Source organism: Ambystoma mexicanum, chromosome 3q, assembly GCF_040938575.1.
Source record: "Ambystoma mexicanum isolate Mex_15411 chromosome 3q, UKY_AmexF1_1, whole genome shotgun sequence".
Lineage (NCBI taxonomy): Eukaryota > Metazoa > Chordata > Amphibia > Caudata > Ambystomatidae > Ambystoma > Ambystoma mexicanum.
The window spans coordinates 268,776,977-269,065,334 of NC_090926.1; the positions used below are offsets into that span (position 1 = coordinate 268,776,977).

Genomic DNA, 288,358 nt, shown 5'->3' on the forward strand with positions numbered 1-288,358 from the left:
TTTTATCTACTTTGCAGGTTTCGATCCTTTTTACTCATTCTATTTTGTTTGTCCTATTTAGCTAACCAATAGGGGTTATTAGTTTTCGATTTCTCGCTTGGATCACGATGCTGCATTGCTATTTATGATCTAGCATTTGGCAAAGTCATTGGGATGCTCTTATCCCGTTTGAGTTAGTTTAAGTTTGGGTTGGTTTTAGGGGAAGAGCCAAGTTTTCAGTAATTTGCGGAAAGACATGAGGTCTTCAGTGAGTCGGATGTGGGGTGGGAGTGCGTTCCACAGTATGGGGACCAAGGCTGAGAATGATGATCTGCCTAACCTGACTGAGTTTGTTTTTGGTATGACTAGGAGGCCGGCTCAGCTTGATCTTAGAGTACGTGCAGGGTGATAGGGTTTTAGTTTGTCTTGAAGATATTCAGGTCCGGTTTTATGCAGTGCTCGGTGAGAAATGCATAAGGTTTTGAAGGTCACCCTTCGGGCAACCAGAAGTCAGTGCAGAGTTTTGAGGGCTGGAGAGATGTGGTCTCTCGGGCCAAGCGCTAGTAGCAGTTTGGCTGCAGCGTTTTGTGCTCTTTGTAGTTTAGTCAGTTGGTATGTGTGGACTCTGAGGTAGAGGGGCTTAGCGTAGTCCAGTCTTGATATAACAATTGATTGGACCGCAGAGAGTCTGTTGGGAAAGGAGAGGTATGGAAAAATGCGCCCAAGTGTTTTAAGGTGGTAGTGGCAGGATTTTGAGACGTTGTTGACTTGGCGCGAGAGTGTTAGGTCAGAGTCTCAGGTGCATCCAAGGTTTATTACTGAATTAGAGGGAGTCAGTGAGTTGCCCATGGCAGATGGCCAGGGTAGTGGGTGTGGAAGAAGTTACCATGATTTCTGTTTTGGAGGGGTTTAGCAAGAGGTGGTTCGTGGTCATCCAGAGCTCTATGTCGAGGAGGCAGGAAGCGAGGTCAGGTCGGCAGTTGGTTTTTGAGTTCAGGAGTTTTAGAATTAGTTGAGTGTCATCAGCGTAGTTGTAGCACAGGATGTTGTGTGAACGAATTATTCATGGGAGGGTGGCCATGTAGAGATTGCACAGGAGGGCTGATAGGCATGCTCCTTGCGGACCTCCTGTGTCCACTGGTCGGGCTTGGGAGGAATAGGTGGAGAGTAGGGTTATTTGGTTCCTATTTTTGAGGAAGGATGCTATCCATTTGAGAGCGGTTCCACGAATTCCAAGGGAGTACAGGTGGTCAACGAGGATTGAGTGGTTGATTGTGCCGAAGGCGGCGGATAGGTCAAGAAGGATTAATGCGGCACATCCCGCAAAGTCTGCCATGTTTTTAAGGTCATCCCAGATTGAGGTTATGGTGGTTTAGGTTCTGTGTCAGGCTCTGAAACCTGATTGAGCGGGGTCTAGGAGATTGTTGGCTTCGACAAAGGCATTTAGTTGGGAGTAGGCGGTTTGGTCGATGAGTTTGGCAAGGAACCTGGTGCTTGACATGGGGCGGTAGTTTTTGGGCTCGAGAGGGCCGAGGGAAGGTTTTTTTATTAGAGGTCTGACATGAACCGTTTTGAATGCGTCGGGAAAAATTCCTGAGGAAAGGGAGTCATGTATGATGGTTCTTGCGTGTTCTCCTGCGCAGGTAAATTCGAAAATTTCTTTGAGGGTTGTGGCCTGGCAAGGGTCTAGCGGAGAACCGGATGGTTTGCGGGCAGACAGAAGTTTGAGAAATTGGTCAGCTGATATTGGACTAAAGGAGTCGAACGTTGGTTGGGTAGTGGTCGCAGGCGGTGGGTTGGCCGGTATGGAGTATTATGATGGGCTTGTGATGTGCTCAAGCAGGCCCTTGTAGTGTAAAGGCTAGTTGGCTTGGGTTTGCTATTACTATCCCTAAACAAAACCCAGAATATTAATTCATGCACTGCCCAGCCTGGCAGCAAGAGAGGCAGAGTCAAGAGTAGACTGTGCAAAAGGAGAATGCGAAGGAGACATTACAGGGGTAGTTAACTCAAAAATCGCATTCCTTATAAAATGGGCCATAATAAAAAACACACATAACAAACACTGAAGGAGGCTAGGACTGCCCATTATGTTGACTCCAATAAATGTTATCTGTTTTTTCCAATGTAAAATAGGCTCTGAAGTTTAATTTAAAAAGGAATGTTGGGGGGCACAGTAGGGGTTAGCCTCTCTGTGAACACAATTGTCCAACTGTGTCTCAAACCTAGCTGTGTTTAGCATACCACTCAATTGTTCTATTAGGCGTAGGCCTCTTTCCCACTATTCAGGACTCTCGAATCTAGACATGTTTGGTACTACACTCAACTGTTCTGTTAGGCGTAGGCCTCTCTCCCACTATACAGGACTCTCAAACCTAGCTTTGTTTAGTACTGCACTCAATTGTTCTGGTAGGCGTAAGCCTATCTCCCACTATTCAGGACTCTCGAATCTAGACGTGTTTAGTGCTACAATCAACTGTTTTGTTAGGCGTAGGCCTCTCTCCCACTATAGAGGACTCTCAAACCTAGCTGTGTTTAGTATTGCACTCAATTGTTCTGTTAGCCGTAGGCCTATCTCCCACTATTCAGTACTCTCGAATATAGACGTGTTTAGTGCTACACTGAACTGTTTTGTTAGGCGTATGCACCTCTCCCACTATAGAGGACTCTCAATCCTAGCTGTGTTTAGTATAGCACTCAATTGTTCTGTTGGGTGTGGGCCTCTCTGCCACTGTGAGGGATTCCTAAACCTAGGTGTGTTCAACATTGCAGTCAATTGTCGAAATATGTCTCAAACCTAGCTGTGTTTAGTACTGCACTCAATTGCTCTGTTAGGCGTGGGCCTATCTCCCACTATTCAGGAATCTCGAATCTAGACGTGTTTAGGGCTACAATCAACTGTTTTGTTAGGCATAGGCCTTTCTCCCACTATAGAGGACTCTCAAACCTAGCTGTGTTTAGTACTGCACTCAATTGCTCTGTTAGGCATGGGCCTCTCTCCCACTGTGCAGGATTCTCAAACCTAGGTATGTTTAACATTGCAGTCAATTGTCCAACTGTGTCTCAAACCTAGCTGTGTTTAGTATAGCACTCAATTGTTCTGTTAGGCGTAGGCCTCTTTCCCACTATTCAGGACTCTCAAATCTAGATGTGTTTAGTACTATACTCAACTGTTCTGTTAGGCGTAGACCTCTCTCCCACTATACAGGACTCTGAAACCTAGCTTTGTTTAGTACTGCACTCAATTGTTCTGTTAGGCGTAGGCCTCGCTCCCACTATTCAGGACTCTCAAAACTAGACATGTTTAGTGCTACACTCAACTGTTTTGTTAGGCGTAGGCCTCTCTCCCGCTATAGAGGACTCTCGAATCTAGACGTGTTTAGTGCTACACTCAACTGTTTTGTTAGGCGTATGCCTCCCTCCCACTATAGAGGACTCTCAATCCTAGCTGTGTTTAGTATTGCACTCAATTGTTCTGTTAGGTGTAGGCCTATCTCCCACTATTCAGTACTCTCGAATCTAGACGTGTTTAGTGCTACACTCAACTGTTTTGTTAGGCGTATGCCTCCCGCCCACTATAGAGGACTCTCAATCCTAGCTGTGTTTAGTATTGCACTCAATTGTTCTGTTGGGTGTGGGCCTCTCTGCCACTGTGAGGGATTCCTAAACCTAGGTGAGTTCAACATTGCAGTCAATTGTCGAAATATGTCTCAAACCTAGCTGTGTTTAGTACTGCACTCAATTGCTCTGTTATGCATGGGCCTCTCTCCCACTGTGCAGGATTCTCAAACCTAGGTGTGTTTACCATCGCAGTCAATTGTCCTACTGTGTCACAAACCTAGCTGTGTTTTGTACTACACTCAATTGTTCAGTTAGGCGTAGGCCTCTCTCCCACTATACAGGACTCCCAAATCTAGAAGTGTCTAACGTTGCAGGCAATTGTTCAACTGTGTCTCAAATCTGGCTGTGTTTAATATTGCAGTCAATTGTTCTTTTGGGCGTAGGCCTCTCTCCCACTATACAGGACTCTCGAACCCAGCTTTGTTTAGTACAGCACTCAATTGTTCTGTTGGGCGTGGGCCTCTCACCCACTATACAGGACTCTCAAATCTAGCTGTGTTTAGTGTTGCAGTCAATTGTCCAACTGCACTCAGTTTGGGGTTGTCTGGACCCCAACGGAAGCGTGAATCACTGCGTGCCACTATTAATCACCCATGGCGTGAAACCAAACCCTACACCCTGGCGATACCCTGAGATCCATCGTTCTTTACCTTAACTGTGTCCCAAACCACCTGACAGCCAAACACCTACTATCCCAAACCCCCTGAAAAGTGCACCCACAGGAAGGACAGGAAAGACAGACAGAAACAGAGAGCATCCAAGGATATCAAGATTAAAGGAAACAATACTGAGCTTGCACAATACATTGCAGAGGACCATTTATCCTGCTATCTCTGCACCGTGAACCAAAATGCCCCAACCGAGAAAGGGACGTCGAGAAAGAGAACAAAATCGCGCAAATACGGACACACAAAGCCAACAGCACCCAGTAGAAGTATCAAATACAGGAAACACCTTGCCTAACACTGTTACCACCAAAACAAACTATGTAAGAGAAAAATCTCTATATCTTACACCAGACCTTGCAACAACCACAGAGCCTCGCTACCTCAACAACACTGAAATCGTGAGCCAAACCAAGACTCCCCCTAAACATCCGGAAAAAGACAGGAGCACTCAAGAAGATTGTGGGATGACTCCAACCACCTTACCCCATACATCACAAGAAGAGAGGGGAAACATCAATACCCACAACATACCAGACAAGACGATGAACCCCTGGTAACCAACAACCCAACCATTAACCTAACAGACCGACTAAACGAAGACGACGCCATCGCGGATCTTCAACCAATCGTCATCAATAAAGAAGCACCAGTTTTGAATAGCCATGCTATCAACCTAGTGGAACGCTTCAATGAAGAATCAGCTGTCTCTGTTCGTCATCCATTCAACATCAATACAGAAACACCACGACTGAACAACTACAACCAAAACAAGGAACAACCAATAAACAAAACCACACCAAGAAAATCCACTCTAATCTAATAAATGCAAGGTTGTTGGCCAAACACTCAATTGAAATATACGACCTCCTATCTGACAGAGGTATCAACATCCTATTTATAACTGAAACATGACTAGATGACAACTACAAGATCACCCTCAACAACTGCCTCCCTGGAAACTACAAATGCATCCGAGCAAACAGGAAAACCAAAAGAGGGGGTGGGGGGACTGGCAAACATCAACAAAGAACACTTGGCTATCAAATTGGAAGATCCATTAAACATGTATAAATGCAAATCCTTAATACTGTGCCTATCAGTAAACCCTAAGACTAATCTGAAATTCATACTGATACACAGACCACCAACCTACGATGCAACCTTCGTAGATGCCTTCAGGGAAGCAATCACCATCCTAGCCATTAAGCACAATCATCTGATCATCCTCTGTGATTTCAACATCAACCACATAAAAATCTTTAACCGCCCAATGAGAAGCAATGAATCTACAACAACTAGTCAAAGGAGCAACACACTCAGCAGGGCATACACTTGATGCAATCTTTGCCAATAAAGAAATCATTACCACAGCACCCCCAATTCAAATACTCTGGAGCAACCACCTCATCATCCCATTGATAATCTCTATGGCCGCCCCAATAAACAATCAACAAGACAAACCACTGATCACCATGAAAAGAAATTGGAGAACCATCAAAAACTCCAACCTACCTGAACTCCTGGAACTCAACAAACCACAAACAACCATTATGGAAGGAGCTGACTGGACAAAAAAGTAACCTTACTCCACACCTGGATCGTAACAACCCTAGACGATATCGCCAGAGAAAAACCATTCACTCCTTCCCGTAAAAGAACAATCGCAAAATGGTTCACCCCATTACTCTGCACCATGAAAAGAAAAAAAACGAAGACTAGAATCAGAATGGAGGATCAAAAATAACACTGCGAATAAACTGCAATGTCTGCAACAGATCCGTTCATACAAAAGGAAACACTACGATAACCGAATCTTCAAAGCACCAAACACACAAAATGAACTCTTCAAAATCCTAAATGAAATAAAACACTACAGAGACCCCACCTATCCTCACGAGGACCATCCAAACAAACTACAAAGCTTCCCCGAAATATCAGTGGAGACTTTGGTCAAGCTGGTAAGGCAAAGCAACAAATCAGGCTCTCCCGAAGACCCTTGCCACCGGACATATACAAATCAATTTTCAAACAAGTAACCCCAATGGAATACCACAGGAATCTCCTCACCCTTTCGATCTCAACTGGTAAAGTACCACACTCCTTCAAATCAGCGTACATCAGGCCGCTCCTCCAAGATACAGCAGGAAACGTAGAGGACCCATCCAACTACAGACCCATCTCCAACATCCCTTACGTATTCAAAACAACCCAAGAATTCATAGAAGAGCACTGACTACTAGACCATGCACAAGTTGGCTTCAGACCAATAAGAGGAACGGAATCAGCACTCCTCTCAATATGAGACGACCTACAAGCAAGCGCAGACTCGGACAACAGTACTGCCCTGCTACTTCTAGACCTATCTGCAGCATTCGACAGCATCGACCATGACATCCTCATAACGAGACTAGAAGGACTGGGAATAACTGACACAGCCCTACTATGGATCAAATCCTTCCTAACAAACAGAACGGATACTGCATGGATGAAACCTTACAAGTCCAACCCAAGAGACTCCACATGCTGAGTACCACAAGGATCATCTTTCTCCCCGCTTTTATTCAACATCTACTTATCTCTACTAATCAGAATCATAAAAAGACATGGCCTCACCTGCTACAAATACACCGACACACAAATAATCTTCAAAATACAAGACCCCCAAGAAGAAAACACAACACTAGAGAGCTACCTTTGCGATGTGTATACAATTGGATGAACTCCAACCACCTCAAAATTAACCTGGGCAAAACAGGGATAATGATTGTCACAAAAAACGGAGCAGACAAGAACTACATACCTTGGCCAAAAGAACTCGGTACAACCCCAGTGCCATCGGCGATTGTAAAAAACCTGGGGTCTTGATGGACAACAATCTCACTCTAGAACCACAAGTAAATGCTCTACTCAAGAAATTCTTCTTTCTCCTGCTAGCGTCAAAAAGGATCCTGCCATTCCTGTCATTCGCCAACAAAACACTTACCATCATCGCTCTCATCATGTCCAGAGTAGACTATTCCAAAAGCCTATACCTGGGTATGCCTGAACGAAATGCGGCAGCCAGACTCCTCCTCAAACTACCCCAAAGAGAACACATCATACCCGCACTAAAAATACTACATTGGCTACCAATAAAACAACAAATAAAATTCAAATCAATGTGCATCACACACAGAGCAATACACAACCAAGGCGCAGAATTCCTCTGAGAGAAGTTACGCCTACATCATCCAACAAGAACGCTCAGATCAAGCAACCACATTCGCTTGGAACCAAAACCCTGCAACAGAAGAAAACTCAGAGGATCCTCTTTCTCTCACCAGGCACCGAAAACCTAGAATGACTTACAAAAGGATATACGGAACACAAGAAACCACCTATTATTCAGGAAACTGCTCAAATCCTGGTTCTTCAAAGCGTAACTGGAAGACCACATACAAGAACACACACAATGCAAAAACAATTATTAATGCAGATAACAATCCCGGCCCCCAACAAGCAATCAAATACAAAGAGAATCTATGGAACGGGCTCCACGACATACCATACAACAGAATGAGAAATACCCACAAGAGGAAGACACTGAAGACAGAACACATAGATAGACCGAGACGGAAGCACTTAGACGACTCACCCATAGCATCCTGGCCCTGTACCCCAACCGTAGCCCCAGCAGACCAACTCACATAGATAGTATCTAGACAGATTTGTGAACATTAGCATGTGCCACATCTAAACAGAATTTTCACTGTTAGCAAGCACCCCCCTTGGACGGAATTGTGAGGGTGGGTCTGCGTCGCATCTAGACAGATTTGTGATCATTAGCATGTGCCACATTTGGACATAATTGTGAATGTTAGCCTGCTCCACACCTGGATGGGATTGTGAATGTTGGCGAGTGCCTCACGTGGATGGAATTGTAAATGTTGGTCTATCTCACATCTAGATGGGATTGCGGGTGTTGGCAAGTGTCACGCCTGGTTAGAGTTGTGAAAGCTAACAAAGCGACACACTCAGAACTATGGATATTTGCATGTGCCACATTTGGATAGAGTTGTGGGTGTTGGCCTGCGCCGCATCCTGATTAGATTGTGGAAATTGGCAAAGTGCTGCACTTGGACAGAATTGTGAGAGTTAGCGAGCTACGCACTGAGAGTTAGCATAGACCACATTGGATGGAGTTGGGAATGTCATCAGGTGCCACATTGGGATGGAATTGTGGGTGTGGGCCTTCTTCGCATATGGACGTATTTATGAATATTAGCAAGTGCTCTCTCCCACTCGGCAGGACCCACAAGTCTGGATGTGGCTTCAGTCTCTGTCCTTCGTATGTCGAGGCCCACCTATTGTGGGGCCTAGACCTTTCTTCCATTGTGCAGGACTCTTGTATCTGGTGATAGCCTCCGTCCTTGCATGCTGTATCGTGAGACGTAGTTTTATTGTGAAGCCCACACCTCTTTCACGACTTTGAGGGACACTCGGATCTAGGTGTGGCATACACATCTGTCCATTGTATGCTGATACGGAGCGTACTATGGGTCAGAGGCCTTTTTCCCACCATGCAGGATTCTCGAAATCTAGGCATTTAGCTATACTGTGAAGATTAGCCTGTAACATATAACCGATTAACAAAAAGCTCAAACTTTCTGCTTACTTAACTCACTCAAAACTCACACAACCATCTCTCGCACAGCAAGCCACACGCACTTCACCACACTGCAACAACACATAAGCCGCACCAACAGGATTGCCTGGATTCCAAATTCTCCTTCAACAGACAGGCAAGCTCCCTGGCATCCTCCACTGCATACACATGTAAATTGATCCGTGCAGCCAAACCATTTCTGTCCGACACCAGTTGCCTTACCCTCGCTAGAGCCCTCATACTGTCCTGTCTGGACTATTGTAACACCCTCTACCTTGGATCCCCTAAAGCCACCACTAGCAAACTACAATCTCTTCAGGACAACGCTCTTAGAGCGGCGTTGGGCATATCCAGAAGAGAGCATATCACAGGACATAGCCAACAGAATAATTGGCGTTCCATCAAAGACAAAATTATCCTAAAAACGGCGTCACTCACTCATAAATCCCTCAACAACGCGGCCCCATTCTATCTGATCGACAGATTTCACAGACAGTCTTCCCTGAGATCCACTAGAACAGCCTACAAAGACTGCCTCTCTGTCCCTAACTTCAAACGCTCTACAATAGGGGGCAACAGCTTCCCTGTGAAAGATGCAAAATTGTGGAACTCCTTACCGCCAACGATCAGATTGGACTTGCCCTACCAAAACTTCCGATCTAAGGTAGTTTTATGGCTGAAAACGTAGGCTCCCAAGCACAATCAGGTGCCAAGCTGCCCCACTCGCGCCACTTGCCCACACTGCAACCACGTGTGCCTACTTGTATATTTGTATATTATCATGTATACCTCATTGTGTTTATGTATATATTTTGATGTTGTAACTAAGCTTTGCAAATTCATGTAAAGGCTGCGCTCTGTGACCCTAGGCTAGGGTATGATTGCGCATTATAAATAATAAACAAACAAACAAACAGGACATGAGGACTGACATTGATCCGATACTCGCACCAAAGTTCAGCGCACAGTGTATACAGAGATGAAGCTGCCAACAGAGCACCACTCCTCTCACTATCCTACTCCCTCTTCACCTTACTAACCCATCCCGCCTTCTCGTTTACATATCTGCAAGAGTGCCTGGGGACCAACTCCGTTGGTGACCGCGCGCCATACAAATACCTTTAACATTTATAAACTTTATGAAAGGTTAATCAAAGGGAACTGTGTTCTGGTTGTGATTTTAACAAACTATGCACATTTTTAGGGCTACACATTTTTGGAGCGCAAGCAGTGGGAGTGTGGGCAATGCCCTCAAGTGACTCTGACGCCCACTGTGAAAAGTTGGCAGCTATCATACTGAAAAGCTATAAATCCTTTTTGACAGCAAGTGGCTGATGCTGAGGAACCAGTGTTAAAAGACAATGAGGTGATAACACTTCTGTATACCCTGAGGGGAAGTGCCTGCCGAAAGGGCTCCAGCAAACTCAGCTTGTATGGAGAGCTCTGCAAAACGCATTTCAAGCCCCAGAATGAAAGGAATACTGTGCTAAAAGACTGCTGACTGGCAACATGGGGAAGCTGCTGGAACCTGCTGGGAGGTTCGAGTTCTCAGTCAACTGAAAAGGTTAAAAGTCCCTGATGCCGCCCTTCCAGCTTTGTGTACATATCCCGTATAACATTGGACCATGTTGAATCAATAGACAATATCAATGTATTTTTATTTTCAATGTATAGTATACCAGCAGGTTCCCCCTGCTGTAGAGGAGTGTTCTTTATGTTGCTGGCAGCTTTGATCTGTGGGTGACCAGACCGTCCCAGTTTTCCTGGGACAGTCCAGGGAAACACCCTCTGTTCTGGGAAATCACCCTCCATCCCAGTCCTGGGAGTTTTTTTCATTTTTAGAAACCCTGTCCGGGATTTGCATGGTTGGGTGGCTACAGAACTTAACATTGTAATTATTGTTCACAACACTTTCAGAATTTTGAAGTTGGAGGATAGGTTCGAACCCCCAACCTTTCAGGTACAAGTCATAATACTTACTGACTATGCCACAGAGACTGACTTGGAAATCAGTGTAGCAGGCCATATAATATCAATTAGAGCAAACACTTCATTTGAATTAACAGATCAAAATTCACAGACAAAACTGCACAAATGAGATCATATACAGTTTATAGTAAGGAGGAGTGCTGTAAATATGATTGGGTGGTGGTTGTGGGGGCGTGTTGGGGGAGGGGCGGTAATTGGTCGGCTGTGACGCAGTAGTCCCTCTTTTATTTTGTTGGTCGTCCCGGATTTTCGTTTTGGAAATCTGGTCACCCTACAGTAGGGGATGTTGAATACCAAGGCTGTGCCTCATTATACCATTTTCACTGGTAGAAAGTAGTAGTTGCGGTTTAAAATGCGTCTTGGTGTGTGTACTTGTCAGTGTCACAGGAGAGCTGGTTTCACAGCGCCGGCGCTGTGACGGCCGCGGGCATGGGTCGGAGATGGGGTGGATTCAACTCTGCCATATTTAGACTCGTTTAATAAAAAAAAACGGCATAGACCCCGCCCCATTTTGGAGCTGTTCCGCCTTTTCGTAGCATAGCCCGCCCGTGCCTCCGCACACGTGGAAGTGTGTGGCCACGCAGCAGCGCGGGGTCCTTCCAGCACTTTCTCGGGCAGCGTGGGGCGTGCCTGTCACCGGTGACTGAGCCACCCGGGAGAGGGGCTTAGGGCTATTCGGGCATCGCAGCGCCACGTGCATGGTGTTGCTGCGTGGTGCCAGCGGATAGTAAGGATCACACACGCCTGCGATGCGAGTGTGTAGTGGAGTCAGGCGGACCCAGGACTGCCCGGAGGAGGGCCGTTCAGCAGCGAGGGGCGGGGCAGGCGATGGCTATGGGCGGTGCGGACCGACCACCAGCTCGCCTCTAAGTAGTACTAGGACTATCAATACCTAGTGAGTGTCCAGTAGAGGAGGAAGCCGGGGAGGTGAGCTTGGGGTTTCAAATAGAGATGTAGGCTGACGGCTAGGTTTCACTTCTACGGGTGTCACTTGTCAGCCCCCTAATGTGCTCCACACAAACCTATTAAATTGCCATCTGTACCGGAGCCTTTTAGCACTCTATTTGGACCCATCCCTGTTCCATTGATTGATGGCGATTTAAAGTCCTTATTGAGTGCCTGTTTTGCCATCTTCGCGGATGAGTGTGCCCCCCATAGGAACGACCTTACGCTAGCCTAGTGTGTCCCTGGTACGTCTGGCAAGAGGCGTAAAGTAGCTCTGTTATCCCCCTTCCCCCATATATCCCACTAACAAGGAACCCAATACAAACCATAGCCCCATGATGTGACGTTCTACAAATACGTTTTTGGAGCCACGCTGATGTGCCACTAACAGTTATTCCTGGTGCTGGTAAATAAGGCGGATTCTGTAGTGTACCATCTTCGCCAGGGTTCCGTTAGTTACTCGTGTACGGCTCTGCACGATGCCCCACGCTTCCGGCCTATTCCTCCTTTATTCCTTTCACTGTGATGAGTTGTAAGGCTCTGATACCGTTTCCATTTCGACGTCCATGGCTTCACATTGATGTTATTCTTTTGCACATTCCAGCAGCTGATCCATGCTCGAGGGGAAGATGCACGCCAGGGACTCCAGTATTTTTTACCTCTGTCTTTTAGCTGCTCTGCTATCCGGTACTTCGGCGAGGAGGGGCCAAGACTTGACCTGTGGAGGTAGGAGACCGTCCAGTATACCCGACCCCTCCACAAAATGCCTAACCACGTTTAGCTGTGGCCTGGATCAGGGATCGAAATTAAGATTATGCAGGAGCTAAAGGCAGCTCTTGGGCATTCAGCATGTACCAGTGGGCCGGAGATGCCACTGGGAAACAAGCGGCTAGTACATAGCAGGGCAGTTTCTAGCCAACTTGGTGCCCAGGTGAAACTTCAGAATGCGCCCACCCCCCACTGGCACACGTAACTCCCAAACTACGCCTCCTCTTGTGCGACAAAACCCCTCCTCGATGTGAATAAATAATTGCAATATAAATGAAGCTGGTTTCATTGCATTGTAATTCAAGTACTTTACAGAATTATTCGAATGTGAAAACGCAGCTGTTGCTGCCCAAGTAAATCGTTTTTCTGTCACCTGCTCTTAGGGAAGGTCTTGCCTGAATGCATTTTCAAACTGTCCAGACTGGCACACTGCGGTGTGACCAGCCTAACAGGGTCGAAGGACCCACTGACCACTGGCCTTGTATTGCAGGTGTCCTGTTCGTACCACCTCACTAGTATTTCACATGGGGGCAATGCTAGACTAACCATATGAATTATTTTCTGATAGGTTAACATTCCAAAATGGTTATTATTCCAAGATTGACAGTTTGGTACACTCTTACTGTACTCTTTCAAAATACCTCTCTTGAGAGTGGGAAAGGGGACAAATGGCACCAATAAGGATTCCTGTATGCTTTGCATTAAATCACAGAGCATTTCAAGACTATAACCGTGATCAGAGCGTGCTACGTTTGATAAACAAGTCTATGATAAAAGGATTGTATGTGTTGATCTCTAAATTCATAACCGATGCATGGCATGGTGCTCACATCATGGTTCACAATACTTGCCCTAATGTTAAAATGTTTGTAACCATGAACCATGTACGCTCATTTGGATAGCTTTGGATGCAAGTATAAAATGGCTGCAACATCAGCCACTGAAATGGGGGTACAATGGCTGTTTTGCTTCTTGTTTCTGAAGAATTTTAGATGTTGAAGGGTTGGGACTCGGTGTGAGCATGCCCAACCCCAATACAGAAACATCTCTAGGGAATTATATCTACATACAGGATAGGATACCGCACAAGAGAGACCCATTAAACAATGCACAGAAAGGCTACACAGAAAGGATTGTACCTCTTACAAACTTTAGCCTGCCCAGTAATAAACTGATGAAGCGTTTTAAACAAAACCAGCTTCTAATGCATGGTAAAGGGTCTACAGTTCCTCAGCCATTACCTCCTCACTATTACACAGACCTCGTGGGTTATTTCGGCAAAAAAGAGCAGGCCCATGCTCTTAACAGCTGGCATTAGCATCTCTTATTAGTGCTGGCCTGTAGCTAGTGAAAATCATGGTGTGCAGTGTAGAAGGGGCGTTTGGCCTAGTGGGTGTACAATTTGAGAAAACGTCTTTGATTGCTTTATGTGTTTAAGACTGGGCACAGTGTGACATTTTTTCGCCAGAGCCACATATGCAAAACATTCCAGTGTGCTGTTGTATGGACATGGGCACATAAGATAAAAACAGGAATGGCTGCTGTTACATAAGGGAGCACCACATAGACGCCACTAACCAACAGGGTGGTGACTTGTACAGCGCACAAATCATTGCTGCAAACATATCACTGTATTGATCTGCATGGTGACACACAATGAACCCTGCTTTCCTAATCAAGGTGCCAAGTCCTATTGAATTGCCATCTGGTGTGTGCTAGGTTGTGGTTGGCTTGCTTAGAAAATGAAAAGACCTTTGATGCTGAGCTGATGCATTTAGTCCATGTCCCCATGCAGCCACAAGAATACTTAAGCAAGAAAATTACAGTTAACCTTCCCAGGCATGCACCATATGTAACTACAAAGTAATATAAAAAAAATACAAAAACGTTTTGGTGTGGCAAATAAAGAGACATGAAAATAGTTTACAACTTTTCTGTGTGGCACATTAATTCTCTTTGAAGCAAGCATAGGTTTGGTCAGCTGACTGATACTTGTGCTGGCCTTTTTTCAATTTCAAAGGATGCTCTCGGAAGGGCAGCAGTTGCAGCGAGACAGCCCAAGAGAGAGCTGGTCATGCAGGGACACTAAAAAGGCACAGATCCTCAAGCAGGGGTTGAGTCTGCTTGTTTTGACTGCCCAGGAGTCCAAACACCGACAACCATCTTCTTGATATCCGACAGAGGAGCTGGGCTTCACTTGGACTTCCCTGGAGTTGCTGCTGGTCAGCTGCATGCGTCGTCCACGTGCTGCTCCTTTTCGTAAAGAACCTGGCTGCAGCAGTGATCTGAAGAATGGCTGCAGGAGGCCTTTTAAAAAAAAAAAAAAAAAAAATCCAAGCTCTTAACTGGAAACTTGCCCAGGTACATCAATGGTACGACTCTTCACCATTCAAACAGGCAGTGACTATCCAACCATGGGTAGCCACTGGCCACCACATCTGCCCAACAAGACATTCAGGCACCTAGATGTGTATTGGGACCTGACAGTCCTAGTCCCCACATCCTGGCTCACACACAAACTGGCCCTTTTCCTGTTAAAAGCTTTACAGATGAAAGGGCTGTCCATATATGGCATTTCCTGACCTCAGACGGCCAAAGAACATACTTCGTGGCACAGCCATCTTGCGGTGCTAGCCACCTTTAGTAGCTCTTTGCCGTAAATGTAAAAGTGCACGAGTAAAAAGAAGAAAAATGCCTGCTGCCACCAGCTCGTCCTAGGCATATTGTAACAGTAACCAAAAAAAGGACAGAAATACTTGTGAGAATGCAAAGTATCTTAACCACACTTCACTTTAGGGTTATGTGTGCAATTGTGACAATACAATAAATTCAGAGAGAGACATAGGCCTTCATTATGGGGTTTCCGGAAAACCCGCAGGTAGGCAGTGGGTTTCCGGAAACCCTGTAACACCCGTACTGCCGCCTGATATCCCGGTGCGATCCGGATATCACAAGTGGCAGCAGAAACGGTTACTCCCCGTTTTCTTGGAGTCCCACAGGACTCCATGGAAATGGGCTCATCGAGGCACTCTTCCTAACGGTGCCGGTGCTTCTGTGACCACCATGCCAGTAGGGGCCTGAAAACCCAGCAGCTCAGGCTTGCCAGGGGATACGCGGCCCTTACCGGCATCGTTGTAGTATGGGGGTCCAGAAAGGGTGCTGGTACGATGTTACCGGCACCGTTATTTCCAGACTGCCATACTTGTAATGAGGCCCATAGTCTCTCAGTACTGATAGTCTAATCAGTTTTCCCATACGAATGAGTAAAAAGACAAGGCCTGACTGATGTCCAAAAAGTCAGGACATGTGTAAAAGCAAGCAAAAAGAATGGGTGTCCCATAGAAGCCTATGGGAGGAAAGCAGCAAAAAGAAAATCTTTCCTAACAGTTGCCAACATGATGTATTATAGTCTGTAGGTGCTTATCCAGTCATGTTCTTTGCTTTGCATCCTGGTACTTGTAGGTCAAGTTTTATAATGGTAAAAGTAGAACTACAAGTACCAGAATGCAAAGGACAAATATCGTATTGGATTAGCGCCCACAGATTGGAATGGATCATGTTGGCAGCTATGATTTAAGTAAACACGCATTTTGTCAAGCAGTTGCAGTTTTATTTTTTTATATTAAGGATGCTATAGTTAACAAGTAACCTTTCACACTATTATTGCAACAGTAATCCATATAAAGCTTACAATTCAATTTTACATTAAAAAGTGATAGACCAATACATTGGCCATACACTCTACCAGTGTGTTTGGGGCTAAAAGACTCCTCTAGAAGAGCTCAAGTAAGAGACTGACCATCATCTCCTAGTACACTTTGCCTGGTTCTCCTCTAACATTGTGGCTATTTCGTTCCAAAGACCGATTATCGCCTATGAGCAAGATGAATGATAACCCAGCAGACATCTGCCCCAGAAGGAGTCTCTTCATTTGCTCTAATGAAAAATCAAGCCTGCCAATATTGTTTCTCGTATTTTCAATAGTCGAACAACACACAAAGATGACTTGCTGTTTCTTGCTCCTTTTCAGATTTACACAATCTGCAGTACCACAGTTCCAATGGGACATTAGTTATTGGCCTTGTCACTATTAAGCATGGAAGGCGATTGAACTTAGTGAGATGAAGTCCATTCTTATTCCGGGACTCAAAGTTCTTTAAATCCAGTTGCATTTCATTCAATAATATAGGTTCTCTCGACTAAGCCTAAGGTCAGTTTATATCTTTGCCAGGCTTCCAAGCTATCACTGAAGTCACATACTTTTGACTTTCGGCAGGAAGCGCTTGCGCAAAGTTGTTTGTCTTCCCAGTTTGGGCACCACTCGATTGCTTCAAAAAAGCGTTGTCCTTTATTCCAAAATCTTACAAGTACCCTGCTTCCTTTTTGTCCAATCCACTTCCCAATAGTTCGAAAATGGAATATCATGTTGCTTCATTATTGTCATGTACAAAATCACACTATTTATCTTCCACATGATATAGAGGGAAGTTACTTGCAGCTCTAGTCGTGTTGTGCTTACAGGATCATTGTTAGGAACTTTCAGGATTCTTCTTAGAATGGTCCCTTCTAAGCGCTGTTCCATCTTACACTGATTGATATTAGTGGGCGCCTCATGGCAGTATGTTATTACTGGGACAGTACATTGCTTTTATAACAATAACTGGCCCATAACCGAAAAAACGGCTTGTGTATTCAAGTAACTTCCAACTGCCCTCATCTTTATTAGGGTCTTTACTTTCAGGAGCTCATATAACTCTGCCTCTGACTTCTTATCTCTTATACAGACACCAAGGTATTTGTACTCGGATGCCCTCAAGATCTTAATGGCATCGACCATTATGCCTTCTTTGACTTGTTCCCTTTGATTGCCAAAGTACATTATTTTGGTTTTACTATAGTTGATCACCAGGTCATTTGATCTAGCGTATTCCTTGAGGGGCTGTAAGGGATCTCGGAAGACCCATCCACTTATGGTCGATAATGCCCACATCTGCGTAAGCCAGTATGTTAAACGGCTTGCTCCCCCCCCCCCCCTCCTCAGGGGGAAAGCTCCCAGTTATATCCAGTTATCTTCTTTGCATTGTATGGGTTGAATAGCCACACACAGCCCTGTTTAAAGCCTGTATTGTTATTAACAGGTCTGCTTAAGTGCCAGTCGCCATCCAATCTAACCTGAGTATTCTGGTGCAAATGAGGCATACTTAGAAGACCTTCGTCAATCACCAACTGCCACAACTTGGCCCACATAATTGCTCTAGTAACTCCATCAAAATACCTGCAAAAGTCTATAAAACCCACATATAGAGCTGGGCCCATACCTGTTTTAGCTCCAGTTGTTAATGCCTCCATGATCACTATGTTGTGGATAGTAGAGCAGTACTTCCTAAAGCCTGCCTGGCAGACACTGATCCGGTTTTTCCTAATTTCCCACTCTCAATTATTTTAATGTGTGGCATAAACCTTGCTGGTCGCGCCCAGCAAGGCCAGGAGTTCGTAATTATTAGGATTTTCTCTCCCTCCTGTTTTATGGACCGGGATCACCAAAGATGTCTGCCAGCATTTAGGTATCTTATTGTTTGCTGTTTTACATTGAAAGTAATCACAAAGGAACACAGCCCATGCAGCTGGATTTTCTTTCAGGACAATGTTAGTCAGCTCAATCTGGTCCTGGTGCACCTGTATTTTTTAGACCACTTCTAATGTTCTCAATATCAGCAGTGTCGTACATACTTGGGTTACAGCGGGCAATGAATTTGCATATCGGGCCTCTTTTCACTTTGTGAAGTTGTATCTTCACAAAGATATGTGGTCTATCCACTGCTCTTCGGGTATAACGCTAATGAGCCTCTGCGTAAGAGCAATATCTCCATTTACCAATCTCTTATCTTTTAAAAAATATATACCCCTGCTACTTTCTTGTCTTGGTTGATTGTCTTTTTGACCAATTTGCGTACTTACACTTCAAGTGTTTATGTTCCCCAACTTCTGCTCTGGTGTATAGCATTTCTTCCCGTTTATTTCCCTTATTGTTTGCCTCGATGACCTTTTCTTTTGTGCAATTTGAGGATCGTAAAGCTGCACTCTTTGGGGGATATTTTGGGAACCTGCGCTACTCCAAGCCCCAATCCTACCTGGCAGCCATCCATCAATTTTGTTTGGGGAATTTCCCCTTGTGCGTTCCAATTCCCATGCCTGATCAAGCTTTATATTGAAAGCTGTTATTCTTTTAGTCCAGCGTAATCTCTTCCCTTGCTATGTAGTATTTACCACTCCTTCCAATAGCTTTACGCCGGTATTGTGCCCAACATTTAGTGTTAGACATAATGTATCGATCGCTCATCTCAGTTTCCTAAATAGTCACATTTCTGACCCAGTCCAAGCTTTTCAGATCAATGAAAATGTCTAAAATGGATTTTCTCTCGCCCATATGCAAAGTAGGGTTATCCGTCCTTCTCCCCCCAGAGCTTTCCCGTTGATCATCACAATTCTATAATCTGTCATGCTACTACTAAGTAGAAATTTCCCAGCACATTAGCCTGCTTACATTTCAAACTTGCCTCTGGTAGCCGGGGGGTTAGGTGAGCATAGCAATTGTCACCAAAAGGTTCACTGCATCGGGTATTCAAATCTCCACTCATATATAGCTGCCGTATTCTGCTTATCCACCATTAACTCCAACAAGATTTCTTCTATCGAGTCCAGGATACTGCGTAACTTGGTCGCACCCAGAGGGCTACATGCATTGATAAGAACAGGCTGTTGCTTGTCTGTTAACTGTATTTTTACAGCCGCCAAATATGGAGAGACTTTTGTAGCCTTCAACTTCTCTTATTTCAATTTGTTGCTGATACCTAATAATTATTCCATCCCCTAGGGTGACCTTGATCTCCCTTTTGTAGCTGGAATATCTACATTACTAAAGCCATCCAGGTGGGATCTGCCTCGCATCAAAGCTTCCTAGAGTAAAAGAATATCAGCGACAGCCAATCCCTGATGCAAGGTCGCTTTTTCTCATGCAGGTGGGTAAACCCTCATATGTTCCCGCTAATAATGTTAAGGACACATCTCTTTTCGCCACGGCCTCTGCTCTAGTCACGGTTGCCAAGCCATAGACAGCCATGCCCAACTGCTAATCCCCTGCACTAACTTGAGTGGGGGTTTAGATTCTATTAAGCGACATAGAGGCGAGTATTATGCATTATTACTTCTGTACTAACAACCAGCAGCAAAGATTCAAAATGTTAACAAACACCAACAGTATAAAAACAAAGAGAAAAACACACAAAGACCACAACCCAAAATGGCAGTACTGGCATGTTAGCCAATCAGGGTCTTTCTCTCTCTATAAATATCCAGGTAACTAGTCAATCATCCTCTTCTGAAGCTGGCAAGAGGAAAGCGGATATGGAAACCGCATTCCAAACCAGAAGCGCCAACAAGCCGGAAATGGAAGACCATGAGAACCACTCGTTCTCCTGAAGCAATACTCTAGCTTTGCCTTTAAACGATCGCTGGAGACAGAGAAACAAAGCATAAATAAGGGGCAGGAAAGGAGGGATAATTCTTGCCATCGTGTTGCTCAATAGAATCTAAACCCCCACTCGTGTTAGTGTGGGCGGTTAGACATTCTATGTCAAGACCAGAGGCTTCCTATAATGCAAGTTCAAAGCTTTTGCAACACCACATTCGCTACGGTTGGAATTTTCCTGTGATAGAAAGATTTAAACGTAGACTCCTTAGACCAGTCAGCTGCTTGCAGGACATCCTCCAACCTCCCCCAAAGCAAAGCAGATTTAGCGGCCATTGCTCCCTGAGCGGAATGAGCTCCAAAAATGACAAATCTAGCCCATCCTCCCTCATAACCTAACGCACCCATTGAGCCAAGGTGACTTACGAAACTGCAGCAAAGGGCTTCCTGAAGATGATGAGCAGCTGAGAGGTGGTGGGAGCTTGCAACTCACTAGTAGCCTTGATATGTTTGTAAACTGTGAACAACACACAATTTCTGATCCTCCGTAAAAGAAGGATAAGAAACCGAAGTAGATAAACACTTGGTCCTATGTGAATACATCCAACGCTTTAAAATCAGACACTCTTCTAATAGAAACCAGTCACAGTAACATTGTTGACTTTCTAGACAATTGCTGAAGCGAAAGATTATCGTTGGAGGTCCAAGACTGAAGCAAACGGAAATCCTCATTAACATCTCAGAAAACAGAAAACCTAGCTTTAGGAGTGATCTTAATCTTGATGGATTGCAAGGTTCTTTTCACTAGGAAATATCGACCAACCGGTTCCCACTTGACTTAGTATATGTCCCCTTGAAAGAAAATGTATTGTGCTGTCAGCCTTCCCTTCCTTAAAAAGGATACAAAAAAGTTAACAACCTCTACAGGAGTGGCGGAAAAGGGATCGAAATCTCTCTCCAAGGACCGGTCCACCCAGCTCGCCCATGCAGAGGAATAGGAACCTTAAGTGGATCTAGCCCAAGAGTCCCCGATGACCCGCTAAGCATCTCCCGAAAGGCCTTGGAATGCCCAGGGCCTGCAGGAATCTTCCATGCCATGAAGCTGCCCCTGCAGAAAACCGACAGTCTCCCTCCCCCGGTTCTGTGATTATCAGCGGGAAGGAGCGTGGGGATATCAACTGCGAGTTCCAGGAGGGTAGAAAACCATAACTGGGATGGCCAGCGTGAGGTTAATAAAACCAAAGACGCTGCCTGCCTGCTCACCTGGAGCAGCACTTTCGGAATGAGGGACAACGGTGGGAACGCATACCCTTGAAGGTGAACCCTATCCTGAAGGAAGTCATCCACCACGACAGCATCTGGTTCCGGACACCAACTGAAGAGTCGAGGGACCTAGCAGTTGAGGCAAGAAGCTAACAGATCCATGAGAAACAGATCCCAAGCTTGTTACAGGCGCGCAAACACTTTGCTGTTCAGCTTCTAGTCGCTGCTGTCTCAAAGGAACCTGGAGTTCCAATCTGCCACAGTGTTGCTGAAGCCTGGTAGATATTCTGCCTGCAGCATGATCCTGCGATTGATGCAGAAGTGCCAAACATCCTGTGCTAACCACTTGGATTTGTGCCTTCCAACTGGTTGATATAACGGACCGCTGACACGTTGTCCAAAACTCTTCACTGCAAAAGAGCCTGCCAGGCGTTCAAGACAGTTTATGTGAAGACTGCTCTAGAGCAGATCACTACCCTTTTCCCCTGTAGAAACCTCTTGTTTTCGAGCTCCTAACCGGCCAGACTGACATCCGATTCTAGCCGCATAACTGGAGCAGAGCCAAAGATAGTCCGCCTGTTCCCCCGCTTGCATGTGTTGTAGCCACCAACAAAGCTCTGATGTTGCTTCTTAAGAGAAATGCACAACCCGATAACAAGGAGCCCCTGTCTGAAGATGAGTTTTTAGCCTCTGAAGAGCCCTGTAATGGAGAGGGGCTGGGAATATTGCCTGAAGGGACGCTGATAGCATACCTATAACCCTGGCAAGAAGCCAAAGTGACCACACCCCGTTCCTCATTATAGATTAATCTGGGTTCAAATCCCTTGCATCCTCTACTGGGGCAACAGGAGCAGACACTGCTGAGAATCTATAACAAAGCCCAGAAACTGTGCGCATTGTGTAGGAACCAGGACAGACTTCTCTAAATTAATTACAAACCCTATATCCTGAAGTAGGGGACACTGACGCTGGCCGCAAAGGAGACTCTCCCCAGCGCTAGAATGAGCATATCGTCCAGCTAAATTATCATTATCACCCTAAACTGCAGGAAAGCCATTACTGGTCTCAGCAACTTGGTGAAACACCACAGGGCTGATGAGAGACCAAACGGGAGAGATATAAACTGCTAAATCCAACCCTGCCATTGAAACTGCAGCTACTGCTGAGGGGGGGAGGGGGGAACCAGAACCACCAAATATGCATCCTTCAAGTCGATCTTGTCCAGCCAATCCCCCTGAAGGAGGGAATCCCTTAACAGATGAATCCCTTCCATCTTGAAGTGTCGATAAACCACAAAAGAATTGAGGGCCTTGAGGTTGATAGCCGGCCTGAATAGGTGGTCTCAGCAGCACCTCTGGAGCTGAATCCGGAATGCCTTCCTCTAGGCGCAAACTGTGTGGGACGGAAAGAGCCCTGGAACTGACGGCCAGAGGAGCAGGCTCTGCCTCTACCGGCCTTGGCAAAAACACCCAGGGCCAGGGCTTTTTTAAATATTACTTTGAGCCTTATCTAAGACAGTGAATGTTTGCACAAATGAAGAGAGCTCCTTGACAAAACTCTCTTCGATGAGCAATCCCTGGGCCTTAGTCGCTGCCTCCGCCATGTCCGCTAACTTGGGATCTAGACGTTATCAATAAAGCTTTATTTCCCTCTCAAGACAAAGCTGAATTGGCGTTGCCGAGCAGGCACACTGAACACTGGGCCCAGCCCCTGAGAACATTCACATCAAGCAGGGTTTGTATACCACACCTTTTCTCCAGCATATCGAAAGCTTGAGCCAGAGGAACCAACACCATCCAGAAGGTAGTCCTGACAATACCTTAGGGCATTACCTATTCCCTTTCTAGGGTTTTTACCCTTTTTTGACAGAAAACTGACCTTAGAATGGTCAATCTTGGGGGTCACTGCCACCTTATCAGGAAGAGAAGGGCACAGGCATTCTGCCCTCAATTTATTATGCGCTGCATTCTCCATGGGGTTCCTTACCCAGTGCTGCATGAAGGAAGAGACAGCTTCCGATGGCCTCCACTCAGCTGAGGGAGGATGCTGAATAACTGTGGGATCAAAGAACGGCTCCCCCAACATGTCTGGGAACACATTCTTCCTCTTGAGGGGCGTGGGGGAGGAATCCAAATCGACAGAAGACTAAGAGGATTTGGAGGAAGAAGCCACCAGGGACCGATCCGTGCTCCTATGCCTTTTCCTAGCCTGAGACCCTTTTTCTACATTAGTTTCCTCAGCACTTGCAAGGTTTAGGAACGTCTGCTGGAGCTCCAGAGGGCCCAGCAGGGGTCTTGCCATGAAAATCAGCTATGGCCTTCACTAGATGGTCAAAAGCAGAAGCTTAACTGTTGTTGAGATCCCACAATGCATCATTAACTGAATCCTGGACTACTTACGCAGGTGTCGATCACCCCCTTCTATTCCCCATACTGCCGACCCTAGCTTACATGGAACCCCATTCCCATTCGATGAACTACCCTGAATTAAAAGGATACCCCCTCCGTGCAGCTCCTCACCTCTGGTGGCTGACATGGTTTCTTTTAAAGCTATCAGTCCCAAGGTATGGAAAATATAATTGTTTTAGGTGAGGGGGGCATGCGGGGGAGAGGAGAGACTCCTCAGTAGCCTGTCAGCTGCTCCCAAGCCGAGCAAGCTTCTTTCCGGCACACAGAAAAGGTCTGCGTGTCGCAGAAACAAAGTATCTAACAGTAATGCCAGCAATGTCCCAGCTAACTAGCTCTACTGAGGCGAATCGAGGCGAATAAAGCAATGATGCAGTTGCGCTTCACAAAGTATTATCAATGCAAACCTCTCCCGCAGGGACTTGCGTTGTGTAAGCAAATGGAAATGGGAAGCAATTGGCACGCTAAGCAGACAAGGGAAGAGGGAGAGGGAGAGAAAACACGAGAGAGAAAGCCAGACAAGCAACGCATTGCCCAGCAGGCCAAGAAGCTTCCCGGGCCTTTCTTGAAAGCGAGCGAACGCTTGCATGGAAGAACGCTCGCCCGAACACCAGGAAAGTGAATTGCACAATGCCAAACCTATAATCGCACCATTATTGCAACAGTACACAATATTATACACATCAAAATATACATTGCCAATGAACAAATAAAAGCTGGAGCAGTAAATGAATACTCATCTGCTGTTCGAGCAGCAAAGAAGAGGATGATGTAGTAGTTACCTGGTTATTTATAGAGAAGGAAAGACCCTGATTTGTTAACTTGCCTGGACTGCCATTTTGGGTTGGGATGTTTGTGTGTTTTTCTGTTTCTTTTATACTGTTTTAAAAATGTTGGCATTTGTTAACATTTTGAAATCTTTGCTGCTGGTTTTTTAGTAAAGAATTAATAATGCATAATAGGAAGCCTCCGGTCTCGACATACAATCGTTAATCGCAGGAGCTGGTATTGAACGATTGTGCAGTCCACCGCAATTCTTCTGCCATCCTTAATACATGTGATTTCTTTTTTAAAGTGGATTTTCGTAGATCTGTGATACTGCGTTGTTAATTGTTCCACGTACTCGTTGCTAGATGTTGGAATGGATTTCTAATCTCTGCTCTGGTGAACAGATATTTAGGAGGCCGCCCTTGTTAGTGAAACAGGCAAAACACTTTTGCGAAGTTAGCAAGGACAATTTAAGGTAGCTTGAGAAGCAGTCAAGGCTAAGTCTCAGGAGAAGTGGGGGTGATCTGAGGTCTTGGGTGAGCACACACAGTAGGATGACAAGAATTACCCTTAAACAGTAGTATATCAAAAATACACATGTATTCGGCTCAGATCAAATGCAAGTGAATAATGGAAAACAAAGTAATATCAATACCTAGAACAAACACTATGTAAAATATACGTAGTCACTTTTTGGTCAATGCGGTAAAGTGCAGTTTCCCATCAAAACCTGTCAAGAGGGGAGCAGACAAACTTTTAATACATTGACCAACTCCAGAGGTGGATAACCCTAACTTTAGTCCAGCCCTACGAAGATTGGAGCCTTATGCTCTGTGTAAAGCTGCAAAGTACCATATTCGATGGGAATCAAAAGTGTGGAAATGCGGTTCCGAGATTCAGAGGAGTATCTGCTGCAGAGAACCAAGCTGCCCCAAATTTCGGATGGCTTTAGGGAGCAGAGGCCACCCTAGCCAAGGACGATAAGGGCTCCCTTTTCTGTACAAAATGAAGGGATGAACTAGGGTCCACCGGTAAGTGGTGTGATTATACACAGCTCTTCGCTCACTCTTGGAAATGGTCATCTGAGTACGAAACACCCTCCTTGGTTAAGCTTCAAAGTACACACAGGCTCCGGGTGCAGATGCAGGTCCGGTTTACAACTGGAGCTGGATCTCTCGCCACGAATGCAGGACAAAGAAAGCACCAATGCAGTTGGTCTTGGGACACTTGAAGAAAGGGGGTCACCAGCAGGGACCGCCACTGTCGCACAGTGATGCAGTGTTACCCAAGTCTCGCGGTCTGATACACGTACCCTCTATAGTGGCCCAAAGCAGCTGGTTCCACAAAAAGGTGGCAAGGAGATGCTTTGCTGTGTGAACTAGAATTTCCCTAAAGTTCGAGGTAAAACTCGATAACGCTCCAACGCAGGTGCCAAGGTACAAGCTGGTCAGTCCACTGGAGGGGCCAGGGACACTTCTGAGAAGGCTTGTTTGCAGGGCCACAAGGAGGCATTGAGGGTGATTGGCCCCACCACTCCAAGGGCTTGAAGCACGTTTGCAGGTCTTCAGAGATCGAGTGCAAAGCAGGGCTCGACCGGGACAACAACGGGCTCAGGGTGCCAAACCATCTCTGCATGGTTCTGAGTACTCCTTGGGTCTTCTCTGGATAATTGGCTCCGTGTGTAGGTCAATTCTGACCTATTGGTGATCTACGGGTCTGCATTCAGACCCCCTCTACATATCCAGAAGTCCAGTGAGTGCTCGCACCCAGCTGGCCAATGAGGAGATCTGCTTCACTCCTGCACGCCAGCAGTTGAGGCTCTCGTGCACACCAGACATCCTGGCACAAGTTGTGTGGATTGGGACCAGACTGTCCCAGCCCACTTCCTGGGTACCTACACACATGACATGCATTAGCCTGCGAAAAGTGTCAGCTTTCGCGGGTCCGTGCATGCCCAAATTAGGATTCCCCGAAGATCCAGAGGAAGGCCAACGGACAAAATGGCCAAAGAAGAAGACAAAAAACCTTGTGGCACAGCCATCATGGACACTAGCCACAGTCATGAGCAAACCGTGGTAAGCACAGTATGGCTCGGTGAAGAAATGTAAACATACATAACAATGCTTCTGCTGCCACCAGTGTACTCCCAGGCAAATGGTCCAGTTACCAAAATATCCTTAGTGGATGACTTGGGCCAAAAACACCTGGACACCAGTGTGCGGTACAGTAATGTACTTTGCGCACTGAAATGCAGTTGTCAAAAATGGCAAGTCATAAGACTAAGAGAAACCTAGTTTCTCAGTGCTGACTGTCTGAAGGTCAGTCTCCCCCTGACATGAGCTAAAGCCCAGTGGAGTGAAGCAGAAGGGGGCCCACAAATGGAGGTAAAATAGCAATGAGTTAAATTTTACTTAACACTGGTGTTTAAAATGCTTAACTCATTAGCAGGGATAAGAATGTGATTCTATTAAGATGCCATGCGTCCTTGGAGCTAAATAACTCTGTGATGATAAATTAGTCCACATCTATAGGGCTTGTAGACACTGTCGTTGTTCTGTTAGCCCGTCAGTTGTTGCCATTCGTTACTTTTTTTTACAATTTTCCTTTCCACATTCATTCACTGCCTCAGGTTTAGGCTGCAGACGCTTGTCTTGTTCTTCCTCCCCTAGCTGTTGCAACTCCATAAGCGAGTGGCTGTCATTTATTTCAACGCTTGACACTTCTCTACCACGCTCTCTTGGGTCGTTGTCCTTTTTTACCCAGTTGTCTAGTTTGTACTTTCTTTTTCCTCTTGGCTTTTTGCTTTATTTGTTTCTGGCGTGCCATTAGCTCCTTCTTCTGGTGACGGATCGCTATGATATTGGCTTGTTGATGTTTTCGCTTGCGTTTTCCTTCTTTAAAATTTTATTTTACTATTTTCTTCTTTCTTCCCTTAATACAATAAGCGTGTGGCTCTTGCGTGTCTTGGCTGACTTCTGCATTTTCTTGTGTAGCATTATTAGTTGAGGCGCTATCCGGCTCTGCCACAACACTAGACTGATGTCCATTCATAGATGACATTACTGGCACTGCTTCAATGACCCAGCTCTCCACATACCAGCTGCCTCCGTGGTGGTTGAATTTCGCCCAATCTCGCGCTCTTTAAGTTGCAGGCTTATATGTATTATTTTAGTAATGTTTTGTGGCAATCCCACTGTTCTCCCCAACATTGCAAAATAGTCACATTGCACACTTTGCATGCCTAAACATGTCTTTTTTTTTTTACCGCAGTTTTTAACATGGTTGAATCATTAGGAGTCTTTAGACTGTTGTTGCACTCTTTTGGTATGGATACGAGAATGACCGTTTTCATATCGTCAGAACTCTCATATATTAAGTTCGGAGAAGCACTTAAATTGCGTCATGCAGGGTTGATTAAAAAAACATGCACAACAAATGACCGTGGGGTACGGTACAGGTGATGCATTGGTTTGCCACTCAGGATTTTCCCTTCCTACTTCTCGCAGTGAGTTGTCAATCACTATTCCATTTGATTGATTTGCTGAGGTCCGAAGTGTTTTGTCTTTGCAGTTATTAACAGCTGCCACTGTAGGACTGTACTCTTCCCTGCAGTGTTCGCCTGTTTCTCTGAGCTTTTCATTTTGGACGAGTTATCCACAAAAAACCCAGACTTGCTTGTAGTGGAAAAGGTTGCTTTAATGTGACACTCCATGGCTTACAAATAAATGCTAACCTGGCTCCTTGGCCTTACAGACTACAGATCAATTAACAATGAATCAATTCCTGCCACTTACTCCTTCCCCCTCACCCTCAATTCCTCTCAACCTTAACTCCCACTTTTCCCCCCATCTTCTCCCTGAGGCCATGCCACTCCTTCAATACCTCTTTCAGCCCCCCCACCCTTTTTGTACCCCCTGGCTAGCCTGTCTGTGCAAACAGCGCTACCCCCTCCTTACCGTGCTACTCCAAACATCCTCCAAAGGGCCATGTCCCCAGCACCAGAAATACCCTCCCCCAAGGTGTTCTTTCTGCCTCCCCATTCCCTTCTACCTCCACCCATTCAAAATGTCTTCAACCGCTAACCTCAAGTCCAACAAATAGTACTAATTCCCCATAACTGACAAATGAACTGCATCCTTCCGGAATAAATTGAAAGCCTCAAATTTGATGTCCGGATGTGCAAGCATGTGCACCCCACGAGACCTGAAAAACGTCCACATATCTGTGTTGATCTTCCTCGTCCGCTCCACCTACCCACCTTGGCATCAACTCAGCTGAGAACCGAACAAGCGCTGGCCAAATATCCCTCCACCAACAGAGGTCCAACTTCATTTTCTTTAACAGCCCCACACCTGTCTTCTTAACCAAATCGTTCTCCCCTGCATGTAACACGAACGCCGTCGCTACCCCATGGAGTTCTCTCATACCTGCCAGCATAAGCAGCAGTTGGTCCCACCTTAATCCCCCCCCCGGCCTCCACCCCAGGCCATCTCAACAAAGCCAACTCCCAACTACACCCCAACTGGGTACCAGAGATCCTTTTTGTTGCAGCTTTCCCTGCCCATTTCACTATGAAGTGTCTGCATATACATATCTGAGGCACTTCACCGCTCCTTCGAGCCGTGTCTGAAAAAGAAAGACCATCCCTTCTGAAAATCACTTCCCTTCCCACCTCCACCCCTCACTGCCTAAGGGCTCCCCTTTCCCAGGTCTCTGATGTACCCTTTATATTTTGCTGATCTCCAGCGCCCCTAACTAGTCACCTTCTCCTCGGACATACCCAGCCTGCTCACTTCGGATGCTACACCCATTCTAAAAGAATGAGTTCCGAAATCCTCTCCCTTCTCGACCCAAAGCTAGCAGGGCCCTCCTCATTACCTCCAAACCTTCACTGCCATAACTCCCTCACCGAACCCATGCCGAAAAACCAGACTTTCACTCCCCATACAAAATCCCCCTCCATACTCAACCTGCCCTCACCGGACACAACTCCCTACTTCCCCTGTCTAGATGCACCCAAAGCCCCTTACCCAACTGATCCAGCTTTGATTTACAAATCCTGATATCCACGCTGTCTTCAGGAAGACAAGCATCCCTCCACATTAGGCTTCCATTCCCCCCCACCTTCAGTACTAATGACACCTGGAATGCCCCAGAAAAACAACTACATTAAGCATGCTCAAAACATGTTCCTTTCCCATGGTGAGCAACATATACCTTCAAGCACCTGGCACAACCTACCCAAGAGCATGTAAATCCCATTTTTAGCCTGCATGGACCCTTGATGGACAGTAGACAGCTGGTGAGTCAGTTTGTGGGCTCTGCCAGTGCTACTCTTATTGGCGAACAAGCGCCTATATAGTCAATTTTTAGCACAATCCACATTTTTCCTGGGATGGAGGGGGACTTTATGACACATACCACACTAAGATTTGACAATGCAAAGGATCTGACATTACAAATCTATCCAGCTAATAGTTAATTGTGCTTTCTATTTAAACAATAACTGCCTTTTTCAGTGCCTTCCCTGGCCTTCTTCAGTGCCTGCCCATGTGTGTTTATATCTGCATGAGAAAACCATCCCAGTGACCCTCCTCCCCCTTAGTCCATTATAGTGCCTAAAAGAGGTATTGCCTAACTCTAAAGCACTTGGGAGTACGGGAGGACCCTGGGTCCTTCCTAACACAAGCCACAGCATGCGGAATTGCACCCTGGCCAAATCTCATGTTACAGTTCGAACACATTTCAACAGTCGTTCTTAAAGTGCCAACTTCAAGCTTTTAACCAATAACCCATAACAATGGAACCCTTTTCCATCCTTTCAAGTTTAACTATGTCACGTTTGTATCTCTCATGGTCAATGCCTCCTTTGTCTAGATGCTGTAATAAGTGTTATTACTATCCAATTTAGTGGAAATGAAAGCTTGTATTCTACAGCACATCTCTGGCGTATGTGTTGGCCTTGTGGTTCTTCCCAACCAAAAAGAGGGTGGGGGGTGGTTAGAAGGGTGAGGCAGGTCCAATAACATGTGGCGGTGTTGAGTGTGGGCCAGAAGGACCACATGGTTCTATGTGGTTGGTGGCATTGACACTTGGGTCATTCGTTTTTCCCCTCTTAATAGATCTATTAGGTCATAAAATGTGGACTCTGGGAGAGCCCTGGAAGGGCACAGTAGGCGACAAAGCCGAAGATGGAGCAGCCTGTGCGATGACTGAGATGTTCACCCAATGTGCCTGTGGTTGGGTTGGTGCTAGCAGGCATAAATCTGCTGTGTGCATTGTGGTCTGTGTAGTTAAAGGATGCTGGTTGAGTGGAAGGCGAGTCGAGAAAGAAGAGGGAGGTGTTTCGGGTCTCCGACTGCAGCAGTAGTGTACATGTTGTGGTGTTCTCCATCCAGATAAGGCTTTGTTACTGTCCTGGTTTATATTCTATGTCTGATGGAGAAAAAGTTGGGGAGACATATTTGTTGGTGACTGAATAGGTTTTTTGGTCCAGATATGCGTTTGCTTTTTTTATGTTGGGGAAAATACAAGTGGTCCATCCCTGGAATAGCGTTATTTCATCAATGGGTGTAATTTCAATGGTCTTTAAGAGTACTTTTACTGAAAAAACTCATCTAAATATATAGGGGGGAAAAGGTGGGTATATAAGGGTTGGAGGGGTCGGGAATAGTTAAAGAATAGGGGATGGGAGATTGGGGGGGGGGGGACCACTCCTAAAATAAAAAATAAACTATTTTGATTCGTTTTATCGTTAGAAAATACTCATTAAAAAAAAACATCGAAATTACACCCTTCGATGAGATGACCTAGAACCCCATCCCTTGGGCACTGCAGGGCCATGCTGGTTCCTCTCCTTGGATCTCTGGAGTGTTAGTCTCAGCCTGTGGTGGCTACAGATTAAAAGTTTGTCTAGGCCCATTCTTTAGAGGGTGTCTTGCTAGTTTGTCTGTCTGTGGTCTAGTGAACAGCCAGATTATTTTTCCAAAATGTATGATCATTTTTCTTATCGTAATAAACATTACACTTTGCTGTGTGAAAACATACACAATATCAAATAAACTCTCCATTAGTTACAACCAGTAACATGCACCGCCTTTAAATCACTAAAGTCCGTTTGTACCCCTCATGCATTTACATTGTTTGTTTATGTTTATTAAACTTAACTAAAACATAACAACCTAATGTGGTCCTACCCATATAACATGCTATCTCCTGTATTTGATAAAGGTCTTCCATGTTCCTTCTATATTTGACTTCGACTCCTCCAGGAGGTGCGTTAAATATTCCAGATTGTGTATGGCACGCACTTTCTGAACCCACTCCTTTTCTGTGGGGCCTTGTTCGGTTTCCAAAACTGCGCGATACAACTTCTGGCAGCCATCATATGACCCGGGCTCTCTTCTCCATCCTCTCCCTCACTCAGCCCAAACGGCATCAACAGGGGCGAGGGCCCTCTTCTACTCCCGTCCAACTCCTTGGTCCATGGGAGAACATCCTTCCAATAGGTCTGTATTTGCAAACAACCCCACCACATAACGGCAGTAGTCCGCTCCCAGCTGCTGGCACTTCCAGGAACGAGAGTCCGCCCCAGGGATTATTTTTGCTAGTGTCTCAGGGGAGTACTGCCATATGTGTATCAACTTGAACGCTTGCATTCTGAATTGCAGTGACACTGTTGAATATTTATCCTCCTACACATCTTTGCCTATAACTTATCGGTTATCTCTATATGGAGGTCTTTCACCCACTTTTCCTTGGTATTTAGTTGGCCTACAGGCAGCCCTACCGATAAGGGTGTATCGGCCACCTTTACTCTCTAACTAGGCAAATACTCCCCAAAAAATAAAAATGGGGAGGAAACGCACTCCCAACAAAAAATAGATTTCACCCACAAAGCTCCATGGGTATGTGTGGACCAGTAGTGCATGTAGTGCCACAGGAAGAAACTACTATTATTAATGCTTGATGGGAAGAAGTAAACCTGTATCTTTTTATGTGCATGAATGACTAGGTGAATTCTTACCAAAAACATGTTTGTTTTTCACTTATTTTTACCCACATATAAAATACTCCCATTAGGAATTGGGCATCATTTTTACTCCCTTAAAAATAATTTTGTTCCCAACTTTAAAAAAAGTGGGAGTAAAATACACCCACTTCCAAATCTTATCTGGAGCACTGCCTACAGCTTTCGCTAGCAACAACTCTTTGTAATAGTTTTGCTATTGGACCCTTTAGTATTTGTAATTTGGAGGAATGCCTCCTTGAAAGTGGTCAGACCTCGGCAGAGATTTCCCCTCACTTCGGGTCCGAGAGCGCATCCTTGAGCTGCAAAAACCAAAAAACTGAAATCCGGCCGGCCTATCTGTAAATACTCCTTCAGCCGCTCAAGGGGCAGAAACCTACCCTCCTCCCACAACTGTCCTGCTCTGTTGTGATCCGCCTCATACCATGCTTGAAATTGACGGTGTTCCGCAATGGGGAGCTTAAGGGTGATAGCCACGTCGTCAACCACCGAGTGCTTTTGCTCTCTTTCCTAATGGACCAAAACACCTCTAAAACTGGGTGCTGCACTACTCGTCTGGGAATCTCCTTCTGGATTACCCAAAACCATTCCGCCAGTGTAACCGGAACCAGGACCGTGTTGCCCATATCCACCCACTGTTTCTTGTAGTTGGGATTGAGATGGTCTACCATGATTCTCAATTGCACCGCCTTATAATTAAGGCTTTTGGCTTCATGGTATTTATTTTTCTGCCATTTCCATCTCTATTTATCCACATTTATTTTTTGTCATATATATTCTAATAACTAAATGCATTTATTAAAGCACACATGTAGCCATATAGGAAAGAAATGCTAGCTCAATTTTATCCATAACAACAACTGGTTGCCCTGTGATATGCCGTCAGCAATTCATTTAAAGAACTGTAATGCTATTTTAAACAACTTTTACACTCTCCATACTGCCAATCTGCAATGAGCGAACCAGACAGAGACCTGTTTTTCCTTTTTTTATAAAAAAAAATACAGACAGAAAGTAGATTGATTTCTATCTGTATTTATGTGTAAAAAAAAAAAAAACAACTGAAGCCTTACTTATAATATATCATGAGGTCTGGGAAACCTGGCCCCCAACGCCCTCCGTTTGCGTTGGTATGAGAGTCCTATATGCTATTCTGGGCGTAGACCCTGCCCACAAGAATTTGAAAAGGGTTCTTTTAACTGTAGCCAAGAACGCAGCCCGGACTATCACCGGCAGAATTTGAAGGAGGAAGAGGAATTTGATTAGCACCATCATTGTGATGCAATTTAGTCTTGCCATCTATGAGAGGTTAGCCTTTCCCACCGCTGTATGCCTAGTGGAATCTTATCCCACATTCAGGGATAGTGATCCCTGAACATCGCCCTAGGATCTTGAGAAATCCCGACCCCTAGATATGTAAAACCATTTGTCTGTTTATGGGTGAGTTCCTCTATATAATCACTGACCCACTGGGAACGCCTCTGATTTCTTCAAATGTATTTTAAATCCTGACAACTCCCCATACCTAGATGGCCATTGTAGCAGATGAGGCACAGGGTCCCTTCGGGGTGTGACATAGAGTAAGGCATCATCAGCAAACAGACTTAACTTGTACGTCAAATTTCCTACCTTAACCCCAGAGATCTTCGAGTCTTCCCTCACTTCTATGGCCCATGGTTCCATAACTAATGCATATAGATGGGAAGAAGGGGCAATATGGGGCATCTCTTCATGGTTCCCTGTCTCAGTGGGAATCCCCTCGATTCTTCTCCGTTTACCACCACTGTAGCACTGATGCTGAGTAGAGGGCTGCAATCCACCCCATCCATTTCCATCCCATCCGACCGCCCACAGAACCTCCCTCAAAGTCCAATTGACGTGGTCAAATGCCTTTTCGCATCAACTGATAATACCAGGATTTCTTTTTCCTTGCCATTGGTGAGTGCAATATATGAAGGGTCTTCCTCAAGTTATCCGAGCCCTGTCTGTTACAAATGAAACCAGTCTGATCGGGGTGGACTAAACTGAGAAGATGGAGTTCCAATCTGGACACAAGCACCCTGGCAAATAAGGAGATAGGCCTGTAAGCCGAACAGAGCTCCTGGTCCCTTACTGGTTTGGGTATGACTCCGATCATTGCGTCAAGAAATGAGGGTGGCATCTCCTTGTTCGGCAGTTGCATTAAAAACTTTGGCTAAGGGGCGAGCTAAAATATCTTGAAATAGTTTATAAAAAATACAAAGTATGGCCATCCTCCCCTGGTGCTTTCCCTGCTTTTTAAATTGCCTATGGGCTGGGCCACCTCTTCCGCTGTGATTTCAGCCTCTAGCATAGCAGTCTTGTTGGCAGTCAGCCTGGTAATAGGGAGCCACCCTAGATATTCCCGGATTCTGGCTTTGTCCGTTCTGGGACTCTGGTCATACAATTTCTCTTCATGGTCAGAAAAACAGTCAAACTTTCCCTGGGGTGTCTAATAAATTTCCCTTAGCATGCCTTATTGATGCCACTCTCCTTTGCACCTTTTTCTCTCGCTCTTTGTTGGCCAAAAGAGCCACCACACAATCCCTTCTTTTGTAATATTTCTGCTTCATGTATCTCATTTTTCTTAACCACCTGTCCCAGCAGAAGTGAGTACAGCTCCCGTCTCTTATCCCATACATCACTCAATATCCCTTTCCTAGAAATCCTCTTTTGGGTCAGTTTATGCTTCAACCCCTTGATCTCCTCCCTCAGTGTCCTCTGTCGGACCCCTTGCTCTTTTTTTCCTGGCACCTTCTGCAATCAGGAATCCCCTTACTGTCACTTTGGCTGCTTCCCATTCATAATTTGTATGGACCTCACCTGTGTTGTTGGCCACAAAGTAGTTTATCCTTTCCTTCCCCAGAAACTTCTTAAAAACCGGATCCCTCTGGAAAGTATTGTTACACCTCCACCGCGAACATCCCTTCCTGCTCCTCTTAATTTTCCACACCGCTGTGACCATTTCGTGATCAGACCAGGGGATGGCCTCCACCACAGGGGATGCAATGTTTTGGTCCTGTTCTTGCGGGTCTAATAAAAGGTCTTTCCTGATATACACATGGAGTGTGGCAGGGACAAGAACATATATTCTCCCGCCTATGGTAACTTGGCTCTATAATTACATTTGCAAACTCCACATTCTCCTTTGTGCTTTTCTTGCATTGGTCGCCGTTCACTGACCATCAGTCTAGCTTGTAACATGGAACCCTCTCCGCAGTGTTCCAGTGCATAAATACCCTCTTCAAAAATTAGATGTGCCCTGTGTTCAATGCATATACAGTGGCAAGGGTGACCATTGTGCCATCCACCCATCCTCGAACCGCTCCCCAAACCTGCTCCTTAACCTGTACGTCTTTCAACTGAAAGGATATTGCCATAGCTATCCCTACACCATACTTCTTGCATTCCTTATTCGAAACCCAAAACACCTGATCGACTTCTTTCCCTTTCAGCCTCAGCTTTTCCCCTTGTTTAAAGTGAGTATCTTTTAAGGGAAGGCCTCAACATGCAGGATTTGCGATATATTACTTTGAAAATCCTAATCACTTTTCCCTGTCAACACCGTTGGTATCCTTTTCGGGGGTGGCTAGGGAGGGGTTACTGTTGGGTCTGGACCCAGAAAGTCGACCAGAGAGGGAGGAGTCCCAAGGTTAGACATGGGGTCCCCCTTTCCTTAACACCTCCCTACCCGACATTACCTCTTCTACCAAACGCCATTTTGAATCCTATACTGTTGCCCCCTCCCCAATTCCAACAGGTACCAACGCAAAAGGGAGGTGTAGGAGAACCAGGAAAAGGATAACACATATATCATCCCATGTTTTACAGCACCAAGATTGTTCCCCTTCTCCTAACAGCATTTTTTATAATTTTCCTACCACCACTCGGAAACACTACAACTCCCATATTTCCTCCCAAAACCACATGGACGAAGAAGAGGCCAATTTAAGCTATGACGATTACCCATAGGAACCAACGTACCATGTCTTCCTATGGACAGTCTCCATCTTGTCCCGTTAACCAGGTCAGGCAGGGCTGGTCAACCACTCACACCTGATTCCTGTTAATTCTCCCAGCCAGTATAAAAGGTGGAGAACACAGGCACACTTGGAGCGAGCTGGGGATGCTGCAAGAAGCACAGAGGCCAAGAGGAAAAAACCTGATCTGGAGAGGCACTTGAAGGCCTGGAGCAAGGAGGACTGCCAAATTACTTGTCCTGTGAGTAGGGGGGAGGCTGCAGTATGGTGAGGGAGCTCTGACTCCCGGGAGCCAAACCAGGGGCACCTGGGGGTTACCTGGCAGTGCCCAAAACAGAGCTCCTCCCCTGGGTGAAACAGGAAAACCCATGCCTTTTGAGGGGCAAGTGGCAAGACCCTGACCTCAACAATCATCCCCTTAAGCTCCTACAGCTCCCAAACACCCTGGAATGCCACTTGGGAGAGCTGGCAAAGTGGGAGCAAAATAAGAAAATTGCATTATGGGACTTAAAGCCCATAGACATTTTCTTGTGGTTAAACTCTGAGCAAGGCAATGCACGAGAAGATGTTCTTCCAGGGCGACGACGAACCGGGCGGAGCACAGCAACAGGCCGAGGGACGGGACTGAGGTACAGAGCAACCTTGGACACCCGGGCGAGAGATTGTTACCTCTGTAGGGCCTTGAAGGTTGCACAAGGGAGCCCAGCTAGAGAGGAAAGACAAACCTGTTGGGGAGGTATAGCGGCAGTTGTGGTATCAGCCTGGACTTCAGGATCAAAGCTGCAAAAGACGAAAATGAATTAACACAGCCGGTGAGTTGATGAAAGCAATGAAAGTCCAGTCCTTGTTAAATGAAACTTGATGACAACAGTATCCGTCGAATGAAGGGTACGCGTGTGTTCCTAAGACGCGAGAGAAAGCAAAGCATTATAAAGAACTGTAAATTAAAGATACAAAGTCACAGAGTGGTCCGGGAAAAGAACATTGCCCAATCGTCTCTGTGAAATGTCTGATGCCGTAGAAGCGGCGGGAAGGGAAAGAAACTGAGATGCAAGATTTAAACTGTTATGATTGATCCCGGCAGAGGGAAACCAGGATGTGAGAGATATCTTTGAACTTTGAAATAAATACTGTGCGTGAAACTACATTTACCAATAGGCCTTGGTGTACGAGAGAAAAAGCGAAGTTTGAGGAAAGAAGATCGAAGTGGTCATGCTGCAGTAAGAGCAAAAGCCTTGGAATTCCGAAAGTCTTCGACAATGGAAAGTGAAAGGAGGCTTGAGCCCGACGGAGTGAAGCCTATGAAGGTGTGATGAAGCTTGGGGAAGGGAACCACCACACATTGTGATTGAAAGGTTTGAGCCCGGCAGAGGGGAACCTGTACTGCATTGTGTTAACTAGAAACAAACCTTTGTTTAACTGTATTACAAGCTAAAAGGTGACCTGGGCTGAATTGAGAGAGGTCCAGCAGATAAACTAGTGACTTTCCGTGGAAGGCCAAGTGGGCCCTGATCCACAAAACAAACTGCATCCTTGTGTCCGAAGCCAGAGTGTGTTGCAAGGTTCAAGTGTGCCACCTTACTCAGTGCTACAAACAACTTGGGGAAGGGAGTTTACTCATCCATACTGACATTTCTTTTAAATACCGATTTTCCTTTTTGCATTACCCAGTCCCTTTACACATGTATCACATGTATTGTATTAGAACTAGGGCAGGCATTAGGTTTATTAGTATAGGCCATTTTATTTTGACTAAGGACTGACAAGGACTGTATTTTCTTTTTGTTTGATGGCCGAGAATACGCCCATCTTAGTTATAGGGCAAGGTTTTCCAACCCCTTTTAAACCATCAATATAGGTTTTGAAACGTGCAGCTCTTGCGTCAGCGTCTACTTGTGCTACCGTACATTACACACCAACAACCTCTTATTCAGAGAGTTAAGGCTCTTCACATTTTATGTCGCCACTCTAGTTTCATCCATCCCCGTTCCTTCGGGACAGCTCTTTTCCACACAGCCTCGGTGCACACCACATCTTTGACTAGTAAATATCAAACCTGTTTGAGGAAGTTACCCCAACCAAACTCCCAATTATCAAAACCAACTCAGGGCACCAAACCTTACCCCGTTGAGTTGAAACACACGGATAGATCAAGTCACTAGGATAGCAAATATTCCATCATCCTGCTATTGTCACATTTCAAAATATTCCCTACTTCTCTACCAGACCCTCCAGCCTTGCATTGAACTAGCTATCCACTCAATATGTCGTCTGAATGTTTTCGACTGCAAGGCAGGTGTCTTCCTGAGCTTTCTGGAGCTGCTGTTCTTTCTGCGCCCTCCTGGTTCTGCAAACACACTTTTGGAATGTTCCCTCAGTTGATGTCATTCTCGATCCTGGGGCTCTTCTTCCTTCTGCAGCGTCTGGAGTAGCAGGTCTGCCCCATCCCCTGCTTTACCTCATTGCGCTCATCCTTCTATTCAAAGGAGAGGGGGCAAAGAGGAATGTCCAGCGGTACTCGCACCTTTTTCTTGGAGCCATGTTGTTCGGGGCCTGCATTATAGGATGAAAGGTCTTGGAATATTTTCACTGAGGCTCCCTGCCATTCCACTGAGTCCACTTCACAGGCTCGTCGTAGGATCTCCTCTATTTCACTATAATAGTGGCATTTTGCAACTAATGAGTGTGCCGCCCCTACCCTGCTCCTCTATGTACTCTTGTTGAAGTGTATATCCTTGTCATATGCAGGGCCCATGAGCTTCTTCAGCAGCTGTCCCACCAGAATCTCTAGGTCTTTTGGCGATTCACCTTCTTTACAAGGGAGCCCCCAAATCTATACGTTATTCCTCCGTTCTCTATTCTCAACATCTACTTTGCTTTTAGCTTCCTTTTCAATGTTCCAGCTCTTTAATTCTCGCCTCCATTTTAGCTTCCAGAATAGCTGCTGAGAGTTGATTGTTTTCCAGCACCTCCAATCTGTCTTGAACCTTTGACATGTTCAGAGGGCCTCTAAGTAGGACTGAACTTCTTCTCTACATGCCTTCAGTTCCATCCGTGGAGTCTGGACATCTTGTTGTAGGCCGCCTAGGCCCCCCGCCTCCACTGTGACCTTTCCAGTTTTCTCCATGTCCCTCATTGTCTGCTGGTCCGTGCACCTGTCTTTCTTTCCACTTCTTGCCAGTTTCTATGGGGGTCGGATTGCTGTGCTCCCACCTGGCCTCCTCTCCTCTGTATCTTGCCCCGCCTCGAGCGCAACTTGAATGTGCTCCGGGGGTCCCAGACCTATACCACTTGGAGTTTGAGGCACCTCCTTATTGACACCCGTCCGATTCCTTGCACAGTCTGACCGCTGATAAGACAACCTCATTACTTTTGTCCATGCGCGAGAAGGATCTTTATTCAACAAGCACCTGAGTTACCAGCAGCAACTCCTTTATCCAACAGCAGGGCCACCAAAGAAGGGTTCAAGACTAGCTCCCTTAGTCGGCCCCAACCAATCAAGCAGATCTCTGCTCAGTATGCATGTACTGCACTCTGGCTTCACTGCGTCAGTCACCGGGTCTTCCACCATCAGCAGTGCTGTTCTCGCGTTCCTCCGCACCTTCTTCTGCACCTTCCCTCCTCACCACAGCCGCTATAGTGCATCCCACTCTTTACTCATCCCCCACCACCTCCGCCTTGGGGCTAGCATGATCTATGGACCACCACCTGGCTGCACTGCTTCAATCTCACCAGAAGGTGCCCACACCACGGTCCGTGCGCCTGCAGCGCCTGCCATTTCTCAATTCTCCCACCTGGCACAGAGGGATTAGTCTCACCGGGATCCTTCACACCTGCCGTGCTAGGCACTCAAGCAATGCTACCTCTTGCCAGCGGGGTCTACGGCAGTCGGTGCCACACGCTGCCTCCACCCTCACTGGGGCTGCTCTGGGCCTTGCTCTCGGGCACTGCTCTCTTCTAGGCCCAGCTCCATGCGGCCCAGGGCCGACGGGCTGGATCTCTTCTGATGGGCCACCCATCGGGTCAGCTATCACTCCAGGCAGGGCCGGACTTCCCAAGCACCCGCCGCTAGCAGCAAAGGTTGGTTTGTGTGCTCCAGGGGTTAATATTAATTCAATAACTCAAAATGGTTGCAGAGCTCCGCCTTCACACAGCCATATTGCACTGTGCCACCTAGTGATCTCCGACAGCCAGATTTTGAGAGATTTTCCAAAAGATTAGTTGACTGTCCTGCCTAATTTTGTTGATGGGGAAACTGGAAGATCTTCAAGGTACTCAGTTTATCGGCTTCTGAAGGATGAGCGGCAAAGTCAACACTGCAAAAATACAGATGTGACTGCACATTGAACAGATGTCTGAGGCGTGTGCTTAATTTGTCAGAAATCATGCAGCCAGACATCCTTGATTCATAAAGGGAAAACAAGAAATCACCCATGCCAATCCTGTACTGCAATCCCTATACTGGCTCCCCTGTTGTGAAGGGTCAGCTTTCAAACTTTGAGCTTAATTAACTGAGGGGATACTGGGTTAGGGAGATGGGGCAAATACCTTTTTGAAAACGAAAACATGCCTTAATATCTGAGATCCACCTTGGAATAAAAATGGACTCCACCATTAGCGTTTAAAGGGCTAGGCCTTGGGTGTTGGTAGGTTAGCTGCTTGGAGAAAGAAACTCTTTAGGAAACATTGAGATTCCAAAAGAGGTCAAAGGCGAGTACAAGAAGGAGAAGAAAGGGAAGATGTAGGTTTAGGTCTAGACTGCTAGTTCTCTACCTTTTTTTGCATTACAGATTATTCCCTTGGTTCCATGTGATTTTGCTGACTGTAATTATGTGAAAGTAATTTCAATTTCTCGCCCCCCCGCCCCCCTCAAATCAGCTGCCCCAATGTACTTTTTCTATACATTTCAGGTACAGACTACTGGGAATGAAAACGGCCATAAGGTATCTAATGGCAGCACTGAAACTGAAAAGAGGCCAAGTGTAATGAAGATCAATACTAAGATCCAAGACTTGCAGTCTGGTCTTTCGAATCACCCGATTGGCCAGCTGTCATTTAAAATAAGATAGAACAGAACAATGTCGTCTTCTACCTCTCGGCATGGTCCAGGGGCTCGGCAAGGTATGAGGTCAGAGAAGCAGACAGAGTTGAGGATCGAAGCGCATCTGCAAGGACACCACAAAGCAGGAAGCTTCCCGCAGAGGAAAAAGTACTGCCGCTGGGAGCGGGGTTGACTGAGCACAGGAAACCCACTGTCGGGCTGCTGGAGAGGCTTGCGAGAGACTGGCGAAGGCTCTGGGTAGCTGGAGAGGCCACAGAAATCATGGCAGACCCAGGAACAACCAGAGGGCATCCTCCAAGACCCTTCATATACTAGGATGGCTAGGCCCGGTGTTTGGGAGACCCAGAGAACGCAAGAATCGTTAAGGGAAGTTAAGCCTAACATGTCACCATTTGCCGCCGCTCAGCAGCATTGTGAAGGTGGTCTGGTAATCTTATTCGGATAATATATCCCAAACAATAATAAGGAGAAATACAAACTTTACATTTACAAATGGTGCTCACAGGCCTTGACAGGTGGCTGGGTCTGCTCAGAAAGCTGCTGCGACCCTCAAGGCGGCTTGGAAAATGTGTCCAGCACTTCATTCTTGTGGCAGGGCCTGGGAGTCGGACTCACCAATTAACTATCTTGAACATACAAAGCCAAATTGGATAAAGCTAGGACCGACTCTGGGAAAAGGGAATCAACCCCTTGAGTCTTGTGGAACTTTTTGTTTGCTTGCTACACTTTTTTGGAACTTTTGTTTTGAACTGCAAAGCTGGGCTGCAGCCATTTCCCTTGTCACATTATATTTAGCTTGTGAGGAACAGGTTAGGATTTGGACACAGGATGGTGAACTTTACTTGGACATTCTGACACAGACCGTTTCATTAGCTAGATTTGTTGAGGCAGGGAAACCTCTCTTGGCATAGTTAGGTTATCCTCCAACGGCCCTCTCCCCATTCCTGTTAGTATTTGCCAATCAACATGCCACCCTTGTGTCCGACTCTTACACCCTCAGTGGTGATGCTGATGGTTTTCCCATACAGAGCAGGTCCAAACGAATAGCTTGTGAATCTGCTTAGCATCACATGCTGCGCATATAGTCCAACATTTAGTGGTAATCGCAGAGTATTGCATCTTGTCCTTCGAGGATCCAAAGGGGACGTTGACATGGGCATGCTTGTAACACTATCTCTAACATGACGTGTAGTGCACCCAAAATACCTCACGCACCGAGGTCCCTCAGATTGTTTTTTTCTGCCCAGCTAGCTGGTCGCCTTATGCGGAGCTCGTAATTGCTAAGTTTCAATTTCATTGTCCACGACCATTGGTCGTTTAATATTCGTCAACTCTTCAATGACGACTGCTCCTGAACCAACGCCGAAGACGACTGCAGATTTTGGCGGCTGGTGCTTCGGTCGACGCTGTCAACCACATGGCCTCTGGCCAGGTCTATACAGTAGGGAAAGGGGGGCCGGGGGTTCTGTGTCTTTCGTAGAATGCATTTCCTTCTCTCTTTTCCCTTCTGGTTTCGCTGTCGCTTCTAACCTGAGCTATGGACAGGACTCCTTTTAAATTTTGCCCTTCTTGCAGCAGCAAATATCCATGGAAAGCCAAACACTGGAGGTGGAATAAGTGTCTATCTCAAGATCACAACGAGCAGTCGTGCAAGGCATGCCATCTTTTACGTCCGAAGACGATAAAAGAAAGGTGGGCGACGCGGTGGGCGGCCTATGCCATGCAGCAGGCCGAAGGTAGCTGCCCCGTGGGCGCAGGCGTCTCGAGTGACGAGGGTGTAAGCGACAGCCATGGCTCAGATGCGGAGGCCATTGACCTCTCTGCAAAACAGGCAAGTTCCGAGATTTTCATCCCTGGCAGGCAGGCCATCGGTTATGCTATGGGGAGACAATATGCCAGAGATCCGCGAGAGTCTCGCGAACATCATCTCGGTGGCAAATAGGCCATTGAGAAGGTCGAGAACAATATTGAGTTGGGTCCCAGCCCCTATCTAAAACACTGGCAGACCAACCTTGACCGCCTACAGACCCAAGTCCTCAAGAAGAGCCCTTTCCCCCTCCAGACTCCTCTGGTTCATATCTATGGACCGGAGATAGGTTTGAGGGATACATGAACAAACCTTCCAAGTTTGTAGATTTTTCAGAATGATTTAGCACCCCAAAGAGACAAGAGAGGAGGACTCTTACCCTACTTCAGAGAACTTCAGTCAGTTCCCTCATGATAAGGTGTTTGATCTAACTGAACCAGAGGATATCCATTAGGACCCCTGTGATCACAGAGAGAATCCCATTGATGAGAAAATAGACCAATCTCGAGATTGGGGTGATGAACAACCGGTAGGCGATGCACCATGGATGTCGCCATCCACTACCCCTGATCCTTCCTCCCTCAAAGACCAGCCTCACCTATCGATGAACAGATGGCATTCAATGCTATTCTTAAAAAAGCAGCTGAACCCTTTCAGATTGCCACTCGAGAGGCGGTACAAGACGACTTTGTAGAGGATATTTTAAAAGAAAAACCACCCTCAAGTCAAGCAATACCTCTGTTGAATTCTATCAAAAGGCGCATCGCTCCCTCTTTGTTGACTCCAACCCAAACAAGAGCTGTAAACCCACAAGTCAAAGCTTTTTCGCCCCTCTCCAACAGACCCGCTATATATCTGGGGACATGCCACTGCCAACTCCCTAGTAGTCACACCTACAAGCAAGAGAGCCGGAGTACCCTTGTCTACGGCGGAGGCACCTCCAGACAAGGATTGCAAGAATTTATATGCTCTCGGAAAGCGCATTACAACATCAGCAATCTTCTCTACTAGGATAGCTAACAACACCACATTGATGGCTAGTTATAGCGATGTCCAATGGAATTTGCTCCAGGAGGGCCTGTAAGAAGTCCCAGAAAAACACAATCACGCCTTCTGGTGGTTTTGTCGAAAGGGGGGCAGGTCAATTGGAACAACCTCAAAAACACCCTGGGTTCTGCAGAAACAGCGGGATGAACACTGGCCCAAGGTACCCTGCTTGAAAGGCACACATGGGCAAAACATTTGGGATTTAAACCTGAAACCCAGGCATCCCCTTATTAACAAGCCGGTTGAAGAAACAACCCTGTTTAGAAAGGCAGTAGATGAGGCCTTGGAGACAGCTAAAAAGGAACATGAAACCTTAGTCTCTAAACCAGATTATGCAAAGACCCTATCGGCAGCAAGGGGGTAGCTCTCGCCGCTCCTTTCAGGGACAATCCTTTCCACATTCTCTCCCCCCCACCCCCCACAATCAATACGGAACAGGAAATACTCCATGGTCCTCGGGACACGGTCACAGGTCCACTGCCACGAGCCAATATCAGCAGAGAGGGCAGCGCCGTGGCAAAGCAAAGGAAGGGGTACAAACACCACCCCAAGCGGCTCCCCGGCCTCAAATCAAAAATGACTTCCCGGTCTGGGTCACCTCCCGTGTCGGGGGACGTATAACATCTTTCTTTCATGCATGGGAGGGAATCACCATTGGGTGCTCAAGACAGTCACCCACGGTTACTGTATCGAGTTCAGCCGGCCACCTCGATGCCGACCACCAAAGCCAGACCACCAAAGCCAGACGCTTATTGCCAGAACATCTGAAGATCCAACTGCAAGAAGTCTAGATCCTGCAAGAAAAGGGTGCGATCGAGATCGTCCCCATTCTGCAGGTAAACGAGGATATTTATTCAGTGTACTTCCTTGTAACCCAAAAAGGATCTTACCATGCGCCCTGTGCTAGGCTTGCGCTGAGCAAACAAATTTGTCAAACCACAAAAGTTCAGAATGACAACATTGCAGGAAGTAATCACTCATGGCCACAGGCCCCAGAACACAAAAACCACACCATCTAGTGATGGTGGCAATGGGTCACTTGACTCACTTATGTCCCTTTTTGACTCATAAACACAGGGGTCCTGGCTGGACTCAGTCCTGGTGTCTTTGGCGCCAGGCTCATATAGAGATGTGAGCAGGAACACTTTTATTTCAGTGCAGGAGTGCTTTTATTTTACAAGAACTTTCCAGGAGCTGGAAGCCTTTATTCCAAAGAACATCCTCCTGTGCTGACTCATCGGGTGTGGCAGGCAGGCTGAACCTGGTGGGCGTGGCTTCAGAAACACAGCTATATATGCTGCTCCATCCTTAAGGCCAATGCTTTGCGTTACTGTGCGCTTGCGTGCAACCTGATGCTCACTGCCATTTGGACCAGTTTACTTAGCTTTGAAACCAGGTGTTCTCCTGCATACTCACCTCCAGGAAACCGGTGCTTTGTCGCTTCAACTGCAGACTCATCTCCTGACATCCAGTGATCTTGATCCCGACGCCGCAGCAACGCACTCCGCATCCGCGAACACGGACCCTGTGAAGAAGAAGAAAGACAAGGTTAGAACCTCGGTCCTAGGGCCGCGCCACCTTTGAACCCTGCGCGCCCCCTAGTTAACATCTTACCAGCTACTGTACCGCTGCATCTTCGTTCCTCATTCCCTCCGGCTCCTGCCTCGAGTTCCGCAGCTTCTGCTGGGCCCGCAACATCACCTGCAAGGGAAGAAAGCAAAAGAGCAAACATCAAAAGTGGAACGGACAGCAATACAAGACAACAAACTTTACAATACAACAAAAACAGATGCGGAAAGACAAAGGCAAACAGGAACACTTACCTGAAGTATAGTGGCTTAGTCGCAGCAGGACTGGACTACCATGTGCAAGGGACCAGTGAAGGAACTCAGTCCAGATAACACAAGGGCCCCTGCCAGAAGCAGCAGGACGGAGTGCTCGCCAAAACTAATCAACAGGTGAGCTTTCCAGGGACCGCACATCCCACGGGTACCACAGTTTTGGAGAAGGGTTCTGGAAGGGGATCAGGCGCACAAGCTGGCATACTCGCGCCCCCTATTCTCCACGCAGGAGCAGTCCTGAGCAGTCTCACCTCTTACCACCAGTCGGCAACCGTACCCCCAACGCCTCCGCAGACACCAGGTGAGCGTAACACAAGGGGATTACATGGCAACATTGGACATGAAAGATTCATACCTTCATATTTCAATGCTGCCAGCGCACAGAAAATGCCTAAGGTTCATGATAGAGGACAAACGCTATCAGTTCAAGGTCCTTCCCTTCAGAATTGCCTCAGCCCCAAGGGTATTTACAAAGGTGCTGCCGGTAGTAGGGCTCACCTGCGCAGGCAGTTCATTCCAGTCTATCCTTCAACGACTGGCTAATAACGGGATTTGTACGGAACATGCCTATCAAACACCCAGAAGAAGGTAGATCTACTCTTCAGTCTGGGATTCTCAATCAACAAGAAAAAGTCCAGCCTAGATCCCCGCCAAGTCAAACTATTTCTGGGGGCTCTAATTCGGACAGAAGACAGCCTCGTCTTTCCCTCCAACGAGGGGGTTTAAAACATGCTGTTCCAGATCCCTCACTACGTAGCCAATCGCGAGCTGACTGTACGCATAGTCCCCCGACTGCCCTACTCAACAAGATCGTGCACTAGATGCACCAGGAGCCAGTCACAATGATTCTGATGGCCATGAGCCAGTCACAATGATTCTGGTGGCCACAAAGGGGGCCCGCCAGCCCTGGTTCTCCCATCTGATGGCGATGTCAGTCTCTCCAAAATGCTATCACAAGACATGGGGGAGAGACTTCATCCATGCCCGCAAACTCTCAACTTGGCAGCCTGGTTCCTGAAGTCATAGTTCGGGCACCTCCAACTGCCTCAAAGATGCATGGACATACCTGGAGAAGCAAGAAAGCCTAACACCGGACATTGCTACTCCAATAAATGGAAACGCTTTATCTGATGCAATTCAAAGCGCATCAATCCCATAGACTGCTCTCCAACACATTGTCTTATACCTGACTCATCTACTTGACTCGATCTGGTTTTTAATACCCTGAAGGTCCACATAGCGGCACTTTCGGCTTATACTACGACCCAGAAAAAGGTGTTGTGATGCAAGATCCCCATGATCAAGGCTTTTATGGAAGGGATTAAAAGACTTCACCCCCCTATTTCAAACCCAGCTCCCGGATGGGACCCACATGTGGTATTAACTAGACCTATGGGATCTCCCTTTGAACATATGCATTAAGGCTAGCCTTAAAGCACTCACTTACAAGACCGCCTTCCTAGTGGCAGTCACTTCAATAAGATTATTTAGTGAACTACAGGCCCTTTCAGTTCAAGACCCATTTGTCGCAATTCACAAAGACAAGGCGGTTCTGCGCACTCACCCAGTTTGTGCCTAAATTTAATTCAAAGTTCCATGTGAACCAATCAATAGAACTACCCACATTCTTCCAGAACCCCACTAACATGGCAGAAAAAAACCCACACACACTTTGTGCGCAGAGCAGTCCTATGTTATCTGGAAAAGACTAAAGGTAGAGAAGGGAACCCTTTCTCTAAATCAGCCATCTCAAAGTGGATTGTAAATTGCATCACACTCTGTTTCTCTCTTGCTAAGAGAGATCTGCCCTTCAACTATAAAGCACATTCTACTCTGGGCATGGTGGCTTCCATAGCATTCATTACATATGTTCCTCTCAAGTCCATTTGCAAAGCGGCAACCTCGAATTCTGTAAACACCTTTACAAAACATTACTGCCTAGATACTCAGTCTAGGTCTGATTCTCAAGTGGGACAAGCGACACGAAGACGTCTCTTCACTACTGTTCCTTCTCAAATCCCATCTCCAACTCTGGGTACTGCTCGCTAGTCTATGCACAGCATATGATTCTAAGCAGATTCACAAGCATCAGAAGACATGCATTACTTACCGTAATAGCATTTCCCATGATTGTATCTGCTTAGATTCACATGCGCCCACCCTTCCTCCCTGCTCGGAGTAGAAGGAACATAGACATCTTACTACTCTTTCTCGCTATCTGTACTCACGATAGTCATAAGGCTCCCTCACGGCAGAAAAAAACACAACCAGAGGGACCTGGACACGTGAGGGTTTTTGTGTACACTACACGTCACGTTAGGGTTAGTGTTACAAGCATGCCCATGTCGACGTCCCCTTTCAATCCTCGAACGACAAGATGCAATACTCTGCGATTGCCACTCGATGTCAGACTATATGCACAGCCTGTGAATCTAAGCAGAGACCATCATTAGAAATGCTATTACGGAACGTAATGCATGTCTTACTCTCCCGCCACATGTTATTTAGAGAAACAAACACAAAATAGCACTGGTAGTAAAAACAGGCAAAGGGCTTGACTTGCCATTTTTGTTTCACCCTCCGTGCTATTTACAACCTCATTTAACACAACGCCTTTAATCTCCAGCTCTACATTTACTAAAGTGTTTTCTTGATAGTGCACAGGGAAGAGACGAGTACAGTAGAGCACATCCAGTTGTTGTTAGGGTTGGCAATACTTTCTAGTAGGCGCATTTATTTTGCCGCTAGTTCTTACCCCCTACTCTGAATTCAACTCTATTTCCCTACACAGGTTGTGAGCTGTGCTGTCAGTACAGCTCCTACTGGGCGGTAGCTGGAGGCTTTTCTTTGTGAGATCTTCTTAGTCGAGGGGCAAACATTTCATGCTGCAAGCTACTAGCCAGGTACACAGTTCCTCTACTCGGCATAAATGCCAAATTTTCACATGCACACCGCACGTGCTAAGAGTGAATGATCACTGGCTACTGGCTAGTGCATCTTTTGAGGACTATTCTACCGCCCCCGCTGTATAACCTGCAGCTATGGGTAAGTGAGTGCATTTTTGGGCAAAGCCTCATGAGGTTCTGTCAGAGGTGGGGGACTAAGTTATTGGTGGGCCCCCAGAACTAGTATTTCACGTTCAGTTTCTTGTATTCGCAACACTTTCACAAGGAGTGGACGTCTTGTGCTGAAAGCATGCCTTTCCCTTATTTGGCGCAAATCAGTCAGGTGGTTTGTTTTAAATCTAGCTAAAAGTAGCCAAAAAATTCTGGTCATGATACCTGGGTTGGCAAGATCCACAGGGCAGTTCTAGAGTTCTGATGGGCCAATTGGTGCTCCTGGAGCCACAAAATCACCAAATTGTAGAAGAGGCTACCAGATTGGCTAGTTGAAAAAACACACATCTGATTGTCAGTCATTGTTATTCACTGACGCCTGCACTGCAAATCTTTATCATGCATGCATTATTCAGGCGCAGGGACCTCGGCAAGGCTGGGTGGGGTCATAGGTGCACTATGCTGCTGAAATGGCAAGGCAAAGGAGGCAGGCTGAGCAGTTATCCGTGTCCTTGGAAAAATAAGTGTGTCTGGACTGTGTCTCAGCATCACCCTGGCGCCGCTGTCCTGGCTGTAACCTGCAGAATGGATCTAAGGGCTACGAGTAGTCCGTGGACCCACCAGTGTCAGTTGGTGTCCCGCCTCCACTTCAGGTGCGTGACCATGCCTTCAGGTCTAGAGTTAGCCGGTTTATAGACATAATTTCGAAATCAAAAATTTCGAAAGTCAAAAAGTCGAAAAAAAAATGTCGAATTTATTTTTTATGACGTTTTTTTTTCGAAATGGGGGGGTTCCCCCCCCAACCCCCCTTTTTTTTTTTTTTTTTTTTTTTTTTTTGTTTTTACCTTTTTTTTAACTATAAACTAGAGCCCAAACAAAAATATCGAAAAAAAAAATAATTCGACATTTTTTTTTTCGACATTTTTGATTCGACTTTTTTGACATTCGAAATTTTTTTTTCGATATTATGACTGGACACCGAGTTAGCCTGCAGACCCACCATGAACACTGGGGGTACCTACGGCATGGCTGCACTGTGTGGATTAGGGGTGCTAAGGTCATGGGCAAAGGACATGCCCTGGCAGAATGGCCACTTACCATGGTTGCAAGCCATTTGTGGGTATTCCTCAAATGGAGGTCATCTGATGGGCCCCGTGTTCTGTCATAGAATTTAGAAAATATATTGTATTCAAACAGTTTTCGTTTTTATCAGATAAGAATACACATCTAAATGTTCTTATAACTGCACAAATGGTGCTGCCTTGTATTCATATTCAAAATGGAAGCAGGAAGAGCTTATTTTGAAGCCCGATCTTGTGGGGAGCCTAATGTGTCTGTGAATCTCATACTATAAAAGGTGGGATTCTCGAGTAGGTTGTATGGTACATTTGATATTCCTGCTTCTGGTAGTTAGTTTATTTACTTCAGACTTTTGCATAGCTCACATTGCATTTTATTCTTTCATTTTAGCTTGCCGGGCGCTGGTGGATGAGTTGGAATGGGAAATAACACAAGTGGATCCGAAGAAGACCATTCAGACTGGCTCATTCCGGATAAACCCAGACGGCAGTCAGTCGGTTTCCGAGGTAGAGCAACGTCCTGTGTGTGTGTACTTGTGTATCAGACATTTTTATGGTGCAGGACTGGAAACTCAATTGCACCTGATCGCCAGTTGTCCCGTATCAGGAGTTGTTGGATTTGCCAGAGCAGCACTGCTGTGTGACTCTGGGAAGCAACCTGGTGAACCTTCAAGGGGTTTTAGCACCAATCACAGTTGGCAAATGAGGCTAAGCAGTAATCTTAGACGTACGAGATCCAAGGTTTTGGTGGCAGGTACAGTGAATAATAGAGATTGAACATGTACTGGAAAAAGAACATTTCTATATATATTTATACATCTCTAGCAATGTATTGATAAAACTTGGGCATTAAAGTCTAACACACAAGCAAACGTATACAACACAATTCAGGAACCCAAAATGGTTTAGATGCCGCTTTAGTGTTGGAAGGGATTCTTCCAGAATCGGCCCTTTTGGGAGCGATCTGAGAGGCCATCCTACACAATGAGCAGCAAGGACTTTTCACATTTGGTCTTGGCAAATTCTATCAAGGTAGCGTAGGCTGAGCTCTAAAGCATTTTCAAAAAGCTACATTTGTCAGGCCCCCCTCACTGGAAATTTGGGGGAAAATGTGTGAAACGGTTCAAAAGTTATTAAGCAGAAGTGGGCAGAGTTGTTTTCGGCCTACTCCCATTCGTCTCTAGAGAAAAGGCGCTTTGATTGTAAACTGCACTGCAAAATCACAGGATAGAGGATTTGTGCTATGTAAAAAACAATTTAGGTACAAAACAATTATTTGGGGAGTGGGGTTTGGTGTAAATCAGTCAAGTAGTTTTTAAATGTTTTGTAGAATGGGGTAACTTAGTCCAACACAGCCCCCGCCCCTCTATATGAGCCATTTCTCAGTAATATCACGTAAAGGAAAAAGTAAAAGCTCTCAAAATATTTGTAGGAGTGGGAAAGTGTTGGGGAGAGTTAAATGGGGCCAAATAGGTGTCCACTTTGGTGGGGGGGCTGGTGAGCCTGTTTTGGGTCAAGATAGTTTTTGTCTTACTGTGGGACTCCGCGCAGTAAAAAATCCAGTCTGAAAAAAGTGCACCACAGAAAAGAGCAGAGAAATTGGATAACAGGAGGGGGGGGGGGTTCAACAGTGATATTCATGGGGAGGGGCAAAAAAAAGAATGAGGGGTAAACCTGGAGAGTGGCAGTAGGAATGGGCTAAGACTTTAATTTTCAAGCTTCCTCTTGCCGCAGTACTAGGCGCACGCTGCATTACTGCTGCAATTATTTCTTGGCAATATAAGGCGGCGCAACAGTAATCAAGCGTATGGTTCGGAAGGGAAAATTTCACGGGAGACTATCATGGAAATGAAAGGAGGCGGCGCTGGACGACTGGCCATGGTGTGAACAGCGGTGACAATTGAAGGACCGATATTAGTGAGCAGGATAAGAGTCCTGGCCCGTCTTCCATGGCCCTCCACTCTTCCTCCTCCCCCCTAATTTTTGCAACATGGACAATGCCCATAGCCCAAGGCCAGTCGGATGTGGTTATTCGCTATCGAGGGAGATTTCCGCTACAGTCTTTAGTCGTTATTGTTTGCAGAATGGACAGTGGCCACAGGTGAAATCTATGATGGTAGGCACTGGAGCAGATTCAGCGTAATGAACCCCTTGAAATTCAGCGGGGGGGGGGGTGCTGGGATGGATGTACTGTGTTAAGATCTCATTTATTGCAACAACACCCATGCATTTCGGTGGATGTGGGAAGTGACCGCAATCTTAACTCATACAGCCCGTGAGCACACACTTCAGATCACAGCAGGGATCAACAATGAGATTGTAAGGACATCTTCTGGGCCGACTCAGTTTAGATTGCTACTTCCTACATCTGCCAAATCTTTATTATTGCAATGACTTTGGTTATCTTAACTTTGTCTTAACTGAAGTTTTTTTTTTTCACTGAATTTTTGTACATGTATAATACTATGCAAGTAAAGTAGGGAGGAAAAACTGGTTATCCTGATATAATACACTCTACCTTTACTGTCATGAGGCAGGTACCTGCTTTGAGTAGTCCTTTCCTAGCCAGTAAGTAAGCTTCTAATGTCTTAGAGTTTTAAGTCACCCCTAAGTTTTTGAACGGGGGGGTAGGAAGTCTGACTTCCTGGGCACAAGTTATGGCTACAGCAACAGCTAAGTAAAATGTCGTCGAATGGATTGTGCCCTCCAACGCATTCCACATCTTTGACATGTAATGTCCACAGCTGTCCACTTCGGAAACTTTTTTGGCAGAGGGCGTCCTGCTTCGATGGCGTTGGGTCCATGTCCCTCGAGGGCCTCGGTCGAGGACGACATCACAGGATGTTATAAATAGGATGCACGGCGCCCGTAGACTCAGTTCCGTTTTTTTCCATGAACGTGTTAACTTCGTGAGACTTAGCGTGCCTCATGTGTTTTCTTCATTGAAGATGTCTTTTCTTTGACCCCTCCGACTCTGCGGTCCGGTTTCAAGACCTGCCGGGACTGCAAGTCTAAGATGTCGCTCACTGACCCCCACCGCATTTGTTTGTGGTGCCTCAGTGAGTCGCACGACACCGACGACTGCTCGAAATGCCAGTGGCTGACTGCAAAGGCCTTGCGGGAGTGGAAGGGGAAGCTCCATGTAGGGGGGCTCAAAGCCTGTTATGTCCCGGGCTTCCAAGTCCAAGGGGGTTTCCAACGATGACTCGAGGGGCGACTCTCTGCGTCAGAAGGAATCCCGGGGATCTCGGTCCCACAGTGGTTCCCGGCACTCGCGGAAGTGCCGTCGCCAGTCTCTTAGGCAGAAACCTGTGCAGTTCCCTCTGGGACCACTGCAAAAGATTTAAGACTACAGGTTTTTGGCAGTAAACCCACTTGGTAGCAGTCTGTACCACCCAGATTTACCTAGTAGCTGTGGCTGAGCAGTCAGACTTCCCTCAAGAAGAGTTAGGCAGTATATAGAGCATACATAATAGGTACAGAGACACAGTAGTACAAGCAAACACTGACCAGAGCTAGGTGTAAAAGTATATAATTATTTATTTAAAAGACACACTCATAAATTACACTAGCACAGAAAAGGTAAGTAGTCAAAACACAGTCACTATTACTTATATGTACATCCCTAGTTATTTGTTGGACAAGTCTAAGTTAACACCACTTATTTCCAAACGGAGGTGAGCGCTTAACGTGAGATGGCACTCCAACAAGTTAGTTAAAAAGGAAGGGAAAAGGCAGAAGTAATGAAAACATCAAGGTAAAACACTTTTCAGAGATTCACAGTAAGTTTAGAAAGGCAGTCTATTGCGGAGCAAGGAAGTTCGGTTGCCAGGCCCTCTCTAGGGAAAGCCAGGCGAAAAGATGTCCAAGATCACACAATGTCACAAGTCTTTACAGGCGAGTAGGAAAGGTTTTACTATGTTTAGAAAAGTTAGTTAGGGTGTCCCAGGCTTACCCAGGTTCGAGAGCTGAGGGCTAAATCTACCCCGTACAATCGGTGGCAAGGGAAGCCGGGCAGAACACGTTACCTTTTAAAATGGAAAGGATCCTCCAGCGGTGGCAGTTGTTCCTGGTAGTGGGTGCAAGTCGCGGCGTCGTCCAGAGGAAGAGAAGATCTCGACGTGGAGGAAAGCTGAAGGTCGTTGCACTACCAGGGAAGAAACTAGCCGTGGAGTTTTCCGGTTAAAAGGATGTTACCCCTCTTTCGCGGTTGAGGTAAAAAGTGGTATCCCGGTTGCCGGGGTGCTTGGCACAGGCAAGGCGGCCACGAGATGCTTCAGGGAGGCGAAAAGAAGGCAGAAACTGGTTGTCCCCACCAGTCAAGGGAAGAAGACTCTCCCGGCTGGAGATCTCCTCTGTCGTTGGGAAAAGTGGTGAGACGGTTCAGCAGGGCTCCACCGGTGGTGTCGTCTTGGCAGGTCGGCTCGGCTTCTCCCTCTTCGGCTTCTTAGGTCCTGTGGCGACTTCTGAAGAACCAGTCCCAAAAACCCTGCTTTTATGCAGCAAACCCCCATTCATACAGCCTAGCTGTCACTCAAACATGCTAAGTGGTGAGCGGGGCGGCTCACCACTTGGGCCATTCACACCAGAGTGCGACATGAGTTGGCAAGGCAACTCAGTCCAGGAGGCCTAAACCCCCTCCCATATACCCCCTGTGGTACCCAGACAGAATGGCACCACTTTGGAGGGCTTCTGTGCAGAAGCCCGCCAAAAGTGGAACAAAGGCTCGACTCGGGTTCAGGGTTACTGAAGTGAACCTAGACGCCATTTTGGGGGCGAGTCCTGGCAAAAAATCCCAACCGGTGAATATTAAATAAACCGGCGGTATCTTTAACATTGCACCAAAAAGTAGTGCATTAAAATCAATGGGAAATCCCATTGGGAAATATTCTGGTGGAATATTTCCGTGGTATCCACTGCCACCAGCCAGAACTCGGCGAGGGGGGACGGGACAGTACCCCCTCAACAACAGACCCAGGGGCAATCTAATTGCCCCTACCAGTACTTCCACAGTATGATGGTTTGTACTGGTTAAGTTCCTAAGTTAAGACTAGTAAAGTCAATGGTGACTTTTACAGACCCAGGGCGACAGTAGTCAGTCCCAGGGTGTGGAGTCTATGTTTTGGGGGTCACTATGACACCCCTGTGTTACTGCACTGAGGGTGCTGTGTAACACACATTCAAAAACCAATGATAGCCTATGGGGAAAAAATACCCCATAGCCCATAAGCACATAGCAAGTCACAGAAACACTCCAGTCATGTCCAAGAGTGAGGGTAAAAGAGTCTCACTCTTGGCAGGAGAATAAAATAAACTCCAAAAATCCAGCAAAGCTGCTGGGGGACTCACTAGGTTAGGAAATTCAGCCTAAACAGAGAATTCTCCCTAACAGTCGCCTTCCCCGTCCTCTCGGATGGTGCCTCGAGGAGGGTTAAGTGCCCTACCAAGTCCTCGACTACAGAGGAATGGGCAGCATTCAAGAAATCTATGATAATTTTTCTGACGAAGCCGGCCTGGATCGGTCTCGGTCTGTGGCTCGCACTCCTTCGGGCTCGGGTTCACGACGCAACACACATCGGGAGCTGTCGAGGTCCCGTACAGACAAGGTTTCGAAAGGTCGCAAGAGACGTGTCTCTAGGTCTCGGTCCTCATCCCCAGTGAGACCGCAGCAACCTATTGAGGGCTCGGTGCCGGCGTCGACTCGTTCAGTGCCGTGTCCGTCCGATTCGGACATTGACGCCTTGCTGTCGTATCAGCCCATGGCACAGTCGGCACCTGTGTCGATGCCGAAGCCATCGGCGACGTCGAGGTTGTCGACACTCTCGATGTCGAAGCCTTCGGGAATTTATTTCTCAATTTGCCGAGTACCCAGACATTGTGGATCCTCCAAGAAAGGCTACATCGAAGTCGGTGAGGCCGGTTTTGGCCTCCAGGCCCTCTTCTATCCCCAGACCTGGGTTTCAACCCCTTTTGGATGATAATTTTGAAGAGGAGGAAAGGTCTGAGGTTGAGGAACCTGGTGACCTTGATGATCCTATTTTTTTCTGGGGACAGTCAGTTGGAGTTGGGACAGACCCTCCATGATGGAAGTGGACTGGACATTTCCCCGGAAGTGGAGTTTGGTAGACCTGAGCCTGGGGCTCATGTAGAGTCCTTTTTATAGGAGACTCATGGCACGGGTCTTGGAGTATCTGGGCTGGTCTAGTCCACCAGAAGACTTTGTGCAAGATGATGATCTGACAGACCTCTTGGATCAAGGTCTGTCCTCTGACCCTGTTTTGCCATTTCATTCTCCTTGCAGAAAAGGGTGGCAGCTGCTTGGCAGCCCCTGGAATCTCTTCCAGCTGTGAATAAAAATCTTACTAAGAAATACCACCCTTCCGTTAGCGACCCCAGCTATTTGTCTACTCACCCCACTCCTGACTGAGAGTTTGGTGGTTCGGCAGCTATGGCCACCTCGAGGCAGGCGACATACCCTACCATCCCTCCAGATAGGGACGACAAGCGCTTCGATGGTTGGGCACGGAAGGTGTTTTCTGCTGGGAGCATGACCTTGAAATCGGCCAACTCCATGTGTGCCTTGGCAAGGTTTACACACACTCTGTGGTCTTGTGTTGCTTTCGCGGCTGAGCGTATTCCCGAGGGGGAAGAAAGGTATGGTTTCCTTGCTATCGTGGAGGATGGCAAGGATGCCATGTGTGAGGCCCTTCAGTCGGATTTGGATACGGCTAACAGTGTGAGCCGGTCCATGGTTGCGAGCACAGTTATACGCAGATTTGCGTGGTTGCAGAAGTCTGGGTTTGCTCCAGATGTGCAAGCCCGTCTTCTGAACATGCCCTTTGATGGCGCACATTTATTTGGCAGCAAGGCTGACGAGAATCTTGAGAGGTTGCAGACCTCAAAAGCTGCAGCAAAGTCTTTAAGCGCTGTTGTGCGTCAACCTCTGCCTTTTCATCATAGGGGGCAGCAGTGGAGGGGAGGTTCCTTTTTTTGTTTCTACTCTACCTTCGGTAGAACGAGAGGGGCCGGCAGTCAAAGGGGCCAGCGAAAAAGTACCCGTGGTGGTCGGAGAAATCGTGTTGCCAAAGCCGCTCAGGCAGCTACCTCTTTGCCTTCAGGCACTGCCGCAGAACAGTTGTGAGGCCATGTCCCATGGTTCGCCGGTTGGGGGCAGACTGTCTCAGCATCTCGAAGAATGGTGTGCCGTTATTTCAGATGCGTGGGTTCTGGATACCATAGCCCATGGCAACTGCCTTCCCTTTCTTCAGCAGCCTTACGACAATCCACCGGGGAAACGCTCTTTGAAGAGTCCGGATCTGGTCCTTGCGCAGGAAATCTTGTCCCTACTGGAGAAAGGTGCCTGTAGCGGAGATGAATAAGGGTTGGTATTTCCCCTTATTTTTTGATCCCAAAGAAAAACACAGGATTGAGACCCATCATGGACTTGGTTTGGTTGAACAAACTTCTCGGGAAGGACAAGTTCATGATGGTCACTCTTTCTCAAGTCCTCCTGGCCCTTCAACTTCAGGATTGGTTGGTGTCTCTGGACCTCAAGGATGCATACTTACATGTGCCGATCCTTCCCGCGCACAGGAAGTACCTGAGGTTTGTGGCTGGCGACTCACACTTTCAATTTCGCTTCCTGCCATTCTGATTGACCTCCACCCGAGGGTCTTCAGCAAGCTCCTGTTGGTGGTGGCAGCGTACCTCAGGCGAGGGGGGGGGGGGGATTCACGTCTACCCCTACCTGGACGACTGGCTAACCCGGGCGTGCTCTCCCGAGCTAGCTTTGGATCATCTCGGTGTCACCTGCCGCCCCCTCCACAGGCTGGGATTCTCCCTGAAGAAGTCGCACCGGACTCCTCAACAGCTCCAGTGCATCGGGGCTGCGTTGGACACATCCTTGGAAGTGTTCGCCTCCCAAGGTAAGGGCTCATCACATTGTGCAGATGGACAAGTTTCAACATGCCCAGAGTCTCCCGGCTCTCATATTCTTAAGGTTGCTCGGCCTCATGGCTTCCTGCATTTTTCTGGTGCTAGAGGCCAGGCTGCGGATGAGATCCCTGCAATGGGTCCTCGAGATGCAGTGGTCACAGTTCTCTGGCAAGATGACGGGTCCTGTCCGATCCTGCGCTCGGTCTCCCAGGGCCTTCTGTGGTGTGTGAAGGGGGAGGGGAGGTGGTGGAGGGGGAGTGGGGGGAGGAGAGGACATGTCGGGGGTCGTTAGGGGTCGGCAGGTTCTCCATCGTCCATCTAGAGGCCAAGACTCTCAACCTTCACCCTTGGTATCTGAAAGGTTGAGGTAAAAGGATTGGGACCTCCCGGATGATGTGATGGAGGTGTTGCTTTCGGCCAGAAGGCCAGCAACAAAATCCCTGTACCGTTGGCGTAAGTTCTGCGACTGGTGCAGGGATCACAATGTTGATCGTTTTCAGTGCTCCATTCCTATGGTTTTCTTTCTTGCTTTCTTTGGCCCACAGGGGCCTTCAAGTGGGTACCATTAAAGGTTACCTGGCGGTGCTGTCTATCTTTAAGCGCTCGTCTGAAGAATGCTCTTACTTTAGGATTCCTTTGATTTCTCAGTTTCTTAAAGGACTGACTAATTTGTTCCCGCTGTCCCCTTTCCAGGTGCCGGTTTAGGATTAGATTTTTTTTGAGATTTCTCATGGGTGCTCCTTTTGAAACCTTGCACTCTTGTCCTTTGAGATTACTGTCCTTCAAGACTGTGTTCTTGGTTGCGGTTACTTCCGCTCGCAGAGTGAGTGAATTGCAGGTACTTTCAGCTAAGCCACCCTTTACTGTGTTTCACAAGGACAGGTTTGTACTGCGAGTATGTCCTTCTTCTTTTCTACCTAAGGTAGTCTCTGAATATCATTTGAGTCAGAAGGTGGTTCTTCATCTTTCTACCCTCCTCCTCATCCTGGTAAGGAAGAGGAGCATCTCCCATCGGTTAGATCCTAGGAGAGCTTTTACATTTCTAGGATGTCCAGGGTCAGACTGGATGATCAACTCTTTGTAGGATATGCTGGACACTGATTGGGCCAGGCTGTTACCAAACAGACCTTGTCCAGGTGGATTATCCTTACCATTAGTGTGTTACCGGTTGGTGGGTAAAGACCCTCCTGAAGGGTTAAGAGCTCATTCCACTAGAGGCGTGGCTACTTCCACCGCCCTCCAGCGGGGTGTTCCTATTAGGAATATTTGTGATGCCACTACTTGGGCTTCAATACATACATTTGTAAAACATTATTTCCTGGATACAATCCATGGTCAGGATATGGTCTTTGGGAAGGCGGTTCTTTATTCCACATTCTAATTGGGTATTCTAAATTCTCTTCCCTCCTCTTACTGGCATTGCTTTGGGAGTCTGTCAAAGATGTGGAATGCGTTGGTGGACACAATCCATTTGAAGAACAAGTTACTTACCAACTGGTAACATTCTTTCGACTGGATGTTCCTCCTACGCATTCCACATCGCCCTCCCAGCCTGACCCTCAGAAGAATTTCCTATGCAATTGCAGCTTCCGTTTTCGCAAGGCTAAATGCAGTTCAACAGGCATCAGAGTAGTGTCACACGCTCGGGGGGGGGGGGGACTTACTGAGGCTACGGGCACCGTGCGTCCTATTTGTAACATCCTGTGACGTCGTCCTCGACGGAGGCCCTCGAGGGACATGGACCCGACGTCATCGACGCAGGACGCCCTCTGCCGAATAAGTTTCCGAAGTGCACAACTGTGGACATTACATGTCAAAGATGTGGAATGCGTTGGAGGAACATCCAGTCGAAAGAACGTTACTAGTTGGTAAGTAACTTGTTCTTTTGAAAGCATGCTTTTCAGGGAAAATGTTTTAGGATAAAATTAAGGTTACACTCCCAATTCCACATACTAAGGGTTACCCAATGGAAGAATTCTAGGCCTGATTTTTGATGCCCGCATCCATGCAAGAGTAGTGCTAGCGAGTGGACTTTACACCCATGTAATTGCTATGGGGCTAGGGTGGCAGCAGAAGGGGTATATACCCTTGCACCTCATTACTTTTTTTTTTTTAATTTACATTTTTTGTTTTTCTCCACTCTGAATTGCTGGAGCCACTAACTTCTGTCGTTGGTCCTGTGGCTGGAGGGCCTGCAGCTGCAGAACGCGGGACTAGACAGTGGGTCTGATCTACAGTTCAGGGAATATTCCAGCCGACATACAGCAGGATAGGATACCTCAGACAACCTGGTCCTATGTAACTAGTACCATGACTAGGATGGAACTGTGGAGCTCTGCAGAAGAAAATCTGCAAAGAAACCGACTGTTCATAAAAGTGGTAAAGAATAGGCTCCAGGCAGACTCTGCTTTAGGATGGAGAGCAGCTGATGCAAACGACTGTTTATGGCCCTCAAGTTGAGGATCTACAGAATCCCAAGCTCCAGCTCAGGATGGCCACAGTTGCATCCGAGGCCAATTCTGGGAATGGTCAGTCCACAGCAGAGTCATGGGGCACTTCTGAAGCCCACTGATGCAGGACAAGTTTACCCCACCAATCCAAGGTTGGAAGGCACTGGCAGCGGCCTTCCCTGGTTGCAGGAGTGACAGCAGTAGTTCACAGCAGATGACTTGGGCAGTGCTTCAGCAGCAGTCCTCCGATTCTTCAATGCAGTGTTTGGATACTTGGCTTTAGCGGGTGACTGCCATAATGAACTAAGGCCTGCTCCTCTTAACCAAAATACAGTCTGGTGGGGTGGGGGAGGTTCAATGGCAAGTAATCTGCAGTATTTAAATTGGGTTAGGACATCTGCCCAACAACATACATCCCTCAGGAAGAAGTATGGATTGGGACCGGACCGACCAATCCCAGTTTCAACCCCTTCAGTCACACAACACTTGCATGGGAGTCCTGCGCAGGACCCAGATAGAGTGCATTCCCTTTATATAGGAGTTTACAGCATGAGTGGGTTGAAAGACTGTCAAATATCCAAAGCCCAGGGCTTAAACCAAAATGTCATTTGTATTGCACGGTAGTCTGTAGGACCGTTTTTGTTTTCTTCATCCCTGTTCCCCTCTCGGCCCCTTTTTATCTTGTTTCACCTTGAAACACCTTTGCAGTGTAGGCGCATTATAAATACCCAATACATAAAAATACCTTACCAGAACTGCACTGTTCATGGCTAGACAACGGTGAGGTAGGGCAAAGACTGTTCACCCATTAAAAACCGAACAGGTAGGTTTACTCACCCAATCTACTCTGATTCACTCAGGGACCACAGTAGAAGATCCTGAATTTGCTGGGCCCACTTGAGTCATGCCTTCGTTCCATTGAATGCGAGTCCAGGGGCCACTTGAGGCATCAGATTATTGTGTCCCACTAGACTGGAGTTCTGTTCCCTGATGATTGGGCCTGGAAACCCAGGGCGTGTTTCTTTCGAGACCGCTACTCTGACGACTACCTTCGAGGTCTCTCGGGACACGATGCAGACAGTGAACAGCTAATGCCTCTTGAAGAAAATGGCAGAAGGTGGCACTCATGGCAGAAATAAAGAAACTGGTCCTGCAAGGCCCCTCCTGATGGTGGAGAGTTGCAACCTCAGGGAAATGCTGCTTGTTCCATAAGCTGAGGATCTGCAGAGTCCCAAGCTTCAACTTGAGATGGCGAACGGTTTAGCTAAGTAGCCCAGTAGGACGGCTGGTTAGCCCACAGGATGGTTCTGGGATTCTTCAGAGCACTTGGAGTCGTTGGATCTTTGATCAGTGATCGAGACTGGTTATTCCCACTGGTCCAGGGTTTGAAGCACCGATGAAGGTCTTCAGGAAATCTGCAGAGTGTCCGGGCGTTGCAGGGCAAGTGAAAGTGCTGCTGGCTGGCTTTCAGTAACAAGATCTAGGCCACCAGCAGGCTGCTCTCCTCCTTTAGGGGTCTTGGCTCCAGTTATGATCTGATGAACGGTTGCCTCCCTTTCCACCTAGGATCCAGCCCACCAGTGGTAGTCTGCACCATTCAAAATGGCAGGGGTTGTTGAATCATGGACAGCATCTGGCCACAGCATCTGTCGAGCAACAGACACACTTTAGCACAGATCTGGATTGCGTCTGTACAGACCAAGCCCCCATATCCAGCCACACACACACACACACACACACCAATTGGCCTGCAAAAGCAGGAGCTTTTCATGGGAGAATAATGCCCTGGCAGGGCAGGAAGGTTAACTAAGAGATGGAAAAAGGCCCAGAGAAAACTGTGGCACACCTATTTTGAGTATATGGTACCATAAATGGCATTATACAGTAAAATGGCAATATATTTCCTGCTACATTGTTTAAAGAGTTTTATCTCCACACTAGTTCTCTGGGTCACAAGGTTCATAAATACCTCCTTCCAAGAGGCCTCTGTACCCAAAAACATTAAGGAGACCTGGGTTACCCCATTACTGAAGGAGAACCTTGATCCGGTAGACGTTGGTAACTATAGCCCTATTACATACGTTCCCTTTATCCTTAAAATTCTGGATAAAATAGCATACAAGCAGAACCAAATGTTTGTTGAAAACCAGGAGATTTTAGCGGTCCAGCAATCTGGTTTTCATCCAAATCATGGGACTGAGACGGCTTTGCTTGACCTGAAGTCGCATATTGCAGGCCTTATTGAAGAGGGAAATGCAGGATTGCTTATGCTCTTAGATCTATTTGCCGCTTTTGATCTGGTGGCTCATTGTGTTCTGGCAGATAGACTATCTTCTGTTGGTAGGTGTACCCCTTCTGCGACAGCATGGTTTAAATCATTTCTTGGTCCAAGAAGTATGAATGTTGCAAAGGACACTGCATATTCCAACAGGACTGTTCTCACTTATTGGGTACTTGAGGGGTCATGCTTGTCACCCCTGCTTTTTAATGTTTAGTCAAGACATCTCTGCAACCTCCTGTCTACCTTGTGGGTATATTTTGCAAATTACGGCGTCAACACAGATTGTTCTGAGGTTATCAGGTGTATACACTGATGACTCTGTGCACATCAATAACATCTTTACAGTGATTCAAAAATGGATGACAATGAACTCATTAACTCTGAACAACTCTGAGCTTCTCATCTTGGGCACCCAAAAAAAGCTTAAAAGGCTTGATTCCAACTTTGAAAACTTTACCACTGCCCAACATGTTATCCCTTTTTCCAAAACAGTAAAGACTTTGGGTGTCTTTCTTGACCCCCAACTATCTTTTAAACGTCAGGTCAGCCATTTCAAATCCACATGTTGCTACTACACCCAACTATTATGGCACATTCGTCCTTCTCTATCTGACGCTAATCGAGCGATGATGGCAGTTGCTATCATTAACTGTAAATTGGATTACTGTAAAAGTCTATTGATGGGTACCTCGCAGACAAATATAAAAAAACTTCAGGTAATTCAGAACAGCGATGTACGCGCTGTCTGTGATCTGAAGCGCAAATCGCACGTCACTGAAGCCCGTAGGAGCTTACACTGGCTGCCCATCCAACAAAGGATACAGTTTAAGGACCTAGTCACAGTGTTCAAATGCCTTCCTGCGCTCTGATTCTTTTCATCTGATTCAACCACGCATCATCTTGAAGAAAATTGCCAGAGCCAGCTTTAACTACTGGGCTCCTGCCCTGTGGAATGCTCTCCCCAAACATCTTGTTGACGGAGACCATTCTGTTCATGAAGCATTTTTTTTTTTAATTGTTATTATTGTGTTCTAGTCAAAACAATACAAAGTAAAATTGACTTTACACAAAATCCACATATAGTACCATACCATATTACACCATAGAAAATGTTTCACATTCCCTATTCCAGTAAAAACGAATAAAAAGAATTACTTTATCATACAAAAATGTTTAACAAATTCATATCTCGCAATATTTTAACAACCTCCGCGGTAAGAAAGACCTCATGCCCTGCACACAGTCTATTCCAGAAGCAGTCGGTCTCGAACCATCTGGGGCAGTGAACAAATCTTGCCAGCCTATTCCTTCTTAGTTCCATTGTGCCCATGCAGTTGATCATCAAATGTCTGAGACTTTGAATATCATTTCCATCAGATCTCTGACACTTTGGACTAACAATCCTTTCTGCGTCTCTGATGTTCTGAATTTCTAAAGTGGGTGCAACAAATTTAACCAGAATCGTAGAAAATCTGACCTAATGGCAGGCTCCGGGAATTTGGTCCTATATCTTGGCCTTGTGTCTCTCGGTTAGTCAATGTTTGTAAATAAAGCGGATATTCTGGATTTCCTCATGTTGTGTTATTGTGCGGATCCAATCCATTCTCATTAGGAGTTCTTTAGCCTTCATGGGATTTTGGATTAGTACCTCTTCCGGACATTCTGCTTCTGCCAGTATATTAACCAAGATCATTTTTAAATTCTTTAGATATTTATTCGATAGCCCATTATACCCTACCAAAACATCTTCATACAGTGAGGTAGGAGGGGGGCAAGAAATTAATCTATGCACTGTCAGCAATTTCCACTCCACACAGTATCTCATTGATGGTATACCCAGTTCATACCTCAAACTAGCAGTCGAGACACCATTAGGGAGGTTCAGCACTTGCTTCCACAACATACCCTCAATTCTTTCCCAGTCAACTAAGGATTAGTACGGGTTAGTGTCAAAACCAAATAAGATTGCAGGAATAACCTTGGCTGTATAGTGTCTGTTAACAGCAGAATGGAAAATTTGCAACATTTATTAACAATCTTTTTCATCTGTGGCCCTAAGCGAAAGCTTTTTATATCAAGAGCAGCTACCACTGCATCCTTTGATGGATAAGCTCTTACCACGGATCCCAAATAGGTAATTTCCTTCACAATGGGAATCGGTTGGTTATCCAGGAACCATGTAAATGGTTTAGTATGCTTTCGTGGATTTTTAAAAATCAAAATTTTCGATTTTCTGGGTTAGTCTTTAATCCATTCAGCTGTGCATACTTCTGAAATTAAGTCAGTAGCCTCTGTAAGCCCACCCTAGTGAAATCGAGAAAAACAATATCGTCGGCATAGGCCAGCCATCCAATTTTGGTTGACCCCAATTTGGGGCTGGCCAAGGCCGACTCAATCATCCAGTTAAGCATGTCGGCTAAGTAGGGGTTGAAAAGAAATGCTGCCACCAGGCATCCTTGCCTGACACCTCTTGTAATAATGATAGGCCTAGAGAGACGACCTGATCGGTCCAATCTAACTTGGACTTCAGTATCTCTATACAGCTCAATCAGTATAGCCAGTAGATGGTCTGGCAATCCCCACTCTTTCAATTTACCCCACAGGCGATCTCGGTCCATAGTGTCAAATGCTCTAGTCAGGTCCACCCAAGCCCCAAATAATGGTTGACCTCCCTTAACAAAGGATTCACTAATGAGCGCATTCAATACCAGGCTATTCAATGTAGTCGACAGACCCTTCCTAAAGCCTGTTTGAAATGTGGAGATTATATTGTGTTTTCTCACCCATTGCTCTAGGTCCCGCAAATATCGTCCCATCTGCATCTAGAAGGGAAATCGGGCGGTAATTCCCTGGATCCTCCCGATCTCCCTTCTTAAGGATAGGTACGATAATTGCTTCCCTCCACGAGCTTGGTATCTGCCTTGTAGCTATTATTTCTCTGAACAGAGCCTCAAGTACCCTTGCCCAGATAACCGGGTGCGTTTTCAATATTTCGTTACTCAGCTCGTTAGGTCCCGGCGCTCTCGAGGTTGAGTTCTTGGTAATTAGTATTGCCGGTCTGATAGCACAGCGAGTACATCGCTCGATGTGACATCTGTGCAGAGCTTACTGACGCAGGTTCGAATCCCAGCAGGGCCAAACTCGGCCTTTCATCCTTCCAAGGTCGCTAAATGAGCACCACACACCGTAGGTGGTAATAAGCAGCGCTCGGATACCTGAGAGTTCGTAGCACTATATAAATGCTAAATTATTATTATTATTTATTTCTTCTATTGAGAACTGTAATGAACATGTCACAACTTGGTATTTCTCCCTTGGATGCTTCTTAGATGTCACATCTGGCCCTTTTTAAAGTGGTTTATCCATACCTGTTCTTGAATAATCCCTTCCTGGACAGCCTTTGCTGTACTTTCCCATGATCTGATAATTGACCAGAAATGTTTAGAGTTATTCTGCCCCACAGCTCTCAGCATGGACTCCCCCCTCCTGCTGTGCTCTCTGTATTCGGTGTGCTCTTGACTAATTTCTATAGGAGTTTTTCATTTTTTAAAATTACTTTGCTATAGCTTTCCATATCTTGTAGTCGAGTATGTTCATTCTTCAGTCTCCTTAACTGTGCTCTTAAGAGCCATTCAGCCTTACATGGGGAGGAGGGGGTGGGAGGTTAATGCTCCAGATGAACTCCACAAACCTAGCAGGACGACTCATCTCCTCTGCTACTCTGGCATATGTGAGACTGATCGCCCTAAATAATTTTTCAGTAACCGCCCTCCATTTCTAAATCTGACCACTCTGTTCCCTCCATTAAATCTGTCGGGTAATATAGATCATCTGTTTGCGTTTTTTTTTCCCCTAAAACTTGCGTCCAATATGGAGTGATCACTCGGGGAACCATTCTCAATAGTAAAACAAAGGCAGTCGTTGAACACCAATCTAGATAGAAACAAGTAGTCAATTATTGAGAAACTCATCCCTCCCCCATGTTGGGGCTGGGGGCATGTCTCCCTCAATAGCTTCATTAGCCATTAGGAGATCCCAATCTTCCAGAAAATTGCACCATGATTCACCATTAAGAGAGGGCAACTTAACAGCTGTTGCATTTGGAGCCTGACACTTTATACATTGTGCATTGAAATCTCCCATTACCAAAAGCTCATAGCCCTGCAGCTGTTCCGTATATAATAGCTTCAAATCTGCCAATGCTTTGTTGAAGGCTCTGCAGGGCTATGGCTTGGGGATTCCAATACACATTGATAATCGGCCATTTTATATTTCCCCGTTCAGGCCCCGGGTCAGCCTTTACCACCAGGAGACCAGGATTCTCGTTTGAGGGAAGCACTGTGTTACTAAAGACGTTATTTCTACAGGCAATGCTAAGACCTCCTGATGGTCGTCCTATCCCTTCACCTACTGCGAACTGCTGAAAAACAGAAAACCTGTCCACCCCCAAATTGGTCTGCAACCATGTTTCCTGAAAAGCATTCGGATCAAAAATATGTGCCAGTTTTTCTGTTCTGAAAGCTTTGTTTCCCCTGGTGTTCCAGGATAGTATGTTAACTTCCTCCTTTACTAGAGTTGCCTCCCCTGCGCTCCCAGTTTAAGGAGTATCTGTAATACAATCTCCAGTACCATTGTCCTAACATTTGATGGACGTTCATCCCTGTCTAGGGTGCCCGTTTTTGGCTGTGGAGGCATTCCTTTTAGGTTCCCACTAGGATGCAAATGAGTACTTAAGGGTAGTTCCAAAGACATTTCAAGTCCCAAACTTCTCAGTTCTCCTTTCGCCTTTAGAACAGCGTCCAAACCTATTCTTGATTTTAAGCCCAGCTCAACTGTATCTGGCACGGGGGCATATGGGAAGCAGATGTAGTCAATGTCGGAAGTAGTGAAGGATTGCAGTTGCTAAGTTTCCCCCATGATTGATAATATTACTCTTCTGTTCAGATGATCCCTTTTTTAAATTTGACACGTCCAATCTTGAAATATATACTCTCTGTACCTACTTCAGCGTTGCACCAGTCGGATTTTTCAAGGGTATTTGTATCAGCTGGTCCATCGGTTCATGTCTGCAATCACATGTCCTGAATACACCTCGATTTTCACTCCCTCTGTCTCCCATATATTCAGGGCTCATCTCTGGGGCTCTCGCCGATTCCCCGGCCCTGATCTTCCTCCCCATATCAGTGTGTATAAGATATCGGATCTTTTCCCACTATATGTAGGTCATCAGCTTGCTGTTTATCTCCCCCTTTGCTGATGCAATTCCATTTATTTTTCAGTTTCATTTTTTTCCCTTTCAAAAAGATGGGTGCAATCTCTCTTGGTATTTGGGGCATCTCTCTTTGACTACCTACTGTTACTTTCGTTTCCACAGGCACTTGCCCCTTATTTGTACTCTCTACGGGATTAACCTTCTCTTTACATTTTCCTGTGTCAATGTCTTTCTTGCTTGTGCCTTTTTGATGTTTAGTTTTCTTTACCTCTTTATTAGGTGACTTTTTTTTTGTCCCCTGATTCCATCAAGAGGTGCTTCTGTTTTCTCTTTGTTTTACCATTTACTTTTTTGTTTTCTTTACTGGAATCAGTCCCTCTATAATTCCTAAATCAGGGGCTATTGTTGGTTGGATGGGTTCCTGGTCATTTGCAATCTGTGCGAACCGTACCAGTTCTTCCAAAGCAGAAACGGAGAGGAGTGTCATCCATAAAATCAATAACCGATTCCTGGTTTAATGGTTCCACAGCTGAGCCTATGGGTTGTATCAGATCACTCTCCACAGCTTTTCTTTCCTTGAATAAGAATTGCTTCCATCTTCCCATAGTCTCTTGATCCTCCTCAGCTTGTTTTACTAGCCAATCCAACTTATCTGATTTTTGGCCTCTAACCGCAGCTCCTGCACTCACTAAGTCTCCCCTTGTGTCATTTAGTGCTGATGTGAGGGCGACTATGGTTGTCTCATTGATCTCCATTTCCTTCGTTATTTCTAATAGAATACCCGAGTGTTGGGATACCTCTGATTTTAGGGCTTCAAAAACCTTGACCAAGTATGTGAGTAAAAAATGTAAAGCCGTAAGTGACGGTGTCATCTCTGAAGAGGTTTGTTCGGTTTGAGTTGACATTTGTGGGGGATTAGGGGCCCTCTCTTTAGTGCAAATCTCCGTCGCTATCCTTGATACTTCCATTAGCGCGGAGATAGTATTGAGTTCGAATGAAGAGTCCAGGGATATTTGTAGTGTATCAGCCCCCCATTTCTCCCCTTCAGAACCTTTAGCGCCTCTCTTACCACATTATTTTGCAGATCTTGTTCCCCAATTTGTTCTCCTCTTCAACTTCCATTGGGCTCTCCTCCTCTGACCTGTGATGGTAGATGGGGGTGGGGGGGGAATTCTGCAATGACATTTTCCAAAGTTGTTGCAGGCAAAGTATACTCCAAGTTGGGGCCCATCACTCTCACTGAGCAGGAGTCGAGGCTTCCATTACCGGGTGTCTCTTCTCCATCTCGGGGCACTTTGCTATCCGCGACCCAGTTGCTACTTGATTATCCTGTATATAGCAACTTGTTGGGGGGAGAAAACAACCGCCACCATTTTCTTTCTGATTTGTTTGTCCCTTACTCGGAAGATCAGGTTCTGGTGCATTGAGATCATCCACTAGCGCCATACTCCGGAGGTTATAAGAGCATTTCATTTTGGCTGATCACCACCTCACACACCACCTTACAATACTTCCGTAGCTGTACAACGGTTGTTGGGAATAATGAACAGTTCTTTTCCTAAACACTTACTTTCATTGGTGAGTGAGATGGTTTATGTGTCCTCTGCACCCTCTGCACACATTGCAGACAACTGCACCACTGCAGGCGACTGAACGTGGCTTCACGCATGCGCCGCAGTTGTATGGCTGAAGCAGGAAGTCAGGCAGCCCGTTCCAGTCACACGTTGCAAGCCGAGCGGGTTGATGAGGTTCCCAGGCTTGTTTACAGACCAAATCTATGGGTCCTTGGTGAGCAGTAGTCGGGATCGTGTGTAGCAGGTATCCAAGTGAAGCTGGTATCCAATCATTTGAAAACCTCTTTTCAATGCTGAACTCGGCTGAATGACATAAAAACGTTCCCACATAAGCCAATACTCCAACACTAAGTTTTTCTTTAGTCTTTGGCTTGTTTTCCTGGTGTCGCTCTTTTTTATCGTCTGTATCTCTTTATAAGCGCCCTGAGGCCTATGGGTTAATGGTGTTATAGTAAAATGCAGATAGAAAATGCAAAAGTGCATTAGACCATTAGGCATAAAATGGTAAAAAGGTATCCGCTGGCACCAACCCATCCTGGGCACATCTCGCAACTAACCACAAAGTTGCTAAAATAGTAGACACACATTGTTCCTGCCGCACTTCACAAAACGTAATATGTACAGAGAAAAATAAACAGAATTTGACTATGGTGATGTCATGAGCACTGCTCCCGAGAAGCCAAGTCAAGCCCAGCATCCCCGGAAGCAGGCTCACGACCCTCGTCCCCGGCTCCAGCAAACCCCTATTGGGGCCCTTTGGACCATGTCCTGGCGCCTCTGGCGCCAGGCTCATAAGGAACCTCAGTCCCGGCGCCAGGGGCGCCGGGCTCATAATTCTTGCAAAGGTGCTTGGGTGGACCTACCTGTAGCAGACCATGCTGCATACTCACCTTTGCAAATGCTGGCAGGATGAAGTCCCCAGCCTTCTGCAGGGAGGAACTATTCCCTGAACTGGGACTACTTTCTTACCTGGGCGGGGCTGGTGCCACTCCTTAGCTCTGGAACACAGGAACTCTTTTACCTGGGCGAGACTGAGGAAGAAGACACCCAATCACTCCAACACTATTTAAACCACACCCGATTGGGAAAACGTGCTTCGCGTTATTCTGCATCTGCAGCAGGACGCTCACCGAGTCAGCTCCAGCATTCCAGTGACATCTCCAGCTTCAGCTCAGCAACCTGTGGAAGAAAGACACGAGAACTATACTTACCATCCAGAAATCCAGACACCGGCAGAACCTGCAAGCAAAAGAAACATAAGGTTAGCAAGTTGCAACACGTTCGCAGCTGCGCTCGCTTACCTGATCCATCTGTGCTTTCACGGATTCTTCGCGGCCTTCTCTTCAGCAGCCTAACGGCACCTGTAAAGACAAAGAACATTGTTAAGTAGGAATCGGGTGAAGGCGGCCGCATTTACTTTCTTACCTGCTTTTGTGCGCGTATTACGATCTCTTCAACCGCAGCAGTCCGGCACCTGAAAACAAGAAAAGACATTATTTAAGTGCCATTAAAGACTGCAAGAAAGCCTAACAGTTACTTGTTTCCCCACGTGCATCCGCGACTGGGAAAACGCCCGCAAGGTCCCGACACCTGCAAATAAGAAAAGAACATTGTTAGAGGTGCTATAATAAGGTCACAGATCATTATACTCACGTACTTCGCACGTGCAACGGCAACGGACAAACAATGCCCGCAACATCTCAAGACCTGAAAACAGAAAACAAGGGACATTATTGAGGTGTCAGAAATTCCCATACCTATGTACAACCGCACGTGTCGCGCTCTCAGTGACCACGCCCTCAGCATCCAGGCACCTGAAAAAGACAATGCAACGACTTCATTAAAGGTGCCCATCTCTTCAAGACTATAAACTCTTTATACCTACTGGCATCCGCTCATGCAGTAACGGCGGCATCACCTTTTGGCATCTCAGCACCTGTGCCACTTCTAAGGCCACAAAAGACTTTGAGGACCTCCAGTGACGTAACTGGAACCCACGCACCCCTGCATGAGTCGCAGGATGGAGAGCCCAGCATTTATACGCCTAAGGTGAGAGCTCACCAGAACATTGGACTTTCGGAGAGTTGGCGATTAGTGAGGAGGAAGTCCAGCCAAACGGTCATTAACCCTTTTTTCTTCCGCCTGCAGAAACCTTACCCTGCAAGCCAGACGGTCAATAAGAGGAAGCCCAGTCCAGAGAGTCATCCGAGTTCTAAGCTTCTCAATTGAAGAGACTATAACAGTTCAGCCGGGACCAGCGCCTCCGTGGGAATCAGGTGAGCGTTACAGGTGAGCAGAATTCTCCTGCACTGATAGCTATATGGAAGAATCATTTACATTACTAAGCTTATCTCTTTTGGGGCATTGAAGTGGAAAAGGCCTCACTTAACTCAGAAGTTAGGACAGGTTCAAAACAATAACAAAAGTAGGTGTCCCATTGATTTTTTTCAGAGTGAAAGCGGTGCAAAGAAAAATCTTTCCAACAGTGAGGATAAAAAGACCTGGCCCAAAAGTCTAAATCCATCATAGATAAGCAGGGGGGTCCCATTGGTCAATATTGCAAATTGTAAAAAAGAAGAAATCCTAACTGGCAACAAGTAGTTTATCCAGTAATGTTGTTTTTTTAAGTATTTTGCTTTCATCTGCAGAAATCCCAAAAAGCTGGGAAACCATGCTAATGCAACAGCCAGATTGAAATGGCTAGAATTGGCCCTTAACATTGCCACTCAAGTACTCCTAGTTCACCAACCCACATCAAAACACTAACTCAGCCCAATGCCTTGCTAACCCCATCACACTTGGTCCTCCTACCTGAACCCGATGCCACCTGCCAACCTAAGGTACAAGCACTGCCACTCTCTGTACATTCTTTGAAATACTTGCTTGACTATTTACCACCTCTTCTTTCTGTGGAAATTGACCCACTGTTAATAACTGCAACCTGTTCATCATTCAGGGTGCAGTATACTACCCCCCCCTTTACAAAATTGACTCGCTCATTAAGTTATTCTAGTGAGTTATTGTACTTGCTCACTTAGAAATCTAGAAATCTAATCGAGTGAAGTGTCCCAAACTTCTGCAGACAAGAACGTCCTTAAATGTTTTAATGCACCATCTCCTACAACAACTTTATACGGGTGCATTGACCTCTACGCTGCAACTTTTAAGTTGGTGCACGCATTGATAGACTTGGCAGCTAACGGTTTTCTCCACCACACACACATTTAAAGTAGTGTCAGACGTCCGATTCTGGTTCAACACCCCAAACCAGTCCATCACTAATTCTGTAACATTTAACCTTCCTACACTATTCGTGTGAGTAGTTGTCTTTGCAAGCCATACTTTGCAGACTGCAATTTTGGAGACCTTGCTTATGGCCACCCTGAACACATACTTAACATCTGACTCGCTGGCCATTTGAAAGGCCTTGTGCAAAAAAGGGCTTAACACCATCCATGAGCACAAAACCCTATATTGCCCATCTGTTTACTGAGCCATACCTTTCCTACCCAGTTCCCTGAAGAGAAAGGCTCCTTAATGACTATATCACAGTCAAGTAATCCCCCGACCCCAAGCTAGCAGACCTGAACAGAAACATTGCCCAGCGAAAATGGCAATTGATTGGACCTTGTGCAGCAGAAAGTGGTTTCCCAACGGTTGTGCCAGTCATTTGGTCGACTACAAACTGGTCGACTGCAATTTGGTCGACGCCATTTGGTCGAAAACCAAATGGTCGAATTTTTCTTTTTTTTTTATTTTCACCCCTTTTTTGGTTTTTTTTGGGGGGTCCCCCCCCTTTTTTTTCCTTTTTCTTTTTTTTTGTACACGAAAACCCACAAAACACATATATAAATTAAAAAAAAAAAAAAATTCGACCATTTGGTTTTCGACCAAATGGCGTCGACCAAATTGCAGTCGACCAGTTTGTAGTCGACCAAATGACTGGACACCTTCCCAACACCAATTAAAAATCCTGCTGGAGGAACAATACTCCAAACCAGAAAAGCACACTATACCCACAGAATTGCATCTTTACCTTGCCCTGATAAATCCCAAGACCTGCCCACTAACAGTGCTGCACCGGAAATCTTATGTGGCCGCCGAACACTACCACCCCCCCAAAATCGACAGCATGGTAGGTGTTGGAAAAGATTTCTCTTTTAGGCAAATTTCCCTCCTTGTTCTATGCACTCCCCTGTTCTTTTGCTTTTGTTTTACACAATGTCCTGACTTTCTACAGTGAGGCGATTCACTCCTCTGACCTTTTTGTTAATTGTTTATGAGGAAACCGACTAGTCCTTCTGACTGTCAGTACTGAGAAACTGTTTCCCTTTTGTCTTTTGACATGTTATCTGTTTGATTAACGTTTTTATGTTGCATGAAGTGTCTTTCAGTGTAGTGCAAGGGAGGATATTATTGTATCGCCCTAGACTTGAACTCAAGGGATTTTTGATTACTTTTAAATGTGCCTAAAGACAAGCTGGTGGCAGCACTTGGATTTTTAGATTCTTCTGCTATATCTTTAGTTTACCTACTCGCGTTTACCACCTAGCTGTGGCTAGTGTTCTAATATGGTCGTGCCACAAAGTGTATCACTTGTTCTTTGACCATTTTGTTCTTTGGCCTTCTTCCTACCTTCTTGGGCCAGGAATTCCCTTTTTATGGCCATGCATTGGCCCGGGAAAGCTCCTGTGTCTCAAGCTAGTACATGCCATTTGTGCCTAGTCTCAGGAAGTGGGCTTGGACTGTCTGATCCCAATCCACATACTGGTGCCAGTATGTCTGATGTGCATGCATGAGTCGTGCAGATCTTGCTATAGAAGGGTTGAGTTTGATCACTCAACTGAATTCAGGAAATGTAGTCTCGTCCTGTAGCCATTCTAGCAAATCAGAAGAGGAGCCAAGTATCTTGTGTATCTGTGCAGACGACGAGAGACCCCGAGGACGAATCCTGAAGAGGCCTGGCGACTATTCGTGCTGCTGTCCCGGTGAAGCCCTACTGGGGTACCTAATCTCAGAAGACCCCTTGCTGCTGCTTTGACCCTTTGGACGGGTTGGGGCCAACCAGACGACGCCTTCTCGCGACCTTGTAGTCTGGAGTCTTCGGAATTGTCCCTGGACCACCTAGTGGACTGACCAGCTCTGTTTTGGTCTACTGTGCTAGAAGCATCGCCGTTTTGCGTTTTGGCCTGGAACTTGGCAGGAAGGCAACTTGTAGGACTAGTTGGAGACCACCCAAGTGTTGGCGTCCCAGCATCGATGGGCCCTGTTCTGGAAAGCTTCCTTTATTCTCGACTACTGAGACTACCTACTGTCGCCCATGTGCTGTGACCGTCACTGGAATCAGCCTTCCCCCGTCTGGTAGAGTGCATTGAAGAGTCCTTCATTGAAGTGTCCTACTTATTTACAGACCACCCTCACTGGAATCTGAGTTCAATGAGGAATTTATTCACCTTGCCAACTCACTAATTGGCCAAAATAAATCCACAATCATCCATGGAGACTTAAATCGATGGCGTGGGGATCTAAAAGATAAAGAAGCAATCCTCCTTGAAAAAACTCTGAAAAAAATGCAGTTTAATGTAATGAACCATGATCCTACTATGGCCAACGGTCACCAACTGGACTGGGTCATCACTAACTGCATAGAGAAAAACAACTGTGACCACCCCTTGTATATGGGTGGACCATTATAAAGTAGTATTCAACCTACACTTACCCCAACCAGCTAAGAAACCCAAAAATGAAACAAGGAAAGTCTTTTCTAGAAACTTCAAAATCATTGAAAGTTCAGACTTTCAACTCTGCGTAAACGGCATCCTTGCCGACCTTGATGAAAAGGATTCCTTTGACGCCATTATCAAAAAATATGATCAGCAGATGCTCATATTAATAAATCAGAAAGCTCCTAACCGAGAAAAAACAGTCAGGCCCAATCAAAAATGGTTCACACAGAAACTAACTATCCTAAAGAAGGAAAAAAAATGCAGCGATGCACAATGGCTAAAGAATCCAACTGACGGCAATAAGACCAGCTGGAAACTACTAGAATAATCCTATAAGAACAACATCAATGAGGCTAAAAAGAACTACTTCAATAGTCAAATTGAAGCGTCCTCTAATTCAGCTAGCAAACTCTTTGATATTCTCAAATCTATAGATAAGCCCCAGGCTCTGGCCCCTGCCTTCACTCCATCTCAATCAGAATGTGAAAACACTCAGATAGCCTTCGCCAACAAAATCATTAAAGCTAGAGAACGCATTGCATCTGCACAAGCTAATAAACCTCAACCTAGTTGCCCTGTAGAATTGACGACCACTGAGGAAAAGGAGAAATTTCAATGTCAGCAAATCTCTACTGATGTCATGATAAACTCTGGCGTCTCTGAAACCATCCTCCTGTGCCGAAAATAACCTAAACAATCTCTCGAGTACATTGAGGAGACAAATTCTCCTCCGAATTCAAAATATTCTGTGGGGTACCACGGGGAGCCAGTCTGTCCCCACCGCTCTTTAACTTGTACGTCCGTTTCTTGTGTGAGCTACTAGAACATCTCCAGGTGTTCTTTACCAACTATGCTGACGACTCTCAGCTGGTTCTGGAGCTGAGTGGGGACTACGCGAAGGACAGTACGACACTAAACACTTGATAATAATATTAAAGAGTGGATGGACAACTGGATGTGCCTAAGCAGCAATAAGACTGAGCTAATGGTCTTTGGATCCACCCAGGCACGAGCCAAACTCGCTTCTGACTAGGGCATTTCAAATCAAAGAATCCCGTATCGAAGTGGCGGGCAAGGTTAAAACACTTGTCATGACCCTGGAAGCCTCCCTTAATGCGGATGCTCAAGCCATGTATGTTAGTAAAAATTGTAATTATTACATCAGACTTCTTAAAGCAATCCGACCCCTACTTAGTGAAAAAAGTTGTGCTACAATAGCCAGAGCTACCATCTTATCGCGTCTGGACTATGGAAGCGCACTCCTCGCAGTTGAAAGTAAGCAAAGCATGCCCAAATTTCAACTGGTCCAAAATAATGCGATCAGAATGATTAAACAAAAAGCAAGAAATGAACACATCAGCGAAGCCAGACTGGACCTCCACTGGCTGAAAATGGAGGACCGCGTGCAATTTAAGGGCTTATGCCTAACACACAAGTGTCTTTTATGGCAAAGCACCAGCCTATCTGAAGTCTAAATTGACTTTCCACAACCCGTCCAGGGCACTAAGATCGGAAGCCAAGGGTCTTATAACAGTCCTGAAACATAAAAAAGAACTCTATATGGGTAGAGCTTTCCCCATCCGAGCAGCAGTTAATTGGAACAAACTGCCGACATGTCTTAGGTTGGAGACTAATCACTCCTTTCGTAAAAAGCTTAAAACTGTGCTTTTCAAGTAAACCACATTGTAAGATCCCTTGCCTTGAAAATGTCTAAACGCACCCTGTTTTGACATTGTCCTGTTCACACTGTGCTACTATCCGTCTGTCACTGTCTCCATGTATGCGCCCCGATGCCTGCGGGCAGTCAGTGCAATATAAATAAATAAAAATAATAAAATCAGCTGCTGCGTTAATCCAAAGGAAAGTGTTGCACTAAGCTCCTGGACCCAACTGGAAGCTTGCTTGTACCCACAGCTCCTGGGATCTGCTACTGGATCCAACGGCAGGAAAAACCTATTCCCTCCACCCCCCATTCGACCTGCCAAGTCCTTTGGGAAAAAACAAGTACGGGAGGTGAGTAATCGCAATACTTACTGGTGCCCATATCTCCTTCATAATAATGTTTGTGAAGAACTTAGATTTATCATTTCAATCCATTGCTTTTCAAATGTCTATTGAGAAAGGTACTCTAGAAGTTTATGAAGTCATTTACTCAACTGTAAATCTCTTTGAAAGACATCTGGATCAATGTTCATGCCCATAGGAACACTTCCTACCTTTTGCCCAAGTGTATTGGTACTTTGTGAACTTTTGGACTCAAGCCCCCATTCAAATTAAGGTTTGACTTTTAAAGTTAGGGCTAACATTCCTGTCCACTGCTGATGCTATTGCCTAATTACTTATCTTTCATTTCAGGTATTGGGGGTGAATTGTGTTCAAAGTATTGACTAACAGTGACTGTATATATGTTTTATATTTAGGGCGTTGTGTGACAATACCTGCTTAATCACTTTGTAACGGTGTGTTCTTGGGCCTATAATAAATATAGTATTTTTGTACATACTAAGTGTAATCATTGTGTAAATCACTCTATGGACTCATTGTGGACCCCTGACCCCACTCACCTCTCCTGAGACTTAGCCTTGACCACTCTCAATGCTTGATTGGCTTTGGCTAAACTCCAAGCGTCCCCTGTTCACTATAACTAGGTTGGCCACCAGGCCAGAATTTAGAAAATATCAATTTGCTACTGATGACTGACTGGATGAACTATATAATCTACTCCTTGTTGGTTTCACCTAAAAGCTAGTTCCATGATTGGGTTCTGCACTTGTAGCCTCCCCCAACTCTTGGGTGTGATGTAGCCTCCCCCAACTCTTGGGTGTGATGTAGCCTCCCCCAACTCTTGGGTGTGATGTTGTTAAAGTGCAACATTTTCCAGGGAGGAGTCAACCTTTGCAAACTTGCAGTATGCCAGTGTGGCCTTGGACTTTCAGATTTATTTGATTATGCAATTGGGCTAAATATAGGCATTCTGCTGTTTCTAATATGGATGAAGCGCAATAGTCTAAAACACTGCAGCAGAAGTACTTATGCTTTCCCCTATGAATCATATTATGCTACTGCTGCCTCCTTTGTGACAGTTGACCCACATACCCAGCTGTTGGAGCTCTGATTTGACGGTTCAAGTAACTAAATGCCCACCTTAAGTGGCTGAGACACTATTGCTCAGACAGAACTCGTATCTTCCACTTTCTTTGCCCATGATGCACTTAACCAGGAGTCATCATCCCGCTTGCCTCTCCCATGGACGCCCTTTATTCACAAAGTGCCACCCTAACCCCCGCTTGCATCTTTTCATAAATCACTTCAGAAATTCAAAGTGCACAGGCCCTTAAGAACACAGAAAGTCGCTTTCCCTTTTGAAACTTGCTTTGCATATTCTCCAGGCTGTGGCTTAAACTCATACAAACATTTGTTCTAAAGCTTAGGCTGACGCACGACACACCGCCTCTAGGCTTAGCTGAAGCTCTTCATTTTCCCTTGCTTAGTCACCTCTCCACCACCAAAGTATTTACTGGCCCGCTCATACATGGGTAGGGACAGTTGCAGGATCCAAGCCCTTAAACTAATCTGCTCTTTGGAAAACCAAGCACAGCTGAGTCGGAAGACCTGACAAACATGCCTCCCTCTTGCTCCCCTCGCCACCCTCCTTGTACAGAACCCACTGGTGGAATAAACCTGTTGCAAATGTGTTTTCCCTATCAAATGTAGTCATGCACTCCAGCACTGACTGTGGCAATATGACACACTGAAATATACCATGCACTTGTATGCATTCACAACCCAGACAGCCATCTGTGCTGAGTGACCATGAACATTGTTAACGTTGCTCTTCACTGCTACTGTGATCAGGCATTTGTAAACACTGATGAGCTGAGTTGTTTTTGGGTGGCAGGGGTTTGTTTCTTGCTATAGTAGTCCCTCTATTCTACCCCATGCCCTCTAAGACTAACTTAAACCGTCTGGCAGGTGGTTGAGAGAAGTAGTAGGTAGAAGAGGATAAAAAGCATGCAAGAGATACAAGAGTGAGAGCAAGGAGTCGTTGAGGTGGAAGAGGAAGCAGTGTCTTGAAGATGTAGTATTGGAATCCCTTGCCTTTTCTAAGCTCTGGAGCTCACAGTTCTCTGTAATTTGTAGCTTTTGAGAGCATAGATCTTAGTCTGCATGCTGGGCCTGGACATGGATTTGCACTTTATTACTACAATTTGAAAATGAGTTTATGGGAAGCAATGATTTGTGGGAAATACACGCGTTCAGTGTATCCAGCGAGGAACTGCTGCTGGTATCCCTGCTGCGTTTGGCTGCGACGAGTGCAGTAGCTCGTCAAAGGTCGCAGGGGGTGGTTCACCGCATCATGGACGAAAGCTGTAACCAGCGAAGTGTGTACTCAAGAAGGGGAGGGGAGCCTGGGGATTGCTTGTCGCATTCAAAGTTGCCTTGGGAGAAAGTCGGGGGCCTAAAGGGAACCAAGGGTAACACCAGAGGTAAGCAAATCCAATCAGAATTGAAATTTGCTGTAATACAAAGTACTTTGAACGCCCCCTCACCGTCTTCTGATGTAATTGTGGTGATCCCAGTGACTCCTTTAACCACATTGGCGCCTGTGGATTTGACCCCTTCCTCCCCCCACCCCCTGCAATCTTCAACATCCTTCACCCCCTTGGAGCATGACTATTTCAAACGCCCCGTCTGAATTAACCTGGGTGACGTGTGGCACAAGCAAAGCTGCTGTGAAAAATAATAACACAAGATTGGAGCAGACTTTCTGTTTTAAAGATGGACCCAGGGACGACCGGTCTCTATAGCTTTTCGTTCGGTACACCAAAAGACACAATGGAAACTGTATCACTCCCATTAATTCCGCTACTCCCAAGGGAGACGGTCTGAGAAGCGGAAAACAAGCCGGGAGGCAATTTACGTCATCTAAGGAGGCTGTGCGGGAGCACTGAGCTTGCTTTCGAGGGCCAACGTAGAGTAACAGTACAAGTCTACGGGAGCCACAGGGCCATGGGAGTAATTCATGCCAGCTCGACTTTAAACATGACTTTATCCTTGAGCCCCACCTTGTATCATCTCACCCAAAATTCTGGCAATGCACTGCCCTACGTGAGGAACAAAAACAAAAATGCACATAATGAAAGTATTGAGGAAAATATATTTAAAAAACCTGAGGCACCAAAAGGGCTGTGTGGTTCGGAATACGGCTTACTCCCTGAACCGTGGCCGGTCTTATTGGAGCACCAAACAGACCGGGCAGGGAGAATCCTACAGATTAATCGAGATGCACAGTACAAAATGACGAACATTTGGAGTTTGTGAGAGCAGGACTTGACGGACCGTGAAATGCTTGAGGAGGTGGAACCACAGGAGAACGTATTGTCCGAGCCAGCAGTCACACAAAATATGCTTGTATTACCTATACCTAGTGAAGCAACCTTGTTGGCCATAGCCAAAGGAACACAAGCGAGAATGCTCCCAACATACCAGCATGAACTAGAGTGAACTTTGAATAAGTATATGGCAGCAGGAAGTTCGTTCTTAGTTCAAACAGTACAGGATGAAAATGGCAATAAAGGAGATGTTGACGTAGATGAGAGGCCAGCCAAACCATCTAACCTCAAACTTTTGATTTCTAAAAATGCCTATACCAGCACTCCAGACCGAATAGAGGAATTATAGCTAGAGCCAAAGAAAAAGAAACAATTATGGCGAGATAGTTGAAATAAGACATCGCAAGGATTGAGCGGATGATCGACCTGGTGGAGAGAAGCCAGGTGACCCCCAGTAACTCTTGTACCAGCTCCAGCAATGCCAAGAGAAAGATTGGCCTTTACCATCTCAACAGCGTGCCTGTCAACCTCAGAATACTCAAATCCAAACGATCATGCAAGAGTACAGGGGCTCACAGGCAGAACAAGACCATGACAATGCAAGAGAGGAATAATGTGAAAGGGCGGGAAGGCTTATCCACTTAAGTGGTAGCATGTACTGGAACAAGCTAGCATCATGTCCATGTTGATGAAATCACTTGTGCCTTTCACTAAGTTATACAAGACCCTGAATGACGCCTTAAGGGACCAAAGCACCCTGATTGCAATAATGCATTCCAAACTAATATATATGGAAGGCTGTCTCACTGCAACAAAAACATGAAATAGAGAACCATCAGAAGAAGCGTCTGGAAATGGTCGACCTAACAAGGATTACTCTATACTTAGTCACCAACAAGGAGTAAGAGCTGCGGTTGCCTCAGGCATAGCCCACAAACCATTTTTGGAGCAAAAAATCCCACAGCCAACCCAGGTAGGAAGGAGGGATGTGGCGTGCCACGGGTCCCTGGAGGATGGAATCGAAAATGAGGTGGTTCAGGCATCCTCCGAGGGTAGCAACGACAACCAGGAGCCGAAGTCCAACAATAACGAAGAACTCCTGATGGAAATAGGGTCACAGGAAGAAGTTGATCTCGTGAAGGTGGTAGAAAGGGAGGAGGTGATACAGCCTATGGACTGGGCCAACCCGGCGTCAGGAGAAACTGGAAAAAAAAAACATTTAAGCAGACAGAGTGAAAAAAACATTTATGCAGACAGAGTGAAAAAAGAATGGGAGGATCAGTGCCAATTTGACTACAAAGCCACAATCGTCACCATTTAAGGCCAGATTGAATGATTCACATACATTTTAAAAAAAAACAATGAACACTGTTTAATGGAATCGGAACCAAAAAGCAAAAAAACATGGTAAGAAAGAGACTTTGGAAATGGTGGTCGAGATCGAGGAAACGGAAACAACGGCAGTACACTCCCTTCCGGACGAGCTGATGAATTGGTAAGTACATTTAGTGGGGGACTTGGAATCTGTGGCTGCCTTAACAGCCGACGTCCAACTTGTGACAAATAACATCTTGGATGAGTCCGAGGTGAACCAGGAAATAGTGTGTTAATTACATCACTAAAATTAGTGACATTGGCAGAGAAAGACAGGTGGCGGAAGATCGTTCTAAGCAGTCTGTACTAAGGAAAAAAATAACAATCCAGTCCATCCAGATGTTGGAATCGGTGCTTGAGGAACCCACTGTACAGAAGGCATCAGTGGTTCAAGGTCGGGTACCACCTGAAATACACTCCTTTCCACGGCTGGAAACCTCAAGCGTGCGCATGGAAACTAACTTGAGAAAGAATGTAAGAGCGAGCGCACCTGTGAGGGATCTATCAAATGGAAAGAAGAGAGAACTTGAAAGGCTTATATCTAGAAAGGCTGTTGGACAGGAATGATGAACTAATTCTGAATCTGAAAAACGTTCTTGAGCTGACACATTGTATACCCACTCTGAGACAAATTGGCTGGAACAATTTCAAAGTAATTGAGTTTGTGGACGAGCTCCGCATGGACCATGTATATCTCCATATTCCCTTTCCTATCGTAAGACAAGTGGTGTTGAATGTAGCAGGAGCGTCCTAATGTTGGGGTTTGACTTACAACCTGATCAAAAACCCCAGAAGAATAACCAAAAACAAATGAAAGCAATGGATTGGATACATACCTTTTTAGATGCAGCGGCCGAATACAAGCTTGTCTCTCACTTACCCTTATCATGGAAAAAACGAGACGACCTCCAGAACTACATCAAAAAATTTCCGAGCAAAGCAGCGCGCAATCTTATAATGAGAGCAAGACTAAACCTTCTAGACACAAACGAAATCCGTTATATAAGAAATCAATCGCCGTCCAATATCTGCAGATTTTGTACAAAAGAGAAAGAGACTCTCCACCATCTTTTACTGGCTTGCCCAAACCTGACAGAGATTCGGCATCCCTACATGAAATACATCTGACAATATTCAACAATAACTGACGAAGAAACATGGTGGAAAAGAATGATTAGTGGTGATCGTACATCATGGCAATTAGCAACCTTTAAGATCCTCTACGCCATAACTGAAAAATTCGCCTTAGAAAGCAAAGCAAAATAAATCTTCTGTATTGGCATGAACGTCCTACTACTCACTGCATCAAACAAAAAACAAACCAGTTACTTAAGACTTAAAGCCAAGAGACAAAATGTGACTAAACATGAGGAAAAGCACCGCAAATGTTGTAAAAATCAAATTTTTGATTAAATACTAAAATAAAAAATTAGATCCATCAATCAGACTCCTGACGTTACTGGAAAAGACAGAGATGCCGAGTCATTTCACTTAACTGAGGCACACCTCTCATTGCTGCCTAAAGAGGAAGTCCCTTCGTGTGAAGCCGCAAAACAAACTCAAGTGGCAAAGGAAAAAGAAATAACCATCTTGAATAAGCACCTTGCAAAGAAAGAGATCCTTTCAATGACTGTTTAATGTAAAACAGTTAATACTGGTGAAAGAGCAGTTCTTGTACACAAAACCACAGGAAGGGATCGGAACTCAAATTCATGGGATTGGCTACCGGGTGCTCTGGGAGGCTTGATTCCACAATAGCAGCCTAAGAGAATCAAGACAAAGTATATGAAGATGGGGTCTTGGAATACACCTGATTTGAAGACCACTAAACTATATAAATACTTAGAACGCAAATGGCAGAAAGACAAAACCCAAGAGAGCAGAGCCACCTTGGCCCGACACCTTCATCAGTGCAAGGCTGGAATCCGGAAAGCCAAAAAATCACACAACTCCCGAATCCTAAACTGCAAAAACCCCAGCAAAGAACTTCACAAAATCATCACTGAATTCACCAAACCGGCATGCACTACCACCGTCCCGACCCCCTCACAATCACTGTGCGACTCACTCTCTCTCCACTTTTAGGCCACGGCTCTCGAAATAACTAATGCTCTAACCACCCAACTGGCTCTCTTACATCCACCAGGCAACCCTCCTCCCCATACCGGCCAACCCACCGCCTGCGACCACTGAGCAACCAACGTTCGACTCCTTTAGTCCAATATCACCCGACCAATTTCTCAAACTTCTCTCTGCCCGCAAACCATCCGGCTCTCTGCTAGACCCTTGCCCCGCCACAACCCTCAAAGAAACGTTTGCTTCTACCTGCGCAGGAGAACACGCAAGATCCATCACAAATGACTTCCTTTCCTTGGGTATTTTTCCGACTCATTCAAAACGGTTCATGTCAAACCTCTAATAAAAAAACCTTCCCTTGACCCTCTCTAGCCCAAAAACTACCGCCCCATCTCAAACACCAGGTTCCTTGCCAAACCCATTGACCGAACTGCCTACTCCCAACTAAATTCCTTTGTCGAAGCCAACAATCTCATAGACCCCGCACAATCGGGTTTCAGAGCCTGACACAGAACTGAAACCACCCTAACCTCAATTTGGGATGACCTTAAAATCACGGCATACTCCGCCGGAATGCACTGCATTAATCCTTCTTGATCTATCTGCCGCTTTCAACACAATCACTCAATCCCCCTTGACCGCCTCCACTCCCTGGGAATTTGTGGAACCGCTCTCAAATGGATAGCTTCATTCCTTAACTAAAGGTACCAAATAACGCTACTCTCCACCTATTCCTCCCAAGCCCGACCAGTCGACACAGGAGTTCCACAAGGAACTTGCCTATCTGCCCTCCTGTTCAATCTCTACTTGATCACCCTCCCACCAATAATTCGTTCACACAACATCCTGTGCTACAACTACGCTGATGACACTCCACTAATTCTAAAACTCCCGAACTCAAAACCCAACTGCCGACCTGACCTCGCCTCCTGCCTCCTCGGCATAGAGCTCTGGATGACCCAAAGCCACCTCTTGTTAAACCCCTCCAAAACTAAAATCATGGTATGTGGCAACTCCGAACTTCTTCCGCACCCACTACCCTGGCCATCAGCCATGAGTAACTCACCGACCCCCTCTAACTCAGTAAAAAACCTTGGCTGCACCCTTGACTCTACCTAACGCTCTCGCGCCAAGTCAACAACGTCTCAAAGTCTTGCCACTACCACCTTAAAACTCTTAGGCGCATCTTTCCATATCTCTCCTTTCCCAACAGACTCTCCGCAGTCTAATCAATTGTTATATCAAGACTGGACTACGCTAACCCCCTCTACCTCGGAGTCCACGCTTACCAACTGAATAAACTTCAAAGAGCACAAAACGCTGCAGCCAAACTGCTACTAGCGCTCGGCCCGAGAGACCTCCTCTCCCCAGCCCTTAAAACTCTGCACTGGCTTCCAATGGCCAGAAGGGTGACTTTCAAAACCTTATGCATTTCTCATAGAGCATTGCAAAAAACAGGACCACAATATGTTCAAGATAAGCTAAAACCCTATCACCCTCCACGTACTCTAAGATCAAGCTCAGCCGGACTCCTAGTCATACCTAAAACAAACTCAGTCAGGTTAGGCGGATCATCATTCTCAGCCTTGGCCCCCACACTGTGGAACGCACTCCCACCCCACATCTGCCTAACTGAAGATCTAATGTCTTTCCGCGAACTACTGAAAACTTGGCTCTTCCCCTAAAACCAACCCGTACGCAAACTAACCCAAACTGAATAACAGCATCTCAATGACACCAACCCAACAAACTACTAGATCTTGAATAACAATAAGACAAATATCAATGCAACATCAAGATCCATGTGAGAAATCGACAACTAATAACCGCTAATGTAAACTAAAAGGACAAGCAGAATAGAGCGAGTAAAATGGATCAAAGCAGTGAAGTGGAAAAAAAGAATACATTGTACGAAAACTGTAATGAGGTTTAAATTAATGAAATGGATGTAATGAGTGCAATGGACAAAATGAAAAAAATGGGCGAAATTAATAAAGAGAAGAGTATGAATACAAGAGACTGAGTATACAGACAGATGACACTGAGTGCATGGCATAAATGGAAAGTACAGAATAGACGATTCAAGTACATGAGACGGGTGTAGTGCATGAAACGGAGAGCACGGAACGGATCAAGTGCATATGACAAGTGACCAGTGAATGCGTAGAACAGACTAGTGGGTAGAACGGACGAGCGTATGGAGCAGACGAGTGCGTAAGAGTGGAGGGGTACGTGAGAGCGGTGGGTGGGTGAGTGAGTAGAGTGGGTGAATGTGTAGAGCGTGTGAGGGTATAAAGCGGACGAGTGCCTCGAGCGTGATGGGTGCGCAGAGAGTGATAGATGCGCAGAGCGTGATGGGTGCGCAGAGCGGATGGAACATGTGAAGTATGTTGATGGAACGGGTGAAGTATGTGGAAGGTACTGGTGTAATATGTAAAAGGTACGGGAAGTATATGGATGGTACGAGTGAAATACGTGGATGGAGTGCATAAAACAACTTAGAAATACACGGAATGGATCGGAGTACATGGAACAGATTCGAATGCATGGAGCGGACTGGAGTGCATAGAACTGCGCGACTTGCATGGAATGGTTTGGAGTGCAAGGAACGTTTGAAAGAGCATGTAACCCATCATATCACACCACCATGCTTACTCTCTTCTTTACACCACCATTCAACTAGAACACAGAGATACTATGAGGCCACTCGGTATAGCTGTTCTCGTACCGACATCTGCCGCATACTCCCCATCAATCTAACTAAACACTGCTGGTTACACACCCCCCAGCCAGGCGTTCTCCTGAGGCCTAACGCAGCCACAATCGGTCTGGATAAATCATGCCAAAACGAACATATACTCTTGATCTCTCAACCACCACACCTACCGCTAAGAAGCAGCTATTACACGAATGCCACACCAGCTGCACACTTATCCGGTGCTCAAACACACCTTTGGCTCTCTCTACTCTCTCTACTGACTTGAACTTCAGTTCCCAAGGGCATTCAACCTACCAGCGCCTTCAGACCATACCAGTGGTACATAAGGCGCTATATAAATGCAAAGTAACATAACAAGGGGCCATGAACTTGTAACGGTGAAAAATGACATTAATTTGGGCAAATTCGACCTGCTGTGTTTGCAAGAAACATGGCTGCAACAGAATCCAAGCTTAGATGGGTACTCGGTTGTATTAAATCCAGCGAGGGGGGGGGAAAAGCCTAAAGGGGAGGCCAATTTTGGGCCTCTTAACCGCCATAAAAAATGGATCTGGTTTGGAAGTGCTTAAGTCACAGGCTCCTAACCTATACACTCGACAAGTAGTGGTGAGATGGAACCCATGGGGTGTCAGCAGCTTCCCAAAACAGAAGTGTTGGCTGTCCATTATTAACATCTACTATAACTGTAGATGAACTAATAGGGAAAGATGACGACCTCATCGAAAAATCCTACAGAGAAGATGGGTTGGGGTTTATCATTCTATGTGGCGATTTGAACTGCACTTGCATGAATAAGGACGGAGCTGTAATCCATGTTGAGGGGGCAGTCTGAAGTCCATCAGAAAGGAGAGGACTGGAATGGATGAAGCTTATGCGCTCAGGTGACTTCGACATGCTAAATCGTCACGTTGAAGGAGACCTACCTAGCCAGACAACCTGGGCCTGAGAAGAACAATCAGCCACAATACGCTGTCTTTGTGTCTAGACCTATGCTGGCCTTTGTCCATACTTTTGGGGTAGTTCTAACTGTTGCCAGTGATCATGATTTGTTGAGGATGTCTTGGGTAGTGGGAAATGGTGCAAGGGATAGCACTCTGGATTTGTCGGCAGAGATCAATAAGGGTGGAATTCGGCTAAAGATGAACACCAGTAGTGTAGAACGTTTGACCAGGCTTTATCTTGAAAATCTCAGAGCGTCCAGGAGAACACCCATAGAAGCTAGTGGAATACCAGCTGATATTGTCTACCTTAATGAGTATTTAAAACGGAAGGGCAGGTACGGGAAAGAAAGCCAGACCATGTGTATGATGCCCAAGTAGTTCAGAAAAGATCACAAAGGAGGAAACCACTGAGGGTGGCAAAAGCGTTTAAGGAACAGAGTAAAATCACAAGAATAAAAGAGGTCTGTTCTATCGGGCAGGCAGTAACCTGGAGCCAAGAGGGGAGGGAACATTGCAAGAGGGGTGGCTGATTCTGCATAGCATTGAAGACCTCCTACTAAAAATAAGTGCATCTCGGGCTCCGGGCCCGGATGGGATGACCAACACTATGCTGAAGCAATCCCCTGTACAAAGGGCACCGTTTATTCACATATCGTTTCAAAAGATTGATGAGCTAAGAACGATTCCAGACTCCTGGAAAAAAGCAGTGATCGTACCAAAATTCAAGAGGGACAATCGGGATGATCCCAAGAACTAGTGACCTATGGCCCTTCTGGATGTGACTAGTAAAATCTTTTCATCACTCCTTCTATTGAGATTAAACGGGTTGGCCAAGAAGGAACAAAGGCAGGATAGTTATCAAACTGGGTTTGTGAAGGGCATTGGTATAAGTGCCAACTTGATGATGTAAAACATTCTCAAGGCCACGGAAGGCAAAGGAAAACTATACTTAACATTTGTGGACCTAGTACAGGCTTTTGACCAAGTAGAAAGGACAAGCCTGTGGACTAAATGATCTGCCTGGAATTGCCTGGCCTCATTACTGGGCCCCCTGAAAGCCCTGCAGAGTGACACTAGCCTCAGTCAGAATAAACAAATAAGGCCTATTATCTAAGGAAATACCCACCACGAAGGGGTTGAAACAGGGTTGTCCGTTGGCCCTGGCTCTTTTCAACCTCTTCCTGCCTGACCTAGGGGTCACACTAAACCAGGCATGATGTTTCCCACTCAAATTGGGCAGCGACCAGATCAGCAGGCTTTTATACTCCGATGACCTAGTATTGTTGGACCAAAAGGAGGTGGGGCTGCAGCATCCACTAAATAAGCTAGAGGAATACGTTTGGGGAAAACAACTTCCTAATAAACTAAAAAGACTAAAATAATAACCTTGAAACAACCAAAGGCAAGACAATGTGGAAATTGTGAAAAGGTAAAATAGAAGACGTTAAGGTATATACATTTGACGCTTGTGTAATCTGCTTAGATCACATGCTATGCATAGGCCGACATCTAGTGGAAGCTGCACAGAGATTCCAGTGGAGGAATCCCTACGCAGTAGAACTCTTTCTGGCAAATCAGGCAGGTATGATCGAAGGAAAGTTTGGGAGGTTATCGCTATTGCCGGTTTTGGAGTTCTATAAAGCAAAGGTGGTTACCACAGTCACTTATTGAGCAGGAACCTGCTTGGCACGATGGAAAAATTGTGGTCACTTCTAGAGGGAATACTCTGGAAAAAGGTTTTCAGAGTCCGGAAGTCGATCCCAATTCAGGTTGTACAACATGAGTTTGGTCTGATTTCCTTGGGGGCTATAGTAGAATGGAAAACGTTAGCATTGTACACAAAGTGCATTTCAGAGGACCCAATGAAGATATTTGTGATCTAAAAAAAGGAAATGGATATAACTAACATCATGGGTATTATGCAAAGAAAGCCTGGAAGGTCTAAATGTCTCAAAAGATGACCTAGTAAGAACTTCCGGACAAAGTTAAAATAAAATTATGGGACCAAGACTGGATTATGTCTGTGGAAGAAACAAACACATATAAACTGTTGTGTCATCTGAAGTATGATATAAGGGCAGTGGGTTCAGTCGCCAAATATTTAATAAGGTTTCCAAACAGCTACTATAGGAGGCAGTTCTTGAGAATTCATTTAAACCTTCGGCCAACAAATAACCTGTGTAAGAAATCAAGGAGGAGTAAGAGACGGGAGATGCCGATTTTGCACTGCCAGTGGGGTGGTAGAATCACTGCACCATATTTTGCTTTTTTGCATAAGGCTTACGGGACAAAAAACATTATTATTCAAAGAATACCTTGATGTCCAAGCACTTTAACATCAGCAGAATGATGTGAGGTTTTATTAAGTCGTGAAAAAAGTCACTGTTTATTGCAGCGGTTACATTTTTAAAATTGGTTTTAGGTGAGTGATTAGGAAACTAGACGGGACGTTAGTTTTTATCATTTTTTAAGCCCTTTGGTAAGATCATTAAATGAGACATCGGGTGCGACTGGGTTCCAGTCAGGTTTGTTTTGGCTAGTGTGCTGACTGTGATTGTTTATTGGCACCTACTGATTTGTTGTTTCATTTCCCTTACATTTGTGTAATGCGAGTGGAGCGTTTGACTGAGCGCAGTGTTTTTTAGATTAGCCGTCCTCCTGTCACGTTTTTATTTTTCTCTTCTTATTTTAATTATTTTACTTTACTTGTAAGCTGGCTTCCCCCACTAGCCACCAGGGTTTTTGCCTGGTTGGAGGTAGCCTTTCCTTTTTCACATCCAGTCACTCAGCAGCTGGGAGTCTGTCTTCACTGTTTTCACAGTGGGAGGGACCCAGCTGCCGCGATATCATGTGTATTAATGCAGCTCGTCCTAGGGAAGCGCAGCGGGCTAGAGCCTTGCACGCCTAAGTCTAGCGCGTCTGTGCTAATCCGTACGCAATTCAGGCATAGTGAGGTAAGAAGCTCCTTTCCCTCTCAGGAATGATATTTTAGATCTGCCCCCCGCTCTCCCCCCAGATACGTGCTTTCCAACAAATTGGAAAAATTAGTTGGCACCTTTTTGAATAATGCTCTCCAGGAAACTGACTTAGGTAAAGTAATGCTGATTAATGTGTGCTCATTAGTGGTGTACATAGATTTTGTATATGATATTCTTGACACTTGTTCCCCTGATTTTATGTGCTTGACAGAGACTTGGTTCGGGGCTGCTTCTGCTCCTGTCCTGTTGCAAGCACTTCCACAATGCTACCAAATTGTCCATCTGTATAGGAATGCGTCTCACCCTGTGGGTGGCATCGTTTATTTTCAAATCGACATTTAGGATTCCCTGCCCCCACGGGGTTGATATCGAATCACTGCTTGTTGGGGTGACTGTCTCCCCCACTCGCACTTTACATTTTCTGCTCATCTATAGGCCTCTGGGTTCCTATGTTGGTTTTCTGGAACCTTTTCTTGTACTTGTGGCTGAGCTTCAGGTTAAAGATCCTTTACTCATTATTTTGGGTGATATTAAATGTAACCTTCCCTGTGCCCTGATATTTAGTCGGTGCTTTGACTCTTTATCCGACCTAGGCCTGGGCCTTTGCCAATCTGTCACTGAGTCTACTCATTCCTTTGGAAATACTTTGGACTTGGTGTTCTCCACTGAATCCTATATTACTTCTCTTCCAGTGAAACCTCATTTGGTCTGATCACTTTCTGGTGCCATTCACTCTTCAAATCCGCCCCCCCACCCCCTTTAGAGTGCCCTCCGCTACCGTGCTACGGCGTAACTGGCGCTTTGTGGATTGGACTGCTCTCTTGACAAGTCTGCTGGAAGAATGCCATAATTGTCAGCCTATTCATTTATCTATTCTGACCAATTGCTAGAAGAAGGCAGCAGATTTAGTTGCTCATCTCAAAACTGCCCGGCTTCACAATCGTCCACCCAACCTTTGGTTTACGAACGAATTTGGAGCTGCCTGCCTCAAGCTTAGATGGGCTGAACGCAAACGGCACCACTCCTATGGTGCTGCTGAGACGACAGTCTATAGCCTTCTAGCTAAAACCTATCCCAAATCTATCTCTGCTGCCAAACATACCTTCAACCTAAGGAGCCATTTGCCATTGTGAAATCCTTGTCATCTACTGAAAATCTTTCACTGGCTGTGACTGACGCAGTCTCTCTGATACTCTCAGGCTCAATTCTTCATCTCTAAAATTGACAACATTCGTGGCGATATTTACCGGCTGCATTGGTGCTACGCAATTAATAATGTACCAGAGGTCGGAGTTGGTGGCCCTTTGCACGTGTGGTTCAAGTTCCCGATATTTTCTGAGGAAGCAGTAGGAAAGGCTGTTCTTCAGCTTAAATTTGCCTCTCCCTCTGATCCATACCCTTGCCAGTTTTCAAGGATATCGTCCCCGGGCTGACTACCTGGGTTTCCCAGGTAGTCAATCTGGCTTGCCAGTCTGGGTTTATTCCAGTGGAGTTAAAAGAGGCTATAGTTATCCCCCTTCTTAAAAAGTCCTCACTGGATCCTACTATTCCTGCTAATTTCTGCCCTATTTCACTTTATCTTCTGTCGATGAAACTTTTGGAGTCTCTGGTTTCCCCTCTTCTTTACTCCTTTCTGGGGGACACCGTTTGCTTTTGAACCCCTTTCAGTCATGTTTTTGGACAAGGCGTGGCACGGAGAGTGTCCTTGTGTCTGTTGTCAACAACTTTGCCAGACTGGTGAATGGCAGTGAAATAGCTGCATTGATATTGTGAGACCTGTCAGCTGCCTTTGACACAGTCGACCACGAGATCTTGCTTTCTCGCTTGGCTTCAGCTGGACTCTCTGGGTCTGTTTTAGCCTTGGTTTCCTCCTTCCTGACTGATGGGGGGCCAAACCCTCTCACTTTCTTATTTTTCTTCTGCTTTGTGCTCTCTATCTTGTGGTGTCCCGCAGGGTCCCTCCCTGTTCCCTTCACTTTATAACATCTACATATAGCCCTTGATCCGCCTCATCTGCTCCCTCAACTTCTGGTGCTACTCGTATGCCGATGACCCCCCAGATCCTAGTTGGTTTAGATCTGAACCAGGCAGAGGTGTTGTCGTGCCTGAGTCAGTGCTTGGTCGCCGTTGGGGACAGGATGGGTAGGAACTGGCTGAAATTGAACCAGGATAAAACCAGGGTTTTGGTGGTGGGTCACCCTCCTAATCCGGCTCTTTGGACCCCCATCTTTTTGGCCTTCTGCACTGGGTGATTTCCCTCTCCCTGTGTAGACCGTTAAACATCTTGAGGTTATTCTATCATCTATGTTGTCTATGGCTGCTCAGGTTGGAGCAATGTGTAAGGCTGGCCCATTTTCATCTGAGAATTCTGTGCAGGGTTTTACCCTTCTTGGCATGCCATCTTGGACCTCTGGTGGTGGCCTCACTAGTGCTGAGCCATATAGACTACTGTAACTCCTTGTTTTTGGCTCAGTCAGTGGGGCTTATCCACTGGTTGCAGTTTTTGCAGAACCTGTCCGCTAGGGTGGCCACTAACACTCCTTATGGCTCCCATATCAATCCAGTCCTGCCTTCCCACCACTGGCTCCCTATCGCCAGGCTCATAAAATGTAAGGCCCTCTTCCTTGATCATCGGGCATTGTAGGCGAACTATCTGTGGGATAAATTCCCTCCGTACTTCCCGAGCCCTTCGCTCGTGGAGTGCTGATTTAATCTCTGTCCCTAGGATCTTTCTTTCTCCAGCATGGGGTCTGGCATGGATTCACATGCTCATGAATATTCCCCGTCGTCAGACTGGGAATCCTCGGTAAAGAAAAATCAGTATCCGTTTCGTTTCTGATCTGTCTTTCGTAGTAGTAACCAATCACTGATCTCTGCGTCATACTGACCACAGCCAATGACTGCCATCTCCCTAAGCCCCGCCTCTGGCAGCCATCTTCAGATTTTTACCGCACGTTCAAGTGTTGGGATCCTCGTGCTATTGCTCTCGAGCTTTAGTGCTTTTTTCGCGCTTTGTTCATAGAAAAATGTTCTCTTTTTCGGTCATAAGAGCCTCAAGCTCCACCGTTTCTTTATCCGATCAACGGGGACCCGTGTCGGATTCTTCTGCGCCCCTCAAGGGTGAAGATTTCGTCGAGCCACGCTTTTGGAGGACTCCAGAAATTTCTCAGGCCCATCTCGGACATGGCCCAGGAGAAGGGAAGCTCGACGCCCGGATAGCTGTTCAGGGTCTGCCCTGGATGCCAGCTTCAGAATGTCTTTAAGGAGGATGAACACTCCCTTTGCCTCTACTGCCTGCATGAGGACAAGACGCACGTGGAGAAGGACTGTGCGTTTTGCGGCAATATGTCGGAGCGGACCATGAAGGACCGCCATCTGCGTCTCGCCAACTGGCTGGAAGGGAAAAGCCCATCAGGCGAGAAAAAGAAGTCGGAGCGGTCTTCTAAGACCTTTGAGGGCGCCCCGGCGACGGGGGCCCAACAGAAGGCCAAGCACCGCGAATCCGCTGGCACCGGGAGCGCCGAATGGTCGGGCTCTACGGGTGCCAGGCAGGGCGCATTCTCCCCGGCGCCATCAACCACGAGCCAATGCTCTGGCTCGGGTAAGAGGAAGGCCGAGCACCCGGCAAAGCTCCTGGAGAGACCCCGGTCAAGCTCGAAGGCCCCATCGGAGGGGGAGCGAGGCGGAGACCCTCCCCCCAAGGAGAAGGCGGCGAGCGCACCTAAGGTGGTGAAAGCCTTGATCCACCCGGCCAAGGCCTCCATCGAGACAGTCGCGGCGGCCCTGGCTCAGCCTGTGGAGGCTACACCAGTGGTGGCGACCTCGGGGCCCAGAGTCTCCCTGCCACCGCGCAGGGAGTCCTCTTTCATGCCCATCGACAGGACCCCCGTGAAACCTCCAACGGAGAAGAAAAAGGGGGGGCAGGAGGTCGTTTTGGATTCGGCCTCAACCTCTGAAGAGGAGTTGATCGAAGTCTTAAGCCACGGCGTTGGCATGGAAGAAGACCAGCCCGTCGGGAGGGACCCCGACGTTGGAGACGACGATAACGTTGAGGGTGCCGACGGGGCTCCTGACCGCCCATCGGAATCCCCTCAACCAGTGCCGCAAGACAACTCGGCGGCCATTTTGTTGACTATTCAGTCCTTATGCTCGGAGATAAGGACGAGATTGCCGTTACCACCAACGGAGGAACCGCTCCTGACGGGGGACCCGGAGTCAGGCCCTTCTGGGAGTCCTCCTCCCAAGAGAAGGATTCATCCTCCACCTCCTTTTCAACCATCGAGCCTTGCTCAGCCCTCCTCCCCGTCGACAACCCGTGGGGATGATACGGGGACGGACACGGCTGCGACGGGTACAGACGACGAGGTTTACGAGGTATCTCGTCACCTCCCCGGGCTTCCCCGCCCGACGAGATTGGATCGTTTCATACCATGATCGCCAGGGCATCCAAGCTTTTCCAGCTCTGCCCGGAAGAGAAGAAGGAAGGTTTCCTTTATCAACGGCGCGAGACCAAGAGGAAGACGGTCCTCGCTGTACCTCTACTGGACGATATCTGGGATGAGGGTCTCGCCCTCCTCAAGAACCCATCCACAACGCCTGCGAGAAGGGACCGGTACGAGAAGAAGTACCGGGTCCCGGACGCGGCCCCCTTGTGCCTTCCGGCACAGCCGACCCCGGACTCGGTCGTCTCCGCGGCGGCCAGGAAGAAAGCGGGGGGGGCCTCGACCTCTACGTCAACCTCCCCGCCGGACGGCGAGGGAAAGAAATTGGACACGATGGGACGCAGAGTCATCTCATCGGCAGCGACGACGATTAAGGCTGCCAACGCCTTGGCTATCGTAGCCCGCTACGACAGGGAGTTGTGGTGCAAAATCACCCCCCTGCTGGACTTCCTACCAGACAAGAGGGCGGAGGCCCTAGAGATCTTGCAGGAAGGAGAAGTGGCATCGGACCACGCCATTACGATAGCGACGGACATCGCTGACACTGGATTTCACCAGTTGGGCAACGGGGTGTGCCTTAGACGGCGTGGATGGCTCAAGGCAACGGACTTCCGGCAGGACGTGCAGACCAGAGTCTTGGACATGCCCTTCGACGGGAGCAACCTGTTTGGGAAAACAGTGGACGATTCCCTACAAGCCATCAAGACGGAAACGGCCCGGGCTCTTGGTGTTCTCCAGCAACGACGGCCGCCCTTTCTGAGCGGCAGAGGCAAGCAGGGTGCCTCCAAAGGTTCCGGCGGCGGATTTTCCACCTATCGTCAAGCGGCCCGTTCGTCGTCACAGGAAGCCTACAGGGGACGAGGCAAGTCGGGCGGACCCCGCCGTCGTCGCCAGGGAGGACAAGGCGGCAAAGCCTCGTCGAAGCAGGACTGAACCGGCCGTGGGTTCGGGCCCCCACCGAAGCATCCCGGTGGGAGGCCGGCTGGCGAGCTTCGTCAGCGTGTGGGAGTCCATCTCCACCGACCGATGGGTGCTGGACGCCCTGGCCCAGGGTCACGCGCTGGAGTTTCTAAAGAAGAGCCAGCGCGTCCACCCCGTGGCCAGGAAGGAACATCACGTCCCTCAACTTCTCTTGGAGGTAAAGGCGATGCTCAAGAAAGGCGCCATCGAGCTCGTCCCAAAGAGGCTTCGGGGCTCCAGAGTTTACTCAAGATACTTCCTCGTGAAGAAGAAGACGGGAGGATGGCGTCCCATCTTGGACCTACGACGACTGAACAAATTCATCAAGGCACAGAAGTTCCGGATGGTCACCCTCCAGCACGTCCTGGGTCAGCTGGAGGAGGGCGATTTCCTGTCGTCGTTGGATTTGGAGGATGCTTACTTCCAGATCCCCATCCTAAAGGGACACCGAAAGTTTCTCAGATTCGTGGTCCATGGGCGTCACTACCAGTTCAGAGCCCTTCCCTTCGGATTGAGGTCGGAACCCAGGGTGTTCACCAAGTGCCTCGCACCGGTGGCGGCGCGGCTGCGCCTGGAGGGGATCCACGTCTACCCCTACCTGGACGACTGGCTCATCCGAGCAAAGACGAGGGAACTCGCCGCTGAGCACACGGCGAGGACCGTCCAACTACTCACGGACCTGGGTTTCTCCATAAACTACGCCAAGTCCCACCTGGTGCCCTCGCAAGACGCGCTGTTTCTGGGAGCGAAACTCGACACAGTGGCGCTTCTGGCCTCTCCGTCGGAGGAAAGGATGAGGGCCATCTTGGGCAAGGTGCAGCGGATGCTGGTTGCGGACGCGGCCAGGGTAAGGTCCATCAAATCCCTCCTCGGAATGATGTCTTCTTGCATTTATCTCATCCGCCTGTGCAGGCTTCGGATGCGCCCGTTACAGGAGTTCCTGGACGCTTGCTGGATTCAGACGACGGGCAGCTTCGAGGACAGGATCACACTCGACGAGAGCTTCCGACGAGCGATCCGGTGGTGGGGCACCCGCGCGCATCTGACGGCGGCATGGACTTCCAGACCCCGGGCCAACAGAAGACAGTGACCATGGATGCCTCCCTGGAAGGGTGGCGAGCGCACATCGAAAATCTGCACGCGAGAGGCCTTTGGCTCCCGATGGAGAAGTCCCTCCATATCAACGTCCTGGAGCTCCGGGTAGTGTTTTGGGCCCTCAGGTCCTTTCTTCCATCCCTCAAGGGCAAGGTGGTGAGGATCTTCACCGACAACACCACCACCATGTTCTACATCAGGAAGCAGGGCGGTACCAGATCCCCAGCCCTGTCCAAGGAGGCGCAGGATCTGTGGCATTGGGCCGTCGCCAAAGGGATGTTTCTGGTGCCGTTTCATCTGGCAGGAATAAAAAACACCATCGCTGACTCGCTCAGCAGAGAGCTGCGCTCGTGCCACGAGTGGGAGCTACGACAGGATCTAGTGGACCGCCTCTTCCGACGGTGGGGCACTCCCCAGATCGATCTGTTCGCGACGAACTCCAAGTGCCGGAGGTTCGCCAGCAGGTTTCCCCAGCCGAGGAGCATGGGCGATGCTTTCTCGTTCCTCTGGGAGGGCCTGTTTCTTTACGCGTTCCCTCCATTGCCGTTGCTGATCCGGCTCATCAACCAGCTCAAGAGGTCACGGTGCAGGATGATCCTCGTCGCACCTGCGTGGCCGAGGCAGATATGGTTCCCGGACCTTCTGGACTTGTCAGCGTCCCCGTCAATCAAGCTGCCAGTGGATGCGGATCTTCTCTCCTGGGAAGGAGGCGCCATCCTCCATCACGACCCGAAGTCGCTGACTTGCAGGCCTGGCTCCTGCAGCGTTAGAATTTGGAGGCTACGACATACCGGCCGACTGCAGAGAGGTTCTTGCAAAGGCCAGGGCGTCCTCAACTCTTAAATGCTACGGACACAAATGGAAGAGGTTCTCTGTCTGGTGCCATGCACAGAAGATTAACCCTCTGCGGATTACGTACTTACTGACGCTGGCCAAGGCTGGACTGGAGCACGCTTCCATCAAGATTCATCTTGCTGCGATCTCCCAATACACCAGAACCACGGGACGGACGTCTTTGTGGTCTCATCGTCTGGTGAAAGGATTCATGAAGGGACTGTTCAGATCATTCCCGCCGGTGAAGGCTCCGGCCCCGGCGTGGGAGCTCAACGTGGTGCTGACCAAGCTCATGGGACCTCCGTTCGAGCCTCTGCACTCAGCTCCGTTGAAGTTCCTGTCGTGGAAAACAGCGTTTCTTGTGGCCATCACCTCTGCACGACGAGTGGGAGAGATCCAGGCCCTTTCCTGCAAGCCTCCGTACTTGACTTTTCACGACACAAGGGTAGTGCTCAGGACGCACCCCTCCTTCATGCCCAAGGTGCCGTCGGACTTCCACCTCAACGAACCCTTGGTGTTGCCTGTTTTCTTCCCTTCGTCGCCGGCTGAAAGGACTTTGCACTCGCTGGATGTGGCTAGAGCGCTGAAGTTCTACGTGGCATGAAGACTTTTCGGAAGACGTCACAACTTTTTTGTGAACTTTGGACCTGTCAAGCAGGGGAAGGCTCTCTCAAAGGCTTCCATTTCCAGATGGCTCTCCGGCTGTATCATGTACTGTCATCGGTTGGCAAACCGACCGCTGCCCGGCCATCCGAGAGCCCATTCCACCAGAGCGATCGCAGCTACCACGGCGTTCCTATCTGGTGTGCCCCTGCTGGACATCTGTAGGGCTGCTACGTGGAGGTCGACGCACACCTTCACGAAATTCTACTGCGTCGACCGGGATTCCAGGGAGGAGTCCAGGGTCGGCCAAGCAGTGCTACGCAACCTGTTCACCTAAGGTGAGCCTGGTGAGAAGGTAAGAGATGCTTAATGTTGAGTTGTTGTATTGCTTAATGTTGAGCCTGTTGCCACCTCCCGTGGTTGTGCATGTGTATACTGCTATGTATTCTTTATTCATGAGCATGTGAATCCATGCCAGACCCCATGCTGGAGAAGGAACAAGTTACTTACCTGTAACTGTTGTTCTCCAGCATGGGTCTGGCATGGATTCACATGCGAACCCTCCCGCCTTCCCCTCTGCGGCTCTTCACTTGGTCATACTGCCACTTCACGTGCTACCAAATCTGAAGATGGCTGCCAGAGGCGGGGCTTAGGGAGATGGCAGTCATTGGCTGTGGTCAGTATGACCCATAGATCGGTTACTACTACGAAAGACAGATCAGAAACGAAACTGATAGTGATTTTTCTTTACCGAGGATTCCCAGCCTGACGATGGGGAATATTCATGAGCATGTGAATCCATGCCAGACCCATGCTGGAGAACAACAGTTACAGGTAAGTAACTTGTTCCTTCTCGAGTGGCGGTCGTGCCTTTTCTATGGTGGCTGCCAAACTCTGGAACTCGCTCCCTCCGGCTCTGAGATCTACTCCTAACCATTTGCAATTTAGGTGTCTTTTGAAAATGCTTCTCTTCTGAAAACATCCCGGACCATCTAGCTTTGTTTGATGTCTTAGCGCCAAGATGCCTTCGGGCCCTTTATAAAACTATATAACATAAATTGGCAGCATATTGGGGCCAAGGGTAACGAGCAGGGAGGGCTTCTTTTCCCCCTTTCTTTTACCTAGATGATTGTATTTTCATTCGGATTGGTTTGCGTACTGTATTGAAGTGCTTTATGAGGACTGTGTTTTGGTATTACATTGATGTTTTTCTTCCTCTTTGTATGGATTGAAGCTGTTTTTGTTTTTTCGTTTTTTTGCTGAAATGAGCTAAATGCAAATAAAAAATATATGTAGTTTTGTGTGAAGGATTTCAAGAATGGCTTTTAATGTAATAGAAAGCATAGCGATAGTCTGATGCTTTGCAGACAGTAGAAAGGATTATGTAATTCTTTGATTGTCATAGTAATTATTCTATGTGGCATGGATCGTTTTAACCAACATTATCTTTATAGTAAAGTCCTTTAAACACAGTGGATGAATGCCAAAGACCGTCTTTTGAGAGGGAGAAATATTGTCTCAGGTGTTCATTTTGATTAATCCCTCGCCTAAATTGAGTTCCACAGACAACAGGTCTCCTCATCTTGCATGATTTTTGTGGTAACCAATGTTTTCAAGTGGTGTAGTTTCACTTGTACTCCGTTCCATGTTTGTCTAGGCTGACCTATGCTAATCATGTGAGGTGAACGGATGCCCGGTATTGCTTTAGTTGTATTCCTTATGTCTGTATCTATTGTAAATGCTGTAAATACTTTGCCCTTTGGAATGCCCTGTCCTATTCTGGGTCAGATAGGAACTATTTCGCTAAACCAAAGAAGGTATCCATTTCTACAGTACAAAGCTTTCACTATCATTTTACTAGACTGTGGTAATCGGCAGCCAGCTTTCCTTGACCTGCTACAATACTGAACATTATGCATTCTGGATGAAGACATGCGATTGAAGCTCATTGTTCACATTTGTTATCTCGCTTCCGTCTCAGGTGCCGTATGCCAGGTCTGAGGCTCATTTAACAGAACTCTTGGAGCGGGTCTGTGAAAAGATGACGGACTATGGGGAGAAGGTGGACTCTTCCTCGCAGCGCAAAACATATGTGCGCGTCCTTTCTCGGGACGGTACCACAATGGACCTTTCTGGCACCAAGCTGGACAAAGATGTGACGGCAAGCCTGAAATTTGCGGTGAGTGGCTTGTCTGTGGCCTATGTAAGGAGCTCATGGTGGCAACAGTAAAGACAGAAACAAGTGATGGCAGTTCAAGGGTGTTTATTAAACTATCAATGCAGGGTGGAAAAACGCCTAACCTAAATCTAAGATGGGAGCAAGCTTAGACCATCAAATAAAAATAACAGTCCTTGTGGCATTGTGTCAAAATAAAAAGGCCTATACTAAGAAAACCTATTGCCAATTCCTTAACACTAATTACAGAAAGAGTATGGGATAGCGTATCAATAAAGAAAAAAGTGTTTCAAATAAGTCAGAATGCGATTGCCAGGGATCCTCCCTTCCCCACGTTTTCAGCACGGGACAAGGTGACTGCACACGCTCGAGCTTTCCAGTTTTGTTGCAGCCATCAGGTTCTCTGATGGTTAAGCCTCTTTAAAAAAAAAAAAATAATAAAGCCTCTTGCCTTTTGAAGGCCTGATGTGTTCAATAACAAACAACCATGAAGTTCCTTTGCACGTATTCGTTGGGTGATGCCTTAACCCCTGGATCCCCCTCTTCCGGGCACAGAGCCCTCACTAGTCGTAGTTAACAAAACAACCAAACGGTTCCTTTTCTCAATGAACTTTTCACCCCTGGATCTCCCTCGGCTGGGCTCGGACACAACTGACAAGGGGGACAATTCACTTCCTCTGGTCGTCGAATACTTCTTGAATTAATGATTCTTAATGTATTTTTAAGCAGTTCGGGCTTTGCCCCCGATTGTCTGCTTCCCTCTGCCGGGTTCACCCTCGCCAGCTTTTACCAGACAGTTCACAATGGGACTTTAGCCTTCATCCCTTCTCGTTAGCATCCCTACGTCTGGTTCACTCTTGCCACTGTTTACCAAACGGTTCACTAGAGGACTTTAGACTTCACCCCTTCTCGCTAGTATCCCTCGGCCGGGTTCGCTCTTGCAACCTTTTAAGACACACAGTTCATATTCTGATTTCACCATTCAGGATTCATTTCCCTTAGCTTCACAATCATCTGTCGGTCAAAGACTTGCGATGCTACAGAGGATTTTACAAGACCCTGCATGACCACTTTGACCTCTCTTCGCCTCTTCCCAAGGCCTTCTGGTTACGGTAGTCTCTACCATTGGGTAATCGCTCAGAGTTTCCTGCGTGATCGCCCACATGGTGCCGGACACCTCTGTTGCTGGTTTTCCCCCTCTTTTCTCAATAGTTCCTTTAAACCTTTCAAAGTTCAAATTAACTGCTTGCTACTTTTCCTTCAACACAGTTCGGTTTCTTATCGACTCTCCCCTCGACTCACCGGCTGTGATGAAGCGCTTGGCTTTCTTCTCCTTCGAGTCAAGGTTGATACCTCAGAGACCAGCATCTCTCCCTGGCTTGGTAAACGGCGGAGGAGGGTCTTGTGTACCGTCGACATCTGTTGCAATACACGCTCGCTATTGCTCTCAGACTTAAGGTTTCCATCTGCAGATGTTTCACAGGCTTTGATCGGAAAGGGCAAGGTCGCTTCTCTCCTTGTCACCCCCTCGGTATGCACCATCTTTCGCCTCCTTTTTAACTGCCTTGGTGAGTTACTTCTCACATTGTGCGGTCTTCCTTGCTCGCCTTGTACCCTCCTGCTCCACCCTTTATCCCTGTGGGGAAAGTCCAGGGCCGTCAAGTGTGTGTGATTTTGGTCAATTGACTGGCCCTTAGGTTGGGACATGTCAGGTGAACAGCTCCAGAATGAGTCTGTTGTCTTCCATGTTGTGCAAGTGTTTGTGTCAGAAAGGGGGTGGGGGGTGGAGTCGGAGTGTTCGAGCATCCTACGGGGTATAGAGAGGAAGAGGTGTTGTATGGGATTATATTTCTCGTGCTAGGTGGTTGGGTAAGATCGGAAGGGTGAGATTTGTAGGGTGTGTGGAACAAACTGAGAATGACAAGGATTGTCAGAAAATAAACAGGGGGGGGAATTGTGGGAGTTGTGGTTTTAAAGGGTGACAGGGTTTGGGCTCCTAGAGGATTTGCCAGATATGGAGGGGTCGTTTGATTTGGGTAAGGGAAATTATTTGGGTGCAAGAGTGTTAGACTTGGGACAACCTATAAAGGATTCAAGGATCTTATTCTCCTCTCCTTCTTCCTCAGTATAAAATCGCTTCTCACATGGGGCTTTCTTTCGAGCACAACGCCGGGCTCCCCAACCCAGATGACCCACACTCGCTCGTCCAACCTGAGGGTTGGCATCTGAGAGCGCCAGCCCTCCCTTGGCCACCTGAATAAGGAATTCCCGAGGTTTACTCGGGAGAATGCCCTCAGGTTTCTCACACCTATGACTGAAAGCTTTGTGGATCACCTCCAGACTGCTGAAAAGTTGTGCAATTCCACCTTTGGATTCAGGCTCCGGTATTACATCACATGCAAACTGCAGTAATGTTCTGCAATTTATAGAGATGTTGATGACGATTGAATCATCAATGCTGCTTTTAATACCACTTTTGACTCGCCAAAGTGAAGCAAAAAGTGTTTGCCATTATTCACGCTGCAGTGTGTATGCTGCACAGACGCCCCTGTGGGTGACCATGACGAAAATGTCTCTTCACTTTAGCATTATTTGTGTAACTCATGAAGACTACACTTCTATTGCTTCCTATTTTTAAAATTCATGCATTTTCAAGGGGTAAAAACTAAAACTTACCCATGCAGGTGCAAAACTGACCCTATTTATTTGGCGGTCCGCTGCTTACCCAACAGTAGCAGAAGAGCCCTTTTTGTTCTTAAAAGGAGACCATCTATTGATCACAATGTTACCCCCATTGTGTACAGTAATGTACAAAAATAGCATTCAGGAAACAGTCTAAAACAATAATTGGAAAAGAGAGAAAACGCATCCCTTCCGCATATTTCCACCTTTCATCAGGGGTGTTGTAGATACGATTTAACCCTCTCTGTAGGGGCGTCAAGACCTATTAAAGACACCCCCAAGATTCCAAGATGGCCGCCGCGGAGACGAGCTGCGTCTAAGCCGCGCTCTTACCGGGCCGCCTAAATAAGCACATTTAGAAGCAAAATTCAACGCAGCATTCGAGCGGATCGCTCCTCCCAACGCCGCCCGTGGGCTCCGGACAATAGGGAGCACGACTGCGGGGCGCCAAAGACGGCACCCTCGGAGAAGGCACCCCTCCCCCATCGGGAGATTCCCGCCGCCGGGCCGGCAGATCCAACGCCGCGGAGCGGAGTGGCAGACCGCCGGCAACGAAGCCGAGGGAGAAGGGACAGAGGCGGTGGGGGTGACTCCCTGCCCCTCCCAGGAGAACCGCGGAGGCATCGCCCCCCCCCAGAGGGAACCGGACTTCGGGCGGCAGCAACAGCGGGCGACGCAGCGGTCATTCCAGCTACCCGCGCCCTTCGCAGAGGAAGGAGAGAGAGCCACAAAGAAGACGCCCGGAGATCGGCACCAAGGGCACAGGGCCCCCGACACGGCGCAGAGCAGAGGCACGAGCGAGAGCCCCAGGACCGCGGGGTCGAAGCGGAGAAAGTTGGTGAGCACCTAGGATTGGGGAGAGAGCGCGGTGACCATTACAGGGCGCCCAGGGGCGATCCAAGAAGACACCCTCTTGAGACACAGGGGACTATCAGAAGCCCTCGCACACCCCGGGAGAACACCAATAAACACACAGGGGACCATCAGAAGCCCACACATATTCCAAGAGACATTCATAACATGTCAAGGGCAAAAAGTAAAAATGGTGCCTCCCAGCAGACCCCGATCCCCTCAAAGCAAGACGCAAATATCCTTCAACTGTGGTCGGCGGACACCACGCCGCAAGCGAAGGGAAAGCCGCAAGACAACCAACAAAGGGAAGAAATGGCACAGGCGAACCCCATACAACCCCCTTCCAGGGATGACATGCAATCATGGTTCCAGGAACTCCAAGAAAAATTCTGTACAGGTACAGTTCACGACGATGAAAAACGACATGAAACAAGCGGTCCAAGACCTAAGGATCGACGTGGCGAAACTGGAGGAAAGAACCGATATATTGGAAAGAACACTCCAGGGGATAGATGAGGAAACGCAGCAGACGAGTGAAGCCCAGGAACATTTGATGAGACTCACCCATAACCTTGAGATTCAGTGCGAGGATTTGGAGAACCGCTCCAACATCCGCATCAAAAATATGGCGGAAACAGTACAGGACAGAGACCTCATGTCGGCAGTTAAGGATGTGTTCAGCAATATCATAGAAGCAGCAGAGCCGGATACAATCTGAGTCGACAGAGTCCACAGGGTCGGCCCAAAAAGATCGGGAGCACCAGGGGAGAGGCCAAGGGACGTCCTGGTGGCACTTTCCTCCTACCCGCAAAAAGAACAAATCCTGAGGAAGGCCAGAGAAATGGACCACATAAGAATGAACGGTCAAGAAATCCAATTGTACCAAGATCTGGCACTGATTACACTGCAGAAGAGAAGGGCGATGGCCCCACTAGTCAAGGCCCTACAGGCGAAAGAAATTCGATACAAGTGGACTTTTCCATTTGGGCTGACGTTTACATGGGAAGGGAAATGGCGGAGAGCAACCACCTGGGAAGAAGGCCTCAGCATAATGGGCCTTCAGGGAGATACGGAGGACTTGGAACAAGCGGCACCCAGCGGAGAGCAAAGGAGAAGACCTACAGGATGGGAAACGATCAAGCACAATAGACCAGCCAAAGGAAGAGAATGCCGTAGGAAGCAGACATGAAAAGAGGATGGGTCACAGAGAGAACGGAGGGCGCCAAGCGACATCGCACCAATCTCTGGTGAGGGGGCGGGAGAGAACACTGCAGCTGTACATGAACTGAAGAAGGCGGTCCGGGATGGACCCTCCGGCTTGGAATCGGGTAAGATGAGACATTATGTGGGGTTTAGGAGCCCCCACACACACAGCCCCCGAGAGGAAGGAGGGCAGGGAGCCTCGGGCGCAACGTCCGGGCATCAGTAGGAACCCTTGCCCTACTCGGGGGCAACAAGTTCAGTTCAGTTTTTGTTACCAGTTGGGGGGAAGGGTTAAGAGGGCGGGGAATGAGGGACCGGGACAACAGACAGAGGGCAGCGGAGAAAGAAGGGATGTCAAATACTCAGAACTTGTGCCTTACAAAATGGGGAAGATACGCATAGTGACCTATAACATAAGAAGGATGAATCACCCCGTACAAAGGGTGAAACTGGAGAAATTACTCAAAAGGGAAGGGGCGGACCTCCTTCTCCTACAAGAAACGCATATAAGAGCAAAAGACAAACAAAAGGCCAGGATAAGGGGATATACAATATGGGCCCAGGCTAACGCCACAGACAAGCGGGCGGGAGTCATCATAGCAATGAGGACCGGAAGGGACGCCATATTGGAGAACTCCATCACAGACAAGGAGGGAAGGTATGCGTTCGCAAATGTGGTGCTGGAGGGGCAGAGGATCACCCTAGCGTCAATATATGCGCCCAATGTGGGACAGGACGGCTTTCTTAGAGACACCCTGGACAAATTAGAATCCTTTGCAAGAGGGGAAGTGATCTTGGGAGGAGATCTGAATATGGCATGGGACCCACAAAGGGACAGAAGCACAGGAGGGGCATATGGCCAGGGGGCTCCATCGAAACGACTTAAGCAGCAAATGGACCAGCTGGCCCTGAGTGATGTATGGAGGGAACTCAGGGGGGACCAAAACGGGTGCACTTACTTCTCACATGTCCACAACTCGATGTCACGAATCGACTACCTATGGGCTTCGGTTGGCCTCATGGGCAGAATCCAGGAGGTGGAAAAGGGGGCAATCGGATCACGCACCCTTGTGGCTCGATATGAAACTTCAGGGGAAATCTAGAGGTCTGTGGAGGTGGAGATTGCCGGAGGACATAATCCAGGACAAGGTTACGGGGGAAACCATAAGGGGAATGATAGAAGAATACTTCACGGACAATGACACAGGGGAAGTATCAATCTCCACAGTCTGGGAGGCGTTTAAAGCAGTGCTCCGAGGGAAACTAATGGCACTAAAAATAACGAAGGAGAAACAGAGGTCGGCGTGGGAAAAAGAATTGGAAAAGTCAATTACTGAGATACAAGGGAAGATACTGACACAACCCTCCAGGGAACCTCAGAGGACTCTTAGACACACGCAGGGCCAGCTGGAAATGCTGCGCACAAAGGGAGCGGAAAGGAGCCTTCTATACCTAAGACAAAGGTACTACATTAAAGCAAATAAAGCAGATAAGTTGCTGGCGAGACAACTACGTGCTAAACAGAAAGACATAACAATCAAAAGCATTACAAACATGAAAGGGGAACACGTTACAGGCACACAAGACATAGGGGAAGTCTTCAGAGAATACTGCCAGAAACTGTATACCACAGACCAACCGGAGGCAGATGCACAGGACACATATCTGAAATCCCTCACATTCCAGCAAATCTCACCGGCAGACAGGCAGGCCTTAGAAGACCCCATAAGGGAAGAAGAAGTTAGAAAAGCAATAAATGAACTACCGAAAAATAAAGCCCCAGGCCCGGATGGCTATACGGCCCCATTTTATAAAAAATATGCGGACCAATTGACCTCGGTTCTAACCAGGTTATTGAATTCCTTTAAAGAAAGTGGCAATGTGACCCCCACCATGAACTAAGCGAAGGTCCTGGTATTTCACAAACTAGGGAAGGACCCATCCTGCCCGGCCTCATATAGACCAATTTCACTGATAAATATAGATGCCAAAATATACACAAAGATATTAGCAGCTAGGCTCTCCCCGCGTCTCCCTAAATTAATTCACCTAGATCAATCAGGCTTTATCCCGGGGAGACAAACACACGACAATCTCAGAAGGGTCACCCATCTGGTGGAAAAGATGGGTATAAAGCGAATCCCAGCAATTCTCCTGGCACTTGATGCTGAAAAAGCATTTGACCGGGTGGAATGGTCCTTGTTATTTAAGACACTTCAATGTATGGGATTTGGGCAACACTTTGTTGCCAGAATTAAAGCAAACTACAACGCCCCAACTTGCAGAGTGGCCATCAATGGGGAGGTATCAGAAAAGGTGTACATATCACGGGGAACAAAACAAGGGTGTCCACTCTCTCCCCTCTTATATGCTATATTCCTAGAACCCCTACTGATGAAAATTAGGGAAGCTGCGAATGTTAAGGGGATAGAGATGGCAGGAATGCAACACAAGATTACCGCATATGCGGACGATATGCTGTTGGCACTAGAGGAGCCGGACCGATCGCTAGCTGCAGCAATGGGAGAGCTAGAAACTTTCGGGGCCATCTCGGGGCTAAAAATCAACAGAAACAAATCAGAAATACTAATACTGGCAGGAGACGGGGATAAGATTAAGAGAGAAGCAAGGGCACTCAACCTCAAGATAGCAGAGGAGGGTATTAAATACCTGGGAATTACTCTCACACACAAGGTAGACCAACTGTACAGTAAAAACTACCCGCAGCTACTTACTAGCGTTCGAAGAGACATAGAAAGATGGAACCCATTGCTGATATCATGGTGGGGTAGAATTCAGGCGGTAAAGACGACCATTCTCCCAAGGCTCCTATACCACTTCCAAGCCCTGCCGGTGGGGATTCCCTGCTCATTCTTCAAATCACTCCTGAGGGTAGTCTCAACTTTCGTGTGGAAGGGGAAAACTCTGAGGCTGTCCAGGGCGGTATTAACCTCGTCAACTAGGGAAGGAGGGATAGCACTGCCCCACTTTCAAAAATACTACCAAGCGGCCCAACTCAAGGTGCTTCGGGAATGGCTGGGAGAAGACCCACAACAGATATGGGCAGCACAAGATAGGGCGGTGGCCAGAACCCCACTAGTGGAACTACTCTGGAAGCAGAAACAGCACAGAGATCCCAACATGGGGATCAGCGTCATGCTGAGCACGACCTTGGAGGCGTGGGATACCCAAACAAGAAAGGGCGCAATGACCAACACAATAGACCCATTCACACCCATATGGAGGAACCCGCAGTTTCCGCCAGGGTTGGAGCAGGGCACATCAGACAACTGGGAGGAGGCGGGCATATCGAAAATTGGGGAAATGTTTTGCAACAATGAAATTATTCAATACGAATCATGCCTCACACTCCCAACAAGAACCACACGGAATAGATATAGCTATGAACAACTTAAGCACTGGCTAAAACCTCCCGAAATAGCGAAGGCGGCTACGAGAACCCTAACCCCATTTGAGAAATACATCACAACCAACTCAGGGGCAAAGAAATGGATTTCTACACTATACTCCTTTATAAACAAACAAGGTGAAGAGATCAAATGGGCATATATGCGCAAATGGGATAGAACGCTGGGAAGGGAACTCACAAGAAAACAGTGGGAGGACATCTGGGCCCAGATCCCCAAAATGACAAGAGCGGTGCAGATGAGAGAAATGTGGATTAAAATAGTGACTCAGTGGCACTAACACGCCTGAGAGACTGCATACTATGTTCCCAGGAACATCTAACCTTTGCTGGAGGGAGTGCGGAGAAGCAGGGACGTGGAGACACATCTGGTGGGCCTGTAAAGGAAAAGTGCCGTTCTGGGAAGAAGTTAAGGGAGAAATGGGCAAGATATTTCCAGATGTGGGACAACTAGACGAGACCGTATGGATGTGTGGCATGAGAGATGACACTACAAGAAGCTACACGAAAGCACAATGGAGAAGCTTTGTGGGACTTCTCATCGCGGCATGGGCAACAATTGCCCAAAATTGGAAAAAGAAGGATACACCGCTAATATTTACGTGGCTTCAAAAAGTATGGGCGCAGCTAGCAATGGAAAAGGTCACTCACACAATCCAAGGCACTAAGAACAGGTTCACCAAAGAATGGGGCGGGGTCTTGGAACACCTGCAGTCAGACTTTATGGATCAATGGTGCCCCCACAACATAAAGGTCACAGACACTTTCAACGCATAAAGAAATCCACGAATCAAGTCACATGGTCCTTGGGTGGGAGGGGGCAGGGCGAGTTGGGGGTGAAATGTTGGTACAAAGTTTTATTTGTTGTGTTTATGAAAATAATAAAGATATGTTTTAAAAAAAAAAGACACCCCCAAAATGGTACAATCACATTCTCCTTACCAACACGTTTTGATACAATATTGCCTTTATAATTCTGTCTTCGATCCTTTGTTGCATTGGGGGGCATGGGATGAACCTATCGCATAACCAATGAGGAGCGGTTTCAAGGCTAGCTACATTTAAACATTTCCCCATTGTGTTAATGTCTAGAAGCCTTATGTCCTTAAATAAAGACCAAATAATTTTAGTATTTCGTTTGTATGTTAAATTGCATGTATCTACTCAGCATTTTCTATCAATGAAAAGTAATTGGAACCTATATTTTTTTTAATTATTATTTTTTTTTATTGCCATTCTGCTGGCCAATATTACTGGTGTGTGGTTTAAAATTTCCAGGACCTTGATCACCATCTGGCTGCATTTCCATGTTTGAATATGATTGTAATAAAAAACTGTTGCCTTTCTCGTTTTAAATCTTTAAGCGCTTATCTTGAATTTAAAAGTAGAATAAGTAATTTCAACTAAGTCACGCAGCCATCACTGTTTCATTCTTCTAGTTTAGACACACATGAGCAATGTATTTTGGGTATGCAAATTCTGCCTTATAGGGCAGTGCTATTTTATACATAGCTTTTTCAACCCAAGACAGTCACGCCGCGAGTATGTAGGCAACACACTTCAATGCTAGACCAGTCTCTTTGGTAGAACATTAAATGTTTGCCTGTCTATAACAAAGGTGTGCATTTATAATTTTAAAAAAACGTAACTTCTACAGAAATTGAGCAGATAATCTACCCCTGTAGATAGTGATACCAACATTTTTCAGATATGCAATTCAGTTTGGTCAAGCCTACCTCGTAATGTTCATATTTTCTTGCTTTACAATTTCCTGCCCTCTTTTGCATTTTCGTCTCAAGGTAGACAAAAAGTAATTACCTTACACACAAGATAAACCTACATGCTAAACTCAAAATACATTTCCCGCTAAGTTTATATCACTATAATCCACTTTGAATTTTTTTGTGGGTATAAAAAAAGTTTAGGTGTTGTGAAATATGCAATTCTATTGAGATTTTCTTTACCTTTGTGTTCATTCGAGCGTTTATCCACTTTATAATGCTGCTTGCTCGCAGAAGTAGACTCTAGAGGCTGGCATAATGTCCAATGGTGGTAACACAATAGCCGACCGAGCTAGACTTGGCTTTTGTCGTTGAACGTGCCAGCTTCTTAAAACTCCTACTCTGTTAGACTGGATTATGTTGTGCAGTGAAACATTAAAATGCCATATAGCGCACTGGTGGTGTGGCTCTGCTTGCATAATGTACAGCCTATGCTGTATCTGATTCTCACTGCATTTTATTTTCTTCATGCAGTGTGAGCGCATCGCAGAGGAGTACGAGGATGAGCTGATAGAATTCTTCTCCCACAAGTCTGATAATGTTAAGGACCGACTGTGCAGCAAACGCACAGGTATTGTATTGTCTGAGATCCTGGATGAGTGGTGACTAGTTTGTGTGCAAAGGTGTCGCCCCCAACCTTTGTTAAATTTGCATCTTAAACTGTTAAGCAAAATTTTCATAATCGTGATAAATCTGACCTGTGTCAACCCCAGAACCTTTTGCTTGGACTTGGTGAGTATTTTCCATTGTCCCTAGGTGAAGGGGAATCTTTGTCCCCTCTCACCTAGTCTTTTACTCTTTTTATGGGTGGCCTTTTTATGTCTCCATAGTGTATGGTTGGAGTTATAGTTTCCTATAACTTTTGGGCTTAGGGTGTGTTGCCTCTGTGGGCTTCTCTTAATTTCTCTTTAATGTACTTGGGTGAACTACTGTCCTCAGGGATAAAGAGGGATTGTCATCACCTTTACATTTTATATAGTGAGCCAGCACACCCCACTTTATGTGGAGTGCTGGTAACTTTACCTGGTAACATTTTTGCTAAACTTGCAAGTTTACTTGAATGGCTGTCTTTCTTTTTGCCATTTTTAAGTATCCTTAGTGTTTCTGAGGTATTCCACTGAGGTTGTGTCCGCCTAGAATGGCAGAGGAAGTTTTGTCTTTGGCGGGAATCCTTTGTATTCCCCACCTAGGCTCCACAGTGTCTGAGAAGGCAAGAAGAGGGGAGGGGGGTTCCAAAACTCCACAGCCCTTTACCTTCCACTTTGCCTGAAAGGAACCAAGGCCCAGTGGGGAGCTGGCTGTCTTGATTGGACAGCCGGGCGCCCCTTTCTTTAAACTGCAGGGATAGATTGCAGAAATTGTGCTGTAGTTTCTGATAAATACTCTGAACCTGGAAGCTGCTGACAAGTCGACCACTGGAGCTGAAACCGAAGAGGGAGATAAAGAAAGGACGTCTGTAGCAATTTCCAGCAACTAGAGCGCCTGCTGTGTAACCAGAGCCTGACGTAACCCCTCCTTCCAATCAACGTGGGGGTCCCGAATGCAACGACTACTACCCAGAGGCCGGTGGGATCCACTAGTCTCAAGAAGACCTGCATTCTGAGCCATCACATGACGTGCTTCTACCTTGCTGGGCTGCAAATCGCCAATACCTTGGGACCTCGAGCCTGAGTGCAGAGCATGGTCTTCCGAAGTCCAAATCCATCCGAAACTTTGGTGGACTCCTGCTGGATCCCGAGACATGATTCGAATCCCTGAAGTCCCCTCACCAGAGTGCAAGACTGAGAGCGTGAAGAAAATCCGACCAGTGATATTTGTTCTTCATCTGGCTGCTGTAAAAAGGCACCAAATCCACAGAGCCGCGAGAATCCGCTAAGAAACCTTTGCTGGGAGCCTCCTCTAAGTGCTGCTGCAAGTTCCCATCCAGTGTCCATTTCTTTTGTCTCCAGACCAAGAATCCTTTTCTCCTAAGGTATTGTGTGGGCTTGGGTAATACTTACCTTCAGGGTGGTGTGTATTCTGTGAGGCTGAGTAGGTGATTCGTGTGGTTGGCAGTTTTCCCATACCACTTGCCCAGGCCTAATGCTGGAACACATATAGGGAGCGTTCTGTGAAGTCCCTAAACACTTTAACTAACTCTGAAAGTGAATACTTACTTCTTTAAGAAGATCTCCTATGAAACTTTGACTTTCCTGCAACTGAACCCTATCTCAACCTGCATACAGCTGGCACCTAGATCAGTAGGGTCCCTTTTCTGCCTCTGAGAGAACTCATGCAATAGACTAGGGAAGGACTGGATAAGAAAAGGATTCTACCTTGAAAGTATAAATGTACTTACTTGCTAAAGAGTTTATTGTGGGAACTGTATCTCTGTGAAAGAAGTTACAAAGTGTCATTAAGTTTATGCTTTTTGAGTTGCATTCTGCCCCTCTAAAAAGTGTATAAATTGCTTTACTAACTTTCAAAGTTTTTCCCTCCCTTCTAAAAAGTAATACGTGTTGGTACTGTTTTATCATTGATTAACTGAATGAGTGTAAAAGCTACCAATAGGGTTTACTTGCCTTGAATAACATTGTGTAATTCTTAAGTAGCTGGAGCGTCCTTTTAAAAAGTGTGTGTGTGTATATATATAATATGTGTGTGTGTGTATAGAGCTCTGCAGATTCCCGTCCCCCAAATATCTGGAGAGCCTCTTCCCTTCAAACCTGTGAGCTCTCACCGTGGGGAACACTGTCGGGAGTGGTTGCGGTGTCTGGGGAGGCCCGGCTGGTGCCAGCTGACCAGAGTCTGGTCGGTTTGGAGAGTGAGCAGAGGGCGCACACAGGCCGAGGAGAGAGTGTGTGACAGACCCAGTTCCATCCCAGCGGCCTAGGCCATGGTGGAGCCGCCAAGGGCTCACTGTAAGGCTGCTGCGGGAGAGCGAACACCAGTGCGGTGTCGAGCCTTCAAAACCAGGGGCAAACAAAAGGGGGTTGGTTAAGGCAACAAGGGGCCGCTCAGAGGAGTGACGGGGGAGTCCTGGCATCCCAAAAGGCTGGGGTGTTTAAACTGCAGGCAGTCTGGTGAGCAGCAGGAAAAAGCTGTCACATGCGGTGGGTGAGGCCACCATAGCGAGAGGCCATCCCCCAGTACTGAGGGCTAGGAGCTGACTGGCAGGGGCACCCCTGGTCAGTTCATTAGCTCCAGAAGTGTTTTGTGGGCCCCTGGGACAGGAAGCAGGCCTGAAAGGAGTTGGAGGTGATTGGTGTGCCGAAGGGTGGTGATCCATGGAAGTATGACCGCAGGCGAGGACGCTGGCCCGGTCAGGGCGGTTAATACAAGAAGGGTTAGGAGGAACAGTACAAGGCCCTCGAAAGAGCCAGACGGAGGTCTACAGTAGAGCTGCCTGGTCGCAGTCAGGCCAGGTCGGAAGGGGGGGGGGGTGGGGGAGTGTCCACGTAAAGGCCGCTAAGACATTGAGGAGTGTCGCACACTGGTCACGGCAGGAGCATGGTGGATCTGAGCGGCAGAGAAGAGCGGGTGCAGCTGGTGGGCCCAGAAGATTGACACTTGTGAGGGATCATCAGACCCTTGGAGGCTGGATAGCAAGCCCACTGTGGGGGTCCAGGGCCTGCATCGCTTCCATAGAGATTCCAGGAAGGACTCGGGGGTGGCCGCAAGCGTTAAGCGAGGTGCGGAGGAAGGAAGGAATCCTCCACACCTAACAAGAGATGACCTGAAAGACCTCTTCCACGAAATCTGGGCCATCAGGAGTGATATTCAAGCCTCAATCTTAGACCTGAACGGGAGGGTTGATAAGTTGGAGGACTGGATGGAGAACAACCACCCTTAGAGACCCGAAATATGAGGCCAGGCTGACTGATCTAGAAACACGAGAGGAAGACCACACCCTGAAGCTTGATGACCTCGAGAATAGGGAATGCCGGAACAACCTACACATTTTTGGAGTGAGAGAACAGAAGGGGGGGATACACCAGCGGAGGTGGCCAGGAATGTCCAAGAGTTGATTAACACTTATCTTCTTGTCGAGGAGGAGGAGGAGAAGAGGTCAAGCTAGAGAGGGCCCATGGAGGAGGTGGTGGCGGTGGAAGGGCCCGAGGTCCATAGTGGTCCACTCCTCGGATACCAAGAGAAAATGGAAGTCCTGGAGAGGGTGAAGCAAATGGGAGTGTCCAATACAGTGGAGACTTGGTTAAGGTGTTCCAGGATCTCTCCGGGCTCACCTTGTCACGTCAGAGAGATTGCTGTCCCCTCACTCAGTGGTTGTCGGAGAAGGGGATCAATTACCGTTGGGCTTTCCCCTTCGCCTTGACCTTTGAATGTGGAGAGGCAGAATATAGGATAACCAGTGGGCATGTACTGCAAGCATTGTAGGACATGGACATGGACATGGATCTGGAAGCTCGACCAGAAAGTGGGGGAGGGCCCAGTGAGCAGAATCTAAAAAAAGAGGATGCAGGGTGGCAGGATGTTCTAGAAACCGAATACCCCATCCCCGGTGAAGTGACATGAATGAGGGGTTAAGGGAGCACATTTCTGTGTAGGCTCCTAAGGGGCGCAAGGTACCTTGGGTGTAGTGTGGGTGGGGGAGGCGTGGGGGTTGATTGAAGCGATAAGCGGGATGGGAAGCAGAGTTAGTAGACTTTGGTGGCCCATTGCATAATGGGCGTCTCTACCTTGGAGGTAATTGTTGGGGGGGGGGGTGAGGTGTGGGTCGGGGGAGCACTGGGGTGAGCATGGGGGGAGTTCTTACTGAGTTGCGTTTGACATGTTTTGCAGATCACGGTGGCCACAATCAATTGTCCTAGCCAGGGACAATCGGGATTCTTCAGGGAGGCCCTAGCAGAGATACTTGGGAAGTTAGGGTTCTACTACTTTTGGGAGGGACCTCAATATGTGGGCGGACCTGGCGGTGGATAGGAGTGACGGGCAGGTGGGGGGAGATTCACAGGCGGGTTGGGGTTTGGGTGACCCTTTGGAGGAACAAGTGTTGGTAGATGTGTGGAGGAAATGCCAACCAGGGTGGCAATCCGACGCTGTTGGCCCTGGATGCAGAGAAGGCCTTCGAAAGGGTAGACTGGGGCTTTCCCCGGGGTGTCATGCGGAAGTATGGATTTGGGACCAAGATACTGAATGGGCTAAAAGTGCTATATTCAACTCCCCTGGCTGGAGTGGCAGTTAATGGTAAACTCTCTAGAGTATTTGAGCTGCAGAGGGGTACGAGGCAGGGTTGCCAGCTCACCCCCTGCTGTTCACTCTGTTAATGCAGCCTTTGGGTGAACGATTAAGGCAGCCCCCCCACAAGTGGAAGGAATTTGGGTCAGGCACAGGGATTTCAAGTTAGGGCTATATGCTGACGATGTCCTGTTAAACCTATGCAACCTGCACAGTTCGGTCCCAGTAGCAATAGCATTGATTGAGGAATATGGGTCATTTTTGGGGTTTCGGGTGAACTGGCAGAAGTCTGTCGTCTTCCCTTTTGCAGCGGATGGTGAGAGGGCCGCTGGGGATGCAACTTCAGCTGGAGAGGATTCAGTACCTGGGGGGGGGTCAACATTACCAGATCCCTGGAGGATTTAAGTTGTGCCAATTATCCCCCCTAGCTGGAACTGTTATACAGAGATATGGCAGTGTGGGGCAGGTCTACCTGTTCATGGATTGGCTCTGTGAATGCCCTCAAAATGAACCACCTCCCGAGGGTATTTGTTTCAGATGTTGCCAGTTATAGAGTGTAAGAAGGGCTCTTGAGAGAGGCTAAGGGGCGGATGCTTTGGTTTTTATGGCAGGGGCAGAAGCCAAGGGTGGCCTACGACACCCAGGTGCTCCCCAAGGATAGGGAGTGGAGGGAGGTTCTCCCAGACCTGACACTGTTCTATAAAGCCACCCAACTGACGGCACTGCTGCTGCATCTTTGTGAAGACTGACAAACCAGTTTTCCTTGAGAATCGGCACCTATACCCAGCAATGGTGGGAGAGTGGCCCGTGGTTCCGAGAGAGCGTTCCCCTAGGCGGATCTGAGAACACCCGATACTGGGGTCCTGTGAGAGGTGTGGAGGAGAGGACCAGGGACGGGAGGGGTCGTCACTGGGGCATCTATGGGCTCCTCTGATTAGGGACGACCTCCCTGAGCTGGAGCGATATGGAGAGTGGTTTGAGGCAGGGCTGGCTAGGGTTGGACAGCTGTGGGTGGGGGCGCAGGGGCTAGGGTGGTGGTCACGATCCAAGAACTAGAGGCAACACTTAACATTGGGAAGTTGTCAGTGTTCTTATACCCGAGGCTGAAAGGGGTGCTCACTTCAGGGAAATGGAGAGAATCAATACGACAGGAGCTCAGTGCGGCAGAAAAGATTTTGGACATGCATAGGGAGATGAAGGGGCTCATTATGCAGCTCTACAAGGCACTGGTGGAGGTGGGGGTGGGCAAGGTAGAGGGGCTTCACTCAAGGTGGGAGGGGGACTTAGGATTAGAGCTGGACGACCGCCTTTGGTTGAAAATGTGCAGGAAAGCGTTCAGGACCTCGATAGCGTGTCAATATAAAATGTACGGATGGCAGCATAACCCGGTGTGACTTTCTAAAATGTTCCCGGCAGCGAGTCTGTACTGTTGGTATGGGTGTGGGGAAAGAGCGGACTACTGGCATATGTGGTGGGGGGGGGTTCAGAAGGTACAGAGTTTCTGGGCGGAGGTCCTGAGATGGATCAAATGGGTGGAGGGGATCGACATTGCCCTAGACCCTTTGGTGGCACTGTTTTACCTTGAAAGACAGGGGGGGGGGTGGAGGGCTAGGGCCTGCTGGGCAAGATACTGGAAAATGTAGAATTTGCCGGAATTTGGTGAATGGGTGGCCAAGGCCAAAGATATCTATCTAATGGAGAAGTTAACCGCAGCCTTCCGTGGGGGAAGTTCGGGGTTGTAGAGAGAGTGGTCTTTTTGGTCTCTCAGGCAGGTCCGAGTGAGTGGTCTGCCTGGGGGAACGTGGCGCAGCCCCAACAGCAGCTATTTCAATGCATGTATGCCGTAAGCTTCAGATGCCTTACTGTAGATTGGACCTTTGTGGGACTGTTTTTAATTTGAGGGAAGGGTTCAGGTGGATGTTCAGCACCCGGCGTGTGGTTTAAAAGTTGTGGGAGAGGGCGTTATATACTGGGGACACAAATTGGTGTAATACCCAAGGGATGGCTGATATGGTGATTTTCTGTAGTTCTTTTTGTGTGAATTCAATAAAAAATGTGAATTTAAAAAAGGATATAGGCCCTAATCACCTTGATTAGGTCCTGCAATCTAAACGTGTAACCCTGGATTGTGCTTCCCTGAATTGCTTTGGTGCTTTCTAAAATAGTTTCATAAATTTCTTACTTGCCTTAGAAACTATATTATACACTTCTTAAAAGTATACTGGGTATAACTAGCTATCAGATAAAAAAAATGATGTACCAATAGATCCATTACTTAACTTGAAATACAGTGGGACTCATTACACGGATGGCGGTAAGGGTTTACCGGTACCGGTATTTTACTGGTACCGGTAAATCCTTACCGCCTTACTACGAGGTCCCTTTGCGGGTTGGGGAATTTAACGCCTGCTTTTTGCAGGCGTTACAAACCAACCCGCAAAGGGACCCAGGGAGCTAATTACTGTACCGCAATTTGCGGTACCGTATTTGGCACCTTCCCCATTACCATAGAGCCCTATGGGGCAAAAATGGGAATGGGGAAGGGCAATGGGGGAAGGGGGAATTACCGCCCCGCCAACCTTGGAATGGGGCGGTAATTCCCCTTTCCGCCAAGACGGTGCCGGTATTTTACCGGCATGAACCATGGCGCTAATAGCACCATGGTTCTCCGCAATCCGTGTAATGAGGCCCATTGTGTCTTTCTGAAAGTGAAATAGAGGTTTGCTTTCCCAGATTTGCTTAGTGCATTCTAAAATAGCAGTGTTCATACTTCTCATAGATTTGCTTGAGGCCTCTCCAGAAAGTATGATTTGTTTTACCAGCTCTGAACAGAGCTCTAAAAAGCAATGTTGCAAGGTGGTTGGTTTATTATGTGATTTCATAACTGATCTGCCACCTCCTTGAAGAACTAGACCTTGATGTCCTTGGTCTTACTGAGACATGGTTCACGGCCAGCTCTGTCACAAGCTTCGACACACTCCTCCCTGATGGCTACAAGATCCGCTCCGCACCCAGATCCTCCCGGTCCAGTGGGGGTAGCCCATATCTTTCCTGAGTGGATTCCTGCCTCTATCATTCCCACTCAGACCTACTCCTCTTCTGAATGCCTTGTCTGTAGGCTCGCTCTCTCTCCTACCCATTCTCTTACGTGGCTACCGTCTTCCAGCCTCCAGGTCAAATCACCTCATTTCTCTGAGTGGGTGGACCTCTCCTCCTCCCTCCTGGCCTCTACCACTCAACTCCTCCTCCTCGGTGACCTCAGTATCCATTTAGACTCTCCTTGTTCCTCCTCTGTACTCTTTTGTGACGTGTGACTCCCTCTCCCTGTCCATCCTCCCCTGTGGCCCAACTCACTCTGCAGGGCACACACTTGATGTCTTGATCGCCTCTGACCTCCCCCTCTCCATCCCTCTGAACACTCCTCTCTCTTGGACCGATCATACCCTCAAAGACAATACCGACTCTCTGTCCTCACCAAGAAGAGCATCCACAATCAAGCCTGTGTCTCTGCGGCATCTAACAACTCAGCCGAACTCTTTAAAATCTGCAATGAGCTGGCCAACCCTGCTGCAGTCTCTACCCCTCCTGTTGACTCCCAGGCACTTTTCAATGCCCTTGCCTCTCACTTTATCTCAAAAACCCAGGACATCCTGTCCACCCTCGCCTCCCTGCCCCTCCTCTCCCAACTCCGTCTATGCTTGCTGACCCTCCTTCAGCAATCCTCCTTCTCTCCTTTCCTCTTTTCTCCCCTGATGAGGTCGCTAGAAGTCTGATCTATTAAAGCCTCTTCAAAACAGGTTCATCCCTGTTGCTCTAAAACCCTCAAGGACCACATTGACACCCTCGCTCCGGCCCTTGCCGATTTTTGCAACCACTCCTTTGCCTCAGGATCCTTCTCCTCCACTCTGAAGCACTCCCTTGTGCATCCTCTTATCAAGAAACCCACAGCTGATCCTTCTTGTCCGGCTAACTATCGCCCAATTTCCATTACTCCCTTTCTGGGCAAACTCCTAGAAAAGCTGGCCATCTCTCAGCTTAACCTTCATTCCAATTCTGTTGGCTGCCTCCAGGACCACAAGTCTGGCTTCAGAGCTGCCAGAAACACGGAAACTGCTCTCCTGAACATACGTGAAGATCTGCTCGCCAACCTTGACTCTTAACATTCTCCAGCATTGGATCTTTCATGGATTCACATGCTTAGTATTGGATTCACATGCTTAGAATATTCCCCGTCGTCAGACTGGGACCCCTCGGTACATATATATAGCCTTTTCCAATAGGAAAACTTCCGACACTTTTGTGTCCTATCTACGTCCTTTTAGGACCCGCCTACGCCTGCTCCGTAGGCCGTCCCAGTATAAGAGGCCCGCCCCCGCGGCTCCCCTTCAGATTTCAACCGTCTCCAAAGTAGTGGGATCTCCTCGCGTTGTCTTACTATTTTGTACAAGGTTGCATTACTGGAATTTGAGTACAGAAAATGACATCCGTTTCAGGAAAAGCGCTGTTCCGCCCATGCGCGACGTGCGGCTTGAAAAAAGTTTACGAGGGGGACGAACATATGGATTGTATATATTGCCTCCACCCTCATCATTCGGCGGATAACTGCGACATATGCAAAGGGTTTTCTCAAAAAACCCCAAAAGACCGCAGTCGACGACTGGTGGCATGGCTGAATGATGGAGCGGGGGCATACCCCCCTTCGGAGGTAGGTTCCACACAATCGGCGAAAACATCACGCCACGCTACCTCGTCGGAACCACCGGCGAAGAAATCTCGACTGACGGAAAAAGAGTCGTCTGGAAGTCACTCAACGAGAGACTCCTCGTCAAAGAAATCCTCTTCATCAAAAAAGCATGAAAAGGAAAGGAAATCCTCCTCGGGCGATCATCATAGATCGACCACGAGTCGAGAGTCGAGTAGAAGCAGGCCAAGTGTGGAAAAGGCGGGACCGCCAAAACCACCGGCTAACTCACCGTTGTCGACGGCGGACCAGTCATCGGCCTCCACCTTGCCACTTACGCAGGTGGCATCCACCGCACCGACAACGACGTCGACGATGGCCTTGTCGACGGGGGTTCTACAGGAGGCCTGAAATTTTTGATCCGATCCCTCCTGGATACTTTACTACAAGAACAGGCTGTGTTGCTGTCCTCGGAGGACGAGAATGAGAGAATAGCTGGCCCAGCAGACCTAGGGCTACGAGTGGCTGACAAGTCGTCGACGAGGGGATCCGTTATACCGGTATCTGCCCCTCTTCTCAATCCTCAATCTGTTTTGTCGTTGGAAATTCTGTCCACGCTTCAGTCGTTGTTAGTCGTTGGACCAGAGACTACCTCAGGCAAACCTACCACAGGCAACTGTCGACGAGCCGGGCCCGTCCCGTCAACCGGCGCACCTACGCACGCCAATCTCAGCGCTGGCACAAGAGGAAGGTGAGCTGCCAGATTCGGAGTCTGACAGGGGAGCCAGGTCGGATATCTCATCATCCCCCTCCAGGGATCCAACCTGGGAGTCAGAGGTGGAGTTGGAAACCCCTAGAAGCCCAGCTCACCCGTCCCCTCCGGACGACATTGCGTCATTCCGTTCTATGATGGAGAAGGCATGCAAAGAATTTGGTTTGTCCCAGGAAGAACAGAAAAAGGACTGTTTTTTGTTCGACCACATGGGTAAGAGAAGGAGGTCTATGTTCTCGATACCAATACTAGACCATGTATGGAAGGAGGGGTTGCAGACAGTGCGTCACCCGTTTTCAGAGCCGGCAGTGAAAGGACGCCTGGAAAAAAAGTTTAAGGCTCCAGAGTCTACCCCCAAGTGTTTATCCTCCCAACCAACGCCAGACTCGGTGGTGTTGGCGGCAGCAGCAGCGAGGAAGGCGAAGGCCCAGCACAAGTGCACGGCGACTCCTGAGAACGAAGCGAGACGCCAAGATGCCTTTGGCAAAAAAGTGCTATCTATGGGAGCGACCACAGTAAAGGCCGCAAACTCTCTGGCAATTGTTGCCAGATACGATAGGGAGATGTGGCACAGGCTAGCTCCGTTGCTTGATCATCTTCCGGAAGAGCATAGGAAGGCAGCAATGTTACTCGTCCGAGAAGGTGAGGAAGCCTCAAATCACGCAATAAACATCGCGGTGGACCTCGCTGAGTCAGACTTCAAGCAAGTCAATAATGGGGTCGTATTACGTCGACAGTCATGGCTTAAGTGTACCTACTTCAGGCCAGAAGTACAATACAAAGTTTTAGATATGCCCTTTGAGGGAGACCTTATTTTCGGTGAGAAGGTGGACGAAGCCCTAAAGGGAATGAAAGAGGACTCGGACACGGCACCTTCTTCGGGTGCCCTCCAGAGTGGCAGAAACTACAAGTCTTCTCGTCCTTTTAGAGGGGCTTCAGGTAATTCAAGATTCTCTGCATCTGGAGACAGATCCTTTGGCAGATCAGCTTACCCCTCCCAGGGATGCAGACGTGCCTCCCAAACGGCAAACCGTCGCCGGAACTTCCAGACTTCCAGGAAAAGACCATCATATCCGTCGTCGTCGAGAGACGAGCAAAATAAAGATCAGCAGTGACATACAACACACCGTTCTGGGGGGAAGAGTTTCAGCGTATGTCGACGAATGGGAACGAATAACGACGGATCAATGGGTGCTGGATACTATAAGAAACGGACACTCTCTACAATTCAAACACAGCCCTCCGCAAATTCGACCTGCGTTCACCGCTCATTCCCATCTGAAGATACTGCAACAAGAGGTAACACTCATGTTAGCAAAGGGCGTGATAGAATTAGTTCCAACATCACAGAGAGGTCAAGGAGTCTACTCAAGATATTTCGTCGTAAAAAAGCCGAACGGCAAATGGCGTCCCATTTCAGACTTACGCGATCTCAACAAGTCTTTAAAGAGCCTGAAATTCAAGATGCTCACTCTGCAGGAAGTGATCCGCGCCGTTCAAGAGGGGGATTTTCTAGCGTCCCTGGATTTACAGGAAGCGTATTTCCATATTCCAATGTGTCGGAAACACAGGAAATTCCTAAGATTTGTAATAGGGCGGACTCACTACCAATTCATGGTTCTTCCTTTTGGGCTTAAGACCTCCCCCAGAACGTTCACGAAATGCCTGGCTCCTGTAGCGGCCTGGCTAAGGAAGCAAGGCCACCATGTATACCCATACCTCGACGACTGGTTGGTAGGGGGATCCTCCCCGGCGTCGACCAACACAAGCTTACAAGCCACCATGCAGCTTCTACAACAGCTGGGATTCGCCATAAACTTCGAAAAATCCTCTCTGCAGCCATCGAGATCGCTGGTATTCCTGGGGGCACAGTTCGAGACCCAGTTAGGACTAGTGAAACCTTCTCTCGACAGAACCTCAAGACTCCCATCAACAAGCATGCCGACTACGTCGAAACACCAAGATCTCAGTGAGAAAATACGTTTCGGTCCTAGGGGCCATGGCATCCTGCATCCATCTGGTGGAAAACTGTCGCCTATTCATGAGGCCAGTCCAGGAATTCCTCGCGGACCGATGGACGCAGGCTCAAGGATCGTGGTCAGACAAGATAACCATCGACGACAAGCTGCTTCGGACCCTTCAGTGGTGGCAGAGTTTCCACAATCTGAACAACGGCGTACCCCTACAGGAGCCGGAGTTTCAGCGAACCATAGTCACGGATGCGTCCCTAACCGGATGGCGAGCTCACATGGGTGCTCTCCAAACGCAAGGTCGCTGGTCTCCAACGGAGTCACTCCTACACATAAACGTGTTAGAGCTCAGAGCAGTACGATGGGCCTTGAAGGCATTCCTACCACACATCAGGGGCTCGCGAGTACGAATACTGACCGACAATACAACGGCCATGTTTTATCTGAGGAAACAAGGAGGGACGCGATCAAGAACTCTTTCCATAGAAGCCCAGAAAACATGGCATTGGGCATTAAAGCACGAAATTTCCATCGTGGCTCATCACCTTCCAGGAGTGAGGAACTCCCAAGCAGACTCCCTCAGCAGAAGCATGGCCCAGATACACGAGTGGGAAATGGACACAGTTCACCTGATGAAAGTGTTCGAGAAATGGGGTCACCCCCCCTCTGGACGCCTTCGCGACCAAAGACAACAAGAAATGCGAGCAATTCGCAAGCAGATGGCCTCAAGAGGGCTCCAGGGGGGAGGCATTCTCCTTCCCATGGACGGACATGTTCCTCTATGCTTTTCCCCCATTCCCCCTCATACGGAGGACAATACAGTGGATACGCAGATACAATTGCCAGGTAATTCTAGTGACACCATACTGGCCAAGGCAACCGTGGTTCTCCGACCTGCTTCACCTGTCGCTGGAACATCCCATAGGGTTTCCCAAAGCCCCGAACCTACTATCCAGGGGAAAAGGTACGGTGTGGCATCACGACCTTGACAGTCTCAACCTTACAGCCTGGCTCCTGACTTTTCGGAGTTCGGTGCTTTAGACGTTTCGGAGGATTGTCAAAAAATTCTGCAAGCGGCTAGAGCCCCTTCTACAAACAAATCCTACTGCTATAAGTGGCGGAGGTTCTGTGAATGGTGTAGGGGACAACAGGGCCTACAACTGTTGTCGGTGACGCCGGAACAAGTTCTACCTTACCTGCTCCTCTTAGCGGAGAGGGGATTATCCTTCACATCGATAAAGGTGCACCTGGCGGCCATCCCGAGGTTCACAAGGAAAAGGCAGTCTCCTCTATTTAGCGACAGACTTGTAAAACACTTCATGAGGGGTTTATTTCGAGCTTTTCCCCTGGAAAAACGTTTCCCCCCGACTTGGAGTCTCAACACAGTGTTGGCAGGCTTAATGAAACCGCCTTTTGAGCCTATGGCCACGTCCGACATAAAATTCATTTCGTGGAAGTTGGCATTCTTGATTGATATCACATCAGCTAGAAGAATCTCGGAACTGCAAGCGCTGGTCGTAGACCCGCCATACCTAAGATTCTTTAAGGACAAATTAGTCCTGGCAACTAATCCTATGTTCGTCCCAAAAGTTCCGACAGTGTATCACAAACTCTCGTCCATTGTTCTCCCTACTTTCTTCGCCCCACCATCATCGGCAGCAGAAAAAGCTCTTCATACCCTGGACGTTAAGAGGGCTCTGAAATTTTACCTACATCGTACACAGGAATTCAGGTCTACTAGACAACTGTTTGTCGCGTATGGTCCGTCGACGAGAGGAAAAGCAATCTCTAAACAAGGATTGGCTCGATGGGTCTCATCGACGATTGCGTTTTGTCACTCTAAGGCCGGAAGGCCACTGCAAGGACATCAGAGAGCCCATTCTACAAGATCGATGTCCTCCTCAACAGCTTTATGGGCAGGAATTCCGTTGACGGACATATGCCAAGCTGCGGCATGGTCAGTGCCCCACACGTTTACCCGCCACTACTGCCTTGCCAGGCAGCATGCGGACGAGGTGCAGATGGGAAGAGCTGTCCTGCGCCATCTGTTTCAGTAAGGTAAGCTCCACGCTGTGGAGAATATGTTGTCTACCTTTTAATGACAGTTTATTTTATGTGGGTTAGGTAACTTATTCCTACTGTACATAGGCATTGTGTAGTATGTTGAGGGTATATTACATTCTCACCGCCATCTCAAGTGTTACTGCTATACAATCTATTCTAAGCATGTGAATCCATGAAAGATCCAATGCTGGAGAAGGGAATAGTTTCTTACCTGTAACTCCATTTCTCCAGCATTGGTATCTTTCATGGATTCACATGCGCCCGCCAACCTCCCCGGAATGTAATGTATTTGATTGATAAGTCTAACCCTTCCTACTTTGGAGGGGCCGAAATCTGAAGGGGAGCCGCGGGGGTGGGCCTCTTATACTGGGACGGCCTACGGAGCAGGCGTAGGCGGGTCCTAAAAGGACGTAGATAGGACACAAAAGTGTCTGAAGTTTTCCTATTGGAAAAGGCTATATATATGTACCGAGGGGTCCCAGTCTGACGACGGGGAATATTCTAAGCATGTGAATCCAATACTAAGCATGTGAATCCATGAAAGATACCAATGCTGGAGAAATGGAGTTACAGGTAAGAAACTATTCCCTTCCCTCTCTCCTCATACTACCTGATCTCTCTTCTGCCTTCGACACGGTCAGCCATACCATCCTGCTCAACCGTCTCCGTGATAACGTGGGTATCACTGATCAGTCCCTGGCCTGGCTGACCTCTTTCCTCTCTGCTCGGCCCTCCCAGGCCCAACTTGGGTCCTCTTTCATCTATCTCCCCCTCTACCTGTGGTGTTCCCCAGGGGTCTAACCTCTCGCCCTGGCATTTCAACCAATACCTGGCAACTCTCGCCCACTGCATTGCCTTTTTTCTGCTCAAATTTCCAGTGCTACGCTGACGAGACAACTCATTTTCAGGCTGACCTCTGCCACCTCCTCTCCCTCTCTGATTGCCTAACTGCCATTCAAGATTGGTGTGCCACCAATGATCTTTGTCTGAATGCCAGCAAGACGTAGATCCTCCTCAACACACCTTCACCATCCTTTCCCCTCACTCTCTGGCCGGCGTCCCTTGGCCGTGCTCCTACCCCCACCTGCGAGGCTAAAAACCTCAGCATCTTTGACTCCACACTTTCCTTCTCCGCTCACATGTCTCTAAAAAGTCAAACTTCGAACTGCACCTCCTCAGAGGTACTCTGCCTTTCCTCTCCTTCCTGCAGAAGCTCAGTCTCCCAAGCTCTGCTTCTCTCTAGGTTGGACTATTGTAACAGCCTCTTTCTAAATCTACCTGCCTCTACTGTCCGCCCTCTGCAACTAATCCAGAACAGGACTGCGAGACTTGTCCTTGGCCTCAAGTCCTGGAATCGTATCTCTCCAGCTCTGAAATCTCTCAATTGGCTCCTAGTGGCTTCAAGGATTAAATTCAAAACCCTCTGCATTGTCCACAAGGCTTTCTGGGACCTGGTTCCAAAATACCTTCAGCTATCCCTCCGCAAATACCTCCCCTCTCGAGCTCTTTGCTCCTCTAACTCCCCCAGGGTTAGTTGTTTTTCAAAGAAATGAGCTGGGGGTAGATCTGTTTTCGGCTGGGGACTCCCTCTGGAACTGTCTCCCTGCCACACTTGAGGAGAACCATCTCTTCTCCAGCATGGGGTCTGGCATGGATTCACATGCTCATGAATATTCCCCGTCGTCAGGCTGGGAATTCTCGGTAAAGAAAAAACCAGTATCAGTTTCGTTTCTGATCTGTCTTTCGTAGTAATAACCAATCACTGGTCTCTGCGTCATACTGACCACAGCCAATGACTGCCCTCTACCTAAGCACCGCCTCTGGCAGCCATCTTCAGATTTTTACCGCACGTTCATGTGTTGGGATCCTCGTGCTATTGCTCTCGAGCCTTAGTGCTATTTTTTCACGTTTTTTCTCAAAAACTTCGTTTTTTTTCGGTCAAAAGAGCCTCAGGCTCCACCGACTCTCCATCCGATCAACAGGGACCCGTTTCGGATTCGTCTGCGCCCCTCAAGGGTGAAGATTTCGTCGAGCTACGCTTTTGGAAGACTCCAGAAGTTTCTCAGGCCCGGTCATGGCCCAGGAGAAGGGAAGCTCGACGCCCGGAAAGCTGTTCAGGGTCTGCCCTGGATGCCAGCTGCAGAACGTCTTCAAGGAGGACGAACACTCTTTTTGTCTTTACTGCCTACATGAGGACAAGACGCACGTGGAGAAGGACTGTGCGTTTTGCGGCAACATGTCGGAGCGGACCATGAAGGACCGCCATCAACGTCTCGCCAACTGGCTAGAAGGGAAGAGCCCGTCCGGCGAGAACAAGAGGAATAAATCCGAGCGGTCTTCTAAGACCTTTGAGGACGCCCCGGCGACGGGGGTCCAACATAAGGCCAAGCACCGCATGTCTGCTGGCACCGGGAGCGCCGAACGGTCGGGCTCTACGGGCGCCAGGCAGGGCGCACCCTCCCCGGCACCATCAACCACGAGCCAACGCTCTGGGTCAGGTAAGAGGAAGGCCGAGCACCCGGCGAAGCTCCTGGAGAGGCCCCGGTCGAGCTCGAAGGCGGAGGGGGAGCGAGGCAGTGTCGCCCCCCCCCCCCCTCAAGGATAAGGCGGTGAGCGCACCTAAGGTGGTGAAGGCCTTAATCCATCCGGCCAAGCCCTCTATCGAAACTGTCGCGGCGGCCCTGGCTCAGCCTGTGGAGGCTACACCAGTGGTGGCGACCTCGGGGCTCAGAGTCTCCCTGCCACCTCGGAGGGAGTCCTCTTTTGTGCCCATCGATAGGACCCCAGTGAAATCCCCCGTGGGGAAGAAAAAGGGGGGGCAGGGCGTCGTCGTAGATTCGGCCTCAACCTCGGAGGAGGAGCTGGTCGAGGTCTTAAGCCACGGCCTCGGCGTGGAAGAAGACCGGCCCGTCGGGATGGATCCCGACGCAGGGGACGACGACATCGTCGAGGGTACCGACGGGGCCCCTGATCGCCCGTCGGATTCCCCTCTGCCAGCGCCGCGAGACAACTCGGCGGCCATTTTGTTGGCTATACAGTCCTTATGCTCAGAGATAAGGACGAGACTACTGTTGCCGACGGAACCTCTCCCGTCGGGGGACCCAGAACCGGGACCTTCTGGTGTTCCCCCTACCAAGAAAAGAAGGATCCACCCTCCACCTCCTTTTCAGCCGTCGCGCCCCTTCCAGCCCTCCTCCCCGTCCACCCGAGGGGATGATACGGGGACTGACATGGCAGCGACGGGTACGGACGACGAGGTATACGACGCGGATGTACCGTCGTCACCGCCCACCAGGGCTTCTCCGCCCGACGAGATTGGATCGTTCCACTCAATGATCGCCAGGGCATCCGAGCTTTGTCAACTCTGCCCTGAGGAGAAGAAGGAGGTTTCCTTTATCAGCGGCGCGAGGCCAAGAGGAAGACGGTCCGCGCGGTGCCTCTATTGGACGACATTTGGGATGAGGGCCTCACCCTCCTCAAGAACCCTTCCACGACGCCAGCTAGAAGAGACCGGTATGAGAAAAAGTACCGGGTCCCGGACACGGCCCCCCCTGTGCCTCCGGGCGCAGCCTACCCCGGACTCCGTCGTCTCCGCGGCGGCCAGGAAAAAAGCGGGGGGGGGGTGCGGCCTCCACATCGACTTCCCCACTGGACGGCGAGGGAAAGAAATTGGATGCTATGGGACGCAGAGTCATCTCGTCTGCAGCGACGACGATTAAAGCTGCCAACGCCTTGGCTATCGTGACCCGATACGACAGGGAGCTCTGGTACAAACTGGCTCCCCTGCTGGACTTCTTGCCGGACGACAAGAGGGCAGAGGCCCTGGAGATCCTGCAGGAAGGTGAGGTGGCTTCGGACCACGCCATTACCGTTGCGACGGACATCGCCGACACTGGGTTCCGCCAGTTGGGCAACAGCGTTTGCCTTAGGCGGCGTGGATGGTTCAAGGCTACGGACTTCCGTCAAGACGTTCAGACCAGAGTCCTGGACATGCCCTTCGATGGGAACAACCTGTTTGGGAAAACAGTGGACGATTCCCTTCAGGCCATTAAAGCGGACACCGAGACGGCCCGGGCCCTTGGAGTTCTGCAACAACGACGGACGCCCTTTCGGAGCAGCGGAGGCAAGGGCGCCTCCAAAGGTTCCGGCGGCGGTTTCTCCTCCTACCGTTAAGCGGACCTTTCGTCGTCTCAGGAGGCCTACAGAGGACGAGGCAAGTCTGGCGGACCCCGCCGTCGTCGCCAAGGACAAGGCGCTAAAGCCTCGTCGAAGCAGGATTGAACCGGCCGGGGGGTCGGGCCCCCACCGAAGCACCCCGGTGGGAGGCCGGCTGGCGAGCTTCGTCAGCGTGTGGGAGTCCATCTCCACCGACCGTTGGGTGCTGGACGCCTTGGCCCGGGGCCACGCGCTCGAGTTTCAAAGAAAGTGTCCGCGCGTCCCCCCCGTGGCCAGGAAAGAACTTCACGTCCCTCAACTTCTCCTGGAGGTGAAGGCGACCCAGTTCAAAGCCCTCCCCTTCGGTCTACGGTCGGCACCCAGGGTGTTCACCAAGTGCCTCGCACCGGTGGCGGCTCAGCTGCGCCGCGAAGGGATCCACGTCTACCCCTACCTGGACGACTGGCTCATCCGAGCCAAGACAAGGGAGCTCGCCGTGGTTCACACGGCAAGGACCGTCCAACTTCTCACGGACCTGGGATTCTCCGTGAACTACGCCAAATCCCACCTGGTATCCGCGCAAGACACTCTGTTTCTGGGAGCGAGGCTCAACACAGTGTCCCTTCTGGCCTCCCCGTCGGAGGAGAGGACCAGGACCATCCTGGGCAAGGTGCAGCGGATGTTGGTGGCCGACGCGGCCAAGGTGAGGTCCATCAAGTCCCTCCTCGGAATGATGTCTTCCTGCATCTACCTCATTCCCATGTGCAGGCTCCGGATGCGCCCGTTGCAGGAGTTCCTGGACGCGCGCTGGATCCAAACGACGGGCAGCTTCGAGGAAAGGATCACACTCGACGAGAGTTTCCGACGAGCGATCCGGTGGTGGGGCACCCGCGCGCATCTGACGGTGGGCATGGACTTCCAGACCCCAGCCCACCAGGAGACAGTGACCACGGATGCCTCCCTGGAAGGGTGGGGAGCGCACACCGGAAATCTGCACGCAAGAGGCCTTTGGCTCCCGACGGAGAAATCCTTACATATCAATGTCCTGGAGCTCCGTGCAGTGTTTTGGGCCCTCAGGTCCTTCCTTCCGTCCCTCAAGGGCAAGGTGGTGAGGATCTTCACGGACAACACCACCACCATGTTTTACATCAGAAAACAGGGCGGAACCAGGTCCCCAGCACTGTCCAAGGAGGCGCAGGACCTGTGGCATTGGGCAGTCGCCCAAGGGATGTTTCTGGTGCCGTTTCATCTGGCAGGGATAAAAAACACCATCGCCGACTCACTCAGCAGGGAGCTGCGCTCGTGCCACGAGTGGGAACTACGGCAGGATCTAGTGGATCGCCTCTTCCGACGGTGGGGCACACCCCAGATCGACCTGTTCGCGACGGCGACGAACTCCAAGTGCCGGAGGTTTGCCAGCAGGTTTCCCCAGGCGAGGAGCATGGGAGATGCTTTCTCGTTCCCCTGGGAGGGCCTGTTCCTCTACGCGTTCCCTCCTTTGCCACTGCTAATCCGGCTCGTCCACCAGCTCAAGAGGTCACGGTGCAGGATGATCCTTGTCGCACCTGCGTGGCCGAGGCAGATATGGTTCCCGGACCTTCTGGACTTGTCAGCGTCCCCGCCAATCAAGCTGCCGGTGGACGCGGATCTGCTCTCCAGGGAAGGAGGCGCCATCCTCCACCACAACCCGAAATCGCTGAACTTGCAGGCCTGGCTCCTGCAGCGCTAGAGTTTGGAGGATACGACATACCGGCCGACTGCAGAGAGGTTCTTGCAAAGGCCAGGGCGTCCTCGACTCTTAAATGCTACGGACACAAATGGAAGAGGTTCTCTGTCTGGTGCCACGCACAGAAGATTAACCCTCTACGGATTACGGCTCCCCATGTACTGCCGTACCTGCTGACGCTGGCCAAAGCTGGACTGGCACACGCGTCCATCAAGATTCATCTTGCTGCGATCTCCCGATACACCAGAACCACGGGGCGGACGTCCTTGTGGTCTCATCGTCTGGTGAAAGAGTTCATGAAGGGACTGTTCAGATCGTTCCCGCCGGTGAAGGCTCCGGCCCCGGCGTGGGAGCTCAACGTGGTGCTGACCAAGCTCATGGGACCTCCGTTCGAGCCTCTGCACTCGGCCCCGTTGAAGTTTCTGTCGTGGAAAACAGCGTTTCTTGTGGCCATCACCTCCGCACGACGGGTGGGAGAGATCCAGGCCCTTTCCTGCAAGGCCCCGTACTTGACTTTTCACGACACGAGGGTAGTGCTCAGGACGCACCCCTCCTTCATGCCCAAGGTACCGTCGGACTTCCACCTCAACGAACCCTTGGTGTTGCCTGTATTCTTCCCGTCGCCGGCTGAGAGAACTTTGCCCTCGCTGGATGTGGCTAGAGCGCTGAAGTTCTACGTGGACCGCACAAAGTGTTTTCGGAAGACGTCACAACTCTTTGTGAACTTTGGACCTGTCAATCAGGGGAAGGCTCTCTCGAAGGCTTCCATTTCCAGATGGCTCTCCGGCTGTATCATGTGCTGTCATCAGTTGGCAAACCGACCGCTGCCTGGCCATCCGAGAGCCCATTCCACCAGAGCGATCGCAGCTACCACGGCGTTCCTTTCTGGTGTGCCCCTGCTGGACATATGCAGGGCTGCTACGTGGAGGTCGACGCACACCTTCACGAAGTTCTACTGCGTCGATCAGGATTCCAGGGAGGAGTCCAGGGTCGGCCAAGCAGTTCTGCGCAACCTGTTCGCCTGAGGTGAGCCTGGTGAGGAGGTAAGATGCTTAATGTTGAGTTTGATGCAATGCTTAATGTTGAGCCTTTGCCACCTCCCGTGGTTGTGCATGTGTGTACTGCTATGTATTCTTTATTCATGAGCATGTGAATCCATGCCAGACCCCATGCTGGAGAAGGAACAAGTTACTTACCTGTAACTGTTGTTCTCCAGCATGGGTCTGGCATGGATTCACATGCGAACCCTCCCGCCTACCCCTCTGCGGCTCTTCACTTGGTCATACTGCCACTTCACGTGCTTCCAAATCTGAAGATGGCTGCCAGAGGCGGTGCTTAGGTAGAGGGCAGTCATTGGCTGTGGTCAGTATGACGCAGAGACCAGTGAAAGGTTATTACTACGAAAGACAGATCAGAAACGAAACTGATACTGGTTTTTTCTTTACCGAGGATTCCCAGCCTGACGACGGGGAATATTCATGAGCATGTGAATCCATGCCAGACCCATGCTGGAGAAAAACAGTTACAGGTAAGTAACTTGTTCTTTGTTCCGGAAGCACCTCAAGACCTTCCTCTTTGCTTCGGCCTTTGCTCCTCCTCTCCTCTGCTGCTCTGTTCTCTCTTGGCACCGTGCACCTGGCCACCCTCTGTCCTCCAGGCTCATGTACCTGCTCACCCTGCTACCCTCCCGCACTGCCACCGAGCCACCCCTTGCACTGGGGTCTGTATGTGTACCCATACAGCCCCCCCCTTTCTTCCTGCACTTATCAAGACCTACCCTGTCTGCTGCCTTAAACCCAGCACTTGCCACTTGCTGGCGGCACTACCACTGTTTGTTGCCTTTATTATTTATTATTATTTATCTGTTTCTCCTTTGCTCCACACTTTCCACTTCTCCCCCCTTCCATGCACTTTTTCCCTCCTTCTCTCCCATACACTTGCACGTTTTCAATGTCACTGTGCCTAGTAAGATCGTTGTTTTGTTGTCCCATGTCCCCTCCCTTGCCTTGTCGCGCTCTGAAACACTTGTGTATGAGCGCAATAAAAATAAACTATCAATTCACTGCATGACTGACCGGATCAATTACCCTAGAAATACTGATTGTATTCTAAAAGTATATCTAACCTGGTCTTATTCCACAAGATTAGTATATTACTATACTGAATGTATAATCTTAGGTTTGACTCACGTTGACTTGCTTCTTGCTCCTCTAAATAAGGTTATACCTTGGTTTGCATACCATCGGTATTGAGTTGGTTTTTATGATTGTGTTTATATGATCTAGTATTTACTTATTCAAGAATTATCTTGGTCTAATTGTATTTAAATAAACTCTTTATTTTTACAATACATAGTGTTTCATGGTTTCTTTGGACCATATGTATGCTACAATTTCTTTGTACCAATCTACAGCCCTCTCTGCCTCCTAAGATCAGCCTGGCTCCTCTGTCCATGCTACACCATCCTCGTGTGGTACAGATTTATACTAAGTGCCTCATCACGGGTTGGCTGGTATCCCAGCGGTATTCCCACCGGATACCGATACCGCCCGCGCTACCGCCAAACCCCCTCCGCTATCGGCACCAGATCACGGGTTTGGCAGAACGTTAATCCCCCATTAGGCGCATTTGGGAATTCCCCATTGGACCCAGTGGGGATTTTTCAGCGCGATTACCGTCTGCGGTATTGCCGTAGAGAATCTGCAAAATCCCAGTGGTTCCCCCCCCAGCTCAGAGCTTGGGGTTAATGCAGCCAAACCTGTGATTTTGCGGACCCTCAAATGCAGCGTTAATTGCGGTGCCGCCGCATTTAAGGGTTACCGCCAAACTAGTGATGACCGCGTAAGAGTGAAGCTTATGTACTGCCTCAGATATGGTTTTTCTGAAGTCTGGTAGGGCTGTCCTAACATGAACCTAGTGCACACAGTTGCACTGCAGTCCAGATCGATGGTTGGGGGTGGAACTCTGCAATTGTTCTCTGACGCTGTGAACATTTTCTTTGTTTTTTGCATGGAGCCGGAAGAGCTTCATAAAACGTTTTTGATGGGGAGGACAGTAGGATGTTTGTGGTCTGGCCCTGCTGCCTCCTTTAAGCTACGCTCTAACATTGCAACAACAATGGCCCAGCCGATTGACGGCAAACTTGCCAGTCATCTGATACATCCTGGAGCGGGCCATGTGGATCAGGGTGTGGCAGCAGTACATTGTCCAGAACAGAGCTAATGCGGAGTAGAGCAGATAAATGTGGATTCATTTTGTTGTGCAGTGTATGTGTGTAGTGGGGAGGAGTCCTGGGCTATGAGAAGATTATATGCTGGCTCCAGAAGAGACCCTTTGGTGCCAGCATGTACATGTGCGCTTTTCTTGCGTCTTGACAGTGGCATTGGTGCATTATGGACAATGTCAACATGAATGTTCTTAAATGGCAAATACTGGCACAGCCGGCATGGCCATGTCAGGATGGGGCTGTGGGGGTTATATGTATGCACCTGAGGTGGAGGCAGATGCACGCTGTCTAGGTTTCTTGCATGTCTCTCCTGGATCCTGCTGTTCCTGGGTGGTTATCAGGCCTTGCAGGGATTGTGCAGTGTGACCGATGTCGGGTAGGTTCAGGAAGGCAGGGAAGTGGGACAGAGTAAGTCATGTAAGTTCCTGCGTCAGTGGCTTCGCTAGGGTGGGGCCTGAGGATAGGGGGAGCAGGGTCCCTCCTCTGAAATCCTGTACCCCCCTACAGTAGCATACCAAGTGGGGGGGGATATTTGTCAGTGGGACACCTCTCCCGTTAGGCTTCTCAATGAGGGTACCCAACGGGAAAGGTGTCCCGCTGGCAGGACAATGTGTGCTGAGCAATTCCTGCTCAGCACGCTCATTGTCCTGGCAGCAGGGCACCTTACCCTTTCAGAACGGGAGAGGTGTTGCGCTGCCAGGACAATGGCCCATGGAGCTCCAACGTTGCTGTGTCAACACAGCAGAAGGGGGGTAGAGGGGTGGACTATTAGCAGGGACTTTTGTCCCTGTAGAAATGGGAGGGAGTGATCAGAATTGAGAAGGGTGCATAATGATGCAGGCTTTGAAATTACTATGGCTTTTAAAACCCAAGGGGGATTTGTTAGGCTCACATTAATCTACATGATGCCATTGTGACTTTACATGCAGGACGGGGAGAATGGAACTAAAGCCATACTCTTATTGCTCAATATATTTCTATGACAATGTATATAGTGTATCGTTAATTTACTATGAAAGGATAGTTTATGTAATGTGGTTTGCTTCCAAGGCATTGCTATAAATAAACTATTATTCAAGCACATGAAATGCAAAGCAAAACCTTAATAAATATTTATATCAAGTAAACCTGGGAAGATGTGCTCAGTTGCTTAAATTGTCCACATCCCGGTTTCACCATTTAACCAAACGTGTGATCCTGGGCAAATCATTTAATCACACTGTGTCTTATCTGCAGCTCTAAGTGATGCACTTCATAGCTTATGTTAATATATCATGCTGTTATTTTTTTTTTAAAAGCCTAATGACTAAGTTGGTCCATATATAGTAATAGTGCAATTTAGGTATTTTGCACCACAACGTTGTTTGCCACTTGGCCTACTTATGGCATCTTATTCTAAAGTCACTTCATGGTGCCTCCAAGTATCAAAAACTGATGATGCTCCTTGCGATCTGCATTTCTGTGAAGTCATTTCTGTTGGTGCAGTCCAATTGCCAATGTATTCTGCTCCAGAGAGCCTGGGCAGAGCTCTGACAGATGAGTTTCCTGCATCTGTAATGATTCTAGAGTTTTTATTTTTTTGTGTTAAAATACCATCTGCCACTAATGTTACCAAAAAAGTAGATTGGGGCAGACGTTGGCGGTTTGGGGGCACAAATGAAACTGTAAGGAAATGTGCTCACTGTATTTGGCGGGGGGGGAGTAGCAGGACTTTTTTTGTGGCTGACCGCCCCCCCCCCCTCCCACCCCCAACCTCCTGCCCTGTCTTGCAATGCTGGATACTCCTGTGCCCCCCCACCTGGGCTACTCTCTCTACAGTGCTCCCTGTGGCCCGCTCGCACAGCGCACACACACAGGGCCGAAATACACGTAGCTGCAATGGGCCCCCAGGGCTAGATACGGGCACAGCAAATGCAGTGAAGAACACACCATAAAGGTGCACACAGAACAGCATCATTGTTACTGCGTGCGCACGCATGCGCAGCTAGGTGAAAAGGCAAGCCCTGCCCTGCCTGAGGGAGTGAGGGCACAGTGAAAAAAGCCCTCAATTTGAATTTTAACAATCGGGCCCGCCCGGCCGCCGATAGTTGAAATTCAAATTGGGATCTTGGCGGGTAGCTCGCTCCTTATCAGGTTTTCCAGGCCGAGCCCCCAGCTTTGCTTGGGGGAAGCACGGGGCTCAGTGATCTATCTAATCTGCTATCCTCCTTTCACCAGCCGTCACTGGCATGTTTGCAGGCATTTTGCTCAGCTGGTTTGCTTTCTTCTGGCCTGAAAGGGACACGCTGCCCTTGAGACATCAGAGTGGCTCCATTTCGGCAGAAGACACTGCTTTAAAGGATCATATCTTGTCGATGGTTGACCGCTATTATAGCATGCATACTGACACAAACTGTGCTCCTCTAGTTCACATGCCCGTCTGTATATTCTGTGTTCTTGCTACATTTGCACTATAAAATGTCCACACAAAGACACTGCTGAGAAAGGACCCCACAGACCTTCCAGAAAAGCACCTTCCGCCAGATGCGAGAGGCACAAAAAGGCATTGCGAACTGTGGTAATAATCGCACATTTGTAAAAGGCACCCTACAACAGATGCGTTCAGGACACAATTTGGACACTGTATAATTTCAAAGTGTTTAAAATGGCAGGTGTCCATTACCAGCCGCAGGCAACATCTGAACAAATTGCCCATGAAGGCCCGAAACCAGGAGTGAACTTAACTGGTGCTGTGTGTGTGCTGGGCGATATACCAATATATATTTTCAATGTAGATATATGATGAGACAATATTAACATCAAGATAGATATATATTTCTGAGGCTTGTGGGATCTGCTTAGATCACATGCTATGTATAGGCTGGAAGCTGCAGATTGTTAGTTTTTGTTTTCGAAACTCAAAAAGGGACGTTGACAGGGCGTACCAGTAATACTATCCCTAGTGTGACGTCTACTGTACCCATGGTGCTTCATGCGTCGAGGTCCGTCCCTCAGTCTGACTCGTATCGCGGAGTTCCTTCTTGGCTGTCGCCATTGCTTAGAAAAGTTTAACTTAGACGGATATCGAAATGACAGAAAGAAATACTACCGCAAGATCTTCGTTGACGGCATCGATGACGAATACTATGGTCGACTGCAACAACTCGTCTCCTTTGTCACAGCCTCGGAAGGCCTCAACGGGCCTCGGCCCTCACAGTAGAGAGAGTCTTTAGTCTAGTTAAGAATGCATATTCCCGTTTCTGCCCACTTATTTCGCTAGGCTGCCATCCCCAGACATAATGGAGAATACACCCTTTTAAGTTTTGCCCCTCTTTTAATAGAAAATTCCTCTGGAAAGCCACGCCGATGGACAGTGCAAGTTGTGCAAACTGTTCAGGCCCAAAACATTCAAGCACCGCAAAACCAAACGCTGGGCCCACCACGCCATGCAGGCAGAGGGTGCCATGGACGTCGAGGGTCCTCCAGCGACGTCAGCATCGACCTCTACAGTGACGCTGAGGGCGATCGGGATCAGTCCGAGAACTGTGCGCAGGCCTCCGACCCCAACAGGCAGGCCGCCGGCGGTTCTGCTACGGGGACGACACCCGGAGGCACAAGCGCAACCAAGTTGCACCACACAAAGGACACCTTCCCACGGCTGAAAGTCGACCACGCCGCCAACTGGAAAGCCACATTGCTTCAAGGGAGAGGTCTCAGATTTTCCTGTACTCTGGGCCATAGCGGTCGTGATCACCCCTCGACAGGCCCCCTAAACAGACAAGCAAGTCTGTTTCTTTTATTTTTTATTTTTTTTATTCACAATTTATAAAATTACAAACATTAAGCATAAACCATTTACATACAGCACAGTTCATAACCCCATCCCCAGGATAGAAAGAAGGAAAAATAAATCAGAGCCAATATATCTCCACGAAGTTACCCCATATCTTTTCAAAAAAGATTGTTTTTTTTCTTATCTCGATAAATCAACCTTTCCATTTCTGCCAGTTTCAACATTTCATCCATCCATACTTCCCCCTCTGGAGACACCCTCGTTTTCCATTCTCTCAATATTAGTTTTTTGGCCACTGAGGTGCCTCTGAATAACCATTCACGTTGTGCAATGCAGAGATCAAGCAATTCATCATCAACTAGAATTAATGTTTTGAAATCATAATCGAAGGTCTCGCTAACGCCCTGTTAAAAACGATACAAAGTCTACCCCAGAAATGGCTCACTCTTACACACTCCCAAAGTATGTGTTCCAAGGTACCTGTGCTGTGAACACATCCCCAACATTCATTAATATCAGACAGACCTCTTTTATGTAATCTCTCAGGAGTCCAATAGGCTCTATTCAGGATCTTGATCTGATGTGATCTCTCACTCAAACGTACTGAAGATAGGCATACATTCCTACAGATATTCTCCCCTCTCCAGTGTCATTTGCCATGTTAATCTTCTAGTCCATTCTTCCATTAGCGCTCTGTGGCCCTTAGAGCTTGACACAATCAGTTTGTAGTATCTACTTGCTAGCTCGCTTTCCTGTTTTCCCACTTGTATTTAGTGCTACAAAGTCAGTTCCTTCTTTAGATTTTATATTCCCAATATCCTTTTTAAGCCTTTGTTAATAATTTCTTATACAGTTTGGAATTCCCCATGTTTCTTTTACTTGACTCAGGGTCAGCCATTTGTTATTACGTCTGAGGGCCCCAATACACTGGACTCGTCCCAGGAACCATTCTGGCCAAAATAGGTTTCCCAGTTTCTAATATTTTAGGGTTGAACCATATCGATGAGTCTAGTCTCTTTTCGCCCAGAAACTTTACAAGTCAGTTTCTGACTGTCTAAAGCCGCAAAATACTCACATGCTGACGAACGGGTGTCGAAAGACACGTTGTCGGCCCCCATACATACCGACCGTCGAAAGATGCATCGACGGGCTCCTCAAAGGCTAAACCAAGCTCAAAGATGAGCAAGCTGATTAAAAAAAAATGTCCCAGATACACTGTTAAAAAGCCGGATGTTGAAAAACCATAACTCTTCGAGGACCCAGGGAGAGGGCACTATTTTGGGGGCTATGCACCATAAAATAACTCCTGCACCACCACCCCCCGCCCCTGCCTTCGTTCCCCCTGTAATGCCAAGTTCATCACAATGGACAGCAGAACAAATTGACATGGTCATGAGGCGAATGTCCTCTCTGGCTTATTTCTTTGATGACCACCCCGAGGTCCTGCAAAACCTTCAGGGTGCTCCACACAGGCGGCCAGTAACTACTCAAAGCGGGGCAGCAGTTACCCAGTCTTACGCCAAAAGATCCCACACAAACTTCACACAAGCTTCCACCTCGCAGCAGAACATGGGGCAGCGTGCTTATTGTTAAACCATGCAAAACTCCCAGGACCCCAGAACTTACACAGACGAACAAGGGGACATGAGTGATGTCGACTAATATTATGACGACGACGAGGATGTCTACATAATCCAGTCACCAGATCATTCAGACCCACCGGTGAATAACCAAATACAATATAACATGCTCCTAAAGGCAGCAGAGGATTTCAAGATTGACACACAAGAGACACAAGTTGATAAGGATTTAGTTGAAGACCTACTAGGGGATAAGAAATCAGCAACCCAATGTATATACCGCAGTTAGACACACTAGGCAGCCCCCTCAGCTAAGGGCCCCGAAGCAAAGTGCGGCTCCTACAGTAGCGGCTCCAAGGTGTGTCTACAGGTGTCGCAGGGGAAGCAAAGGAAGCCAGCAGCCAACAGACAGCAACAAAACTGTAAGTGTGGCATGGGTTTGGTGTAGAGCAATTACTCTATTCTAGAAAGCCCTTGCCACTCTACCTCACCTCTCCATAACGTAGACTTCCATAGAATTACGCCATGCATTCATAGAGAGATTTGTGACCACAAGCCTAATTCCATTCTTGGCCTGACTGTAAATGTTGCATTGCATTACGCACTAACACACTAGCCAATGTTAACTAGTGCCACACCTATACAGAAATGTTAAAATTAGCCTGCGTCATCTTTAGACAGGGTTAACAATGTTAGCTTGCGCCACTTAGATGAAATTCTTAACTTTAGTCTGTGTCGCATCTAGATAGAAATGTGAATGTTAGCTTGCGCCACACTCAGAATTCTGAACCTTCGCTTACGTTGCACCTAGATAGAAATGTGATTGTTAGCATGTGCCACACTTAGAATTCTGAGCCCTAGCTTGCGACGCATCTAGATGGAAGTGTGACTGTTAACATGTACCCCACTCAGGATTCTTAACTTTAGCTTGCGCCGCATCTGGATAGAAATGTGAATCTTAACATGCACCACATTCTGAACCCTAGCTTGCGTCGCATCTAGATAGAAATGTGATTGTTAGCATGTGCCACACTCGGGATTCAACTCTAACCGAACACAACCACAAGCCTAAAACACAGAAATCCGCACAAACGTCACAACAATGTAACAACAAAACAAACCACACATAGACTTGCACAACAGCACACGACGATTACGGACCGTAAAACACCCCAAGCCCAGCCAACGGACCCAACGGGCTGAGGCAGCCAACAGCACATTACTACTCTCTTGCACTTTTCCAGCTTATTCCCACTAACCCACCCAATCTCCTCTCCTTTTCAGAGCCGCCAGAGCGCCAGGGGACCACTTCGGTGGTGATTGTGCGCGGTACAAATGTCCACTAACATTAACAATCCTCTGCTACAGTCAGTACAGAGACTCGTCCAACCCTCTCTGCTTACTCCTAATTTAACACAAGCAGTCAACCCACGCATTGAGAAAGTATTCAGGCCAGCCCCCTGAAACACCCATCAGGGTACAGTTAAAAACCGACACTGTAGTGGTAACAACTACTAGGAAGAGAGCGGGAACTCCTCTGGCCTCTCCCGAAGCCCCTCCTGATAAGGCGAGTAAAAAGATGTACACTGTTGGGAGCAAGGTGTAGCCTCTTTGGCGGCTTACCAGACTAGAATTGCTAATAACACAACTCTGTTAGCTCGTCACAACTGTCACAAGTGGGATGGCATTGCCGAACAAATAGCATCTGTCCCAAAGCACCTCAAAACACAGCCGTCGCTCAACATTGCAGAGAGTAAGCAAATAGAAAACTGCATCCTCAAGAACAACTTGGATGCAGCGGACAATGCAGGAAGAATCCTAGCAGAGGGCACGTTGATTAAACGCCACACGTGGCTATGACAGTCAGGCTTCAAGCTTGAAACCCAGGCAACCCTCCTTAACATGTCCATTGAACCCAATGCTTTTTTTGGCAAAAGAGAAATACGACACCCTCAAATCATTAGGGCAGCACACCAACAAACCCTCTGGGCAAAGAGGGGGCTACAATTCTTGCCATTTCAGAGGCCAAAACGTGTTGTGTCACAGGGACAGTCCTCTCAACATGGGTTTCAAAGAGGCCGAAGGAGGGCCGATCCTCCTCTTCCAGAGGTGGCTCAACACCCCCCAAGCAGTGACCACCCGCTACAGGTTCCCTCCCATCCCACTCCAGTAGGAGGTTGCATTTCATACTTTACCCACGCATGGGAGGGAATCACCTCGGACAAGTGGGTGCTTTCCATTGTGGCGGGCAGTTATTGCATAGATCTGATACAAGAAACAGCCAACCACCCACCAAGACAAAGGAACACCTCCCAGGAAGAACATATCCTGTTGGAAGAGGTGAAGGCTATTAATAATAGAGGAATCCCGGTAGTCACTTGTCCACCTCTTGGTGGAAACAAATGTCTACTCTGTCTATACCCGGGAAGGGGAAGAACATCAATATGTATGAGACAGAGCTCAAAAAATGGGTTGCACAACCGATTGGGTTTCTAAAAATCCATATATAAACTTTAATTAAATACACAAAGAATAAATGAATCACACAATTAATAACAATCATCATAAATTCCTATACACAATTACAAAAGAATCTGTTAAGATCATCACATAAAAAACAAGGATTTTGTCAATGACAATCGAATGGTAGGGTAATATAAGATGCAAAATACATTCAACAAAAAGCTGGCAATGTATCAGTTTCTGATCACTATTCGATAACACAAGTTGTTATATTCCTGTATAAATCCAGGAAAAGAGGTGAAAGCGCTGCTCCTAATTGATGCCATAGAAATCGTCCTGGCACACCAGGTAAACAAGGGTATTTATTCAATGTGCTTCCTTGTGCCAAAAAAAGACCTTACAATGCGCTCTGTCTGAGACCTGTGCCCTGTAAACACCTATGTCAGGCCACAAAAATTACAAATGACGATACAGGAAGTAATCCAACCTCTGAAGCAGGGGGACAACATGGCAACCTTGGATATGAAAGATGCATACTTTCATATTTCAATGTTCCCAGCGCACATAAGATTCTTGCATTTAAAATAGCAAACCAGCACTAACAATTCAAAGTGCTACCCTTCGGCATAGCCTCCGCTCCAAGGGTATTCAAGGTACTGGCGGTAGTGGCAGCGCAACTACACAGGGAGTCAATCCCAGTGTACCCTTACCTGGATGACTGGCTGATCACAGGGGAGAACCCCCAAATTTGTACATAAATACCCAAAGAACAATCAATCTACTTTTTCAATTGGGTTTCTCAATCAACCAAAAAAAGAATCGAGCCTCGCACCAAACAGTTCCTATGAGCTGCCATAAAAACAGAAGAGCCTTTAGTCTTTCCATCAAACAAAAGAGTAGAAAACATACTGCTGCAAATACCTCAGTTTCTTGCCGGTTGCCAGATAACCATACCCAAAGCAATGCGCTTGCTCAGGATGATGGCATCATGCATTTACCTGGTCCCACACACATGATTGCGCATGCACCCAATGCAAGAGTGGTTAGTGAACAGTGGTCTCAGGCAAGTGGTCAGTGGGACGATCTAGTGCTCGTTTCGCCAACTCTAGTACAGGCTCTGTGCTGGTGGACAAAGGAGAACCTGTTAAAGGGGAAACCCTTTTCACAACCTTCAGTGCAAGCGGTTGTCACAACAGACGCATCACTCACCGGATGGGGAGCCCATTACCTTCATCACACAACGCATGGTCTGCGGACTCCGATCACAGCCCAGAATCACATCAACCTACTGGAACTTCTAGCAGTGCTCAAAGCTCTACAAGCCTTCCAAGCACACTTAGCACATCCCAACAGTACAAATACTCAGACAGCACCACTGCCATGTTTTACATAGACAAGCAGGGCTGGGCACACATTCTCCAAGTCTGTCCAGGCTAGCACAAAAAACTCTGGAAGTGGGCACTCAAGCGGGGAATGTTCCTAACATCGCAACATGTTTCAGGGGAACTCAATTCTCTAGCAGACTCACTAAGCAGAGATCCTCTGCCAGAAGAGCACGAGTGGCAACTGGACAAAGATATTGTAGACTGGATCTTCGCACAATGGGGCTACCCCCCCCCCCCTCTCTAAATTTGTTTGCAACAAGACAAATCATGCAATGCCCAGACTTTGCATCCAGGTTGTCCTAATACGACTCCAAGGAGAATGCCTTGTGGAGAAGCTGGTCGGGGAAATTTGCCTACACTTCCGCCCCGTACCCTCCAGACTCCTCTGATGTGCATCTTGTTCACTCACTTTGCTCAAGGAACAAGTGACATTAATCCTAGTTGCTCCTATATGGGCGAGACAACCTTGGTATCCACATCTGCACAAACTGGCGATGTGCGACCCTATCAAACGCCTGTGCCCCTTCAACATGCTCACACAGCACAGGGGGATAACGTTCCACCCTCCATCTGTCTATGAACTTGGCAGCTTGGCTCCTGAAGTCATAGAGTTTGGCCATTTAAATCTACCTCAAAGGTGTATAAACACTAGACACGGTTACTTTAGCAAGTGGAAAAGATTTGCATTATGGTGCCAGTCAAAACAAATGAACACAACAGAATGTACTCCATCACACTTTTCATTACATGCTTTGCTTACTAGACTCGGGGCTGGTATTTAACTCAATCAAAGTTCACCTCGCGGCTCTATCCGCGTCCACCACTTCTAAGTAAGGTGGAAAATCCCAGTCATTAAGGCATTCATGGAGGGAGTAAAAACACTCCACCCTCCCATTTCAAACCCGCCGCCAGGGTGGGACCTAAATGTAGTACATGCAAAGCTCATAGGACCCCCAACCCCCTTTGAGCCTATACATAAGTCCAGCCTTAAACACCTCACCTATAAAACCGCTTTTCTGGTGGCTATCGCCTCCATATGGAGAGTCGGTGAACTGCAAGCTTTGTCAGTGCAAAACCCTTTGTTTGTTATCCACAAAGACAAATTGGTATTAAGAACACAGCCTAGGTTTTCACCAAAGTTCATTTCAAAGTTCCTTGTTAATCAGGCCATCAAACTACCGGCTTTCTTCCAAAATCCATCTAGCTCGGGGAAGAAAAAACTCCATACACCAGATCTAAGGAGGGCAGTCTTCTACTATGTAAACAAGACCAGTCCTCTAAGGAAAACAGACCAACTGCTTGTCTCCCTAGGTCCAGGCAGGGAAGGAGACAGTGTAACCGAAAACGCCATCTCCAGCTCTGCTACTCTGTCAAATAAAACACTGCCTTTCACACCAAGAGCTCACTCCACCAAGGGTACAGGAGCTACCTTGGCCTTTATCGCAATATCGCAAAACTTCCCGCTGCCATTTGCAAAGAAGCTACATGGAGCTCTATCCACACTTACTCAGCACTACTGCATTGACACTCGCTCTAAAGCAGATACCCCGGTGGGACAAGCAGTGATAACACATCTATTTGCCACTGTAACTTCTCACAACCCACCACCTTCTACAAACACTGTTCGCTAATCTATGCATAGCATGTGATCTAAGCAGATTCCACAAGCCTCTGAAGGAATACATTACTCACCGTAATCATATTTCTGATGCTTCTATCTGCTTAGTCACATGCGCCCACCCTTCCTCCCTTTGGAGTAGCAGGTGTATGGATGTTTTCTGGGCTTATCTGATACATAATCTGCTTTAGGACACCTGTACTCGCGCTACACTTCATGCAACCTCATTTCAGAAACAAACAATCTGAGGGACCTCAACGCATGAAGCACCATGGGTACAGTAGACGTTGCACTAGGGATAGTATTACTGGCACACCCTGTCGACTTCCCTTTTTTCGAGTTTCGAAAACAACAACTGTAATACTCTGCAGCTTCCACTAGATGTCGGCCTATGCATAGGATGTGAATCTAGGCAGATACAAGCATCAGAAATACGATTACGGTGAGCCTTTCCCCTGTTCTCCGCAGACAAGGTTTCTAGGCAAGTCCGATCTATGAAAGTCTCGTAAAAACAGGTTCACCCCTGTTTCTCCAAAACCATCAAGGACCACATTGTCACCCTAGCCCCTGCCCTGGGTGACTTCAGCGACCACTCCTTTGCCACTGGAGTCTCCCATCCCCCCTGAAGCACTCCCTTGTGCACCCTCTTAAGAAACCTTCTGCCGATCCCTCCTGCCCGGCTAACTATCGCCCAATCTCCATCACTCCTTTCCTGGGCGAGAAACTGGCCATCTCCTAGCTTAATCTCCACACTGAATCTGTTTGTTGTCTTCATGACCATCAGTCTGGCTTCAGAGCTGCCAGAAGCACGGAAACTGCTCTCTTGAAAATCTGTGAAGACCTGCTCTCTAACCTCGACTCCAACACCCCCTGTGTCCTCATTTTGCTTGATCTCTCTTCTGTCTTTGACACTGCGAACCATTCCATCCTGCTAAATTGTCTCTGTGATAACCTGGGTATCACCGGTCAGGCCCTGGCATGGCTGACTTCCTTCCTCTCTGACTGACCCTCCCAGGTCCAACTTGGGTCCTTCCTCTCTATCTTTTTCTCGAACTGTGGTGTCCCCCAGAGGTCTAACCTCTCTCCCTGGCTGTTCAACCAATGCCTGGCACTCCTTGTCCACTTCATTGCCGCTCTCTGTCCCAACTTTCAGTGCTATGCAGACGACACTCGGCTCATTTTCAAGCTTCCTTCCGGCCACCTCTTCTCCGTCCCTCATCTGACAGTCTGTCTGCTATCCAGGAGTGGTGTACTGCCAATGACCTCTGCCTTAATGCCAGTAAGACTGAGATTCTCCTCACTGGTACACCCACTCCCTCCTTTCCTGTAACACTCTGGCTGTCCTCTCTTGGCCCTCTTCCTGCTCCCACCTGCAAGGCTAAAAACCATGGGGTCATCTTCAACTCCACACTCTTTCTCTCCTCACATCTCTGATGTCTCTAAAAAGTCACACTACCAGCTGCACCTCCTTAGAGGTATTCTTCCTTTCCTCTCCTTCCCCCAGAAGCTCACTGTCTCCAGAGCTCTGGTTCTCTCTATGCTGGACTATTGTAACAGCATATTTCTAAATCTGTCTGCTTCTACTCTCCGCCCTATGCCACTTATCCAGAACAGGACTGTGAGACTTGTCCTTGTCCTCAAGCCCAGGGATCGTATCTCTCCAGGACTGAAATCTCTGTGCTAGCTCCCAGTGGCTGCGAGGATTAAGTTCAAAACACTCTGCATCGTCTACAAGGCCTTCTGAGGCCTGAAGCCTCAATACCTTCAACTCTTTCTTCCTAAATATCTTCCTTCTCGAGCTCTTCGCTCTTCGCTCATCCACCTCCAGCTCCCTCAGTCATTCGCTTCTCCAAGCAACGATTCAGTGGTAGATCTCTCTTCGGCTGGGGCCTCCCTCTGGAACAGCCTCCCTGAAACTTGAGGAGAACCACCTTCAGTTCCGGAAGCTCCTTAAAACCTTCCTCTTTGCTTCTGCTTTGCTTCTGCTTTCTCTCCCCCTCTCCCCTGCTGAATTCCTGGCTGATACTGAGACTGCACTGGCAACCCTTCTGATCTCTGGCCCAAGCACTGCCAGTTGCACGCCTGCATTGCTTCCCTGGCAACCCCTGCACCTGGGGACTGTTTTCTGTTTCCCTACAGCCCCCCCACCAGCACTTACGCCTGCACTCACCTTGCACTGTCCCCCTGTTGGCCGTTCTTTTATTTATCTTGTTTATTTATTATCCCATGTACTGCACCTTCCATTCTTTTGTTGAACTCTTTATTATCCTGTGCACTGCACTTCCCTCTCTCCCCCCTAACACATTTTTTTCCCCCTTCCCTTGCACTTGAGCGATCTGAATGACACCTGGCCTAGTAGGATTGTTGTCTGTCTTCCCTCTGTTCCCCCTCCCTTTGCCTCACCTTGAAACACTTGTGTATAGGCGCGTTATAAATGCCATATCATATATCGGTTTATAGTGATCACGTCGAAAAAATAGGATCGACATACAGAAGCATTGAATACAAACCGTCGAATGCAAAAGCATCCACAACCTATATTTTACATGTAAAAGTGCAATTCCATCTAACCCAGGCCATCGACAATATACATGGACTGGTTTAAATGGAAATGCACTTTTATATGTAAAAAGTAGCATTTCCATGCTTTTTTTGTAACTTTATAACGTTACATGGCGCTGTCCAGTGCTGAAATTTGAGCACTTGTCAGCTCCTTGTAACATTAAAGTTTTTCTGTATATTGGGGAGGTTCCTCTCCCAGGCCCCCCATCCCCCACACCCATCCCAAACCCTAACACTAACCCAAACCCTTAATCTAACCCTAGCCCCCACCCTAACCCTTAACCCTAAAAAATGTATTAACTAAAAAAAGTAATACGTACATTTCGATACCACCATCGAATTATATGCAACAAAATGGTCATTCGATGGAATGGCATTTTGTTGCTTATAATTCGATGCTTTGGTATTAAATGGTTTACCATTCGATGGTTTGACCAGATACCATCTTATCAATGATTCATATATATTTCTGATTATTGTTAATCTGCTTAGAATCACATGCTGTGCATACAGTCCGACATGTAGTGGTAATCGCGGCATATTGCATCGTTCGGGGACGTCGACATGGGCATGCTTGTAACACTATTCCTAACGTGACTTGTAGTGTACCCAAGATCCCTTGCGCATCGAGGTCCCTCAGATAGTTTTTTTCCACCCAGCTAGCTGGTCGCCATATGCAGACCTCGTAAGAGAGATATTGCAAAAGTTCTAAGTTTAATGTCCCACAACCGCTGGTCGTTTAGTCTTCGACGGCTATTGTGGACTCCTACGCCAGAGACGTCTATGACTTTTGGCGACTGGTGCTGCGGTCAACACTGTCGACCGCGTGGCCTCGGCCCGCCGCCCTCCGGCCAGGCCTATACAGTAGGGAGAGTGGGGCCCCTGGACTTGATTCTTGAGAATGCATTTCCTTTTCCCCTCTTCAATTGTCTGGCTACCGCCCTTTACCTCTACTATGGAGAGCACTCCATTTAAATTTTGTCCGTCCTGTAACGTAAAGTACCTGTGGACGGACACTCACCAAAAGTATAACGAGTGACTGCCTTGCGATCACGAGCAATCCTGCAAGTCAACTTTTTCGTCCGAAGGCTCTGAAAGATCGGCCGACGAAACGGTGGGCGGCCTACGCCATGCAGCAGGCCGAGAGTGGTTCCACCGTCTGCACAGGTGCCTCGAGTGACGAGGATTCTAGCGGCAGCCATTGCTCTGATGTGGAGGCCATAGACTTTCCGTGGAACTGTCCGGTTCCCAGTTGCCCGACAGGCAGGCCACCGGCACTGCTATGGGGAGACAACATCCCCGTGACAGGGTCTCACCTGTACCACAGAAGGATAAACACACAACATCATGAGCTACCTCGACAGATGCGTTGAGGAAGCAGCAGGCGGCAACGGGCACGCTGAAAGTTTTGACAGTGCCTACCGATCCTCATGATCGGCCGCCCTCCCTGCATCCGCCGTCACAGCATGCGTACAAGCAGTCTTTCCATAAGGGTGTCTCTGTTAAGAAAAGCAAGACCATTGACATGCCATCTTGGAGCACGTCTGCCCCAAAGGTTTCAGCAGTGCCGAAAACCTCAGCGATGCCTACAGGTGCGTCGAAATCTCTCCCCAATCCACCAGAGCTACGCGTGAGCCTCACAAACATTATTTCAGCAGCGAATAAGCCGAAAAGCACATCCTCTCGTCGAGACGAGTATTCAGAACGGTCCCAGCCCCTTTCTAAGACTCCTACTCTCCTGGAGAGTCTTTCCCTCCTCCTGACCCCTCTGGTTCATCCCCATGGACCAGAGTGAGGTTTGACATCTGTATAAGTAAATTGTCCACATTTGTAGACTTCTCCGACTAATGTTTCACCCCTAAGAGACCTAGGGAGGAGGAGGATTCCTGCCCTAGTTTTCCAAAAGTACAACAACTCTCCAGCCAAACTCATCAGGAAAAGGTTTTTGAATTCTCAGAACCTGAAGAGGTCTAAGAGGACCCCTATGGCCAACAGTATAACCCTTTTTGGCAGGACACACCTGACCCAGGTTGGGGCCAGGATCAGCATGCAGAATAAGCACCTTGGCTTTCCCCCACTCATACACCTGATCCAGACGCCCTTTGTCTTGACCCTCCCACCTCGCCTCTACAAAGGCAAGCATCGCCTAGTGATGATCAGATGGCATTCAATGCAATCCTGAAAAGGGCTGCAAAACCTTTCCAAATTGCCATGCAGGAAGCTGTACAGGATACTGACTTTGTGTAGGACATCCTAAAGGAGAAATGTCAGGCGATCCCACTCTTAAACTCGATCAAGAAGCGCATTGCACCTTCCCTGCTGTCCCCTTCACTTACGAGGGCCGTCAACCCGAAAAAACTGTTCCGATCCTCCCCGTCTGACCCGTTGTACATCCGGGGGTATCCCACCCCAGACTCCCTAGTAGTTACTACTACCAGGAAGAGGGCTGGGATGCCATTGTCTACTGCAGAACAGCCCCCAACAAGGACTGCAAAAAATGGTACGCCCTCGACAAACGCATGACCACTTCAGCGGAATATTCCACAAGAATTGCTAATAACACTGCTTGCAAGTTATAGTGATGTGCAGTGGAACTTACTGCAGCAGGGTCTCCATTAAGTCCCAGAACCTGTACGGTCACACCTACTGGAGGTTGTCTCGGAAGGGAAACGGGTCACCCATAACATCCCAAAGAACATGTTGGATTCAGCAGAGACGGTGGGGCGGACCCTGGCTCAGGGTACTCTTCTTAAAAGACACGCCTGGCTCAAGAACTCAGGTTTTAAGCTGGAAACCCAGGCCTCCCTAATTAACAAACCGGTGGAAGACACAAATTTGTTTCAGAAAGCTGTGGATGATGCCTTAGAAACAGCGAAAAAAGAGCACAAGTCTCTCAATCAAATCATTGCTCGCCCTTACCAACAGCGTGGAGGTAATTCTCGCTGCTCCTTTCGGGGGCAATCTTTTTCTTGTTCCCCACACAACCAGTATGGAACAGGGGGCACACCATGGTCCTCTGGACAGGGCGCAGCTGGCACCAGTCAATACCAGCAGAGGAGTCAGCGTGGAGGCAAAGGCAGGGATAGGCACTCCACCTCAAGAGGCTCCCCGGCCTCTGCTCAGAAATGACTCGCCAGTCCGGGTCCCCTCCCATGCCTCCCCGGTCAGGGGACGTTCAACATCTTTTCTTCACGCTTGGGAGAGGGTCACTTCAAACCAGCGGGTGCTCAAGACCATAGACCACGGTTATTGTATCAAGTTCCACCGGCCACCTCGATACCGTACACCAACATCCAGATACCTATGGCCAGCACACCAGCAGATTCTGCTGGAAGAGGTGCAGATCCTACAAGAAAAGGGTGCCATAGAAGTCCCATTCATCAGGTAAACCAGGGTATTTATTCAGTGTACTTACTTGTACCCAAAAATGATCTCACCATGCGCCCTGTGATAGACTTGCGCCTAGCGAACAAGTTTGTCAAGCCACAAAAGTTCAGAATGACAATATTGCAGGAAGTAATCCCACTATTATCGCAGGCGGATTACATGGCAACGTTGGATATGAAAGATGCATACTTTCATATTTCAATGTTGCCATTGCACAGAAAGTACTTAAGGTTCCCGGTAGAGGACACACACTATCAGTTCAAGGTCTTCCCCTTCGGCATTGCCTCAGCCCCAAGGGTGTTTACAAAGGTACTGGCGGTAGTAGCGGCTCACCTGCGCAGGCAATCCATTCCAGTATATCCTTACCTCGACAACTGGGTAATAACGGGATTCGTACGGAACATGCCTATTAAATACCCAGAAGACAGTAGATCTCCTCTTCAGCCTGGGATTCTCGATCAACCAGAAAAAGTCCAGCCTAGACCCCAGCCAAGTCAAGCAATTTATGGGGGCTTTAATTCGGACCAAAGACTGGCTTGTCTTCCCCTCCAATGAGAGGGTTCAAAACATGCTGTTTCAGATCTCTCAGTATGTAGCCAATCACGGGGTAATGGTACGCAAAGCCATGTGACTGTTGGGGATGATTGCCTTCTGCATTTATCTAGTCCCACATGCATGTTTGCGCATGCGCCCCATGCAAGAGTGGCTCTCGAGCCAGTGGTGTCAGGCCAGCAGACAATGGGACGATCTAGTGGTTGTCTCTGCAGCCCTTGTTCTCTCTGCAGTGGTGGTCCAGGGAGAACCTGTTGCAGGGGAAAACCTTCACCACCCCCGCAGTAGAAGTCACTCTCACCACGGACGCATCTCTGACAGGGTGGGGGGCTCACCTCCTTCATCAGACAGCGCACAGCATTTGATCCCCAGCGGTAGCATCCAACCACATAAACCTTTTGGAGTTGTTAGCAGTGTTCAAGGCCCTGAAGGCTTTTCAAACACAACTACAGGGAAAGACAGTACTAGTCCTCATGGACAGCACTACGGCCATGTATTACCTGAACAGGCAAGGGACACACACACTCTAGGGCTATCCTAACTGTCACAAGACATATGGAAATGGGCCCTCAGATTCAATATGTTCCTCCTGTCACAACACGTTCCAGGGGAACTCAATCTTCTGGCAGACGTGCTCAGCAGAGACTTCCGACTACCCGTAGAGTACGAGTGGCGATTGCATGAAGACATTGTCCTCAACGTCTGTGCAGATTGGTGCTTCCCAGAGATTGACTTGTTCGCAGCGCTGGAGAACGCACAATGCCCAGATTACGCCTCCAGGTACCTGCAGAACCACTTCAAGGGGAACCATCTCTGGATAACATGGTAATGGAAATGTATCTATGCCTCCCTTTGAACCTATGCATAAGGCTAGACTTTAAGCGCTTACTTACAAGACCGCCTTCCTGGTGGCAGTCACATCAATAAGGAGAGTTAATGAACTGCAGGCCCTTTCAGTTCAAGACCCGTTTGTCACGATTCACAAGGATAGTGATTTTGCGCACTCACCCACGGTTTGCACCTAAATTCATTTTGAAGTTCCATGTGAACCAATCAATGGCACTACCCACCTTTTTCCAGAACCCCACTAACATGGCAGAAAGAAGCCTCCACACACTTGATGTGAGGAGAGCGGTGATATATTACCTGGAAAATACTAAACCACTAAGAAAGACTAACCAGTTTTTCGTTTCAGTGGCAGCTGGTTGAGAAGGGGACCCTGTTTCTAAATCAGCCATCTCAAAGTGGATCGTAGACTGCATCACACTGTGCTACAGTCTTGCCAAGAGAGATCTTCCCTTCAAGCCTAGAGCACACACTACTCGGGTGGGGGGGGGGGGGGCTTGGGCTGCCATAGCATTCATTGCAAATGTTCCTCTTGAGTCCATTTGCAAAGCAGCAATGGAGTACTGTACACACCGTTACACAAAACTACTGCCTAGATACTCCCTCTAGGTCTGACTCTCAGGTGGGACAAGCAGTGCTAAGACATCTCTTTTCTACTGTTCCTTCACACATCCCACCACCATCTCTGTGCAAGATTAACAAGCATCAGAAGGCATGCATTACTTACCGTAATAGCTTTTCTGATGATTGTACCTGCATAGATTCACATGTGCCCACCCTTCCTACCCTCTTGGAGTAGAAGGAACATGGACGTCTTACACCTTCTCTCTGCTCACAATAGTCATAAGGCTCCCTCACGGCAGAAAAAACACAATCGGAGGGACCTCGAAGCGTGAGGGATCTTGGGTACACTACACATCACATTAAGGAGTGTTACAGGCACGCCATGTCCACGTCCCCCTTTCGATCCTAGAAAGAAAGATGCAATACTCTGTGATTACCACTAGATGTCGGACTATATGCACAGCATGTGAATATGCATGTCATAAATTTGATTCCTGGAGACACCACTACTAAGCAGGGAGGCCGCTGCAATACTCCGCCCGGGGGAAGAAACTGCAGTCATTTGTGGACATCATCGGTTCCAGCACGGCTCTCCCGCTTACACTGGGGGGGGGGAGAGGGTGCTTTGGCATGGAGGTAATTGCTGGCCGATATTGATCAAGTAAGCGAGGGCTTCAATGGGTTGAGCGCCGGGGTGGGCAGATCCTCCAGGCAGGAGGGCCAGACTGAAACTACCATAATAGCGCTCTGTGGTTTTTCTTTAAACTATTTTTGCATTTGTAGTCCAAGGCTCTTTGCCAATAAAGGCAGAAGCATGTCTTGGGAGCCTGTGCTCTACCAACAAGTGCGTATTTAACATTGTCCTCCACAATATACTCTGTGTAGGGGTATTCCCCGCCCCCCCCCTTAAACTGCAATTTAGCAAGTGCCCATCTTGTCCCCATTTGGGGGGTTTACAAAAATGTCTACTTAAAGTGGCTTTTGTGCATTCTGGACAAATACAGCATGCAAACCTCTTACACTGCCTGAATACTGGCATGTATCATGGGCAAATTAATCATTCAAATACTCCGGTGTACTGTTGTTCAACTGTCGACTTTTGTTTTTCTTTTGTTGTTATCCTACAAGACCGATGGTAAATTGTGTATCTTTTTGCCCAGTATTTCACAAGAAGTGTGCTGTAAAATGTGGCATTTAATCCCATTATTTTTTTTAAGTCTTGGTACAGCGTTCCGTGTTTCCTGCCCCCTTTTGGTTGTTTGAGGCTCTTTTGCTCGTTCACCTTAGTGGGGAGAAATATATGCCCCTTCAGTCAAGAAATGTACCATCCCAAACTGTTCTGGGTGGGCCTGTTACCCACTCCATTTTTCTTTTCATACATTTGACTTAATGTTTACCTTTGCGTTCAATACAAATTTTCAATTGTTTGTGGGCACTGTTAATATTTGTTTTATTTAAGTTGAATGCTGATCTGAGCCAAAGTGACTTCTGTCATTTGCGACTCGCATTACCCTTTGGCACATGAGGAAAGAATAAAAACCAACAAGAGGATTGTGGGACCACCCTCACTCCCTCAATCTGTGTGACAGTATTTCAGCTTACTTTTGATTTTCCATATATGTATTCTTTAAGAAGACCAAAACTTCCATGGGCAGCAAGCAAAAGGTATTAAAGGTATAATCAAACTCGTTGGGCTTTCGGGCTCTACCCACCCTCAGCAGCACATCCACATTTTTCCTGTATTTTTCCTGTATTTTACTGGGATATGCCCGTCCTGGTTTTCAATAATATTTATCAGAAGAAAGTTTTGTTCTGAAGTTTGACTGGTCTTGGAACAATCAGTTTGTGGACAAATAGCTGCTCCGTTCCACTGACCAGTCCAGCCAAATTAAAAACCTTGGACAGAAAACTCACTGATATTATTTTGAATAGCAACAGAGACTCTGTACAGCTCAGTACGATAGAGTACTTGGAGGAAGCACACCTCTTGCTTCCCTCGTGATTTGCTTGGAAGAAGCTCAGTAGGCAAGTCAGTTTGCAGATGCAGCTCAAATTCTCATTAATGTAAAGTGAGGCTAATGTACATTGTTCCCAGTGTTTGGGAAGGAAAACCTAATTAAAAGATGAACTAATTTGTCTGATCATTGCTGCTTGCCACAGCCAACAAACTTGTATTCATTAGCATAACTTGGTACTACTTAACACATCCATGTTGTCTCTTATTTCTTCCAAGACACAATTGGCATAACTGTTCTGTCTTCCTCTGGGAGCCCCAAAGGTTTTTCTTATCGTGTGTAAATCTGAGATACTTCTTGAAAATGTTCAGAAGGTTCTTGGATCTGTTAAGGGTGTAGTGTAAAACAGTGGTCAGGCCAGCGGATTTGAAACTTAGTTCACTTAAAAGGACATGGAGTCATCAATAGCATGAGAACAGGAACCCTCAGTCATCGCCGCAGATCACCCCATACAGACCACAGTAAAGACTTTACAAAGAAAGAAGAATACATTTTATTTATTTCAATCAAATTACATTAAAAAGTTATTAAATCATTTGAAATTCACACGAGGAATTAACATACAGAAATATAAAGAGCAATGTGTAATAAAAAGTGCTAGTCACAAAAGGAGGTTATGGACAATTCAATGCCTCATGGCAAAACAGGGGAAGAATGACAATAATCCCTCAGGTGGATATTCAGTTGCCAAAATCAGCATTATCCATTGGGGAAAAATATGCAATCTCACCAACGGAAAGAGCCAAGACAACTAGGCCAAAGTGGATATAGCAATTGAATTCAGTTAATAAATTGATAAGCTCAACCCATCACTTGGGCGAAAGAAAAAATGGAACAGTAATTTAGTCCTAAATAAAGCAGTCCAATAGTGTGAAAACACTACAAAAAACCTCACAATCATAAAACCATGCACACAAAGTCTACCATAGGATGCTGTACGTCAACTACTGTAGTGGCATGCACAAATTCACATACAAAGATATAGAAACAATATAATGAGCATGACACCAAAGCAAAGTAGTTTTGATGGAAGAAACATCTAACTGGATTGCAGATGATGTCCATCTTCATCAGGACGTAGCATTCTCATATGCATATTCTTGAAAGTTCGTCTATGATTTGATTTAAAGACGAATGTACAAATTGGTAAATGTTAAAAACATTAAAGATGGTGTCACATAAATAGTGATTCTACCTGAAAATGGAAGGAGAAAAGAAAACAAACATATAAACAATACTGATCGTCTGCACATATAAAAGCGAGTGATCTGAGGTTCAACCCAAGGGAACCCCTCCCATGCCAGTCGGATCAAACATGTCAAGTAACTGAGGGGGGTGAAAATCTAATTACCATAATCTCAACCGCTGAAAGGGCAAAGGATCCGGAGGCCTGTCTAAAAAAGTCCAGGAGGTTACAATCCGGCCATGCCAGCAAAAAGATCATAAGTAAATTTGGATCTGAAAATTAAAACATAATGGATTTACAAAAACTGAAAGCTAAAAAATGGCCACATATTGGTCATTAAAATAATCTGAATTCAAAAAAGACCTAGTGAAAGAATAGGGGAACCATATACACCAAGTGAAAGAAAGGTTCTGTGGAAAACAAGTCATAATGAATAATAAAAATGAAATGAAATTGGAGACAAAAAAAGCCTAAAAATGTTAAAGGAAAAGGTAGAAAAGGAGTTTAAGAAAAACACATAATTGTATAATAAGGATATTATAAGGTCCAAAGAAAAGAATCAGAGTAAAGCTAGACACAACTCCCGACCAAAAATGCCCTGTCAAGTTGTTAATGTGCCACCTTCAAGTGGCGTGCCAACTAAAGTAAATGCAACCAACAATTGCTCACCTTTAAAGCTAAATAGAATCCGATTTAGCCAGCGGCACAAGCATCTGTCCTTGTTTTTCAGTAACGCCTAGGAGTTAGAATCCGGTTTCTAAATCTCCATGGACTCCCAATAGGGTAATTCACAGGATGTCAACCAGTGTGAGTCGTTATCTAATGAATAATAAAATAAGACAAAATGCATAAGTAAAGTGTCCAGAGTAGACATAAAGTCTACAGACAAGGTAATAACTTCACGAGCTTTGGTAAGAGTCACATAGGACGCAACTGGAAAGTGCTACAGCAGCATCACTAATGCACCCACCCACAGGAAAAACATGTCATCTCACAGTTAAACATATGCATGATCAGTGTGGAGGCTCGCACAAAAAGGACTTGTTCCGCCCGCGAGAAAGGCTTGTGTCATCTTGCAATGGAACTGAGTCAAAACAACATGAAACCCTGCACGAGAAAGTCTCGTGAATTGCCTAGTTTTAAATCTAAACTCTAGCAGTAAAGAGGCCACCCATGGTCAGCATGTTCTAACTCTGACAGCCTACCTGAAACAGACGTCTACAAGTGAGTGGAAAAGCAAAACTGGTCAAGTTAGTCAGGCTACCGCCGTACGATTGTGACTCTATTTAACTCAAAATGGGGGCGTGGCTAATAAGACGTAACGTGCGATCCAAAAAACAGAAACCGCACGTATCAAGTCTAAAGTCTAGACTCAAGCGGTAAAAAGACCGCCCATGCTCAGCGTGTTCCAACTCTGACAGCTTACCTGAATCGGACGTCTACCAGCGAACGGCAAAGCAGAGCTGGTCAGGTTAATCAGGCTGCCGCCATACGAGTGTGGCCCTATTTAAATCAAAATGGGGGCGTGGCTAATAGGACGTAACGTGCGATCCAAGAAATGGAAACAGCACGGATGTATCAAGTCTAAAGTCACGTGCCTCAAAAACGGCTAGAGGAGTAGATAACCACTAAAGACAAAAGGGCGTGGCTATGGAAACTTGCTGGATCAGCAATAGTGGCCCAAGGTATACAGCAGAAATAGTCACGTGCAAAAAAACACAAGTAATCCCTAAAAGGTAAGAAAAATGAATAAAATAAAAGGAAATAAAATAAGATGAAAACCAAGAATGCGACTGCTTTACCCCTTGAGTGCACCGGGCACCAAGCAAACCGAGCATATTCGATTTGGAGTAAACCGAAACATCACATAGCTAAACATCTCGCATATCCACACATATGTATATGTACACTCATGTGTGGTCAGTACATGTGTACACTCCTATGTACTGACCAACAGCTAGGTAACATTGTGTCCCACAAGACAAGCTTTTGCAGGCTCACTTGCTGGCAATGGCTGAACTGACATGGGCAATTATTTAGAGTGGAGCAGGGCAGATCTAGGTGAGTATAACATGGCATTCAATAAAGGAATGCCAACAGAGACCTCTTCCAAAAACAAAACTCTTCCTTGAAGGTAAGCAAACGTTTTGCAGGCTACATGCAACTCTTTTCATTGCTCAAAGATTGTGACTAGTGGTTAGCAGTAACTGATGTTTTTGGGGCGCAGTTTGATTATGCATGTCCCAGGGGCACAAGTGTTGCAGCTTAACGGGTAGCCAGTCTCTCATAGGAATGAATGGGAGAAACTGACCAACTTTTAATTAGCTAAGTTGGATAGTGGCCCTGACACTGAACCACTGTGTGGAAACCTAGCATAAAGAAGAGTTTACCAGACAAAGCCAATAGGCTGATGCCATGCTCTGAAGAACACCTTTCTGATAGAAAAGGTGTTGGTATAGCCAAGAGGCTTATGAAATCTTGTGAGGCTCGGTCATGGGACAAGGGCACTAGGTAGATAGCCCAATGAAAAACTGTATTCTTTCAAATGACGTAATGTTTGACTTGATAGAACTACATTTTCGGATTGGAGTTTTCTTAATGACAGTTTAACACATGGTGTTAAAAGTGGGATTGTAGGACTTGATGGAAAGTTATATACCAGTAAAGTAGGAAGGTGAGGGGGAAGAGACACCGGAAGGACAGTGTGTGCCCCACCATTCTGTAAAGGCAGCCCATTACTATCACATACTATACAGAAAATGATAGCCTGTCCTACATTTTTCACATAAACCTGCTGTGCATCGCCCACATTGAAAGCTCTACTCAGGTGGCAGGATTTCACGTTTACTGGGCCTGCACATGTGATTGTACTGCTCCTCGGGTGTGGGTACTAAACATTACTTTTTTGTGTTGGGCTGTGTAATCTTGATATGGTAAAGGAATATATTTCACTGAATGAGGGTACTCTGCCAACCAGGGACCAGCTCCTTTTGGGTACTCTTCACCGTAGACAGTTTGGTCTGTAGCCCATCGACCTTGGTGTGTAGGACACTTTTTGATCCCATTATTTTGCTGGCTTAATAAAGGCTGAGTCACAACCCACCATTTCAGAGCACGTTCCAGGCCTCTGAGGATCAGAAAGCTTGTTCAAAGTGATGGTTAAAAGGTTATTCTCTGCCTCTGGGGTCCTTTGTGGCATTACAGTGCTTTGTTTCCCATATTGGAGGGAAGGTATCGCCAAATGTCAGGCTTGTTTGCAAGTTGAGGCTTCATGGGGTTTGCATCAAGAGTCTCCCACTACATCAAGCTCCAGTTTTTCCTACTTGTCTGTCACTTCCGGGTGCACCTTATTTCTCTTCCCTCATATGCATCCCTCTGCCACACCACCCATGCCTCTTGTCTCCATCCCACAGGTTTAGTTACTTGCAGGTCCCTGCTGTCTGGTCCTCTGCACTTTGTTGCAGCCTGTATGTCCACCTTGCCTTTTGCTCATAGTCCTTGTACATTTTACAGCTATGTTCGTTTTTATTTGGCCGAATGGTACATTTGACTGAATTTGGCTTGTACCATTTGACCGAAATAAAAACGTACAGATTGGCTCATACATACCGAACATGTAGAGCTGGGGTGTCCCCTGCTTCTATGATCGGTATGTATTTGCTTTGGGTGGTTAAAGGGGTGTCCCTCGCTACCTCAATATTGGAGGCAGGGGACCTAAAAAATAAAAGGGACCCTACGGTGTCAGATCCAACTCGCGTTTGAGGGACAGATCCGACGCCGCAGGGCTGCAGTCAACCAGGCGGCAAGCGAAGAAGATAAGTTAGGAAGGGGGATTGGTGGGAGTGTGTTTGATCCTCTGAGAACTGATCACATGCAGGCTGTTTTTTTTTCAAAAACGTTTGCCGTGATCAGTTCTTAGATGTTCAAACACTCCTGAACAGATGAGAAGGCCACCAACCTTTAAAATGGTGGTGGCTAATTTGTTAACCCACTGATATGGCCATACACGATCATAAGGGTAATGGGAGACTTAAACTGTAAAGTTAATCACCTGGACTAGACCTCTTGTGAAGACAGAGCGCAGAGCACAGGCCAAAAGGGGTGCTCTGAAGTGGTATTGCCTTGCCATTAACTGTGAACTTTAGTTAATGTGTGTGCTTCTGATTAGTTATGTGCAAGTATACATCCTCTAAATCATCTGTTCTTGAGACGTGGGAGGGCCTTTAAAGTGGACATCTGAAAGGATAGTTTTTTTTTTATTGAGGCAGTGTGGGTCCTGAATGGGTCTTCAGTCCATGTTTTCTTTCCCCCCTGTAGTGAAAGTAAAATATGTTTTAAATTGCTTTAAATTTGTTAATGGTGTAGGTGTTAGGTTTGCTGTCGCAAGTTGTGACCTTATCTTATAACACACCAAACGTCTCCTGGCACTGGCTGATGAGTTGGCCAGATTCTCTGAATGACTGGTAAACTGAACACTGGGTAGGGGTGGGGTTCAGCAGAGGCTGCTCTATTTTGCTCCTGGGCTTGCTCTGGCCCAAATGACTTTGGTTTCTGATTCCCTCTTACCTGGAAGTAATTTCTGTTTGGTGCAGAGTGTGTGGGGTTTTGTATAGTGTTTTGTGCCAATTCAAGTGCCTCTTGTGTGCATCCCAAATAAGGGATGGCCTAGTGTTACTGAACCTCTGAGAGGACCCACTGTCCTGAAGCTTGCCCCTTGTTTTCACTGTATGAATCTTCCTTCATGTGCTTTTAAAAAAAAGTTTCATTTTTACAACAAAAGAATACAAATCTAGTAAGTAGCGCAACAAAAGCATGGATTAATCATTTGCAACTTCAATTCAGTATACTATTAAGTACCCACTTCTTCATAGTTTAGTTATTATATAATCATTAGAGGCAGGGAAAAGGGGGAGCGCTATGGAATACAAAACAAATCATGAAATTTTCACCCATATAATTCATTAAACACACCCCACAGCTTATCCTACTCTCCCATCTTGAATGAAGTAGTCCTAACACACTAACAGCTGGCATACGTTGAAAGGAAATAGCTAAAGTCAATGCACGAGAGGACCTCTTCCCAATAAGACTTAACCTTCTAACATGACCATTTCATATGTAAGGCCATATTAAGGTACAAAGTAGACCTTTACTTGTCATACTCCCCAGAGAACTATCAATTTATGTATACTGATCCCCACGTTCCTACATGGGTTAGTCTGAGTAAATTATTACCCACTAATATGTGTTAGTACTGTAAAAAAAAAAGACTGATAATTGTGTAGCTCTATCAACTGTAATAGCGCTAAAAACTATGCATTTTTGCGTTCAACAGTGTAAGTAAGGTTATAAAAAGATTTTGAGCTGCTCAATCTCATGAGAATATAATGTGTATTTCAATGTCTGGAAATCAAAATCTAGTCGGGTGTGTCCAATACAAACTTTTCCTATTTTCCATTTTCCAGCCTTCTGGCATGACCTCCAGCAAATCATACAATTTTATTTGTTGTTGCTGAGTTTTTCCACAGGGATGAATCTTCACAAAGAAGGTACATCAGTCCTCTAAGATGGTAACCATATTTCCATTCCTGTATTACATGCCTAACCATTGGTGGTGTGGTAGTAATCGGCAGTTTTCTGTGAGTGTATAACAAACTATCCAGAGTCTCTTTCAATGTGAACCTAGTTTCGATTTTCTATTGACTCTGCATTAAGCCAGTAAAGTATGCAAAGTATATGCTCTAGGATACAAATTTAATTTAAGATATCCAAATCCCGCTCATCCCCCCCATTTGAACTGGGCTTTGAAGGACATCTAGCAGAATCTTTGCCTTTACCCCTTGCCCCATAGGAAATTGTTAAATACTTTGTGTATCTCAGAAATTAGCTTTGCTTCAACTTTGTTTGCCATAAAGATCATTGCCATCAAATGGCACGTCCAAGACGTTAGCTTGTGTTTTTGGTCTGAAATTTCTGTCTGCTGAATGCTGGATTTTACTGTCTCCTGCCAAGTCTTTGGTGTGGTTTGATGCCACTTCACCTTCCTTGAGGTTTTCTAGCCTATGCGTTGTTAGGCAATATTTGTATGCAGTACCCTTGGGGACCACTACACACAACTAGGGACTACAGATGTAAGCAAACCAACCTTTGGTACAAGTCGGTACTATACAGTTTTGGTAGCATTGCTGAGCAGCCAGGCTTATCTCAAGAGGGGAATGTGAGCTGTAATGATGTTGCACAGAGGTCTACAATCACAAGCATTCAAATAGACTCTTATACTCAAGGTTTCTTGGTAAAACACTTATTAATTTATTTCAGTCAGTTATAAAACATTCACTAGAAGGAGGCAATATATACCACACACCAATATACTTCAGTACTTTACACTGTAAGTTTCTGAGGTATTTAGACTACTTTGAAGGAGGAGCAACATGGCATTCAGAGTACTTTGAAGTGGGAGCAAAAAAGCATAGGTTAATAGAAAGAAGATCACAATTACTCTTTAGGCAGTGCAAATGTTTTGAGTTCACCAGAGGAGTCAATTCAATGCAATAGGTTTGGCCAAAGTCAATGGGCTACAGTCTTGTATAGGATAAAGCAGTTCTGGTAGTTAAACGGAAAAGTATTTTCCAAAGTTCTCAGAAGTAGTTTGTAAAAGAAAGAATCCTATGTTGGGTCACAAGCTGATTAGGCCTGCAAGTTGGGAAAGTTTCAAGCACTTTCACTATGAGAGGTAATCTCTCTCAGTCAGGTTTTCACAGTACCATACAATGAAGAAAAAGATGCAGCTGAAGAATTCTGTTCCTGGCAGTTCCTGCAGATCTCGCTGTTCCTGAGCCTCAGTCGTGGGGACAAGAGGGAGGATGTCGGGGGACTCCTGCACTGGGACTGGTCAAAAAGCTGGCAATTGGCAAATCTTCAATTCCGGTAGCTGTAGTCAAGCACACAAACTGGTGTCCCTCTCCCTGGTTTTATGTTTCATGCAGCACACTGAGGAGAATACAACCAGCTCCGAGAATGGTATTCAGGTGGCTTAGTGTTTAGTTGATTGGTGCCACCAACTCAAAAGGGAGAAGTCGTCCTTGCAGGGCCTTCTCTGTCAAGGTGAACTTGGCAATTCAGACCTGCAGCAGGGCTTCACCGGGCAAACCAACGGTCCAGGAGTTGCAGCAGCCGTCCTCTTCAAGCTCGCCTTCGGTTCTTTCGTTCCAGTGGTCGACTCTGCCTTCCAAGCCAAGAGACTCGCCTTTTATTCAGTTCTCTCCCATTCATTCCAGCCTAGCTGTCACTCACCAGTGTCACGACCCTCGCCCAAAACCCCCTCTGGCAAACCCATTGGCCAGGTAGAGTCAGGACTCCTGCCTCTAGAGCCTGGCATCCTCTTCAAAAGCCCTCATGGGGCCAGTCTTGGCGCCTATGGCGCTAGGCTCATACACCATGAATAAACAATGTGCTTGGGAACTACTTTAGTATTGTCAGCCAACATGGAGGCATCCACAAGCTTGGTTCCTAAGAACCAAGCTATGTGGTCTAGTGTTTTGGGCGTGGTAGCCTAGGGACTACTTTTCCTGGACTATTTTATTGGGGCTATTTAAACCACACCTGAGCAAGACAACCCGCTTCGCGTTACTTTGCAAAGTGACGCTCACCGTGTCCAGCTATTCCCTCGGAGAAGCAGAACCTGCAAGCAGACAAAAGGAACATCATTAGCAGCAGCATCTTACCTGCAGTCTTCATCTTTAAACACTCACGGCTACTGAGAACAGCTTCCTCTAATCGGCACGCCTCCCGGACAGAACGACCTGAAAGAGGAAGATAGAGGCAACATTAAAGAAAGCAGTAGAGACATTTACAAATTACGAACTGCTCAAAAGGCTTACCTGGCTGGTCGCATCTCGGCTGGCACCACTCCGGACATTCCACTCGCGCTGAAGAACACTGCGACCTACAAGGAAGGAAAACGCAGGTTAGCAAAGGCAAGACTTCGCAGCGCTGCGCATAGCGCTTACTTACCGCATCATATCGCTCTTAATGCGCCAACATTTACCAGCGGGGCCCAACCAAGCCAGTTTGCCGCGCTGAAGCTCTGCATACTTAAGGAAGAAAAAAGACATTTTAAACAAAGAAAGGCATGCAGGATAGCAACAAAACTAAAGAACGGCAATAAGACCTACCTGAACAATATCAAATGGGCCGACGTCCGTGAAGTAACTGGATCGCACTCGCCCATGAAAGACAACGCGCCCCTGCAAAGAAGGCAGGATGGAGAGCACGCCTAATTCTACCAAAAGGTGAGGAGAGAGCGCCAGAAGGTCTGAAATCATACGGGGACGGAGGGAGGATACTTGCCTCAGTCAGTCTTGAACACAGTCCTCCTGTATTTTCAGGCAGAACCTTCCCTGCAGACCACATCAGGGCAAAGCTGAGAAGCATACCAGCGAGTAACCCTGCTGGGTGGCGTCCCTGTGGATACCAGGTGAGCGTAACACCCAGCAGGGTAGGTGTCCTTGCCGGACAGTCAGCTAGCCAAGCACGCAAGAGTGCATTTGGGTCTCCTAGGAGACTAAGCACAGGGAGTTCCGGGCACCTCCCTCACTTCCTGCCCACCCCAGACACTCGGGCGCCAGAGGCGGTCTTCAGTCCTGAAGCCCACCAAAGTCATAGTACCAAAGGGACCAAACCTGATTTGGCACACAGAGACAAACTCTAGAAGGACCTTTCCAAAAAGAAATGGCGAAAAAAGAAAACCGGGACCTGCTTAAACAAAGGGGACTCTGATACCATTGAAAAACATGGCTCCCGCTATTTAACGGTACTGGTGTTCACGGTCGGGAAAAATCATGCTAGTTTGTTGTAAAACCACTGCCACCAGCCATTTTGAGAGGAAAGGGTAGCATTTGACTGCTACATGAGTATCTAGACATAAGGGATACTAAGTAACCCCTCCAGCACTCTATTGTAAGATAGGGTGTGCTGGGTCTAGGAATTTAAAAAGACTAGTACAGTCAATTTCACTTTACTTTCTCTGGGAAACAGTAGTTTATCCCAGAGAAGGTATTTAAACCTTGGGACAGTCTAAAAGGCTTCCCTGTGTCACTGCACTGAGGGTGCTGCGTGACACAAATGAAAAGATGATGCCTATGGAGTTGTTTAGACTCCATAACCAAAGAAAACACAAGAGTAAAACCCACATCAAAATACATGAGAGAGTGGGAAAAAATCAAGTCCTCAAAATCCAGCAAAGTTGCTGGGGGGGGTCTCTAAGGTGAAGGGAATTGGCGCATTTATGAGAATTCTCCCTAACACGCGTTTTCTGGCCTAAGCGTTTGAGTCTTGTGGTAACTACTGGGTCCAGTTATCAATCTTCTACCACTTCTCCTTGTCTTAATGGGTCGTGTGACGAATCAAGGGAACTGCTCCCTTCTGCTCAAGGGGAAGGGTCCCCACCCATCCCCTGGTGAGTATAGGGAGGTGAGCCTGCTACGCAACACCCACCCTAGCGGTCAATGCAAGTGGGACCTCACTGGGATAGACTTCCCCCTTAGGAGATAAGGACTCCCGTTCCTGTGATGAACTCCCTAAAGCTGTACACACTCTGGCCTACATGGGATGCTTTAAAATACCAGAAACATTTAAAGACTGTGACTGGGATGAAGAAACTCCAAATAGATGCCATTATTGAGTATGTTGAATAGCGTGCACCCAGGGAGAGAGAGAGAGGGGGAAAAAAAACACACACACACACACACACACACACACACACAAAAGAACACCTCGGGCAAGTCCTGTGCTGCGTACCACCTAGAGGAGGCGCAGAAGTCGGGAAGCCTGCGAGTCTGAAACTCGCCCGATACTGCAGACTTTGATGCTAGAGCCACAGCCCCAGCACGAGAAGCCAGCAGGGCAGGAGCCCGGAGGAAGGTGGTGACCAGACCACAGAGGGCCCGTAGTGGACAGCCGGTCCTAGAAACATCGCCGATACCACCACACATAGAGAGCCGCAGGGTGGCCGGTCCCTTTTCAGAAGACAGGGACACTGTAGAGAGAAGAGAGAGCGCACAGAGAAATGCGCTGACGAAGACAAGTCAACGGCGCAGTGAGACCAGAGGGAAGGTCCTAGAGGAACCAGGCTCCTGAAGATGTTTTCCTTCACAATAGAAGGGAACGGGAATAACGGGAGGGCGAGAAGGGATCATTATACTGTTCAATCAACTCATTTCAGTAGAAGTCATGCAACCAAGTAACCCTTGAAGCAAATTAATTTGAACTGTTGGGATACAAAAGAAAGCAGTAATATTGACAAATGCTCAGTGGGTGGCATATCCCAGGAAAGAGGCAAAGCTAAACCTGAAACCCATGAACTTTAAATATGGGGATTCCAGAGAAAGAAGTACTGAGAATCGAAATGCTAACAGAAAAGAACAGTGGATAAATATACCCTGGAAAAAGGTAGAGGCAGCCATATATTTTGTAGAAGAAGAAAATAATATCAAAAGGAGAGAATATTTTGGGCCAGAGTTCAGAGGAACTAGACAATTGAACCAAGTAAAAAACAAGCAGAGCTATAATTGGCCAGGAGGTAAAGACTATCTAACAATGGTGTCGTCCAAGTATACGTTGGAAACAGCAACAAGGAAGATATAGCATGTAAATGATCCTCAAAAGGGCCTTCCAAGGAGAAGGGAAATACTTGATAGTTAGAGATTGATCCTAGAAATCACAAGAGACTATTTGAGGATTATATATTGATAAAGAATCCTGCAGACTGGTTCTAGACGTTTCCTCGGGAGAAAGGAGTCATTCTCCAGATATGTTAGTTTTCATAGTGGTAGGGGAAATTAGGGTAGTTTTGGACAGGAAACTTATTCCTTTGGACATTCACGACTGACCTTGGTAACCACCCATAGTGATTGGGTTAGTTAGGTCTTTTACTTTTAATAAAAACTCGTGAACTATGTCCTCAGTGTCTGCGTCTTCTGACTTGCCACAGTCGCCAGAGCTTAAACAGTGTTCGCTCTTATGGTAAAAGCAAGGCTATAGATGTGATCCTTTTTCTCAAAAGTGCGATCCTTTGAGGGCTGCATGGCAAAAGGGTGAGCTGGATTAGCCGTAGTCTTTGTCGCACCACATTGATGACGGAATCTGGGTGAGCAGATTCTGTTTGTCAGGCCTGCTGGTAAGGGGATGTACCTACAAGGGGGTCTTTTTTGATATGTACACAAATCTCAAAATGTGGTTCAGAATTGACATGATGGTGATGACTCCACTGGCTTTCTTGCTTTTCGTATAGGAAGCATTGTTACCGAACTGTTCCCAGGAGACCCAAAAAGTATAACCGTTCATTGCAATTATATCCAATGAGGACGCTTTACATGATTAGAGAGACTGTTTTGGGGAAATTCTTCCCATTCCTAGTTCGAGTCAACAGGAATCTCCCCTTGTGATTTATTCAGGTCTTCAGTAGGTTACATGGGCCTATTTGCCATTCCTACACATCCTGCTCCAGGGCCTGTTGAGGTTCCTTAGGCTGGAAATCTTCTCCTTTCTAAATGGAGGCAAAAGGTGTTTGTCATTCCGGTATGTTAAATAGGATCTTTTAGTTAGTTGGCAATTTGCAATTCTGCAGGTTCTTCAACTTCATGAACTGTACGTCTAACGTTCTGAGGATTCCTGGTAACAGAGCTTGTGGAGGAAAGCACATGCTTGCTTGTTGCCAGGGTAACCCTGGACAACTATGGTGGCAGAGTTGGTGCCTTCAAAAGAAATTAAGATGCAGACCGAGCACAAATAAGCTAAGTAGCATGAGTAACATTTTATGACTACTTTTAGAGGCACAAGCTTGCCAGGGTCTGCATGCTTCCCCCTCCTCTTCTCACTCATTTGAGTTCTGTCTTCTGAAGTGCCTCCCTTTTACAGGTATGTTTTGTATAGATCTCCTTCTTCAAACCCCAAATGTGAAGTTTGGGTTGATCTCACCAGAAGATATGACTCATTATTTTAGGGATAACAGAAGGCGGCTGCATCTATCGGTTTTGTGTGAAAGGATCTGGCAACAGGAACCCTGGTCTGCATGCAGGCAATGCATGCTCTTCGTGTGGATTCTTCGAAAAACGGAAGCTTCTCCCACATCTCCAGCACTCCTTAAAGATTCATTTGCCCTTTGGCCTTCTTTCCCTGCCCTGTCATCGGTCTGACACATGCAAAGTTCTTAGGGCTGGGCTCGTATGATAGATGAGCAGAGCTTCGCAGGTATACAGGAAACGGACACTTAACCATGACTCACAGTTGAAGATTTTGAAATTGTAATTAAGTTAAAATGACATTTGAAAGGTTATAATCAAGTCACAAAAGTCTGCCATGTCGGGTGAAGATGTGGCGATGACCTCTGAAGAAAAGATGACAGAAATGAGGTGTGTTTCTTTATTGCTAATGTATTTGTTATCTAGGAGTCCTAGTCCGGCAGCCTCAAAGAATTCAAAGCCCAGTAATATATGTAAGATCATATACTGGACTAATAGTTTGACCCAAAGGAATTTCTAGTGAAGAGTTGTAAAATGGGGATTTTACCACATTGTATCGTTCCCCCAATACACCACACTTTGCCATGCCCGTATTCTGTGTCAAATTAAAGCGCACTTGTCCAAGAAGTTTGCAAATTGTACCAGTAAATCGTGCATTCTCATAAAATAGCTCAGTGTTAGGAAAGATTTCATATTGTAGGTAATTTTCCTTCCATGTGGCAACCCCCAAACTTTTTTGCTGTTTTACACCCTGATCTAGACTTTGCCAAAGAAGAGCAGCCTTCTGCCGCACTCCTCTGGGCTTTCGCTCCATTCTTACGGGGAAACTGACATGCCCTTAAGACAGTCCGTACCGGGAAACGTTGTTTTCCGTAGTTCTTTTCTCATGTTGCGGCTTTCGCGCAACATGGCACAAGAGGGCACTGTAAGCTAAGTTACTGCACTCTTGGGTCTCTAGTCATTCTACAGGCCCTAGAAACTCTCGATGGATTTATAACGAACTGTGTAAGTATGTCACGGACGGGACTGGTGGCAGCGATCGTTTTTGTGTTTTGAACTCCCTTTTGCCCTGTTAACCGCGCTTCTTGCGTTTGGCCAAAATGGGTGGCCTGGCTTCCAAAATGGCCAGACCACAAGGTTCTTTGTCCTGTCCGCTGACCGTCTTGCCTCTTCCCCAGGTCGAGCCGACCCCGGGCCATCCTTATTTGGGCATGTACTTTCCCACGAGAAACAGATGCTTTTGCGGGCTACTACAGGCCTGTTGTGAGCCTCCAGGATGTGGGCTGGGATGTCTGGTCCCAATACACATCCTGGGTGCCAGAGAGTCTAGTGTGTCTTGAATGCCTGGGACCACCGTGGTCCGTGATAGGTCCACGTATGGTGTGAGTGTTTTGTGAGCAGATCTCCCATTGGGCCCGCTCCGTTTTGGCGCGAAGGGAACCCTGGATAAGAGGAGGCTGGAAACACCACTACCATGTCGATCTCCTGAGTTCTCACGAAAAAAGGATAAGGAGCCAAGTATCCTGCAACTAAGAAGCTGAGTCGAGGAATCACTTGTGACCCGCTGAAGGTTTGGCACCCTGCACTGCTATCGTCCTGTGAGACCCCTCTGATCGAACGAGAAGGCCTGTACTGGCGCGTCGACCCTTTAGAATAGTGGGAACAACTATTCTCGGCACCTTCACCAAATCCTGTACGTAAGCCTTCGGAAGCGTCCCTGGGCCATCCAGTGGACTGACCAGCCTACACAGGAACCTTGCTCTGTCACCGCCGTCTGGCTTACTGCTAATCCCGTGTCCTCGGCACTCTCACATGATTCGTACACTTGGCATTCCCAGGTCTGAAGTGACAGGTGTGCTTTGGGACCAGAATACCTGTGGTTGCCAAGTTGCCCTGCTATGGTAACAAGCATGTGCGTGTTCGCTGCATTTGGGACACCCTCGACCCTGGCTCCTGCTGTCGCAGAATCTACACGGCGTCCAGACATCCTGCTGATCGCATCTAAACCTGCCAGTACCGAAACGGAACCGGAGAAGCCTGGGTCTGCCTGCATCGGGGACCTTGAATCGGTCTCCCTCCTGCAGAAGCCTGTGGCTTTCCCCCGCTGTTGAAAAGCAGCACCCCTTTCTCCGTACTCGCGCTCTGCTTCTGCCCACAAGTGGAGGCTGCACTTGAGTAGCAGAGGTCTGTTCGCCATCGTTTGTTCACCTCTCTGAACTGCCTGATTTCCCCGAAGAGACACTGCTTGGCCCGTTGGCACCCGCGTGTGCAGGTACTTTTGAGCACAAGGCTCCACTCTTCGTAGGGCTCGGACTTCCTTCTAGTTAGGTGGTCTCTGATGTCGAACTGGGCCTAACGATTACTTGCACTGCCTGTTTTTCTCCCCATCTAGGTGGTCTGCACATTTCGTTCTCCTAATTCGTTAGACCCCTCGGTCTTGTATATATATTGTATTGGTTGTGATGGGTTGGTTTACTTGAGTTTTATCGTGATTCTTTACTATGTGTGCTCATTGCGGGCTTTGAGTCACCCTCACCCCTCTTGAGACCTAGTCTTGACCGCCGCCATTGCTACCCTGATTGGTCTAGCTTGTCGAGAGGTTACCCTGTTCCAAGAAACTAGGCTGGCCTTCTGAACCTCTGCCCCTCCAGGACAGAGTTCAGAAATCCATCTTAACACTCAGTGAGTTGAGTACTGAACCACAAGCCTGAGTGCCACAGGCTGACATTCTAATAAGGTTGACTCAGTCTTTCAGCAGTGAAAGGGACAATGTGCGATCTTCACTATGAAAATATATCATTTTGTAATCTCGGTCCTGGATGCTTTTAAGGGGGGATGCACTTACTCTTACTTTATCATTGAGAAGAGATTACTGATTGGAGGCTACATCTACTACCCCCCTTTTCCCAACCAGCCCTTTACCTTTGGGTCTCCCAACCATATATGCTCCTGGGTAAGCCCCAAGAAGTTAGTTACTCTGTTTGAAAAAGTGTTTGTTTGCCTAGATCCACTTGTGTGCTTTGAAATCTGTGGTGTGTTTAAAGTTATTGGAACACATCAGTGTCTCTGCCCACCAGCATTACTGTGTTTGAAATGATGGTGTAAACATTTCTGTACTCGTGCAAAGGCTCATTTCTGCGGCTAAATGTCAGTTTTTTTTTTAAAACGAAGAGGTGTGCGCTTTTAATCCCACATTAGGATCTCTCGAGGGTGAACAAACGCTTTAGTGAGACTGTCCACAGCCAGGTGACAAACCTGTTAAACCACTGTCTGTGCCAAACGTATTGCACAACTCCAATTCCTCTCTTGTGCTTTGAGTTGATGCAAGCAAAAGTACAGAGCGCAACAGATCTGATGATGATGATGCTGCCAAACATTTCCTGAGCTTCTTTAACTCCTTGCATTCCGTAAAGGCAAAGCGCCCTTCAATGTCTAATATTGTACAACTGCTCCATTCAACAATGCCTCAGTTTAAGGCTCCTTGGCTACTTCTAAAACTTGAATAACCAGATGTCCACACCCAAGAGCCAGTCGAAGCATAACTTCAGTTCCTTTTCCACTTCCTTGCTTTGATCTCTCTTGTTTGCTCAACTGACATACCTTTGCGTTAAGTTCTGTTGTCATGAGGCACTTGGACGCGAATGCTTACCTAGGACATTCAAAGTACTCCTACTAATGCAAACATGAATCTCTCCAATGGATTCACATGGGCCACTCGTTTTTATCCCCATGTTCACCTGCTAGCACCTTATTATTGTAACAGTCTTGTGTCCTTGCATTGACCCTTTGTCCTGAATAACTATTAGGTGGCCATTAGCCCCATCACTGCACTGTCTCCCCAACATTTCCATCTCTATCTTTCTTATGTTTGCCTACCTTGAGAAACTAAACCGCACACAGTTTGCCCAATACTGACACTTTTTCCAACTTCAACTCCAGAGAGAAGCTGATAACCTGATTTGTAGCTATGACCCTCTTGCCTGGCAATATTTCATACTTGTAAGCACAGTGGTTTAGACCCCTCAATTATTGTGGGCATGATATAGGACGTTTGACTGGGTACCTCTTCTCTAATCAAGATTAGATGTGAAGTCCAATCTAATTGAACACCTGGACCCAGGGAAATCCTGCCAACTGTTTGTGACTGCCTGCTCCTAGCCTGTTCCCACATAATACACCAATCTTCTGTTATGCCTGACACAGATGGGACACCCACTGTGCTGACCACCCCTTACCAATCTTCTCCAGAACCTGGAGGCCGAGCCTTCTGACTTGCTCAGCTACCCTTTTGCTCCCCTCCTGCAGCCCATGCACACTCTCCATTCCCAGGAAGGCACTTCATGACTGCAGTTTCTTTTATAGCTATAAGGTTCTGAGAACAAGCCTGTCACTAATATCAATGACATGCTTGAGAATGCAGGCATTGATTTCCTTGGCGTCACCAAAACCTGGTTCTCAAGCACCTTCTCAATGTCTCTAAACACTTTGCTCTCCCTGATAGCTAAAATATCCTGGTGAACAAACCCAACTAACCGGGATGAGGTGGTGTTGGCCTCATCTTTCCCATCACCGCCTCAGCAGCTGTAATCCCATCCTGGCCAGCTCTACTTTGAGAGCCTGACATTGTCTACAGACCCTGGGCAGTACTGAACCTTTACTAGTGGCCTGATTTCATTGCTGGGATTAAAGCAGTCTCCAACCCTGTCTGTTTGATGGGTGACTTCCACATCTGGCTAGACTCCCCTGCAAATAAATCCACTGCTCAATCCCTTGTCTTCTGCAACGCTCTGGCACCAAAGGTATGTCTGTCTGCAGCTAATCACATGGGGTGTCATTCCCTGGATGCTTTTCTCTCCAGCCAACTCTGTGTGAAACATCACACAGATTGATCTCTCTTGAACAGATGACTGCCTCTTTTCTATGCACCCGACCAGACCTACTATGGTCTCCCTCTTCATCGGTCACCCCTTAAGACCTCTGTTGAACCAGAGTTCCTCAATCTCCGGCCCATAAAAATAATTGTCCATTATTGCCTTTACTTCTACCTTCACCCTGCTTAGTCTTGCCTTGGCCTGGCTATCTCCTCCTCCGACCGGACACCTTTCTGCCAAGCAATTGGGACACCCTATCTAAAACCTTGTACATCCTGGCCTCCATTGTCAGAAAAAAACAAAAACTTAAAATACCGCTTTGGCATCAGATGCTGCTCTCGCAAAGGCAGTCTTCCTTCCTCCAGATTCATACAAAATGTGTCGGCTCTGGCCCTTTTCTCTCTCTTAGCCACAACTTCAACTTTGATGTTTCCCAAGGCTCTGTCTTGTCCCCTGGGCTTTTTAACATCTACCTTTTTGCCTCTTCCAGACTTAATTTCTCTTATTTCCTAGCTCCCATTCAGGCCTGGATGCTCAAATGGCCTCTCCATGAATGCCTCAAAAACTAAATTCATATCATCTTGTTTCTACTATTCCGTCTTCACCTTTTTCCTTGGCCTGCTTCCATGGGTGCTTCGCCTTCCCTGGTTCCCTCTACTAAGGAACCTGGGCATTATCTTTGAGAATGGTCTTCTTTGCACCTCAGATCTTTGGACCATCTGAAAAGCCTAACGTTCAACCTCACCTGCTACCCTTTCTCTGCTCAACTTCCCTTTTAAGGTGGAGGTCACTCGGGCACTGGTCTTGGACCTCTGCAATAGCCTCTACACTGGTCTTCCCAAAGCCTTACTCCACATGCTGTCGATCATCCAGAACAAGGCGTCCAGGCTAATTTGCTGCTTCAGGGCCAGTGACCCCTCACTCGTCCCTGAAATCTATGATCTGGCTCCCTATAGGATATATTCTTCAAAACCGTGTTTTGTCCATAAGACCCACTGGGCTGTGGGCCCGGCTGCCTCAAGGGGTTTTCAGGAGTCTCCTAAAACCGAGGGGGCTTTCTACTTTCCTCAGAGTATGTAGATTCCACAGAGTGGTCTGCAGGGGCATGTCCCCTTTCGCTAAGGAAAGTAGACCACCTCCTCCTGACCACTTTGCTTGTTTGATGCTTAATCTGATCCCTGCTTGCTGTCACCAGTGTCCCTGGCTAGGAGGAGGAATCTGCTCACTTCCTCCTCACCATGGCTCCTGGAACTGATTGGATCCATGGTCTCTGCCTTCTAAGTCTTCCTCCCTCCCACCACTCCCATGCACTTCGGTTTGCTTGGCTCAGCTCTTATTCTACACTTGGTAGTGGAATATACCTCCTATAATCGGGCCTTCCAGGTGAATTCTAAACTTTTCCCCGCTCTTTGCCACGCACTTAAAGGACCAATTTGTGACTAGGCTTTGAAGATCTTTGTATGTGTTTTTTGCTTTTCTTTCACCCTCCTTTCCTCTCACCCCTCAACCCCCTCCTTCGTGCCTAGTGGCACCATGGAAGTGACTGTGATGCACAGTGGGGGCGACCTTTTAAAAATCTACAATAAATGAATACTTAAATCCAATGAGCCCAGTCATGTAATTATTCCAGTCAATAGCTGGCATCTGCATTTCTTAATTTGTGGGAAAATGAGGCACAGTTGCTCAATCTCTGCTTTTACAGTTACTCTTAAATTCTCCAATTATTGCAATAATTCTGATCCTTAATCCAGTTTAGCATTTGGACCTCTTATTTATTGAGTTCCATGGCTTTATCTTTAGTGAGGTATGTAGGCCTAACCTGTCCAGGTTGCCCAATCCAGTTCATCTTGACCACTTTCTGCCATTTGGAGTTTCTGCCAAATGCCTTTTTGTGTTCATCTGTGTCTTAGCCAGCCTGGAAACGTAATACCTCTTTGCCCAAGCAGCTAACAAGCAGGACCTGTTAGCCATGTTGCCGGGACTGAGAGTGAAATATTGGCTGTTGCAACAGTGTACTTCGGACTGCCTTTGTTTACTTTTGAAAGGTCCTCCATTCCAGCATCTAGACATCTAGACAACCCCACAGCTGGGCCTTCTAGTGACCATGTGATCCTTGGTCATTGTGGTTAAAATACTACTATATAAATTAAGCTGTTTTCTACAATCTGCAGTTTGCAGTGGAATAATTGTTAATTGTGTTCACTGTCGTTTTAGCATGGTTTGCTTTAACAAAATGTCCACTATTCATGAAAATGCAGCTTTTATATCCTCCTGTTCTGTTTAAGCATCACTCGGTCCCCGTCCCCTTCCGTCAGTCCTCGCTAGTTCAAAGGGTGCCGGTTAAGTGGAGAGTCCTTCCACTATATAGGAGCGAGGGACTGCTTTTTAAAGCCACTCATTCCACGATAACCTTTTAAACCATTTCTGAATACTTTGTTGCACTGCTGACTTGCTTTTATATTGTTTTTACATTGCTGATCATACCCACTGATTGAGGTACCTCCTTGCTGTTGCATCTGCTCGCATTCTTGCAAGTCCTCTTTCTTGCTCTAATATTTGCGCGATCAGCTGTTCTATCCCTCATGGCATAAATGTACCGGAGAGAACACCCGCACAGCGGGCACATAAGCCCATCTGTGCCCATCTGGGACAGCTCAGGGCCATGGGCCCACCAAGCTGTTATGGACGACTCTAGTGCTCTCTCCCAGTAAATCTACTTGCATTATGAGTTAACTGCCCTGGCTCCTCAACTTCTGTGCTGGCCTCGAGGTTTTAACAGCCTCCACCCTCCCCACCCCCGAAAACAGTTGTGGATAATAAGTCCCATACTTTCCACCTAAAAGGCCTCCTCCTTAATGCCGGATATGCGGTGGCTCACCATGATGACCTTATGCCTGATGTTGTGTATAACAGAAACCTGGTTCATCACTACTTCTGGACCAGATATAATTCAAATGCTCCCTCCTCACTACTGCATCCTTCAATTGGATCGACCTGCCCCCAAAATGGGAGGCGGATATGCCATTGTGTTTAAATAAAAAAGTCCCTAAGCTGTTTGACTACTGCCCTTACCCACAAGCTCTCCAAGCTCTCCTGTGAATTACTTTTCATCAAGATCTAGGTCTCTCCTGAAAATTCTACACATTTCCTAATCTCCTACTAACCAGTTTCTGGCTGACTTTTCACAGCCAGCTGCCGATTTAGCTTTGATTTATTCCATAATAGTAATTATTGGTGATTTTAATCTTAATCCTAACAACCCTCTTGATCTGCAAGCCAACAGACTGGTCTCCTCCCTGGCAGACTGTAATCTCCTTTTGATAAACCATAGTCCCACCCATACAGGTGGAAACCAACTTGACCTTATTTTCTCTGAACTTGATGAACTCCATACCTTTGCCCCCCTGCCAGCTGCTTTGTTCTGAAATTTACCTAAGCCCCAACCAAAAATCCAACGACACTGGTCTAATATTTCTCTCGAATCTATTTCTAACTCGATTGAAACCTTCACTTAAAAGGGCATTACAGAGGATAAAAAACCCTGTCTCGCCCTAATTGATGCGCTGCAAGAAACTGCTGACGCCTTGGCTCCCTCCAGACTCTCTGCTGTACGTGATAAACCTTCTGCTCCCTGGTTCTCCACTGAACTCTGGTTGTTGAAACAAAAATGTCGACAAGCTGAACGAAGATGGCATAGATTCCCCGAATCTCCTGCAAAACTCTCCTACACACAAGCACGCACTATCTATCAGAACGCCATCAACAAGGAAAAACCCTGTCATCTTGCTGATTGCATCCTTACTGCATCCTGCTCTATTAAAGAGCTGTTTCAAGTGGCTAAGGAATTGACAACTCCTGTATACCCTCCCCCACACCCCACTACAAACTCAAACTCACTGCAGCCATATTACATTCTTTTTTAGGGGGGAAAAAAAATCAGTAACATCTGCGATAGGATATATATGTTCTTGCAGACTTCTGTTCCCCATCTCCATCCGAAAGAGCCCCCCTCCAGAGCCTTTAAATTCTCCAGCATGGGGTCTGGCATGGATTCACATGCTCATGAATATTCCCCGTCGTCAGGCTGGGAATCCTCTGTAAAGAAAAAACCAGTATCAGTTTCGTTTCTGATCTGTCTTTCGTAGTAATAACCAATCACTGGTCTCTGCGTCATACTGACCACAGCCAATGACTGCCCTCTACCTAAGCACCGCCTCTGGCAGCCATCTTCAGATTTTTACCGCACGTTCATGTGTTGGGATCCTCGTGCTATTGCTCTCGAGCGTTAGTGCTATTTTTTCACGTTTTTTCTCAAAAACGTCGTTTTTTCGGTCAAAAGAGCCTCAAGCTCCACCGACTCTCCATCCGATCAACGGGGACCCGTTTCGGATTCGTCTGCGCCCCTCAAGGGTGAAGATTTCGTCGAGCTACGCTTTTGGATGACTCCAGAAGTTTCTCAGGCCCGGCCATGGCCCAGGAGAAGGGAAGCTCGATGGCCGGAATACTGTTCAGGGTCTGCCCTGGATGCCAGCTGCAGAACGTCTTCAAGGAGGACGAACACTCTTTTTGTCTTTACTGCCTACATGAGGACAAGACGCACGTGGAGAAGAACTGTGCGTTTTGCGGCAACATGTCGGAGCGGACCATGAAGGACCGCCATCAACGTCTCGCCAACTGGCTAGAAGGGAAGAGCCCGTCCGGCGAGAAGAAGAGGAAGAAATCCGAGCGGTCTTCTAAGACCTTTGAGGACGCCCCGGCGACGGGGGTCCAACATAAGGCCAAGCACCGCGAGTCCGCTGGCACCGGGAGCGCCGAACGGTCGGGCTCTACGGGCGCCAGGCAGGGCGCACCCTCCCCGGCACCATCAACCACGAGCCAACGCTCTGGGTCGGGTAAGAGGAAGGCCGAGCACCCGGCGAAGCTCCTGGAGAGGCCCCGGTCGAGCTTGAAGGCGGAGGGGGAGCGAGGCAGTTTCCCCCCCCCTCAAGGATAAGGCGGTGAGCGCACCTAAGGTGGTGAAGGCCTTAATCCATCCGGCCAAGCCCTCTATCGAAACTGTCGCGGCGGCCCTGGCTCAGCCTGTGGAGGCTACACCAGTGGTGGCGACCTCGGGGCTCAGAGTCTCCCTGCCACCTCGGAGGGAGTCCTCTTTTGTGCCCATCGATAGGACCCCCGTGAAATCCCCCGTGGGGAAGAAAAAGGGGGGGCAGGGCGTCGTCGTAGATTCGGCCTCAACCTCGGAGGAGGAGCTGGTCGAGGTCTTAAGCCACGGCCTCGGCGTGGAAGAAGACCGGCCCGTCGGGATGGATCCCGACGCAGGTGACGACGACATCGTCGAGGGTACCGACGGGGCCCCTGATCGCCCGTCGGATTCCCCTCTGCCAGCGCCGCGAGACAACTCGGCGGCCATTTTGTTGGCTATACAGTCCTTATGCTCTGAGATAAGGACGAGACTACCGTTGCCGACGGAACCTCTCCCGTCGGGGGACCCAGAACCGGGACCTTCTGGTGTTCCCCCTACCAAGAAAAGAAGGATCCACCCTCCACCTCCTTTTCAGCCGTCGCGCCCCTTCCAGCCCTCCTCCCCGTCCACCCGAGGGGATGATACGGGGACTGACACGGCAGCGACGGGTACGGACGACGAGGATGTACCGTCGTCGCCTCCCACCAGGGCTTCTCCGCCCGACGAGATTGGATCGTTCCACTCAATGATCGCCAGGGCATCCGAGCTTTTCCAACTCTGCCCTGAGGAGAAGAAGAAGGAAGGTTTCCTTTATCTGCGGCGCGAGGCCAAGAGGAAGACGGTCCTCGCGGTGCCTCTATTGGACGACATTTGGGATGAGGGCCTCACCCTCCTCAAGAACCCGTCCACGACGCCAGCTAGAAGAGACCGGTACGAGAAAAAGTACCGGGTCCCGGACACGGCCCCCCTGTGCCTCCGGGCGCAGCCTACCCCGGACTCCGTCGTCTCCGCGGCGGCCAGGAAAAAAGCGCGGGGGGGTGCGGCCTCCACATCAACTTCCCCACCGGACGGCGAGGGAAAGAAATTGGACGCTATGGGACGCAGAGTCATCTCGTCTGCAGCGACGACGATTAAAGCTGCCAACGCCTTGGCTATCGTGGCCCGATACGACAGGGAGCTCTGGTACAAACTGGCTCCCCTGCTGGACTTCTTGCCGGACGACAAGAGGGCAGAGGCCCTGGAGATCCTGCAGGAAGGTGAGGTGGCTTCGGACCACGCCATTACCGTTGCGACGGACATCGCCGACACTGGGTTCCGCCAGTTGGGCAACGGCGTTTGCCTTAGGCGGCGTGGATGGCTCAAGGCTACGGACTTCCGTCAAGACGTTCAGACCAGAGTCCTGGACATGCCCTTCGATGGGAACAACCTGTTTGGGGAAAACGGTGGACGATTCCCTTCAGGCCATTAAAGCGGACACCGAGACGGCCCGGGCCCTTGGAGTTCTGCAACAACGACGGACGCCCTTTCGGAGCAGCGGAGGCAAGGGCGCCTCCAAAGGTTCCGGCGGCGGTTTCTCCTCCTACCGTCAAGCGGCCCGCTCGTCATCTCAGGAGGCCTACAGAGGATGAGGCAAGCCTGGCGGACCCCGCCGTCGTCGCCAAGGACAAGGCGCTAAAGCCTCGTCGAAGCAGGATTGAACCGGCCGGGGGGTCGGGCCCCCACCGAAGCACCCCAGTGGGAGGCCGGCTGGCGAGCTTCGTCAGCGTGTGGGAGTCCATCTCCACCGACCGTTGGGTGCTGGACGCCTTGGCCCGGGGCCACGCGCTTGAGTTTCAAAGAAAGTGTCCGCGCGTCCCCCCCGTGGCCAGGAAAGAACTTCACGTCCCTCAACTTCTCCTGGAGGTGAAGGCGAAGCTCAAGAAGGGCGCCATCGAACTCGTCCCAAAGAGGCTTCGGGGCTCCGGAGTCTACTCGAGATACTTCCTCGTGAAGAAGAAGACGGGGGGATGGCGCCCCATCCTGGACCTGCGACCTCTGAACAAGTTCATCAAGGCGCAAAAGTTCCGGATGGTCACCCTCCAGCACGTCCTGGGTCAGCTGGAGGAAGGAGACTTCCTGTCGTCGTTGGATTTGGAGGATGCCTACTTCCATATTCCCATCTTGAAGGGGCACCGAAAAATTCCCCAGGTTTGTGGTCCAAGGGCGGCATTACCAGTTCAAAGCCCTCCCCTTCGGTCTACGGTCGGCACCCAGGGTGTTCACCAAGTGCCTCGCACCAGTGGCGGCTCAGCTGCGCCGCGAAGGGATCCACGTCTACCCCTACCTGGACGACTGGCTCATCCGAGCCAAGACAAGGGAGCTCGCCGTGGTCCACACGGCAAGGACCGTCCAACTTCTCACGGACCTGGGATTCTCCGTGAACTACGCCAAATCCCACCTGGTACCCGCGCAAAACACTCTGTTTCTGGGAGCGAGGCTCAACACAGTGTCCCTTCGGGCCTCCCCGTCGGAGGAGAGGACCAGGACCATCCTGGGCAAGGTGCAGCGGATGTTGGTGGCCGACGCGGCCAAGGTGAGGTCCATCAAGTCCCTCCTCGGAATGATGTCTTCCTGCATCTACCTCATTCCCATGTGCAGGCTCCGGATGCGCCCGTTGCAGGAGTTCCTGGACGCGCGCTGGATCCAAACGACGGGCAACTTCGAGGAAAGGATCACACTCGACGAGAGTTTCCGACGAGCGATCCGGTGGTGGGGCACCCGCGCGCATCTGACGGCGGGCATGGACTTCCAGACCCCAGCCCACCAGGAGACAGTGACCACGGATGCCTCCCTGGAAGGGTGGGGAGCGCACACCGAAAATCTTCACGCAAGGGGCCTTTGGCTCCCGACGGAGAAATCCTTACATATCAACGTCCTGGAGCTCCGTGCAGTTTTTGGGCCCTCAGGTCCTTCCTTCCGTCCCTCAAGGGCAAGGTGGTGAGGATCTTCACCGACAACACCACCACCATGTTTTACATCAGAAAACAGGGCGGAACCAGGTCCCCAGCACTGTCCAAGGAGGCGCAGGACCTGTGGCATTGGGCAGTCGCCCAAGGGATGTTTCTGGTGCCGTTTCATCTGGCAGGGATGAAAAACACCATCGCCGACTCACTCAGCAGGGAGCTGCGCTCGTGCCACGAGTGGGAACTACGGCAGGATCTAGTGGATCGCCTCTTCCGACGGTGGGGCACACCCCAGATCGACCTGTTTGCGACGGCGACGAACTCCAAGTGCCGGAGGTTCGCCAGCAGGTTTCCCCAGGCGAGGAGCATGGGCGATGCTTTCCCGTTCCCCTGGGAGGGCCTGTTCCTCTACGCGTTCCCTCCTTTGCCACTGCTAATCCGGCTCGTCAACCAGCTCAAGAGGTCACGGTGCAGGATGATCCTCGTCGCACCTGCGTGGCCGAGGCAGATATGGTTCCCGGACCTTCTGGACTTGTCAGCATCCCCGCCAATCAAGCTGCCGGTGGACGCGGATCTGCTCTCCAGGGAAGGAGGCGCCATCCTCCACCACGACCCGAAATCGCTGAACTTGCAGGCCCGGCTCCTGCAGCGCTAGAGTTTGGAGGATACGACATACTGGCCGACTGCAGAGAGGTTCTTGCAAAGGCCAGGGCGTCCTCGACTCTTAAATGCTATGGACACAAATGGAAGAGGTTCTCTGTCTGGTGCCACGCACAGAAGATTAACCCTCTACGGATTACGGCTCCCCAAGTTCTGCCGTACCTGCTGACGCTGGCCAAAGCTGGACTGGCACACGCGTCCATCAAGATTCATCTTGCTGCGATCTCCCGATACACCAGAACCACGGGACGGACGTCCTTGTGGTCTCATCGTCTGGTGAAAGAGTTCATGAAGGGACTGTTCAGATCGTTCCCGCCGGTGAAGGCTCCGGCCCCGGCGTGGGAGCTCAACGTGGTGCTGACCAAGCTCATGGGACCTCCGTTCGAGCCTCTGCACTCGGCCCCGTTGAAGTTTCTGTCGTGGAAAACAGCGTTTCTTGTGGCCATCACCTCCGCACGACGGGTGGGAGAGATCCAGGCCCTTTCCTGCAAGGCCCCGTACTTGACTTTTCACAACACGAGGGTAGTGCTCAGGACGCACCCCTCCTTCATGCCCAAGGTACCGTGGGACTTCCATCTCAACGAACCCTTGGTGTTGCCTGTGTTCTTCCCGTCGCCTTCGTCGCCGGCTGAGAGGACTTTGCACTCGCTGGATGTGGCTAGAGCGCTGAAGTTCTACGTGGACCGCACGAAGTGTTTTCGGAAGACGTCACAACTCTTTGTGAACTTTGGACCTGTCACTCAGGGGAAGGCTCTCTCGAAGGCTTCCATTTCCAGATGGCTCTCCGGCTGTATCATGTACTGTCATCGGTTGGCAAACCGACCGCTGCCCGGCCGTCCGAGAGCCCATTCCACCAGAGCGATCGCAGCTACCACAGCGTTCCTTTCTGGTGTGCCCCTGCTGGACATATGCAGGGCTGCTACGTGGAGGTCGACGCACACCTTCACGAAGTTCTACTGCGTCGATCGGGATTCCAGGGAGGAGTCCAGGGTCGGCCAAGCAGTGCTGCGCAACCTGTTCGCCTGAGGTGAGCCTGGTGAGGAGGTAAGATGCTTAATGTTGAGTTTGATGCAATGCTTAATGTTGAGCCTTTGCCACCTCCCGTGGTTGTGCATGTGTGTACTGCTATGTATTCTTTATTCATGAGCATGTGAATCCATGCCAGACCCCATGCTGGAGAAGGAACAAGTTACTTACCTGTAACTGTTGTTCTCCAGCATGGGTCTGGCATGGATTCACATGCGAACCCTCCCGCCTACCCCTCTGCGGCTCTTCACTTGGTCATACTGCCACTTCACGTGCTTCCAAATCTGAAGATGGCTGCCAGAGGCGGTGCTTAGGTAGAGGGCAGTCATTGGCTGTGGTCCGTATGACGCAGAGACCAGTGATTGGTTATTACTACGAAAGACAAATCGGAAACGAAACTGATACTGGTTTTTTCTTTACCAAGGATTCCCAGCCTGACGACGGGGAATATTCATGAGCATGTGAATCCATGCCAGACCCATGCTGGAGAACAACAGTTACAGGTAAGTAACTTGTTCCTTTAATACAGTGACCGACACTATGGTCTCCACTGCTTTGCTAAAACTTAAATCTGCCTCCCCCACTGACCCCATCCCTCTTCTTCTTTTTTTATTTGTTTATGGTTTACAAAAATCATCTAAGTGTGTACATACAGATTTTTTTTAAACGAAAAATGTATTAAATGTTTACAGGTTAAAAAGCATTATCAACTCAAAAAAGAAAACGTACAATTGAAGGCTTTTTTTTTTTTTTACATCTTCAGAATTGCACGTATCAAATGCTAAAAACATGGGGATTCCAAGATGGCTGCCGGCAACGACTGACGTGCCGACAGCTGCTCCAAGACCCCGGCCCGGTTTTGCTAGAGGATCCACCACCCCCCCCCCCCCTGGCGAACGGGCTCTGGTGCTGAGTTGGGGTTGCTGGCGGGATCTTGGGGGCAAGACATGAGCCCCCGGCAGTCCACCCCTACTGGAGGCGCCTCATCGAGGGCAGTGACGGACCTGTCCGTTCCGTGGGAGGAGCCGGGCCGCCCCCGACATGGGACCACATCGCTTGCGGCCGCCAGATTTGCGGGAGGAGCTGGGCCACCCTTGACGCGGGATCACGTCGCCTGTGGGGGCCTGGGCGTGCGCCTGTAAAGGAGAGGCCCCCCCACCCCCACCACGTGCCTCGGGACCCACCTGCCAGCTGCCCATCGGGAGCAGTTGCGGCGGGCGCTGGGGCCGCCCGAAGCTCCGGCGCGTGAGATTGGTGTTGGCTGCCGCCATAGGCTGGAGTGCTCAGTGGGTTTGTGCTGGGGTGGAGAGTGGAGCGAGCCTCTCGCTGGAGCCTGTCCTTACCCTCAGCGCACACGAATGGCGGTCAGAGAACGGGGCGCGGAGACTCGGAGGAACGTGCAGAGGAGGCCGGGCCGAGGTGAGCGGAAAGGACTTGGGACGGTGGGCGCTGCGCCTGGGGCCTGTCTCTCTGACGCGGCGGAGCAGGGTCCGGCCCCGGCACTGCAGGGGAGCGGGCGCCTGAGATTGTCAGCCTTGGGCTGTAGCCTACGCCAGGGACCCCCCGCGGGGGGGTTGGAGCCCCGGTTTCCCCCTGCGGCGCGGCCCTGTTTTACAACTTGAGAGTGGGGTGGTACCCGGCCCCGTGGGGCTCCCGAATCTACGAGATTTCCCCCATTGTGTGGGCGCATTCCGAGGCGGGGTTGGGGCCCCTGGGTGTCCATTAGCTGTGGCTGGAGCGACAACCTTACCTCCCGGACGCGCTGGTGGCCACTGCTGGACCCCCCACCGATGCCTTCCAGATCTAAGCAAACACCGGGTCGGCCCGAGTCCTCTTCCAGTGCGCCCCAGGGCTCTCATTACTCTGGCCCACGATGGGGAGCAAGTCTACCGATGGCCCACCTAAGGAGAGTATGAGAGCAGTGGCGGAGGGGGACGGAGAGCGGATGACCAGACAAGACTTCAGGGGGGAATTACAAACCCTGAGGGAGTCCCTAGCGCACACCTTCCAAAAACAGTTGCAGAACGGACCTCAATACTGCGTTGGGTGACAACCGGCACGAAGTTGCGCAACTTGGGGAGAGAACCGACTTGTTAGAAAGGGTCCTCCAGGACACTGTCAAGGACACTACGGCCAATAGTGAAGCTATAGAGCGCTTGGACATTGCCACTAGGAATATGGAAATGATGCTGGAGGACTTAGAAACAGGTCCCAGAGGAGCAACATTCGGATAAAGGACCTCCCTGAATCGGTCTCGGGCGGGCTCCTGAAAGAGGAATGTCAACGTATGTTTGCAGATCTCGAGGGGACTCGAGCTCAATAACATTGGACAGAGCCCACAGAGTTGGTCGAGCTCAACTGGGTTCCAACGCCAGTCCCCGGGAGGTGGTGGTTGCCTTCGCCAGGTATGGTCAGAAAGAGGCGGTGTTGCGGGCGGCCAGGCATAACGAGCCCGTTCTTTATAAAGGGCGGGAGATTTTGCTGTTCCAGGATCTGGCTGCGAGCACCCCTGGTGAAAAGGAGGGCCATGGGGTATATTCCAAAAGAGCTGACTAAAAAGGGTATAAAATACAGATGGTCCTTCCCATTTGGCCTGGTTTTTGAATGGGACGGGGGTTCAGAAAAGGGTGACCTCGGTTCAGGAGGCTGCCAACATTGTTGGCCTGGAGGAAGAGGCAGTGGCGGGTGGGCGCGCGGGGGCTTCGGCGCCCCGTGGCGAGTGGAGAGAGGGGAGTAGACCTTGGGAGCGGGCCTCGGTGGGGGAACGGGGTAGGAGGAGGAAGGCGCTGCGGGGCTTGGGGGGGGGGGGGGCTCCCACGTGGAGCCACCCAGGGGAGGGAGGACAAAATTTGGGTGGGGGGGGGGAGTGACCCTTCCCGGGTCACCGTCACTCTTTTCTGTAGGGGGTGGTGGTACATAAGGCTGCGAGAGGTGTCAGGGGGACGGAGTTAAACATGTTGGATCAAATCGTAATGAGAGTAAATGGGGGGGTTTAAGGGGTGGGAGGGAACTGTTGGGGGGGTATCTTAGTTTAAGCCCGCAGTTGGAGATTTCGGGTGGGGGGCAGAGGGATGGAGTCTGGGTGGGAATGGGAGCCCATAGGTCTTGCGTGGGGGCTTGGTTGGTCTGGGGGGTGGTGAGGGGACAGAAAGATTGTTGGGGCATCGCCGATCACAAGGCAGTGCAAATGAATATGCGGTTGGGCAAGCGTAAGCCGGGGGTTTGGAGTTGGCACTTTCCTGGGGACCTCCTGCGGGATAGGGTGATTAGGGAGGAGATGGGCAATAACACTAAAGCCTTTTTTGTTAGAAACAATGAGAACGATGCGAGCCTCAGTACAAGGTGGGATGCATTTAAAGCCACGTTGAGGGGGGACCTCATTGCCATCAAGGCTGAGAGGACCCGACAACTACGGACTTTAGAAGCCCGGTTGGAGGACGAGGTGGAGGCTGCGAGAGTTGAGCTCAAAGGGGACCCCTCTAGGAAGATGTACAGGGTAGTCGAGGGGCAATTGAGACTCTTTAGGACGAAGAAAGCGGAGGGTGCACTATTGAGGGTTAGACAAAAACTGTATGCTAAGGCCAACAAGGCGGACTCTCTACTGGCGCGCCTGCTGAGGGGCGCCAGGGAGCGAAACGCTCCCTGACGAAACGTGATAGCTGCCCTGAGGGGGGAAGGAGGGGAGAGGATTACCTGATCGGAGGAAATCAGGGAGCGTCTAACCGGGTTTTATGAAGCCCTATACACATCCCAGGGCCCTGTCGCTCAGTCACAGGAGGAGTTCTTGGATGGCCTGCCTTTGCCGCGCCTGTCCGGGGAAATAGGGGAGGACCTGGGAAAGCCAATTGCGGAAGATGAGGTTCGAGCTGTCATTGCTTCCCTCCCCTCCAACAAAGCCCCGGGTCCCGATGGCTTCCCGGTTTCCTTTTACAAGTCCTTTTCTGCCATACTGGTTCCACACCTAACCCAACTCTTTAACTCTTTTGGCCCCGCATGCGGTATCTCCCCCTCCATAGAGGAGGCTAAAATTACTTTAATACATAAGGTGGGCATAGATCCAGAGGACTGTACCTCGTATAGGCCTATCGCTTTAATTAATTCTGACGCAAAGATTTACGCCAAAATTCTGGCTAAGCGTCTAGAGGCACATCTGCCTGCGCTGATCCACCAAGATCAGTCTGGATTTGTGCGGGGCTGCCAAACAGCTGATAATATCAGGAGAGTTGCCCACTTGATCGAAAAAGTACAGAAGACCCCCACTCCGGCGGTCCTTTTAGCCTTGGATGCCGAGAAGGCGTTCGACCGGGTGGAGTGGTCCTTTCTGTTCCGGGTGATGGAGCGAATCGGTCTAGGGCATAAGTGCATTGATACGATTCCTGCGATCTATAGAGCCCCTTCTGCGCGGCTGCTTATTAATGGTGCAGTGACTCGGCCCTTCAGGCTCAGACGCGGTACGAAACGGGGGTGCCCCCTATCCCTGCTGTTTGCCTTATATCTGGAGCCCCTACTCGTGGCAATTCGAGAAGCGAAGGACATCCAGGGAATCCCCTTTAGAGGAACACAGCATAAGGTGGCGGCTTTCGCCGACGATATGCTCCTTATCCTGTCAAACCCATCAGTGTCGCTGGAGGGATGTGCAACTTTGTTGTCTACTTTGGGGGAAGTCTCTGGCCTAAAGGTGAACACTCACAAATCTGAAATTATGAATTTATCGCTGCAGGGAGACGAGTTGAGGGCTCTGAGGAAATCATCACAGGATAAGTGGAGTCCTGGGGGGATTCGGTATTTGGGGATTCGGGTTACCCCTCGGCTGTCGGGATGGTACAGAGCAAACTATATCCCTGTTCTTGCCTCCATTAAAGGGGACCTTAGGAAGTGGGACATCTTTAAGAGTTATCATGGCTAGGGAGGGGGGGGCAGCACTAAAGATGGTGACTCTCCCGCGCTTGCTTTACCTTTTTCAAGCGATCCCTCTGCCCGTCCCTGCTTCCTTTTTCAAGGAGCTGCATAGGGCCGCAAAGGAATTCATCTGGGAGGGTAAGACGCAGCGCCTGGCGAAAAGACTTCTGACAGCTTCCAAGGGGGTGGGGGGGCTTAGCACTACCGGACTTTAGGTGCTACAATGAAGCGGCTCAGCGCAGGGTGATCCGCGAATGGTTCTCTGAGGACTACAACAAACATTGGGTCAAGATGGATAGAGGCACTGGGCGAGGCACTTTGGCTTCCCCGCAGGCTGAGGCCGGCTCACTGTATTCAAGTGTCATAACCAAGGGCCTAGTTGACACCTGGGACAGGGCGGTAGAGAAGTTGGGGGTCAGCACATTCCCGTCGCCTTTCACCCCCATTTTTAACAATGGCGACTTTGCCCCTGGGTTGGAGCGGGCGGCCTTTTGGAAATGGGAAAGTGGGGGGTGTAGGATCATTAGAGACCTATTTCGAGGGCAGGAAGTGAAATCATTCGAGGATTGCAAACGGGAGTTCGGTGTAGGCGAGGGTGAGCGGCTTCAATATTACCAGATTAGGCATTGGGTATTGTCGCGGGAGATTAAGAGTGCAGCAACGCAGGGTTTAACTCAGTTTGAACAGTTCCTGTTGTCAAACTATGGTTCTAGGAGGCTGATATCAAATTTATATAAGCTTTTAGGAAGCGCTGGTCCCGCTATAAAGTGGCCATACATGTCTAGATGGAAGCAGTTCCTGGGGAGGGAAATGGAACGGGGAGAATGGGAAAGGCTCTGGAATGCGACCCCGAAGGTGGCTAAGGCGACCCAACTACAAGAGGCCTGGTATAAGTATCTAATGGGTTAGCATTATACCCCAGCGCCTTCGGGCAATCTTCCCGACATCGTCTGGGATATGTTGGAGGGGTTGTGGGGAGGAGGGAACAGTTATGCATATTTGGTGGGATTGTCCTTACATAAGCTCCTTCTGGAAGTGTGTCTCCTGCGCGCTGGATCAGGCATTTGGAAAAGGCACGGGTCAGGACCCTTGCAAGGTTCTGGTGGGGGAAGATGGGTAGAAGGTGGTGGACCGCGCAAGGCGAAGGTGGTCTTCATCCTGGCAGCCAGGTCTCTCCTTGCCCAAAGGTGGAAAAGCTCATTGATCCCCACAGAACATGATTGGTTAGGTAAACTGTGGGAGATTTTGTCTTTGGAATGGGCCACGTTTGCAGCTACAGACAACCTGAGCCGTTTTGCTGCAAATGTGTAAAACGGAAAAGTGCGAAGTGCTGTACGAAATAAGCAAATGTGCTAGATAGGGCTCAGTGGAGCTTTCATTAGAATACATCCAAGACAAACATTTCAAGAATTACAAGTACGATTTTAAATGTTTCCAAGTTTCCCATTCGTGTGGCAAAAATGATTGCACGCCTTTTCCCGGGAAATTACCATAGTTGTGTATAGTGTAGTAAAGACTGCCCAGAGGTTATAATTGATTCATCCAAGTCATTTTTATTGCACCATCATTAACCCACATACTTCTGCAAGAAATTTGACAGTGGCTAGTTTTAATGAAACTGATTTCCCATGTAGCATATCCCACCAGAGAGCATCAGTATTAACACAGTCTGGGTTAGGGACAAACTTGGTAAAAGCACTCACACGTTGGGGTTTGATAGTGTCGCATTCTAACAAGGGATGCATTAAGGTTTCAATTTCAGAGGGGCTATTGCAGAAACGACTTGCAGTATGTTTGCCATTCTCCCACTCTAATTTCTACTATCTGCCCAGTCAATAAGACGTTGAAGCGAAATCTCAGGTAAGCAATACACCAGATGTGATCGGGGAAGTTAAGAAGATATGATTCCGAATTTCCCATAAGTTTCCCATATGGGACAAGATGGTGGTAGATCTTGGAAGCGCGTACATATTCCATTGTTTTCGCCCAATCATTATATTGTAGAAATCACTTAGTTCTGATTGGGTTGGTTTTCACAGTAGTATGCGTTAAACCGATTAAATCTAATGCTTTTAAACAATCTAATTGTAAGGACAGTAGCCAGCGAGACTCGGGAGCCTGCTTTCAATTTAGCCCTTAATTCATAATAGATACACTTATTGCCAGCCATGAACAGATTTCTGTATAATTCCATTCTTCTCCATTGGACCATACACTCAAGCGACAGAAGTCCTAATTCAAAGCGCAAGGCGTTTAAAGGAACACATTTAGGTAGGTAGTATATCACCTTTTGCCATATTTTGGATCGAAGCTTCCGCAAAAATAAGGGAGAGTAGAAAGGCAGAATCTCAAGACCATATATCCGTTTCGGGACGGCTTTTAGCTTCTAGAACCTCAGCAAATGAGTCGGTGAGTATTTGCAATACTTATGAGCCACTTTTTTCATCTGGGATATCATATTGACAAGTCTTTTTGAAATACAATTCCAGTACAGATATTTTTTAGTGGAGTCAAATACAGGAAAGCCAAGGTATCACATTGATTTTGTTCTAACAAGAATGTGCGGTTTAGACACATTATTACTGGGTTTATTTCATTTATTACTAAGCCGTTTTCTTTGATGTACATAGCAAAAGCAGTCAGTTTATGCTGGAGGCCTATTGGAGTTCAGCCAACCAGCAAGAAGTAGTCTGCGTAGGCACACCAATTAATTTTAGTTCCCTGGATTTTGGGGTGAAGGGAGGTGACTTCCAAGGTCTTCCATGCATCTGATATATAAATTAAAAAGTGTTGGGGCAAATATACAGCCTTTCCTAAGTCCATTTGAGGTTTTTATCGGGCGCGATAGGTCGCCCTGTATATTTAGTCGAACCTGGATTAACAAGCCCTCATGAAGTTGAATTAGAATGGTTAAGATTCCCCACGGCATCCCAAACTGTAGAAGCTTTGTCCACAGGAGAGCTCTATGCACTTTATCAAAGGCTAAAGAAAGGTCGACTGCGGCCATATAAATAGGAGACGCTGTTTGCTTACATGCCTTTTCCAATAGAAAAGTGAATAGCAGGCCTCCAGTTTCTGTCCCATGCCTTTGCGAAAGCTGTTAGAATGTTACTGGAGTCCACCCATTCTACTATGTGGTACCAATCCTTCAAATGGCTTTGATTCCGCATCCATGATTGCAATGGGGCGATAGTTTGAAGGTGTCCGTCTATCCCCTTTCTTATATATGGGAATGATACAAGAAATATTCCATGATGCACGAATGGTTCGATTTTAGTTTTATTTCAGAGAAGTAGGTAAAGGGCTTTAGCCCAGGCATCCGTGTTTGCCTCTAGGTTGACATTTGCCAGGCTGTTGGGTCCGGGGGCCCTAGAAGTACTGCAAGATTTGATCTTATTTTCGATATCATGGATCATAAAATTACATTCCCTGGGAAGGATTTTGGACACCTTCAATTCCTCCGAAATCGCGAATCTGCCTGCATATAGAGAGTTAAAGTGGTCAGCCCAGGTGTCTTCCATAATGCAATTTAACTGGAGTGCTACCTGTAAAGAGTCCAGATGATTTAGAAGAGACCAGGATTGTCGACCAAAGCTCTCTCGTAGAGCCTTCAACATAGTTGCATTATCTGCTTGGAGCATGGTTGCTTTATGGTTCTTCAGCCAGTTTTTCTAGGGAGATTTGTTTCTGTTTTAATGACCATTCCATCAAACTGTTTAAAATCCTTCTGATATTTTGATTTGTCCAATTTTTTCTAAGTCTTACTAAAGGATCGAATACATGTAAGCAGGTGGCATGGCAAGTGGGCCTACAAGTGTCTTTAATTGAGTTTGATAAAAGATTTTAGATAATCTGGAAAGGAAGCAACAGAGAGCAAATATAGTCTCTTAGTCCAGGAATTTGTTTGATGTTCGTGGAGGAAAGTGGCAGTTAAATTGTTTCCGTTTCCCTCATTCCAGTTAATCCGATTTCCTATGGAGTTTATTTTCAATACATTAGTCATTTTTCCTTGTTCAACATGATTTGATGCCTATGTCAAGATTACCTCTAAGAATTTTTGATCACTAAAATTGGAGTATACCACTGAAAACTTCACACAGGCATCGAAGTTTTTTGGACAACAAGCTCAATACATGACATTTTTGATCCATTAGTCCATGTGTACATAGAGGTAGAAGAATTAAACAGAGCGTTTACATGAGAAAGACCCCAGGTTTCAAACAATTTACGCCAGATCAGGCCTTGAACTAGTTTTCTAGTAGACCCGCAGGGATCTCACTCAATAATCTGGTTATTAACACTGTTTCATGGCTTAATTGAGCCCATATTTTTAGTCCAACCAATACCGTATTTTATCTCTGAATTAAGGTCGCCTGCCACTACAACATGCAGACCTGTGTATTTCGTCATCATGTTAGTCAAACAAACATTAAGTTGAGCCACGAAATCTGCTTATTCACCGACCAGATTCCAGTATATGTTCACAACCAGAATGTGTGAGGGAACAGCATCAATGAGGATCTCCAAAACCACAGCCATGGCGCCGATTATTATATCCAAGGATTCAAGGATTTCTGTTCCTGCAGCGTTTTTTATAGCAATAAGTAAGCCTCTAATTCCTTTCCTAGCTAAATGATGATTGCATTCAAAGCCATCTAATTGAAGATCAGAGGTCATCAAGGGCCGGCGCAACGCAGCATATAGCGAGGCTCTTGGTTGCTAGGCAACCCAAATCAACTCAAGGAAGTCTGCCCCACCGGCAGGCGGAAACCGGCGGCGGAACAATGCCAGGATGAAGGGCATCACCCCATGTTTGCCCCTGAGTCCCCCACATCCAGGCATCAACGGAGGTCGAGAGGGCTGGAGCCCATCTCCCTCGTGTGCCTTCAGCAGCCCTTCCCTGCAGCTAGTGACCCGGCTACAGCGACGAAGCGAAGCAGGCAAGGAGACCTAATCCATCTGGATCTACTTTTACAGCCGCAGTGGCCCGAGCCCCTTCTGTGCCCAAGCAGGGTTATGCCACTTCTGAGCCCGAACTGCACCCAGGCAACCCCGAGCCCACACCACGTTGCTGCCTGGCCTTTGAAAATGGCCGGCGCAACGCGGCATGAGAGCGAGGCTCTCAGTTGCTAGGCAACCCAAATCAACATAAGGAAGTCCGCCCCACCGGCAGGTGGAAGCCAGCGGCGGAACAAGGCCCGGATAAAGGCCATCACCCCCGGTTTGCCCCTGTTCGCACCGGTTTGTGAGGATATACAGCCACATCCGACCCAACAGCATGCATAGCTCCTGCAATCCACTCGAGGCAGTCACCAATGAACCACACCAAGGTGAGATGCAGTGTTCACCTGGAGAGCCATTCCCCACATACCAGTATCGTATATATCACCCATCTCATTCCTGTAGACGCTCGCGCTTACTATCACGGCTCCACAATGTACCGCTTCCCAGTAACCCTGCCTCTATTGCACACCGCAACAATCGCATGGCGCAAGGTTGCCCCCACCAGCCTACCCCACGAACGAAAAAAGACCTAGCACAATCCACCTACCAATGGGTAAAAAGGAAACCCGTGCTACACATTATGCACGCTCGCCCCATATCAACATCCAATACACCAATGTACGTGATAACTATGCTGCCACCAGGGTCTCACCCCTGCCCCAGGATACTATGCCTAACACTATCATGAATTATGTCTGTACTGTTGCTAGCAAACTGCATGAATCTAATGCTATTTCTGATGATGTACTACCACCTATTAATGCCAATGCCGCCTGTATGGACACACGCATGTCCCAAGCAGCTCTGCCTAATACTATCTTGAATGATATCTGTACTGTTGCTAGCAAACCGCATGAATCTAATGCTATTTCTGATGATGTACTACCACCTATTAATGCCAATGCTGCCCATGTGGACACACCCATGTCCCAAGCAGCTCCACCCAACACTATCATGAATGATGCCTGTACTGCTGCAAGCAATACCCATGATCCTAATGTTGGCTTCAACGCCGCAGCAGTCGAAGCCATTGCGCCTCTTAAACCACAAAAGGCTAAACCAACCAGCCACACCAACACATGGTTCACCCCAGACCACCTCATACACCGATCTGAGAAGCGTGCTGCGCTTACGCAGTGGCAAACCACACGCGCAGATGAATCCAAACTCAATTTTAAATCGAAAGCTAAAGAGCACAAAAAAGCTATAATCAATGCTAAAGCCATCTCGTTCAAGGCCAGAATCCAAGAAGCCAAATCCAACACCAAAGAGATCTTCTAGATTCTCAGAGACCCCTACACCACAGAATTTCACCAAGGAGAAAACCTGGTACGACACTATCCAATCTGCTATGAACGGTAAGATCAACACCCTCCAAACCAAAATCCAGACAAGCACTCAACATCCCCACACCTCCCTACTCACTACCACCCGCCAGCAGCCCCAAACTCCTTCTCATTTAGAGAAATTTAAGAATCCGACATGAAAAACATCATGAAATCCATGAAGCCATCAAACTGTAAAGGAGACCTATGCCCAGCCACACTTAAGGACTCTGCCAGACACCTTGCCCCCTTCCTCACACCATATGTGAATGCCTCCTTTGCCGCAAGTAAAGTCCCTGCATTCCTCAAGGAAGCCTGGGTCAGCCCCCTCATAAAAAACCTTCCCTAGACCCTTGCTCACCTAATAACTACCGACCCATCACGACAGTCCCCTTCCTTCTCAAAATACTGCACAAAGCAGCATATCTACAGACAACAATTTATTGAGGACAACAAACTTCTTGGACTATGACAATTAGGCTTCCGTCCAGGTCACGGAACTGAGACAGCCCTATTTGATTTAAAAAACCAAATGGCGAGAAAAGAGACGAAGGGAAACCCATGCTCCTCCCCCTCCTAGACCTATCGGCCGCATTCAACCTAGTTGACCACCAAGTCCTATGCCACCACCTTTCCACTACAGCCAACCTCTCCCCCAATGCCACGGCATGGCTCGCCTCCTTCTTGCAAGGAAGGACTATGCAAGTTTTCTCGGACCTTGCCTCAGCCTCGCCTTCCATCATCCTATGCGGCGTCCCGCAAAGATCATGTATTTCACCAACCCTCTACAATATTTTCACACGACCACTCTTTAGGTATCTCGTATCCTAACTACGCTGGAGACACCCAGATCCTCCTCACCCTCACTGGATATTATGCCACTGACTCAGACATTTAACCACATATACAACACGATGATTCAAGCATGGATGGCAGCCAATTGCCTATGCCTCAACTCAGACAAAACCGAGCTACTCATAGTGGGCTCCAAAGAAACACTTAAGAACCTTGACTCCCAATTCAGCCATTTTACGATTGATATTAAAATCCCAGTGGCAAATTCAGTAAAAACGTTAGGCGTCCTTCTAGACTCTAATCTAACGATGACTAGGCACGTGAACGCCATCGCCTCCACAGCAGCATACCATGCCAAACTGCTGACAGCAGCCAGACCTTTCCTATCTAAGGATAACTGCATTACAATTGCCAGAGCTATCACAGGAGCAAGACTTGACTACTGTAATGCATGGTTCCTGGGCACATCTACCAAAAACCTGACCAAACTTCAGACTATACAAAACAGCACCTTGAGAGCAGCCACGGGAATACCCATGAAAGAGCATATCACGTCAGCTAGGAAAGAGGCACACTGGCTCCCAGTAATAGAAAGAGTCCTCTTTAAAGCACTTGCCCTCACCCATAAGTGCATCCACCCCACTAGATCCACTAAACCGACCAGAACTCCATATGCAAACATGCTCATGATCCCTAGAGTCAAGAGAGCTAGAGCAGGAGGAAACAGCTTCCCTTACCTAGAAGCGTTGCAATGGAATGCCCTACCACCACCCTTGAGAGCAGAAGTCTCTCACCTAGCATTCCGTAAGTCGCTGAAAACTATGCTCTTCAACTAAAACTCATCCAAGATAGAAACTCTACTCGTTCTCATGTTTTAGCTAATAACTGTACCTGAATGCGTATATAATGTAAAGAGAATATACCACAAACCCTTAACTGTACTCCTGCTCTGTTTTCATTACATGTATGTAACCTTTTGTAACTAAGACTGCCACAAGTAACAGTGCCGCGATGCCTTTGGGCTGCATGTGCGCTATATAAATGCAAAAAAAAAAATAATTAATCCATGATTCCTGGATACATAATATCTCAAATAATTTAAACTTAGCACAAAGTTCTTTAGAGACCAGGAAATTGCCATTGGTGAGGTGAAACATGGGGGTTAAATCTTTTAATGTAAGGATTTTATTTCAGATATAGACTCTCTCAGAGACCGCAAGCCATCTCCAACTTTGCTGTTCCTCTCCGAGGGATTGGGATATTGCGTTGTTCTGATCCTTAGTCTTGTTCGAAAGTTTTTGGTTTGATTTATTCCTCACCACCCCTCATGTGTCCTGAACCATTGCCGAAGATCAAAATGTCATAGCCCATGCGGTTGAATTGTTCGACTTCTAGTAGGATAGTATCAACAATCTTTATAGAGTGTAGGACAATAATCAAGTGGTCATATCTCATCGGATGAACGAAGTCCACTAGTTTTAAATCCGCTGAAGAGATTAATCTCAATTGTGGGATTTCATTTTAACAGGGACAAGACACAAGAGTGGTGGAGAGAATGGGGCCCTCCCACGTCAGAGATTATATAAAAGGAAACTGGGTAGTTCAGAGTGTGTAATTTTGCGCCATTTAACATTGTGCAAGTCGCTGTCATTTGTGATTGTGTAACTTAGCCCTGTGATCTGCAAGAGCTACCTCTGCCCCGGAATCTCTCTCAATTAGCCTTGAGTGGGGGTGGGGGGTCTAAACGCAGCTAGATTACTGGTCCCTTCTTCCTTTTCCTGGTTTATTCCAAGGCTTTTGTTGGATAACGTTGTAGTCTCTGTATGATTTATGGCCCCCACCTCCTGATGCCAGAGCTAAGGTATGATTTCTTAAGGTTAAGATATGTTGTTCTCTGCATTATTTAGTCTAGGAATTCCCAGAAGCAGCTCCAACACCGTAGACTTTGAGATTTACCAGAACCTTGGTACTCTGCTCTTTTTCCGAGTCCAAGGTAATCAGAATTGGATTTGAGGGTGACACCACCAAGTCTTTTTGTGTCACAAGAGGAGAGAGGTTCTGGGGGAGAGAATCGTTACAGGTGACTACAACCTCTAAATTGATGTTATTTGCCGAATGGATCCGCGTAACAGCAGGAGATGCCTCGGTCTCTAATTTATTTGGGTGCGCTGACGTACGGGGTGTGACAAGTTCTGCTGAGTGTTTTATGGTACGTCCTATCAACCCTTGCCTTGAGGTGAATCTTTATTGCAATATCTTTACGCCTGAATAATCTGCATTCTCCAGCATGGGGTCTGGCATGGATTCACATGCTCATGAATATTCCCCGTCGTCAGGCTGGGAATACTCAGTAAAGAAAAAATCAGTATCAGTTTCGTTTCTGATCTGTCTTTCGTAGTAGTAACCAATCACTGATCTCTGCGTCATACTGACCACAGCCAATGACTGCCCTCTACCTAAGCCCCGCCTCTGGCAGCCATCTTCAGATTTTTACCGCACGTTCAAGTGTTGGGATCCTCGTGCTATTGCTCTCGAGCGTTGGTGCTTTTTTCGCGCTTTTTCATAGGAAAATGTTCTCTTTTTCGGTCAAAAGAGCCTCAAGCTCCACCGTTTCTTCATCCGATCAACGGGGACCCGTGTCGGATTCTTCTACGCCCCTCAAGGGTGAAGATTTCGTCGAGCCACGCTTTTGGAGGATTCCAGAAGTTTCTCAGGCCCACCTCGGACATGGCCCAGGAGAAGGGAAGCTTGACGCCAGGAAACCTGTTCAGGGTCTGCCCTGGATGCCAGCTTCAGAATGTCTTTGAGGACGAACATTCCCTTTGCCTTTACTGCCTATATGAGGACAAGACGCACGTGGAGAAGGACTGTGCGTTTTGCGGCAATATGTCGGAGTGGACCATGAAGAACCGCCATCAACGTCTCGCCAACTGGCTGGAAGGAAAGAGCCCATCAGGCGAGAAGAAGAAGTAGTCCGAGCGGTCTTCTAAGACCTTTTGAGGGCGCCCCGGCGACGGGGGTCCTACAGAAGGCCAAGCACCGCGAGTCCGTGGCACCGGGAGCGCCGAACGGTCGGGCTCTACGGGCGCCAGGCATGGCGCATCCTCCCCGGCGCCATCAACCACGAGCCAAAGCTCTGGCTCGGGTAAGAGGAAGGCCGAGCACCCGGCAAAGCTCCTGGAGAGACCCCGGTCGAGCTTGAAGGCCCCATCGGAGGGGGAGCGAGGCGGTGACCCTCCCCCCAAGGAGAAGGCGGTGAGCGCACCTAAGGTGGTGAAAGCCTTGATCCATCCGGCCAAGGCCTCTATCGGGACAGTCGCAGCGGCCCTGGCTCAGCCTGTGGAGGCTACACCAGTGGTGGCGATCTCGGGGCTCAGAGTCTCCCTGCCACCGCGGAGGGAGTCCTCTTTCATGCCCATCGACAGGACCCCCGTGAAACCTACGACTGAGAAAAAAAAGGGGGGCAGGAGGTCGTCGTGGATTCGGCCTCAACCTCTGAGGAGGAGCTGATCGAAGTCTTAAGCCACGGCGTTGGCGTGGAAGAAGACCAGCGCGTCGGGAGGGACCCCGACGTAGGAGACGACGAGAATGTCGAGGGTGCCGACGGGGCTCCTGACCGCCCGTCTGACTCCCCTCAACCAGTGCCGCAAGACAACTCGGCGGCCATTTTGTTGGCTATACAGTCCTTATGCTCGGAGATAAGGACGAGACTGCCGTTGCCACCAACGGAGGAACCGCTCCCGACGGGGGACCCAGAGCCAGGCCCTTCTGGGAGCCCTCCCCCTAAGAGAAGAAGGATTCATCCTCCACCTCCTTTTCAGCCATCGCGCCCTGTTCAGCCCTCCTCCCCGTCCACGACACGTGGGGATGATACGGGGACTGACACAGCCGCGACAGGTACAGACGACGAGGTTTACGACGAGGATCTCCTGTCGTCACCCCCCACCCGGGCTTCCCCGCCCAACGAGATTGGATCGTTTCACTCCATGATCGCCAGGGCATCCGAGCTTTTCCAGCTCTGCCCGGAAGAGAAGAAGGAAGGTTTCCTTTATCAACGGCGCGAGGCCAAGAGGCAGACGGTCCTCGCTGTACCTCTACTAGACGATATTTGGGATGAGGGCCTCGCCCTCCTCAAGAACCCATCCACGACACCGGCTAGAAGGGATCGGTACGAGAAACAGTACCGGGTCCCGGACGCAGCCCCCTTGTGCCTTTGGGCACAGCCGACCCCGGACTCGGTCGTCTCTGCGGCGGCCAGGAAGAAAGCGGGGGGGCGCGGCCTCTACGTCGACCTCCCCGCCGGACGGCGAGGGAAAGAAATTGGACACTATGGGACGCAGAGTCATCTCGTCGGCAGCGACGACGATTAAGGCGGCCAAGGCCTTGGCTATCGTAGCCCGCTACGACAGGGAGTTGTGGTACAAACTGGCCCCCCTGCTGGACTTCCTACCAGACGACAAGAGGGCGGAAGCCCTAGAGATCTTGCAGGAAGGAGAGGTGGCGTCGGACCACGCCATTACGATTGCGACGGACATCGCTGACACTGGATTTCGCCAGTTGGGCAACGGGGTGTGCCTTAGGCGGTGTGGATGGCTCAAGGCTACTGACTTCCGTCAGGACGTGCAGACCAGAGTCTTGGGCATGCCGTTCGACGGAAACAACCTGTTTGGGAAAACAGTGGACGATTCCCTTCAAGCCATCAAGGCGGACACGGAGACGGCCCGGGCTCTTGGGGTTCTCCAGCAGCGGCGGCCGCCCTTTCGGAGCGGCGGAGGCAAACGGGGTGCCTCCAAAGGTTCCAGCGGCGGATTTTCCACCTACCGTCAAGCGGCCCGTTCGAAGCAGGACTGAACCGGCCGTGGGGTCGGGCCCCCACCGAAGCACCCCGGTGGGAGGCCGGCTGGCGAGCTTCGTCAGCGTGTGGGAGTCCATCTCCACCGACCGTTGGGTGTTGGACGCCCTAGCTCAGTGTCACGCGCTCGAGTTTCTAAAGTGCCCACGCGTTCCTCCTGTGGTCAGGAAAGAACATCACGTCCCTCAACTTCTCTTGGAGGTAAAGGCGATGCTCAAGAAGGGCGCCATCGAGCTCGTCCCAAAGAGGCTTCGGGGCTCCGAGTTTACTCAAGATACTTCCTCGTGAAGAAGAAGACGGGAGGATGGCGTCCCATCCTGGACCTGCAACGACTGAACAAATTCATCAAGGCACAGAAGTTCCGGATGGTCACGCTCCAACACGTCCTGGGTCAACTGGAGGAGGGCGATTTCCTGTCGTCGTTGGATTTGGAGGATGCCTACCTCCATATTCCCATCCTAAAGGGACACCGAAAGTTTCTCGGGTTTGTGGTCCAAGGGCGTCACTACCAGTTCAGAGCCCTTCCCTTCGGATTGAGGTCGGCATCCAGGGTGTTCACCAAGTGCCTCGCACCGGTGGCGGCGCAGCTGCGCCGAGAGGGGATCCACGTCTACCCCTACCTGGACGACCGGCTCATCCGAGCAAAGACGAAGGAGCTCGCCGTGGAGCGCACGGCAAGGACCGTCCAACTACTCACGGACCTGAGATTCTCCATAAACTACGCCTAGTCCCACCTGATGCCCGCGCAAGACGCACTGTTTCTGGGAGCGAAGCTCGACACAGTGTCGCTTCTGGCCTCTCCGTCGGAGGAAAGGACGAGGGCCATCTTGGGCAAGGTGCAGCGGATGCTGGTTGCGGACGCGGCCAGGGTGAGGTCCATCAAGTCCCTCCTCGGAATGATGTCTTCTTGCATTTACCTCATCCGCCTGTGCAGGCTCCGGATGCACCCGTTGCAGGACTTCCTGGATGCGCGCTGGATCCAGATGACGGGCAGATTCGAGGAGAGGATCACACTCGACGAGAGTTTCCGACGAGCGATCCGGTGGTGGGGCACCCGCGCGCATCTGACGGCGGGCATGGACTTCCAGACCCCCGGCCACCAGGATACAGTGACCACGGATGCCTCCCTGGAAGGGTGGGGAGCGCACACCGAAAATCTGCACGCGAGAGGCCTTTGGCTTCCGACGGAGAAGTCCCTCCATATCAACGTCCTGGAGATCCGTGCAGTGTTTTGGGCCCTCAGGTCCTTTCTTCCGTCCCTCAAGGGCAAGGTGGTGAGGATCTTCACCGACAACACCACCACCATGTTCTACATCAGGAAGCAGGGTGGAACCAGGTCCCCAGCCCTGCCCAAGAAGGCGCAGGATCTGTGGCATTGGGCCGTCGCCCAAGGGATGTTTCTGGTGCCGTTTCATCTGGCAGGGATAAAAAACGCCATCGCCGACTCGCTCAGCAGATCTAGTGGACCGCATCTTCCGACAGTGGGGCACACCGCAGATCGATCTGTTCGCGACGGCGACGAACTCCAAGTGCCAGAAGTTCACCAGCAGGTTTCCCCAACCGAGGAGCATGGGCGATGCTTTCTCATTCCCCTGGGAGGGCCTGTTTCTATACGCGTTCCCTCCATTGCCATTGCTGATCCGGCTCATCAACCAGCTCAAGAGGTCACGGTGCAGGATGATCCTTGTCGCACCTGCATGGCCGAGATATGGTTCCCGGACCTTCTGGACTTGTCAGCGTCCCTGACAATCAAGCTGCCAGTGGACGCGGATCTTCTCTCCAGGGAAGGAGGCGCCATCCTCCATCACGACCCGAAGTCGCTGAACTTGCAGGCCTGGCTCCTGCAGCGTTGGAGTTTGGAGGATACAACATACCGGCCGACTGCAGAGAGGTTCTTGGAAAGGCCAGGGCGTCCTCAACTCTTAAATGCTATGGACACAAATGGAAGAGGTTCTCTGTCTGGTGCCACGCACAGAAGATTAACCCTCTACGGATTACGGCTCCCCAGGTGCTGCCGTACCTTCTGACGCTGGCCAAGGCTGGACTGGCGCACGCGTCCATCAAGTTTCATCTTGCTGCGATCTCCCGATACACCAGAAGCACGGGGCGGACGTCTTTGCGGTCTCATCGTCTGGTGAAAGAATTAATGAAGGGACTGTTCAGATCGTTCCCGCCGGTGAAGGCGTGGGAGCTCAACATGGTGCTGACCAAGCTCATGGGACCTCCGTTCGGCTCCGTTGAAGTTCTTGTTGTGGAAAACAGCGTTTCTTGTGGCCATCACCTCCGCACGAAGAGTGGGAGAGATCCAGGCCCTTTCCTGCAAGCCCCTGTACTTGACTTTTCACGAAACGAGGGTAGTGCTCAGGACACACCCCTCCTTCATGCCCAAGGTGCCGTCGGAATTCCACCTCAACGAACCCTTGGTGTTGCCTGTTTTCTTCCCGTCGCCTTTGTCGCCGGCCGAAAGGACTTTGCACTCGCTGGATGTGGCTAGAGCGCTGAAGTTTTACATGGACCGCACAAAGTGTTTTCGGAAGACGTCACAACTTTTTGTGAACTTTGGACCTGTCAATCAGGGGAAGGCTCTCTCAAAGGCCTCCATTTCCAGATGGCTCTCCGGCTGTATCATGTACTGTCATCGGTTGGCAAACTGACCGCTGCCTGGCCGTCCGAGAGCCCATTCCACCAGAGCGATCGCAGCTACCACGGCGTTCCCATCTGGTGTGCCCTTGCTGGACATCTGCAGGGCTGCTACGTGGAGGTCGACGCACACCTTCACGAAATTCTACTGCATCGATCGGGATTCCAGGGAGGAGTCCAGGGTCGGCCAAGCAGTGCTGCGCAATCTGTTCACCTTAGGTGAGCCTGGTGAGGAGGTAAGAATTGCTTAATGTTGAGTTTGATGTAATGCTTAATGTTGAGCCTTTGCCACCTCCCGTGGTTGTGCATGTGTGTACTGCTATGTATTCTTTATTCATGAGCATGTGAATCCATGCCAGACCCCATGCTGGAGAAGGAACAAGTTACTTACCTGTAACTGTTGTTCTCCAGCATGGGTCTGGCATGGATTCACATGCGAACCCTCCCGCCTACCCCTCTGCGGCTCTTCACTTGGTCATACTGCCACTTCACGTGCTACCAAATCTGAAGATGGCTGCCAGAGGCAGGGCTTAGGTAGAGGGCAGTCATTGGCTGAGGTCAGTATGACGCAGAGATCAGTGATTGGTTACTACTACGAAAGACAGATCAGAAACGAAACTGATACTGATTTTTTCTTTACCGAGGATTCCCAGCCTGACGACGGGGAATATTCATGAGCATGTGAATCCATGCCAGACCCATGCTGGAGAACAACAGTTACAGGTAAGTAACTTGTTCCATATTCTATTGAGTTGAACATTGATTTAAGTTCTATGATGAGGCACAACCACACTTTTACACCCTCCAGCAGTCTTTAAACAGAAAATATTTATAGGATTATTTTTGCGCTTGTGCGTGCGAGTTTCCCCAATTCTCCAGCATGGGGTCTGGCATGGATTCACATGCTCATGAATATTCCCCGTCGTCAGGCTGGGAATCCTCGGTAAAGAAAAAACCAGTATCAGTTTCGTTTCTGATCTGTCTTTCGTAGTAATAACCAATCACTGGTCTCTGCGTCATACTGACCACAGCCAATGACTGCCCTCTACCTAAGCACCGCCTCTGGCAGCCATCTTCAGATTTTTACCGCACGTTCATGTGTTGGGATCCTCGTGCTATTGCTCTCGAGCGTTAGTGCTATTTTTTCGCGCTTTTTCACAAAAAACTTCGATTTTCGGTCAAAAGAGCCTCAAGCTCCACCGATCCTACATCCGATCAACGGGGACCCGTGTCGGATTCATCTGTGCCCCTCAAGGGTGAAGATTTCGTCGAGCTACACTTCGGAGGACTCCAGAAGCTTCTCAGGCCCGGTCTCGGAGATGGCCCAGGAGAAGGGAAGCTCGACGCCCGGAAAGCTGTTCAGGGCCTGCCCTGGATGCCAGCTGCAGAACGTCTTCAAGGAGGACGAACACTCTTTCTGCCTTTACTGCCTTCATGGGGACAAGACGCACGTGGAGAAGGACTGTGCGTTTTGCGGCAACATGTCGGAACGGACCATGAAGGACCGCCATCAACGTCTCGCCAGCTGGCTGGAGGGTAAGAGCCCGTCTGGCGAGAAGAAGAAGAAATCTGAGCGGTCTTCTAAGACCTTTGAGGGCGCCCCGGCGACGGGGGCCCAACATAAGGCCAAGCACCGCGAGTCCGCTGGCACCGGGAGCGCCGAACGGTCGGGCTCTACGGGCGCCAGGCAGGGCGCACCCTCCCCGGCACCATCAACCACGAGCCAACGCTCTGGGTCGGGTAAGAGGAAGGCCGAGCACCCGGCGAAGCTCCTGGAGAGACCCCGGTCGAGCTCTAAGGCAGAGGAGGAGCGTGGCAGTGCCCCCTCCCTCAAGGATAAGGCGGTGAGCGCACCTAAGGTGGTGAAGGCCTTGATCCATTCGACCAAGCCCTCTATCGAAACGGTCGCGGCGGCCCTGGCCCAGCCTGTGGAGGCTGCACCAGTGGTGGCGGCCTCGGGGCCCAGAATCTCCCTGCCTCCCCGGAGGGAGTCTTCTTTCGTGCCCATCGATAGGACCCCCGTGAAACCCTCCGTGGGGAAGAAGGGGGGGCAGGGCGTCGTCGTAGATTCGGCCTCAACCTCAGAAGAGGAACTGATCGAGGTCTTAAGCCACGGCCTAGGCGTGGAACAAGACCAGCCCGTCGGAATGGGCCCCGACGCAGGTGACGACGACGACATCGTCGAGGATACCGACGGGGCCCCTGCTCGCCCGTCGGATTCCCCTCTGCCAGCGCCGCAAGACAACTCAGCGGCCATTTTGTTGGCTATACAGTCCTTATGCTCCGAGATAAGGACGAGACTACCGTTACCGACGGAGGAACCTCTCCCGTCGGGGGATCCAGAACCGGGACCTTCTGGTGTTCCCCCTACCAAGAAAAGAAGGATCCATCCACCGCCTCCTTTTCAACCGTCGCGCCCCGTCCAGCCCTCCTCCCCGTCCACCCGAGGGGATGATACGGGGACTGACACGGCAGCGACGGGTACGGACGACGAGGCATACGACGAGGATTTTCCGTCGTCGCCTCCCCCCAGGGCTTCTCCGCCCGACGAGATTGGATCGTTCCACTCAATGATCGCCAGGGCATCCGAGCTTTTCCAACTCTGCCCTGAGGAGAAGAAAAAGGAAGGCTTCCTTTACCAACGGCGCGAGACCAAGAGGAAGACGGTCCTCGCAGTGCCTCTGTTGGACGACATTTGGGATGAGGGCCTTTCCCTCCTCAAGAACCCTTCCACGACGCCAGCGAAAAGAGACCGGTACGAGAAAAAGTACCGGGTCCCGGACTCGGCCCCCCTATGCCTCCGGGCGCAGCCTACCCCGGACTCCGTCGTCTCCGCGGCAGCCAGGAAGAAAGCGGGGGGGGGTGCGGCCTCCACGTCGACTTCCCCGCCGGACGGCGAGGGAAAGAAATTGGATGCCATGGGACGCAGAGTCATCTCGTCGGCGGCGACGACGATTAAAGCGGCCAACGCCTTGGCTATCGTGGCCCGCTACGACAGGGAACTCTGGTACAAGATAGCTCCCCTGCTGGATTTTCTGCCGGACGACAAGAGGGCGGAGGCCCTTGAGATCCTGCAGGAAGGTGAGGTGGCCTCGGACCACGCCATCACCGTGGCGACGGACATCGCCGACACTGGGTTCCGCCAGATGGGCAACGGCGTTTGCCTTCGACGTCGCGGATGGCTCAAGGCTACGGACTTTCGGCAGGACGTCCAGAACAGGGTCCTGGACATGCCCTTCGACGGGAACAACCTGTTTGGGAAGACAGTGGACGATTCCCTTCAGGCCATCAAGGCGGATACTGAGACGGCCCGGGCCCTTGGAGTGCTGCAGCAACGGCGGACGCCCTTTCGGAGCGGCGGAGGCAAGGGCGCCTCCAAAGGTTCCGGCGGCGGTTTCGCTTCCTACCGTCAAGCGGCCCGCTCGTCGTCGCAAGAGGCCTACAGAGGACGAGGCAAGTCTGGCGGCCCCCGCCGTCGTCGCCAAGGAGGCCAAGGCGGCAAGGCCGCGTCCAAGCAGGATTGAACCGGCCGTGGGGTCGGGCCCCCACCGAAGCACCCCGGTGGGAGGCCGGCTGGCGGGCTTCGTCAGCGTGTGGGAGTCCATCTCCACCGACCGTTGGGTGCTGGACGCCCTGGCCCGGGGCCACGCGCTCGAGTTTCAAAGAAGGTGCCCGCGCGTCCCCCCCCGTGGCCAGGAAAGAACTTCACGTCCCTCAACTTCTCCTGGAGGTAAAGGCGATGCTCAGAAAGGGCGCCATCGAACTCGTCCCAAAGAGGCTTCGGGGCTCCGGAGTCTACTCGCGTTACTTCCTCGTGAAGAAGAAGACGGGAGGATGGCGCCCCATCCTGGACCTGCGACGCCTGAACAAGTTCATCAAGGCGCAGAAGTTCCGGATGGTCACCCTCCAGCACGTCCTGGGTCAGCTGGAGGAAGGAGACTTCCTATCGTCGTTGGATTTGGAGGATGCCTACTTCCACATTCCCATCCTAAAGGGGCACCGAAAATTCCTCAGATTCGTGGTCCAAGGGCGTCATTACCAGTTCAAAGCCCTTCCCTTCGGACTGCGGTCGGCACCCAGGGTTTTCACCAAGTGCCTCGCACCGGTGGCGGCGCAGCTGCGCCGCGAGGGGATTCACGTCTACCCCTACCTGGACGACTGGCTCATCCGCGCCAAGACGAGGGAGCTCGCCGTGGTCCACACGGCAAGGACCGTCCAACTCCTCACGGACCTGGGATTCTCCGTGAACTACGCCAAATCCCACCTGGTGCCCGCGCAAGTCGCACTGTTTCTGGGAGCGAGGCTCGACACAGTGTCCCTTCTGGCCTCCCCGTCGGAGGAGAGGACCAGGACCATCTTGGGCAAGGTGCAACGGATGTTGGTGGCCGACGCGGCCAAGGTGAGGTCCATCAAGTCCCTCCTCGGGATGATGTCTTCCTGCATCTACCTCATTCCCATGTGCAGGCTCCGGATGCGCCCGTTGCAAGAGTTCCTGGATGCGCGCTGGATCCAGACGACGGGCAGCTTCGAGGAAAGGATCAAGCTCGACGAGAGTTTCCGGCGAGCGATACGGTGGTGGGGCACCCGCGCGCATCTGACGGCGGGCATGGACTTCCAGACCCCAGCCCACCAGGTGACTGTGACCACGGATGCCTCCCTAGAAGGGTGGGGAGCGCACACCGAAAATCTGCACGCAAGGGGACTCTGGCTCCCGACGGAGAAGTCCCTGCATATCAACGTCCTGGAGCTCCGTGCAGTGTTTTGGGCCCTCAGGTCCTTCCTTCCGTCCCTCAAGGGCAAGGTGGTGAGGATCTTCACCGACAACACCACCACCATGTTTTACATCAGGAAACAGGGCGGAACCAGGTCCCCAGCGCTGTCCAAGGAGGCGCAGGACCTGTGGCATTGGGCCGTCGCCCAAGGGATTCTTCTGGTGCCGTTTCATCTGGCAGGGATAAAAAACACCATCGCCGACTCACTCAGCAGGGAGCTGCGCTCGTGCCACGAGTGGGAACTACGGCAGGATCTGGTGGATCGCCTCTTCCGACGGTGGGGCACACCCCAGATCGACCTGTTCGCGACGGCGACGAACACCAAGTGCCGGAGGTTCGCCAGCAGGTTTCCCCAGACGAGGAGCATGGGCGATGCTTTCTCGTTCCCCTGGGAGGGCCTGTTCCTCTACGCGTTCCCTCCCTTGCCTCTGCTAATCCGGCTCGTCAACCAGCTCAAGAGGTCACGGTGCAGGATGATCCTCGTCGCACCTGCGTGGCCGAGGCAGATATGGTTCCCGGACCTTCTGGACTTGTCGGCGTCCCCGCCAATCAAGCTGCCGGCGGACGCGGATCTACTCTCCAGGGAAGGAGGCGCCATCCTCCACCACGACCCGAAGTCGCTGAACTTGCAGGCCTGGCTCCTGCAGCGCTAGAGTTTGGAGGATACGACATACCGGCCGATTGCAGAGAGGTTCTTGCAAAGGCCAGGGCGTCCTCGACTCTTAAATGCTACGGACACAAATGGAAGAGGTTCTCTGTCTGGTGCCACGCACAGAAGGTTAACCCTCTACGGATTACGGCTCCCCAAGTGCTGCCGTACCTGCTGACGCTGGCCAAAGCTGGTCTGGCACACGCGTCCATCAAGATTCATCTTGCTGCGATCTCCCGATACACCAGAACCACGGGCCGGACGTCCTTGTGGTCTCATCGTCTGGTGAAAGAGTTCATGAAGGGACTGTTCAGATCGTTCCCGCCGGTGAAGGCTCCGGCCCCGGCGTGGGAGCTCAACGTGGTGCTGACCAAACTCATGGGACCTCCGTTCGAGCCTCTGCACTCGGCCCCGTTGAAGTTTCTATCGTGGAAAACAGCTTTTCTCGTGGCCATCACCTCCGCACGACGAGTGGGAGAGATCCAGGCCCTTTCCTGCAAGGCCCCGTACTTGACTTTCCACGACACGAGGGTAGTGCTCAGGACGCACCCCTCCTTCATGCCCAAGGTACCGTCGGACTTTCATCTCAACGAACCCTTGGTGTTACCTGTGTTCTTCCCGTCGCCTTCGTCGCCGGCTGAGAGGACTTTGCACTCGCTGGATGTAGCTAGAGCGCTGAAGTTCTACGTGGACCGCACGAAAGGTTTTCGGAAGACGTCACAACTCTTTGTGAACTTTGGACCTGTCAATCAGGGGAAGGCTCTCTCGAAGGCTTCCATCTCCAGATGGCTCTCCGGCTGTATCATGTACTGTCACCGGTTGGCAAACCGACCGCTGCCTGGCCGTCCGAGAGCCCATTCCACCAGAGCGATCGCAGCTACCACGGCGTTCCTATCTGGTGTGCCCCTGCTGGACATATGCAGGGCTGCTACGTGGAGGTCGACGCACACCTTCACGAAATTCTACTGCGTCGACCGGGATTCCAGGGAGGAGTCCAGGGTCGGCCAAGCAGTGCTGCGCAACCTGTTCGCCTGAGGTGAGCCTGGTGAGGAGGTAAGATGCTTAATGTTGAGTTGATGTGATGCTTAATGTTGAGCCTTTGCCACCTCCCGTGGTTGTGCATGTGTGTACTGCTATGTATTCTTTATTCATGAGCATGTGAATCCATGCCAGACCCCATGCTGGAGAAGGAACAAGTTACTTACCTGTAACTGTTGTTCTCCAGCATGGGTCTGGCATGGATTCACATGCGAACCCTCCCGCCTACCCCTCTGCGGCTCTTCACTTGGTCATACTGCCACTTCACGTGCTTCCAAATCTGAAGATGGCTGCCAGAGGCGGTGCTTAGGTAGAGGGCAGTCATTGGCTGTGGTCAGTATGACGCAGAGACCAGTGATTGGTTATTACTACGAAAGACAGATCAGAAACGAAACTGATACTGGTTTTTTCTTTACCGAGGATTCCCAGCCTGACGACGGGGAATATTCATGAGCATGTGAATCCATGCCAGACCCATGCTGGAGAACAACAGTTACAGGTAAGTAACTTGTTCCTTATCATCTGGTGTGCTATTTCTATTATGTGGGGATAGGGAATTCAAATGGACAGGCACTCTAGGAACTTTTGAAAGTGCCCAAGATATTTCACAGCCCATTTCCTGTGATGGAACACATTCAGTGACCTGCAGGCTACATAGCTCTTTGCAGCTGCTCTTCTCCCCTTTCTTCCCTATTATGTCTTTGACTCTGTGTCTTGCAAGTAGCATGGATTTTGCATAAGATATTCAACCAAGGGATCCGATACTCCTGGCTGAGCGGCATGTGCCCTATAGGGCTTGAACAGATCTCTGCCACATGTGCCCAACATGGAATGATCTGAAGCTCCTTGACAAGAAGGCTCATCCCTCTCCAGTCTCCATTGCTGGTTTAAGCTATGTACTCTGACCAGGCTCAAAGCACTGCAATAATCTTTTCTCCCTCATGCCCATAGGTATACATAGCACGGGTGAGATGGTGATAATGGCTGGTAACAGCCCGCTGTCCAAAGTAATGGTCCAAACATAGCGAGTGCAATTGGAGGGTGGTGGGCCGTTACCAGGCCAGTACGAGCAGCCGTTGTAACCGTGAACAACATCTAATGGCAAGGGGAGAAAATATGAACAGATGCTTACATGAGCACCCAGAGATAAAAACAAATTTGTGCCCAATGGAACGTGGCAAGGCCATTTCCCCTTTTCATTAAATTGTGTGCACTGAACCCAAAATGTATCCCATTTTGAAAATCCATTGTGCTCCGTACTTTGAAAAAAAGGATCTTCCACCTCCGCATGCAGCGCATGGTTCGAAGTCTTCGAGTTCTCATGGTGCTCATACTTCCAAATCTTCTGACGTTTCAGATATGTCGCCAGCTTAAACTTTGCAAAACACCTAAGCAAACTGACACCCATAGTACTGGGACCCAGGCTTCCCCTCCTGTTTTATTACAAGGGTATGTACAGGCCTCTTCAACTTTGTCTCGGTCCTTGGAGTCGGCAAAGTCCTGTTGAAAATGAGGTCGTTTTTCCACTCCCTGAGACTCATAATACATGGACTTGGACATGGGAAAGATTTGAACAGACCTTGGAGAAAGTGTCTGAATGTCTTTCTGGATTCTTAAGATCTCTTCCCTTGGATGAGGAACCCAGGCCATTTAAATCACTTAGACTTCAGCCACCTGCTATTCAAACTACCTCACCCTTACCTAAACACAATGATGGTTTGCTTGATGATCAATATGATCAGGATGAGGATTTGTATTGGGTCCCAGACCAGGGAGACGACGTCCAGGATCCCATTTCCCAGGACACAGACACGTGGCTTAATGACTTCGGGAGAGTTCCAGCCTGCATGGACCTCCCAGCATCTATGAGGAGAATGGTCACCCCCTAACGAGCCGCAGCAGTGAAGGTAAGCCTTCGGGGCTTTCTGGGGCCCACCAGCGTATGCAGTGCTGCATCAATTCCCTGCTGTAACTCGTTTATTTTTGGAAAAAAGAAAAACAAATGAAAGAAACATAATACTTTCTGAAATGTCGCTGTGTCTGGCTGCAGAGAGATCCTTGCCGTACTTCGTGGGGTGCACCAGCATCCCTTTCCATCATAACCGCTTTTCTCGTGGCATCGGAGTGCTTTGGTCCGGTGTAAGCTCTTCTTTCCTGATCGGGCCCTGCATTATTCATCAGGCCAATCCGATCCAGCCGGCAAGCGAATGCCGTCCACCTCCCAAGGCCCCACTGCTAAGGCTGCTGTCTGAGCCGGTACGCGCCCCACGCATTCCTCCTGGCCCACCTATCCACCCGCCGTCAAGTTTTATTCTTCTCCACACTTCTCTCCAATGGTTGGTTTTTGCTTGTGCAACTCCAAGATCAAAGCCTTTTCAGCCTCATGATTCCTCCTCCCGACCTAGCTAGTCGTCAAACTCGCATTGGATCCACGTTCTACGCTGACTATTCTCCGCCTCCACCCACTCTGACTCTCTACCTAGCCACTGCTGTAACTCCACTGTATCCCTAAATTCTGTGCATCCTGAAAATTGCTTGGCTCTGGCTATCTGCTGTCCTTAAAGCTGGTATAACATTGACCTTCTGGCTATTTCTGGAACTTGGCTCACTCTAGCCTCTGGCCCAGCCCTGGCCCTAGCCATCCCACCAGCTTACTCTATTTTTAGACAGGATTGGTCTGTACAGAAAGGGGGAGGGGTTGCTATGATTGCCAAAGAATCCATCCCTATCAGAAGAGTGGATTGGGATCTGGGTCATAGTGACTATCTTCATCTGAAAATCAACTGATCGCCCAATTGTACCATTGCCCTCCGCATTGTATACCGTTCACCAGGGCCAGCGTCTGAATTCCAAGAGGCACTGATCAACATTTTGTCGGATAACCTGTTAAAATCATCCCAAGCCATCCTCCTGGGAGATTTTAACTTGGGGCTTAATGACCCGAACGACTCCCAGGCTGTCTCATTGAACAAAGCCTTGTCCACCTTAGGGTTCCATTAAACAAAAAGGGGGTAGAGGCAAAGGCTACCCTGGTCATGAGTGTGACCGGTGGTCACCAAAAGTGGTGGCAGCAGAGCTAGATGGCTGCTAGCTGAAAGAAAATCACTGTGAGATGCAAGAATAACAAACAAGAGTTTTATTTAAACTAACGAAAATATGCATAATGGAGTACATAGTGGTATGCATAATGGTGTGTTAGTAGGCAAGTGACAATTTATTTAATGTATTGCTTATGATGGCAGTACGCTAACGTATTGCCATCTAGCTCCGCTGCCACCACTTGGTGACCACCGGTCACGCCCATGACCAGTGTAGCCTTTGACTCTACCCTCTTTTTGTTTAATTATACTTCCTAACCCTCTAGAATCAGGTCCCCTTACAAAAAAAGAGGGTTCCGCCCTTATTTCACACAAACACCTTAGGGTTCCTTCAGGTTGTTTCTGAACCTACACACTCTTAAGGTCACACCATTGATTGGGTCGCACATCATAATTGCTCCCTCAGGTTCAAGGATATCTCGCCTGTTCCCTGGTCAGACCATCGCGCTATTCACTTTGAACTTCACACAATGAAGGGATCTGGTCTTCCTCAGAATCCCCTTCCACCAGCACTTACGAGAAGTTCCCGTATGCTCACCAAGGAGAAAGGTACCCCCACTTTCAAGTGCCAGCCGTTCAGGCCCCTTTTTCCAGTGACCCCGAAACTCTTGCCAAAACATTCAAAGACGTCAGGGGATGCCATCGCACCACTCACCCAACGGAAAGCCAAGCACTCTAATGTCTGGTTTTCCGAAGAACTCCTTGACCTTTGCGCCAAGAAATGGACAGCGCTCTCCCATTGGAAAGCAAACCCTAATGACTCCACCAAATCAGCTTTTCAGACAATTTCCAAAGAGTATAAAATGCCCATTTTCAAAGCAAAATCTTCCTCATTTAACACTAGGATATCAAATGCTTAATCTGGGACCAGAGACATTTTTGCTCTCTTCTGGGAGTTAGAGACGCCCACGCCCCCTCTTCACAAAAACGAAGACTAGTGTAATAAGATACAAAAGGCTATGCTTGACAAACTCCACACCCTGCAAGATAAAATCATTTCCCATCAACAGGCTCTCAGCCACCAAATCGCTGTAGCTCAAGGAAGGACTGCTGGAGACTCTACCACCTTCGCCTTCAGGGAAATGAGTGAACAGGAAGTCAGCACTCTCCTAAAATCCATCAAACCCTCTTTCTGTAAAGGTGATGCTTTCCCGCGCAACTCATTAGACTGTGCCCCCATCCCTGACCCTGTTCATCACAGCCTTTATTAATGCCTCTTTTCAATCAGGCATTGTCCCTACTGGTCTGAAAGAAGCATAGGTTTGCACCCTTCTCAAAAACACTTTTGACCCATCTGTCCCGGGGAACTACAGGCCCATCACCATGGTCCCATTCCTATTAAAAATTCTCGACAAAGCAGCCTACCTGCAAGTCAAGAAATTCCTTGAGGAAAATAATCTGCTTGGTCTCAGGCAATCGGGATTACGTCCAGGACACGAAACCGAAACGGCACTCTTAGACTTAAAGAATCAATTGGATGACTTCAGAGATGCTGGCAAGCCCGCTCTCTTCTTGCTCCTAGATTTATCTGCAGCATCTGGTGAATCATAATACTCTTTGCCAACATCTCTCAGCCACTGCTAATTTCTCCCCTAATGCTATTGCTTGGATCACGTTGTTCCTTTAAGGAAGAAGAGCTATGAAAGTCTTCTCTGACTCCGCATGCGCCTTTCCAAGTGACATCAAATGCGGAGACCCACACGGCGCTTGCATATCTCCCACCCTCTATAACCTGTTTACAAGGCCACTGTTCCTTATTCTGGATGCCTTGGGCATCGCATATACTAACTATGCTGATGACACACAGGTCATCTTCCCCTGACCGGTGACTGAGGCTGACCCAGCGACCCTCAAGTCTATATACTCCACCATCCAAACCGGGATGGCAGAAAACTGGTTATGCCTGAGGAGGGAAAAAGGGAACTTCTGCTTGTGGGTTCATCTGCCACCCTTAGGAAACTTGACAAACAATATAACTTGTTCATAATTGACAAAACTCCAATCCGGGTATTGCATGTTGTTAAGACCTTGGGAGTCTATCTCGACTCAGGCCTTTCCATGAATCGACAAGTTAATGCCATTGCAGGAACCTAAGCCTAGCACTCCAAATTGATCAATGCAGCCAGACCCTTCCTTTCGGGAACAGAACTGTCTCACAATTGCAAGAGCAATAATTTTGTCTTGGTTGGACTACTGTAATGCCCTCTTTATTGGGACATCAGTAAAAAAAACCTCTCTAAACTCCAGACTGTACAGAATAATGCCCTAAGGGCTGCCACCGGCATCTCGAGGAGGGAGCACATCTCTGAAACTAGGAGGCAAGTCCATTGGCTCCCCGTTAAAGAAAGGATAGTCTTCAAAACTCTTGCATTAACGCACAAATGCGTTCATAATTTGGCACCCATATACCTGTTCCAAAGAGTTGTCAAGCCCACGCCATATAGACCCACAAGATCTGCCTACACCAACAGGATCTCTATTCCTAAAACAGAGGCTGTGGGCAGATGGGTCCAGTTTTCCTGTCCTGGCAGCAACTCGCTGGAACGCACTGCCACCCCACTTGAGAAGTATTGAATCACATTTAGCCTTCAGGAAAGCAGTGAAAACCAGGCTGTTTATCTAAATAGCCTTAGGCACCACTACCGTAGGTCTATCCACCCTTACTGGTGAGTGACCAGTTCAATGTAACCTTGACCAAAGTAACCTCTATCAAAATAACGTAATGTGTGGACTGTATCAAAGTAACAGGAATGTAACTACCTTGTCTGTTGGCACACTCACTGTAACCATCGGCAAAGTAACCTGATTGCAACTAAGAATATTTCATGCAACAGTGCCTCGATGCCCTTGGGCTGTTAGTGCGCTTTACAAATGTAAATAACTTAAATAGCGCCCGGGCTCTGTTACTTCCCGGCATGAACCCATGCTTTGACAATGCCTGCATATTGCATAGACTGTCCCCCACCCACGTGCCTTCTCAAGATTCCCTCATGCGCACTCTGTACCTCTCACATCGTCCACCGTTCCCATGTGATCACACTTTGGAGACATGCCAATATCCGCTCCACGGTCAGCCCATCAGCATCACCTGACTCTGCCATACCACACGTCCTATCACCTCGGGGGCACATAACCCTGGTGGCTACCTCAACACTGCACTCCCTTTTACCAGCTTGCCCCGTGCAGATCTTCTATCCACCTGCACTTGCATATTTGTTGTAGCACTTAAACCTGAGTTATGACTTTCCAAATTGTACACCAAACCATGTCGCTCTCTACCGATTTGTAACTGCATGTTTTGATGCAGCTCCCTGCATCATGAGGTTAAGCTTTCCAAATTGTGCATCCAAAATGATGTTGCTCTCTACCTACTTGTAACTACGTGTTTTGATGTGGCTCCCTGTACCATGAGCTGAGGCTTTCCAAATTATGCACCCCAACTTATGTCTGTTAGCAACCATTGTAACCACTTCCTAAGCAAACTTCATGTAATGACTGAAACTTTCTACCATGGAATGACCAACGGTCTACTGCTGTACGTAACCACTGTAACAACCTTCTTAAGTAAAAGTGCCTAGATGCCTCTGGGCTTTGTGTGCTATATAAATGACTAAATAAATAAATGACGATGATGACCAGGAGCCTTGGCATACAAACCCCACTCAAGAGGGCTGTTTTTCCAGACGCTGCACCTATTGTGCAGCCTCTGGACACATCCCCTATTGATCAGCTGCTGTACAATAACATTCTGAAAAAAGCAGCAGAACACTTTAAGTTAAACACTCAGGAGGTGGTGCCTGACTCTGACTTTGAGGATATCCTTAAAGAGAAAAAGTCAGTGAGTCAATCTATTCCATTACTTAATTCCATTAAGAACGGATGGCCCCTTCTCTGCTCACGCCTTCCCAGACATTTACACTTACTCTCTCTTATCACTTTTATATTCGGGGACGCTCTGTTCCTGATTTTCTGGTTGTTACTACAACCAGGAAGCGTGCATGAGTTCAAGCCCCTCCCGACAAGGAATGTAAGAAGTTGTATGCCTTGGGCAAAAGGATCACATCTTCTTTGGGCTATACTACCTGTATTGTAAACACTACTTTGGTTGGCAGTTTTCGTGATGTCCAAGAAGGCCTGAAAAGTGTTCTGATCCAGCAAGTCGCAATTGTTCACTATTGTTGAGGAGGGCAGACGAGTCACCCAAAATATATTTAAAAAAAAAAAAACACTTTTAGACTCCACCGTGCATGGCATCTAGCCGAGGCTTCGCTCAAGGCCCTCTACTCAAGCGCCCACTCATGGTTACGCAACTTTGGGTTCAAACCAGAGAAGCAGGCTTCCAGAGTCTGCTTAGTTTGGGAAGGCAGTGACGAAGTTCTCGAGACAGCGAAAAAAGGGCATCAGACTCTAAAATCATTGGATCAAATATCCAACAAACCAAACCTGCAGCACGCTGCTTTTAACACCCGCCAGTCCCTTCGAAGGCAGTCCTTTTCCAGACCTACACAAGCCTCCTCCACAGGATGTTCAACCTGGTACTTCACTCAAGGGTCACAGAACACCTATCAACCCTCTCAACAACAAGGTTTTTCTGTGACAAAGGAAAAGGTTGGAATGCTGCCATCAGAGACTCCCCATCCTTGCCAACAAGTGACTATCCGGTCTGGGTCCTGTGAAGTTGACATCATGGAAAGAGACACAGACAACAGATTCAATGTAACAGAAATACCTTTATTAACTTAAATGTCGTGATCGTGTAAGGCCTAACTTATCCTATGCTCAGGTGTGATTTCCCTACCTAAAGAAACTAAGGATAGTCTGTGCCCGTAAATTCAACTTAAGTCTGTCTGTGCCCAAAACCTATGCTGGCCCACACAAATAAAACAAAACAATCTGTAGGGATGTCAACCATAAACTAAGCAGTGTGCCATAGGTGAATTTCTGAGCTATTTCCAGCTCAGGCTCATTCTTCAGCTTCTCCTCCCTAAGTACCAACAAGTTCACCACAGTGTTCAAATTACCTTCTCTTGGATTTAAGGTACTACAGTTCTCCACCTTTTTAAAACAGTTGCATTGCAACAATTCTCAGGGTTCCCTTCCCCAAGTTCAATGTGCCAGTTGTCACAAAAGGAAGTATCTTGAGGTTCCGTCTTTAAAGTAAGTTCCAACAATTCTTCACAGCTCAAGGTTCCCTTCCGCTAGCTTTAAATGCACCAATAGTAGTTTTCCTTGTGGCACAATAGTAGGTTTCTTTGTCAACACAAAGGGGTTCTCTGATCTTGGCGCAGTTTTCAGACCACATGGTCCACCCATTACAGGTCGCACAACCAGGAACCTTAAGTTCTCTTTTATCCATTCAATATTCAACAAACAATTTCTTAAAGGCAGCTTCAAAACCAGTTTCTCAGACTTGACTTCACTGTGCAGTCAGAGTTCTTAATTCAGCTTAGTTTATTTTCCTTCAGTGCATGATTCGGTTCATTATTCAATTTTGGCAGGTTTGCTATTTTTCATTCAGTTCATTATTCAATATTCGGTGCAGATTTACTGTTTTCATTCATATTACTTTAAAGCTCCATCCGTAGTTGAAGCATTTATTCCCTTGGCGCTGTTTTTACTATGTTAACAGCACACCCAGTACGCCCCGGTCTCGGGGTAACTTCCCCCAGGACTCGCCGGTCATGGGAGTCTTCCTTCAGCAGCTCTTGCTGCATCTCTCCTTCGCTGCTCTGGCTGTTGCTTCGAGTTTTGCGAACCCCACTCACGTATGGACAGGAGTTCGACTGGCACAGGCAGCTCCAAGACGTCTGCGAGGCCGGATACAGCGTTCTCTTTGCTCTTGCCTGGCCACAGCTCTGTTTGCTCCCATTTCACACAGGAGGCTTCTCTCAACTTGGGGATATCGGCTGGTGTCTGATCTCCACCTCTTGTCCCACCACAGCTGCCTCCAGAGTCCCGAATGTCATCCACATTTGCTGAAAAAACAATTCAGTGGCATTGTTTTCCTTTACCTCCCAACCCTAGGTTGAAAACGCCATGGATGTTGTGGTATTGTCAGTCGTTCACGGGGCTTACTACTGTATCCGCAAAATTGTCTGCAAATAGTGTTGAATGAGGGCAATCTCTATAATCCGATAAAATTAAGTATGGACATGTAGCACCTACGGCAATATAATAGGATGGTTCTGCAGTCTGGGATGTTAACAGTTTGTATGATTTGAAGTTCTTGTGTGTTAGGAGGTTTTACAAAAGTCCTATCTGGGATAAGACTTAAGAAACGCCCACCTTGGATGAACAGGGGGACACCCCTTAGGTTTAGCCTGAACTACCCAAAGGTTTGGTAGCAATGGCTGAGCAGCCAGACTTGGTCTCGAAGGGAATGAGGTCTTTAGTGTGGCACACAGAACATACACTTAGTTCAAGGAAACACTTACACACTCGCCGTTACGTAAAAATAAGTATTTATTTTATATATACACTGAAGCTTGTAACTTTTAAGTAATGATGATGTGTTATTTATATAGAGCCTTAATCCAAAGCGCTTTACAGAGCACATATTTACATACAATATCACCCAACCGAAATTGGTACTCATTTATCGACCTCGGAAGGATGAAGGGCTGAGTTGGCCTTGCCGGGATTCGAACCTGCGACCTGCAGATCACGCTCAGATCGCAGCAGCGAGCGCTCAACCCGCTGAGCTATTTTACTGGCTATAAGCTAAGTACTGTGACACAGTAGCATTAAACAGAAGAATATGCAACGTCAAAAGGGTAGAAGATACTTTAGAACACTTTTAAAGTAATACAAAAGTGGTAGAAACTTCTCAAACAGGTATTTAAACTGTAGACCAACTTGTATACTTTACTTAACCCCCCTCTTCTAAATAAGTCTGAGTCAAGGTAAGCATCAAACAAGGCGGATTCTAAGAATACTTAGGCAGGTTTACAGGTAAGTAGCAGAACATTTCTTTGATAAAGCACAAAGGCCTGTCCACCCCAATGTAGCTCAATGGAGATCTAGGAGGGGATGCAAGTAACCGCTTAACTAAAACCCTCAAAAGCGCAGGAACAACAAAGCAGGCCCCAGGTAATTCCTAGGGGCTGAACAGTACCTTATTAGTAAAGAAGCTTGTGCAGCAGGATGGTCCCCAGGGAGAGGCGATGGCTGATTCCAGTTCGGGTTTCTTTGTGACTGAAGAAAAAAACTTGCAATAGATCTGGTGGTTGCTCTTGAGTAGTTGGATGCCCAGCAGAAGATCTCCGCAGCACTGGCTTGTTGGCACCTTTTTCAAGGCTCTGGTGAAGGATGGTTATCGAGCAGGAGACATTACTCCAGTTCTTGGTCCTCGTCTCTACTAGGGGACCTTCGGGGCAGAATGCAGTCTCTGGAGTTCCAGGAGGATGCCTGCAAACTTTCTGACAAAACCACGCTTGCAAAATGGCACACAACCCCGCATATTGGTGAATTGTGGGCTGTGGAGGTCGCAGCTCTTCCAGTGAGGGTGCAAAATTCAGTTCCTCTTGGGACTGGTTCGGGCCACCAGTCCAAGGTAGGCAGTCATTCTCTTCGGGGCTTCCCTGTCGCACAGAAGTTGAGGTTGGGACAGCAGCGCTTACTCAGACAGCTCTGGCAGTCGCTGGAGGTGGCTTTGGACGTCCTTCGGATCTTCAGTTCTAGGACCCTCATCTTATGCAGGAAAACTACGGGCTGAGCCCAGCAAGCACCAGAAAATCCTTCATGCAAATCTGGGGCTGGCTGTCCAAAGGGGACAGCCAGCCTCCCAGTACAAGCTGGTTCCAGCAGACACATTGCAGGACAAAGACCAGGGGAGTTTTGGTTACCTCCCCCACTTCCTCTCCTTTCAGCACTCGACAAGCCTTGGTGGACTATCCAAGGGAAGCCCGCCAAAAACCTATCCGGACCTCCCCCGCCCAGGCAGATAGGAGGCTCAAGTAAGAACAAGTCATTATGAACCGGGCTTAGATTAGTACAGCCACCATTCTAAGCAATGGTGACCTTAGTGCCCCCCTGTCGCAGCTGCAAAAGCGCCCTGTGACCAGTAGACAAAATGTCTTGCAAAATGTTACACTGGGACCAACCTGTCAGATGAACTAACAGTAACTAAAAGTTACTGAAGCAGTGAGAAAACTGAGAATGTTTCCCCTCAGCACTCCACATAGGGTGGGGTGTGCTGATCTCACAAAATAAAATACAGAAGTGACAAAAGGGTGTTCCCCTGCACTGGTAACATGTGTTAACACAGGTAAAATAAAAAGGAAAGCTAAAGAAGCTTCCAGCAACACTGCACAGAAAGTGATGTGTGCTATTATAATAAACATTGAGGAAAGAATAACTCCAAAGTACCCAAAAGAGGTAAAAAGAGTTTCCCAAGGTTGGAGTACAAGAATGAGAGTGTGGAAAAAGGTTCCCGCTCGCTCAGGAAAATGTCCACAAATCCAATAGTCCAGCAAAAATGACGGGGGAATCACAAAGTGGGGAGAATTTCACTCAAGAAGGGGAAAAAATACCGGCCACTCTGTATGAATGAGGTTCCTCTCCCTAACTGCCATGTGGTTGAGAGATTCAATCTCGTAGTCCAACAGGATAGGCTCATGTTGTGTGGCAGAGTGATCAATGGTTAGCCAGGTTTAGGTGATGAAGAATGTCTGTTTTGGCCTTGCTGGATGTCTTTTCTAGCTTGATAATGGAAGCCGATAATTCTATGGTTGCTCTGTTCCCTCACTGGGTCCAATTGTTGTCCTTTCCTGATGTTTTGTAGCCTGGGTAGTGCTAAAGGCTGTCTTGTCTGTCGGAGTAGTCTACGAAGAGGCTGAGATGATTTCAGGTTTGGATTTGAGGAGTGCTGAAGGTCGGAATCTCTTCTACCTCTGTCCCCAGGTCCTTCAATCTGTCGGATTGCTTGTGTAGGATTGGTGTATTTCTGCTCCTAATTGGTATCTTGCAAGAGAATTTGACAAGTATGTTACAGCGATACGAATTGGTATGTGTTGTGGGTTGATAACTAAAACTCTCCAATCATTCTTTCACAGCCCTCTGGTTCTTAGTGGGGATGGCTTATTTCTTAAGTGCTTCCGCTGTTTGGCTTCTGTTTTGTAACTAGTAGCGCAGTCAATGTGTGTATATATATATATTTCTGAGGCTCTATCCCTAGTGAGACATTTACTGTACCCATGATTCCTCACGTGTGTAGGTCCCGCAGATTGTTTTGTTCCGCCATACTAGTCGGACGCATGTGTGCGCAGTTCCTTTCGGTGTAAAGCCTTTATCTACATTCAATTACGTTAGATTTCTTCCTATCCTTTGTCCACCGAACGCCAAAGAACGACGAGGATCAGAGTGACTTCCGTCGGAGACTGCCGCAACGGACCCTTGGAAGGCCACGTCGGGCCTCGGCCCAGTCATTAAGGAGAGTGGGGGGAGGTCATATAGATTATATTCCCCTTTTCATACATATTATTCGCGCCGCTGCCATACCTTGACCATATGGAGAGTACTTGATTAAAATTCTGCCCCAAATGTAACAAAGTTCCCTTGGGTAGATAAACATTTAACTTGTAATCTGTGTCTCCCTCGAGACCATATCGAGGCATCTTGTCGGGCCTGTGAAGACCGCTCCACGAAGCTCTGGGCCCACTAGGCCAGGCACCTCGAAGCCATGAACGTAGAGGGTGCTTTCAGCAATGGCAGCAACACCGCGGAATCGGAGGGCGACAGGGCAGCTTTGGCTACCCAGGCGCAGGCCCCCAACCCTGTCGGACAGGCCAGCGGCCATGTTGTGGGGACAACACCCGGCAGCAAGAGCGCAACACGTACACCTACCACCAAACACATTAGCCCCGGCTGGGACTTGACACGCATGTCGAGTGACACCTAGGAGCGGTCCACTGAATCCCTGTCCTCTGAGCGTTACCGATCGCATTTGCCTCATGACGGGGCCCAGCCATCCTCGGACGGAAAAGGTGTTGCCCATCAAACCACCGTCGAGACCCGGTTGTCTGACGATGCCATGTCCCAACCCACTTCCAAGACTAGACGCTCTGCGTCTAATCCCACATCCGAAATTCAACGCTCCATGTCGGATCCTGCCTCCAAAAGTCAACACGCTGCGTCGGACCAGGCGGAAGGCCCCAAAAAAGTCTGGAAAGACCACTTCTGGCCATGGTGCAGGGGGTAAACACCATAAAAACTCCTCTAAAGATCCCCACACTCCTAATGAGAAGCATGGGGATGACAAGGCTGCAAAAAGATCTAAAGAACCTCAGCCGGCCCCTAAAACCAAGTTTACACCTCCCACAGATGTGAACAGGGGCCTCACCCCTCAAACTGTTACTATACCAAGCTCCAATGAATGGAACTCTGCAGATATAGACGAGTAATGAAGAGGATGACCTTTATTGCCAACATTTATGAAAAAGATGCAAATTATTTTCAAAGTTATAAGAACACCCCTCCCACCTCAGCACCATCTGGTTCCAGAGCCACGCCTGTGTCTCCTCAACCCCCTCCTAAGAGGTCTCGCACTGAAACCCCCTTTCAGGGCTTAGTCATAGACCCCTTTGTTGTGGAGCCTTATGACCCCGCTTCTTACCATGAAGACCCTGACCCTCAATTCGATGAGGACCAGGATGCAGACCCTTATTACGGGAATGATGAGTAACAGGAGGCTGAAGATGAGGCTGCCGCTTACACCTTAGACTCCCCAATTCCTAAGAACCCTCCTGTAAATGATTCTCCAGTCGATAACCAACCCCTCCTTACCGAGGTGTTGGCCAAGGCTGCTGAACACTTCCAAATCGATACTCTGGAAGTTCAGGGGGACAAGGATTTCGCAGAGCAAATCTTGGGGGGACAAGAAGGCAGTAACTCAGTCCATCCCGCTACTAAAATCTATTCAGCGCTGGATTCAGCCATCTCTACAAACCCCTAACCTCACACATGCAGTAGATCCGAATGTCGAGAAGTTATTTCGTGCCGCTCCCTCTGACCCTTTATATATTAGGGGACAACTAAAACCAGATTCCCTAGTTGTCACCACCATGAGGAAGAGAGCAGGCACCCCACTTGCTTCCTCAGAGGCTCCCCGGGATAAAGAAAGCAAGAGGATTTATGGCCTAGGTAGGAAAGTCCCCTCCTCTGCGGCTTATCAGGCTAGGATAGCCAACAGTGCCACCCTCTCGGCTAACTATAATTGCCACAAGTGGGAGGAAGTTTCTGCTTTACTCTCCTCTGCACCAGAAGCTTTAAAGACCCAGTTAGCGCAAGTGGCAGCCGTGGGGAGGGCAGTGTCTGGCTGCCTCCTTAAGACTAACTTTGACGCGACTGATAATGCTGGTAGAATAATCGCTGAGGGTACGATCATTAAAAGGCATGGATGGCTGAGACAATCAGGATTTAAGCCTGAAACTCAGGCAACGATGATAGATATGCTGGTCGAGCCTAACGTATTATTCGGCAAAGCTGTCAAAGATGCCCTCAAAACAGTGAAAGATGAGTATGACACTTCAAAATCCCTTGGTCAACTCACTAACAAACCCTCTAGACAGAGGGGAAGTGGTAATATTTCACTGCTTTCGAGGCCAAAATTCCCAAAGAGGGTCTAGCTATAGCCAGAATCGGAGCTCATTGTGGGGGAATAACCAATCAGTCTTCCCAAGGCTACCCGAGAGGGCAGCGCAGGGGTCATGGGCAGGGAAGAGGCACCCTGCTAGAGGTGGTACGCCACCTTCCAAACAGTGACGTTGCGCTTCAGGTCCCCTCCCATGCTTCCCCAATAGGGGGACGCATTACCAACTTCACCCATGCTTGGGAGGAAATCACCTCAGACAGATGGGTGCTGTCCACAGTATCCGGCGGCTACTGCATCCAATTACTCAAGGGCCCCCATGGCAGAAAGTATGCTCTCAGGAACACCAGCGGATCCTCCTCGAGGAGATTGCCACTCTGCTGTTAAAGGACGCCATAGAGGTCGTCCCGGCCAACCAGGTAAACAAGGGCATTTATTCAACCTACTTCCTTGTGCCAAAGATAGATCTCACAATGCGCCCATTAGATTTGCGCCCTGCAAACAAGTATGTCAAGCCACACAAATTCTGCATGACTACGCTACAAGAGGTAATCCCCCTACTAAAAAGGGGGGATTACATGGCAACACTGGATATGAAAGATGCCTATTTTCATATTTCAATGTTCCCAGCGCACAGAAGATTCTTGCGTTTCAAAATTCTTGCGCTTCAAAAGCGACCGCAAACATAAATACGTTTTTAAAGCTGCGGTTTTATTTCTAGGTTTTCCGGGCTCTTCCAGCCCGGAAAACGTAGGAAAAAAAACGCAGCTAGTGCTTATTTAAAAAAATAAAATAAAATAGCACTTACCGAGATTCAGCTGCAGCTTTCCTGCTCTGGTCTCCGGTCCCCGTCCTCCGTGTACAGCACCAATGAAGGAAAAGCCACCCAGCGGTAGCTTTTGTTTACTACAGCTGGCTGGCTTTTGTGAATTTTGAGCTTGAATAGCTCAAAATTTTACATAGGAAGTTTTAAAAAAAAAGTACTAGTGTTTTTTTTTTTTTTTTTTAATGTTGCCTATCTATTTTTTAAATAAAATGTTTAGTCGGACTACCCCTTTAACAGGGTGGGGAGCTCACTGCCTTCACCACACACAGCTCATGGTCTCTGCTCAGAACCACATCAATCTGCCAGAACTTCAAGCAGTATTCAGAGTGCTTCAGGCATTCGAACCACTCGTCGAACCAGTCAGTGCAAGTCCTTACAGACAGCACGACTGCAATGTTTTACCTAAACAAACAGGGGGGCACTTGTTCTCAAAATCTGTCCAGGCTTGCCCAACAAATTTGGAAATGGGCACTCATACGGAAGATTTAGCTGTCATCCCAACATGTTCCAGGGGAACTCAACTCGCTAGCAGACTCTCTGAGCAGAAATCCCCTTCCAGAGGAACACGAATGGTGACTACATGAAGACGTCGTAGAACACCTCTTCTCTCAGTGGGGTTTCCCCACAATAGACCTATTCGCCACAAGCGCAAACAGTTTATGACCAGACTTCGCGTCCAGGTTCCCCCCAGCCAGGCTTCCACCAACCCCTCTCATGAGGAAAGTGGTGGAGAAGATGCACAAGGAACCGATGATGCTTATCCTAATTGCTCCTATGTGGGCAAGACAACCATGGTATCCACATCTGCGCAAACTGGTGATGTGTGATCCCATCAAATTCCCATGCTAGTACAACCTACTCACCCAGCACGAGGGACTAACAGTGCACCCGCAGCCGCACTCGATGAACTTGGCAGCATGGCTCCCGAGGTCATAGAGTTCGGACATCTTAACCTGCCACAGAGATGCATACATATCTTAAAAGAATCAAGAAAACCAAACAATAGGCACTGTTACTTTGACAAATGGAGAAGATTCATAATTTGGTGCCAAAATAAACAAATCAACCCCATAGAATGTACTCCATCCCGCATTCTAACTTGTATGCTCCATTTTTGCTAGATGCAGGGTTAGTATATAACTGCCTAAAGATCCACCTGGCGGCTTTGTCAGCCTACACGACCGCTCATAAGGTCTCATGGTGGAAAGTACCATTCTTCAAAGAATTCATGGAAGGAGTAAAGGGACTCCACCCTGCAATTTCTAACCTGCCGCCAGGGTGGGACCTCAATGTGGTACTAGCTAAACTCATGGGACCTCCTTTCGAGCCTATGCACAAGTCTAGTCTCAACACCGACTTATAAAACTGCCTTCTTAGTGGCTATTACTTTCATAAGCAGGGTCGGTGAAATCCAAGCATTGTCAGTGCAGGATCCTTTTTTTGTTGTACACAAAGACAGGCTGGTTTTACCTACTCACCCTAGGTTCTCGCCTAAATTCATCTCCAAATGTCATGTAAACCAGTCAATTGAGCTACCAGCTTTCTTCCAGGAACCCAACAGCTCAGCTGAGGTAAAACCCCACACACTAGATGTGAGGAGAGCGGTCCTCTACTACATAGACAAGACCAGACCGCTAAGAAAAACAGATCAATTGTTGGTCTCCATAGCGCCAGGCAGAGAAGGTGGCCGCATTTCTAAGAATGCCATCTCTAGGTGGATAGTCAGATGTATCCAACTGTGCTATTCCCGATCAGATAAAACACTGCCTTTACGCCCCGGGCTTTCTCCACAAAAGGTACTGGAGCCACTCAGGCTTTCATTGCAAATGTCCCCTTAGACAGTATTTGCGAGGCAGCTACATGGAGTTCTGTACATACTTTCACTCAGCACTACTGCATTGACACCTATTCCAAGACAGATGCACAAGCAGTTCTAATATTTGCTCATGAACCTTCTCACATCTGACCTCCTTCTTCCTCCACCGCTCGCTAATCTATGCACAGCATGTGATCTAAGCAGATTCCACAAGCCTCAGAAGGGATACATTACTCACTGTAATCGTACTTCTGATGCTTGTATCTGCTTAGATTCACATGCGACCCACCCTTCCTCCCATCGGAGAGAAGGCGTGTGAATGCTTATGAGCTTGTCTGATACGTATCGGCTTGGATACAACTGTACTCGTGCTACACCTCATGTCAGAAAAATACAATCTGAGGGACCTTCGCGCGTGAGGGATCATGAGTACAGTGGACGTCACACTAGGGATAGTGTTACTGGCACGCCCTGTCGACGTCCCTTTTCGAGTTTTGAAAAGAACTGTAATACTCTGCAGCTTACACTAGATGTCGGCCTATGCACAGCATGTGAATCTAAGCAGATACAAGCATCAGAAATACAATTACGGTGAGTAATGTGTATGTGTATATATATAGTCTCTATATAGGTGCAATTTTAGTGAACTTATGCACTTGGCCGGCAAGGAAAAAGAATGAAAATTTTATAAGGGATTCCAATGGGATATGTCTGCTATGTAGCAGGTGCAGGTATAAGGTGTATCCCTCTGGAATCCTTTGGTTTTACACTGCATGACCATCTCACACGGTAGGAAAACAGGATGCTCCTACAAGACTGAGGAGGAAAGCATAGAGGCACACTCCACTTTTCTGCCCTCCTATGCATTTAGAGGAGCTGCAAAATGGGGCATGGCATTGAATGAAGGCGTATAAAGCATTACGCCTTGCTTTTATGCCTTGGCTTAGTATTGAAAATTACCCCCAATATGTTGCAACCTAAGGCATGTACCTCATTTTTTCAGTCCTTCCCTAGCAGGGAAGTTAACTATTCAATGCCTCTGCTACTGTTCATGCAAGTACCAGGTTCTCGAGGCAGGGTAGGAAGTCCAAAGTTGCCCTGCACTAGTGTTGCCAAAGTCAGCAGGTGAGTTCACCTTTTTGTAAAAGCTCCTTGTATAGAAATCAGGTAAAAGAAATTGTGGTTTCACTCCCTATCCCAACATACTAGGGTTAACCCAGTGAGAGGGAGGGACTTCACCCTTGGCTAGAACACCACCGATTAGTCAGCAAAAGGGCAGTGCTAGGGAGTGGACTGTGCATCCATACAATCTCTATGGGGCAGGAGGGGTTCCAAAATAGGTGAGCACATCGTGCCTTTCTCTGATTTTACTAGGTGATTACTTAAGGTACTTAAAATCACTGTCTACGCTTAAGGCGTTGATGGGGATCCAGGGGTTGAAGATTGTATCTGGATTATACCCGGCTGTGCAGTGGGTCTGGGATGGTTCCGACGGACTTGCAGCTGGACCGCCAGGCACCTCATGCCAGCATGCACAGCAACTCCCATGACGAGGCTGGACCTCTAGGACACAGCAGGCTAAAAAGTGCTGAAAAGAAACCCAGGCCATGGGTGAATAGTCCTGATGCTGGCAGCAAGAAACGGGCTACAGGAAGGTTCCCTTTTCAGTGACTAGCATCAGCAATGATGTTCCTGGGACACGAGTCTCGAGGATCTACAGGGTCCCATGCTTCCAGCTCAGGACAGCAACCAGATCAGCAGAGATGCCTTGTCAGTAGATGGGCAGCCCACATGATGGTTCCGAGACACTCACGACATCCACCTGCGGAAGGCTTCTGGAGCAGGACGTGTTGATCCCACCAGTTCAGGGGAACAAGGCACTGATGAAGGCTCTTGTCTGGTTGCATGAAGAGCAGCAGGGCTTCTTCGGTAGATCACTTGGGCAATGATGGTTGTCTTTAGCAGCTGTCTTCCCGGTCTTGAGTGCAGGGACCTCTTCTTACCTCCAGAACAGCTGCAGTGCTCCTTTTCTTATCCAAAATATAGGCAGGCGGGTGGTCAGCCACAAACCCTACATCTTCCCTGCAACAGATACTTCCTGGCAGGAATGTGTATTGGTCCCAAAAGCAGTCATGACCAGTCCAGTTGCACAGCAGGATGGAGCTTGGATTGCCAGCCAAGTTCCTCTAAGTGCATGCCCTTCTTTGGTGTTTCCTTACCTGACTGGGCAGGACCACCGCCAGAAAGCAAGCTGGACAAAGGACAGGACCCCTGCAGCACTCCACTGTAAGGTGGCGTGTGCTATAGTAAAACGCAGAAAAATATGACTGGGGAAACGGTCCCCCTGCACTGGTAGTTTTAAGGACTCAACCATGCCTCAAAAGTAAATGAGCTGAGCAGAAAAGTAAAGCAAAACACTACTTACCTCAAATGCTACGCACAGATCTGCACCCACTAACCCAACCAAGACCTTGCGCTTGTTTCTTAGCACCAAGAAGCACGTTACCTGCCATACGATGGCAGTATCGGTGTACCTGATGCCAGTACTTGACAAATGATGGTATGGTACTTCCTGGCTGTTTGATGGCAATAGCTGGCAAATGGTGAGTCCCTGTAGGTTGTGATGCACGATGCCTATGCAATGCTTATATATTGGGACGAGGTGCTGACTTTGATGTGTTTGGTTTTCTTTGTACTGTGCAACACTAGAACTCAATTTTTCTTTTCCCCAGTTTTATTCAATTGTCTTTGCTGCTTGTATTTTTATTATTATTTAAGGGCACCGATTTTTCTTGTATTAAACATGAGTAGATGTGGTCTTAAAACCAAGTTGTGAACTTTGAAGTCAAGAGACCTTGTGACTAATACTTGTGGACCTAGATAGGCAAAATATTGTGATCCTGGAAAAATAGCTTCATTCATCCTTGCCTATATTAGGAGCACTTACAAACGGGCTGAAAAAACCAATAGGTTCTACATTAAGGCAAACCTCTGTATCCTTTATTGGCTGGAGGAGCTTGGATGCAATTGTGTTGCTGATGTGATGCAATCTGTCTGGTCACCTGGGTATGCTCCAGGTGCAGAGCAGACTTGCCTTTTCATGGAGCAATTGCCCCCGGTTTTGCAGCCCCTATAGGGCATTTATTGTGAACGAAAGCTAATAAACGTCTGCTCTGCTAGCTGATCAAGAACCATTGCTGTAATACACAGACCACAACCTAATGCCCCGTTTTTTTCTTTTCTGTAGATCTTTGTGACCATGCAATCCACCTAGCCCATGATGAGCTTTGAAGAAGCACATGCTCCATGTGGAGGTGTTGTTTTTTTGAGCGGCTCGCACCCTCTGTGAAGATTTGTGCACAGAAATCGGAACACTTGATGCTGTTCAGATGACAAAGCACAGCTATTTATTTACTTTTTGCAGCAAGAACTCCTGCACACTCTCTCTCTCGCATTCCTTATGTTCAGGGCATCCAGGTTTTCATTCCTCAGGTGTTGGCTGGTTTGCTGCGATGGCTTTCTTCAGTCTGTCCTGCACTTAGGTGGGGGCGATGTTCCTTTCTGACTTGAAAAAGGATGTGGATGGTGCAAAGGAAACATTTGTATCTGAATAGGAAGCGGTTAAGTATGCCATTTCATCCTGCTACCTTAAGCATCCTGTCCATGATGATGTCTCCATGCTAGTGGCATTGGCTCCTGTTTCTCCTTCGTATTCTTGCCACAGGCGTGATGCTACACACAGATGATCTCCCTACAGTTTTTGCCTGGCTTTGCAATGGCTACTGGCTTGAACGGATGCTTCAACCTCTCCGAGCAACACACTTTCTCCTTCCCGCATTGTCCAGGTTGGTATGACCTAAGCAAACCTGTGCAAATGGCCAAAAGACACATTGGGGACTTGAGCCGAATCATATATTTGTGTGATGCTCGACTCTGCACAAAATAAAACTTGAATGTGATGGAAAAACAGGTGCCTCTTTACAACCCTGTCATGCAAACACAGTGTAAAGCTTTGCCTCCAATTGCCTATTACTAAGACTCCTAATTGTCCATGTGTTTGTTTCTAATACTCATCTGGTGGGTGCTCCTAATACTTGCAGCACAATGTTTAGCAGCAGTTTCCATGCCAGTGAAAAATGGAAATACTGTACTGTCCAGTTTCGATTGCTGGTCTTCAAGTTAACTTGCTGTCCTGTTTCTTTTAATGCACATGTCTTTTTAATGTTATTTTATACAGAGATACTTTTTTAAATTAAAGCCTGTTCCTCGATTTTTGTCAGACTGCATTCATTTTTGATTTGGGATAGTTTTATTTTATGACCAGATTAGTCCCCTTGCATGTGCCAGATCTTGGCTCCTGATGACTCAGAGACTTGCATGAGTGCAGCTTAATCCCTGCTTGCTCTGTACTATTGCTTCCTATGAATTTCTAAGTTTGTATTGTGTTATAGTTCTACAAGATAACCTTTCACAAAAAACAAGAATTATTACAAATACATCAATTTAAAACATGAAGTTAGAAATACATCAGTTCAAAAATTAATTGGTTAAAACAATCATCCTAAAGGGAAATCGTGCAACATAAGACAGTACAATCACTCAGCCTCAAGTAAAATAGGTTCACTTTTATATCTAAGGTGCATCTATAACCGAGCCAGGCCTACATTAATGTTTTAAAATTTTAATACAGCCAAATTCAATGATGTCTCTTGTCCACTAGATAACCAATCCCAAAATTGTTCCATAGATGCCCAAAGCGAATCATGGACAAAATTCCCCAAAATGAAAGATCTCGTAATGCAGTACATGAGATTATTAAATGTTTCTAACTTTTTCAGTTTTTGAGCCACAAAGGTCTGAACATTCATTTGACTTGGCACGTTTGGCTAGAACTTGATTAGTCGGAAGAAGGTTTAGCCTAAACCGATGCAAAGTTTGTCCCCAAATCGCATTTGGGAATTTCTTCAAATATGACAGACTACTGCAAAGAGAGTAAGCTCTCCTATTAATAGTGAACATCCAGTCTGCCAAGTAAAGCTGCCTCTTTTCCATATCGTGATTATATAATCATAGTATCCAGACAATTTTACAACTCGTTAGAATGGTTTCATAACATGGCCTTTCTGAGGACCTCCAAAATTGTGTTCTGCGGTGGCACAAACAATTTTCTATACAGCAGAATGCTATTCCATTGATAGCTTCTCCTAAGCAATAACTGTTCCAACTCGAACCTTATGGTAGCTATTGGTGCACGCATAGGGAGATTAAAAACGTTCTTCCATATGCATCCCTCTAGGCTGGGATCTCCAACTTTTACGTTAGCAAGAGCTACTTGTAGTTAATGGCCAATTGGTGGGAGCTACTGTTGTGGTGATGTCCAGGAGCATGAGAATTTGTACCAATATTAGTTTGGGCGGGTTATTTGCCCTTTATATAAAAAATAAATGACCTATCCATTTACCACAATATTAACAACTTCAAAATAAAATCATCTTCATTTCATTTTTTAAAAAATTATTAGTGGTCTCCTACAAATTGTCAAGTATATCAGAATGTTGGAAACAAATCGAGCCATTCAATGTGAACGTTGACATTGCATACTATCCACCAGTGCTCAGTAATCAAATATGTTGCTTGAAACTACACCCGGATGCTGTCATGCGGGATGACAGTTTTGATTTCAGGAAGTTTGCCTAGCTCTGCAAATTTTCCTTTTTCAGACAATCACATTGACTCATGGTGTAGGGGCCCTCCTTGTGATAGTGTTTGCACCTAACTGCACACCTGACATGGCAGACATACATTCAGTAACCAAAAAAGTGATGGGTGGAAGGTTTTGAATTGATCTGAACCACTGGCATTGCTCAAGGCAACCTTCCCCACTGCCATTTTTTAGCCTGCCATCCATGACATTTTTTTAAATCTCGAACAGCAGACTCATCCACTGGTGTCACTGCACCTTTCACAATTGCACCATCTTGAAAAAGCATTTGAATTGCAGCGTTTAGTTGACCTTTTTAGGATTACAGACATCTTTCTTTGCAAACATTATTTTCATTATTTGTGTGTATTATGGCAACATGCCTCAATGTTACTTATTTTTCCCCCACTGTAACTTGAACTCCATAGTTTAAACATGCACATTTTCTTTTTATCCTGAAGGGGAAAATCGTTTTCTCCCTCTTGATGGGGGAATGGTCCATCTTTTGCCTTTTCTTAGATGGTGTCTGCATCTGCATCCAGGATTTAAACAAGGGTAGTTTATTTGGTTCTTTTGGGGCTGTATGTTCGAAAACAATGTGAGAATACTTTCAATCAATGTGTTATGCGGTTTTAGAAAATTCAGCATAAACCTCGTTTTGATTTGTCAATACATAAAATCCACTGCCAGTTTAGCATATCCCCAATTCATGCAAATTGCTCACATGCCAGGTCACATAATTCAGCCAAGGAGAATTAAGCCAAAGCCTACTTTGACTACCCTTAAAGGTTTTTATGTCAAAATAATTGGCAAGATTGAAAGAATGAACATGTAGAAATCATGTGATTAGGTTCTATGAAAATAAGTGTAATTCACATGGCTAAAATAACATTTAGTATTATAGTGCTGACTTACAACATGCATGAATCAAATAACCCAACCAGACAATATATGACCTTCTGTGGTGGACTCCATATCAATCTGTTGGAGCTGGCTTTTCTGCCGACTGTGCGAGGGAAGAATGTCCTGATTCTGACGGACAACACAGTGGCCATGCACTACCTCAACAAAAGGGGGGGGGGGCAGGGTTACTTCCTCTGTGCAGGGAGGCGATGCAGGTCTGGTTCTGGGCCATCCAGCAGGAAATGTCTATCTCGGCAGTTCAGCTGGCCGGAGACGTAAACGAGACGGCGGACGTTCTGAGCAGGCGGAGCGCGATCTCTCACGAGTGGGAGTTTTCTCAGGAGATTCTCCTGGAAATCTTCGCCCTTTGGGGGACTCCTCAAGTGCATCTCTTCACCTCCAGTGTCAACCGGAAGTGCGAAAAGTTCTGCTCGCGTGAATTTCCTCCAAGAGGAGCCTTGGGAGACACGTTTGTGGTGGAGTGGTCCTTCCCACTGCTGTACGGATTTTCTCCAGTCCCCTTCATCCCGCAAGTGCTGCGGAGGTTCGGTTCCCGGATGATCCTCATTGCTCTGGCATGGGCCCAGAGGACGTGGTACCCGGACCTTCTCAACTTGTCCATCTGCCCACCACATCGTCTTCCCTACGAGACGATCTGCTCTCACAGGAGGGGGGTCAGGTTCTCCATCCAGAGGTCAGATCCCTCAACCTTCACACTTGGCTTCTGAAAGGTTGAGGTATAAGGATTGGGACCTCCCTGAGGACGAGATGGAGGTGTTGCTTTCGGCCAGACGACCGGCAACAAAGTCCCTGTACCGTTGCCGTTGGAGAAAGTTCTGCGACTGGTGCAGGGTTAAGCATGTGGATCCTTTTTCATGTGACATTCCTGGTTCTGTCTTTTTTGCTTTCTTTAGCCCACAGGGGCTTGCAAGTGGGTACCATTAAAGGTTACCTGGCGGCGCTGTCCATATTTAAGCGCTCGTCTGAGGAGTGTTCTTAATTTAAAATCCCTTTAATTTCTCAGTTTCTGAAAGGGCTCACTAATGTGTTCCCTCCGTCACCTTTCCAGGTGCCCGGGTGGGATTTGAACCTTGTTCTCAAGTTTCTAATGGGTGCTCCATTTGAGCCTTTACATTCTTGTCCTTTGAGACTGTTAACCCTGAAAACTGTGTTTTTAGTTGCGGTCACTTCCGCTCGCAGAGTGAGTGAGTTACAGGCACTGTCTTTTAAGCCACCCTTCACTGTGTTTCATAAGGACAGGGTTTTGTTTGGAGTTCGTCCTTCTTTTCTTCTGAAAGTTGTCGGATTTTCATTTGAGCCAGAAGGTCATTCTTCCGCATCCTGGTAAGGACGAGGACAGGCTCCATAGGTTAGATCCTAGGAGAGCTTTAAGCTTCTATGTTTCACACATGTCCCGGGTCAGAGTGGACGATCAGCTCTTTATTGGTTACGCTGGAAGGCGTTTGGGACAAGCTGTGACTAAGCAGACTTTGTCTAGATGGATTATCTTGGCAATTTCTGAATGTTACCGCTTGGCGGGTAAGGACCCTCCAGTAGGCTTACGGGCCCATTCGACTAGGGGTATGGCTGCCTCTACTGCCCTGCAGAGGGGTGTTCCTATTCGTAACATCTGTGAAGCAGCCACTTTGGCTTCGGTCCATACTTTTGTACGTCACTACTCCCTAGATTCTATCCATGGGCAGGATCTGGCCTTTGGCAAGGCGGTCCTTTACTCTGTAATTTGATTGGGTCTTCTAAATTTGTATATTCTAAATTCTTTTCCCACCTCCTTAACGTTGGTACTGCTTTGGGAGTCTGTCATAGATATGGAATATGTCGGACGACCCAATCCCCTCGAAGAACAAGTTACTCTCTTACCTGGTAACATTCTTTCGATGGAATGGTCCGACGACGTATTCTAGATCGCTCCCTCCCTGCCTTCCCCGCTACAGAATTTCTTATGCAATTGCAGCTTACGTTTCCTCAAGGCTTTCTGTGGTCATACTGGCAGAAGAAGATTGGTGCCACACGTTCTGGGAAAAAACTACAACTGAGGCTACGGGCGTCGTGCGTCCTACTTATAACATCCGGTGACGTCGGCTCGACGGAGGCCCTCGAGGACAGCATATCGACGTCATTGACGCAGGACGCAGACGCCGAAAGATTTTCCGAAGCAGCACAGCTGTGGTGATTACTGTCATAGATATGGAATACGTCGTCAGACCATCCCATTAAAAGAACGTTACCAGGTAAGAGAGTAACTTGTTCCTCTCATCGTTCTCAAGCCAACTTGTGACCGGTTGAGTATTCAGTTTGTTTCGACGTATTTAAGTAGGATCTTGTACACATGGTTCTCCGAGATCTTCGCTGGGTAGGTCAAGTTGGATATCTGGGTAAGTCAAGTTGGATATCTGTCTGTAGTTGCTCGGGTCTTCTGCTCTTTCGGATTCCTTTTTTACCAGTGGTTTGATGTATGCGGATTTGAAGGCGCGGTTGCTACGATTCCTTTTCGAGTGATAGGTTCATTAGGTTCCAGAAGTGTGTGTCGCTGGGGTTCTGGGATTTCTTTATAGATGTCAAGGGGACAGGGGTCCCCTGGGGATCCTGCAAGGTTGGTATTCTTGATTAGTGTGTCAAACGTCTCTTCTCTGATTGATTCTAGGCAGGTGACTTGTAGTCTGTGTTTCGCCACTTGTCTGTGGTACGGCGGCTGTGGTTGTATTAGCCCGGGTTGTGTTGATGGTCTGTTGGATTGTTTCTATTTTAGATCTCAGGTGGTTGGTGATGCTGTCTTAAAGTGCTTGTGTCCGGATGACTGATTTCTTGCAGGATGAGGTTTTTTATTTCTTTGATTCTGAAGAGTTCTTTCTGTGGATAGTTTGCAGATTGAATTCTCGTGACATAGTATTTTTTGTGTTGTTGCTTTGAGTACTGTTGATGTATATAATACGAACTGTCTTTGGTATTTTATTTTGTCCTGTCGGTTGTACTGTTCTCTCCATGGTTTTTTTTCCATTTTGCGGTTGCTTTTTTTTTTTTGTTTTTTTTTTTTTGAGTTCTTCTGTGAACCATTATGTGGCTAGTTTTTTTGGTGTGGCTTTGAAAGGTTTTACTGTTGCCACGTGGTCTAGGGCCTCGGTGATCCAAATGTTGTGTGTTTTCCGCTGCGTCTAGGGTCCAGTTTCTTTTCTTGCAGGTATAGAGTATTTCCTTTCCAGCCAGTAGGCGGGTTTGGAATGTGATGTAGAATGTTACCAGGTAATGGTCACTCCATACCATCGGTGTAGGTGGGGCGGATGAGCATAGTCCTTCTCTGCAGAAGATTGCGTCCAGGGTGTGTCCGACATTGTGGGAGGATCCATTTATTATTTGCTTTAAGTGCAATGTTTCCATGAGTGCGCAGAATAGGTTTGCTGCAGTTTTGTTTTCTTTTTCGAACCAGATGTTGAAGTCTCCCAGTATGACTAGGTTGTCGTGGTAGGTTGATAAAAAATAAAAGGTGGCAGACTCTGCTAGTTTTGTGGTGAAGTTGGGGTTGTAGGATGGTGGTCTGTAGAAAACCCTGTTGGTTTGGTTGTTGAGTTTGATATTGATCAGGAGGGATTCAGTCTTCTACGTCTGTTGGGTTGAGTGGAGGTGCCTGGATGTGTTCTTTGTGTATGACTGCTATTCTGCCTTCTCTTCGGTTTTCTCTGTTTGCATGTATTAATTTGAAATTGTCCAGTAGGGCTTCATTCGCAATGGCTTTGTAATTGTCAGATAACCAGGTTTCTGTAATAAAGAGCATGTCTACACCTCCTTTGCTTCGTAGGTCATGAATTTCTATTGAGTGTTTTGCCATGGATCTAATGTTGAGCAGGCTGCAGTGTAGTTTAATTTCCTTGTGGGTGTTTGTTTGTTCTATTGTCTGTTTGTTTCGGTGTGGTGTTGGTTGGGTTTCCAATGCTGGTGGTTCTCTCCTGGTTGTGCCTGTTAGGAGTGGGAGTTCTTTGGTCAGTCTCTTCGAGTAGTCTGCTTAGATTGATTGCAGGGTTGTTTGGTTTTGGTTTGTTCCAGTTGGTGAGTTGTGTTGGTGTCCGTCCTTTGTTCCAGTAGTTGCTGATGTAGGGTCTGTAGAAGGTACTGGATTCCCGTTTGTCCCTGATTATTGTTCAAGTATTGTCCAGGGTGTTCTGCGGGTTGGGGTGGTTCATCAATTATTCTGCATTTGGCGTCACTGGTGGGGTCTGTGTTTATTTCACTTCTTGCCTGTGGGATTGTTGCTGGTAGTCCATCTTTACTTACAAATTGGTTGTATGTGGAGAGGTAGCAAGTGCAGTCTCTTTGCTCTGTTCATATCAATGCATAGATACATTTATAGATGCTAGCTTTTCTCATCTATTTACTTTATTTGTACTCTTGTTTCATAAAACATGGGCTGAATCAGAACAAATCATGCTTTTAGCGTCCTGGCACTGATAGGACATGCAATTTTGCATTCCTGTTTAGTTTTATAAATGTAAGAGAACAAGCACCAGAATGCAGTGCAGTGAGTAGTTTTCCACATTTACTTAAATGTGAAATTGGTGTTAGCGCTTTAATTCTTGTATTGCAACATGCATAAAGGTGGGCTCCTGCATATGGCAGCAAAATCCTAATTAACCTTTAATACCATTGGGGTACTACTGCCTTAACAGAGAACTCTGGATCTTCAAATTAATTCACGTTTTCCATAAACAGCAACACATAATGGTAAATGTACCTTTTTTTTGGCAAGCTGAGACTCGCACAGATTCTTTTTTCTACAAACATGCAGAGCAAAAAACGATGGTAGCAGCAGCTTTATTTTCTCCATTCTGATTGAAAACTTTAATTTACCAGCCTGCAAAGTAATGCTAACTGAAATAAATTAAAATAAACAGTGAGACTGAAACAATTGGGGCCTCAGCTTTGTTTCATACGGCATGCAGATTTAGGCACTGTTTCCCTCTCTAATGAATCATCATTTGCACCTCTTGGTGACAATGGCCACAGCACACATTTCTGATTTACTTTTGTTATTGATAGTTAAACCCTTCTTGGGACACTGCTCAGAGCTCTTCAAGTCCAGATGCAGCCCCTCTTCTCACTATGCACACAGCTTTTGACTGTTTGCTTTGCATGAGTTGTTAGGGTAAGAGCCCCAGGGAACAAAATCAATACAGTGCTCATTTTGGTGTTTGATGCAAGGAGCTACTGGGAAGCCTCGGGCGAACTAACATTGGCTCGCAATCTACTGGTTGAAACCCTGGCGTCAAGGTTATCCCAATTTATTGTCCTAGCCAAATGGAAGATTTCCATCCTATAAAGTATGGTTGGCACTGCATTTGATTTTATAGAACTCAATCAATGGAAGAATGGAGAATTTACAAAAAGTGGTGTTGACTTTCTTCATTTGACTTACAAGAGTGTCAACTTTTGTTTTCATCTCCTAATGAAATTCGATTTTTGTTCGTAGAAGCAGTTGCGTCAAATCCGAGGCATTTCATCTGTTGCACAGGTGTCAAAAGAGCATCTCCTGTTCGTAATCTAAAACCAAATGGTTTACTACCATTATTGAAATAAACGCATCACAAGTTCTGTTTTTATTCACAACTAGTTTATTTTTTGCTGCATAGGCTAGAACAGGGTCGAGGAGGCACTGCAGACCCTTCTGCGTTAGGTCTGCAACCACCACATCGTACACACATACCGACCGTGGAACTACAAGGGACTGCAAGTGCACACTTCCAAAAGCGGATGATGCAATACAGTTTCCTATGTCTGAAAGGTATAGGTTGAACAGACAAGGGGCCCAAACACATCCCTGCCTTAAACACTGTTAAGTGGGGAATTCCTTGGTCAGACTCCCGTCTGTTCTGAGCGATACAGCATTACAGGTTAGGTTGAAGGTATACCAGAATGGCCAATCGGTTTTCAGGGATTTCCCAGGTCTTTAATGTATGGCATAGCAATGATTGATTAACTGTATCAAACTGCTGGGCTAATTAAATTGTGGCAACGTAAACTGGTGACGCACCACTAGCCCCGCCGTTTCCTGCAAACAACTCATACACAAAGTACCTAGACCTCTTCTAAACCCTGTCTGAAATGTATACAACCTTCCCACAGAATTGGCCCAGGCTTCAAGCTAGTGTACTATTAAAGTTGCAGTAATCTTGCTTTCTACATCAAGTAGTGCAATTGGCAAGTAGTTTATGGGGTTACTGCGATCGCCCTTTTTGTGTATTGGTATTACAGAGAGCTTCCACGATCTCCCTGTAGCTCTAGTGGCCCGAATATCTAAAGATAATATATGCAGGATATTAGCCCATAAATTGACCTCCCTTTTTAAAATGCAATTGCTGAGACCGTTAGTCCCAGGTGCTCTTGAGCTCCATGTTTTTTTAATTGCATTTGCAATATTCTCTATTTCTATATTAAGCTCCCAGGACAATCGCATACATGGGCTCAATGTCTCCCTGGTTGGTCATACGATTCCACAAAATGTGATTCCATTACAGGGCTGCACTGCAAGAAACCCTGGCCTGGTGAAAGTTCATTCACGTTGGCTCAGAGGTTCCTAGAGTTCTTAGTTGTTCCGGCTCTTAGCATGCACTCTCCATAATTTTACGCTAAAATTTAACGGTAGGCCCTTAGCCAATTTTTATATTTTTGCTGGAGTCTCTTAATTTTAAACTTTCTGTTCAACAGAACTACTATTTAGAAGCCTTGCTGTATGATGCAATACCTTCCTTTCTTTAATTATTGCATCAAGAGTGTCTATAATTCAGTAATCTTTCCCTTCCGTCCTCAAAGCTTGAGAAATTTGCCGCAGTAATGATAGCACACATTTTTTGTGCTTTTGCTAAGTGTTTTTGCCCGCTGTCTTGCTGTCCGTTGTGCTCAAAGGACTAGAGGTTGCTAGTTTGAAGAAATCTGCGTCGCAGTATCATTACGTGACTGCTGAACCAAGCGTAGCCATTGGATTGTTACGAGAACACAAGCATTTGCTATTTTGGCTTTCAGCCTATGAACTGCCCTAATGGCCCAGAGATTGTCATAGACTCTTCTGTTGCAAGAGAGACTAAAGTTAGTAATCGAACTATACCTTCTTTACAGGATCAAGCCCACCTCCCTCTCCCGAAATCCACAAAAGCACGGCGCCCACGCATTCGCGCGTGCCATTTGCACAAGTGCTTTCGCTAAGTGCTTTTGCCCGCTGTCTAGCAGTCGCAAGCGAGTCAGAGGTTGATTTTACAAAACCTATGCTCCTGCTCGTAAACCTATGCTCCTGCTAGTTATCTGATCACCTATTACTTTGCAGGTTCTGTTTAATATATATTTCTCCAGCATGGGGTCTGGCATGGAATCACATGCTCATGAATATTCCCAGTCGTCAGGCTGGGAATCCTCAGTAAAGAAAAAATCTGTTTCAGTTTCGTTTCTGAACTGTCTTTCTACTAGTAACAAATCACTGGTGTCTGGGTCATACTGCCCCCCCAGCCAATGACTGCCATCTACCTAAGCCCCTCCTCTGGCAGCCATCTTCAGATTTTTACCACACGTTCAAGTGTTGGGAGTCCTCATGCTGTAGCGCTCGAGCTTTTACTGCATTTTGCGTTTTTTCGAAGAGTTTGCTCATATTTTCAGTCAATCGAGCCTCAAGCTCCACCGTTTTCACTTCCGATCAACAGGGATCTGTTATCGGAATTTTCTGTGCCCATCAAGGGAAATCTTTTGTCGTGTTTCCACTTCTCGGGGGATTCCAGAAGATCTTTGAGGCCTACCCCACGTGGACATGGCCCAGGACAAGTGAAGCATGACGCCTCTTGGAGCCAAGCTGTTCAGGAGCTGCCCAGGATGCGGGCTTCAGAATGTCTTTGAGGATGAGCACACTCTGTGCCTCTACTGCCTTCAGGACGACAAATCATTGGGGTACTACTGCCTTAACAGAGAACTCTGGATCTTCAAATTAATTCACGTTTTCCATAAACAGCAACACATAATGGTAAATGTACCTTTTTTTTGGCAAGCTGAGACTCGCACAGATTCTTTTTTCTACAAACATGCAGAGCAAAAAACGATGGTAGCAGCAGCTTTATTTTCTCCATTCTGATTGAAAACTTTAATTTACCAGCCTGCAAAGTAATGCTAACTGAAATAAATTAAAATAAACAGTGAGACTGAAACAATTGGGGCCTCAGCTTTGTTTCATACGGCATGCAGATTTAGGCACTGTTTCCCTCTCTAATGAATCATCATTTGCACCTCTTGGTGACAATGGCCACAGCACACATTTCTGATTTACTTTTGTTATTGATAGTTAAACCCTTCTTGGGACACTGCTCAGAGCTCTTCAAGTCCAGATGCAGCCCCTCTTCTCACTATGCACACAGCTTTTGACTGTTTGCTTTGCATGAGTTGTTAGGGTAAGAGCCCCAGGGAACAAAATCAATACAGTGCTCATTTTGGTGTTTGATGCAAGGAGCTACTGGGAAGCCTCGGGCGAACTAACATTGGCTCGCAATCTACTGGTTGAAACCCTGGCGTCAAGGTTATCCCAATTTATTGTCCTAGCCAAATGGAAGATTTCCATCCTATAAAGTATGGTTGGCACTGCATTTGATTTTATAGAACTCAATCAATGGAAGAATGGAGAATTTACAAAAAGTGGTGTTGACTTTCTTCATTTGACTTACAAGAGTGTCAACTTTTGTTTTCATCTCCTAATGAAATTCGATTTTTGTTCGTAGAAGCAGTTGCGTCAAATCCGAGGCATTTCATCTGTTGCACAGATGTCAAAAGAGCATCTCCTGTTCGTAATCTAAAACCAAATGGTTTACTACCATTATTGAAATAAACGCATCACAAGTTCTGTTTTTATTCACAACTAGTTTATTTTTTGCTGCATAGGCTAGAACAGGGTCGAGGAGGCACTGCAGACCCTTCTGCGTTAGGTCTGCAACCACCACATCGTACACACATACCGACCGTGGAACTACAAGGGACTGCAAGTGCACACTTCCAAAAGCGGATGATGCAATACAGTTTCCTATGTCTGAAAGGTATAGGTTGAACAGACAAGGGGCCCAAACACATCCCTGCCTTAAACACTGTTAAGTGGGGAATTCCTTGGTCAGACTCCCGTCTGTTCTGAGCGATACAGCATTACAGGTTAGGTTGAAGGTATACCAGAATGGCCAATCGGTTTTCAGGGATTTCCCAGGTCTTTAATGTATGGCATAGCAATGATTGATTAACTGTATCAAACTGCTGGGCTAATTAAATTGTGGCAACGTAAACTGGTGACGCACCACTAGCCCCGCCGTTTCCTGCAAACAACTCATACACAAAGTACCTAGACCTCTTCTAAACCCTGTCTGAAATGTATACAACCTTCCCACAGAATTGGCCCAGGCTTCAAGCTGGTGTACTATTAAAGTTGCAGTAATCTTGCTTTCTACATCAAGTAGTGCAATTGGCAAGTAGTTTATGGGGTTACTGCGATCGCCCTTTTTGTGTATTGGTATTACAGAGAGCTTCCACGATCTCCCTGTAGCTCTAGTGGCCCGAATATCTAAAGATAATATATGCAGGATATTAGCCCATAAATTGACCTCCCTTTTTAAAATGCAATTGCTGAGACCGTTAGTCCCAGGTGCTCTTGAGCTCCATGTTTTTTTAATTGCATTTGCAATATTCTCTATTTCTATATTAAGCTCCCAGGACAATCGCATACATGGGCTCAATGTCTCCCTGGTTGGTCATACGATTCCACAAAATGTGATTCCATTACAGGGCTGCACTGCAAGAAACCCTGGCCTGGTGAAAGTTCATTCACGTTGGCTCAGAGGTTCCTAGAGTTCTTAGTTGTTCCGGCTCTTAGCATGCACTCTCCATAATTTTACGCTAAAATTTAACGGTAGGCCCTTAGCCAATTTTTATATTTTTGCTGGAGTCTCTTAATTTTAAACTTTCTGTTCAACAGAACTACTATTTAGAAGCCTTGCTGTATGATGCAATACCTTCCTTTCTTTAATTATTGCATCAAGAGTGTCTATAATTCAGTAATCTTTCCCTTCCGTCCTCAAAGCTTGAGAAATTTGCCGCAGTAATGATAGCACACATTTTTTGTGCTTTTGCTAAGTGTTTTTGCCCGCTGTCTTGCTGTCCGTTGTGCTCAAAGGACTAGAGGTTGCTAGTTTGAAGAAATCTGCGTCGCAGTATCATTACGTGACTGCTGAACCAAGCGTAGCCATTGGATTGTTACGAGAACACAAGCATTTGCTATTTTGGCTTTCAGCCTATGAACTGCCCTAATGGCCCAGAGATTGTCATAGACTCTTCTGTTGCAAGAGAGACTAAAGTTAGTAATCGAACTATACCTTCTTTACAGGATCAAGCCCACCTCCCTCTCCCGAAATCCACAAAAGCACGGCGCCCACGCATTCGCGCGTGCCATTTGCACAAGTGCTTTCGCTAAGTGCTTTTGCCCGCTGTCTAGCAGTCGCAAGCGAGTCAGAGGTTGATTTTACAAAACCTATGCTCCTGCTCGTAAACCTATGCTCCTGCTAGTTATCTGATCACCTATTACTTTGCAGGTTCTGTTTAATATATATTTCTCCAGCATGGGGTCTGGCATGGAATCACATGCTCATGAATATTCCCAGTCGTCAGGCTGGGAATCCTCAGTAAAGAAAAAATCTGTTTCAGTTTCGTTTCTGAACTGTCTTTCTACTAGTAACAAATCACTGGTGTCTGGGTCATACTGCCCCCCCAGCCAATGACTGCCATCTACCTAAGCCCCTCCTCTGGCAGCCATCTTCAGATTTTTACCACACGTTCAAGTGTTGGGAGTCCTCATGCTGTAGCGCTCGAGCTTTTACTGCATTTTGCGTTTTTCCGAAGAGTTTGCTCATATTTTCAGTCAATCGAGCCTCAAGCTCCACCGTTTTCACTTCCGATCAACAGGGATCTGTTATCGGAATTTTCTGTGCCCATCAAGGGAAATCTTTTGTCGTGTTTCCACTTCTCGGGGGATTCCAGAAGATCTTTGAGGCCTACCCCACGTGGACATGGCCCAGGACAAGTGAAGCATGACGCCTCTTGGAGCCAAGCTGTTCAGGAGCTGCCCAGGATGCGGGCTTCAGAATGTCTTTGAGGATGAGCACACTCTGTGCCTCTACTGCCTTCAGGACGACAAATCACACGTGGAGAAGGACTGTGCGTTTTGTAAGAACATGTCCGAACGGACGATGAAGGATCGGCACATTCGACTCGCCAACTGGCTGGGAGGGGAAGAGCCCAGCAGCGGGTGAGAAGAGGAAGAAATCCGAGCGGTCTTCTAAGAACTTTGAGGGCGCTCCGGCGACGGGGGCCCAACAAAAGGCTAAGCACTGCGAGTCCGCGGGCACCGGGAGCGCCGATCGGTCAGGGTCCTCGGCTGCCAGGAAGGGCGCATTGTCACCAACGCCATCAACCACGAGCCAACGCTCTGGCTCGGGGAAGAGGAAATCTGAGAACCCGGGTTAGCTTCGGGAGAAGTCCCGGTCGATCCCGTCAGATTCAGCCAAGGGGGAGCGAGACAATGACCCTCCCCCCAAGGTGAAGGCCTCTGGCACGCCCAAGGTCGTGAAGGCCTTGATTCACCCGGCTAAGGCCTCGATTGAGGGAGTCGTGGTGGCGCTGGCGAAACTTGCAGAGGCTTCCCCAGTGGAGATAACTTCAGGGGCTAGAGTTTCCCTGCCACCCCGGAGGGAATCATCTTTTCTGCCTATCGAGAAAACCCTGTGAAACCCCAGCAGGAAAAAGAGGGGGGGTGCGATAGCCTTAATGGACACGTATACCACCTCTGAGGATGAGTTGGCCAGCGTCCAAAGGATCCTGGACAAGAAGTTCGAGGAATCCAGGTCCCACAGGAAGGATCCCGACGAGGAGTGCAACAAGGGGGCCGACGAGGAAGATGGGACCGCGGAGGACCCTGCGCCCCAACCGTCGGTCCTGTTGCAGCCGGTGCTCTTACCGCAGGACAACTCAGGAGCTATCCTGATGGCGATACAGAACCTGTGCACGGAGATGAGGACAAGGATGCCCTTACCCCGACCGATGACCCAGCGGGCCTGGTCCGTCGGGGAGTCCGCCTAGCAAGCGGAGACAAGTCCATCCTCCTCCAGCCTTCACCCCCTCCTCCGAGGGATGAGACGGGAACGGAGACGGCAACGGGGACAACGGTGGTGACCACAGAATGGACCTCCCTTCACCGCCTCTTCGGTCCCTCCTGCTAGGAGGGACTGGTACGAGAAGAAGTACCGGGTCCCGGACTCCGCCCCTATGTGTCTCCAGCCACAGCCGTCCCCGGATTCGGTGGGCTCTGCGGCGGCCAAGAAGAAAGCGGCAGGGGCAACGGCGTCAACTTCAACATCCCCACCTGACGACGAGGGGAAGAAGCTGGATGCCATGGGACGACGGGGCATCTCGTCGGCAGCAAAGACGATCAAAGCGGCCAATGCCCTCGCGATCGTGGCACGCTATGACAGGGAGCTGTGGTTCAAGATCGCTCCCCTGCTAGACTTCCTCCCGGACGACAAGAGGGCTGAGGCCATGGAGATCTTACAGGAAGGTGAGATGGCTTCGGACCACGCCATCACGGTGGCCACGGACATTGCTGACACCGGCTTTCGTCAGATGGGCAACAGCGTGTGGGAGTCCACCGACCGTTGGGTGCTAGATGCCCTGGCCTGCGGGCAAACCCTGGAATTCTGAAAGAGGTGTCCCCGCATTCCACCTGTGGCCAGAAAGGAAAACCACGTCCCACTACTACTGCTGGAGGTACGAGCGATGTTAAGAAAGGGAGCCATAGAACCCGTCCCAAAGACGCTCCGGAGTGTACTCGCGATACTTCCTCGTCCGAAAGAAGACTGGCGAGTGGCGACCCATCCTGGACCTTCATCGGCTAAACGAGTACATCAAGTCCCAGAAGGTCGCCCTCCAGAATGTGCTGGGACAGCTGGAGGAAGGCAACTTCCTGTCATCGCTGGACTTGGAGGATGCCTACTTCCACATCCCCATTCTAAAAGGACATCGAAAATTCCTGTGATTTGTGGTCGAAGGGCAACACTATCAGTTCAAGGCCCTTCCCTTCGGATTGAAGTCGGCGCCTAGGGTGTTCACCAAGTGCCTAGCACAAGTGGCGGTGCGGCTGCGCCTGCAGGGGATCCACGTCTACCCATACCTGGACGATTGGCTCATCCGAGCAAGGTCAATAGAACTCGCCGTCGGTCACACAGCGAAGACTGTCCAACTTCTCAGGGATTTGGGATGCTCGATCAACTTCGCGAAATCCCACCTGGTACCGTCGCAAGTCGCCCTGTTCCTGGGAGCCAGGCTCGACACAGTGGCGCGATTGGCTTCACCAGGAGAGGACGAAAGCCATCTTGGGCAAGGTACAATGGCTGTTGACCATGGACGTGGCCAGGGTGAGGTCCATCAAGTCCCTACTCGGCATGATGTCCTCGTGCATCTACCTCGTGCGCCTATGCAGGCTGCAGATGCGACCCCTACAGGAGTTCCTCAACGCCGTTGGAAGCAAGTAGTGGGCAGCTTCGAAGACAGGATCTCTCTCAACAAGACTTTCTGACAAGTGATCCGGTGGTGGGGCAACCGCACGCACCTAGCGGCAGGCATGGACTTCCAGACACCGGCGCATCAGGAAACGATGACGACGGACACCTCCCTGGAGGGATGGGGAGCACACTCCGGCGATCTCCACGCAAGAGGCCTCTGGCTCCCGGAGGAGAGATCTCTACACATCAATGTCCTGCAGCTCCGAGCCGTGTTTTGGGCCCTCAGGTCGTTCCTCCCATCCCTCAAGGGCAAGTTGGTAAGGATCTTCACCTACAACACCACCACAATGTTCTACATCTGGAAGCAGGGGGCACCAGATTCCAAGCCCTATCCAAGGAAGCGCAGGACCTGTGGCACTGGGCCGTTGCCCACGGGATGTTCCTGGTACCTTTCCATCTGGCAGGAATAAAGAACACCATCGCCGACTCGCTCAGCAGGGACCTACGCTCGTGCCACAAGTGGGAACTTCGGCAGGATCAGGTGGATCTCCTATTCAGACGATGGGGCAATCCCCAGATAGACGTATTCGCGACGGCGACTAATGCCAAGTGCCGGAGGTTCGCCAGCAGGTTTCCCCAGCTGGGGATCATGGGCAATGCCTTCTCATTCCCCTGGGATGGCCTGTTCCTGTATGCGTTCCCCCTGTTGCCATTGCTGCTACGACTAGTCAGTCAACTCACAGTCCTGGTGCAGGATGATCCTCATCACACCAGCATGGCCGCGGCAGATCTGGTTCCCAGACCTTCTGGACATGTCAGCGTCCCCTCCGGTCAAACTTCCGACGGACGTGGATCTTCTCGCCAGGGAAGGAGGCGCCATCCTCCATCACGACCCAGGATCGTTGAACCGGCAGGCCTGTCTCCTGCAGCACTAGAGTTTGGAGGGTACGATATCCCGGCGGACTGCAAGGAGGTATTTGCAAAGGCCAGGACGTCCTCGACTCTCAAGTGCTATGGACACAAATGGAAGAGGTTCTCTGTCTGGTGCCGTGCACAGAAGATTAATCCTCTACGGATTCCGGCCCCTAAAGTGCTGCCATACTTGCTATCGCTATCCAAGGTGGGGCTGGCATATGTCTCCATCAAGATCCATCTGGCGGCTATCTCCCGCTACACCAGAACTCTGGGACGATCATCTCTGTGGTCCCATCGCCTGGTGAAGGAATTTATGAAAGGACTGTTCCGATCGTTCCCGCCAGTGAAGGCCCCAGCACGGGAGCTCAACGTGGTGCTGGCCAGACTCATGGGGCCACCATTCCAGCCTCTGCATGCGGCACCATTGAAGTTCTTGTTGTGGAAGACAGCGTTTCTTGTGGCCATCACCTCCGCACGACGAGTGGGAGAGATCAAGGCCCTCTCGTGTAAACCACCGTACCTGACATTCCATCAGACGAGGTTCGTGCTGAGGATGCACCCCTCCTTCATGCCCAAGGTGCCGTCGGACTTCCTTTTCAATAAGCCCTTGGTTCTACCTGTTTCTTTTCGTCGCCGGCTGAGAGGACTTTGCACTCGCTGGACGTGGCTAGAGCACTGAAGTTCTACGTGGGCCGCACGAAGGACCTTCGGAAGACATCACAGCTGTTTGTGAATTTTGGACCTGTGAACCAAGGGAAGGCCCTCTCGAAGGCTTCCATTTCCAGATGGCTCTCCGGCTGCATCATACACTGTCACCGGTTGGCAAACTGACCGTTGCCCAGCCGTCCGAGAGCCCATTCAACCAGAGCGATCGCTGCTACCACAGCGTTCTTGTCTGGTGTGCCCCTGCTGGACATCTGCAGGACTGCTATGTGGAGGTCGACTCACCTTCATGAGATAATACTGTAGGAGTCCAGAGTCCGCCAGGCAGTGCTGCGCAACCTGCTCGCCTGAAGGTGGGCCTGGTGAGGAGTAAGAGATGCTTAATGTTGAGTTGTTGATATGCTTAATGTTGAGCCTTGCCATTTCCCGTGGTTTTGCATGTGTGTACTGCTATGTATTCTTGGATTCATGAGCGTGTGAATCCATGCTGGAAAAGGAACAAGTTACTTACCTGTAACTGTTGTTCTCCAGCATGGGTCTGGCATGGATTCACATGCGAACCCTCCCGCCTATCCCTCTGCGGCTCTTCTCTTGGTCCTACTGCCACTTTGCGTGCTACCAAATCTGAAGATGGCTGGCAGAGGAGGGGCTTAGGTAGAGGGCAGTCATTGGCTGGGGGCAGTATGACCCAGAGACCAGTGATTGGTTACTAGTAGAAAGATAGTTCAGAAACAAAACTGATTTTTTCTTTACAGACGATTCCCAGCCTGACAGGGAATATTCATGAGCGTGTGAATGCATGCCAGACCCATGCTGGAGAACAACAATTACAGGTAAGTAACTTGTTCCTTATTGCTTGATGGGTGCCAAGAGATTTACTTTAAAAATCGGTATGCCGCTTATTATTCCACAGCGACCACTCTCTGTAGAACAACTAAAAATGGTGGCAATAAGTGTCTACTTCGCAAGTAAAAAATGCACCCTCTGGAGAGAGACACATAGGCCTTATGCCGCGTCGCTCGATTTCAATCACCTCTGACATTTGTTTATTTTATGCCAATGAGTCCACTGGAAAAAAAAGCAGCTAATACGGAAATTCAATCTGACAAAGACCCAGTTCCAGTGGACTCGTCTGTCCCCATTGATTGTATGGCAACTGTAATTCCATCAATAGTTGATACATCGAGTGACCTGAATTTAAATGATGGTTTACAGCCAACCATTTTAGTCAATCCGGGGTGACACTACACTGGTCTCTGCTTGCTTAGCAGAAGAACTGCATCCCAATGTGTGTAGTTCCATTACATGCACGGGACAGCTCTCCCAAAGTTATGAAGCCAGTCCGTTGCTCAGTGGCAGCCCTGCAGAAGATGCAGCAGGCTTATGAACAACTGACAGACACTGGCTGTTGAAGTTGACGAGAATGCACTGGATTTTATGGATTTGTCCAATAAAGCCAGTCCACACTCTCAAGATATTCTATATATTTGCTCCAACTTGGAGGATTTAATTCAATTACAAGAAGATAATACTTGTCATATTAGGGGATACATGTTCATGTTGTATGGAAACATTATTACATCACTGCATGAAGAAACGTCAAAAGAATGTATACCACCGGAGATGCAAGATAAGGCCCTAACAGTTTTGTTGACCAGTCCCTCTCATTCATTGTCCCAACACCGAGACGATCTAGGTTTTAAGAGGCAGCACAGGAATCTTGAGTTTTTCATACACGATGGCCAATCAACACGCTTTTCCTTTCCTGAAGCGCTAGCTCTTAACACATTGGGAGCCATGAATACAGCCTTACTAGCTGTAGCAAAATTATATGAAATAATGGTGACCAAAATAAGTGGTCAAACTTCAATGCTAGAACTTCTTATTAATAAAGTGAGTGATATTGTGATCCCTCTCAAGTCTAGCATAACACCTGATCTGCCGCCACTCAAAGGTTACCCAGATGAGCAGGGCCCATCTACAGAAATAGGGGTCTGTCAAGATGACTAGTTGTCAGGGATATCCCATTCCCCTGACTGGCGAGGCGGTGGAGCCTCGGGCGTCTCTATTACCATGTGTTAGTACAAGCTCTAAAACAGGGAATGTACCCGAAATAATAGATTTGTCATTAGTGAATACCCAAATACCCAGTCTTCTAACTGGAAGCAAGCAGACAAGTCAATAGATTTGGCAACAAAACCAGACGATGGCCTTAAGAAATGTTGGAAGTCGGATAAGAAACTTCGGCATTCCCAGCCTAAGGGAAGGGCCAGAAGGATTGTCAAAGCAGTTAGTCGCTTTGTTAAAAATCAAGACAATTTAATTACCAGGGCTCCTAGTATGGTTATAAAGAACTCAGCCTTATTGCCGATTATATACAAACCCCTGGATTACCTAGTGGCTCTCTAGAGGCTATGCCTCGTGGGGAAGTAAGAAACACTGAACAGGCATCTCAGAACTTGATGGCCAGGAAACCAACATCTCTTATTTGCAACACCGTGAATGCTGGGGCATTACCAACAACCGCGGCCAGCTCAGTGACTGCTAACTCGGGGGATTTAGTATCGACAGGCTCCGAGAAGAAATTTGTGCTTCCATTGATTCCTATGTAACACAAAAGTCTATAGAACCAGCACAAATAAAGCCTCCTCAGATTGCATCTATAGCATCACCTCCCACACAGGTAAATAATAAGGTAGGCCAGTTATAACAAAGCGCAAAGTGTGCATTCTCATTTGTTGCACTCAATTTCACCATCCGTCAATTTGAAGTCTCAGGTTGGCACCTACCAGTTTGGTGACCTACCAATTGCAGTTCCATCCAATCAAAACATTACAATCACTGTTCCATCTCAACCAGATCCCACGCTACCATCTAGTGTGGAGAGATCAATGTTACAGGAGTTAAGGGACATGATAAAGCTGTCTATCGACACCTATATTGCAGAAAGCCAAGGCAGAACACAAGGGGGAAGGCCTTACTCATCGATCAGCTTTCCTTGATGTGAACGCATTACTGCAGGGTCCTCCTAGCGTAAATCAAGGTCATAGGCAGCTGCAAGGAGCAGTTAAGTTACAGCCCCTCCCAGTCTGGTGAATCACTCACAGATAACTATGAAGTCTCCCAGAAAGTGCGAATTACAATGGATACAAAACTTATCATTGCCTATTATTGAAATGTCGAGACTTGCCAGGTGCTCAGTATGTACTAAATAGAGCAAGCATTTTGAACATCAGTGCCGAAATGCCACTATTAAAGAACTTGGTAACATCAGACATCGATTTAGTGGAATTTAGTAATGACCACAATTTGGACGAGGCAAGGATTTATGTTCGATCAGGATTGGTTGCTAATATACTATGGCCAGCGAGAATGGACTTATTTAATCTGGGCTTTATCTTCACTCAAGATAATAGATCACCTGGACACCAAGTCGAAAGGCCAATGATGAAAATCTACAAACCCACTCAGAGAGCAGGAATAAAACAAGTCTATCATTACACAAGCCAATCTCTAGAAACACAAACATATGGGGTTAGATCATAACAATCTGTGATCAATGATATTGTAAGTATGATCTCTTGGAATACAAGAGGTCACAGGTACATCATTAACTCACGGGACTACGACCTGGGGACTTATGATATTATTGCACTCCAGGAAACCTGGCTTCTCCAGCATGGGGTCTGGCATGGATTCACATGCTCATGAATATTCCCCGTCGTCAGGCTGGGAATCCTCGGTAAAGAAAAAACCAGTATCAGTTTCGTTTCTGATCTGTCTTTCGTAGTAATAACCAATCACTGGTCTCTGCGTCATACTGACCACAGCCAATGACTGCCCTCTACCTAAGCACCGCCTCTGGCAGCCATCTTCAGATTTTTACCGCACGTTCATGTGTTGGGATCCTCGTGCTATTGCTCTCGAGCGTTAGTGCTATTTTTTCGCGCTTTTTACAAAAACTTCGATTCTTTCGGTCAAAAGAGCCTCAAGCTCCACCGATCCTACATCCGATCAACGGGGACCCATGTCGGATTCATCTGTGCCCCTCAAGGGTGAAGATTTCGTCGAGCTACACTTCGGAGGACTCCAGAAGCTTCTCAGGCCCTGTCTCGGAGATGGCCCAGGAGAAGGGAAGCTCGACGCCCGGAAAGCTGTTCAGGGTCTGCCCTGGATGCCAGCTGCAGAACGTCTTCAAGGAGGACGAACACTCTTTCTGCCTTTACTGCCTTCATGAGGACAAGACGCACGTGGAGAAGGACTGTGCGTTTTGCGGCAACATGTCGGAACGGACCATGAAGGACCGCCATCAACGTCTCGCCAACTGGCTGGAGGGTAAGAGCCCGTCTGGCGAGAAGAAGAAGAAATCCGAGCGGTCTTCTAAGACCTTTGAGGGCGCCCCGGCGACGGGGGCCCAACATAAGGCCAAGCACCGCGAGTCCGCTGGCACCGGGAGCGCCGAACGGTCGGGCTCTGCGGGCGCCAGGCAGGGCGCACCCTCCCCGGCACCATCAACCACGAGCCAACGCTCTGGGTCGGGTAAGAGGAAGGCCGAGCACCCGGCGAAGCTCCTGGAGAGGCCCCGGTCGAGCTCTAAGGCAGAGGAGGAGCGTGGCAGTGCCCCCTCCCTCAAGGATAAGGCGGTGAGCGCACCTAAGGTGGTGAAGGCCTTGATCCATCCGACCAAGCCCTCTATCGAAACGGTCGCGGCGGCCCTGGCTCAGCCTGTGGTGGCTGCACCAGTGGTGGCGACCTCAGGGCCCAGAATCTCCCTGCCTCCTCGGAGGGAGTCTTCCTTTGTGCCCATCGATAGGACCCCCGTGAAACCCTCCGTGGGGAAGAAGAAGGGGGGGCAGGGCGTCGTCGTAGAGTCGGCCTCAACCTCAGAAGAGGAACTGATCGAGGTCTTAAGCCACGGCCTAGGCGTGGAAGAAGGCCAGCCCGTCGGAATGGACCCCGACGCAGGTGACGACGACGACATCGTCGAGGATACCGACGGGGCCCCTGCTCGCCCGTCGGATTCCCCTCTGCCAGCGCCGCAAGACAACTCGGCGGCCATTTTGTTGGCCATACAGTCCTTATGCTCCGAGATAAGGACGAGGCTACCGTTACCGACGGAGGAACCTCTCCCGTCGGGGGATCCAGAACCGGGACCTTCTGGTGTTCCCCCTACCAAGAAAAGAAGGATCCATCCACCACCTCCTTTTCAACCGTCGCGCCCCTTCCAGCCCTCCTCCCCGTCCACCCGAGGGGATGATACGGGGACTGACACGGCAGCGACGGGTACGGACGACGAGGCATACGACGAGGATTTTCCGTCGTCGCCTCCCACCAGGGCCTCTCCGCCCGACGAGATCGGATCTTTCCACTCCATGATCTCCAGGGCTTCCGAGCTTTTCCAACTCTGCCCTGAGGAGAAGAAAAAGGAAGGCTTCCTTTATCAGCGGCGCGAGGCCAAGAGGAAGACGGTCCTCGCAGTGCCTCTGTTGGACGACATTTGGGATGAGGGCCTTTCCCTCCTCAAGAACCCTTCCACGACGCCAGCTAGAAGAGACCGGTACGAGAAAAAGTACCGGGTCCCGGACACGGCCCCCCTATGCCTCCGGGCGCAGCCTACCCCGGACTCCGTCGTCTCCGCGGCAGCCAGGAAGAAAGCGGGGGGGGTGCGGCCTCCACATCGACTTCCCCGCCGGACGGCGAGGGAAAGAAATTGGATACTATGGGGCGTAGAGTCATCTCGTCGGCAGCGACGACGATTAAAGCGGCCAACGCCTTGGCTATCGTGGCCCGCTACGACAGGGAGCTCTGGTACAAGATGGCTCCTCTGCTGGATTTTCTGCCGGACGACAAGAGGGCGGAGGCCCTTGAGATCCTGCAGGAAGGTGAGGTGGCCTCGGACCACGCCATCACCGTGGCGTGACATCGCCGACACTGGATTCCGCCAGCTGGGCAACGGTGTTTGCCTTCGACGTCGTGGATGGCTCAAAGCTACGGACTTCCGGCAGGACGTCCAGACCAGAGTCCTGGACATGCCCTTCGACGGGAACAACCTGTTTGGGAAGACAGTGGACGATTCCCTTCAGGCCATCAAGGCGGATACTGAGACGGCCTGGGCCCTTGGAGTCCTGCAACGACGGACGCCCTTTCGGAGCGGCGGAGGCAAGGGCGCCTCCAAAGGTTCCGGCGGCGGTTTCGCTTCCTACCGTCAAGCGGCCCGCTCGTCGTCGCAAGAGGCCTACAGAGGACGAGGCAAGTCTAGCGGACCCCGCCGTCGTCGCCAAGGAGGTCAAGGCGGCAAGGCCGCGTCCAAGCAGGATTGAACCGGCCTTGGGGTCGGGCCCCCACCGAAGCACCCCGGTGGGAGGCCGGCTGGCGGGCTTCGTCAGCGTGTGGGAGTCCATCTCCACCGACCGTTGGGTGCTGGACGCCCTGGCCCGGGGCCACGCGCTCGAGTTTCAAAGAAGGTGCCCGCGCGTCCCCCCCGTGGCCAGGAAAGAACTTCACGTCCCTCAACTTCTCCTGGAGGTAAAGGCGATGCTCAGAAAGGGCGCCATCGAACTCGTCCCAAAGAGGCTTCGGGGCTCCGGAGTCTACTCGAGATACTTCCTCGTGAAGAAGAAGACGGGAGGATGGCGCCCCATCCTGGACCTGCGACGTCTGAACAAGTTCATCAAGGCGCAGAAGTTCCGGATGGTCACCCTCCAGCACGTCCTGGGTCAGCTGGAGGAAGGAGACTTCCTATCGTCATTGGATTTGGAGGATGCCTACTTCCACATTCCCATCCTAAAGGGGCACCGCAAATTCCTCAGATTCGTGGTCCAAGGGCGTCATTACCAGTTCAAAGCCCTTCCCTTCGGACTACGGTCGGCACCCAGGGTATTCACCAAGTGCCTTGCACCGGTGGCGGCGCAGCTGCGCCGCGAGGGGATCCACGTCTACCCCTACCTGGACGACTGGCTCATCCGCGCCAAGACGAGGGAGCTCGCCGTGGTCCACACGGCAAGGACCGTCCAACTCCTCACGGACCTGGGATTCTCCGTGAACTACGCCAAATCCCACCTGGTGCCCGCGCAAGTCGCACTGTTTCTGGGAGCGAGGCTCGACACAGTGTCCCTTCTGGCCTCCCCGTCGGAGGAGAGGACCAGGACCATCTTGGGCAAGGTGCAACGGATGTTGGTGGCCGACGCGGCCAAAGTGAGGTCCATCAAGTCCCTCCTCGGGATGATGTCTTCCTGCATCTACCTCATTCCCATGTGCAGGCTCCGGATGCGCCCGTTGCAAGAATTCCTGGATGCGCCCTGGATCCAGACGACGGGCAGCTTCGAGGAAAGGATCAAGCTCGACGAGAGTTTCCGACGAGCGATACGGTGGTGGGGCACCCGCGCGCATCTGACGGCGGGCATGGACTTCCAGACCCCAGCCCACCAGGAGACTGTGACCACGGATGCCTCCCTGGAAGGGTGGGGAGCGCACACCGAAAATCTGCACGCAAGGGGACTCTGGCTCCCGACGGAGAAGTCCCTACATATCAACGTCCTGGAGCTCCGTGCAGTGTTTTGGGCCCTCAGGTCCTTCCTTCCGTCCCTCAAGGGCAAGGTGGTGAGGATCTTCACCGACAACACCACCACCATGTTTTACATCAGGAAACAGGGCGGAACCAGGTCCCCAGCGCTGTCCAAGGAGGCGCAGGACCTGTGGCATTGGGCCGTCGCCCAAGGGATTTTTCTGGTGCCGTTTCATCTGGCAGGGATAAAAAACACCATCGCCGACTCACTCAGCAGGGAGCTGCGCTCGTGCCACGAGTGGGAACTACGGCAGGATCTGGTGGATCGCCTCTTCCGACGGTGGGGCACACCCCAGATCGACCTGTTCGCGACGGCGACGAACGCCAAGTGCCGGAGGTTCGCCAGCAGGTTTCCCCAGACGAGGAGCATGGGCGATGCTTTCTCGTTCCCCTGGGAGGGCCTGTTCCTCTACGCGTTCCCTCCCTTGCCTCTGCTAATCCGGCTCGTCAACCAGCTCAAGAGGTCACGGTGCAGGATGATCCTCGTCGCACCTGCGTGGCCGAGGCAGATATGGTTCCCGGACTTTCTGGACTTGTCAGCGTCCCCGCCGATCAAGCTGCCGGCGGACGCGGATCTACTCTCCAGGGAAGGAGGCGCCATCCTCCACCACGACCCGAAGTCGCTGAACTTGCAGGCCTGGCTCCTGCAGCACTAGAGTTTGGAGGATACGACATACCGGCCGATTGCAGAGAGGTTCTTGCAAAGGCCAGGGCGTCCTCGACTCTTAAATGCTATGGACACAAATGGAAGAGGTTCTCTGTCTGGTGCCACGCACAGAAGATTAACCCTCTACGGATTACGGCTCCCCAAGTACTGCCGTACCTGCTGACGCTGGCCAAAGCTGGTCTGGCACATGCGTCCATCAAGATTCATCTTGCTGCGATCTCCCGATACACCAGAACCACGGGCCGGACGTCCTTGTGGTCTCATCGTCTGGTGAAAGAGTTCATGAAGGGACTGTTCAGATCGTTCCCGCCGGTGAAGGCTCCGGCCCCGGCGTGGGAGCTCAACGTGGTGCTGACCAAGCTCATGGGACCTCCGTTCGAGCCTCTGCACTCGGCCCCGTTGAAGTTTCTATCGTGGAAAACAGCTTTTCTTGTGGCCATCACCTCCGCACGACGAGTGGGAGAGATCCAGGCCCTTTCCTGCAAGGCCCCGTACTTGACTTTCCACGACACGAGGGTAGTGCTCAGGACGCACCCCTCCTTCATGCCCAAGGTACCGTCGGACTTCCATCTCAACGAACCCTTGGTGTTACCTGTGTTCTTCCCGTCGCCTTCGTCGCCGGCTGAGAGGACTTTGCACTCGCTGGATGTAGCTAGAGCGCTGAAGTTCTACGTGGACCGCACGAAGGGTTTTCGGAAGACGTCACAACTCTTTGTGAACTTTGGACCTGTCAATCAGGGGAAGGCTCTCTCGAAGGCTTCCATCTCCAGATGGCTCTCCGGCTGTATCATGTGCTGTCACCGGTTGGCAAACCGACCGCTGCCTGGCCGTCCGAGAGCCCATTCCACCAGAGCGATCGCAGCTACCACGGCGTTCCTATCTGGTGTGCCCCTGCTGGACATATGCAGGGCTGCTACGTGGAGGTCGACGCACACCTTCACGAAATTCTACTGCGTCGACCGGGATTCCAGGGAGGAGTCCAGGGTCGGCCAAGCAGTGCTGCGCAACCTGTTCGCCTGAGGTGAGCCTGGTGAGGAGGTAAGATGCTTAATGTTGAGTTGATGTGATGCTTAATGTTGAGCCTTTGCCACCTCCCGTGGTTGTGCATGTGTGTACTGCTATGTATTCTTTATTCATGAGCATGTGAATCCATGCCAGACCCCATGCTGGAGAAGGAACAAGTTACTTACCTGTAACTGTTGTTCTCCAGCATGGGTCTGGCATGGATTCACATGCGAACCCTCCCGCCTACCCCTCTGCGGCTCTTCACTTGGTCATACTGCCACTTCACGTGCTTCCAAATCTGAAGATGGCTGCCAGAGGCGGTGCTTAGGTAGAGGGCAGTCATTGGCTGTGGTCAGTATGACGCAGAGACCAGTGATTGGTTATTACTACGAAAGACAGATCAGAAACGAAACTGATACTGGTTTTTTCTTTACCGAGGATTCCCAGCCTGACGACGGGGAATATTCATGAGCATGTGAATCCATGCCAGACCCATGCTGGAGAACAACAGTTACAGGTAAGTAACTTGTTCCTTATGAGACTCCCAGTATAGGATTCTCATACAATTGTTCTAACGCCCGCCGCCAGACAATTGCTAGGGTGCCCAAAAGGTGGACTCCTTTTAGTAGTCAAAAAAGCCTCTGGAATAACTTGTGCCCCATGTCCCTCCCTGTTACCCTGCTACAATAATTGCCATTGTTAATATCTACTGGAGCGAGCAGTCAGTTGTAGCAGAATTGTTTTTTAAAAATCTGCTTCTAATTCTAGGCACATTACTTCTGGATTTCAGGATAGCACATACCTTCATCATGGGGGACTTAAATTTACATATGTTCACTGATGCTAATTTAGAATGTACACATAACGAGTTGATGTGGCCCTCAATAATGAAGGAAAGGGGTTTTGTGATGTTGAATGGTGCAATAGAGGGTGATGTTTCATCCCAATACACATGGAGCAGGAGTCACCAACAATCCATTTTGGATTACATATTCTTGAATAGCAGTTTTTTGAAACATGTAGTGTCACTGAAAGTAATTCCATCTGATCTAAGTGACCATATGTTACAACTTTGCTGCATGATCCTGTCGAATTTTCAGACCATTCAAAAAGTTGGTCATTTGAGAAATGTAGTAGTGAATAATGGTGGTAATCGTCTAAGTTGGAATCAAACTAAGCTGATTCAATACAGAACTCACATTGGCAAGGCCTTCGAGCCTCCCCTCGTAAATGGCTCAGAGTGCTATGTGCAATTGATGCAGGTCTTTAAAGAATGTAAATTGCTGGATTTGAGTACTAAGAATGGGCACTGTCATGTATTTGATCTAGAACTGCAACGTCGGAAAGCACAACTAAGGAGTGACCTTTGCCATCTGAATCGTCAATCAAATATAGATAAAGAATTGGCAAAAAAACAGCTAAAGGGGGCATATCAGGCCTGGTTGAAAGACCATAGATTTCATCGGTACAAACGTGATAGCGAATTTATGCTCAAGCAGATCCTAAGCAAATCTACCTGTGGTATTTGGGCCTGCTTGAACAATGCCACCTCTAAGACTCAAGGTGTGGTGCAAATCAGTGCAACGCCTAAAGATGTGTGGCAAGAATATTTTCGAGACTTGTATTGCTCCCCCTTTGTTGATTTTGAGTAGAGTATGTCTGTCCAAAATACGACTCGCTCATTTCAAATAGAAGTGGAAGATATTATACACTGTATTAATAACTTGAGCCGTTCTCGAGCGGTGGGGCCTGATGGCTTGCACAATGGCATGCTGAAAGATTATCCGCGAGAATGGGCCTATATGCGCGAGAATGGGAAACATTATCCGTGAGAATGGGATATATTACATCAAATTTTCAAGCATATATTTGTGGTGGGCCATGTTCTCAAATCATAGAAACAGTCCATAATCTTTCCAATCTTTAAAAAGTGTAACAGGGCCGACCCAAAGTCATACCGACCCATCGCATTACTAGATTGCCCGGGCAAAATATTTCAACGCTTAATCTTAAAGCAGTTTAATGCATGGCTGGTCGCGAATAATTATCGCGATCCCTTTCATACAGGATTTTTACCTGGCCTTGGAACAGGAGTAACTATCATTACATTAAATGGCATCCTTCACCAATCACAACAATGTCGCCAACCATTATAGACTGCGTTTATAGATTTTCAGATGGCGTTTGATGCCGTGCCACGGGAACTGTTGTATAAAAAATGAATGGATAAAAGGGTGCCCATGGTACATCTTAAAATGGGTGATTGACACCTTTATTCAGCTTAAACTATCTACCGATGGTTTACTAACAGACCCAATCCACACTGCTCGTGGCCTAAAGTAGGGTTGCCTATTAGCATCAGCCCTGTTTAATTTCTTCATTGCTGATATTGGATGCTGTTTCTTCGAAATTAGTGCGGACCCCCCTAAAATCAATGGAGTGCAGGTGAAATTCCTCTTATACGCAGATGACATGGTTTTATTTTCTAAAACCCAGAACAGAGCTCTGCTTGGTGCCCTCGATAATTATACCCAGAAAAATTGTATTTCGATTAATGTTACAAAAAATAAGGTTCTACAATTTGGAAGTTTCAAACACTGCAGTACCAAGCACAAATGGCCATTTCAAAAAGTATTCTTGACATCAGAGCCATTTTATATATATCTAGGCACTTTGGTATTCAACCAACAATGCAACGCTGCTTTAGTCCTGCATATTAAACGCAAATTACAGACAGCTACCTCACAGGCTCGCTTGATCAAAGCCAAATTTTGTAAATTTTCCATCACCCCAATCCTTGTTTATTATAAACAAAAAGTAATCCCTCTAATTACATATGGGTCAGAAGCGTTACCTGGGAAATCTTATAACTATTGGTCAAAATTGGAAGCAAGCGCTAACCTCCCAAAATCTGAACCTATATGCTTAATAAGGCATGAGTTGGGCTTGCTATCACTGTTTTTGAAACCTGGTCTATTACATCTCTTAGCAAATTATTTACTAGACTCACTTCCTCTATCTTGGTCAGGGAAAGCTGAGAAGATTACCACCAACACAGGCCTTTCGATGAAATTATTGTTAGAGAATCCAGACAAAGCTAAAACGTTCATTTGGGAATACGATTTGATTCACACGAGGCAAGCCTGTTTCAAATATCAAATTCTTGGCTAATCTGTTTGCATTAAAACGATATGGCATAAATGAAAGCTATTTAACTCGATTTCCCAGTTCACGCCAACGGGATGATTACTTACGCTTTCGACTGCATTTGTGCCCACTTATGAACGCTTGCATTTACGCAGATTAATGACAGCAAGTAATCTACAATGTCGATTTTGTAAATTAGTGCCTGAAACATTGAACCATTTGTGTACGGAATTATTACCTTTTGAGAGTGATACATTTTAAACCCTTGTTTGCAGATTACCGTGATCTAACCCTGGCCCGATTTTTGGGAGTTATTGTATCATACTACTAGAAAAAAGGTTAGATTTGCAATCCTCAACTTTTTATACAGTTTAGAGTTGATGTGGGGGAAATAAAAGGCTTAATCACGAGCAAATTGTAAAGTGTACCAGTCAAGACATCTTTAAGAAAGCGCATTCTGTATCCACTATGATGTATGTCAATTGACACTCTGTTAGTTAGAAAAGGGAGAAGGAAGGGAGGGTGTCAATAACTAATGTATGTATTTAGCGATGATACTTTTTTAGATTGTTAATGGTCTGATTTTTATTTCTTAATATTTATATTATGTTTTAAAATTGAATATTGTTATGTATTAGTAAACATACCAAGTTTTATGTTGAAAAATCTAAATTTGCCTTGATTAAAACAACCAATAAAAAATAAAAATGTTCTTATGCAATTAAGACAAACGGTTTTTGACACTTTTCCTGTCTAAAAAAAATTCCTGGCCTTTTGAGATCTACTACCAGATTTGTGTGTATAGAAAAAAATTCCTGAGCTATCTGAAGATTAAACAACGTTAATAAAACATTGTGATTGCTCATCAGTGTCGAAAATCTGTACACAAGTCCCATAAACCAGACGTCATGACCAGATAATAAATGGTACTTTTCAAATCCTTGCTTTCCATGTATGTGAGCCTGCAAATCACCTTTAATATTGCCATTTGCTATCTTGAGATTCACATTTTTTTTAAAAGGTTCTCCATTGCTTCCTGTATTTAGTTCTCTAAGCACTCAATACTCAGGACTGTGCGTCCTGCAAGAACCTTTCGGAACGGACCAAACAAGATCGTCGTTCGGGGAAGAGGAAGTCTGAGAACCCGGGTAGGCTGCTGGAGCGGACCCGGTCGATCTCGAAGGGGGAGCGAGGCGTTGACCCTCCCCGCAAGGCGAAGGCCCAGGACGCACCTAAGGTGGTGAGGGCCTTGATCCACCCGGCTAAGGCCTCTACCGAAGTGGTCTCTGCAACCTTGGCTGAGCCGGCTGAGACTACGCCAATGGAAACGGCCTCTGGGCCCAGAGTATCCCTGCCGCCGCGCAGGGAATCCTCTTTCCAGCCCACTGCTAAGACCCCCCGGCTGAAAAAGAGGGGGGGGGCGCTGGCCGTTAGACTCGGAATCAGCCTCTGAGGAGGAACTGGTGGAGACCGAGAGGGGCCTCAAAGAAAGGTCCATAGGCCTCAAGGAGAGGTTCATAAACCTCAACGAGAGGTTCGATCCCAGGGGACGGTCCCTGCTGACGTGATCGAAGATAGCGACGAGGACGACGAACAGGGCCCAGTGGAGCGGCCATCCCGTCTGTCGCAGCCATTGCCCGAGCCCCAGGATAGCTCGGCGGCCATTTTGTTGGGAATCCAATCCTTATGTACCGAGATAAGGACGAGATTACCACAGACCCTAACGGAGGATCCAGAACCAGGCCCGTCGGGAAACCCTCCGAACAAGCGGAGGAGAGTCCCACCCCTCTCTGCCCTTCGTGCCCGCGAGGCCGGTGGACCCTTCGTCCCCCTCGCCGGGAGAGGATACGGCGACGGATATGGGGACGGACGACGACGGGGGCGATGACACAGCAGACATCCCATCGTCACCCCCCCCTGCGGGCGTCCCCAGCCGTCGAGGTTGGCTCTTTCCACGCCATGATAACCAGGGCATCCGAGCTCTTCCAGCTATGTCCTGAAGAAAAGAAAAAGGAGGGGTTTCTGTACCAACGACGAGAGGTTAAGAGGAAGACAGTCCTCGCGGTGCCTTTACTCAACGACATCTGGGACGAGGGGCTTGCTCTCCTCAAGAACACTGCCACGACACCCGTCAAGGGGGACAGGTACAAGAAGAAGTACCAAGTCCCCGACGCTACCCCCTTGTGCCTCAGGGCCCAGCCCACGCCAGAATCTGTCATCTCGGTAGCATCTAAGAAGGCAGCGGGGGGGCGGCGGCTTCAACTTCCACTTCCCCGCCGGACAGCGAGGGTAAGAAGTTGGACTCTATGGGACGACGAGTCATCGCGGCGGCGAGGATTAAGGCGGCCAATGCCTTAGCGATCGTGGCCCGCTACGGCAGGGAGCTCTAGTTCAAGATAGCTCCCCTGCTAGATTTCCTGCCCGATGACAAAAGGGTGGAGGCCCTAGAAATTCTGCAGGAGGGCGAGGTGGCGTCGGATCACGCCATTACGGTGGCAACAGCCATTGCCGATATCGGATTTCGCCAACTGGGCAACAGAGTTTGTCTCCGATGACGTGGATGGCTCAAGGCGACAGACTTTCGCCAGGACGTCCAGACCAGAGTGTTGGACATGCCGTTCGACGGCACTAACCTCTTTGGTAAGGCGGTGGATGAGTCTCTACAGGCCATCAAGACAGACTCGGAGACGGCCCGGGCCCTTGGGGTGCTTCAGCAGCGACGGCCCTTTCGGAGCTCTGGAGGCAGACAGGGTGCCTCCAAAGGATCCAGTGGTGGCTCCACCACCTACCGCCAGGTGGCCCGCTCCTCTTCCCAGGAGGCCTACAGAGGTCGCAGCAAACAAGGGGGTTCCCACCGTCGTCGCCAAGGAGGCCAAGGCGGCAAGGCCGCTTCCAAACAAGACTGACCCGGCCGGGTGGTCGGGCCCCCACCGAAGCACCCCAGTGGGAGGCCGACTGACGAAGTTCTTCAGGGTGTGGGAGTCCATCTCCACCGATCGTTGGGTGTGGGACATCCTGGCCAACGGGCACTCGCTGGAATTCCTAAAGAAGTGCCCTCACATTCCTCCCGTGGCCAGGAATGAGCATCACGTCCCTCAACTGCTGCTAGGTAAAGGCGATGCACAAAAAAGGTGCCATTGAGCTCACTCAACGGGAGGCTCCGGGGCTCAGGAGTATACTAAAGGTACTTCCTCGTCAGGAAGAAGATAGGCGGTTGGCGCCCCAACCTAGACCTGCGTCGGTTAAACAAATACATCAAGGCGCAGAAATTCAGGATGGGCACCCACCAGCACATACTGGGACAGCTGGAGCAAAGCAACTTCCTATCGTCGCTGGACCTGGAGGATGCTTACTGCCACATCCCCATTCTAAAAAGGCACAGGAAGTTCCTCAGGTTCGTGGTTCAAGGACGCCACTACCAATTCAGAGCCCTACCGTTCGGATTAAAGTCGGCACCCAGGGTTTTCACCCAGTGGCGGGCGCGGCTGCGCCTGTAGGGGATCCACGTCTACCCCTACCTGGACGACTGGCTAATCCGGGCAAGGTCAAGGGAACTCGCCGTCGATCATACGGCGAGGACTGTCCGGTTTCTCACGGAGCTGGGGTTCTCCATCAACTACCCCAAATCCCACCTGGTTCCGTCGCAAGTAGCACTGTTTTTGGGGGCGAAGCTCAGTACAGTGGAGCAATTGGCCTCCCCTTCAGAGGAGAGGACCAAAACCATCCTGGGCAAGGTACGGCGACTGTTGCCACGGACGTGGCCAGGGTGAGGTCCATCATGTCCCTTCTCTGGATGATGTCCTCATGCATCTACCTTGTACCCCTTTGCAGACTTCGGATGCGTCCGCTGCAGAAGTTCCTCGACGCCTGCTGGTTTCAGGCGAGGGGCTGCTTCGAGGACAGGATCCCCCTCGACGAGGAGTTCCGTCGGGCGATGCTATGTTGGGGCACCCGGGCTCACCTCGCGACGGGCAGGACTTTCAAACCCGGGCGTTTCAGGAGACGGTGACTACGGACGCCTCTCTGGAGGGTTGAGGGGCCCACACCGGAGATCTGCACACAAGAGGCCTTTGGCTCCCGGAGGAGAGGTCTCTTCACATCAACATCTTGGAGCTCGGTGCAGTGTTCTGGGCGCTAAGTCGTTCCTCCCGTCCCTCAAGGACAAAGTGGTGAGGATCTTCACCGACAACACCACCACGATGTTCTACATACGGAAGGGAGGCACCAGATCTCCAGCCCTATCCAAGGAGGCCCAGGATCTGTGGCACTGGGCCGTCGCCCAGGGGATGTTTCTGGTTCCCTTCCACCTGGCAGGAATAAAAAACACCATCACCGACTCACTCAGCAGGGAGCTGCGCTCGTGCCACGAGTGTGAACTGCGCCAGGATCAAGTGGATTGACTCTTCCAACGATGGGGCAACCCCAGATCGACCTGTTCGCGACGGCGACGAACTCCAAGTGCCAGAGGTTCGCCAGCAGGTTCCCACAGCCGAGGAGCATGGGTGATGCTTTCTCGTTCCCTTGGGACAGCCTGTTTCTATACGAGTTCCCTCCATTGCCGTTGCTGCTCCGCCTCATCAGCCAGCTCAAAAAATCCAGGTGCAGGATGATCCTCATCGCACCGGCGTGGCCGAGGTAGGTCTGGTTCCCGGACCTTCTGGACTTGTCAACGTCCCCGCCAGTCAGGCTGCCAGCGGACGCGGATCTTCTCTCCAGAGAAGGAGGCGCCATTCTACACCAGGACCCACAGTCGCTGAACTTGCAGGCCTGGCTCCTGCAGTGCTAGAGTTTGGAGGGTACGATATCCCGGCTGATTGCAGAGAGGTTCTTGCAAAGGCCAGGGCGTCCTCAACTCTCAAGTGTTACGATCATAAATGGAAGAGGTTCTCTGTCTGGTGCCGTGCACAGAAGATTAACCCTTTGCGGATTACGGCCCCTCAAGTGCTGCCGTACTTACTGTCGCTGGCCAAAGCTGGACTGGCTCTCGCCTCCATAAAAATACATCTGGCTGCCATCTCCCGATATACCAGGACTACGGGACGGGCGTCCTTTTGGTCTCATCGCCTGGTAAAGGAATTTATGAAGGGACTATTCCGTTAATTCCCGCTGGTGAAGGCTCCTGCCCCGGCATGGGAACTTAATGCGGTGCTGACCAGGCTCATGGGAGCCCCAATCGAGCCTATGCATTCGGCACCCTTGAAGTTCCTGTCATGGAAGACAGCGTTCCTCATGGCCATCACCTCTGCACGACAAGTGGGAGAGATTCAGGCCCTATCTTGCAAGCCTCCATACTTGACTTTTCATGACACAAGGGTAGTGCTTAGGACGCAACGCTCGTTCATGCCCAAGGTGCCGTCGGACTTCCACCTCAACGAGCCGTTGGTGTTACCAGTTTTCTTCCCGTCGCCTTTGACGCCGTCCGAGAGGACTTTGCACTCGCTAGACAAGCTAGAGCGCTGAAGTTCTATGTGGACCGCATGAAGAGTTTTCGGAAGACGTCACAGCTATTCGTGAACTTTGGGTCTGTAAATCAAGGGAAGGCTCTCTCTAAGACTTCCATTTCCAGATGGCTCTCCGGCTGCATCATGCATTGTCACCGGTTTGGCAAACTGACCGCTGCCCGGCCGTCCGAGAGCCCATTCGACCAGAGCGATCGCTGCTACCACGGCGTTCCTGTCTGGTGTGCCCCTGCTGGACATCTGCAGGGCTGCTACGTGGAGGTCGACGCACACCTTCACAAGATTCTACTGCGTCGATCGGGACTCCAGGGTTGGCCAAGCAGCGCTGCTCAACCTGTTCGCTTAAGGTGACCCTGGTGAGGAGGTAAGAGATGCTTAATGTTGAGTTGTTGTATTGCTTAATGTTGAGCCTGTTGCCACCTCCTGTGGTTGTGGATGTGTATACTATGTATTCTTTTATTCATGAGCATGTGAATCCATGCCAGACCACATGCTGGAGAAGGAACAAGTTACTTACCTGTAACTGTTGTTCTCCAGCATGGGTCTGGCATGGATTCACATGCGAACCCTCCCACCTACCCCTCTGCGGCTCTTCACTTGGTCATACTGCCACTTGCCGTGCTACCAAATCTGAGGATGGCTGCCAGAGGCGGGGCTTAGGGAGAGCGCAGTCATTGGCTGGGGGCAGTATGACCCAGAGATCAGTGATTGGTTACTGCTAAGAAAGACAGATCAGAAACGAAACTGATACTGATTTTTTCTTTACCGAGGATTCCCAGTCTGACGACGGGGAATATTCATGAGCATGTGAATCCATGCCAGACCCATGCTGGAGAACAACAGTTACAGGTAAGTAACTTGTTCCTTACTTTCAACCGTTCCCGGCTCAGTTGGTTTTAATGAGCTCCAATTGTGGCCTCTATTCACAATACAAGGCTGCACTCCATCTGACATAAGAACGTCTTCCACTTCATGGACTGCGCTGCCAGTTCCAGTCTGAGCTTTGATGGGGCGGAAAGGGGGTCGCTACTTGCGTGGAAGCTTCTACCATCAGTGCTGCAGATAGGGGGAGGGTGGTCTTGGAGCATCACTTCAAAGTTTCGTCTCCACGGCTACAGTAAGCTGATCTCCCTTGCCAGACGGGACCCCTGCTAAAAGTTCTTTCAAATCTACGGCCAGCCAGTCCGTCCTTAGCAGAATTGCTCCTTAAATTTGACATAGACTAAACAACCATCTCAATCGCTTATGCCAGACTGCAGTTATACATAGAGGGAGCTCCCCATTGGACACCCCCACCTTCTTTGGCCAGTGTAATAGACATGAGAATAAATAACACAGACAACTTTGTAAGGTTCTTTTAGGAAAGTACAAGGTCACAGTTTATTAGGAGAAAGACAATAAACTTGGGACGGTCCCAGCCACATAATCATTACAGTCAGGTTACTTGTGAACCATGTCATCCTATTTGCCACCGGCAAAAACTGACAAACTTCTGGTTACTACCAGCTAACAGTGGTTACTAACAGCAGGACACTCGTGGGCACTGACCAGGAGGTTGTTGGCCTAGAGCCCTAAGGAAGGGAAGTCAGTGCCCTTCGAGGGATCGGCTCGAGCCCGGCCAATCCCGAGCTGCTGCCGCCGACGCTACAGCGTGAAGTCCCTCATTGGCTAGGACCGGCCGGATACTCCGCCTGTAACAAAAGAAGAAAATTAGGAACAAATCACACAACACAATACAATTATGTTATCACTATACTTTATCAAGATTTCTACATGAATATTTTTTTGTCGGTGATACGAACGCCTCACCCTGATCCTACATACTATTCTATTTTATTTACATTAAGAAGGTCTGCACAGCTTTATGCTAAACTCTCATGTCATCTGACCTTTTATCCTATCGCACCCTGAATTTCACTCATATCTGGTGTATGGGTGGGAATCAACACACGGCAGGAGCTGCTGGGCAAAGAGACCGATTGCCCGCAGCTCCCGCCCTTATAAGCGTCCCTGGGGACGCCTCTTCCGCCTAGAAGGAGGAAGAGTAGGGGCTAGACCAACCCCTGGAAGGAGGTGGCCAGAGGGGACAGCCCGCTATGTAGGCTGTCACTCTAGCACCCCCTGCGGGGGCGAGTCAGCCTCTTAGCGGGGAGATCCCCATTGGACACCACCCCCACCTCCTTTGGCCAGTGTAATAGACATCAGAATAAATAACACAGACAACTTTGTAAGGTTCTTTTTGGAAAGTACAAGGTCACAGTTTATTAGGAGCAAGACAATAAACTTGGGACGGTCCCAGCCACATAATCATTACAGTCAGGTTACGGGTGAACCATGTCATCCTATTTGCCACCGGCAAAAACGGACAAACTTCTGGTTACTACCAGCTAACACTGGTTACTACCAGCAGGACACTCAGGGGCACTGACCAGGAGGTTGTTGGCCTAGAGCCCTAAGGAAGGGAAGTCGGTGCCCGTTGAGGGATCGGCTCGAGCCCAGCCAATCCCGAGCCGCTGCCGCGTGAAGTCCCTCATTGGCTAGGACCGCCTCGATACTCTGCCACGCTTTGGTGGTGGCTTACGCTGCCATCAATGCCCCCAAACCTTAGGACTGTACTTATCATAACAAACATAACTTTAAGACCATACTCACCCTAAAATTATCTGCAACCGGCCCTTCTTAGTGCCCCCAGTATAGCAGTCAAGAAAACGTCATTGCCTTTGTCGGATAGGTGGACCCTGTTTGCATGGAAATGGGAAGGCAAGGAGCTCAAGCAGCAATGCCCTACATACCCCAGGCCCTCTGCCTTAGTGAATTATTCCACACTTCTGTTGAGGCGCTTCCTGGATTTCTCCATGCCAGCCACAGAAATGGCGTCCCTCCAAACCTGTTTCTGCACCATTTCAGACCAGAAAATGTCAGTGCCTGGTAACTTGTGTGCCACTATGCGCAAAGCCACCTGTATCTGGGCCAGCAAGCGTCCCCGATCCAACTTGGCCAAATCATTGCCCCCCAAATGAATCAACATCATCCTTGGTGCTCGTCTCCACTGGAGTCACCAGTGAATGGCGGGCAGCAAGGAGTGCCACCTCATTCCAGTTGTGCCCAACCATACACACTCTGTACCCTTGAATCCTAGGTTGGGGCCGATTGTCCATTGCCTAGCCCTTTTTTCCACCCTCGTCACAAATGAGTGGCCGATCAGCCACACTGCATCATCTGTGGGGAAAAATTGCGTATTATAAGTCGGCCACGATTAAAGCCCAGATCCCCTTGCCCAGCCGCCTTGCACCTGGACCTGTGCGAGATGGGCTTCTGATATTCTTCCGGGAATGCACTGGACTGCGGGCGTACATAGAGCCGATAACAGCCAGACTCCCACCTACCCAACTTCATGTTCGCCCGGAGAGACATGCCCTGCTGGAAGGCTGTGGTAGCCGCACCAATTCTAAAGCTGCGAGTGGACCAGGCTTCCCCTTGGATGCCCAAGACCCCCAAGGACATTGCCAGCACCTTGTGGAATTGAAAAACCGAAAGGGGGGATGTGTCGGTGTGGGTTAGTAGTGGGCCAGCACTTGATGATCTGAACTGTAGGAAGAGCTTAAGAAGGTGAACCGGGCAACACTGCTTGAGGGGGGCCCCATGCAATACTATGCTAAAACCTTTCCCCAGCTGGTCCGTTTTGCTTCTTCTTAACTGTATTCTGACCCCCTCTCCTGTGTCCCTGCAGAACAGAGAGACATCTCCCAAGGCAATGGCCCTCCCCGATGTGTCATTCTTGGATGCAGAAACAAGCTCACTAATCCTAAACGCCCCAAAAAAAGCCCATGCAAATGCTATTCTGAATAGTGATATTTCATACTCATTGAAGCATACGCTTGATGGTGCGGATAACAACTTTACTAGTAACCCAAAGTCAATGGGCTTGCGCACATCCTTAGCTTTATGATCCGAATGGGCCCAGCCTTTCAGAGCAGAGCGCACCAAAAACCCTTTTGTGGGATCACTCTTTCCCTCCAGTTTGAAGTGGAAGGCTACTGCCGCCAAATGTGATGCAGCCCAGCTCTTTGACTTGCCTTCTTTGTGTGCCCAAACCACAAACGCGCGTACCTGTTCCTCAGCAGTCTGTTTGACACCCTGCAGACAAGCGATTACCATAACTCTGCAGACAAGCGATACCATAACTCTGCTGGTATCTAAACCAGACTCCGGCCATAAGCGAATGCTCACTTAACTCAGAGAGCGCCCTGTCCACGCCACCTGCTGCCACCACTCCTTCCTGAACTGCACTCCCTCCAGCTTGGCCACCGGGTGGGCCTTCCGAAACTTGGACCACTGAAAGCGAGAGATCGCCAGCAGCAATATTTGCAGTGCCCGACACATGTCGAGCTCTAAATTCAATATTGTTATACAGGCATATTTCCACCAATTTTCTGAGCAAGCTCAACATAGCTGGGCAAGATGCCGACTGTAGGTTAATGGCTTGGACCACAGCATTGTTCTCTCACCAAAAACGCACCCTCTTGTTGGCTAGCACATTAGGCCATAACAATAATGCGACCACAATGGGAAACATCTCCAAGACCATTATGTTCCTTGTCCTGCCTTTCTTGTGCCACTGCTGTGGCCACCTCTGGGCACACCACTCGGGCCCTAAAATTACTCCGAAACCTTCGCTCCCTGCAGCGTCGGAAAATATCTGTAACTCGGTGCTGGTCTCCCAAGGGGTTCACCAAATCTGAACCCCATTAAAGCTGTCTAGAAATTTGTACCACATCCTTAAGTCCTCTTTCAAGGCAGCGCTTAATCTCAGGTTGTGTTGTTTCTGGACCACACCTGCAGTTGCCCTCGCCAGCCTGCGTGCAAAGACCCTGCCTGCCGGGATAACTTTGGCAGCGAAATTAAGCTTCCCCAGAAGTTGCTGCATTTTTTCCAGGGTGGTCTTGTCTTTTAACAGATTATTCACAATCTCTGCCTTCAATCCTTTTACTTTCTCAACAGGTAACCTACAAGTCCCCTCAACAGTATCTATCTCAATGCCAAGGAAAGTTGGAACCCTACACGGTCCCTCTGTCTTCCCTGGAGCTAGAGGAACCCCCATCTCGTACATCAAATGCTGGAAAGCAGACATTGCAAGTGCACAGTCACCGGACCCATCCCTGCCTGAGAATAGAAAGTAATCCAAATAATGCGCCATTGCTCCACTCTGCGTGCAGCCCATTCCAGAAACGTGCTGAATGTTTCAAAAAAGGCACAGGACACAGAACAACCCATGGGCATACATTTGTCAACGTAGAAACCGCCTTTCCACTGAAAACCTAGCAAGTGAAAGCTGGCCGGATTCACCAGCAGTAAGTGGAATGCAGACTCTGTCAACTTTGGCCAGCAAAGCCCCTGTGCCCATGTTAGCATCCGCTAGCATAGCCTGATCAAAAGGATGCATAGTGCACCGAGCATAGTTCAGGGCTCAACCAGTCATTCACTGACTCTCCTTTTGGATAGGAAAGGTGGTGAATGAGCCTGAACTTACCCGGCTCTTTTTTGGGAACTATGCCTAGGGGTGACATAAAGTTGGGGAGGGGGGGACCGCAAAAGGTCCAGAAATTCTGCCCAGTTCAAGCTCCTTGCTAATCTTCTTATCAACCTTCCCTGGCAGATCATCGCCGGAGGCAAGTTCTTTGCTAAGCGGCAAGTCGGGGGACCCTCCTAAGGAATAACAAATCCTTTGGTGAAACCTTGAAATAGCAACTCCCTCTCCCTCCTTCTGGGGTAATGATTCAGGTGTTCAACTAAAACGTGTAAATTGACTGGAAAGGGACCTTTCTCCTTTAAATCCATGCTCTTTTTGCTCTTTTTTTGCTACCAAAGTTACTGGGGGGGGGCCGTAGGGTGCCAGGGCACTTACTGTCCTTTGCGCTGCCCTCTGCCCTCAGAGGCACCTTCCCGCTTGATGTACTTGACCAGCGGATGGCTCCCCCCACACTTCTCACACTCCTGATTGTACCTACATTTGTGTCCCCAGGTGCAGTTGCCTTTGTTGAAAAACCGGCAAGCGTTGTTACCTGTCTTTGTCTTCCTGCGTTCCGTTTGCATTCGAGCCTGCTGCACCTGAATCCTGGCCCCCCCGTCCCTGAGGGGCGTTGTGAAAGGGCGGCCCCTTCCCCCTTCATTTTTCTTACCATACCAGTTCTTTTTTCCACCATTGTACAGATCCCCCCCCCCCCCCTAGGGAATACTGGTCCTTTGCTTAACTCCCATGTAAGTGACCCACCCGTCCATCTCTTTCTGGTCCCATGTCATAGTGGGGGAATGTTCCATCATATGCCTACATTTCCTGCCATACTGCTTTGCCTCCCCAACAATTGTTTCCCTGTATTTTATCAAACCAGGGCCGTGCTCCGGATTCTTTTCCATCACTATTATTGACGGTTTATAGTAAAAAAAACGAATAAAAAAATCTCGGAAAAAAAATATCGAATTGAAAATCTCAAAAGAAATCGCGAATTTTTTTTTTTATACGTTTTTATTTCGAAATGGGGGGGTTCCCCCCAACCCCCTTTTTTCATTTTTTTTACCCTTTTTTTTATACTTACCTGAACCCACAAATACATATAAATAAATAAATAATTTGAGAGAATTTTTTTTCGAGATTTTAAATTCGAGATTTTGGTAATTCGATATTTTTTTTTCGGTTTTTTGACCGACCACCATTATTGACATTATAGCGAATGCTTTTTCCCAGTTAGCGATGTTCTCCTCCGGATTATACTTATGGTGCCTTTTATTGTTTTCCTCAGCACTCAGTTACGTTGGGGCCAGCATCTTCTACTGCCAACAGGCTAAATATATTGAAAAAAATGTCTGGCCCATATAAGTTATTTTATATCCTGGGGGATGTGCCAGGCCAAAGATGACCTGCCAGATAACAAGGGGGCAACCGTTACTGGCTGCTCTGTTCCTGAAGCCGATGAGGGTGAGGCAAGGGAAGCCACTGAAGTACTGCTGCCTGGCACCAGTGGTGGGGAGGGGGGAGTGGGTGGTGCGTTAATGCTAGGAGTGTTTATCTTGGGACCTTCCCAAACGCTCCTTGCCACTGGCTGGGTGACCGTCCCTGCGGATAGAGCCCCGCCTCCCCTGACCATTGACAACATTTCCTCTAAAATCATACCAAACCTTTCATTATACTCTACTGGGGACACCATGGCTGGATTTGCCATTGGAACTTGTGACAGGGCTGGTTAACTCCTGTTGGACCCGGCATTGTAATGGACTGTAATGCTGTAGCCCCATGCCCCACTTGAGCCAGTTCGCTGGGAACTTGTGGTGGTGGCACCACATACAACACCTCTGTCGCTCTCTTACCCTTTTGTTGACGCTTCCTCTTAGCGGGTAAGGGCTTCAGTGTAATCGCACTCGGGGGAGGGGTGTCTACCAGGGGCGGTGGGTAGATCTGGACATTGACCACCAAGGACTGGGGGGGCGTTGGCTAGTTCCCTTTCAGAACTTTCTTAGCCCAGCCCTTCCCTTCACTGTGCATCCTTTCTTGGAATAAGGCCCAGATCGCCCCCACGTCGTCGTCCTCGCTTGAACCTGGGGTGTTGGGCACTTCATCAATTGTGTGGAACAGGTCCCGAGAGTCTTCCACAGACATCCTAAACGTACAACTCTCTTCTTTACTGTGTTGAAAAAGTCAAATCCTTCGCCATACGCTTGATTCTTTGCCAGACCTGCATTCAGACAAAAGTGATACATTAACATTGTTTTATGTTTGCCCATGAATCCGTTTCTTCAAAAGAACCCACTTTGACTGTAATAGAACTTGTAATGCCGCATGCACCCTGATTAGATACTCTGTGGCTTGTGCTCCATTCTCCTCACCAGGCCTACCCTGCTTGACCGCTAACACGATAGGAGATAAACCCCAATGTTGCAGCTCCTGGCTGATAATACAATTAAACATCCAAACTAGGGGTCCTATAACAAAATCAAATTGACACAAATGTAATGCCACCAGATCCATAATTGTCGCGTCTATGCATGCCTGGATTGGTTCAACCCACAGCCCAGTGTGCGAGCAGAATTGCGCCTGTTATCGCCCGTGGCGTGGCAGGCACAGACAGCTGGAGCCTCCATTCTGCGTGGCGAGAACGTGGTAAGCAGTAACTGCAGAACCATAAATGCTGTTTTCAAGTTCTATTTGCTGCCTGTGGAGATCCGAACCTGACCCCCTGCTGCCATCGATGCCGTGCAACCTTGCACTGTGCCATCTGAGCTAGATCCATCAAGTTGCAGCCAGCAAGTAAAGCCCTCGTTTGTGCATCAATATCCTTACTCGAGTGGCTCAAATTTGTCGCACTACCCGTGGCGCGGCAGCCACCCAGCAGTACAACCTATAAGCATGTATTAGAAACCGAAAGTGACTCCTAATTCCGTACTCTTAACCAGAAACCCAATCTGGTTAGCACGTGGCACGGCGGGCAACCCAAAAGCATTATAACACCCCGCTGCGGCTAAATAAATAACTGCCCCTAAAAGCTTGCCCGCACGTGCAGCGAATGCAACGTGTTCCTGGCTCTGGGGGCCGTGGACCACCTACACACGCAACATAATGTTGCCCGAACCTAAACAAACATGGTGCGGCGACCTCCGAATGAGAATACACTAAACAAATGCTCCCCGCTCCTGCGAACATGCCGCTCATATTGCTTCAATACATGGCCCGGCAACCCTCCCCTTTGAGAAAATTGCTGCAAAATTAGCCAACGCGGCGCGGCGTCAACCACGATACTAATACATGCTCATTAATCCACACACACGCGACCCGACTTGTGGAAGCATGCTGAAATACTGGCCACGTGGCGCGTCGGCCACCCCAGAAATGTGAATGCATAGCCCACTCAGTAAACAAAACGCACCCACTCCTGACGTGCAAACATGCAGACCATACTCTTGCAGGCGTGGCCCGGTGGCCATTGCTTCTAGAAAATCATTGTCAATAATAAACCAACAATGTGGCCCAGCGGCCACCGACAAACCCGCAACAATCATGCGGTACATTGTGCAGCAAATTGCGAATACATGGCCCATTTAGTAAAAACAGCTGTGGCGTGGCGCGGCAGCCATCACATCTAAAAAACATTGCCATCATAAATAAACAACGTGGCAGGAGCTGCTGGGCAAAGAGGCTGATTGCCCGCAGCTCCTGCCCTTATAAGCGTCCCTGGGGAAACCTGACCGGAAGCCAGGTCCCTGGGGAAGCCTCTTCCGCCTAGAAGAAGGAAGAGTAGAGGCTAGACCAACCCCCGGAAGGGGGTGGCCAGAGGGGACAGCCCGCTATGTAGGCTGTCCCTCTAGCACCCCCTGCGGGGGCCGGTCAGCCTCTTGATGGCACACACCTTCGTGCTCAGTTTTTATACACTGTGGGGGTAATTCATAGAATTCAGTGCAGAAGCTGCGCAGCGTGTGCTAGCCCTGTGCACTAAACGGCATTCTGGAGCACCGCGTATTCATGGATTTACCAAGCCATTTGAAGCCGTGGCGCAGTGAACATCCCGCAGTGCCAGTTACGCCCCCAAGAATGCCCCTTGCACAAGGAAAAGCCATCGAAATCCCCAATACGGCGCAAAGGGCCGCGCTAACCCTGGACCAGTTTACAGGGCCCCAACACTGTAATCGCATCAAAAACTACGCGTACCCCGCTAGCGGCAGACAAAACACGTGAAAATGTACTCGTGCACCCTCTTCGATACGTGTACCCCGCTCGTGGCAGCCAAAACGTGTGGAAATCAACTCGCGCACCGCCTTGAATAAGCGTACTCCGCCTGTGCCAGGGAAATTGCATGGAAAATGTCCCCACTGTGGTGTGGGCTGCCTGCAAGTCATGGTCTGGAGTGATGGGCTGCCTGCGGTGCATGCCCAGGGGTGACGGGCTACCTGTGGGTCATGGTCTGGGGGTGATGGGCTGCCTGCGGGGCATGCCTATGGGTGATGGGCTGCCTGCGGGGCATACCCAGTGGTGATGGGCTGCCTGCGGGGCATGGTCTGGGGTGATGGGCTGCCTGCGGGGCATACCCAGGGGTGATGGGCTGCCTGCGGGGCATACCCATGGGTGATGGGCTGCCTGCAGGTCATGGTCTGGGGTGATGGGCTGCCTGCGGGGCATACCCAGGGGTGATGGGCTGCCTGCGTGTCATGCCCAGGGGTGATGGGCTGCCTGTGGGTCATGGTCTGGGGTAATGGGCTGCCTGCGGGGCATGGTCTGGGGTGATGGGCTGCTTGCTGGACATGCCCAGGGGTGATGGGATGCCTGCGGGTCATGGTCAGGGGTGATGGGCTGCCGCGGGGCATGGGGAGGGTGGATGGCCTGCTTGCGTGTATTCAGGGGGTCTGTGGGGGGTTCTACAAGCGATCAGCCTGGCACGAGTGGGGTACGCGTATTCCGGGGGTGCGTGGGGAGTTTCACATGCGATCGGCCTGGCACGAGTGGGGTATGCGTATTCCAGGGGTGCGCAGGGAGTTTCACACGCGATCAGCCTGTCGCGAGCGGGGTACGTGTATTCCGGGGGTGTGCGGGGAGTTTCACATGCGATTTGGCAGTGTGGGCCCTCCTGGGTGAGCCCCCCCTCCCTCCCCATGCCCCGCAGGTAGCCCATCCAACCTGACCATGCCCTGCAGGCAGCCCACATGGCACCATGCACTTGGGAGCCCAAACACATGTCCCCCTATCACCCCACCCCCAGTGAGGGCTACTTGCCAGCATGCCCCGACACATGTCCTCCCCACCCTCAGTGAGGGCAACCTGCCAGCAGGCCCGACACATGAACCCCCACCCCCAGTGAGGGCAACCTGCCAGCAGGCCTCGACTCATGACCCGCCCCCCACCCCCAGTGAGGGCAACCTGCCAGCAGGCCCAACACATGTCCCCCCCAAACACCACGTCATAACTATACAGACCCATGGCCCTAATGCCAACCCAAATCCCACCCCCAGTGCAAACACCCAACAATCCACTGCACCCACTCCCTAGTAAATTACCCATTCCATGATAGTCTGAAAAGGACCAGCATGCCCATCAACAAATGTCCTACAGAGCCACATAGTGGCAACACATGACTGAGCCAATGCTCATGGAGACATGCACAAAATAAATCATAGTACACCACACCAATAATGTTGATTAATGAAATGTATTAAAAATAAAACAAAATGACAAAATGAAAACCACACATGCAAATGAATAAATAATGAATTCAATATGAAAAAGAAAGTAAAGTCCAAGGAAAAATGAAAAGCCAAGACATGTAAAATAAGTGGTCCATTGCCAAAGTCCATAGAAATAAATCCAAACATGTAAACCATAAAAAACCATTACTCCATGGGATGAAAAAAAAAAAGAAAGTATGTACATGTTCCGGAACTATTTACAATGAAAAGCGGCTTTCGGGGATATCCTTGCTATTTGACCGCTCGATTGTACGAGTAATATATTTGCCACGGCCATTACGGCAGGGACTGTTATCTGCATGCGATGCCAGAGTGATTCTCACATCGCTTCGCTTTTTGTGGGATTACCCCTCCAAGACTTATCAACATATTTGTTTTGCATACGCCTTGAGAACGACCAGTGTGTCGGCTGCTCCTGCTACAATTAAAACATCAACTGTATTATTCGTGTGCCTTATTGCTGTAGTGTCTAGCGCATCTCCACCTCACCCTTTCTTTTACCTATTTACAAAGAAAAACTGATGGGTCCATGATCCCAAAACAAAAGGAAACCTACCTAAAACCCTATCTTAAGTACAACTATTTACATAAAGTGGAGCAAAGTCTGTGAACTCTAAATCATAATAAAAACCAAATGAAACCTAAATAACTATATACAAAGGCAGTGGGCTAGTCCCACGGCTCACTCATTGATGTCCCGGGCCAGGGCATCATTGAACTCCATGTCGATGTTGCGGAGGCGGGCCTGTTCCCTGGCCTCAAGGTCTCCTCCAACTCCCTGCGAGTTGCCTCAAGGCACTCAGCCCACCTCAAAGCCCGGTGCATGGAGTTCTCCGCCCTGACCTTTGTGGGCCGTGCCTTCTCCGCCGCCGCCGCCGCTCTGCACCTATTCGCTGGCCCAACCGCTGCCACACGGAAGACGCTCCCAATCCTGGGTCCTCCTGCCCATCGGCCGATGCCTGCCCTGATGATGTAGAGGGCCCCGAGGCCACATGCCTCCTACGCCAAGCCTCCCGCCGCCTTTCTGCTGCCTACCACCGCCACCACAACTGCCTCCAGGTAGATGGCAACACCCGGGGCCGTCGTGCAGGTGCCCTGCTGTATGTGCCTGCACATCGTCCGTTGCCATGGATCCAGTTGCTGGGGTGACCACCCCTGCTGGACCTCCGACTCCCGACTCTGGCAGGGATGGGATCTCCACCAGCCTGGCTGCGTTGGTTGGGGCAGGTCCACAGGGTGCCCTGGTGGCATCTGGGCCAGAAGGCGGCACAGCGAACGACTGGCGTATAGTGTGCACAGAGGAGGAGAGGGCCGCAAGACTGAGTGACACATGGAGGAAACCCCTGACATGGACCCTCGCCACTGGGCTCTGTTGGCACACATCTCTTCATGACGTGTGTGGTCCGCCCAAGAAGCACGCACGTCATCACGAATGTCCCGTGTGCAACGTGACACCAATCAGGACGGACTCAATCCTGTCATAGGTCCCCACGTCCACAGGTAGAGGAGTGCCAGATGACGTGGACCTCCCCCCTACCTGCGGACGGGGCATCCCTTCTGGTGCATGGTGATGCAGTCACAGTGTCGGGGACAGTGACATGCACAAGCCCCTCCACAGCGACCTGTGCTGCCTCCTGCCCCTGGACTGCACCACTTGCACCAGCGGTACCACCGCCACCAGGCCCCATGTGCAGCTGTGAAGCGGCCTCCTCCATACACACGACCAACCTGGATGGCTCTGCACCGTCTTCCGCCATTGCCAGCCCCTGTGGGGGCTCACCCGCCCCTTCCGCTGCAGCCGTAGTGGCGGACGCGGCACCAGTCCCCTCGCTCCCGGATGATAGAATTTCCTGGGAGGGTGACTGGGCCTTGCGTTGCCGGCCGCTGGAGGCATCCCTGCCGCTTTCCTCCACAGCACTGTCTCCGCCTTCTTCTTCACTCACTGCTGTAAGGGAGATATTGAACACAAGCATCAGGGTACTGTACAATAGTCCCCTAGACAGAAAGCAATAGCACATGAGTGGCACTGTCGAACGTCACTTCCATCATCTCCCTCCACAACACATGGGTCAGTGCAGCCAACACACATGCAGAAACGGGCATGGCACATGCAACAAACATTTGCATCCATGTCCAAGGCACCGTAGCAACATCCTATGGTGGGCTGAAACTTGCATGCATCATGGGACATGCTGATCACATGCACACACATCACCGGAGGGTCATGCATCTGGCCTTGTATACCCTCAGACACAGTGTATAGGATGAGTAGACTGTATCAGTGAATGAACACAACGTCACAGACATGTCATGCATCCATGGCGTTTACCAGTCACTCACACACTAATCAGACACACGGACATGTACACCATGCATGTCCATGACAGCAGCACCCATCTCTCACACCCCAAACATGTCCAAATACAGACACATGCATGCATACATGTGTGCATTCCGCTCCACATGATGCATTGTAGCACATACACCATCCATGTGGGTCACGCCTGACTGGACTCACATGCAGCACCATCATGTCCCTGCACACACACATCCATACATGACCCATGTCACACATACAGCCAAGTAGCTAACTACCACCACACAGCAACATGCACTTTTTTAAACGGGAATGCTTGGGCACTTACCACTTGACTCCAGACAGGCCTGCATCCTGAGGATCTGGTGGTGAAGCACTGGGCGAATGCGCTCCAGGACACTCATCTGCTGGCTGGTAAAGTGGACCCGGCGCCCCACTGCATCCACTGCTTCCAAGAGGCGCTGGGCCTTCTTGAGGGTCCTGGACTTGTATTCCTCCCAGCGCTTGTGGGCGTGTTTGATGTTGCGGATTACAACCCCCTCCTCGTTGATGGCACCCACTATGTCCTTCCAGATCGTCTTCCTTGCTTGTCGGAGTGCAAGGCTTCATAATGCCCCAGGACTTGCTCCACCAGGATGCCAAATTAATTGGCAGTGAAGCTGGCAGCCCCCTGCCTCTGTGCTGGGGGGTTGCCACTGGTGCCGGATGGTGTTGTGTCAGACATGGCAACCCCCGAGGCAGGTGTGGGTGGGCAATTGGGTCCTGGGGCTGGGCTGTGGAGCGATGGAACACCAGTCGGGAGTCTTCTGTTCCAGCAGGGGTGGTCACAGTAACTGGACCCCTGCAGATGGCTGATGTGCAGGCACCAAATGGCAGGGCACTGTTAGCAGCAGGCAGCAGGAAAATTACCTTCTGGGCAGGAGCGTGGTCCTCTGTGTGTTGTCACGTGGCCGGCTTGATGCAGAGTGAATTAGCATGTGAAAAAACAGCACGTCAGCGTGTAATTCGAGGAAAGGGCCTTAGCGCGTAAGTGATGTAACACATGCAGACGTTTTCCTTGGCACGGGCGCATTGTGAATCCGCACGTCAAAAAAACTGCACGTCCGCGTGTGACTGCGTGTAATTCGAGGAAAGGCCCTTAGCGCATTAGCATGTAAGTGACATGGCACACATGGGCGTTTCTGTGGGCAGGGGTTAAAGGTCCGTGTAGGACGCCATTTTCTAGTACGTGCTTTTTGTGGAGAGTGAGCGGGTGATTCTTGTACTTGTCGGTTCACACGCGATAAATTCACAACGGTTGCAGTGCATACTCCTTGTTTACTGAGACAGAGCTCAGTTCTTCTTTTGGCGGGGGTGTTGCCATGGCGCCCACGTGCATCTTTTTCACATTCTTTTTCCCGGCAGATGGTGAGTTGCGCACCTATTTTTCCACTGTGGTTGCCCCCGTGTGTTGCGTACCCCTTCCGAGGTCATTGTAGCCTGCGTTTACCATGCGTATGCATTTTTTGTGTTTCAGGGTGCCACAGCGTACTGCGGGTCCTTCATTGCACGCACGTGGGCTACAGAGGAGTTGCGTGCATGTAAAGAAATTTATTTGGGTGCCTGAGCGTTGCATGACCAGTCATCTTCCCCAGGGGTCACAGACAGCCTCTCTAGAGCACAGGGGTACGTATTCCATCTAGTACCCTGCCCCCTTCACCCCCAATTGCCCAGGACAATTGTTTACTGCACCTCCCATTCGCACAAGAACATCAGTGCCATGGTTGGAAGGTGACCAAGTGCTAAGGGAGGCAAAGGTGGCCGACCTCCAAGAGGTGTCCGCGGTAGGGAACGTGGCCAGGATGAGCAGGGTGCCAGTGGTGGGCAACATGGGCAGGGTGGCCCAAGAGGGCAGTGTGTCCAGGACCATTCAGGGACACCTATGCCCCTCCCCAGTGTGTTGTAGAGATGCAGCTGACACCATCCCAGCTCAGGCCTTGTTAACCCGGGCTGGATTGGTCACGGAACTGGCACGGGATTACTCACAGGCCGACTTCCCTGTCACAAAGTCAAAGCCACATGTGGCAGTGAAAGTTGCTGTCACCAGGCCACGTGGATCTGGGGCAGAAATATCATCTGCTGCCCCGAGTAGCCAGGGTGAGGAGGCTGCAGGGGCAGCTGCAGCTCAATCCTCCCCGGCTCTGAGTCACCCAGCCAGGACAGTGTTGGTGCCAGACCATCACACCAAGGCAGTTGTGCCGCTTGGTCCTGGCAACAGCACCCAGCAGCCAATGCCTGCAGTGAGACCCTTGGTCATCGTGCAATTGCCTGCTTCCAGTGGCCAGTCCACCTGCCCTTCAGCCCCTACAGACCAGAGCGGCATAAGCCACTCAAGGTCCGCACCACCTCTCAAGAGGAAGAAGCGTGCTCTTGTCGAAGAGGCTGGGACCCCAGACACGGCTCGCCCCTCCGGCATGTCAAGGAAGCAGAGATTCAATGATGTCAAACTAGATGCACTTGTGGGCTAAGTGTCGGCACATGGCCGCGACATGCTGGTGACTGCAGGGTGCAAGACGACTGCTCAGCATAAGGCCCACTGGCAGTGCATCGCGGACCAGATTAGTTCCCTTGAATTTGTGAAGCGCACAGCTGATGATTGCCCAGGCGTTGGAATGACCTCAAACGCCAAGCAAAAAACAAGCTGACTTCCAATTACGCCTCTACTCTGTTGACCGGCAGTGGGTCTCCACCAGAGGAGGATGAACTCACAGAACCTGAGGCAATCACTGGAGGGTTCATCGCAGAGGATCTGATCCAAGGCGTGGGAAACATACCAGATCTTGAGACAATGTCCGGTGAGTGCCCATGCATGTGTGTCCAGACCATGTGTATGTTGCTTGGGTGATGTGTTCTGAATGAGTGCAAGGTCAGCCTGTGTAGTCATGACTGCTATATGTGACCATGTGATGCCTCCAAGCCATCCCCCGCCCTTCGGTTGGGGTTTCACAGTATCCCTACTGACCGCTGAATACACTTGCACATTATGACTGCACTTGCCCTTCAACTGGCATCATGCCACAACATTCTTAAAACAGTTTGTTTCTTCATTCTGCCTCATTGATGGAATCATTTGCATGATAAATGCACATTTGTGTGTCGTTCTGCCCCAAAATCACCATACTTCAGACAGGGATTTCCCACCCACAAAGGCCCACATTTGTTTACTTTTTATGCAAATGATTTCATCAATCAGGCTGATTGACTGCTGTGCACCTACACATGCACTGCACCCGATCACTTCTGAGCCCTGTTTGAATGTTCAACATGACAGTTGACTTGTGTCATGTCCAAGTGACCTAACATTGTTGTATCCATGTGCCTCCCATGAATGTATTTGAACACACTGGCGTTGTTGCAGCGTGTGACACGTGTGTTTTGTCACACTCTTTTTGCATGGTCTATTTGATGGATGTGCATCTCACATGGATGGGGGACAGTACTGATTTACTGCCATCTGGGTGTCAGTTCTGCCATGGCTATGCTACGTGCCATCTGTGTGCTGGCATGTGTCATGTTTGTGGATTGTCCATGCCACTCACAGGCTAATGTGTGATGCAGGTGCTATGCACCATGCAGCACGTGTTGCTTTTCCATTTTGGAGTCCTCAGTGTCTGCTTTCAGGGTCCTCTTCCACTTCATTGCCACTGCATGCATGCCAGAGTAAGTTTCATGTGTGACATGTCTCATTAATGTATTGGATGTGTAGATTGTGATGCCTATGTGTGTCGGCTATGCTGTTCATGTGTGTCTGCATTACTTTTCTTTTTGTGCAGGTGATGAGGCACTAGATGCTATGGAGGAAGAGGAAGAGGAGGAGGAAGAGGAAGAGGAAGAGGAAGAGGAGGAAGAGGAAGAGGAAGAGGAAGAGGAGGAAGAGGAGGAGGAAGAGGAGGAGGAGGAGGAGGAGGAGGAAGAGGAGGAGGAAGAGGAGGAGGAAGAGGAGGAGGAAGAGGAGGAGATGGCACAGGGGCAGGAGTACTCGGAGCCCCAACCAGAACCCCGTGTAGGACGTAGGGTGGTGGTGCATGAAAATCCATTAGTTCTACAGACCATTCTGTCCACGGGTGTCTCTGGGTACACCTCTGAGGGCCTCTATGGCTCAGGTGCTGAATCTGACATTGAGACAAATGTCCTGTTGCAGGTGAGTGTTTCTGGCAGGGATGCTGTTCTGGCCAACGCACCTGCACTGGGGGTAGACCCCTCAATGGCCCATTCAGTGTTGGAATGTCTGCCTATGGCGGTTATGGATGCAGGGTCACACTCCCCAATATTTGCTCCTGTTCCTGGGGCAGCAGATCAAAGGAGGAATGCAGTCCTGCAGCCTCAGGCAGTGCCAGCACAGCAAGGTACAAATCCCCTTGGGGCAAACGCATGTCCGGCAACGCGGTGGCCATGCGCCACCGGGCAATACTGTGTGGGAGAACTCCATTCATGCCATTGCAGCACAACGGGGGGCATCTTGTGAGATGATGGCTCAGGCCGTGGATAGGGTGGCCACTTCCATTCTCCCCCCAGAAAGGTAGGTGGAGCTCCAGCAGCAGGCAACGGAGTCCACGTGCTGCTTTCACAGGGAGGACATGTTGGCCACCAACAGGGACCGACGGGCTGAACTGGAGACTGTGCACACAGCCATATCTGCAGAGGCACAGGCCCACAGGGATGCCCTGAGTGTAGAAAACGGCTCCCTCAGAGCTACTCTGGGTGCACTTGAAGTGTCCCAGAGTACAAGATCAGAACAGCAGCTGGAGCAGCTAACACTCACAATCTCAGCTGAGCTCCAGGCAACCCTTGAGGAGACCCGGGAATCACGTGAGGCCTTGCAGGCAGAAGTCTGTGCTACCTGTGAGGTGCTGCATGGGGATCTCCGGACCATCATCCTGCAGAACCAAACCTTTCAGACCTGCATGCTTGCTGCCATGGAGGAGCATGCCAGGGCTTTGCGTAGTCTGCCTCCCATACCACGCACACCTTCTAATGTACCACCAGAGGGTGATGACAGTGACGGCAGTTCTCCCACTATCGGGTAGCCGTGCAGGCCATGAGCCCATGGAGGGTTTTTTTTCTCAACATCCACTCATGTGGGTGTTGGGGTGCACTCTGCACCTTCTCCCTCCTGGGTGTCCCCCCTCCCCCGTTTGACCCCTGGCCATTTTACCTTTTCATTTTTGATTTTTCATTTTGATTTTTCATTTCAATTTGAAATTACATTTTGATTTTTCATTTGAATTTTTAAGTTTAATTTTTCATTTTTTTGTTTTGTTGCTATTGTACATTAATGTTACAGTGTGTTGCTTCGTGTGGCACCCGTAGGCATCCACTGTGTGTTCCAGCTGGGCCCATGCAGGCTTGTCCTGTGTTTGTGTTTGAAACTTGGGGTCCAGACACATATGCCACTCCTGCTTCCCCTTTCTATGGGCTCGCAAGGGTGTCACCGTGTGACAGTAACTTACACAGAAGTATTGGGCTCCCATACTTTGTGTGGCCAGTCTGTAGTCCAAACTGTGTGTACACCCCTAGTGGGAATTGCTGATGATTTCTCCACTGCATAGTTGACTTGTATATTGTATTCCATACTGCTCATTATGTATATTTGCATGTAGCTTCTTCATGTCTTAACTTGCTTGTCTCCATTGCAGATGCAGTTCATGTTGTATGCAGTACACTGCCACATTTACCTACCACCAACACACTGGAGATGGAAGGGGTCGATGTGCTACCTTTGTCAAGTTGTGACTCTTGCACTATTGTGATTGGTTACTGTCATACGTTGCCACTGTTGGGTCCTGTATTAATGTTTTGTCTTGCTGGTAAGTATTTGTTCATGTGTGCTGTTTCTTTTTCATAGGTGAGAGGGAATTGTCTGTGGCTTGTTTCCATTTGTGACGGTGCACTTTGTGACACTTGTCATGTGTTGTGCATTCATTTGGTTGCTTTGACATTGCATGCCATGCCATGGTGTCTTGGACAGCTGAGATGGGGTTTGGGAGGGGTTGGGTGACGTACCACTATTTGGGTGTACCGTTTTGCAAGGGGGTAGTCCTTCATGCTGCATGAATGTGTGCCTTTTACTGACACAGCATTGGGTCTGTTTAAGTAGCTAGGGATGCACACAATCTAGCACTTCCAGGAAAACAATCTCAGGGTGGTATGGTTGTGACAGTTGACTGTCCCTTTTGTCATCATCAATTGTCAGCTGGTATGTGCCAGGCCTGTGTGCACTTCGCAGGGGTGGGATTTTAGGTGAACAAATTTGCCACAAGCTGGGAACGGGCTGCCTCACGACGTGCCCTTTCCCCTCCCATGCGCAGTGAGCGTGCATGTGGGGGGACCACCATGTCCACCGGCATGGCCTGCCAGGTTGCATTGTTGTGCAGGACACATGCTGCCACTATGATGCTGCACACTACTGGGGGCACATATAGCAGATGGCCACCAGAGCGGTCAAGGGAACGAAAACTTGACTTCAGCACTCCGAATGTGCGCTCCACTATGCCCTGGGTTGCAATATGGGCTCTGTTGTATCTTACCTGGGGTGGTGTGGTTCCGTATTGGCGTCATCATGTAGGTGCTCAGAGGGTAGGCACTGTCCCCTGGGGAGGTGATAATGGTTGTCATTAGTTGGGTTTTGCCATTTGTCAGTCTCTGACATTCATGCATGTGCATAGGCATTTCTACTACCCAATGAGCAATGTGTCGCCATGCCTCCCAGCTTCCAGGTCCCGGTTTAGGGGGGACATTCTGAATATAAATCTATCATGACTGGACCCTGGACAGTTGGCATATACAGAGGTGATGATTCCCTTGGCATCACATACAACCTGCACGTTGATGGAATGCCAGTGCTTCTGGGTTTCGATAGATGTGCTTGGTGGCCCCAGGAGGACGTAGACCCACATGGGTGCAATCAATGGCACCTAGCACTTTGGGGAAGTGTGCCACCCCGAGTCCTGGACCACAGCCTGCCTTTCTGCGGGTGTTCTGGGCATGTTTATGTGCCAGCGGACGGAGGGGCGTGCAGTCAGGATTGCCAACACCTGCTGTAGGCAGCGTGACTGCGTGGCCTGTGAGACGCACCCAACTATGGCACTTGTCCGCTGAAAAGAGCCAGTAGCCAAGAAATGCAGTACATTGAGCACCATTTCCAAGGGGCTCAGTGCTTGGGAGCGCAGGGTGGGTGTGATGTGAGGTCATCCTCCCACTCAGCAACCAGTTCTAGGATGATTTGGGGGTGGAAACCTGTAACTCCCATAGACCTGGTCATCAGGCATTCCAAAAAAGCTGGTCCTGGGTAAAAAAAAAATGCAGGGCCTGGCTATCCTCCTCCTCCTGCGGTGTCCTACGACCACTGCTGCGAGGAACAGTATATTCATCGTTGCGTATGAGCTCCTTTGTTGTTTGTGCAAACTTTTATGCTGCGCGGGGCCGCTTACGCCTGCTTCCGGCTGGCGTACGTGTTTCCAGATTGGCGCGTCTTTTGTGGTGCGCAGGTTTCCCCTGTTCGATTCCACGAATACGTTTTGTTAGTGCGCGTGTTGTGAGGATTTAGCAGCGGTACTTCCCCCGTAACGCCCATAGTTTCACGTGTTGTTCCCCATTCTGTGTGTTCCGCCCCCTTTTTAGGTGTGCGTGCGCTGCCCTGTGTGCGCCTACACTGGCCGTCTCGCACACAGCCTTCGGGATGTCGCAATGACGTGTGCGCGGATTCAGCGCACATCTCTGGTAAGCCACGTGCAGCGCATTCCATAAATCGACAAACTGCTGCATGCGCTGCGATTTTCACGCTTGCCCTCTCCTTTTCAGAGCAATATAATTCCATGAATTACCCTGTGTGTTGGTGGAAACGTTCTCAGGGCTTCTTCCAATGTGCTTTGAGCGGGAAAGAGGGACAGAAAACACTACCAGACTGCAGTTAAACACAACGCACACCTAAGTGTGTATACCATTTTTGCCTCTCCTTCTCTGACTTGTGATATGTGATGTGTTTTCTACACTTTGTCAAATATTGTGTTGCTTTTACTGGCAGTAGTAGTGCAAAGTATAGTTCTGTCACTATGTGCACGATGTAGAGGGAAAGGGGCATATCTGGCATTACTTCACATTACACATCGATGGCAAAATGAGCTGGTTGTGAATAAGGTTTACATTTGTGGTGCCTGTATTCTTACTGTCTCAGATTGCTAGTGCCCCAAATGGTTTTTTCAGAGACACCATACGTCGTAGCATGTCCTGAAATGAAATGGTATCCAGAGTGAAATCTCTCATCGGTTCACATGTTTACCTTCCTCTCTGGCAAGTTAGCCTGTAATGCATAGGTTACAACGTGTTTCTTTTTCTCTCCTATCGCAGTCATTATGAGGCTTGAACTCTGAGCAATGGCACTAGTAAATGGGAAAGTGCCATTGGAAGCAGAGACAATCAAATCTCAGGTTTAACTGCACACTTGGTAAGGAGTCTCAACATGCCGCTCTTCAAAAGATGCACCAAATGTTGACAAATTAAAATTGGCCAAGAAGACCTACATAATGGTTGTGTTTGACTGCAGTCTAACAATGCCAACTGGGAAATGTGTTGAACTTTCAAGATAAATTTTAATTAACGGCACAACCGTGGAAGTACGAG

General features: G+C 48.7%; 1 protein-coding gene across 3 annotated transcripts; it reads left to right on the plus strand.

Annotated features, from left to right (window-relative positions):
• The first annotated feature begins 11,396 nt into the window (after nucleotides 1-11,396).
• CNPY2 (canopy FGF signaling regulator 2) lies at nucleotides 11,397-230,844 on the plus strand. 3 transcript variants are annotated; one of them, XM_069653740.1, is made up of 6 exons: nucleotides 11,397-11,797; nucleotides 12,452-12,573; nucleotides 50,830-50,945; nucleotides 100,953-101,150; nucleotides 111,567-111,663; nucleotides 229,822-230,844. In XM_069653740.1, the coding sequence occupies exons 2-6, from the start codon at nucleotides 12,462-12,464 to the stop codon at nucleotides 229,863-229,865; spliced, it is 567 nt and encodes a 188-aa protein (XP_069509841.1). In that variant the 5' UTR covers nucleotides 11,397-11,797; nucleotides 12,452-12,461; the 3' UTR covers nucleotides 229,866-230,844. The 3 variants fall into 3 exon arrangements, with proteins under 3 accessions (XP_069509841.1, XP_069509842.1, XP_069509840.1); XM_069653741.1 differs by having other exon boundaries at nucleotides 11,440-11,541; XM_069653739.1 differs by having other exon boundaries at nucleotides 11,711-11,829.
• The last annotated feature ends 57,514 nt before the right edge of the window (nucleotides 230,845-288,358 follow it).

Excerpts from the sequence above, each read along its gene's own strand:
- CNPY2 (XM_069653740.1), top strand. The coding sequence starts at position 12,462 with ATGCTCGAGGGGAAGATGCACGCCAGGGACTCCAGTATTTTTTACCTC. Across the intron at positions 50,946-100,952 it reads GCAGTCAGTCGGTTTCCGAG|GTGCCGTATGCCAGGTCTGA; the intron begins GTAGAGCAACGT and ends CTTCCGTCTCAG. Across the intron at positions 111,664-229,821 it reads ACTGTGCAGCAAACGCACAG|ATCTTTGTGACCATGCAATC; the intron begins GTATTGTATTGT and ends TCTTTTCTGTAG.